The 256,278-nt window shown below is 36.0% G+C and overlaps 12 protein-coding genes and 1 pseudogene across 23 annotated transcripts; 6 read left to right on the top strand and 7 right to left on the bottom strand.

Moving 5' to 3' along the window:
- The first annotated feature begins 2,742 nt into the window (after positions 1-2,742).
- LOC113507224 (casein kinase I-like) lies at positions 2,743-21,847 on the top strand. Of its 2 annotated transcripts, none has more exons than XM_026890095.1 (9): positions 2,743-3,107; positions 6,502-6,608; positions 11,709-11,830; positions 12,897-13,091; positions 15,331-15,430; positions 16,278-16,380; positions 17,106-17,192; positions 17,476-17,652; positions 18,201-19,618. In XM_026890095.1, the coding sequence occupies exons 1-9, from the start codon at positions 2,976-2,978 to the stop codon at positions 18,303-18,305; spliced, it is 1,128 nt and encodes a 375-aa protein (XP_026745896.1). In that variant the 5' UTR covers positions 2,743-2,975; the 3' UTR covers positions 18,306-19,618. The 2 variants fall into 2 exon arrangements, with proteins under 2 accessions (XP_026745896.1, XP_026745897.1); XM_026890096.1 differs by lacking the exon at positions 18,201-19,618 and adding an exon at positions 19,928-21,847 and having other exon boundaries at positions 2,745-3,107.
- Positions 21,848-26,704: 4,857 nt separating this feature from the next.
- On the bottom strand, positions 26,705-62,101 carry LOC113507223 (probable sodium/potassium/calcium exchanger CG1090). Of its 2 annotated transcripts, none has more exons than XM_026890093.1 (16): positions 61,155-62,101; positions 33,931-34,117; positions 33,428-33,558; positions 32,450-32,554; positions 32,069-32,210; positions 31,832-31,942; positions 31,309-31,486; positions 30,626-30,772; positions 30,273-30,364; positions 29,896-30,005; positions 29,281-29,412; positions 29,078-29,159; positions 28,566-28,730; positions 27,976-28,078; positions 27,539-27,669; positions 26,705-27,038 (listed from the first exon to the last, which is right to left on the bottom strand). In XM_026890093.1, the coding sequence occupies exons 1-16, from the start codon at positions 61,164-61,166 to the stop codon at positions 26,839-26,841; spliced, it is 2,028 nt and encodes a 675-aa protein (XP_026745894.1). In that variant the 5' UTR covers positions 61,167-62,101; the 3' UTR covers positions 26,705-26,838. The 2 variants fall into 2 exon arrangements, with proteins under 2 accessions (XP_026745894.1, XP_026745895.1); XM_026890094.1 differs by lacking the exon at positions 61,155-62,101 and adding an exon at positions 35,396-35,990.
- Positions 62,102-71,436: 9,335 nt separating this feature from the next.
- On the top strand, positions 71,437-89,329 carry LOC113507222. 2 transcript variants are annotated; one of them, XM_026890092.1, is made up of 5 exons: positions 72,856-72,910; positions 72,997-73,137; positions 87,752-87,898; positions 88,533-88,686; positions 89,218-89,329. In XM_026890092.1, the coding sequence occupies exons 3-5, from the start codon at positions 87,770-87,772 to the stop codon at positions 89,286-89,288; spliced, it is 354 nt and encodes a 117-aa protein (XP_026745893.1). In that variant the 5' UTR covers positions 72,856-72,910; positions 72,997-73,137; positions 87,752-87,769; the 3' UTR covers positions 89,289-89,329. The 2 variants fall into 2 exon arrangements, with proteins under 2 accessions (XP_026745892.1, XP_026745893.1); XM_026890091.1 differs by lacking the exon at positions 72,997-73,137 and having other exon boundaries at positions 71,437-72,910.
- On the top strand, positions 75,536-78,558 carry LOC113507221 (zinc finger protein 37). The gene is made up of 2 exons (XM_026890090.1): positions 75,536-75,725; positions 76,161-78,558. The coding sequence occupies exon 2, from the start codon at positions 76,625-76,627 to the stop codon at positions 77,543-77,545; it is 921 nt and encodes a 306-aa protein (XP_026745891.1). The 5' UTR covers positions 75,536-75,725; positions 76,161-76,624; the 3' UTR covers positions 77,546-78,558.
- Positions 85,329-86,771, bottom strand: LOC113507220. The gene is made up of 2 exons (XM_026890089.1): positions 86,504-86,771; positions 85,329-86,352 (listed from the first exon to the last, which is right to left on the bottom strand). The coding sequence occupies exons 1-2, from the start codon at positions 86,589-86,591 to the stop codon at positions 85,370-85,372; spliced, it is 1,071 nt and encodes a 356-aa protein (XP_026745890.1). The 5' UTR covers positions 86,592-86,771; the 3' UTR covers positions 85,329-85,369.
- Positions 89,330-95,999: 6,670 nt separating the features above from the next.
- On the bottom strand, positions 96,000-104,053 carry LOC113507218 (negative elongation factor A). The gene is made up of 11 exons (XM_026890087.1): positions 103,602-104,053; positions 101,545-101,799; positions 100,907-101,084; positions 100,541-100,693; positions 99,658-99,765; positions 98,842-98,966; positions 98,325-98,492; positions 97,953-98,042; positions 97,514-97,621; positions 96,813-96,912; positions 96,000-96,694 (listed from the first exon to the last, which is right to left on the bottom strand). Exons 1-11 carry the CDS (start codon positions 103,809-103,811, stop codon positions 96,429-96,431), a joined length of 1,761 nt encoding a protein of 586 aa, XP_026745888.1. The 5' UTR covers positions 103,812-104,053; the 3' UTR covers positions 96,000-96,428.
- Positions 104,054-104,422: 369 nt separating this feature from the next.
- On the top strand, positions 104,423-106,745 carry LOC113507219 (annotated as a pseudogene).
- Positions 106,746-111,785: 5,040 nt separating this feature from the next.
- LOC113507217 (protein O-GlcNAcase) lies at positions 111,786-126,362 on the bottom strand. Of its 3 annotated transcripts, none has more exons than XM_026890083.1 (22): positions 125,665-126,362; positions 125,506-125,557; positions 123,844-124,072; positions 123,354-123,458; positions 122,763-122,925; positions 122,382-122,510; positions 121,867-122,010; positions 121,269-121,383; positions 120,801-120,886; positions 120,133-120,326; positions 118,680-119,022; positions 118,099-118,226; positions 116,950-117,038; positions 116,329-116,512; positions 114,952-115,126; positions 114,259-114,312; positions 113,948-114,138; positions 113,314-113,402; positions 113,039-113,175; positions 112,417-112,565; positions 112,003-112,168; positions 111,786-111,924 (listed from the first exon to the last, which is right to left on the bottom strand). In XM_026890083.1, the coding sequence occupies exons 1-22, from the start codon at positions 125,729-125,731 to the stop codon at positions 111,797-111,799; spliced, it is 3,117 nt and encodes a 1,038-aa protein (XP_026745884.1). In that variant the 5' UTR covers positions 125,732-126,362; the 3' UTR covers positions 111,786-111,796. The 3 variants fall into 3 exon arrangements, with proteins under 3 accessions (XP_026745884.1, XP_026745885.1, XP_026745887.1); XM_026890084.1 differs by having other exon boundaries at positions 120,166-120,326; XM_026890086.1 differs by having other exon boundaries at positions 120,175-120,326.
- Positions 126,363-126,582: 220 nt separating this feature from the next.
- On the bottom strand, positions 126,583-133,863 carry LOC113507216 (protein glass-like). 2 transcript variants are annotated; one of them, XM_026890082.1, is made up of 8 exons: positions 133,405-133,863; positions 132,484-132,598; positions 130,637-130,768; positions 129,911-130,315; positions 129,331-129,548; positions 128,729-128,812; positions 128,440-128,544; positions 126,583-127,807 (listed from the first exon to the last, which is right to left on the bottom strand). In XM_026890082.1, coding segments are annotated over exons 1-8 (1,134 nt in total). In that variant the 5' UTR covers positions 133,407-133,863; the 3' UTR covers positions 126,583-127,734. The 2 variants fall into 2 exon arrangements, with proteins under 2 accessions (XP_026745883.1, XP_026745882.1); XM_026890081.1 differs by having other exon boundaries at positions 132,484-133,863.
- A 1,711-nt stretch (positions 133,864-135,574) lies between these two features.
- LOC113507213 (protein TRC8 homolog) lies at positions 135,575-180,712 on the top strand. 4 transcript variants are annotated; one of them, XR_003401819.1, is made up of 2 exons: positions 135,575-141,330; positions 144,677-146,323. XR_003401819.1 is itself a non-coding variant. In XM_026890075.1 (2 exons), the coding sequence occupies exon 2, from the start codon at positions 178,325-178,327 to the stop codon at positions 180,086-180,088; it is 1,764 nt and encodes a 587-aa protein (XP_026745876.1). In that variant the 5' UTR covers positions 136,753-141,330; positions 178,320-178,324; the 3' UTR covers positions 180,089-180,712. The 4 variants fall into 4 exon arrangements, 2 of the variants coding, with proteins under 2 accessions (XP_026745876.1, XP_026745875.1); XR_003401818.1 differs by lacking the exon at positions 144,677-146,323 and adding an exon at positions 143,393-143,411; XM_026890075.1 differs by lacking the exon at positions 144,677-146,323 and adding an exon at positions 178,320-180,712 and having other exon boundaries at positions 136,753-141,330.
- A 2,295-nt stretch (positions 180,713-183,007) lies between these two features.
- On the bottom strand, positions 183,008-195,097 carry LOC113507214 (F-box/LRR-repeat protein 2). Of its 3 annotated transcripts, none has more exons than XM_026890077.1 (11): positions 194,755-195,097; positions 188,958-189,126; positions 188,060-188,215; positions 187,484-187,633; positions 187,040-187,200; positions 186,441-186,546; positions 185,796-185,997; positions 185,183-185,350; positions 184,213-184,267; positions 183,759-183,907; positions 183,008-183,181 (listed from the first exon to the last, which is right to left on the bottom strand). In XM_026890077.1, the coding sequence occupies exons 1-11, from the start codon at positions 194,845-194,847 to the stop codon at positions 183,046-183,048; spliced, it is 1,545 nt and encodes a 514-aa protein (XP_026745878.1). In that variant the 5' UTR covers positions 194,848-195,097; the 3' UTR covers positions 183,008-183,045. The 3 variants fall into 3 exon arrangements, with proteins under 3 accessions (XP_026745878.1, XP_026745879.1, XP_026745877.1); XM_026890078.1 differs by lacking the exon at positions 194,755-195,097 and adding an exon at positions 192,031-192,186; XM_026890076.1 differs by lacking the exon at positions 194,755-195,097 and adding an exon at positions 189,424-191,351.
- A 704-nt stretch (positions 195,098-195,801) lies between these two features.
- On the top strand, positions 195,802-220,456 carry LOC113507215 (zinc transporter ZIP13 homolog). The gene is made up of 8 exons (XM_026890079.1): positions 195,802-196,482; positions 206,838-206,951; positions 213,914-214,219; positions 215,221-215,357; positions 215,828-215,948; positions 216,351-216,436; positions 216,818-216,887; positions 217,269-220,456. The coding sequence occupies exons 1-8, from the start codon at positions 196,317-196,319 to the stop codon at positions 217,442-217,444; spliced, it is 1,176 nt and encodes a 391-aa protein (XP_026745880.1). The 5' UTR covers positions 195,802-196,316; the 3' UTR covers positions 217,445-220,456.
- A 1,359-nt stretch (positions 220,457-221,815) lies between these two features.
- Positions 221,816-226,580, bottom strand: LOC113507212 (E3 ubiquitin-protein transferase MAEA). Its single transcript, XM_026890073.1, has 9 exons — positions 226,475-226,580; positions 226,142-226,271; positions 225,594-225,749; positions 225,119-225,262; positions 224,559-224,709; positions 224,005-224,141; positions 223,262-223,400; positions 222,357-222,691; positions 221,816-222,002 (listed from the first exon to the last, which is right to left on the bottom strand). The coding sequence occupies exons 2-9, from the start codon at positions 226,178-226,180 to the stop codon at positions 221,904-221,906; spliced, it is 1,200 nt and encodes a 399-aa protein (XP_026745874.1). The 5' UTR covers positions 226,181-226,271; positions 226,475-226,580; the 3' UTR covers positions 221,816-221,903.
- Positions 226,581-256,278: the final 29,698 nt, after the last annotated feature.

Below are 256,278 nucleotides of genomic sequence, written 5' to 3'. Positions count from 1 at the left end.
GTCCACAACATTAATATAATAATATGAATTATCAAAGTAAACAAATCACTTCAGCTACTAATTTAAACTAGTACATACGTGGAAACAATGTAGGTACCATCCCAGAGATTGAATAACAAATTCTTGAGAAATGGCAATGTTCCTCAGGTGTCGTCTTGTAACTTGAAACTCTACACAACTCTAATACAATATTTGTTTAGTAGGCACACTGGGTTATTCTTAAAGTAAAATGTAATGAACCAGTGTTTGAAGCCTTCTATCATTTTTTAAGTAAAAATATACAGTTTTGTTAGTATGGCCATACCTCTTTATACATAGTATATTAACTGTGGTAAAATATGTGATACTACAATATACTTCGCCATTTTATTTACTTCTTTTTTCTGTAACTTTTACAACATAAAATGTTATTTGTAGATATTTACAAGTAAAATTATGTGTCTTGTATGCAACACTATAGCAATGATCAGATCCTGATGCAACTGGTTGTTTTTAGAAGTTTGAATTCACCAGTGAGTCAGTTACAACTATAAAAAACAAACATTTATGCTTTTAGTGGCAATGTTATGCATATCTGGGGGCCTATCATAACCCAAAGTAGTGTGTATTATTGCAGTTGTGGAAGAGAGACGGTACTATGTACTGTGGTGTTTTCTTCTGCACTAATGTGAATTTAAGATGTGGTTGTACAAGGACTGTAGTTTGATAGCATTGCTATTAATATTGAGATGTTGATTTTCTGTCAACATGACTAAAGAAAATGTTGTAAATTAATTTAATATCAGGAAATAAACTGATACTTTTACTGATCATTTCTTGTAAAAAAAATTTTTTCTGTGATTAGTTGTAAGAAAACTGAGTAAACAGGATAAATAATTGAAATAATAGGAACTTAAAATTAACTGTTATTTTGTGGTAAAGGAATGTGGTCATTCTGTACATTCATAATTGTTTTTAATAACAAAGATTCTATGTGAGGCATTAATAGTCATTGATAAGATTTTTTTATGAATTTGATGAGGTGATCTGAAACAATTCAATGAAATGTTTCTTTAGACAAGTTGTTATTAAATTGAATTTGCACACATACATCAATTGGTTTATGCACAAATGTCTCAGTAATTGATAAAATATTATTCCCGATACTATACTATTTTTTAATAATAACTCCTATATTAAGGATTTTAATCTTTGTCATGGGGGTTTCACAAAAAATCTAATCACATGCAATGCATATGGCATGTCAAAGAAATATATTATCTACCTACAGTTTAAACTTGAATAAAAATGTATTAAGAAAGATTTGACATCTAATTAAATTGAATAATAGAGATTTGATCATATGAATCTATCAGCAATGATAGAGCTTTCCCATTTAGACATATATGTAGAGTTAAATCAACAAAATATTTATATTTTTCCCCCATTTAGTCATTATGTAAATTTAAGCTAATTTGAATCATGTTTTGTTAAAAACAATGAACTATAACTACAGTTGCACGGATAGCCGAGTGGTTGAGGTCATCACGCCAAACCCATTTTGCGCGACGTGTCGCGGGTTCGATCCCCGCGTAGGAGAAGCATTTGTGCGTTCCACGAATGCTTGTCGTGAGTCTGGGTGTCTTTGTGCATGTAAATTGTATGTTTGTGAAACCCCTCGCCACACAAGAATTAAATTCCTTAGTGTGGGACTCGTTGAAAAAAAGGAAAAGATAAAGGTTTCTATTTACATTGAGATGATACTCGTTGATTATTCCACCAATTTTACCAATTAATTTCTTTCAATAAATTGTTTTTATCTTTAATAATTACCTTTGTCTTGAAGAGTTGGTAGATATCTTTAAGGGATGTTTAGAATTGTCTTTTTATGATTAACCTATTATAACCCATAACTGTGTTTTAGGTTATAATTATGGTATAAAATCATTATTCCATCATTTATGCAATTTATTTTACGAATATTCTCCCAAACAAGTGCCTTCATGCCTCCCCTCCCTTTACACCGTAACTCCTCCCACCCTATTCAACCACCCACTCTCTCTATGTTGCTTTGTCCATTAATATTTGGTTCAAAAACTCTTTGTTTTACTTCTGATTTTCATTTATATATTTATAATATACTGATTATGCATACTTATAAGCAATCAATGTAATAATTAACACAGCCCATCATGGTCCACCATGGAACATAACTCCTCAATCCCCCAAGTGGCGCCACAATACATCTAGTAATATCAAGAGCACAGGGTTCTCATTAATAAAATACTACTAAAATAGTTGAAAAAATAAGATTATTTGGCATGTAGACACATCCAAGTGTACCATGAATACCTCATACCTCACTGGTCATATCCATCCTTAAAAAGATATTTCTTACTGCTAAGCTACAGATAAACGATTTTTAGGGATCTCTGAAGATACCTTTTCATTTGGGTAAACACTAAGTAATTCTATTCTAAACTTGAATTGCAAAAAAAAATAGTATTTTTTAAGTTTTCTAGAATCGAAAAATACATTTGCGATTAGTATTGTAAAAATTAAGGTTCAGTACAAAGTACCAAATACATGTGAGGACCAACACTTGAATATAACTTAGCTCGAATTTTTAATACAACTTTGATTTCTATTTCTTATTGTTATAAAAAACATTCATTAGAAATTGTTAACAATTATTTTTCCAAACAGGATAAATCGAGTTGAATCGAATGGCAACATCAACGCGTCTCAATTTGGTAGTCGAGTTGTTCTAAGAGCTGGCAACACTGCCATTGTGACGTCACATGAAATAGGCTGACGACACCTTTTTAGACTTCGTAATAAAATAATTTTCAGTGGTATTTCGTAGTGTTTCTATGGTTTATAGTGATTTTGAACAAACGTAAACTTTAAATTAACTCAGTGTTGTGTTAAAATTTCACTCGGTGCGATGGGCCACCAATAATTTTAGTGACAACGAGTGATGAAGGAAAAAGAAAATGGCTGCCTTCGAACGCATGTTGTTAACCCGAAAACATATAATGATAAATGACAGATACAACCTTATTCGCAAAATCGGCGGTGGCAGCTTTGGGGACATATTTTTAGCCATATACGTTAACGATGGAGAGGTAAATAAAGTTTCCAATATCGATTTTGGTACTGGTCAATTTTGAGGAACGATTGCTTGTGTCAAGACGGCCGTGTATTTCGGGGTTTTTGTTCTTGAAAATGGCGGTCTGGGCGTATATATTGATAATATAAAGGGCAGCATTCAATATAAACCTACCTTTAATTTTATGTCGCTAAATATTTCTCATGTAAAGGACGATTTACGTAATTAGGACACACTTGAAAATCCTACCCGTCAGTATTATATACGAGTAGTCAGATGTACAGATCTTATATTTAAGTTGTACATAACGTGATATTTTAGTGTTTACAGAACTGTAGTTCTGCAATATTCCTGTATAACAATGGCTTATGTGGCGATTGCGAAACTCCTTGGATGAGTTTCATATCGTGTACAAACTTGTAATGTGCGATCAAGGCACCAGCTGTGAGCTCTCTTTAATTAGATAATTGCCTATTACTTTGCACTTGGTAACTTTGATGCTTTGTTACATACATCAAATTTATTACTATCTACAAACATGTAAAAAACAATAAATTTGTTTGTAAATCTGTGTATAACACAACTTTCTATTTAAGTGATAAATTATGTTAAATTATGCTTGGTAATAAACCCAATTTCAAGTGATTAATATTCATAAAAATACAAATTCATACTAAATACAAATAAATAAATATTCTATTATAGTCTAAGTCATTGTCAGAAGACAGGTATTCACAAATACGACTCTTAAGAAATTGCTTAAAGATAAATTTGTATCCATGTAGGTAGCATATTATTATAAATTTAAATACTGTATCAAGGAGTTGATGACAAAATCTTTTCGTATTTTTTTCACAAATCTTCACTCTCAATGTCATAAGGTCTTGCATTTTAATAACAAAAGCAACAATAGTCATAATTTTTGATTATCAATAAAAAACATGTTATTAAGGAATCCCTGACATTGAAACAGTAATGCTCTTAGATTAGTATTTTTTATGTTAATATTGATCAAATAAGCTAAATAAGAAGTAGAAAGTACTTCTTTGGTGAAACTATAATTTGATGAGTCAGCTGAAATCCTTATCACAAATGTAAGATCACAAAACTTAACATTATATAAACAGTATTGTGTAAAAAGCTATTAATTATATAGGGTAAATCTAGACTATGTAACATTGTAGCATTCATTTTAACCTCTGCCCTGGAAGACATGAATATAATATATATTTACTTGCTCATAATGTAGTTATTTACTAGATGTATTTGTTTACCATTGTTTATTTATCTATTGGGATTGAAGTTCAGATAGATAGGCAATAGTTATGTTATTCTCAATGAGTTTGCATGCACTGTATATCAAACTAAATATACCCATACAAAAACATTCTCAGAATTCATCATTCATAGAAGCTAGATAATATACATATTTCGCTTTAACACCATTTCATCTTACCCACTTTCTTAATATCAAAATTATGCCATGTAACTTGACAAGGTATTAAAATATTTAGGTAACACATGAAAATATCAAAATTCAGAAGCTTGTTGATGTCAGTTTTGTAAATACTAGATAGACAATGTTTGTTTTTATAATAACATGTAAATTATGAAATAATATTTATTCATACAATACATATTCTGTTCATTATTTAATACAGACATGGTTATTTAAATAACTGTATTTATGAGATGCTTTTAACTTACTGGCCTTACTGCACACAAGTTTGAAAAGAAATGATAATATTTTAACATATAGAAGTGACGATTTTTTACTAAAACACAAGCTTGTTCAAGCCCCCAATATAAATATTATCGGTCTGGTTTTTTAATTATGCTTTTTAAATAATTCAGGTCACAGCCAAACTTAACTGTTAGTCTGTTACTCAGTAACACTGTTTTGTTTATAATATATTTGCACATATGTGGGTCAAAGTATTTAGCTGCATAGTTTCTCTACTGACTTATCTTGATCTGTTTGATAATTGGACCTTACACAACATTAATATACATTGTTGGTAATTTGAGCTTATCAATCATGATTGTCAAGAAGAGTAATTTTGGTCCACTTTCAATGTCTTGTACCCATCCATTGTGGGTGATATAAACATAGTAGCTTGTATTAAACTGTGTATTTTACTTTACCACATTATTGAGCACAATATTTCCATAATTATAATCAAGTACTCAAAATATAGTCATCAGTAACACATCCCTGGGTTTTTAAGATTTTATTAATTATCTTTCTGGTAACAACTGTCAAAGTTATTAATATGCTGGATTGAATATCCATCCATTTTCTCAATTTTTTTTCGCTGTTTTTTGCTGTTACTTGTTAACGAAAACTGGTTTGTTACATTTTCTGTGGACTAACTGAGAGTAACCTACTACTACTATTGTTTATTTCTGAGAGAAAGTAGACCATTAGCAGTAAAGACAGGCACACAGTAGAGAACCTACTGATTAACAGACACCAGGGATTTTAAAATGAAAACTAATGTGTACTTTTTGTTTTCTACCTTTGTTGTTGGTTTGTTAAAACTTAAAGGCACTTTTTAACATGCTTTATGTAAAATTAATTAACTAAAAACGCATGGGTATGTTGAGGTGTTTATCATGTACAGTTAAAGTACAAACTTGCTCTCTGACTAACTGCATGAAATGCTCAAATAAACAAAGTCACCCACCTACATTTAAAACGAATACAACATTAAAAGCTTTCTCGAATCGGCAATGAATACTTATCAAGTCCTAATACTAACTCCTATAACACAAAACCTATTTAATTTAAAGACTTAATCACTAATCGAAAACCGCACTCTCCCGTACCGTCGCGAGAAAGCCCGGATGTTCATTATGAATTGTGTAATGCCGTGACAGGTGGTAGACGGTGGTGCCATATTGTTATATATACATGAAAATGATAAACATATGTACGAAAGCAGTATAGAACTTCAGATGTCTCGAACTGCACTGCATTCTGCTCTGCACAGAGCTTGACGCATAGCAACAATGTTGTTAGGATATTGTTTTCGTAATCAGCCAATGAGAACATTTTTTATGTTCAAATTTATGTTACAATCATTTTTAAGCTTTGCTGAATCATGTTCGTGAATGTTTTGTTCTGCCTTTTTAATTGTCTATTTAAGCCAGATTTTTTTGGACTGTTAAGATTAATCTGTGGAGAAATGCCTCTAAAAAATCTTTAACGTCTGTTAATTTGTATATTATTTTTCAAAAATCTCGATTTGAAAATTCCTCCTGATTAGTCAATCATTGAAACAGTATTATATTAGTTTCTGATCGTCATTCCTTAATTTTAACCATACCGCTATTTTGTCTTCTGATTATTTTAATAGCAATGATACTGTGTGTGATTATTCCTCATGTTTATTATGCTTTTGTTGTAGGAGGTAGCAGTGAAGATAGAATCTATAAAGGCGCGACACCCACAACTTCTCTATGAAAGCCGAGTGTATAAGATGCTCCAAGGGGGCATCGGCATACCACACATAAGGTAAGTATCTATCTTCCAAAAAATTTAGTACTACTTAATTTGTTATAAAAAATCGATTTAAAAAAACCAGTTAGATGCGATGCTCTTGTGTTTTTGGGTGTAACAATCACGGGTACTGATAGCATATTGAGATATGGCAATTACGGCAAATGACAACTTACAAATAAAATTGATATTAAAGAATCCCCGCAGTGCCTTCCACATAACTAATGTTTCTTGGCAGGCGGATAGAAACATACAATAAAGTTATATATAAAGGATCCGGTTTTTTCCTTTAAAGTTCAGAATCCCTATGACAAACTTTCCTTTCAACAATAGATTGAAAAAAATAATAATTGAAAACTAAGTAATGATATACTCAGACGGAAGTGAACAAACAAGGCATAATACCACACTGTCACCTCTAATTAGTTCACAAAAGATAAGTTACTATAAATAACCCTACGAACACGGTGCACAGCTAAGTGTCAGCGGTAACTATCAGTTAAATACGTACAAACGTACGGTAGGACGCGGCGAACCGTAACGTTCGCAACTGTATTTTGTTGTCGAACTCCTGTTTGAACGATCATACCTGAAATGATTCTCATCGATATCTTTAGAGCCCATACGAAGTATTGTAGTTAATATTTCAGAAAAGAATAACTGAAAACATTATATTTTCTAAAATTTCTGTAACCTGAATGCCATGCGTCGCTTTTGGTGCAAAGTAAGCGCTATTTATTTAGTTCACAAAATTAAAAAAGGCTAGAACTTCCGAAAACCGTTAAAGAGCCCACCGAAACAAGTTGCGAGGCTTTTTATGAGAGACAGGCATGAACATGTTCGATGTTTTAAATGGAAACTATTAATCATTGTCACAGTAACTTATTTTAACCTATTAATTATCCATTCATCATACCTTTAACACCTTTAATCGTCAAATTACTGTCACATCCATCACGTCAATTAGTTTCTCATCTAATTAAATATTCTTCACCATAGGCAACAAGTCCTTGATTCAATTGAGGTCCTACGGCGCAAAATCAAATAGAAGTCTGACCTCAATTCAATGTTAAATCGTTACAAGGTTTATCAGATTTCGATATAGGTATAACAACCGTTGTATATAAGTTTATAAACTAAAGCCATAGAAAGCGGGTTAGCTAACTTGCAATTTCGTGTTACATGCGCGAATACGATTTATGTGGCTTCGGCAACCATTTTGATGTCGAAGTTTAAAAATTTTCCTTCTAAGTTTTCTTTGTGAGGGCAAAGTGTATTGTATTAGGAAAAAACTTTGTTGTGAATTTGGCAATGTCGAAATCATACCTAATATTTTAGGGTGCGTTGTTAAATTTCGTCGAAATACAATTTCAAAGAAGCTGCTGTCCACAGCTCCAAGCTTCGTAATGAGATTTTTTTGTGAATAAAGATAATGAAACCAGTTTGTGCACCTGGTTGTTGCACCGGGTATAACGGTATTCAATTCAAACACATTAAATACTATCTTTGTTGTCTGTCGCTTGGTTACCGTGGTTATGAATGTAAAACATACGTTCGTCATTTCGTTCATCATATCGGGCAAACCACGCGACTACTAGGGCTTTCTAGGTATAACGTACTTTAATTTATTTCTAAAAAGCCACACAAGGCCAAGGTTATAACGGAAAAATTACCACGCCCCAATCAACGACCATAGTTTTATAGTTTGTTATCGTAACTATTATAAATAGAATTTAGTAATGGATTATGCGTCAATAATATTGTTTTAGATGGTAATTTAGGTTATGGTCCCTGAACCTTAAATATTAATTAACTTGTAAACAAAACATGTACGCTTGAAAACCTACATACCAAAGTGTGGACCCATTAGGCCATAGTTTCTATGTCATTGACGTAAAATACGCAACAACTATCAATAAGCATAGTTAGGACAACTAAAGAAGCGTGGGTAACTATTGTACTGATAGAACGACCTACTAACGTTAAAGAATACGTTTCGCAATTAAAAAACTTTAGAAATAACTAGATTTGTTTGCAACATTCCTCGTCGATGTTAAGGTTAACTCCCAATTGACGTTCTTTACGATGACGAAGTGAATCACGAGCTTAATATTTAGCGATAACATTGGTCAAGGTACCCTATTTATACTTACCACATTCTTTTCCACAAAAAAAGTTTAATATACACGCGTTTCTACAAGAACAAATTGTACAGCGCGAAACAACTGCGAAATTCAGCGACAGACGTTCAGAATGAATAGATACATTAATAACATCCTACATTGTTCAGATATACTTGACATATTTTTTGACGGTCATCATTTTACACATAATATAAAATCTCATTTTTTGAAGGCCAATTTCGCTATATCATTATCTTGTAACTCAAAGTGATGTGTTACAAGGGTCAAATAAAATATACGTTCATTCATTGTCAGATTGTTAGCTAGCTAGTTCAATGCAGACTATTATTTCGTTTGAACATGAGTATAACCTTCAGATGTAATGTTGCTTTGAGACACGACTGGTCTAGTCTGCCTACACGCTCTCGCATTTCGTCTTACTATGGATATCTTTTGCATTCGATTGCTTCTGTGACCTCTCAGTTTAATGTATGATTGTTAGGACCTAATCGAATTCTAGTCCTCTCATAATTCCCTTTATTTATATGTTACCCAAACCAAAACACATATTTTGTCATCATTGGCCTAGCCTTTTCCCAACTATGTTGGGGTCGGCTACCAGTCCAACCGGTTTCAGCTAAGTACCAGTGTTTTACCAAGGAGCGACTGCCTATCTGACCTCCTCAACCTCAAGTTAACTGGGCAACACGAAACCCCTTGGTTAGACTGGCTGTCAGACTTTTTCAAGCTTCTGACTACCTCTAACGACTGTCAAAGATGTAGGAATAACAGCCAGGACCCACAATTTAACGTGCCTTCCGAAACACGGAGGAACTCGTTATGACAAAGATGGTCACCCGTCTACGGACGAACCGCGTCAAGCATAGCTTAACCTGTGATCGAATCACTTATGCGGTTATAGCTTAGCCACGAGCTCCTCTTTTTTGCTATATCGATATTACACCGAAAGATATGGATCACAAGTGTAGAAAAACCGACAAGTTCCGCGAATGATAATCACGACAACACCTACATTTTATTTTTCAAAGACAGCTGCTAAACAAAATTCCTATCGTCATAAATTAAACCCGCCTTACTCTGATCACGTTTTCGGTTCTATTCTGTCAGCCCTAAATTGCAAATGGCTTGACCATCTGACAGCTCATATTCGAGGTTTCGTAAATCTTAATGGTATAACGTTTAGATGGAAATATTTTCGTCTTTACCTCCACGCGTCAGACGTCCACAGCGATCGAATTTTATAGATATGTACTTGGATTTATAGCATACGAATTATTTAGGTTGTCCGCTTCCTATACGAAGCACTTCCTTAATAAAAACAATAATTTATGCAGCTTCGGCTTCCGATTTAGTACAAGTAATTTAATTATGGTACTTTGGGTGCCTTGTACGATTTTTATAAATTTGTTTCTTATAACAGTTACCGGTTGACTTATTCATAAGTGTAATACATAAATATCAATTAATTAAAGGATATGTTCTTGTTACCTAGTTCTATCATTAATACTTTTATCGTCTAGGTCGCGCTAATTGAAGCCGCATCGTAAATTAGAATTGTTTTTACAAATTGTGGCTTAAAACATTTTCAGTGTTCGATAAAACATATTTATTAATTTTTATGGATTAATATTATTTGTAATAATTTGTATAATTACACAAACCAAAATTATATTTTTAGTCCTGGAAGAAAAATCTAAACTAATGCCAACTTTCTACTTTCGTAGTTAAAAAAAATGTCTAACTTAACTGGCGTGCCTATACAACAGACACAAAGCCTAAAATAACCGCATTGTCCGCAGAGAAAAGTTTTTACATTCGCCAAAACGTTGGTTACGCGTCGCGGCGCCGCGTAATACTCACCGTGAAATTGTGTTGTAGCAATCTAATGTACAGCTCTTGTTGAATGTTCATATAACCTGGGATCATGAAACTGAAAACAGTTTCAATATTACTTCGTATTTTTATGTGATTATTACAGATTAGATTGCTATATATAAAACGAAATAAATGATGAAATATGTCATAGGTATATCTAAAGAAATCCTAAATTGTTATTTTATACCATAAATATTACAATTTGGAAATAAATCTATCTTCATGACGACACGAGAAAAGAAGCGCCACCTATTAGTTAAGATAGCTGTCAATCTATCCAAAAAACCGGCGCAAATGACTGGCTTTAAGATCAGACTATTGTTGGTTGCGTAACTAACATTTGCAGGTTTCTAAGTATACTTTCATATCTGACTTTTACGTGAATGCTGTGCGAGTTATTATAGTTCACCTGTCTATTGATCCTTAAGGTGTAGGATGTGCTAAAAATATCCATAAAATCGTAAGTATTATTATAACCTTGACTCGTCCTTTGTTATTCATGAAATACGCTAATGTTTTTATGAATAACAGGCACATTTTAAGGAAATTTACCAGACGTTTAACATTGCTAAACATTACTACGCCTCTGTTCACGTGTTTTCAATATAAGCGAATATACGTTTATAAATAAACATACAATTGTTCACATGAGCGAGTGACATCGCGCTGTAGCGAGCTGCGTTCAGAGAAAGTTCAGGTATTAGGTATAAGGCCATTGTGTTATATCATAATACTCCTTAGCAATATTGAGCGCCTGAAACGCTAGAGCATCTAAAATAATGTTAATAGGATTGTTTTTGTTATTGTGCGTTTGTCTTGCCTTGTCTTCCTAGATCCATTTTTAATAATAGTGATTTGTAATTCTATACGATATTTTCATAGCTCTATACTTACTGAAACACAATAATGTCATAAAACCTCGTCATACGCTTGAGGATAACTAATTACGATTGTGTTGTCAAAATAAACTATTTAATCGTCCTAACCAATACACTAATCGACAAGATATATTATATCTCTATAAACACCAGAGGCCAAGAACTTTTGTATGTGACACACAACATAGTCAGCTCATTACCGAGTCTGTTTGTTCCAGATGGTACGGCTACGAGAAGGACCACAACATCCTGGTGATGGACCTGCTAGGTCCCTCACTGGAGGACCTCTTCAACTTCTGCTCGCGCCAGTTCACGATCAAGACTGTTCTCATGCTGGCAGGTCTGTATTTTTGCCCCACTTGCATTAATATCTGAATTTTGGAAGGGTCGACTGCGGATTGTTACGCTTCTACTAAAACTGGCGTCCATTGTTGGGTAAAAAGTATAGATTTATCATTTATTTAACCATTGGTAAGAAAATTAATCGTTAACTGTTGTTTTTTTTACAGTATAAAAAAAATTCATTGTAAATTTTGTCATAAGAAAATGATGAATTATCAATAAGTTGTTAGACGAAAATAGACAATACGCTAATTTAAGGTTTTCGATGATCACTTATTTCTTATCATGAGCAACCCATGTTCATTATTGTCACAATAATAATAATAACTATTTATTTTACTAAAAGTCGCTTTTGTTAGATATAATTCCCGATTTTGATGGTTTAGACAATAACTTTCAATTTCAACTCAAGTATTAACCAGTTTTACCGCCTACTCATTTCCTCTATTATTTATTTATACGCACAAATCGGAACACCAAGGTAACATCATTTTGCCTTCATTGTTTACATGTAGTAACATTTGGGGCTGTTCATTTTGCTGCCGTTGTAATGATGTATTTATTTACTGCATACTATCATAGTCTTAATAATTATTTTCTCTATAGAAATATGAACAAATCCAAATGTTACCTTATTTTTGCGTTATTCTGATATGAATTGAATGTAAAACAGTTTATATCGTTTACAAAACGAATACATGTTGCATTGAAAATGCAAACTCATGTTTTAAGTATATCTCAATCTGCTATTGTCTATCACCATCTAGAAGAGTTGACTTTTTTTTCGTTTTACTTGTGAAACAAAAAGTAAAGAGTAAATAAGGTCAATGGAAGTGGTGGATATTCGATTTATTTGTTTGTATAGATTTCTTAAGTCATTTCGCAAGACCTTTTGTTTTTTTTACAGAACCCAAATGTGCAAGTGTTTATTCAACTTTATTTTGAAACATTGAATATATCCTCATTTTATAAAAAAGTTACGAATATGGTGTCTAATGGCGAGTCGAACTCTCATTCCATAACGTAACATAACAATATGTAATGGACTAATTAATTGTACACAGATCAAATGCTGGGTCGCGTGGAGTTTATCCACTGCAAGTGTTTCATCCACCGCGATATAAAGCCGGACAACTTCCTGATGGGCATCGGGCGCCATTGCAACAAGCTCTACATGATCGACTTCGGCCTCGCCAAGAAATACAGGGACCTGCGCACGCGCACCCACATCACCTACCGCGAGGATAAGAATCTAACCGGTCAGTATTATAATTAAATCACTATCTAATAATTAAATTAAGTTCCTTCCCCCTCATACTTCTGCCGTGCCCGACAGAGTTCAATATTTTTGCTATTTTCATTTGTATAAATAAGTATTAAACAGTAACTACCATTGTACGATTTTGGTATCGTTAGTTTTTCAGAAGCGCTTCTGTGATCTTAGTAAATCTCACTTTTTCTTCTTAGTTTTATCGTAATAAACAGTGATAAGGTTAAATATACATATTTTACTAATTTTGTTTTTGTCCAATTTAATGTATTTTAAGGTAACACAACCGCAAAAGACGTTAAAGCTAAAGACTGGTCGTTAGATAATTTTATTTTCAGCGCGTACCAATAACCCAGCATTAATTATGCCTGTATGTATTGAATCTATTGTCACCATTTGTCTAAAAAAATACTTAACGGCTGTTTGATGAATTTCGGCAGTTTTAATGTCTGTCTAAGATTAGCGCCGCCAACAATAATTACAATATCACTAACAATGTTTCTCAAGGTTACCATTATTTAAGTCAAGTATTTAGGTCGAGTTTTATTTCGTTAATAACGATTCGCTAGACTGATGATACGTACAATAATTACTGTGTTATGGTATCTTACAACACATTTACCTCAACGTATAAAAACTGTACTATTTATTAAAGCAGTGCGATGTATGCTTTTGTTTATATTAAAAGTTATTGTAATAATGAATCTAACAAATTATGAGGTTAATTTAATAGTTTCCTTTGTTACAGTACGAACAATGATTCTATTAATAAACCAATGCTAATATCGTTATAAGAGTCTATATTAAATAGCGTATCCAAGAACACAAAACATCAGTTGTTTGTTTTTAATAGAATATGTAACGTTAAATAAATATTCATAGTAACTGAATCTTACTACGGATATTATCAAAACAGCAGAAACAAGGAGCCTTTTACACGCGATGCGATAAATTATCATTTGTATGGCCAGCGAAGAAATGCATGAACATAGTCAGATTTTCAAAACACAAAATTGAATGGAATAGATGATTTTACTTAAAAAAAATAGGCTTGATTTAAGAACTATCGAATTTAATTTTGATCACCAATATTAAATCATAAGACAACGCAATATTCAATATTTTTTCAGTGAGCTTATTTCATTCCGTATCGAATCGTATCGTTCTTGCTGATTGTACCGATGGTTATTCTTACCTAAGCGAGTCCCTTGTGCCACTGTTTACAGAACGCGGCGTGAGTCATAAGGAGTGCTCGGTATTTCAGACATCCGCGTTTGCCCGCTCTTGCCCAACGATGGCTTACATAGATTATTGAAGACAAGTTTTATTGCTCTCGAAATATAGATAGTTCAAGGAATTTATATCCAAGATTCCACAGCCCTATGGCATTAAGTATAGGCCATTCGTATATGAAATTCACTTCATCTAAGTAAATGTGGGTAACTCAGCACAAAATTAGTGTGCTTCTCAAATACTCATGAGCAACGATTTATTGCGTAAATAAATAAATTAAAAGTCCAATGTGCTTAAATTACCAAATCGTTTATGAATAATTGTTTGATATTCATCATTTAGTTAGTAACTCTCCCTACAAGAACAGTCAACGCAGAAATAAAGAACTTCGACAAGAAAATTATTAGCAGAACAACCAATGCGTTTTAAGAACTGTTATCACGCATTGATAACATTATCATGAGGTAATAAACGTATCGGGTTTAATTATTTATATTATTAAAACTCTTATCATTTGACAAGATTCATGATATACTTGCAAATAAACACGACGGGATATTCGATAAAAATGACACATACAGCGCACGTTGTATTTATTTGTCAGTGACTAACCAATTGCAGTAATGTCTGTTGTTATGTAAGTTCTATGAAATATGGTATTATAGTTGCCTTAGACAGCTTATTGTAAGGTGTACAAATAACGCAAGAAAAGGAGTTATTGTTCTTGTAATATCTAACATCAACCTTTTCAAAGCTAAGTTAGCATCTAGTAGCTAAGTTTTATGATGTTTCATTTTATGGAAAGGTTTGTTACGTTACGTTAATACAAACTTTTATTCATCAACTATATTTATCGATACCCGTCTTTCAGCAGACAGACATTTACTACAAAATTTACGTGCAAATAGTCTAACAATTCACAATTTCGTTGAAAAAAAACACCAAAGCTTGATAGTAATTTGGATGTTTTCTAAATAAGAAATTGTTTGTGTCAGGCACGGCTCGGTACGCCTCGATAAACGCCCACCTCGGCATCGAGCAGTCGCGGCGGGACGACATGGAGTCTCTCGGATACGTACTTATGTATTTCAACAGGTAAGCGACCTTATTTCCTTATCTAGATGTAGTATTATGTATTCAAGTAGCTACCGCCGAATGTGAAATGACAAGCTGATGAGGGCTCTTCATCAAACTGTTATATCCTATTGACTCATGCTACAACGTGGTATAAGTTTCTACGGCCAGTACCAAAATAATGCCAAGTATATTGAAAGTACGAAAGATCTTATTGAATAGCCAGGAAAATAGCACGTGCCTTTGTAGGTGGTCTAACGATTTGATTGGACAGCATAATTAATTAGTAGTTTTTTAGCATTAAGTTATTCCGCTCGCTACTTTTTTACTTTGACGAAAAAATAGATAGCAGAAAAATAGATAAACGAAGTTCTTTCCAGAAAAATACATTTTCAATATGACACACAAACACGTGCGTGATACGCCTGTTAATAATGTGACGTCACGCATAGCTCCTGTTAAATTATCTACATCGGCTTTTATCGATTCTGTGTATATATTTCGATTCGTGGTAGTTCTGACTCACTAACTGTTATTTTAGATGGAAAAGTTTAGTATATAAGTACGGCACTCTATTTTCAATATTTGGTAAAGTTGATTATTGTAATATTGATTTATTAAAAAAAACTTTGTACTGTGTTAACTTGTATTTTGACATCCAATTTGAAGGGTTTAGCAATATTGTCTTCAATAAATCTTATACAGAGCAGTCTATGTACAGATTATTAGCAGAGTTGGTTACGTGACTCTTGTCACATGTATATGAATGACGAACAATCTACCATTCAACGGCCTAGTTTACTGTTACGTCAGTTGACCTACCTGATGATAAATATATGGATTTATAATCGTGACGATGTTTCAACAGAGGCTCGCTGCCATGGCAAGGGCTGAAGGCGATCACTAAGAAGCAAAAGTACGAGCGAATTAGTGAGAAAAAGATGTCCACGCCCGTTGAGGTGCTCTGTAAGGTGAGACAATTACACACCCCGTGCCAAGAGGCTTTCATTTGCATATGTAAGCAGTGCATGCCAGAATATCAAACATTCTGATGCATGTATGCAATACGACTAAACTATGGAATAGGAATCCGTATTGCAACCTCAAGGGATTTTTTGGTTTTCCGGTTATACTGTGAGTTAATTTAACTGTGAAAAATAATGAAAATATTATTATCAAAATAATATTTTTATTTAATATGCGCAGTAAATATAATTATGTATGGTTCCTACCGTCATTAAAAACCATTTAGCAGCTATAGTTATAACCAGGTGATGATTTTTATCATATTGTATTGCCGTGTTAAGATTATATTACGCTTATGATTATGACTTTAATAGCTTCGTGCTCAACATATCGTCAGAGGACTGCATAGGCGTGTGTGGTAATGGATTTGAACCATCGACCTCGCGAATAAGGCCGCCAATTTAACTCTTAGCTCTTTTGTTACATCACTAATAAACCAGAATTACTCTATCAAGGATTTAAATGAAATACTTCATAGGACTCTAAAACTCTTAAATTAATGTGCAGTTATAAAAGAGTATGGGTATTATTCATGCATTCTTTTGATGGAATGTTTTAATTGTCTCTATTAATTTCTACTCTCCCTTCAGACTTATGCATTTTGCGCAGTTGTATATTTTTTATTAAATTGTGTCAAACTACTATTTAAACGTATTAACTATTCATGCAGGGATTCCCGGCTGAGTTTGCGATGTATTTAAATTACACCCGCGGATTGACCTTCGACGAGGCTCCTGATTACATGTATCTGAGACAGGTGAGTCACATTAAGTTTTAGATCTAATTCAATTAAATATGCACACATCTGATTTTTGATGTTAGTGGGAATATAGTAAAGCTAAGCCTTACTAAAACGGACCTAACAGAATCGTAACTTAAACGAATCTTATAGTTACCAAAAATAACACTTTCTATAAGAAAGTACTTGAGACATTTTCATGTACAGAAGTAGAATTAAAAATCTGACCAGGCTTTTCGGAAACTTTGACCTTAACAGATTTAGTAAACAGTATTCTAAAGCATGGGTTACATTTGCGCAGCTGTTCCGCATCCTGTTCCGCACGATGAACTACCAGTACGACTACACGTTCGACTGGACGATCCTGCGGCAGCGCAAGCAGCACATGGAGGCCGGCGCCGCGCCCGCCGACCGCCGCTCGCCCTCCGTGCAGCGCCGCGCCCAGCAGCAGCCCTCGCAGCCGCCGCCTAACAACGAGGTACACGCACTGTGCTAGGGGATACTGCAGCCATACTCACTTGAGTATACTAATGGCTCAGGACAGCTCAATAGCATCGTTATGTCTCACGCATAACGAGATAATCTAAATAAGGAGATAATCTGGGCAAATTAGGTTGGAGTCATAATAACATGTTATGTTCATGATTTGTATGCATAAAACTCACTGCGTAAAAGAAGTTGTTAATTAAACGGGAAAAGTGTCTTGTGTGTAATTAATATTGGTGTAAATTACTTCAACAATGTACCGTTCATATATATTGTAACAAAAAACAACAGTTTCCCACGGTTTCCAAATTTTTACGCAGACCGTTTCCGGTTACAGCGTTTTACGATGAAATTATATCGGAATCCTACTTAAAATCCTTTGTATTTCATGCTATTACTAAAGTTTTACACACTTTCGAATATTTTCAACATGTACGTTTTCTCGTTAAACACTGAAGATAGTCTTCAGCCTAGCGAAAGGCGGAGTAGTCAGCTTTCCCCAACCTTCCTTTCCCTTCCTAACGCAAGCTCCTTCCCTAGGTGAAATCCGTGCACGCTACAAACGAATCAGCCGCCAACAAACAACCGGTGAAAGGTCACCAGTCCGTCAGTCAACTCAAGAAGAAGCTTACGGCGATATCATAAACGTCCCCCTTTATCCTTACACCTCTCGCTGTTGCCTGAATGTGCACCATATATTTCAGATAGGAACTACTACTAACAAATTTTTGTTTACACATTCTATTCCCCTATTGATTAGCCTATCTGTCGTCAATAGTGTTTTTTAAGCTTAATTACCTATTTTAGGAAGGCACGACTGTAGCGTATCGTGTTGTCTGTACTTTAGGTCTGTCTCTAAATATTAGTCAATTGAGGTTCATTGGCACTAGACAGCAGCTATTCTATTCACATTGTCGTTAACACTGTGTAAAATGTTACTAAAAGTTTGAAATCAGTGTATTGTGTTTATAAACATGTTATCGGGCAGTATTAGTGGAACTGTTTATTGATAAGTTGAACCATAGTAACAAATTGCGCAGTACACGTGACTTATATGACTCACGTAAAATGTCGCGTAACGCAATTAACTTTCCACTGAAATATATGATACTCACGAAGAATGAAAAATATTTTTATAATATAACGTCGTTAAAAATATGACATGTAAAATAAAATAATGTAAAATGAAATTCGAAAATTCGAGTTTACTTTCTTCAAGGAGTAGAATTAGAAGGATCGTCAGGATATCGAGGTGCATATTCATGTGACATGATGTAGTAAATTTTAGTAGACGCGCTAATTAGTTGTATACAAAATAAATGTTTGACAATCAAACCTTTATTTATTGCATTGAGGAACAGTATATATAGCACTTTACGTGAGTGGCAGTAGAGATGATGTACTTATTTTCACGCAGTTTTAGATATGTTATTATTATTAGCAGTGAAACTGATGGCCTCTAGCCCACTCGCGCCGTTGTCGCCACGGCGGATGATTTCGGAAACTCCTCTTTGTACAATCAAATTGTCGCGGTCCTTAGAACTGTTTACTTTATGGTATATTTGTGTACAACTGTGATTGAATGTAACTTTGTGTGTATGTGTGTGTTTTGTTCACTGTAAATTTTTACTTTATAAGGTTTAAAAACATTATTGATAGTATTAAATACATTCGTCAATTGTGTACAACCAGCAATTATTTTTCACAAGAACTTAATATTTTAGCACCATCATAGAGATGCTGACTGTACACAGTTGATTGCTACGATCTAAAATAAAAACTTTCGACTTAGCACTTCGCAAATTTTATATTTTTTAATTAATTGTCTAAAAAATTGTATAAATTATAAAATGAGTGTTGCCAACACTAAAAATACTGTAATGTGTGAAATAAGGTTCAACATAACGACAGGCTACATTGTGAATTTTGTATAATTTGAATAAAAAACCTTCAAGTAGTACAAGCGTATAATTTGTAGCAGCGCAGACGGAAGACGCGCGATTTTGCGGTAATTTTGCACTTTACTGTAGCTTTGTTCACATTTGTAGTTACGGTTGCGTATGACGAATACAGTACAATGTGCCTACGTATGATCTTGAACTCATCAGTAGTTGTAAATTATACTTGACTATTGAGGTATATAAATATTTCGACCAACTTTCTTTCGAAAATTTTTAGTGTCGAATCATTCGAAAAGTGTATTAAACTAGTTTTTTTTTATGTAAATGAATAGTACCAATACTAATTTTGTATTTTTTGTTCCGCAGTGAAAGAGATTACGACGTTCGGCAGCCCCGGGTGGACCGGCGAAGAAGAGAGCGCGATAGCATTAGTGTGTGTGCGTGCGTGTGTGTGTGTGCGTGTGCTCGGGATGCGAGACGCGCGCCGCGTGAGCAGCTCTCGGCGGCCGAACGCCTCAATGACAACGGACTTGCTTTGTTTCGATATAGAGGCCTTTCGTTAGCCACAGCCTATCTATAACTTCATACAGACGGTCACGCTGACTGCCTGCTACATTGTTACAAGACTCTGTTCGTCCAGGCCAGCGCGTTCTAATCTTAAATGCGTACGACATTTGACATTTTAACGGCGTTTAATTTATTGTGTTCGTCATGATGACGGTAGTAACCGCTGTATGAAATAGGTAGCTAAACTGTGGTCATGTTATCGAGAACCACCAACACAGTGAGTGGTACATATTATGATCTTTCTGTGTAAGCACAGATCTATTCGTCTTTTTTTAATGTATAATATTTAACTGTAAATTACATTACAGATGTTGATACAATTACACTAGGAAAATATTCATTAATAATTCAGTTTGTAGTTATGTAACTCAATGATTGTTTAGTTTTTGATGTTAGTTTTCTAATTAGCCTAGTGTTCACATATTCCTACGTCGGTTGTATTGCAATCTGTTCTCTGTACATTTGTGAATTGTGTTTGAAATACAGCCGGCGATACGGCGCGGTAAATGAATATTGGCTAGAATTGTTCATTAAATTTGCTGATTTCTAATGAATAATGTAGTGTAACAAACGTGAAAAAATGGTAAAAACTAAAAAAAAAGATACGAAACATGTGGTAGCAACTAAGTGAATTGATTCCCTGCCGTTTGAAACGCACCGTGTCAACTAAACGGACATAGATGTAAGGTTACTTTACTACATGGCTTTCATTTTGGCATATTTCACTTATAAATTGTAAATAGACATAGATAGGGCGCGTTTCAAGGGTACTCTGGTACGGCGGTATATCTTATTCGAAGATTATAAAATTGTAAATATATAAGCTAGTAAACTTGTTTTAATCACTACATATTTTTTTAAGAAAGCACTAATTGAATTTGATTTGTGGCGTATTGTGATACTGCGTGTAATGTATTGAACGGCGGTTTTTAGCGGGGATGGTCGCGAGAAATGCCACCTCGTCAGTAATACTGGCTCTACTTATAGCGCCGTATGTCATACAATGTGGACGGAACAGACGCTCTGGCTCAGGGCTCGTGGTGTTTCTCGCAGATTCCTGTTAAAAGCCCAACCGGGGCTGCGTTCTCTGGTTTTCTTTATTTATACACAAGACTACAGATCCGTGACTTGAATGTATTTCATTTGAGGTTATATCCTCAGTTTTTCTAATGAAAAACATTCCAGTGACTATTTAAACTGTATTGACAAGACTTACACGGAACCTCTTCAATAATATTCTAATTTTTATACAAGCTTCCTTTGCATATGATGTATTTATGAATGCTGAAGCAATATATCCCGTTAAAATAGAAAACTCAGTCGCATGTAGTCTCGGCCTGACACGCCGACGCCGTCTAAATATTTTTATAAACGATAACTGAACAATGCTTCCATAGTTTGAATGCTAGAAGTATCATAATACACCATGTTTTAATTATAAGACATAACTTTAAGTTTCCGGGAATGATTAGTGCGAGCGATGTGTGAGCGAACAAATGGAGACAAAATTGTATTAACTTTTAGTTCATCATGTATAGTTACAATGTTGGTATGCTTGACCACAGTGAGTGATAATATGGATCTCATTCCTTGCAAAATCTGTTTATTTCGAGACTCAGTAACACTGGTTCAGGACTAACAAGACACGGTATTTTGTCTCCAGTTGTGTGTATACTCAGTGTGTCAACACTCTATAAATTAATAAACAGTAATAAACTACTCGCTGGTTTTAGTCTATTTTTACCATCCTTTACAAATTTTTCATACGACTAGACAGTCGCTCTTTATAGTTCACATGCCAGATATATGGCATCTTTAACCTGTAAGAATTTATTCTACCTGCCTGGGAAAAAAAAATGAGTACACAAACACCGAAAGAAGAAACGCTATACATTTTACACTTTATTCAACATTGTCATATAACTTACAGTAAGTAACAATAAATTTTCACATAATCGTTATTAGCCCACACGGACTATTTACAGAACACCTAATCTAAGTCGTAACATTCGAGAAAAACACCGACTTGAACAGCATAACAAACAGGATAGGTACGTAGGTAATACTGTGATTAAATAACATTCAAGATATTAAATAATTTGCATCTTCTAAGTATCATAAATGCTTTCGACGTAATCAACCATCTTTGAACTGTGTTTTCCTGGAATGCTGAGTATTTTAAAATTAATTAAATATTGCGATATGTTATTTGGGTGATCGTCATGTATTATCTAATTAGTGAAATAACGCCATGTGGGTAGTTTGGCAAAAATGTTACACATTAGAGATGCAAACTATTCTTCTTAAAATATAATTGGACAAATAATATTTACACATAATTATTATACCAAGTGATCGTAAATGTTTCCTAAACCAAACCAAAAGATATTATATTGGTGTGTCAATATCGACTTGAGTCGAAAGCACCGCTTTAACGTTTATATTACCGCGAGTCACTTATTTGTCCTATAGTTTGGAAACACTTACAAATACACAAACTAATATTATCACAAGGATACACATGCACGAATTATATATTTTGAAAGATTAACAGGTGAATAGGCTATGATTAACTATCTAGAATACAAATTTCTAGCAAGGTGATCTAGGTACTACGTAGGTATAGGTACCAAGCAGTTTGCTTTTACAGGTAAAAATACGCTTTTTGTGAAAATTTTATTGATATCATATAAATCTTAGCAGTGAGTTTACTTCAATTTTGATTACAGTTCACTCTGTAACTATTTAAGGTTTATAAAGTATTTTTGTAAATTATAATGATGTAATTGGACAAAGATAGGGCTGTATATTCTTTTATGATGAGTTATATAAATACTGAAAAAGAAAAATAGCTAAATAGTTCCTAGTCTGAGAATAGTCGTCGAGGCTGAAAAACCGTGGATTACTGATTTCCCAAAACGCGGCAACTTGAACGTTTTTACAGAGTAAACTATAACCTGTTCTTCGTGTCCTTAACTTTTAGTCTAGGACCTATGGCCCGATTAAGTCTTGCTGGGGTTATCTAGCATATTACATTGCTAACTACTGTTTGTCATTAAGATATCTAAAATGTTATTTCGATGGTAGTTTCTTCGTGTTCTATTTCTTTGGATTAAAATTTTTTTTAACTGAAGTTATCTGTTATAAATATTAGACTTTAAGTGTAACCTTATAGGTCATTAGCAGTTTTATAGTAAAGACAATCTAACCCAAAGCCTATGCATTCGTTCTGCTATAAGTTTTCATTTAATTTCATTGGTACAATAATTAATTAACATTATGCATTCTTCTTTGTTTAACTGTAAGACAATGAATATAGAAACATCTATTACGTGCGCATAATTTTTATTACCTTGAAGATAGTACGTACATTACTGATATGAGTAAAGCTTTCGCAACTACCATATTTTATACTATACGTTTAGCTAATAAGAAAAAAACATGGCTGCGTATATTTATCCTAACTTTTTAAATACATGTTTTAATGGTCCACTACTATGTACAAAAAATTTAAAATCACGTTATTTCGTGAAAATTTGTTATATTGCAACATTACTTGCCGCGTTTAAAAATTGTGTCTTGGGTGTAACCCAAAAATTACACATAATGTATATTCTTATTATCTAAATAATTGAATTCAACATCAAATTGACATTATTAATTGATGCGTACATTATTTTAGAACTCCATTTTTATGTGTAAAAAAACGTTGGTTTTGCCGCCAAACCTCCATATCCGGTTGTGGCATAGACAAGATTGACGTGTGTAAGCAATGGCTTTTTGCAAAGATATTTGTAGTGTCTAAGCTAATAAGATGTTTAGGGAACGCGGCCCTTTTTCCAACAAACATGTACAACAATTAATATTATCTATTAAGAAAATTGCAACTGAAAAGAATATTGATATAATCAATAGTAAATTGATATGCAAAAGCCACACACAGTTAAATACAACATGATGCGTAGTTACAAGTAGTTTTTGTAGCACGTTATAAACAAGCGTTTTGAATAAACCTTTCTTGTTGTTACATTGGCAACACATTAAAATTTCGAAGCCACATTGAGTGATTATTGTCGAAAGGATATACCAACACTTTACACAAAGATATATTTAATTGACGTTTCTACATTACATAAATACAGGGAACTTTGTTCATTTATCTTTACTAATAATGTTTAGTCGATGTTAGTTGTTTTAAATTTTACAAGTATTTGCGTTAATATACATTTTCATTAAACATTTCAAACAGCGAATAAATAATATAGTTCACACTCTAACAACTAGACACATACGCATTTTCTACTTCAGGTAGGAAGAAACACAAATGAAAACGATTATTACCAAAAAAGATTTTCAAGATCAATTTAAGTAGTGTTACCACTTCACTGTATCGCTTTGGGCATAACGTCGGGCGCCAAAATCAATTCAATTTCAGAGCTATAAATGTCTGATGACATAAATATTTTAATTCCACACAATTTTCATTCTTACTTTCACGATGTTAAGGCTGTCAGCATTCTCATTAGGTAGACTAAAATAAGCTTTTAATATTAAATTTAAACTTTTTTTTCAGAAGCTTAGTTTTATCATTCGGCTTAAGTTATTTTCTTGCATTTTCTACTAGCTTCTAAGGTATGAAACATAATCTTGTTTAGTAAATAATCAAATTATATGAAGACATATTAAATGCTACGTGTTTTATTAGAACTTTTCAGTACTTAGTTTTTCCTAAAGTAGAGAGAATTCATGTTAAATTTACATTATTATAGCTAAAGAGATCACAGAATAGGAATGGGGTAATGCAATTCAAAAAAACGCTTTATGATTAGGTAAGAGGTATTTAGGATCACTTTGGAAAACATCTTTGGAAGTCAGGATTTGTATGACAAAGTTTTTAAATACATGTTTTTGGGTATTACGCAGGCTTTTTTATGCTATAATATTTTTTACAACATTAAATAGGCACCTATATTAAAAAGAAAATACTTAAAACATGTAAGTGGAAGATCAAAATCTAAATAAATCTAGATAATTGCACTATCTACTTACCACAAAACTACTTAGTCTGTACCTATTTTGAAACTGTAGTAAAAAGTACAAAATGCATACAAATTAAACTCACAAATAACTATTGTAGTTTTAGTAATTCGTCGAACATCGATGTATTGTGATAGAAAATATAAATTACACTAAAACTAATCAATAATCACATTTTTATCTGTAGGTTTTACGAATTCAAAAATAGCAGATATCACAAACGAAAAAAATACACTCATTACAATTTTCCGACTAGATTATGTTACCAGAAAGTGTTAGACCTATAGCTATGCAAATATTCATAAGATCTTTTTTACATTAAAACTTTTTTTTTTACTTTAGTTTTAAATCACACCAATATTCGCACGGCACAGAATCAAGAAGGTTGAACAAGGAACTTTAACAGATAACCCTTTTGACTGAACTTAAGAACTACAAAATGTAAGTATTATTTCAGGTTTATTTTTACTAAGGTTAGATACTGAAATTAAATTGTCAAATTATTTTTTTTAGGAACATGGTAACTCGCGATATCTATTTTAATATTAAGTTTTCATTGGCCATACGTGTTTAAAGATCGAACACTGCAATTTGTGCAAAAGCATTTTCAGTGCTTTAGGAAGCTACCGCTGCGATATTTACAGCGCTGTCATTCTTTACTACGTTTTTGTACCACTCACTATGAACAGTTGCTTAATAAAAATCTTTCGACAGAAGTGTGTGTTATGTGCCCTGCGAGGGCAACAATCCCTTCTTAAGTAGAGTTGCGGAAAAGAGACAGCAATATACACCGTTTAGGACGTTATCACGCTTACACAACTGTATAAGTCTTAGGCTTTCTATTTTGAAAGATGATGGCAGTCCTCCAGGGCATCATTGGTCATCATCCTGAATCCTGAAGTTCAGAACACGAGTTCACAACTCTACACATTCAGATAGGTACATTCGGTGTGTAGTGTCTTAGTTTTGAAGTAATCGAAATAAATGCTTTACCGTTCCCTTATTTAGACTTGTACAATGACTAAACCAAGCAAGAAACTTTAAATTAACTACTCAATAGCTTAGTGACCTAGAATTACGATTCTAGCATTTCTATTGTGATTTAGTGAATAAATACGATTATATTGGACTGTTTTACTAGTCCTACACATTATGTAAATACTTTATAATGTACACTGAAGCTAACATCGATTGTTTATTAATCATAAGACAATAGCGATATTAAATTAGTAGTTTTGCGTAAATAAAGTCGTGCTATCATAGGCCGGCCATTTTAAGTTAACAAACCCGTTATTTTGAATTGTTGTAGATTTATTTAACTATAACTAATAAGTCGTTAGAAACTAAAACCTATTTATCACTCCAGTTTTAGCTATAGCTTATAATGTACATTGATTTTTTAATTAATAGAATATCTTCTGACTCGCAATTAATATCAAACTCGCCATAAGTCATCGTCATAGAGTTGTAAAATTAAACCTAATACATTTCACTTTAACAAATAAATACTGAAACTAATAATACTGTACATTTTAATTAATTACACAATCATTATTAACTAAATAGTTAAATTATATAAAACCTTCTTTGATTTGACATTCATGACAGTTACAATCATGGGTGCCAACAAAACGAAATTTGACGTCAAATCAAAAAGTTGTCAATGTAAAAAATTAATAGCTAGAGACACAGTCGGGGTGCGTGTAATATCCGAAAACGTTTAGTTCGTAGAGACTGGCGAGGGTGATGAATAAAATGTACCATACCATCAGTACGGCACCGAACTTGCGATCCAGTTTCCAGCCGTTTGCGTGAGTCGCGACAACCAGGAACACCACGGTGGAGAACAGCGAAAGGGTTGAGTAGATCAGACCTGTGCAATAATAACGTATTTAAGGAAATATCTACTAATATTTATACCAAACAGTCTAATATTTTCCGTCTAGAAAAGGTTATTCTTACTGAAATATAGAAGTGCATACAAAAGATATCTTTTTTTTTTAAGTTTTGAAAATGTTAACCGGTTCCATGGATAGTTTCTATAAGGCTCATTTCAGACCTCCGTGGTCGAGTGGCGTACGCACCGGTTTCAAGGTGTTGCTAGCTCTGAGGTCCCGGGTTCGATCCCCGGTCGCGTCAATGTAAAAATCACATTTTCTACATTGTCTCGGGTCTGGGTGTGGTACCTTCTTTGTATCTGAATTCCATAACACAAGTGCTTTGGCAACTTACTTTGGGTTCAGAGCAATGTATGTGATATTGTCCGCATTTATTATTATTATATTATTATTTATTATCCAATATATTTTTTTTAAAACAAGCGACAATGTCTAGTTTATTGTCTACATGCCTCATGTCAGTATAAAATGTTACCTTTATGATAAACGTTGACGTGGCTGCCGGGATGTATGATGGCGGTCTGGATGAACCACGGCAGGCCGAGGCACACCAGGATGTCGAAGACGTTGGAGCCGACCGCGTTAGATACAGCCATGTCTCCATAGCTAAAAAATATTAGTAAAAGTTAGTCTTGGAAGACGTGGGTGTAGCAAATTGAAACTGTTTGTCCAGAAGGTAACTTAACAAAAAACTCGCACTCAAATTTCGGCCCAAAGGAAATTATGTCCTACGCGGAGACCGAACCCGCGACACCTCGCGCAATGGTTTTGTCGCGTTGATCACAACCACTTGGCCATCCGTACAGTCTTCAAATATAAATAGGGTAAATAGTCTTTGCTTTTCTCGAAATAGGTGTAATAATATAAATTCAGAACCAGAAGTCAGATTAGTGTAAAAGTGTTGAAACTCACCCCTCCTTGATGACGGCGAGCGAGGAGAGTGCGTCAGGCACGGAGACTCCCGCAGCCACAAACGTGAGCCCCATCACAGTGTCCGGGATGCCGAGGGTGTAGCCTGCGGAGGACGAGGCAGCTCATGAGAACTACTATTCAAGAGGAAATTATATGTAGGTAGGTATTGCACGGTCAGGGTTTTATACTTGGTTGGTGATGTGCCAGTATATTTTTGCTTTTGTCTTGTTTTCTAATTTCTAACGCATTATGTCGCATATGTATATTTATTAAAGTGATGGATGAGATGCGAGTAAAATATTAATTATTTTTTTATATCTTGTCAATTATTTTGGTGTTAGTACCCTTCGATCGTGCTTGGATTGCAAAATAGGTAAGATTTTAAATCTAAGAGAAAAAACACCCCTGTGAAATTCCTCTATACCAATTTACGGTAGGTATAGAGGAATTTTTAAACATTAATTTCTTTTCATAAGAAAATTTAGAACATTCTTATTTCTTTTCACCGTTCAACAGCCCATTATTTTCAGTCAGTAAGTCAACTGCATCGAGACAGAAAACACTTCCCCCACTTCCCAATCTCCACTCACCAATGATGGTAATCATCCACACCATGAAGTAGGAGTAGAATGAGATCCAGAGCATGCTGATGATGAAGGTGACGGGGTACCAGCGGCCGCGGCAGTCGGGCATGGTGTAGCGGCACGACCAGTGGATGGGGAACACCAGGTACCACCAGGCCAGCTGGAAGTGGTCTGCAAGCGGAATTACACAATGTTACACAACGCCATCTAGTAACAAACTTGGCAAAGCTTGATTTATGAATACTATACAACTGATAAACATTCTTGTAAATTTATAATATCGATAAATTTCACCCAGACACAGAACAAACAATGGTGTTCACCATACAAACATTTGCCCCGGGATGGTTTGGATCCAATCTAATTTGTATTTGTTTGCTAGTTTTACAATGTTTACTCGGACTTTAGTTGACATTTCCTTTATAAGATGATTCACTATATTCTCTTTTAATGGATCAATTTTCTGATCTTCATCATTAACAAATTTCTTTTATGATTTGTCTGTGGCTAACACTTACTTGCTCCGATGGGCTTGACGAGAGGATCTACAGCCGTTTCAGGATTGTACTCCTTAGCTTTGTAATAAGCTGGAGCCGCGGGCTAAAAAAAAGAAAATAGAGAACATTTGATTTGGGATAGCGATAACGGCCTATAAAGAATGAACCTTATCGCAGGATATGTCTCACTTCGTCTTAATTCGGCCTTATGGTTCTTGTGTTACCTGTGCTGGTTGCTGTTGATCCGTCGGTTGCTGCTGCTGTTGCTGTTGTTGTTGCTGTTGCTGTTGTCCAGTCATCGCCTGTTGCTGGTGCTGGGTCTGTTGTGGGACAACAGGGGCGCCGTAGCTTTGGGTCTGGAGTACAAAGAAATAAGCAATTTTATTACTTTTATAAACATATCTATGGCAGGCCCAAAATTTATCTGTGTAAAAAATGGTCAGCTCAAAACATTGCAATAAAGGCAGACTGGGTTGAATAGTCACGTACCTCAAAACTTCTTAGGTGGAAATTCTGGTATTATCATGTCAGCCTGCAGGAATGAGCGATTACTCTGAACCTAAACATGAAGTCTGTAATCTGTTCCTATTTTATTTATTCATTTATGATTTAAAAATAAACGACTTCCGAACAATTTCATCTTATCCTTGCATCGCGAGGGTTTCTCAAACATTCAGATTCATTCTGATTCTGTTTCATTCACTCAAACATCATCAGTCAGATTCACAAGACACTTAGACTCAACACAAACGTTCGTGGATCACGGGGATTCACGGGGACAGACTCCAAATACCAGCCTAGCTTAAACTACTCTGCGTCTATTTGTGTCTATAGCTCACCGTGTCATCCCAGGCCCTGTTGGGGTCCCACTCCTGGTTGGGGTCCCACACCGGCGTCGGCTCGGCGTTGTATGCCGCGTTCACGTATGCTCCGTCAGGGTTGTATGTAGCTATGGAATAGTCAAGCTAATTTATAATATACCCACGTAAGGCTAACCAATAAAAATGGTGTTTTCAAGAAACTTGGTGTGTTTTTTAATATATATTTCAATCGTATATTTTTACATCGATTTGGCTTTTTTACAATGTTGTATTTCGTTTATTATTTAAAAGTAAGTTTTTAGACAGAAATATCTGTAGTTAAAACTAGCGTATATTAATACTTTGCCCGTTAAAGATTATAAATATTTCTTTATAATGTATTCAAGGTATCTTACGGGAGTCCTGTAGCGGCGTTTCCTTGGTCTGTCCCTCCATCTGAGCGTACGTGCTGTCTCCAGCGGCGGCGGCAGGCTGGCCTCCAGCGCTCCTACACACAGAAAGCAACAGCAATGCTATTTAAATAAGGCTTCATTTACATTAATCGTTTAGCCATAACATTTTATAATTGGCGCCCAACTTGGGACTTGGCAGTAATTTCAACAGTTTCCGCATTAGGCTAAATTTGCATCTCATTTTGTTTCGTTGTAACTGACCTAACTACATATAAAAAGACAAAACATTTCAAATGTATTACTTTTTCATAACTTGAAAAAAAACGTAATATTCAGTTAATAAGAATTGTCCTTACTTGTAGGTGACGAGTGCGGCTTGCTCCTCCCTGGTGGGCAGCTTGAAGGGCAGCGGGAGGCTCATGGCCCAGCGCTCCAGCGCCGTGTTGAACCGCAGCGCCACGCAGTACACCGCGTACATTATCAACATGAACAGAGCCTCGGGCCTGCAAACAATTATGCATGTTAAAGTATTTGTAGATATTTATAGTAACGATAGGAAGATTTAGGAAGAACTATATTTTTTTAATGCCCCACAATGCTCCAAAACCTAGTATCTAAGTCCATTTTTTGGAATGCAATAAACGTATTGATTATCTTTGAAATAAAAATACCAAAATCATTTAAGCCGATTTTTCAATGGCCAGATAACTTTAGAAAATATGTCAAACGGCCATATTTATTCCTCAGATAAAAGTTATCTAACGATTGAAAAATCGGGCCTTACTCAAATAACTCGCCTCATAATTCGAACACAATCATTTAAAAGTTGTTTTTGAAACGCAAATTGAAAATTCACTTTTGTATGTTTTTTTGAAACCTTTTCATTAGGTAAACGCGTAAGACAGATAATTTAGAGCCATGTATATTATATTATATTATATTATGTCATCCGACTACAAAAATTTAATATTTTACTCCACAAAAACTTATCAGACAACACAAGTATGTTCGTAATCTCAATCTTAAACAGACAACTCACCAAGACACGATGGAATTAGCGATGGTACACAGCATCACGAGGATGGAGATGGCGTAGAAGAAGCAGTCGCGGCAGAGAGGCCACCAGTTGAGGTGAGAGACGGTGCCGGCGCAGAGAGCGCAGACCGAGATCACGAACATTATGTTGAAGACGGCCGAACCGATCACACCGGACACACCTGGGAGAAGAAAACTTGATAGAGGACATTCAGTAAAATGTTAAATAGAAAACGTAATCTATAAGATAGTATGCAAAATTGGTTCTGGAAAATATAAGATGTTATTCGTTGAACCAAGAATCACCAAGAATTTTTTTGAGAACGCTGGAGGAGGATTTCCTTTTTGACTACTCTGAGAAGAAATGTTGAAACGAAATCAATCTAGACACTGAGAGTCAAAAAACATTTACGGATCACACAAATACTCGTCTAACGCGGGGATCGAACCAGTGACACGTTGCGTACAGTGGCTTTGACCTTATCACTCGGCTATCAATTCAGTCGATATGATTGAGCATGGTTTACCAATATCATCCTGAGCGCAGAAGACCCCAATAACCACTGTTGCCAGTTCAGGCGCAGAACTGCCGGCCGCCATGAATGTTGCACCGGCCACGTCAGGAGCTAACTTTAATTCTGGAAAAAGAGAGAATGGATTCAAAACACTAGCACATTCAAAGTGTCAAGAGTGATGACACCGCGCTGCTATCACCAAAACACTCCTTAATGTAGCTTTTGAAAAATAAATGTTTAGAATCTTACCTTCACAGATCCTATCGAGACTGGACACGAAGTACTCGTCGCACACAATAGCGAGACCGATGAACGTGAACACTGCGACCAGGATGTGGATGATCAGGCCGCCGTGCTTGCGAGCGTTCTGACCCATGAGGGGCTTGGGGAACTGGAAACAATGGGATTTGGATCTTAATCTAATGGAAGTAGAGATGATTTCGTTACATTATAGAAGTAGAGACTTTGATTTTTTTGTGGTAGATATTTTTGCCAGTGCAGTACTTTCAGTTTTTTAAGACAGTTGTTTCGTTTTCACATTGAAAGCACGTCAGTTTGCTCGTACTAATACTTAATTGATTTTTGAATTTAGCTGCAGTTCAAGACAGTAGTAAAATAGTGAAGATGTACCTGTTCTATGGCTGGTGGGGAACAGTTAACACGAAGAGGTTTTACGGTGGGATTGCTCTTCCATTCCTTTCTCTCCTCTTCGCGAATGGTGTCCGTTTCACTGTCCTGAAAATTACAATACCGTTTCCTTTTACAATTTGTTCTTTCCAAATTGAAATTCTCTTTGGGAAATGCTTAAAGGAAAAGCTTAACTTGACAATATAACATAAAATGTTAATTGGAATTGTTAGCTTCAAGTTTTAAGATACTATTGCCGGATAAATAGCAGTGAACAAAAAAAAGAAATGTCCCATTACTAGAAGAAAGACAAGAGAGAGTCGAGTTGTTTGAGCTGCAGTGACACGGTTTCAACAGTCAGGACAGTTCGGAATTAAAACAACCACAATCATTATATTGTTACTATAGAGAGGAAACAAGTAGCAATCGAACAAACTTTAAAACCGGCGCGTCAAAGAGGAATCCTGTTTAAATACTCAACAGGGAAAGGATAAAACTTAAATAAGATGTTTCCCTTAACGACGATCTTAAGAAGCTGTCGTAATATTGGTTTGTTTCGAAACTTTGATTTATATTTAACTTCCAAAGTCTTGAGAAGTATAATATTGGAATATTAATTGGAGGGCTTGTGAAGTACTAAATTATAAGTTTTGAAATTTGGATTTGGAGAAGTCACGAATATAATGTAATACGTAATGTCGGTCGTATGTTCCGCGTTTTGGTAAATGACTCTTGTTGGATAAGCAGTAAGTATAATTTTTCAAAACTTGTGAAACTCCATCTTAAAAATGTAGGTAATTTACGCTTTCGACTAACTATTTACTTTTGACAAGTATACGCATTTCGTCAGAAAAAGGAAATAAATAGATGGGAGTTTACGAATGATTAAAAACGTTTTTGTAGTCTTCACACCTTACTATATCTTGTTCACTTCAAACTAGTCACAGTCCCAATGACACAATACAAGTGATTGGCAAATACCTCAACATATCCGGCATCCTTCTGTCCCTTCTTATCCGGTTCGTCTTCATCCTCGAGTCCTTTAAGCCCTTTTTTGGAACCGGTTGGGGAACTCTCCTCCTCTTGCACCGTCGGCTGGGTTATCGGGATTTCTGGACCAAGAAAATTAGGAGTAAGAGATCAATGGATTAGAATGAAATCTTTTCTAATAGCCAATGAATTGGAACTATTTATTATAAAATAATAATACCAGAGTACGTGGGTCCCATTGCTGGGAACACGCCTTTTCCCGTATAAGGAAGGTTTTGTTCATATTTGGAATCCAGGTTTCCTCAATTAGGATAATTCCTTATTATTCCCATAATAGTGTCTTAAATTTGCATTATAGAACTTTGAAAAAGTCACATTGGTACTTTTCCTGCTTTGGCTTCGAAACTTATGCATACAATCCATGCATAAAACCGCAAGGCCACAACACTTTTAATTATTTTTCGACATCACTTCACTTCAATTATTAGACTTACCTGGAGTAGGAACCTCTTTCGACGTTTCAGTCCTGAAGGTAGGCTTCTCAATGGCCAGGTTTTCTTCCACCGGGCTGTCGTTAGGTTCGGACGCGTTCGAGGGGCTGTACACCGCTTGAAACACGGAGTACGCGATGAAAAATACGGAAACGGTCAGCCATCTGTGCCGGCGAGGTCGGCGCATCCTCTGGAAGGAAATACAAGGATTACAAAAGAAGATAAATCTGTCTGGTGCGCGATCCCGCGTCAGCTCATGATTCGGGGTTCCGGTTGGGCATGAAAAATTGTCAAGTGATCCCGATCAATATAAGTGGTAAACCGTTAGTAAAATGGTTGATAATAAGGAGAAATCTATGGGAGCCTACAAGGTTTACTAGATCGTACTGGATACAAAAGGAGAATTTATCACCGTTTAAGTCTATAAATAAGCTATTGTTAGGTAAATATCCCTGTCTAGTTGTAGTCTGCAAAGCTTACTGACTGCTGCAGTAAATAAGGAATTTCAATCTTGCTTTGTGAGGGTTTTACAAACACTCAAGTCTCACATGCTTAAAAAAGCCCCCAACTCAGAACAAGCGTTCGTGGATCACACAAATACTTGCGTGCTTTTGGCGTGATGTCGTTTACTACTCAGCTATCCATCAATATTAATACCAACTAATTATTAAAATTAAACTACGTAACAATCACCTAACTTATAATTTATGTGTACGGCAAGTTGAGTTTGGAATAATTTCCAGTCCAGTTTCTACGCTCGCCTTAGGCAATTAGCTGCAAACAGAGTTAGTTAGAAACTCCAGTAGCCCAATCAAAGTTACTTATTTTAGCCTGTTACAGTTCATTCATGTATTGCTAAACTGGCTAAAAAGTTTTAGCATAATACGTGCTATGTTTCAAAAATGTGTATGTGTGTTTCACTCATATATATGTACATATATCTAGTCGCTCATGGCTCTTCTCGCTAAGCTATCGTTTATTACTGAAAAGAGGTTTTTAGTCAAATAAAAAGTACCCTATATTACATCTAACACTTCCAAATATCTTGTACAAAGTTTTATGATGAAATTTAAAAAAAGTTTTTGCGTGCAACGTATCAAATAATATTCTCGTTCATTAGTAGGAAGAATGGAAGAAGTTTCTGTGAATTATTTTGTCTCCTATTTGTAATTTGTAAAATAGTTTATCTAGGCAAAATCGCAACTTGTGAAAGACAATGGAAAACGAAAGGCTGATTTAATTGACTGAGAAAATCTACTAGTGTTATTATAGTTATGAATTTTCGTCAGTAGTCTCCAACTTTCAAAGACTTGAGGGTACGGAAACGAGATAGCAATACATGACAACAAACGCAATAGATGGTATCAGGTCTTCAGGAGGAGGAGGTTTTCAGGAGTTGCAATAATGGGCATGAGAGGTGGGCTAGCAGGAATAAAAACGGCCTCCAGAACAATAAAACCTTACCTACCTCAAAAGACGAGACGTATTTTACATAGAAATAAAATGTCGATTTCCATTCACACAAAATAACTCACATATCGAATGTAAAATCATTCTATTTGTGATTATTTTAAGGAAATCTTTGGCTACACGTGTTATCGATATGACATTATTACTTTTAATGCCTCAATGAACGTGAATGGAATCGTCATTCAGCCGAAATAAAACCTTTTATTATACAATCGTTTTTATACGAGTAGGTTGTGATACCAAGGAGAATGTATACTTGGATTTGGAAGTTATAATAAAAAAAAGTGTAAAACTGTGATGGCTTAAACTAGAAATAGTTGTTCTTGAGGAAATGTTGTTTCTGAGGTTATTTCTCAAATGTTATTAAGTGGTCACTTCAATTTCTTAGATTGTTTTTTTCTTGTATTTGAGAGCTGCCGTGTTTATTTTGAGTTTGATCATTAAAACCTTTTGACGCCCTCATCTTCTTAATGTGCTAATATAATGGAAATAAGTACATAATGTATATGACTGACCTAAACTTATTAGAAAACGTTTTCAATTATTTGACATTAATCCTTCAAATAGACTCTCGGTTTTCTGTGACCTGTGAGTAAAACGCCCTACGGCAACTAATATACAATTAAAATCGCAATACATTGATATCTTTATACAAATAAACATCAAACCGTACAAAGTTATACAGCAATGTACAGTGCTCCGGGTATAAAATCAATAACTTTACGATATCAGAACATAAACTGAATCGTAATAAAGTTGAGTTTATCACGCGGCAAATTATCGCTGGATTTATTTTGTATTGATTTATTGAATAAAGGTATAACGTGGAATGTCTTTCTAAGGGGATTTTGTAAACGTGGTAGCAGACAGCCTTCTTCCCTTCGTTCGGTTATTAATACTTAGGTACTTCTAATACTTTTGAAATGATATTTTTTTGTTTTATTAATGAGAATTATTTAGAATTTGGTGCGCTGGTTATACCAAAAAACGATGTATTTAGAAACCTCAGTTACTGGATTTGAAGTTTCCAGTAGAGTTATAACCAAAATTAAAAACGAAAAAACTATGATCGCCACAAAAACATAATATGCCGCTTCATAAATGCTCTATCTGTGTAAAACAAACGGCTTAGCTAGCTCCATAGCACAGCACGCTGTCACTCTTTCAATCCAAATTAAAATTAAAGTAACGTTCATTAGGTTATCAATAATCGACAAATCATGCCTATATATAAAATCAATATATAAAATTTTTAAATTTCGTTCGAGTTCAATATTTATAATCAACTCAAAGTTCCCTGCGAGTGTCGAATTAAACCATGAGGAGAGTTGGTGACTAGAGATTGAAAATCTAAAACGTGAAGAAGACTGCCACGTGTAAAAAAGTCCTTTGTCATATATACATCGCTCAACCCAAATAAAAAAGACAACTTTTTATACAACCCAAATGAAACAAAATACATTTCGCGTTCGTTTTATTTTTGGCATAAAAATAAATGGAATACAAAGTGGAAATAACATTCCGGTTGGAATAATGGTCGCCAGTGTTGCCCGACATGAAAATTAATTTTAGTTAGCATTACAACACGACTTATCAAATAGGTTAAGCAGAAGTGTTTTATAATTTGTATTTTGATTTGTCGTTATAGTGGCAACATAAATACAAATTAAAAACTGTCTTGTCATCACGTTTTATACGATACAGCCTGGTGATAGACGGACGCACAGACAGGGTCTTAGTAATAGAGCAATGTATTATTTTTATTCACCCTTTGGTATGAAATATTATACCTGGCTACCCTGTTTTATTTTTTTAATTTTCTTTAACAATACCCTCACTATCACTCTAATTCAACGTAATGAAGACAAAGATTAACAAAGAATTTAAGACAAGTATAAAGTCTGTTCTACATTACAGAAGACGATATAACTTTTACGAAGTGTAAAAGGGAACGTAGAGCTGAATCAGCGTTTCCTTTGCTCAGCGATCAATCACTAACCTGTGACGTCAGCGAGAGGCTGACTGATAAGAGATTAAGGGCAAGAACACACCTTTTATATGCTACGAAGGTTTCTTCTGGTTTTAGTGAATGAGAAAAGAAAATTTGACGATTGCGTTTACATTGAAGATTGTTTTAAATATTTTTATTCTAAGTTGGTTTATTAGTACCAAAGTATAACTGTGATGAGGAGATGATTTGTTCATAGTTTAAGAATTGTTGTACATGATTCACAAAATTGAAAATTCCCTCATTAATTTTTTTAAGAAATCGATAACATTCAGTAATATGTTGTAATAGTTGTATGTGTGTTGTATGTAATAGTTTGTTATTCAAACGTGGAATTGCTAAACTTTTAATGAAATGTGAAGCAGGTGAATTATTTTAGAATTAGTTTGTTGTTTTGTTCACACAACAATTTATATCAGCGAGGTTTAAATTTGGTTTGGTATTTGTTTAAAATATTTACTTTAAAATAAATGGGTAATTCTATTTTGTGTTTGAGTGTTTGGGTGACTTGAATGTTTGTCAAATCCCTCGCGATTTAAGGATTAAGTTTCTTACTGCGGGCGACATTTTTCTTTCAAATAAAACAAATAATTGTAATAATTCTATATTTAGTATCCGGCCCCATATAGTACCAGTTCGGTTATGTTCAAGGTTGGGTTCTTTCAAGGCCGTTGAGCATTATTGGATCTGACGGACCGATCTTGATAACATTCTGGGTATAACAGGGTACAGTGATGGACCGAACCCTTCGGGGGGTCTGAAAAGAAGGAGGGATGAGACCATCTTTTCCTTGGTTTAATTTTATAACATAAACTCTCAAACTTCAAGTCAATGTTCCAATAAATGCCAGGTTTGCAGTGTGTCAAATCGACGTTGCTAAAACAGAGGCAAAGCTCCAACTTTTGTCAAGTGTACTACGAATGTCAAGACGAGATTGCTACGAAAGCTAAGCTGCTACGAACGTCAAGTCTATGTTTCTAAAAACAAAAAGCGTGTCTTGAAGGTCAAATCAACATTGCTACGAAAATCGTGAGCGCTACGAACATTTAGTCGTCGTTACTATAAAGTCAACTGAAGAATGCTGCGAATTACAAGTGCATACGAACAAAGTCAAGATTGCTACGATGGAAAAATGTGCTACGAACAACCAGTCAACATTACTACCTTACATTGCGCGCTCAAATCAACTTTATTACGATTTATCAAATGGAGAAAATTCTATTTGCAGTGAATGTTGCATTTGCTACCATGCCGATAGCATCAGATCACGTGACATCAAACCACATATTACCCGTTCTATGTAACATATAGGGTCCGTCCGTCCGTCCGTCTTGTAGTTTTATTAATTATTAATATTATTATACATAAATACGTATTTTTTAATTTGTCCTGCATACATAAATTGACCAACTGACCATGACAGTGAATGAAACTTACGCATGACGTCACGGTTGTGTATACATTTTACGAAATCGTTACGTCACAAGGCTGTCCTTAAAAGCATTTTATCTTTGTCAATTTTAGTTTTTTAGGAAAAATACGTATCTAATATTTTTACTTTACTGGGGAATACATAGATTTTTTCCTTTTATAACCAGTCGTCATTCCTATAATTCCAGAAACTCATGCGTACCCCTTTCTGGTCCCCATCAGCCACATTGGAAAACAATACTCCTTCATACAACATTTTCGTCTGTGAGTGAACGCGTACATTAATTAAGGAATATCCTTTTGTCTTCAAATTCTAATTAAATATGGTTTGTTCAAGAAATTACTATCTTTTGTTCTTGATAGAATTGAATAAAATAATGGACGCTCAAGCGATTTATTACGTGCAGCGATGCCCCGCAGCTTCACCAGCGCAGTTCTCTTTCCTTAGGGAATACTGAGATAGAATAATACATGTTACAGAAAAAAACCTATGTAACTAAAAGGCTACATTGCATTGGTGCAGGAACTACTGAATGAAAAATAATTTACTCATTGTTGGATTTAGTTAGTCAAAAGTGATGTGAATTTTGTTGCGCCGTTATTCTCCATAGCCAGATCATTTAGGAAGCGGTGCAGGGTGGGCGACACGAGGCGCTCTCCATTTGTTATTTTTTGACGTTGAAAAAGTGCTAGTAGCCTAGCGCCGTAGTCTAGCTTAAAGTAATGGATTTTGATTTTATTTTGTTTCTTTTACCCGGTACTGGTTTATTTCGTTTTTTGAGTAGAAGGTGGCAGATATTCTGCGAAGTGGAGCGAGTGGTTAAGGTCATCACACCGAACACACTGAGTGCGGTGTGCTTCGAATTCAATCTTCGCGTAGTACAAGCATTTGTGTGATCCACGAATGCTTGTCGCTTTTGTGAAACCCCCGCGACATAACTTTTCAAATTCCAAACTCCTTAATGCGGGAGTAGTTTTTTTTAAGTGAAATATTGATTTTCCCCTTTCGAACCTTTTGCCTAATACCAACATTACTTGGTCCTTCTCCGTTCGCTCGTTGCTTTTCAAAGGGAATACCGAATCAGTCGTCGGTCCTAAATCACCTTCGCTAAGCAGTTTACCATAATTTGTCCTCACGTAACAGGCTGTCCTCTGTGGATTTGACGGGTAAGGGACGGTGGGATTAACACAGCAATATTTATACTGACCATAGTATATGTGATGTTTAGGATATAAATATGAAAACTTGTTAGAAATGATTTCTATTACTGGACTTACTTTTAGCTAGGTTTTCGGGGAAGTTGATTTCTGCTAGAAAAGCTAAAATGAACTTACTTACTTCACCAACCACAACTTTCGAAAGGCTCTACCGATTTTTATCAAAGTTTGTAAATGCCAAAGAACACTCGCACATAATTCTTAAATATTAAGCAAACTAAATTGAAATCGCTCGATCCGTTCAGGAGCTATGATGCCACAGACGGTCACAATCACGTCAATAATACCCCTCTTTTGCGTTGGGGGTTAAAAAAAACGCCTTTAAGTGCACTACTATAGGAAGAAACAGAAACACCCCGATGCCAAAAATATAGCTACAATATGCCTACATATTCCACAGGTCAGAGGTAATCCACAAAAAATACAAGTAATAAATAAGGTTGTATACGCCTTCAGACTTTTTGTGATATTTAAAGATCTAAAGAAATTCTTAGAACGGCCACAGTTCAAGTCTTGTGGGATTTGAGTATCGAGTGCGGGCGTAAAGGCTTTGACGGATGCCGAAATTATGTATGTAGGTATGTGACAGGTTGTAGGGAGACAAGAGATCCTCAAATATCGATTGATTGAATTATAACAGAGATGAATGATGATTTATGATTTTAGGTCAATTGAACGCGTGGGCTGGTTCTGAGTGGTCCAGGATAGAGAATTGTGAAAGAATTTGGGGATGGCCTTTGCCCAGTCGTGGGATATAGTGGATAAAGTGGAGTCCAATGCTGATTATAAAAATAGTTTAATTACAAAATTTATAAACGCAAAATCAAAAGTTATTATTTCAAATAGCCCGATTTCAAGGACTTTTAAAACTTCAGTAATGGTCAGGTGTACGGTTCCAAAATATCATTCTATTGGAGAAGAACCAGCAAGCAACATAGGAGTGACTTATGGAGTTTCATGAAAGCATAGCTTTAAATAGCTATAACTAACTTCAGTCAGATTGGAAACGCCAAGCCCTAGACATAACAAAAAGCATTTCCTTACATTCAACCGATATACATTATCCTTAACATTTGCAAAATATTTACTTGTTTTAAATCATAGATGTCCAAATTCCCAAAGTCCACATTCATTTTGCCAGCCCTGGTACTAATGGCGGAGTCGTAACACTTTAAGTGCCAGTCGTCACGCGCCTCAAGATTGAGCATGTTATCTCCAAGTACATACATCTCGACGGCGCGAGGGACAGATTAAGCTTATTGCGGGCTTGTTACACTCCAGGACAAAGTAAGGGGAACACGTATTGGTAAACGATTTAAGTATTAAAATCATTAGATTTCTCCATGTTCTGTGGTTGGAAGTGTTTATGTTACTGTAGTCATCATCATCGGCCTAGCCTTTTCCCAACTATGTTGGGGTCGGCTACCAGTCTAACCGGTTTCTGCTGAGTACCAGTGTTTTACAAGGAGAGACTGCCTATTTGATCTCCTTAACCCAGTTACCTGGGCAACACGATACCCCTTGGTTAGACTGGTTGTCAGACTTTTCAAGCTTCTGAATACCTGTAACGTCTGTCAAAGATGTGGGAATAACAGCCGGGACCCACAATTTAACGTGCCTTCCGAAACACGGAGGAACCCGCTATGGCACAGATGGTCACCCATCTACGGACCAACCGCGTCAAGCATAGCTTAGCCTGTGAGCGTTTCACTTATGCGGTTATAGCTTAGCTCTTCTTTATGTTACTGTAGTGTTAATCTCATTTTTTTTTAAAGTCCATTAAAACTTCGCCAAGTAAAATTTCAATGAAAATGTACTTGAGTAACTGTGTTTGTACTGCGAATTAATTTTAATGTATTCAACCGCCAGAAAATAAAATAAATAATAAATGCGGACAACATCACATACATTGTTCTGAACCCAAAGTAAGTTGCTAAAGCACTTGTGTTATGGAATTCAGATACAACAAAGGTACCACTTACACCCAGACCCGAGACAATGTAGAAATGTGATTTTTTACATTGACCCGACCGGGGATCGAACCCGGGACCTCAGAGCTAGCGACACCTTGAAACCGGTGCGTACGCCACTCGACCACGGAGGTCGACAGAATTAATTTTCATCTATTCAACTGCTAGAAAAGTGATAACACTTTAGATTTACTTTATTATTTCCAGAAAAAGAGTTAATTACTTGTGTTAGTATTAAAAAAGAAAAGAAAAATTAGGTATATCTAATATTTTACAAAAATACAAATAATAATCAAATTAAAAAAAAATCTTCATAAACACGCGGGCAAACTCGCGCGCACAGCTGGTTACTAATATAAATATGTTGTGCGATGCGCTGTGTCTGTCTGTCTATATGTCTATGAATATTTGAGCTAAATACATTTGATATAACATATCTCAAGTTACTCGTAGCTCACCAGGCGAGAATCTCCTTGGCCTTACTTTGTAGGTTACCTTAAGTTAACGTAACTTGAGACACAAAATCACGCTCCAATTGCACGAGTGTCGGTGGAGGAATGTCTGACATCCGCACAAAGTGTACAAGATCTTAGGAAGGGTATACACTGTGTGTGATTCAGATTTAGTCAGTAAGTATCTGATACTACCTGTTTTGGTAAGTCAGATATATGATATGGACATTATGGTATACACTATTGAAGGCTGGGTATACATGGTTACACATTTGTGTTTTGTCAAGCATTTTCATGTACTGTAATATTCGTTAGAGCGTTCGGCCGTGTGTTTGGCGTAATGCTCACAGCCGGTGTAACGTTTACTTGCAAAGTTTCGCTATTTTTGGTAAAATATCTGACGTCGGTCGAGAAAAATTTGGTTGGAGTATTTGTTTCATAAGGCTTCTGTCTATTATCTATATCTATATTATCTATACTAATATATAAAGCTGAAGAGTTTGTTTGTTTGAACGCGCTAATCTCAGGAACTACGGGAACAATTGAAAAAAATTGAATTTTGTTGAATAATTGTCGTTTTAGGCTATATACCATCACGCTGCCACTAATAGGAGCGAAAATACAATGGAAAATGTGGAAAACGCAGCAGGTATTTAATCATAACTTACCGTAAAACGGGGTGTATAGAGGGTTTTTTGGGGTGGATAGAAACAGAGTTTTTATTAAAATTTGGACGTTTAACTAGAAAAAACATAAAGATTATACGCAAACTCACAAGTATTTCATAAAGTAACTGTGTCTAAGCATTTTAATGTAAGAAAATATTCATGTAACCCCCTAAAAAACACTATTCTCTATTCACCCCTTGAAACTCTATTCACCCCGTTTTACCGTATATCTTCTAACCACGCGGACGAAGTCGAGGTCATCAGCTAGTAATAGATAATAATGGTGGATAGCTCATCGGATTTTATATTAAAATTCTCTACAATTTGCATCTTGATCCTAATTTAAAAACCGGATTTCTTTCCTTAAAGTTATGCTGTGAATTAAAAGAGAAAAATTGACTTTTTTTTTGATGTTGTTGTATGTAAGTAATAATTACATAATAAAGAGAATCTAAAAAATGAATATCATTACAATTTACAAAATCTATCATAACTTAAACACATTACATCTACATTATCAGCAAACGGTTATTCCGCATGATCTTTCTCAAATTTCAGCTTCTAAGATTTCTATCTCACCCTGTGTCTTGCAACCTGCTCCGGTCTATCCCGACCCTTACATAAGCGTGCAAACTCAGTCTGTGCCACTTTCACGGTACACTTGCGACCAGCAAGGTTCCGAGCTAAATTCAATGTGTTTTGATTTTTTATTTCGCTGTTGCATTTTTTTCGGCCAGATTTGTACGAGTTCCTTTTTATGGACAAGGTTTTTCAAGATTTAGTGTATTTTATTGGTGAGGATAAATCTTTGTGAGTCGTGACAATTGTAACTTAGTTTTGTGCAGTATTGTTTTCAAATTATCAATTTGAAGAGGTATTCATGTTCAATTCCAATAGATGTACGTACAATATTAAAAGACTTTTGTAAAATAACGTACATAATGGTTATTCATAACTTGACCTAAATGATCGAACATTTGAAAACGCTTGATAACGAAATTCCATAATACTTCATACCTGATAAATATGAAGGAAAATGCAAAAATATTTTCAACATCGGAGAAATACGAGCTGAAAAAGGCAAACAGTTTCTTCAGCCATTTTACAGAGGTACCAATTATCTCGCTTCGTTACATTCGTGGCTTCAATTTGAACCGAGTTCGGTGCCAAGATTTTACCGATTACTGTAAAATCGATATGTTGAGTGCAATAACACGACCTTGCTTACATTGTAGAATAAAACCAACGTTAAATTAACTTTACAAAAACGACCCGCCATTCATAACAAGTTAATTATAACAACAGTTATTTAAACACAGTTTAACTTGACATTAAAGCAACACGCAACGACCATCACTCACACACACACAGCAAATTATAACACAAACATTCTACATTAATCTGAAATAAACCATTTTACGTTGACCTTCCTCCCCTTGTCGCCGTGTTAAAATGTGATAGGAGGGGCGGAAGGGGCACACGGGGAGGGATCAAGTTATAATGGTTATAGTATTGGTGTTGACGCACACATAGGAAGCGGGTTCCGATCAATACTAGTGATGTACCTCTTTACGTTGCACTTGAAATGTGTTGTTCGCTTCAACGGTCATCATAACTGCACAAAGGGAGGGATGAAACGGTTCCACAATGAAAAATGTTAGGAATTTGAAGAGTTCTCTGCATTTGTTATATGAAAAGAATTTTCTTTAATATCTGGAAGCAGGTTTTTAACTGTCTGGCTCTCTTTTAATACGGAGTTATGTTGGAAAATTGTTCGTCCTTTTGGACCAATGGAATTTATGAGTGTTTTTTAAGAAGTGGTATTTTACTATAAATATAGGAATGTTTAGATAGTACTGAGCACCATAAATAAAAGTTTAATAATATACTCTTTTTTATACTCAGGGATGGATTGCCTGTGAATCTCACGAATATTATAATTAAACCATTCTTACTATGGACTACAAAATAAACGTCTCAAAGCAAGAATTTAAACCAAAGCAATTTTCTCGTACTGAAAAGCTTAAAATAACATCAGCAGCTATATACTGTAAGTAGTGTTCACAGTTTGCCAAGCGATATTAGTCTTTATTTAAACTAAATATTTGTCCTCTTGATAGCTAAAGGAACATTTATTTAAGTGCCTATTTCGTTTAAACTCTGATGTTCTGTAATATAAAAAGTTGTTTTCACAAATTGAGGGTCGCTTTACAGTGTTATACTGAGTTTTATTTTATTAATTGTTTAGTTTTTTATCCGCTGTAATGGCTTGCTAACATTATTTGAACGTTTAAAGTAATTTTAGTACAATAGGGATGATGACATTTTTTTTTGCAGTGTCCGTCTTGTCGTATTTTGTATAATAATGGATAAGTATTTCTTAATTTGTCCCGCAAACATAAATTGACCAAATTACAGTGAATGAAACTTACGCGTTACGTCACGATTGAGTATAAAGTTTACCATAACGTCACAAGCCCCCTCTCCTAAACTTTAAAGCAGTTAATCTTTGTCAATTCTAGTTTTTCTGAAAAAGGAAAAAATACGTGTCTCATACTTTTCAATTACCTAACTGAGGGACTAATGAGATTTTTTCTTTTTATACCCAGTCATCATACCTATTCGGCAAGTATCTTAGTATCACACTAAGAATAAAAAATAAAAATATAGCTATTTCTAACCTTTCAACGTATATATTACTGATAATTACAAATTAATAAGTATAATATGACTTTTTTAGGGTGTATTAACAATTATTTATAACGATACCGTTTTCTCATGCGTATTTATCGGGATAGTCTGACTAGTAAGCCGTTATTAAATAAATCAGTTCATGTTTTATTTCGTAGCTGAAATTCTTTTCTTAATAATAATTGAACTCCACATGTATTCTGTCTGTATTTGCCTTCTTTAATCGTGTAATGGAATGTCACCATGTCAATAAAAAACAAACTCAACCATGTTTGGAATAAAGTTTAATTTTGCTTTAATATACATTATTTTTATTTACACTATTGGTTGATTTAACGTCAATATATTTGGGATATATTTTCGTTTATTTGCTATTGTTGTTGGACCTGTAACAGGGTCATAGAGGTGGTAGAGGTAAGGTGTGGCCTTCCTAAACGAAATTGAACGACCTTACGAAGGCTCCGAATATTGTCTGAAAATACGAGTTACTGTGTGTGTTGGTTTGAGCTAGTATACGTAGAGAATTCAGTCATTCCTTTGTAGTGTAAGAATATCGGGAACTTATTTGATACCTATTAATTATTGTCATGAAAAAAGTGAAATTCTATTTTCTACGCTATTCTATTTTGTCTTCGAGATTTTTTGACTATATTTTTTTGCAATCTTTTTAGATCTCAGTGGAAATTTACGATTTGTCCAAATAAAGTATTTGACTAAATCTATTAATACATATAAAAACGTCTATCGTCCGTTAGACAGGTTACCAAAAAATATTGACAACGTATTTTTCATTTTATTATAATAATAAAAAAATAAGGAAGATAAATAGCGCTTACGTAAGTATGACAGTGGGGGCTAAAAACATCAATTGCAAGTAAAAAGCCTACTGGTAAGTGACGTCACTTAACATATTAAACCACTGTAACCCCTTTATTTTCTTTTAACGAAATAAACAAAAAAATATATGTAAGTATATTTCCAATTATGTTGCTAAAAGGTCTTAACACAGGTACATAGTAGGGAACTAAATATCAACATTGTAGATACCTAAACCCGAAACACAGTTTACACCGCATTGCACAAAACACGGTCACGATACAACTTCAGCCAAAACAGAGGTTATGAAAAAAGTTTCTCGTAAGCTATATACATATATAACCACCCGACTTCGCTTGCGAAATAATCACGGGATATGGGAACCCTACTTAAGTATTATCAAATTAAATAAGTATTCCTTTTTAATTTACATAAGGTTGATAATTGCTTGTATTTGATATTTTTTGGTGAATTGTCTTGTGTGAGCAATGACGGCCAAACCTTAACTTGATTTGTCTTATACTATAAAGAACGAATGTGTGGTTTTTTTTTATGTTGCAGTAAACTGAAGATCCAATTCTTGCTAGACAGCTAGTACATTATAACTTTAGTTGTACAAATCCTTGACCTTGAATTTTCTTATCACGAATTACAAACATTGCTATTTCGACCATTACCACTAGTTGGCGTGCTGTTACTAGACGAAATGTATCCGATAAGCGGTGTGTTATGAAAGTAATAATATCGTGAAGACAGTTCCAGTTATCATATGTAATAATAATAAAGTAGAAAGAAATAGTAAGACTTGCAGATGTGGAAGCCAGAGGGCGCTCTATGTTGTATAGTGTACCTTTTATTCTACCCCAAAGTTTTTTTTTATAAATCTACTCCCACACCAAGGAGTTTCTTCTTTTCCACACCCAGACCAGACAAGCCTTCGTAGATCACAAAGACGCTTGTACTACGCGGAGACCGAATAGTGTCGCGTACAATGGGTTTTGCGTCAAAAATCCGGCATTCTGAGTAGTCAAGTTGATTTGAAAAGTGGTGAAAACCCTCCAATGATTTCTTGATTGCAAAGAAATTCCATCAACAAGGAGAATTTTAGAAACATTTAATCTACATACAATAATATCTATGATCACCAACAATGGAATTTATATTATTTTTCAGAAAGATGTCCTCTGTAGGCACAACATTAAATGTCAACTATAAAACGTCAAAAAGAAAAAATAAATTTAAAAAATATCTGAACTTGTATAAATTCCAAAATAACTGGTATTGTTTTGTTTTATTCCTTTGAGTACGAAGCTAAAAATAATCTCGGTGTAGGCGGCGGCGCTGTGTGGGCGACAAACGTTTATTACAGGACAACTTTATACAAATGGATTGTGAAAAACAAATAACAGCATTCTACTAAGAAGACGCTTTCATACACTTAAAAAACAATAGGGATGACGACTGGGTATAAAAAGAAAAAAATTTCATTAGTCCTTCAGTTAGATAATTGAAAAGTATGACACACGTATTTTTTCCTTTTTCAGAAAAACTAGAATTGACAAAGATTAACTGCTTTAAAGTTTAGGGGACTTGTGACGTCATCATCTCAGCCTATCGCCGTCCACTGCTGAACGTAGGCCTCCCCCAAAGAGCGCCAACCATCCCGGTCCTGGGCAGCCCGCATCCATCCGCTGCCAGCCACCTTCTTCAAATCATCGGTCCATCGTGCCGCAGGACGTCCTACACTACGTTTGCCTAAACGTGGTCTCCACTCTAACACGTGTCTGCTCCATCGACCGTCTGTCCGTCTGCAGACATGGCCGGCCCATTTCCACTTCAGCGTGCTGATTGTGCGAGCAATATCGGTAACTTTGGTTCTCTGGCGGATGACTTCGTTACGAATTTTATCCACCAGAGATACCCCGAGCATCGCTCTCTCCATCGCACGCTGAGCAACCTTGAATTTATGGACCAGGCCCACGGTGAGTGTCCACGTTTCAGCTCCATACGTCATTACGGGTAGGACGCACTGGTTAAAGACCCTGGTCTTAAGGGATTGTGGTATCGACGATTCAAAGATATGACGTAGCTTCCCGAATGCTGCCCAGCCCAAACGTATTCTTCTGCTCGCTTCCTTCTCGAAGTTGTGTCGCCCCAGTTGGATGGTTTGGCCAAGATATATGTATTCTTGCACAACCTCGAGAGCAGCGCCATTTACGACCACGGGTCTCGGAAGAACAAGGCCATTGTACATGACTTTAGTTTTATTTAGGTCCATTCCGAGACCCACACGTCGCGAAGAATCGCTTAGGCCGTTAAGCATCAGCTCCAACTCCTGCAGAGATTCCGCCATGATGACTATGTCATCTGCAAATCGCAGGTGTGAGATGTACTGACCGTTGATGTTCAATCCCCGTCCTTTCCAATCAAGCGTTTTAAAAACGTCCTCCAATGCGTTTGTAAACAGTTTCGGAGAGATTACGTCTCCCTGTCTTACTCCTCGACGCAATTGGATTGGTTTTGTGCTCTGTTCTTGTACTTGAACGGTCATTGTCGCGGCCTTGTACAAACACCTCAGCACCTCGACATATCGGCAGTCCACGAGACATCTCTGCATGGATTCCATCACAGCCCAGGTCTCGACGGTGTCGAAGGCTTTTTCGTAGTCCACATACGCTAGGCATAGAGGTTGATTATACTCCTCTGTCTTCTGTATAATTTGCCTTAGCGTATGTATGTGGTCCACGGTGCTGTAGCCTTTTCGAAACCCGGCCTGCTCCGGTGGCTGGAAGTCATCGAACTTTTGGGCGAGACGATTCGAGATAACCCTCGAGAACAGCTTATACACATGGCTCAGAAGTGAAATGGGGCGGTAATTTTCAAGCCGCGTATTATCGCCTTTTTTGAAAAATAATACCACCACGCTTCTGCTCCATGCCTCCGGTGTTATGCCAGTATGGATGACGGAATTGAAGAGCTTAACAAGCTCTGTCAAGACAGGTGTTCCACCTGCCTTGAGCAGCTCAGTGGTTATTCCGTCATCTCCCGGAGCTTTGTTGTTGTGTAGCTGTCCGAGAGCTATTCTAATCTCACCCATGTCAATGTCGGGAAGCTCGTCTGTAAGGTGGCGTGTAAGTCTGGCTCGTGGGTCATCCGCGCTGTGTGCTTGGGGCGGGCTCGATTTTGGTGAGTATAAGTCCCCATAATACTTTTCGACTTCAGCGAGTATCTCTGGCTTCGAGGTAACGGTAGTGCCCTGTGACGTACTGAGTTTTGTCAGGTGACAACGGGAGATATGAGCCTTGGAAAATACTTTTGAGCCTTGGTTCCGCTCTATAGCTTGCTCAATGGATCGGGTATTCGCACGCCGAGTATCGCGTCTTATCAGCTTTTTTATCTCCCTGTTAAGTACCTGACGCTCAGACGGTGTTGCGTTTATGTTTTCTCGCCGTTTCCTCATCAATTCCAGGGTCTCGCTGGTGAGTGCCGACTTGCGTCCATTACTCATCGGTCGAAAATACTTATAGCCCACCTCACGGACAACCCGTACCAGACAATCGGTGGCGTCGTTAATATCCTGAGTAGTTTCCAACATAGCGAATCGATTTCGTAGCTCCAACTGGAAGCTTTCGCAGCCAGCCTCGACCTGGGGCAGGGTTGGTCTGAGAGTTGACTTCATCAATCGCGCTCGCTCGATTTTGAGATTTATACTCAGAGTGCCTCTTACCAGTCGGTGATCACTACCGGTATTGACCCTGTTAATCACAGAGACATCTCTGAATATCTGGCGCTTGTTTGACATAATGAAGTCTATCTCGTTCCTCGTCACGTTATCGGGGCTCCGCCAGGTCCACTTCCTTTGGGGCTTCTTCTGAAAGAATGAGTTCATCAGGAAGAGCCCCTGAGCCTCGAGGAAGTTTACCAGCATTTGCCCCCTGTGATTTCTGCGCCCAAAGCCGAAGGGACCCACTCTCGACTCGCCATTCTCTTGTACTCCTACTTTGGCGTTGAAGTCACCCATGACAACAGTGTAGAATGTTTTGGTACGAGACATAGCTTTCACTATGTCTTCGTACATGGCCTCGACTTCGTCGTCTGGGTGCGAAGACGTTGGGGCATACACTTGAATGACCTTCAAAGTGTAACGCTCCGCTATTTTAAGAACAAGGTATGCCACCCTTGCCGACACACTGCCAACTTCCACAATGCTGCCCTTGAGTGACTTGTGGATCATAAAACCGACGCCACCTTGAGATGGTTGGTGTCCTTCTCGGAAATAGAGTAAGTGACCAGCCTCGAGAGTTATCGTCTCCTCCCCCTGTCTTCGAAGTTCTGATAACCCTACGATATGCCAGTTAATACGACTTAACTCTACTTCCAATTCGGCAACGTGCTCGTTCAGCCGTACGTCCGTTATACGTCGCCAAAGTCAATTTGCGTAGGTACCCTGCCGTCACCCGGGGATTCTTAGCACCCCCCACTGCACCGTTACCGTGGCCGGTACCATGGCCAGGAATAGTGCAGCTACCGGGAACTGGGGGCCGTGAATTTAAATTGTGCTGCATAAGGGGGGGATTTGCCGTAGTCACCACGCTTGGCATGCGGGTTGGTGACCGCAGTTCTGTGGTATAGTTATTCTCCGTGGGGCGCTGCTGCCCGCCCCCGGTGTTGTTTTGTCCCTTAGTCGCCTCCTACGACACCCACGAGAAGAAATGGGGTGGTGCAATTCTAGCCCGGCACCACACGGGTTGTGACGTAACGATAGAGTAAATTTTATACTCAATCGTGACGTCACGCGTAAGTTTCATTCACTGTAATTTGGTCAATTTATGTTAGCGGGACAAATTAAAAAATACGTATCCATTATTATACAAAAAAATTACTATCATCCCTATTATGTGGGAATGGAGAACGAGCTGAAAAAATGTACATACACACACATTCAAGGAACATTCTCCCACATCTGACAGTCGGGTAAAAGCCAGTTTTCTAAATAGCAAAGGAATTTTAACTTACGAGTAAATCTCTCGTACATTTTTCCTGGAACTGGAAAAGTCAAAACCGAATTTCGTTGTACACTTTCTTATACAGCGGTAACTTGGTAAGGGGTGGTTTACGATGTTGCCTAAAGGCCCCGAGGGTAAAGTAAACAGATTACACACAACTCACACAGATTGTAAGCCGGCTGCGATTTTCTGCTGTTTTTTTTTCGTTCAATCATTCTGACTTGTCATAGCTACGTAATGAGCGTAGCAACAAAAATGTTTTCTCGGTATTTTGTTCTACGAACGTATTTATATAAAGGCCTTCAAGACGAACAGAGCGTTTGACATTTTTATTTGACTCTACAATTGAAATCATAAGTCTATGAGTTACGCGTCGTAGGAGTTATATTTTGTAGCAAGCATAGGTGCTACGAGGCGTAGCAACAATGACTGGGTATAATTTATGTTCCTTTTGTGAACCTCATATCATCATATCTATTGATGAAATGATGACGTACATTGAGTTAGGTTATTCTAATGCATAAATTATCAAGCCCAATGGAATATTCTCGTATTCGCCGCAATAACGCGGGGTTGCCAGTGGGGATAATAAAATTAATAACCAGTTAGGGTTGCCAAGCTCAAGTTTCTTATGCAACTTTTATAAAAGGATTTTGATACAAAGTTTTTTAATGTATCATAGTTATGATAGTAGCAAATATATACAATGCACATATATAAATCTACATTACATTATTACATATTATTCGTTAAAAGATCTTATAAATTTAGTATACGTGATTATCTTGACTTTGTAAACCAGTACCATGTTTCATGCAACATGATACTCATGCTTCATTAAAATGCTATACAGACTAACAAAGTTCGCTCTACAATACCAATATTGAATTCTAAAAGCCTCATTTTGTTCTAGACACCCTAATGGTGCTGAAACCTGACCCACCTCTACACAATGGTATTGACAAACAACGGACGTGTCGTCCAACACGTCCGACGGATCCGACAAAAGACAGTTGCAGTGTACACAAAGAAGAAAGGGGATAATGGCAGAATGTTTGCGGTAACGACTAATAGGGTGAACCGTTGTTCTATTCTACACAGTTATTTTTCTAACTCTATTAGGGATTCGTACAAAAATCGTAAAAACGGTTGGGTAGAGTTCCGTAGGGTCCCAGGACTAAGTTGTCTGTCCGTCTGTCCTTCCACCCGTATATGATTCCGTCCGTTAGACTGTCCTGACTCTGATCTTATGAACCGTGATAGGTGGAAAGTTGAATTTCTTGCATAGAGGATTTTGGCTGCTGTTACAACAAAAAGAATATATGTAAAATGATGAATTGATCATCATCGAAATCTAGGTAAATCAAGTGTTACTTTCATCCGAATGTAGCATCAGTCAAGGTGTAGTTAAAGTGATTAAAATCGTAGTAGTGACAGAGGCTTCAAGTATGTAAATTTTCAGTCACAAAACAATTTTCAAAAAATCTTCCTATAATTGACCGACTACTTCTTATTTGAAATTAAATTGACATTGTAGTCGACCCAGAAAGTATCAGAGGTTAGTAAGATAGTTATTTAGGTAGTTGTTTAACTTTGAAAACGTCCGTTCCAACAATGGACCATAATAGACAGCATGGATAGCCAACGAAAAGGACAAACTCTACTAACATAAACTAAATACAGCCAAAACTAAAATAGAAATAGAATCATGATTGAAATACGCTAACTGTGTTCCACTAGATCTGGCTAGAATTAAGGGCTGCCACAAATATTGATATGACAGCGAACAGACAGAAACTCTGGCTTTATATATATGTTGACAAGGGAAACAGTCAATCGGATTATTTCCGAACGATCTGGAACGAGGGTTTGTTGGTCTGGTCGATCGATTACGAAGGCTTGTGTTTTGGTCCATCGGGTGACTATCCCATTACAGTAACAACCGAGCTTCGGAAAGAAAGATTGGATAACATTCTTATCTGCTTTCGGGGTGGGGTATTCTCTTAGTAGCTGGAAGTATAGATCAGATAGTCAGTTGCAACAAGTTTAATATTAGAGATTTTGATACATCAGGTGAAACAGATATTATGGCCGTAACCTGCAACGGCTGCTGCAAGAAAAGTATGAATCACATCTAAAGCATCTATGTAAGAATGCGAGTTTCTTTGTCTCGAAATTATTAACTTCATATTGAAACCAATTCATGTATGAGCTATTTGCAGACTCCACTTCAGTAACGCTTATTACGATAATTTTAATTCATGTTTATGCACCTCCTTCCTTTTGACGACCTCCGTAGTCGAGTGGCGTACGCACCGGTTTCAAGGTGCCGCTAGCTCTGAGGACCCGGCTACCATCCCCGGCCGGGTCAATGTAAAAATTATTAAATGATGTAACGGTTTACTCACGCGTATTAATCCCGACTAGTTTCGGACCCAAACGGAGTCCTTACGCGTGAATAAACCGTTACATCATTTAATAATGAATCATTCTCACGATAGTTACTATCAAAAATACAATGTAAAAATTCACATTTTCTACATTTTCTCGGGTCTTTGTGTTTGTGGTACCTTCGTTGTATCTGAATTCCATAACACAAGTGCTTTAGCCACTTACTTTGGATTCAGAACAATGTATGTGATGTTGTCCGCATTTACTTATTTAAACCTAATTATCCGCTTCTTTTTCAAATATAATGCTTAAAAATATCCGTATCCGCGTAGCAGCCCTGGCCCGCCCACACGTCCATTACGGTCCGCGTAAATATTTAGTATATTCGCCTGTACGGGTCTTTTAGCAGAATCAGCTTCAAATAAACTGGACTGGAGTTTGTATTTGGTAACAGGAGCAGTTTTATTTGTTGGGAATGTTTGTTCGTCATTTTAGATGAGAATTAGGTGAATGTGTCTGTGTTGGACAAGTATAGCGTTTGAAAAAAATGTATAATATAATGTATACGTCTACGTCGTTTTAGAGATTAGATTAACTTTCCATGAAAGGAAAGGTTTAATAGACCTGTATTCAACTGTAGTTCAAAGGGGGCAAATATATGTATACTAACTACAATTTAATATCCGAAATTATCTCTTATTCAACGGATGAAAATTACGTTAAATCATTGTTTTGAACTTATGTTGATTCCTTAACGGCATAAATAAACTGGCTTATTCCAAAGAACGCTATTAAATGTATAGCATATGAAAGCATGCATGAGGTTCATAAACCCAATCCATTCAGGCTTTGACGTGTGACGTCACTCATGACGTAACTCGTCTGTCTGGCGCCAAGTTGGCACCGAAAGAGACCAGTGGGTCGCGTGGCTTGCCAAATATATGTGGAGTACTGTCGCGGACATAAATGTGAATTAGCCAATTATAAAAATAGTCGATCATACCATATTTCTGTCTTAAGTCCAAAATTAAAAAAATATTACTTAAGACAAATGGGTCTATAATCCCCAATATGCAAGTGAGTTTGTGTCATACGATGAATAGTTTTTTACATTGGAGTAGCCTGTGTAGAGAGACAGCAAACGTATAATCCAATGTCTTATCTTAAATATGATGCGAAAATTAGGAGTAAAAAAAGGATAAAGAAATGGTTACATAAATTAGTTTTCAGTTCTGATGTAGTTCTAGAGTTCTTATTTTGATTGTGTCTGTACCTAGTTTGTAGACAAAAATATGGTCTCGTTAATACAGTACACAGTAATGTAGGTCGTGAAACATAGTGTTTTGTAATAAATTGGCGTTTTGTCTTGAACTTTATTATTCTTATGTCTGACTTGGATTTAATGGTGGCAATTAATAATAACAAATGGGTAATGGAACTCTACTAGTAGCTTTCTATGGGAACTTATTTTTCGGTTGCAATTGGACTGGACTTATAGTCAAGATACATCTCTAGAGCACTAACGCTGATTGAATAATAGAAATGTATTGAGCTGACAAGTCAAAACTATGATACGTCTCGAAAAGAAATGTCATATTCATACATTTGAAGTTTTCTTTTTTTGACTACGCTAATGCTTGACATTGTCTGTTCACTCAGGTATATTGCTTCCAATGACATTAATTGAAAATTAATTGTTATACATAAAAGTGTTGCGTGACGATCGATATCGAGAAGAAATGTCTGTTAACATTGATTTCTTTCGTTGTTAACGTTTCAAAGGAATAAAATGTAAATGAAAATTACATAACTAATGTCTTAACAGCAAGACTGTTTTGGTTGGAAAGGCAGCGATCATTAGTTATTATTCACTAAAGCAAAGCCAGGACGTTATACTTAAAATGAAAATTCCACAAAGCAAAAAAGAAAATCCTCTCACCAATTCCTTCCAATCTCTTATTTATGTTTCAAATAAAAGGCAATTTTGTTTAACCCCTTTATCGTCCAAGTTAAGTTATATTTGTCTCGTAAATCTTGGGGTCTCTTGTATCCTAGTTTCTGAGTTATTCATGAGCTCTTGATGTTTGGGTCACGACCTCAATGTTACAGTTTGGCTTTTGAATTGGAGCTACGACACATTAAGTAGTCTGACATAGTTACTTGAATACGCTTAAATTAGTACACGCTGCATAAAAATAACCATTTAGCAAAGACCTCTACTTTTCTTGCATATTTAAGGAATATAGAGGTCAAGAAATATTTGAACCTATGTAGTATTACAAACTGATTTACTCAAATCTCATCATAAGCGAAAATCTCTACAAAAGATGTTACGCTACGTAGATTTCGTAGCAAAAGCTACGGAGCGTAGCACGGGGATGCTACGAGCTTTGATAAACCCTACTAAAATCTTATCGGGAATCCGCTTATATAATTACGAATGTAATATTATAGTATGAGGTTCTATTGAATAGAGAGACATTAGATCCGTTGCTAAGGGTTGGCCTTTGACTGTTATTCGCATTAATTCCTTTCACAAAACTAATTAGAGCTTAACTTAGTGTAGAGTTGTGGAATTGAATACCTAGAATTACTCAGTTATAGCTCAGTACGTAATTAATACATATATAAGTATAGAATGTATATATAGAAATATTAACCTAGTTTATTAATCTATACTAATATATAAAGCTGAAGAGTTTGTTTGTTTGTTTGAACGCGCTAATCTCAGGAACTACTGGTCCAAATTGAAAAATTCTTTTTGTGTTAAATAGACCATTCATCAAGAAAGGCTTTAGGCTATAAACCATTACGCTGCGACTAATACGAGCGAAATACAATGGAAATGTGAAAAAAAACAGGGCAGGTATAAATCATAACTTATATCCCACGGGGACGAAGTCGCGGGCAACAGCTAGTTTATGAATATTTTAATAATGTACTAATTTGTCACTTACGAACTTATTTTTTTTTCCAGTGGGGGAATAAATATTGCTACATTATACGGGTTGATAAAATGGAACACAACCTTTTCAACTTGATGAGACTTTAGATACCTCATTAAAATGAGGACACGGTCTTAAAGAAAAAAATACTTGATATTTTATTTTTATAGAGATATATTTATTTCTTAGGTACACGTTGTTTGTAGTACATACAATTAATAAATGTTAAATACACTTCAAATTGTAAAACTATCATTTATTGCCATAAAAAGGTTCCCTAAGTAAATCAAATGGTTCCTACTCTGGTCGCCTAACTCAATTCTTCGATTCTTATATAAAATTCAAAGAATATCTTGTTGCGAAAAGTTTTTATACTCTTAATGAATATTTAAATGATGCCTAACACTTTTACTACCTATATTGTGACGTTTCACTTTAAATATTTGTAAAATTTTGTACGCCAATTGCTGGCAAAACATGTATGGGTCTGATTTTATTTCACCACCTTATGTAACAAAAATACCTGTTTTTTTTTTAAACATTACCCGTGTTTTCACAAAATAAATTATCTTTTATCTTTTATATGATCAACTAGCTGTTGCCCGCGACTTCGTCCGCGTAATTAGAAGATATAAGTTAGGAATATTTGAACGAAAGCCCTCGAAGATTAATATTTTTCCCCGTTTTTGCCACATTTTCCATTGTATCTTCGCTTCTATTAGTTGCAGCGTGATGTTCAATAGCCTAAAACCTTCCTCGATTAATGGTCTATTGAACACAAAAAGATTTTTTGTGTTCAATAGACCATTCATTTTCATTCAAACTCTTCAGCTTTATATATTAGTATAGATATAGATTTAAACTACAAAGAAAACTCTACATTCATGCTTACTCCAATCATAGTTGTAAACTATAATTAAAATAAAGAAAGCCCACAACGTAGAGACACAGAGGCCACCAGGCATATCCGATTACCACGTCACACTTGACACTTGACACTTGACCGCCACTCGGGAGGTGGCACTCTATCTGACCCTTCATAATTGGTGACCCATTGGTTCGGAAGAATAACCTTTGTTCTGCCTGTTAAACGTCATTTTGTTAAAGTTGTATGGATTTTAGAAATATTGGTATTTTTATTGAGTTTTTTTAGTGATACAGTGTTTTAAATGTATAAAATTTTCATGTCGCGGTGTTTATAGTTAAATTCCTCCGAAATGGCTCTACCGATTCTTCTGAACTTTTGTGTAGATATTAGGTAGGTTTGAGAATCAGACATCTTTTTTCATTAACTTTAAGAGCATTTTTTTTTATACGTGTGAGTACGTCATAGCGTTTAAGTATTGATCGCCATGGTTATTTGCTGTGGATGAGCGAACAAAGTTTATCACTTCTGAGATTTTTGTTGATTATATTCTCTTATTTTATTAGTAAGATACCATACTCACAATACCATATTTCTGGCACCCTTTCACATCGTGTCTAGACAGGAATGACTAGCGTAGCGTAAATATAAAGTCTGTCGGATTTGCCAAAAAAATGGCGTGGAGACTTGCAAAACTCGAAATCTCAGTTTGCTTACGAAAGCAAAGAATATCTCTCAGTAAGTATTTATTAATTAATGAAACTCAAGAATCACAGGCAAATTTCTACTTTCTAGCTGCTATGGTTTATGGTACATCCTGGTGACCGACGGACGGACAGGTGGCGAAGCCGTGGTAATAGGGTTCCGCTCCGTTCCCTATACCTTTTGGGCACTGAACCCTAAATACATCATAGAGCAACGTTCGTTTGCGAATATGGCTGTCAAATATTTGTATCCACCGACCATTCTTCTGCTTTCGGAAGAATGTTTTCATTCAGCAGTGGAACAAATACTGGTATGATAATAATCAAATAATTCCTTATCAATAAGTAAATACTTCATTTTTTTTAACGACCCCTGCCCTACGGAATTCCATCCTTGTTTCGCGGGGGTTTTACAAACATTCAAGTTACACTCAAAAAGACACCCAGAATCAGAAGTAGCGTAGTGGAGATCTCACTAATGCTTGTCCTATGCGGGAATCGAGAGTTTGGCGTGGTGACCTATACCACTCAACTATCCGTGCAGTATATTTCTAATTCCCTCTCAATTAATATCACATATTGAACTAAAGATCAAGATGGGTCGATGACATAATAAAGGTCTCGGGACGAGTCTGGATGAGGCTAGCACAGGACCGTAGAAATTGGCACGAGAAATGGGAGGCCTATGCCCAGCAGTGGAAGGCTGTGGATGATGATGATGAACTAAAGTAAAACTTGATGATCCACTCTCAAAAGACATAAATATTTTCAAACAAATGTTTCACAGTAATATCAATAAGGAAAGGTTACACAGCCTTTGGTCCCTTAAAGGGCTACCTGAGCCCTCAAGGCAGTTAGAATGTTAGTAGGGCTGAATAAATAATTTTATATCCGTATTTATGTAACGTAAAGATATATCAAACAATAATATACTAATTCCGAATAATTATTATTAGAGTCCCTCCTGATTTTCGTATGGAATAATAATCATTATTATTTTTCTGCGGATATTTGTTCTGGTGATATAAATCTGATGTAACTTATAGAGTCCAGATTCAATCTTATGTATAAAAATTAATCCATGGAAAAGTCTTTTTATAAATTGCAATTGATGTAAGCCTTTAGCCAGAAATCTGTTTGTCAAAGTAATTTCAGCCATTTTCTCAAATACACTTTTCTTCGCAAAGATCTTATTTGTTTAATTGTCTCTTTTTTCCTCTTAATGTGTGTTTTTAACTGAGTGTCGTTTGTGAATTAAACTCGTTATCCTGATCGCATTTTATGTGTTATGCAGTTATAATGATTCTATTAAGGACATAATGGTTGAGACAATCATGTCTGATTTGCCACGATTTTTTCCATTTTTGGAAGATCATTCTTCTTCTGTGACACTGTAGATTGCAATGTAAAGTCGGGTTACGTTAAGAATATTACTATATGTGGATTTTGCACAATCTGCAATGGTTTTGGCTAATATAGTTACAATTTTGGCTAATATCATTCTGATACAATCTCCATACAAAATACGTCATATTTCTATCTCTAGTAAACAATTAATACGATAGGCAGAATATAGAAGACGGCCGATAGTAAAGTCGATCATAAAAAACTAGTTAGGCTAATCTTCAAAGAAATACTTGTTGTTGACGACTACCATTTTTTGGGTAAAAAGTAAACTCATTGCTAAAGTTCCACTGTCCGTCTGTCTGGCAGCCTATCCGTCCGACCGTCCTTCATCAGGTTGTATCTCATGAAACGTTATAGCTAGATAGTCGAAATTTTCACCTATGATGTATTTCGGTAGCCAATAAACATCTTCATGCCCTTGTCGTACACCAGTAGAAGATTTCAACCTGACAATATATTATTGTCAGAGTAAAATTTTAAAATAAGTATTTAATGGTGTACAAAAAAAAAACTTAAAACGTACAGCCATTATGTAAAGGTAGAAAAAGAAAACATTTGTCTCTGCCCATCTCTTTCCACCTGCAAATATATTCATAATCTGTATGCATATATTAATAAATCATTCACACACCTCGGGGCGTGTATTCATAATTAATTCTTCTCATACGTATTAATGTTACGTTCATTAATATTAACCTTCATATACGTAAAAACATTAGTAGTACCTGTAATGAGTATAATATACTTAGCTATATAACGACAGTGTTATCGATTCCAACAAATTTCGTAAAGTTTTTAAAGATCGATACGCTTCCAAAGCCCTGTTAATATTTGACGAATACGTAATTGTGTTTAAACTTTTTTAAGGACTAGAACATTTAAGTGAATATTATATTGTTTTTAAAGGTTGGATTTTATAGAATATACAATACGTTTAGATATGACTCAACTTCGAATGGGTTGTAGATTTATTGAATGTCAAATTTGATTCTTTTTTTAATGTATTGGATTTTCTTTGTGCTTTAATGCGTTGGCAGTAAGTATAGTGCTGTCCAAAATATTCCTGCTTATGACGTAGTTCATTTTTTGTCTACAAATCTGTTATTCGAACGTCAAGATTTTTTTCTAATGTCAAACATAATTTTATTTTCACAGATTATATAAATAATAAAAGTAATTCCTCACCGTAGGCTGCATGGTTCTGGCGGGCGGCCAGCTGTTCTCAACACTCGCCGCTATTTATACGCCCAGGGTATCGATTTTCCCCGGAACCGTTACGTAATACACGACACGACCAAACGTTTGCCGCCGCTGTCTTTTACACTCATAAAACGCACATCTTACTTTAGCCTCAATAAAAAAACTCCGACAGATTTATTTTATACTCAATTTAAAAGTGTAAACCAACCAGGCTGAATATAAACACTTGTGTTCGAAAAAAAATTTAAAGAGTATTAAAATTGAAAATGGAAGGCGGGAATTGACAGTTAGTTTTTTTTTCACAAATTTTAGTATGACTCCGGTGTGGTGCAAACTCCGTGGAGGTTTGATACAACCGAGCTCAGTGGCGCCCCCGAGCTGACTGCCGGTGGCTCGGGGCGACTGCGCGACTCACGCATACAAACAAAATCGCAACATTGTTTCATCGTTTAGTCTTTATCTTGCACACAATAAAGCTGAAATTTGATTGACGGTGGCAGAGAATTGAGGGCGTCGTTTCCCTTCAGATTTTGTAGACCTTATAATGTTCAACATAAGGGTACTTTTTGTAAGACGTGGTGTTACAAGCATTTGTATTCCGGCGAGCATTGTTTCAGCATTGATGGAGGAACAGACATGATGGCGCCTATTTTTCATTCATTTGTCAAAACATTTGATTAAATGGATTTAAGCTGGTTTTGTTGAGGTTTATTAACTTCTAAATGGTTTTAATTTTTGGATTCAATTTTACGAGTTTATCTTTTGTTATCGGGATTAGATATCAATTGGGGGAGAAATCGGGAGAATACAAACGGGGTCAACTTAATTGGTATTAAACTGAATAATTTATCGAGCAATATTAACGAGGTTTATACTAATCACATAGGAAACATTTTTAATGTCAGCCAAATTTTTCAAAATCAGTCTTTTCAACAACAGCAAAAAATATAATAAATATTATTATTATAATGAAAAAATTCGTAACAGTTTACTTTAAAGTTAACCTTCAGTTAAATAATAACCGTGAAAACCTCGTTAACCGCGGTAATGCTTGATAGAATTACTGTGTTTACTCGCGTAGCGCATTGATTATCGGCTACGAGAGCGTAGCTGACGTAGCAGCGTCGTAGAGCTCGTGTAGATCTTAATTACGTTTAAAGCATTTTGATACTTGACTGTTTAAAATATTTTGATGATTTATTGATATTTTCTTTTTGTATAGCTTTTCTTAAAATATCATTTAATGTTAAGTAAACAAACAAATCAAGTGTCAATTCCAATCGTAATCCTCAACTTCTTTCACTTAATCATTTGACTCTTTATAAAACTCCACAAAATGGCTGCAACTTTTTTCATGTCTCACTTAACAGAGACATTGACTAACAGTGGATGACGTCACAAGAAGCCATAACCTTCCCCATCAAGGACCCGCACTTAATTACGAAAGGACTCTAAACTCCTACCACCACGTCTTGAAATAATAATATTGTAGATGTGGAAGCGAGACAGAATGACAGATCACTGCACAATGTAGAGCGCCATCTCGCTCTCACAACTGCAACACCCTCACTTAGTAAGCTGATATTAGTTCCCCAGGGAATATTAACTAAGCTATTGAATTTTACAGGAAATTGATCATCATTTCAATTTTGAACTCTATGTTAATTAAAATAAGTTTGAAAATTATTTGGCAGGTACACGTGTGCAGATTAATTTTCATGCAGTGTGACTTTTTTATCATATTGGAGAGTTGCTGTACGTTGAACAGGTTTCGTGTTTCAAAATGATTAAAAAGTCAGTTTCTGTTTATTAAAAATGTCTTTTACTTGAATTTATACTAGCTTAAGGACATAGGTACTAGATAAGTCTCTTGGTTTCACTTGAGCATTTTTTAATTTATCGGAAAAAACCCCTCAACATTTCTTCCGCATTTTGCAATAAGAAGTAAAATTTTACGTGGTAGAGAATATTTATTAATTTTTACTACTATTAAAGATTTCTTTAAAAATTCGAAAGAAATGGTCAAGTGCGAGTCAGCCTCGTCACGCACAGGGTGCCTTACAAATAGGATAAATATTTTTTTATTATTGCTTAACTTCAGCCTTTATTTTTATTGGTATAACTGCAAGAGTAATAAATCATCTCACGGTTCGTGAGATATTGCCTGGTAACCGACGGACGGACAGACAGCGATGTTTCAGTAATAGGGTTTCAGGTTTGGAAAAATAATATTTCCGTCACACTCTGTAAATCTTCTTCTCTAGATTGTAATATTAGTAGTTACTTTTAGCCCGTACATTATTAATTTGCCCTGTACATTACATCTTACCGCAAATAATGAAACTTTGGTAGCTCCTAACAAAAACGATTTTAGAGCAACTAAACATTCTTTAGATACTATATTTGCAACGTTCGCTTTTAGCAGCTACATAACGGAGAGCTACATAAATACTTTATTCATCGAACTAAAGTAACACCACTCGTAAACTACTTTGCGAACAGCGCCATCTATTATCTATTATCAACATAATTGAATAACTTGGAAGAGAATGCAGACATTTTTAATTCAAGTTAGTACTATTTGTAGCCACCAGATGGACAACATTCGGTTTATAGGTGAATGGGCGAAACAGGGTTCTGGCCAATGACAACTTTGACGTTCGAAAAATGCTACTTACGAGCATAACTTAAATCAAAGATTTTTAATATTATGTTTTTGCTTTTTAATTTTGAGGCGCCGAAAGAGCTTTGGCCCAGGCCAATGAAACCTATTTGCCTTGCGCTCAACAGGTTTGAATAATAGTTTTTAACCACAATAACTTTCAATCGATTTCAAGTAATAACAACTGAGAAAAACTTAATGAAAATGTATGGGGCCAAATGACTGCTGTTTCACGTTAAATGAAGAAGAATTAACAAAATCGGTTCATCTATTCCGAAGCTCTGAGGTAGCAAACATGAAAAAAACAGACGAATTCAAAAGCTCCTCCTTTTTGAATGTGACAATCAAAATAATTTGTTTTTTATTTCAAGTGGGCCGTTTTCCAAGCACTTTCAAAACGTTAAGGTGATGGCTCTAGTTGCGTGGTTCCAAAGTGTCACTCTTATGGAGATGAACTGGCAAGAAACTCCATAGAACACACTCCACAATAAAATAAATACCTAATGATTGAAAATATTTGAACAAAGATCGAAACAAATAGTCTGATTGGAGCATATTTGTGAGTTCAATAGGATCAACCTAATAAGAAAATCATAAAGGTTGACTGTGACAGGAAAGCGAAATAAACTTATAAGAATAAAAATCCCATAACGTTGTATACTGATACGTAGAATTTGTTAAGTTAGGGTTGGTAGAGTTTTTCGCGGTACTTTGCGAAAGCATTCCCGCTTGGCCCCCGATTAAAGGGAACGGGGAAGCATTCCAGTGGTTTTAGCCGGTATTAGTCCGGCACACCCCTACGCCTTCCCAGGGCAGAGGAAGTCCATGAGGATTTGCACCGGATAAAAAAAATGGTTTGTAGATATTGGCCGCGTTGATTCGGAAGCTAGCCCCTACATGACGTCTGATTTTTTTTTGAACACATATCTTGACGTGGTTTTCTTGGCAACATTTTACATAAAACGTTTATGATGGCATAAAGGAATACTTTTTTTCTATGATATTACGCCGTACGCTTGAAAGTGATATGCTATTAATGATAAATCAAAGGAGCTTTCCATTCATTTTTTGTATCCTTGAGCCGCAGGATGTTTCAAACAATGAAGTCACTGTAAGACAACTAGTCTCAGAACAAGCATTCGTGGATCACCCAAACGCTTGTCATACGCGGGGATCAAACGGGTGATGCGGTTGACCTTTATAACTAACGTCTTCATCATATATGATTCCTGATCAGCAATATTAGATACGAAGTGATGAATACCGTTTCAAAACAACTAACAAATGCCACAATACGTACATAAGGAAAACAAATCTGCAATATTTGTCGTCATTGTTATAAATACCACAATATAATGTCCTAATCACTGTCTGTATGCGACACTTTTCACAACTTTCTTCGATGTCACGCTGAGCTGTCAATTAAAGTGTCCCGCAATTCGACACACAACACAGCCCCGTCACACAATTTACCAAAGTCAAAATTTCAATTACACTCAAACACAAAAATAACATTACCATCATTAAATCTCTTTGCATTCAAATTTCATCCTTGTGCTATCACAATAAGAGCGTCGAAATAATTGTAGAGTCGTAAAGCATGCTTGGTTATTCAAGTACTTAGTATAGATGACAATGTTGAAAGGATCATGAGTGCATTAGCTATTGTGGGGACACAAAGGCATATCTCCTATGATATACGTCAACGGTACTAAGGGACCACCAACTTATCATAAACCAGAACCAAGGTAAAATGATTCTTGGGGCTCAAAGAATAGAGTTCATGTGGAAGGCAAGTTATAAGTTGGTACCTGCAAAGAATGGCTTGTATAGATTATTTTTTTGGGGTTTTCGTTCAGTAAATTGGGTTACAACTTATATTTGACACTTGAATTCATGAGTTTCGAGTGTTTAGACCTCATTGTTTGTAATCCGATTACCAATGTTTGTTGTTTTGTATCGAGAGCTTAGACTTGCTTTGAGCAGGTGTGGATTATACAGGATTGGAGATTATTATGTTGTAATCGCTGTAATGGTTTAACATTTGAGGAATTAAGCGTAAATTAACTGAGATAATATTTTTGACGTTAAGTTTTAGTAGATTGTAAAACACGCTAAAGTTCGGTTAGATTGAGTAAATATCAAAATGGAGTAGCTTTTTCAATCAATTGATGAGTTTGTTCAATAATTTCATGATCACCTTAGACTGTATAAATATTAACCTGACTCTCGAAGTTAAACGAATAAATCATTACAAATGATTTATTTAAAGACACGTTTAATTACGAATAAACTGGCGACTGTTTCAAACCAGATAGTTTTTAGTCCTGAAAAATCATTTGAGTGTTTTTGTATGAAATTGAGAACTGTTAATAAGCTAACTGTCATATATTGAAAACCTTTAAATGTGTGTTAACCTTATCTTACAAGATAAATTGTAAACTCTTTTTACCAATGTTTAGGCATGATTGATATTTTTTTTAGGCAGTACTAGAAGACTAAACCCAGCTCATTTAAAGATTGTGTTAAAGACATTTTTTATTGAAATACTTTTAGATATACATATGTTTGTGGTATAACTTAATAATACATTAATAAGTATACTTAAGTACATATTCATAAAATCCATTTTTCTCTTGAGGTGTTTTGGTCGCAGTTGGTTATAATTTGGCCCGTGTCAAAGTTTTATATGATATTTTTTGCTTGGCGAGGCAGCTGCGCGTTGAAAAGTCAATATCTCATGTATTGTGTGTTGTGGCCACATGTGACGCGCCGACTGCGATCGTTAGCTTCGAGGTAGATATATGGATGGTAGGAAACAACTTATATGGATTGTAAGTCGAGTGGCCATTATATACCGATAATTTTGATGGTTGGCTTGTTGGTCTAGCGATATACAAGAAATATGTACTTTTCTAACTGCTAGTAGCCATCGTCATCATCCTAGCCTTTTCCCAAGCATATGGGGGTCGGCTTCCAGTCTAATCAGATGTAGCTTAGTACCAGTGTTCTACAAGGAGCGACGGTCTCCTCAACCCCTTAGTAAGGTTGTTTGGACTGGTTGCTTTTCCGCTTCTTGCGGGTAGCGTAACGACTATCAAAGACGTGAAAATAGTAAGCTGCTAGTAGCTCATGATAATTAAATGAATATTGAAATGCTTTTGTCAATTGGATTTATCTAAACTACTTCTCCGAATTTCCAAATCCAACATAAAAATTCTAAAATGATGAGTAGGTGAGATATTCCACCTTATAAAGCTTTCATGATTGTGCTAAAACCAAGAGCAATGCAGACGCATCAAGCATCTCCAACGACAATCTTGGATCTGCCACTGGTTACTTAACATTCAACAAAAAAAAACAACTCTTCTAAAACGTCAATTCATTTTTTTTTAATGTACATACATTAACCAACCATCTGCGCCAAACACAAGCAAAGGCACCGCACATTCAGCCACAACATAATAACAGAAATACATAAGCAATAGACATGATACAAATGATTTGTATCCGCCATAGATGCGGTTAAGTCGCGCGGAAATTCGCTATGGGTTTGTAAGGGCTGGCCGAGGGGACTGATCGAAGCGAGGGTAAAAGTTTAGAGTGTCACATTCAATTTGAAATAGAAAAGTTTTAGTCAGCCTTGTCGGTTTGTTAAAGTCAAGGTAGTTGGAATAATAAGCAAGTTCGTTTCATTGGTAAGTAATTACGGAAACGCCACAGTGGTAGAAGAAACTATGAAGTTAATATTAAGTTTAACATATATTCCAGGGTGACAAGTTTGAACACACAAATCAATCCATTGAATCATCTTAATTGTTGCAGACAAACGAGATCATTGATTTTCAATCGTAGTTTATTGTTCAAACAGTACATAAAATAAATAAATATATTACTATGCACATACACTTTTTTGGACATCAAAGTGTCAACTGAAAATAAACGGGATACATTGTCGTTATCTTTTATCAAATAAGAAAGATGGACGCTTTGTCAGACTAGCTGCCCTCAGCAAAAATGTTTAAAGGCCTAATCTAACTATAGTATGCAACTGAAGTCATATCTTAAATTTCTGCACCAGTTCATAGAATTAAATTGCATTTTGGTCTGCTACTACGCACCAAGATATAAATCGATAGTATACTTAGCACAAACTGTCCTTACATTCATCAATCTACTTTTAACATCCTTATTAAGGGACCCAAGAAAGCTCTACTCTACAAAAACCCACCGACATTAATTTCGTTCAAAATATTTCTCCCGATCCATTTCATGTTGCCGCAGTCGGTATGTTGAAAGCATTTAACTTTGCAATGAATAAAGAGTTTCACACTTAAGTTACACGTCAATAAAGGTTCTGACGATTACGAAACTGTATCGGGAGCGTTTGAAGACGCCGTGACAAAGTCACTGCGCTCCGCCCCCGAACTGTCACACCATACAAGCTCATTGAAGCACAATGACATTTATTGTCAAGAATGTTGCCATGATTGTAAATTAGATTAAAAGCCGTCGGCCAGTTTGATGTGGCGAATTTTTGTTTGGTTTTTGCGTTCGTTCAGGTGCAGGCGGACAATGTGGTGGAACGGTATTGCGTCAATTTATGTTGATTTCGATTATTCGGTTTGTTTTTGATGAGCTTGTTACTCTAAATGACATCTTCTGCAAACACTCGAACGTATAAAGATAACCGCTTTAAGTTTACCGCTTTCTATCAAGTCATTTGGTGTATTGATTAGGTCTTGTCCGATATTGCACTGGCATTCGGCTAAGAATCTTATAATAGCTAGGTATGTTATAAAAGTAGTGATATCTGGAAATTAATTTTGTGGCTATTTCGCTAGATACTAGACAGTGTCCATGCCAACATTCAGATTAGTCTATACGCTTAATGGCTTTAAATGCAAGATACATTTCAATTAGAGAGAGCAGAATAATGATATTCGCAAATGTTTGATATTGGAACTCAAAATGTCGCACCAGACCTACTTTCCAACAGTACGCCCTGACTCTATATATTCTACTTCAAAGTTCAATACAACTTCGTCATACCGCCAAGCTTTGTAGTGCCGCGGTGGGCGGGGCGCGGTCTCTTACACTATTGTGTGTGATTGTTTGTTTGTTTGTCGGCGTTAGCTCCGCACCTTGTAACTCACAGATGTGATGTTTTGTTAATGGATAAGTGACAGTTTGTATTGAGATGTGTATGTAAGGATTACAGTTGTTATAATGGAATATTGGAAGATGGCGTAGGTATATGTCTTGTTTCATATTTGTGACCTTATAATTTGATGTGCGATTGTGAGTTAGCAAGCTGAAGAGAGCTGGTCATGTCTGTCGTAATCGATGGCTGTTGGAGTAGACGAGTCCTTGAATGGTGACCACGAATCGGTAAAGGCAGTGTAGGACATACAGTCCGATAGACTGATGACCTAAAACAGCCAGTTGGCTTGGACTAGACACGGAGTCGATGGACTAGGTATTTTTGGTGCAATTTAGAGGAACCCTTTGTCTAGCTGTAACCTGCGATAGGCTTAGGCTTACCAGTTAAATGGGCTGTTAGGTAAACCATCGCTAATAAGACATTTCAACAAGCTCGCATTGTTTGTCCCCTGGTTTATGGAAGCAGACAAAAACATAGGGATTCCACACGCACAGTTATAGCAAAACGATACTTGGTTACTTAGAGATGAATCATGTGACGTCATTCATAAATTACATTAAAGATTGTTTGCAATATGGTTCGTTGAACAGGAGAGATAAACCCACTCTAATACAGCGTAGGTGGCAATGAATATCTATTGGAAAAAGAGACTAATGAACACTGTTATAGGCAGATGATCAGAAATTAGCCGGAAATTGTTTTCGTTAAGCTGATTTTTATCGATATAGAATAACGAGTTTTTTTATACTGTGCTTTTGAATCTACTTATTGTTTATTATAAAATTAAGCAATATCCTGTTTTCTTGTGTCTGTAGTCAAACAGACATAGCTGGTTTTATAGTTCTGTTAAATACAACAAACTCTAACAATGTCTACGCAAACAACTAGTCAGTGATCAATCAGAAGCAACAAGGTGATCAACCCTTTATTTACCTCTTTTTTAATTTGTTTTGGTGTCAAATTGAGATGTATCACCTCAGGTTATAATAACTAATTCACCCATCTCTCGAAAAGGAGTCCAAAAGACTAGGGCCAGCCAGAGGCGCGCAGAGAATGCGTGAGCAATTCCTGGCTTAAGCAGTAGAAGAGACTCGAGGTTATTTAGTCGGTGCAAGACCGACATATCTCCGCACCGTGCCCTCGACGTAGGTTGAAATCATTAGCGTTTCAACCCAGAATACAAAAAATAAAAGGTTACAATAACCGAAGTAACACCTACAAGAACTACGTACTAACATTTAACACTAAATACTAGTGTTGCCGTAACGCCACGGCTCCGGGTCAAAAATCTATGCTATCTATAGAAGCGATGATTATTAAACTTATGTCAAATATACAATTCTCATGCCGCGGTGTTTGTAGTTAAACTCCTCTGAAACGACTCGACCGATTTTCATGATATTTTGTGTGCAAATTTTGTAGGTCTGAGAATCGGACAACTCTAGACAAATTAAACGGCAAAACAACGTTTGCTCGGTCAGCTAGCATACCTATAAAGACTTAATTTCAGAAAAAAATGTTTTTTCTATATAACTATCACTATAAGTTAAAAATAGAATAGTGTGCCCCATTTTTAATCACTAAAACCTAAAATTACACTTTGACCAGCAAAAAAATCAAATAAGCCGAGTTGCCCAAAATCAACTATACCCGTTTCTACATACTGAACCAAATACTGAACGAACAAATTGTTTCTCTAAAGTAATAATACCACAAACTTACCCCACGTGTGACGTTCCCCCGGTCGTGAGGCTCCTCCTTACTGACCCCTCCCGGGGTAATCACGCAGGCGGTAAAATGGGGAATTAAAAATGGTAGTGATTGAGAGATTGAGAGTTGATGGAAAGTTTTGAAAACTGGTTTAAGGATATTTTTCGGATTAGAATTTGTATATTTAAAATTAGTATAGAAAAATGGCATAAGGACGAATATTGTACAGCATATTTATCTCACTTCAAAAGAGGCACAAAACAAACAAGTTTTCTTAAAACACAGTTTATTTGTCATTTATGTAACAACGGGTTAAATTCACTTGGCGGCAAAATTAGTCCTTCGATCGTGAAAAATTAAGATTTCTTTTCCATTTAAAATTATTGTTATGCGCATAAAGATTACGTTGATAAAGACATTACATATTAATTAAGTAATATAAAAAAATAATTTCATAATTACACTCTATTGATAAGTTCATCACCTAGCCGTAGCCACGGTTTATTCATTACCAAATATAGTATAACTAGCTGTTGCCCGCGACTACGTCCGCGTGGTAAAAAGATCTAATTTAGGAATTTTTGAACGGAAGCCCTCGAAGATGAATTATTTTCCCTGTTTTTTTTTTCCACATTTTCGGATCTATCATCGCTCCTATTAGTCACAGCGCGATGGTATATAGCCTATAACCTTCTTCGATGAATGGTCTATTATATGAATGGTCTATATATTAGTAAGTATAGATATAGATTTACATACTAAAATACACACCATGCAATGTAGTCTATACAGAGTAGCCTTAGAATAATCTAGAACAAGGATATGTACCACTACTACGGCCTCTAAAACCAAGTAGGTAGCCATAGAGGAAGGAAGATAGCGCTCTACACTCCTAGTATCTGTCTCTCTACCACAACGACAATAATACAATAAGAACTTATGGTGTTGTTAGGCGTCAGGGTGTCTGCGGTAGGAATGAATGGATATCTCTGTTAGAATAACAATGGCGACGTTCTAACGATTTTAAATGGCGAATGCAACTGTCACAGATACGTAATACGACTTGTGGTGTGGATGGTTTAGTGTTATTGTTTAAATATTATATGATGTAACAGTTTACTCATCGGCGCTTATTTATCGGCAGTGCCCGTCGTGCCCGACTAGTTTCGGACCCAACCGGAGTCCTTAATCATGAGCTGATGCGGCGGGATTGCGAGTCGAACTGTACTGTGAACTGTTGTTGTATGTAGTTAGTTTAGTGGTTAAAATTATTTTATTTTAAAGTAATTTTAAACTGTTTTGGTTGTACTACTGTTTTCCGTTTACGTATTGTGTTCTTAATCCGTTTTTAGAGCTCACAGCCCAAGATATAAATAAAAATATATGTTGAAATCCTCATCCCTGGCAAATCGGCATACTTAATCCACAAATTACATTAAGCTAGGACGAATTCTATACACGGAGTATTTGTAACGCAAACGACGCGACCAAAAAGATGATAGTACACTATTTTGTAGCGATGTTCTCCATACGAATTATGATAGCGAAGCATCCATGAATTATCGGAAGCGCAACAAGTCTGTAACTTTTGACTCTTTTTAATAATCTCTATGAAAATGAACTTTATGTTTAAAGTCGCATTGCGACCTGACAAAGATTAACTTCCATGCGGGAGATTTTTCTTTAAGAAACTGAGGAGAAAAAACAATATTTTTTATTTTTATTTACATTAGAAAGTTTGCGTTGAAGAGAACCATTTAGGCAGTTTTTAAATATAGAAGGCTACATACCTACCGACGTGCCCGACATTTGGCTGACTTGGTTTTTATTAAAGTTGACGAATTGAATAGCAAATACATAAATGTTACTCCTTTACGCAAAACTGTCAAAGTCTAACGTTTTATTTTTTAATAAAATAGCCTGTGGACACGAATTTTACAATCACGGGTGGCACCTATTATATTTAATTCATAAAACTCACACTTCGCTTACAAATATGACATTTTAAACGTTTTCTTTCACACCGTTTCTACTTACTTCACAAATAGTTATCAAACCACACTGTAAACAAGCCCATGGCGTCTCGTTGTCTGTGGTCATCAATGGGCAGAGACAACAATGGCGGTCGCAATTTATGACGCTTTTTGTTTAACAACTTATAAGTTGGTTCATAGTAACTGTTGCGCTGTAGGTGAGGACCACACGGTAAGCGCGAATTTTTGTATACAGGGTGTTTTATTTAGAGTAACCTATTATTGTTTTTTTGCTACTTTTTTGTTATTCGTGTCTAGAACGACGTTGTCCGTCAGATCAGCGACCCAAAATGTGTATTTGCTCCCAATACGAGAGACAGCTACGTTGCCTAATCTTAGCAACATTTCGACATCCACCGCGTGACAAGTTTCATTTGAATTTGATGTGTTTTCCTGAAGGTATGTTGTATATATAAACAAATATCATTGAAATTGTGTTTAAATAAATAAGTAATCTACCACAATTAATTATAAATTCTGCCTAACCATCATAAATAAATATTTATAAAACTTTTCAAAGGTATCAAAAAAACAACACCCCATTTACACCTACGCGGGTTTTGCCATTCACAAGACGTGCACCATTTTATGACACCCGTAGTAATTGACCACAATGAACGCTCAAAAACTTGTTCCAAATTTGAAAAAAATCGATATGAAGTTGTCACGCTTTTCGAGAAATTCTACTAAACGATACTTACGATATTATAGAAGACATTCTTTAAGAGATTTATATGAATTTTATAAAGACATACAGGCCAGCCAGACTGTATTAGTATTATTCAGAAGATTTATGATTCGACTAAATATCGAGTGAATGGAATAATTTGATTTTCATTCATCGATTATATTCATTCATTGATATGGTTTTAAAGTTAGAATCGATTATATTTTGTGACATTCTTTAGATGTTTTATGGTTAACATAAAAAAATAAAATAAATGCGGACAACGTCACATACATTGCTCTGAACCCAAAGTAAGTTGCTTAAACTTGCACTTGTGTTATGGAATTCAGATACAACGAAGGTACCATAAACACCCAGACCCGAGACAATGTGGAAATGTGAATTTTTACATTGACTCGACCGGGATCCAACCCGGGTCCTCAGAGCTAGCGACACCTTGCAACCGGTGCGTACGCCACTCGACCACGGAGGTCGTCTCAAGATTGACATCATTATTGAGTGAATTTAACATTTACAAAAATTATAAAATTTCTATATAGACATTATCTTATTCAAGACACGCCTAGGCTGATTAAAAAAAACTATTCAAAAGTACCCAGAAACACGTCAAAAACTTTTAAAAGTTAAAATTGTTAAGACGCATCGATCATACAAGCCTAGTCTTAAAGGCGCGAACTAAGAAACATCAAAATAAATACAAGTAACGGTAGAGTTGTCAAAATCTTGATGAATCGAGAGTTTGAGACCTCATTGTAATCGCAACGAACCTCATAATTTTGTAGGCTTTTGATAACTCAATTTTTATGATATCTGCCAATTATATTTTTTTTACAGCCAAAACGGCTTTGGAAATGGACTTTAATAGTTGAAACGCGAGTTTTTGATATCCGACAAAACATAAATACAACTAGACTTTAAATAAGCATATTTCGCGAATTATGTTAATGTTCAGCCCAGCATAGGTTGAAACGGCGGACGTCGGCATCACCACCTCGTCAATAGGTAGATAAACTGTTTTGAAACACCATTATAAAATCGGATGTCAAAAAAGTCTTACTTAAAATTCCCACAATTAAATCAAATTCAGGTACCAAATGCTCAAAAAAATAAATTTCATAAAAACATTAAAATTATCTTTTTACGTAAACACAATATTGTACAATCGAATAAAATACGAACGGGAGACCAATCGATCAATTCGCGGCAATTTTGACAGATCGCGCCATTTCCAAAATTCGTTCGGATATTCGTCAAAAAATATCAAAAGCGTCCCAATCAAGCTCATTGTATTTGAATGGATGTAACTTGATTTGTTTAGATTGATCCCATCCATCCATTTTGTGGCCGCGGACAGTTATCTTTTTATATTAAATCCAGGAAACGATACATTTGTGGTTATTGATTGAAAAGATCCATGGTGATGCTAAATGTAGTTTTATTTATAAAGGTAAGTGAACCTTACATCCAACTTTAACTTTATAAGTAAGTTCTGCCAGTTTTAAGAATTAAAAAAAAAACGATCGAACAAACCTTTTAATGTGAATTATCTATTTCTGAAAGAGAGATTGCAGACTTGATTCAGTAATCAATTTTTAGTCGTAAATTGTTGCCATTTAACATGCACTACAGTTATTCTTTTCTTCAATAATTAAAGTACACACAAAATAGTAGAAAATTAATCAAACCTTTAAGGTTTAAATAGATTTTTAAGCATGAGCTTAGACCTGTCTACGTAACAGAGCTATTTATCTTAATTTCAGACCTTATCCGATTGACTAGACCCAAGTTTTGTTGCAGTGTCAAAAAGTTATCATAAGAATCTAGAAGTATTTCCAAGTATACAGACAGTTTTCCATAATCCGGCGAAACATAAAACGTTTTGCCCTCAGAAGAACAATGCGCCGTTAAAATAATCCTTGTAAAGATATATCAAAGTTTTGCAGTCCTTATATTTTAAAAGACGTTTTTGAAAATAATGGCAGTTTTTATACAGCTGTTGTCTTCCAAGGACAATTATAATTAAGGCAGAATTATTAAAAAAAAATGAGATGGTGTTTTTTATTCAAGGGAAGAAAATATCTAAAACTCAAACCGACATTATAACTAATTAGTACGATCTGTAAACTATCTGCGCATGTACAAATAATAGCAGTGAATCCTCCTTTGTTAGGAGACGAGGATTAAGTCTGTTGCATCGACTAAGCTCTCTGACAGTAAATTACTCACTCGCTCCGGTAGTGCCTGGATGTAAAGCAAATTTCTAAGTGCAGTGATGCGATTAGATTGATAGTACTCTGAGGTAAATGTTCAGATAATTCGGTGCGGTATATTCCTTGGTTAAGATGATTTCTTACAAACAAAGATTTTTTTGGAATCACATGGAAAAACATTGAATCTTCTGTAAGTCAGGATCTTCGATGAAACCAACGAAAGCACTTGAGCTCAGTGTGCCCCAAGAGAAACGATTAGCCGCCTTCGAAACCGCAAAGAAATTAATCAGAAATAGTAATAAGGAGGTGTAAGAAAAAATATTCCACTTCTCTACATAGCAAGCGGGAGACAAAAGGAGAAATAGCTAGTTGAAATAAAACTTGTCTAAATTAATATGTAAGCTTCAGGAGTTGCTATTAGCGCTGTTAAATTAACAAATTTCCCAACGGAATAAAATTGCCAAGTCTCCCATAAAGCAACAATATCCCTACATACATAACACATGCGTACATAACATTAATAGAAATCGGGACCGCAAGTACTGTGGAGACCATTAAAACAAGCGGCGTGCAGCTGCGGCGGCGGCCACTCGAGCGGAACGCTCGGCCCCCGAGCCCGCCCCCCGAGCACGCACAAAAATCAACATAAATAACAATACACACCCCTATCTCAAACACTATGACATGACCGCACCGAAGAATGACTCAAGAATCTACTATAACGCCAAACGAAAACTAGCTTTATGTCTCAGAGCACAAGTAACAAAATTGCCAAAAAAAATCTACCACCTCTCCAGAAATAAAAGTTAACATTAAGTGTGCAACAATTGAAAAATATTTCGTCTCTTTCGTCCATTCAATAGATAGATCCCTCCACTTTCGGACGCTTTTATTAAATTTATTGTCAAAGGAATGTATATAAAAGTTGTTGAAATGAAAAAGGGGACCAGTTTCATTTCGAACGTCAGTGATACCGTAGTGCTCTAAAATGTTTTCCGAACAACGTTACTCTAGGCTGTTCAGGCCCTGGGATGTGAGTGATAGTACCGAAACCAACAACGATGGACAGACAAACTGTGATAATACAGATGCGGAAATTAAAACGAAAAAGAGGAAAATGGACGAAAACAAAAGGGAAAATCGTTTGCGGAAAATTCGCGGCACTTTTAAGAAATCGGACACAAGTCATCAAGACGCCACTGTGTCGACGACGACGCGAGAGGGTGATGAAGATGTAAAGCCAGTTATTGACGCTAACTCTCCTGTTGAAAAATTAACATTATGCTGCGATAGGCTTCTACAAGAACCGACGAAACAAGAAGAAATAGAAAAACCAGCTGCTGCTTCTAAAACGCCATCGTTCCCTCAACTACCCCAAATGCCTGCGTACAGTCCAAATTACATGCCTGACTACCTCCCGACCGCAGACATCGCGCACGCTCTCGGGGTCCCTCCCACCGACCCTTTACTCCTAGAATCTCTGGCACAAGGCTACGCCATGGAGCTCGAATACGCCAGAATCCTTCACCAAGAAAACGAAGCAAAACTCAACGCGAAGAAACAACGACCAAAGAAATACAAGTGCCCTCACTGTCACTTTGGGTTTTCCAACAACGGGCAGCTAAAAGGTCACATAAGAATACATACTGGGGAAAGGCCTTACAAGTGTGATGAGAAGAATTGCGGGAAGACGTTTACAAGGAACGAGGAGTTGACAAGGCATAAGAGGATACACTCTGGGGTGCGTCCGTTTCCTTGCTCTACGTGTGGGAAGAAGTTTGGGAGACGAGATCATTTGAAGAAGCACACTCGGACGCATTACGTGCAGGCAGAGAGGATGATGCCGGTGTTCGTGCCGCTGTCTGCGATGCCACATGTGGCCGGCTTCCCTTACCTGTACGGGTATTGAGGAGATTTAGAATAATTTTGGGAATTATTCAAATGATAGTAGAGCTATCAAAGTATATAATTGTTTAGCTTTGCGGTACACGCGATTGTATGAACCAGAAATGGAAAATATCATGTTACAATTTTCTGGTTAGTGACCGACGAATAAGCAGATCTGATGAAATGCTTCTAAAGACCTTGATCTGTATTTCATTGTAACAATGTTTAGTACAATATAAGTAACTAGTTTTAATTTGTGTGTCTATCGAGCTTTGAAGATAAAGTATACTTGTACATATATAAAAGTTTATAAATTAAAATATTTTTGTGATGAATATTGCGCCTAGGAAATTACTAATTGTAAATATAGAACAATAAAAGGACCTACATGTTTAAAGACCAAACAAAGTTGTGAATATACCATAGATATAAATTATATGACTGCGTTGAAATTAATAAATATATTTTGTACTTCTATTATGTTGTTTCATCTTTCAACAGTGCCTATTTTTTAATTTTCTTTACAGTTTATAAGCATACCTACACACCACGGAAATGGCACGCCACCGCGCCGCCGCCGTATAATTTAAATAACTAAGATGGCCCTTATGTGGACAACGTTACCAACATTTTTACTTGTCTCAACAATGTATTAGCATTACCTTAACATGCAAGAAAAACACAAGTAACATAAAACTAGAGGTTGCCTAAAATTTGCACAGATCTATATTATAAGAACTCGCGGCTCCGACCGTGTAGCGTAAAGTTGATTATCGCTGTAAAGTGTAATACCTCTCTTAGTTTTTATACAAAATTAGTTATACATATTTGTTATTCTATCTAGGCCGTGCCACACAAAATTATTTTGTAGTTCTTGCGTAAAAGAGCAACATTCATCCATACATCGTCAAGAACATTCCAGTTTATAATTGTAGAATAACAAAAATATTCTTTGTAATTTGTAAACATCAAAATACTTGTGCTTATTTACTGTTTAGTCACTGTAAAATAATTATAAAGTCAATTTATCTAAATTAAAACGATATAGGATTTAAAATAAATCAATATACCTCTATTCTTTACAAAGAAAGTCTCAAGAAAACATATAACTCGTTTGATAATAACCAAACTTCGTAACTACAGGAAACCTGGCTTCCATGTTATAACTGAGAGCCTACCACCATGTTCAAAAGTATTATAATTGTAGTTGTAAAAGCGGGACAGCGCAATACACGGCTTAGAGCGTCATCTCTCTTTTACACTTATAAATATAGTATTTTAAAGATGGTGCTAGGAATTCTAAAAAGTTTCTATAACTTCTCCAAGTCTCTTGCCAACAACTTTAATTTGTGAAAACTGAAACCGTAGAAGCAACATACGATCAATACTGGGTTGTGACGTAGATTTGCTACGTGAAAAGTTTGTTCATAGTTTTACATTTTTTGTAGGTTTAGGTGTGTTATATTAACTAAGGTTTCTGTTGACGAAATTTTAAGGAGTTAGTACCTAAGTTTGGCTGAAGCTTATAGCTTGAAGTTTATTATCATTTATAATGGTTTATTTGTGAAGTCTTTTACTTGACCTTCAATGTTCTTTAACTGTTCCCACACTAAGGCACGTAATCCTTATATCGCTAGGGGATTTCGCCAACATTCAAATCACATTTAAGCCACCTAGATGCAGAATGAGTATGCGTGGATTACACAAATGCTTGTCATACGCGAGGATCGCACCCACGACACGTGGCGCATGGGTTTGGCGTGATGACCTATACCAGTTAGCTATCCGTGCAGTCAAAGTCTTTTGCACTTTAAATTGATGTAGGATCACTTCATGTTCTTTGCCTTTATAAAGACCATTAACAAAAACTCGAACCAAACGATTTCATGCCGAAGCACTTCCTTTTCTTTAACTGAGGTCTAATTTTCAGATGTTTCTTTTTTTTTTCAATCAACATGAAATTAGAATTCTCGTTTAAACATCACTCGCTTTTTATTTTAAGGTTTAATTCTTGATACGCAATTTTAACAAAAAAACGCAAGTTATGGTAAAAACGGTTACACATCGCAAAATACAATCGTGCCTCTTAACAAATATCAAAGATGCATCGCCTTCAAATATAGTAAGCAAAATCGATTAATCACTCATACAATGTCCAATCGATATAAAAACGTTGCACAAAATATTCCAACACTGGAGTACGGACTTCCGGTATAAAGAATGAAAGACATCAAAAGCCATACATAGAATACATACAAATTGTTATTGCTAAATATTTTGACTTCAACATCAAACTTTGAAAACGTTTGTAAAAAGCGCACACTTGTGTCAATAATAGAATTTCGAGAAATAGGCATGATTTAATCTTCAATACTGTATTTATATGTAACTAGCTGACCCAGGAAACGTTGTTTTGCCGAATATTTTTTTCCTATTTGTATGTATTTTTAATGCCTCATTATATAAAAAAAAAAAAAAAACATTTCGTCCAAAAAATAAAATATTTTTTTTTGGTGTGAGCAACCCAACTTCGGGATATGAAAAACAGATGTTGTTCTATTCTCAGACCTACCCAATATGTATACAAAATTTCTCTCAAACCGTTTCGGAGGAGTACGGTAACTAACATCGTGACACAGAAATTTTATACATTAGAAGATTTATCGATAAAGCTATAAAAAAGATAATTTTTGGGATATCAGAATAAACGCCTGTATTAAACTGCGTTTGAGATATATTAAATAGAGACAGGAAATTTGCTCAGACTGTATAAGCTTAGGTGATATATATTTTAGATGATACATCTCAATTTGTTAATCTGTAACCACGGCTGTAAAGGGTTGTTCACTTGTCAAAATGATTTCAAGTTTGATGATGGATTACTAAAATACTTTTAATATGTTGTCATTATTGTAAGTGTGTTCCGACATGTATTTAAAGCGAGTTAGATAATACGTGTAGTGTTCTATTTGTTATGTTTTTTATCGTATTCATCATCGTCAGCCTTGGATAAGGCACTGCTGGGTATTGACCTACCTTTGTTTATGCCATTCTCCTCTGTCTATTGCCCTTTGCATCCATTCTACTCTTGCTATCTTTTTATATCGTCTGCCCATCTCATCAAGGAATTTTGTCCGTCGAAGTCTTGGCCACCAGTCATTCATTCTTAAAATAATACTTACCTAGTTACAAATAATACAAAGAAAAAGTTCACACCTCTGACAGGACTTTTCATTCTATTATGTATTAGAATTTAATTTATAACATAATAACTGATTTGCAACGCTTTCTGTGTATTAAAATAATAAAGGCTGACTGTAATATTAAAATAAATACCAAACCGTTCCTAACAACCATTTACTTAAGTAATAAGGTTAAATATCTTCTATTAACACTGATCTTTCGTAAACAAGAACAGTCAGAAAGCAATAAATTCCGATAACCTCATTTCCAATGATCGCAACAAACAAATTAGCTACCTTCCCACGTTAACTTATAACTGCCCTAAATATATTAAGACATTGTGTAATTCGGACGTCCGTTGCACAGCGGGACTCTTTTATTAAGAAACTGATATTTTTACACTGGGCACACCACTGTAATTGGCTGAATGAAGTGTTGTCATTGCGCACTGCGTGACACCTATTATTGTAAGCACTTCCGTTATCAAAATAAGAGCAATTTATTCACTTTTTTTTCGTCTCAGTTCTTACTAGACAACATGGTATCCTGACTTTAGGCTTGCAATTAATTAGACTTTTGATTTATTATTTGATAGCATTTTCGTTTTAGCTATTCTAATTTATAATTATCAGAATCGAGTTTTAATCATACACAGTTACGTTTTATAATCATAACTTAAATAACACGCTTAAGGTTTTTCTAGTTCTCTTCTTTCTTCAAGTTTATCTGCACAACCCAATGCAATTGTACGAAATTTTTCAAAACATAAATTTCTAAAAAACCTTTAAGCCGGTCAAACGACTAACCCTTGTTAACATTATTTCGCGACCTTTTGTTAATCTCACAACAGTTCCCACGTCCAAAAAACTGGCCAACACTGCCGATGTAGGTGTGACTCGGCTTTTTAACCGAGAAACATAATCTTTTTAATTCTCTGCACAAACAGAGGAAATCTAATATTATTTATGTAAGAAACCCGCCTACAATCCGAACAAATTCACTGAATAGATAATTTATTGGCCATATCTGAGGCCGTACCACTACATCTTAAAGTAAGCTTATTGTCGCTGTGCAAGCGGGATAGCACTACTCTGCGTAGAGCGCCATCTCTCTTCCGCAACTCCAATAACATCACGTTAAGCAGTAGTAGTCGGTCCTATAGATAGTGGCAAACTTTAAAAAAAAGAATTTTACTTTTTTAAACGCACAGGTGGGATTCGATTCGGCCTGAATGAAACCTTTATGACAAAGCTTAAGAAATTAATGATAGAAGTTGTGTAAACATTTTTTGTTTGTGAATGAATCGTTTGGCTTCAGAATTTTATTCGACAAATGAGTGTCGATTGTAGTCGCGAAATATCTGAGGGATTCAATAAATTAAAGAGGCGACGCCTTCAATTTTCTTTAGGAATATATTTTTAGAAGATTTCACCTTTTTGGGGTAGCCGTTAAGAAATAAAAGTAGTAGTTTTATATCATTCATAAATCTTTTAATTAAGCCGTATCACATTACAAATTCTCAACTTATTTTTTTTTTCTACTAAGTAGCATCGAGTAATACTTTAGGCACGGTATTAACTGGTATAGTTGGGATAATTGACACTTAACTCTGTGCAATAAATTACCAGTAGTACAATAAGTTTATGTCCCTGGGAATATCGGTCAGGTGGGCGTCACGCCCGCTCAATACACTTTTTAGGTGACCAGGATGCTACCTGAGTTGTTAAAGTATTGTGACCATAGAATAGGTAGAAAAGAGGACAGTCCTGTTTGTTAAAATAAGGTGGAAGCAAAAGGTTTAAATTTAAAATCAGTGAAGCATTTTTATACTATAGGACATAATTGATTATTTTTAGCATTTGATATCTCGTTACCTATTGAGAAATGTTATGGGGTTTTAGTTATTGTTAGACTACGATTGAGTAAAAATCTGTATGCTGAGCAAACACGGCCCGCTTATTTTAAGATGAACGAAAAATTAAAGATACCTTAATACGGAAAGTATTATGGTATCTATATATCACTATATCTATCACTACATCTATTCGCTAGATTAATTATTTGTTAAAACCTATCCTTAAATTCCATTTAAATATTTTTGGTCATGGCCACCCTACACTACTACAATTCACTAAAGATAGTATCAACAATACAAATAGGATTATTTACCGCGTCCATTACGATACAATGTTCATTCATGAAGGTTTAACGCAAAAAATATTAGTTTGTTATTCCCACGAGCAAGTACTTGACTTTTGCGCAAATTCGCTTCGCTGTTTGCCACGCAATGTCATGGTCAGGTTGAATATACTTGACACATAGTGAATGGACCTTTTTTATCGATGATCGATTTGATTCGATTTTTGTGTTTGTTAGGTCGAGCTGCGATTGCGATTCCTGGCACTTACACCTTGGTGGGACTCCCACGCAATATTTTATAGAATAGGCGTTATCGTAGAATAAGTTTTAAGCGATTTGGATGCTTCCCTTTCATGTTTTGCTGGGTGGTAATCGATATTTTTTTTTTGTTGAAGGACGAAGATCGAGTTATGTGTTCTATAATTTCTATGACACAAAAATGTGTCTAATTGTGTGATAGTAATAACTATGAACACTATAAATCCTATTAAGTAAACGGCGTTCAAGATTTTCAATGCTAATACATAAAAGGCCTTGTATACATAGACATATTAGCTACTAGCTGCTGCCCGCGACTTCGTCCGCGTGGTTAGAAGATATAAGTTCTAATTTATACCTGCCTTCTATCTATCTATCTATCTATCTATCTGCCTTCTATCTATCTTGTAGGATTCAGTCAGCGTTTGCAATGTAAGCGCAAAAAATGTGTTTTTTACGACCTCACATTAGAAACCTCAAAAATTGTAGCCTATGTGTTATTCTGATGTATAAGCTATACATATTGTGGTAAAGTTTCATTCAAATCCATTCAGTAGTTTTTACGTGAAAGAGTAACAAACATCCATACTTACAAACTTTCGCCTTTATAAAAGTAGTAGGATTGCTCGAAATCCACCACCATACCACCATTAGCACTACAACATTTCAAATTCAATAAATAGAAATCAAATACATCCACAATAATTATCCTTACCAGCAAAAAAATACTAATGACAACATCCCGCTTAAACGGAAGCGCGGGAAAGCGCAACAAACTGTCATGGCGACCACCCATAGCGAATGAATTTGTCATTGTGGTTGATGCGGTGATGACGACTCAACTTGCATAAAGCAGGCTTTATTATATCGATTCCCAATAGTATAGGATGCAACGAATTCCGCTTTGAGTAAGGAATTAATATTGCATAAATGTTAATAGCTTATTGAAATACGGACTATTTAGAATTTAATCTTTGGAAGCGTTACGAGATACTTATTAATGATCCATGCTTCTTGCATTATAAATTGTTTGACCGTACTTCAGAATAGCTTCAATAAAATTTAGCTCAATATTTTTTATGCCTTAAAAGTATTGATGATGAAGTGCATTTTTTAAACTTACTTATAACGACTTGTCTGCATAAGTTATTTTTCAGCAATACAAGTAGGTAGGTACAGTAAGTAAGTTGGATGCATTCGTCGTTGTACGACTTACAACTAACAGACAAGGCGTCTGCATGTTCAACATTGAAAAAGTTACGTAGATTTCCACCTACATGACCTTTTGGGACCACAGACCTTATATTTATTAAGCTACATTAACCGGGGCAGTATTTAAAAGTATAAGCGAATTTAAAGGTAAATGATATCAAGTAACTATTCCATTTTTTTATAGAGCTATCTATCGGTGCGTAGCAATAAGTCGATAGGTCTTTGTGTAAGGCGTGGCGGGATTATTAAAGCTTTGTCGTTGGGTCAAACTTGCACCAAACCGCTGATGTATCTCCATGTGCATGTACATAATCCTTTATCCTTACGGTACCTATACTGCATTCGTTTTCGTATTTAAAAAAAGGTAAATAATCTAGGTGTGCTGAATGACTGATTTATTTCAGTAGTTAATTTAATTTGGTAATGGGTTTTTGTTGTTTTACAATGATTCGCGTTTTATTTTAATCTAAGCTTTTTCGGAAATACTCACCAGGATATTTACCATTTTCTAAGTACTTTAGTTACTGTATAAATGGCGATTGCCGTACGACCTGCACATTGATATCATAACCATTTAAATATGTATAAAAAAAAATATTAAAAATAAAGATAAAATACTAATTGACACCGTCCTCAACCTACAGCCCTTCTTCACACAAATCCCTATTAAATAAATTAAACCAAACTAAGCTATCAACATTGCTCACGATAAATTACATTTAACAATTGTAGGACCCTACAGTGCGCAATTGTTGATGTTTGGACCCCAGTATGTGAGGGAAGGACACAATGCCACTAAAAGTGCCATCCTAGTTGCGGTAGACCACACGTGGGGTGACGATATTGTATGATTTTTAGTTTTGGGGTGAGGACCCTTGGTTTAAGTTGAGTTCTCGAAATAAATATGTACCAAAATTGTGTTAGGCGCTTAGCGTATACGATAACGAAATTTTAACGCGTTTGTGTTAAAACCTTCGACGTGTCATTATTATAATTATTCAAGACACAAACACTAAATAATTATAACATTTTTATTGAGGACTCGTCAAGTCGGTTACATTTCGTCTTTCACATACCTCAATTTGTCGACGTAATCTTCAATCATGAGCGAAATATCGGTGACATTTAATCCCTTAGACTGAAAGTATTCAATATTCTCCGGCTCTTTCACATACTCTTGTAGAGCACTGAACAGTTTCTTCGCCTTCGGCTTCCCTCGATAGTTCTTCAAACAAAACTGCTTAATATTCTTGATCATATCGAAAACTGTGACTATAATATTGTTGTCTGGCGTATTATAAGACCAGGTTTTAGAAAATATATTCAGCAGGCCATTACAAACCGTAGGCGTCGCCATATGCTCAAGCAAACCTATGCGCGTGTAAAACTTCATCTTGTCATTATCAACAATGGTCCGTTGGACATCATTCCTAGCTGTCACGTGCTCCTTCAAAATCATATTGAAGAGATCCAAAAGAGTTTTTATAACAGACGTGTCTAGTTTACCGACTTGCTCGTAGAATGGTGCTAAACCTTTGATTTTCATTACTCTAGCTTGTACGCGAGGGTTGTCTGGCAGCCATACGTATAATACATCTAGAGCGTGTGCCTTAAGACCGAGGTTGTCTTGCTCAAATACGTCTAAAAGCCTGTCAACTATAGTGATCGGGATGAGAGCGGTTGTTGTAGTGGGGGCGACGTCAAATAGGACTTTCAAGAGTATGAGTATGCGGGCTTTAACCGCAGCGTTCTCTGCCTTTAGATTCTGCGCGACGATCCTGTCGAGACCCTTTGCCTTTAGGAATTTGTAAGCGTTGTTAGAGTTCTTGACAGCTTCGATCATGTTGTCTAGTATCTCGACCATTTCGCTGAACATTTTTTTCGCGTCTGCTAAAGGGGCGTCCTCGAACCGTATTATTTTGTCGGAAGCTGCTGCTAGGTTTTCAAGCGTCACCAAGGCCTTTTCTATATCTGGATTGATAGTTCGCATCAACTCCTGTTCAGATAAATCCTGTTCAGATATATCATAGGGTTGACCTGAAATTTTAGTTTTATAATCAATGCCCCAGTTTAGAAATAGGCCCGCATATAGGTCCTTACGAACAGATAAAACATCAGTTTTAAGCAAGGTCGCATGGGCCTAAAGACATGGACATATACCTATATAAATATTATTTGAGTAGGTTACCTGTTTCAGATATATCCTCAGTAATTTCCGAAGCTACGTAGTTTAAAAGAAGCACAGTTGCACAAAGCAAGTTCACAAGACGCGACATTCTTCCTATTGCTATTATTATCTTATTGTTTTACTGAAGCTTTAATTAATCCTGACTTTTTTAAGTTATGTCAAATCATATAAAAAGCCAAACCGTCAATAAGTAAAGGAGTTCATTAAATAACTGGTTAAACCTCCATGGTATTTTAAGACTTTAGGGAAAGAAGTATGTTCTCAAGAAATTGGTGCAGTCCTATTATTCTTAAAATCATATTTATATGACTTTATCATAAGTTTACTACGCTAACTATAGAGATCTTATAGGGATTATTGCATGTAACCGCAGGTCTCTGTATATGTTAGCCTTATTAAATTGATCATAATTCTTTAATCTGCGGCCCTCATTCCTGCACTCAAACCGTTTAAACGATTTTGTAGGCACGTGTAGATTGCATTTTTATATTTTTATGTAATATCTTATTAATAAAGACTTGAATCGAACCAACTTGAAAGCATAGTGCGACATTCTGTGTTCTCTTCCGTCAGTGTCAATAAATTAAGATTGTCATAGGGTAATAGTCATAGAAGTCGTGTGTTATATAGTTTATTATAGTGACGAGTGCATCATTCGCTATGAGTAGGCTAATTTTCATTTAAGTGAATACGGACTTTTGCCTCTCATGGATCAGTTGGGGGTGATGTCAAAGTGTAGCGACGGCAGCTGCTGCTGTATACCTCATAGGAGTATGATAGCCCTCATCTCTGTCATTGGCTTGGTTCGTATTTTCGTATCTAGTATTCTTTCTCTGGTTCCGTAATATTACTAAGGAGTGGCAGTCACGGAGTGCCGAACGTTATATGGTATCGTAGAAAAGTATAAGCATACCTATCGAGTATAATATTTTATTTATGATCCCCGAAGATAACATGGTGGTATTATCTAGCAGTATACTGTAAGTGCCTACCGTGTATCTACCCGACTCCTATCCAAAATATTCTATCTATAAATCATATCGTTTTGAACCCCGCGTACGACAATCAACAATGTGTGATCTACGAATGTTTGTCCTAAGTCTGGGTATCTTTGTGCTGAATGTTTGTGAAACCCCCGCATCACTAGGACTAAATTATTGTGTAAGCCGCGTAAACGATAGTTGCATGTGTGCGTGCACCGATTCGTCCGTGGTATCGATTTAAACTACTATTTGTTATGTTCTACAGATAGCATGTGTTCTGGACATGATGACTAGTGACTCTTGCTCGCCGTATAACGAGTGCGGTGTGGGCGCGCAGGTGGAGTGCGCGCGACAACTGCTTGTCACGCTGTTCCAGATGGCTAATCTACTGCTGTTGCTGGCTTCCATCGTTGTTAGTATGGGGTTTTATGTTCTGTTACCTAGTATATTCGTATTGAAGATAAGAAGATGTGTGCTTCTTGACAATCCCGGTTTTTTATCAATCAATCAATAAATCCAAAAGAACGAAATTATTATCCATTAATGGACATAGCTATCCCACAAGTTGTGCAAGATTTTAAGTGATGGAAAAAAATATAACTTTTCGTAGGTATTTTTTATAGGTAGCTTGTTGACAATATTGTAAATATCTTTTCATTTATTATAACTTCTTAGAATCACAACGAAAGGGTTGATTTAGTTATGTAGATTTTTTCTTCACGAATATCAAAATATGTGAGTAAACTTTTGTATCACATGTAAGATCCTGACGAAAGTTACTATTAAAATAATCCTAAGCAGTGTCCTCCTATTTAATTGTTTACTTATGTACTTATATGGTTATTTCTTATTTTTGTAATGCATTGTATGTACTCCAATGTAAGTGTGTTACATGTCATAGAGAAATCATAACATGTAAATCAAACACGGTAAAGTCAGACACATTTTCCGACTGTCCTCTATGAATTAAGCATGATTTTTAGTTTTACCTGTGCATTATGTAACCGATATTTCACGAATAATATAACTTTGATCGTTGTATTCAGGAGAACGCCATCCTAGTGCAAGTGTACGTGTGGTACACCCTGGGTTTCGTGGTGATGGGCCTCATAGTGACTATCGTGGACTTCCTCTTCAAATACAAGAACATGGGCTCCATCAGCCTCATCGGCTTCGTCACTGAAGTCGGCTTCTTGTTTAGTAAGTTATCATATTTATTTACAAACAATTGATCAACTCAGTCTGTTGTGGTTTTCTATTGGACATAGGCGTACCCCAAAGTTACACTGTACTGATTCATATATTATACTAAGATAGAATCTTGACTTATATTTTTACATACATTATACGGTTGTCTAGATTAGCAAACAATACCTCAAAAACTCTTAAATTCAATATTATCTAGTTAGTTATTTACTGTATATTTTATCATCATTATTTAAAACTGATTATACTTTTATGAATGTCTTACATAACTGAATTATAACCGGCCGGCCGGCCGCCGGGCTACAGATCGACAATGATCCCGTGGGAACGAGAACATACAATCGGGATATAACTATCCTACATTTTAATACTGGTTTTAAACTATAAACTATATAACTATAGATACGTTTAGTGATTTTGGCATGGCAGAGAAACAAACATCCACACATGCAAACTTTCTCGTTTAGTAGGATTTGTTGCACACAATCTGATGGTTTTTAATATATTTTTATTCTTTCATTTCAGTGGTATTCCGCTGCTTACCTCTAGTGGACACATATAGAAAACACCTCAACGGCGAATCTTCTATATTGTAAATAGTCTTTATAAGAAAACAAATAAAAATCACAAAATAATTTTTAACTTTTTCATTTTATATTTTTGTACTATCTACTATATACAATGTGGATATTAAATATCTATAGAAAAAAAACATAGTACAACAAAACTTAGAATTAACGCGAATACTAAAATAACACGGTTCTTATGAACTCACACATCTGCTTACCAATAGAAAAACTTAAATTGCTTAATCCTTAGTCCAAAATATATTGAGAGTTATTTATAAAATTAACTTATATAACTGTTATAATGAGGTGAAAGAAATAAGGAAATGTTTAGTAGTACCACAATAATAATTAACCAATGTAACTAGTGCTTGCAGAGCGCAATTTTCCACACGTATTGAGGGGAGTTTAATTATCCAAATTGACAATTTACCAACATTATGATAGCATGGACATCCAAAAAGGATTATTGGAATATAATTACTTGCTCGAGTTTTCTGCGTAAACCATTATTAACGAGACTTATATTGAATGTGGTACTACTGCATGGAGTTAAAATTAATAAACATGAGTTTAATTTTATAAAATTTCTGCAAATTTGATTTTTTCGTGTATCATAATTACGGTACTTTTAGAGCCAACTATGGTATCGTTCTGTATCAAAAATTTCAATAATCGAATTAAATAGCTCTCAAAATAGCATGGAACGAATAAACGTGAAATTGGATCACAGTTTAATACAATGCGATTTATTTATCGATCATTTAGAAGCATTTTAAATATTTAACGTAAATGCATACTAAGGCCTTTACTTTATAATACTTTCAATAAACGGACTAGTCGTTTACTCCAATACTCCACTGAAACTTATAATATAACTTGCGTCTTGAAACTATGATACATTTGTCACTGCGACTATCTATAAGGCATATTATACAAAGGCACCATGCTCGCACTATAAACTCTGATCCAACCTCACCGCGTAACTAACAATTATTTTGGTTCATACAAAAACTTACAAACATCGCTATTATACTAAAGTACTTTTGACATTGTTTAGAAAATAATTTACTTTCTATTTATTGTTGGTTCCACGAAATTATTTATATAATATAAAATTTAAGGTAAATTGTTATATTATGTAAGTTATGTCGTTTCTTAGTTTGAGGCAGATTAGAATATACCTCTTAACGAGGAGAACAAGGCATGATTTTTATAATTTTTAACTACTTATTCGCAAAAGAGCATTTGGGGTGAAACTAAGAGACGTCACTTAGTACTTTTTCTGGTTCTTTTCGACAACCCAACGTACTACATCTACAGTGATACAAGTGATTTTTTTATCATCAAAGAACTAAGTAACGACTATTACCCTCGACCTCAAGATCTAAGTATACACGATGACTATTTAAATCAAGTGTGGGGAGCTTCATGCATTAAAACATTGAATTAAAATGTTTTAAGAACATTTTCTCTCAAAATTGCTACTGATACAACTCGAATAAACAGAACCCGATCATTTTAAATACCTCTTTTGTTCAATAACTGAGTGAATTTCTTAAGAAACACTTTTTGGGATGTTCCCAAAAAAATGCTAGCTACTGCACCAACTTACTGACTACTAACACTGAAACTGCTCGCTTCCTCCCCCGAGAAGGCGACCAGGAGGTGTCAAGGTGTGAAGGGAGTCCAAGAGGACAGACCCACGTAACCAAAAAAGAACATGGTACCTACATTATTTCTTTACTGTATATAATAAATTTAGTATCTGATAGTTTTTTTTAACAGTATTTACATACGGTGTTTGACTGCCCGGGGTCCGTTTAAACGATTCGTATAAGAAACCAGATTCTTTATTCTTTAATAAGTATCGTGTATACTCGATCCGATCCGCATTAAAAACGTTGCGTAAATTGACGTTCCGTAAAACTATTACACTACATAACGCGATTATCAACATTCACTAACAATCTTACATCGCACAAATTGGTCATTTATTACAGGATTAACATCTAAAGCATATTCCGCGCTGATTTAGCTCACTCTCTTCGCACTAACAGTTGGGATACATAAGACTACGCTGCATTGCCTTTGGCACGATGGAGTCATAATATTTTTGCTTCTGACCACGTAGCAATATCATTAGCGCTCACTACGCCATCTATTGAGAATTAAATGCAGTTTTAGTTATCGTGTTATTGAATAATTGCGAATTAAAACTTACTTATACGGTACTAGAAATGTCGTACAAGTTGTGGTACATTGCTGGATAATACGACAATCAAAAGTTGAGCATAGACGTCAATGCACCGTAACTTACATGTTAATACTCGCATTGTCTAAAACGGCTTAAATATTTTATTAGACTCGTATTTGGGCGTCAGTATACTAGCATTCGAACAGTCAGGAAAATAGTTAAGGCTTATTTACATTACTTTCTATTCGGAGACTGCCGAATCCAGCCCAAGGATTAATATCAGTTCCTTACTTACTCTGCGTCTGCTTCCCATATGTAAACGAACTTTTCCTGATTTCCTACCTGCTGAATACAATGGCCAGATGGTCAAATGTGTTTCTTATTGCATGTTACAGCTTACCGAGAACACCAAACACGATTATTGCCACGGCACTACAGTGCAGCCTTATGCAACCCAACTATAATATCGCTTGCATGTTTTTGTGGATACAAGTACAAAAATATTTTATCAAACGAATCATTCATTAAACCATTACTTTATACATATAATATATCTGCTTAAATTTTATGTGTTAAAATATTAACATTAAATTTAGCTAGCCAGGGATAAAATGCCAATTCCACACAAAACATGCAAGTAGATATTTGAACTATCCTTAGTATCGTAGAAAGGCTCTGTAGGCATATATTAATACTCAACTCTATGTAAAACAGAAGCTAGTCTAATATACATAAACTTTTTACACAAACTAACTCACGAAACTAATAATATGTCAAGACGTTTCTGAAACTTAGTTTGGCACTAGAAATTATATACGGAAAGTAATGTCCAATTATATGTCACATACCTGTGAGATCAAAACTTAAAAGAAGGGTTTTCAATGTTGCCAGGTAGGCTTAAGGCCTCGGACGCGTTGCGACAAGTCTTCGATACCCATTAATTCAAGATGTACAAATTAAAAAATGGTTATGTATAAACAGACTTGTCAGAAAACCCAATTCAATTGAAAACTCTCAAGTAAAATGGAAGTGGACCAACCAGGTGCCAGTTCAAGTCGGAAAAGGACAGTAGATGCTGACAATAATGACTCTGAGATATCGGACCCCAAAAGGCCGAGGATTAATTTGGATAGTGCCACGAAAGAGAAAGTCTTAAGGTATATTGTGAATAGTGCTTTTAAGTTGTATGAGCACCTGAAAATGTGTGATGCACTGGACAATATAACTGTGAGTCACCAAGTAATGAGCATTCTGCAAGAGGGCCATAATATCCTTAGGAAGATGGCCAACTTCATGATGTCAACTCATCCTAATATGGGGTTGACTGCAACTGTAACCATTGGACCGATTAGCCACAACATTTTATACAAAGTTGTCACTGATTTGATGCGGGCAGAAGCACACAAGGTAGGGTTGGAATATACTCCCTCAAATAGGACAGATAACTCCCATTGGTACGGGATAGGAAACCCATTGTTCAACATATTATCAGCTTTCAAAATGAGATATGATGAAATACGAGTGGGAGTGTCTGGGATTCCGGTAGGGAAAAGAGGGAATACAACAGATTATGTAGATATTGCACAATATGGTCTCACTCCAGCTCATCATGTCTTGTTGGAGGGCTCCACTTATAAGCCAGAGAAAAGATCTGCGATGGCTCAGACTTTGGGCCCGCTAACAGCAGTGTTTGCTGCTTATAAGTCAAGAGATCCATATAGAGCGAAATGGATAGAGGCAGTAAAGAGAGATCTTGTGCACATCCCCAATGCTTTGAATATGGGCAATGCCATGCAGGGCAGAAGAGCAGAGGAAGTTGCACCGGCTTTGAGCGCCTTTGCAGATATGATTCTCATAGCAGGTGCCCGGAGCGCACAAAGAGCTTTCTTTCCTCTGAATTTTATACTATTTGTTCTAGCATCACGAGAACAACTTAAGGTGTGTGGCATTTCCCGACCAAGTGCCCTACTCCAACCATCAGAGATAGATTTTTCAGGAAAAGGGATGTGGAAGGTATACAAAATGTGGTCGAGAATCCCTTGGAAACTTGAAACAGCTATGGACGATATTTCAGCGGGTCAAGTAATATATCATGCCATATTTGGGACCCAAAATGAAGATCTGGGTGTTCTTCAGACAGTTACTGATATGAAAACTCCATGGAAGCTCAGGTCAGACATAGCTGATAAATTTAGAAGCTCAGGGAAAACTAGTAAGATCATCAGACTCCCACAACAGCGCTTGTATGCGAAAATGGCACAAGCTAACGTGACAGGATTACTTACGGAATCGGCATTTCAAATTCGTTGTAAACAAGTCTTCGCAGGGAAAAGGGCAGTAACCTACATTGATGCGTTCTATAAGCACATGAATGCGGAGACACCCCAAGCCATTCAAGGAGGCTTAACTCTTCATGCACTGGCTGCTTTTTATAGAAGTTTAAAAGTGGAATCAAAGCGGTTCTATGTACATTTGCAGGCATACTTGGATAATAAAATCGGCGGGAATCGGAGACTTAAGTCACCCCGCGAACGGGCTAAAGCACGTAATTATATCACTTACAATATCTTTTCATACATGTGGCAACATTATAATAATTACGCGCCTAAAATTATATGCAAAGAACACTTAAAATATTTAATTTTACGCAAATCTTTCATTTAGAGAAGGAACACGATATTCTTAATGATCGACTATTTTTTATTCGAAGTCAGTCGATTTATAAATTTTATACTAAACATCATTTTTTATGTTACAAGACAGTTATAAGGGGAGCAAAGGACTTGACTTAATAGTGCAGAAGACAACTGAGTGCGACTGTTGCAGTTGTGGAAACGAGATGTTGTACTACAGAAAGAGTCGGTTGTCTCGCTTCGACACAAGTCTGTGTGCTTGCGTGTGATATCACGACTGTTTTATTGCTTGTCAATCAAATTTGAATCCAACTGTTGGTCGAGTTCTTTGCCACCCATTATAATAACATTAATATTGCGTGATGATTTGCGTCGCGCCAGTAAGCGGGGGCATCAGTCTTAAATCAGAATAAACTGTGTGAGGAGACTGGATTACATCAAAATAATTAATCCTAGATATCTCTCGCCCGCTGTCAAGGCGTTTCTATCATAACTGTGAAATGACGTATTCAATTTTGGACCTTATTTCCACTATATAAGTATGTATATAAAAAGCTAAAACTGTACTGTATGCGTCTTCGAAGAAAGACATAGCATATCCTATTGAATTAAAACCATGATAACAGGAAATAAAGTCCAAAATACTTTACCTACTTCACATTAATACAAACACACAGCATGCTAAATATATTCGGTTCTTTTTGTGTATTTATATTAATGCCACAATATATTATTATTATTAACTAGTTTATATAATATATTACAAAAAATATTTATTCAACAACTTTCTTATAGGGTTCTATTTTCGTATTGGAGAAAATGTAACATTTGCTACACATAAATAAAATATAACCCAATAGGAAACTTGTCAGGCCAGTTTTAGATGAACAGTGAATCAATACACAAGAAACTTTTGAAATCACAGCCTGAGTATAAATTTAGAATATTTTTCTTGGTTTTACAGACAAAGTGCAATTCTACTACTAAAAACTACCATGGGACAAAATTCTTCTAAATAAGCTACTAACATAATTCTACAAAAAAAAAAACATTCTTACTAACATTAGCTACAGTATCAAATTGCTACAACCATAATAAAATATAATACAAAAAAACAAGTGTCAGTGAAATATTCAAGTAAATAAAATCATTATACTCTTAAAATCACAACTAAAATAAAATATCCATCTAACAATGAATTAATGAGAGAAATATCGAGCCTAATTTATTGGTGCTGGACCGCAAAGGCGCTAGGCATACGAAGGATACAATTGACCGCCAATAAGACCACGCTTGACTATACGGAGAAGAAATCATTCACACACAACTTGCCAAGTCACTATAGAAATAGCAACTCTAAACGCAATGAAATAAAACTCCAATCTAGCAGCCGTGTCAGTAACACGATAATCTCTTGAACATTGCGTTTCTCTATTAAGATGCAACTTTTTTTCTAGAATAATGTAAAAGTTAAGGTTCTTGTAGCCTTTTATTTAACGAACGCAGTTAAATATTGGTTGCCGGTAATCGGGCGAAGCATCTCACGAGAAACCGCGACGTAAAAAAACAATGGAGCCACAACAAATGTTTTATTTAATATGTTGTAACGTTGCGTCTATCGACAGCTTACTAATTGTCTATGGACGCGGCGACAGTAGTCCACCCTAATGCCAAAACAAAAGGTAGGTCTCATACAGATCTTTAATAAAACTAGGTCCGGCTAGGTCGCGGGTTTGTGGCACAGGTAATTGAGTTCTCGCTCTTATATGAGTAAGAGGGTACCGTCCCTGGGGGGTCCACGTAGGGTGACCGGTGAGCTGGCTGAAGCTGCACGGAAGCTGGCTGAAGCTGCCCAGAGGCTGGGGTCGCTGGCGTGACAACGGCCGCGGCCACCAGTAGGTGCCAAGCTGCCGGCTGGAGAGCGGGACCCGCAGAAAGTAGTGGGACGGCGGTAACCCGTAGGGTGACGCAACCCGTAGGGTGACCCCCAAGATTGGGGTTTAATTACATGTTAGTCGTGGCAGCAGCCGCCAGCTATGGCGATCGAGAGGGAATCTCACGTAGCCTCTCACATTTTTCGTTTTGGCATTAGGGTGGACTACTGTCGCCGCGTCCATAGACAATTAGTAAGCTGTCCATAGACGCAACGTTACAATGTGGTAGAGAAATCAAGCGCGGTCATATCTCTCTAATACCCCAACGTATACTCAGCGCCAAAATTCTAATATAAATCATAGAAAACACTTACAAAATGAGATGAGAGGACAATATACTCCAACTTTTCACGTTCACACGCATTGATTCACTGTTTGTCACGAACCGCACTAGATGTCACTACACTTAACTAACACTCTGATTGGCTATCGACACTATTGGCTGCTGGTTATTGGTCGATATAACTGTCGATCCTGGGGGTATTTTCTGTGGCACCATACCATCTATGTGCCTGTACTTTTTGAGTCGAGTCCATTGTCCGTTGTTGTAGTTCATTTGGAAATGCATTTCGGATAGCATAGTAAGGTAGGTGTCGTCTGATTGTAGAACGTTCTCGATGTTTTCTGATAGCTTTATTGTCACTATGTTGCCAAGGTTTGGACAAGGGTTGTCTGGAAAAAGGTGTATAGTTAATTGAGTATTTTATAATCGATTTTTGAGGGATATTAATGAACTTAGGCGAGTTTACTTCGTTGAAGATACTTTACTAGTAGTTAATGTAGTACATACCTCTGGAGCCAGCCATGAAGCCAAGTATAAGCGCCTTCTCCGGCCTCGTGACGCGGTTCGCGTTGCGGAACATGTCTTGCGCTTCCAACATTTGTTCTCGCTGCAAATGTTTAAAAAAGCAATTCAGTTTTCATGTTTAAAAGGGTAGATATGATACAGAATATTATAATGATAATGTTGCGTAATCATTATCGTGGGAATGTTGATTATGGATTTTGTCTTTAATAAGAATTTGATAACAGTTTTATAAATCAAACCAGCCTAGCTTGATGCACTTAATATTTACCTGATATTTTATGCAAATGCTTTGTCCCTTAGTATGCAATTACACGTCAGTAAATTAGAAATTTATTGAAAAGATGTATGAATAAAATTAAACGCATCTTTCGAAACACGGAGAGATGGCATAGATGGTCATCCATACACAGACTGTGATCGATCAACTTGTGCAGTTGTAGTTCAAACATCAGCTTAAAACTGACCTCTCTAATAGTCGTAAATTGTGTTACATTAAACTGAAGATATGTTATAACAGGTGTTATTATTTTAATAGTTACATCAACAATTTCCGATGTCAAAAAAAAGCTCAAATTATTTCTAAATGTTATCAATTCCAAGTGATATTTTGTTGTAAGGCCACTATCGTAGCAAAAATGTGCACGTGTGTCTACTGTAACGGTATTGTATGGTATGTTACTGACCGTGAGCGACAGTCCCCTCCTAGGCAGCAGCGGCTGCGCGGCGGCGGGCGCGGGCGGCGCGGGCGCAGCGGCCACCGCCGCCGCCTGCGCCGGCTGCGCCAGCTGCACCTGCGGGGGATACATCCTGGACTCAGCCCACTGGTAAAGGTCACCATGCCAGGGCAACACATGGTCTATCCTCGCGTAGGGAGTTCGTCTGATCCACAAAGGATCTGGGTGTCTTTTTATTTGACTTAAATGTAGTAAAACCCACGCGACGTAAGGATTAAATTACTTCGACTCGTATACTTAAAAGCAAATAGTACAGGAACCAGTGACCATTACTCGCACATAAATTAGTTTTTCTGATTTGAAATTATAAACTTTTAATACTATTGTTTCATTCAATAAGAAACCGCGATTATTTTAACATTAATATATATATAAAATTATAACATACCGGCTGCGCAATTTGTTGAAGTGGAGGTTGTGTGTGTACTGTGGGCAACACCGACCGCGGCGTCTGCTGTACTTGTACAGTCTGTGCCATCTATAGTAAATAAAACAAAACTTTTAGACTTTGCGCATTTTTTTAGGATGAACCGATTTCATTGATTCTTTTGTCATGTAACGTCAAATAACTGTCATTTGGTCCCATAAACTCATAAAGCTTGGACCAGTAATTTTATTTAAAGTCAGTTTTATGTTTGTCTTAAAAACTGAAAGGTATTTTAATGTAAATAAAAACTTGTTATTTTAGTAAAGTCTCACAATTCCATTCAAAGAAATATTTCAGTAATAGTTTCATCAACATAATCCACAATGATCTTACCGGCTTGATGTTCTGCAGCAGCACAGCCTTGCCGCCGGGCTGCAGGATGACGGTGGACGTGTTGAGCAGGTTCTGCGTGGACAGCAGCAGTGGCTTGGCCCCCGGCTGCCCCGTGATCAACAGCTTCGGCTGCTGGCCCAGGACTATCGGCTTCGCTCCTGTGCCCTGCTGTGTTTTGAGAAAAATAATGTTAGAGTAGGAATTTAGCTTATTGGATGAAATTACAATAACATAATTAGTCATCATCATCATCTCAGCCTATAGCTGTTCACTGCGATCGGTTCATTGCCACCTGTATCCAACGAGACCTAACGGCTCTCATCAGGTCGTCGGTCCATCCGGCAGATGGCTGTTCCACCATATATTTAACTATTTCTGTTATTAATATATACACTCATCTTTTATTGATGCTTTAGTACGTCATTTTGGATTGAGTAGTTTCGTTTCCGAGAGCTTTCCATGAAGCAGTGAGCATAAGCTACACGTTGGTTTCTGTGTTTACTTGTAGTCCAGTTACCTGCACGAGCAGCGGGGCAGGTCTGGGCGGGTCCCGCTCGGGCGCGGGCGGCGCGGCGGCCGGCGAGCTGGCGTCTGCCGGGGGGGGGGACGGGGCCGCGGCGGGCTCCGTCGTACTGGCCGCGGCTGCGGGGTAGGCTTCATATATATATCATGACCAAGTATAAATACATATAATCATGTATCATAATAAAAAGTTGTGGAGTTTGTTCTTCGCAGCTAGAGCACTTAAGAAGCGGTGAAGGGTGGGCGATAAGGGGAGCTGTCTGTGTAACTCTGATGTTCAGAAAGTGCTACTTTGTTGCCTATTTTGATTAATAAAAATCAAAACCCATTGATTTTATTTTCAATCAATTCACACAAAACATCTTCACTCATAAATAGTCATTCGATATCGGATAAAATGGCTTTTGGTTAGAGGATACTTCAAACCAGTTCAACTGCACGAATAGTCCAGAGGTATCAGCAACCACGAAGATGACCATTGTTAACGATTTCCGCATTTTTATGAATAATTAAATTCAAATACGGAAAACTCGTAATTTCCTATAATCCAATCCTTTGACATAAGTACAAATATGCACTTGTTGCATTTTACATCAACAGGTGCCCAATAGCAAAAAAATTAAGAAAAACATTTTGAAGTCATCTTGGTATTAAAAATAACACCTTTTTTAAAACAATTTCAACAACCTACTTCTCTCCACTTTAAGTTTATGTAGGAAATTTTAAGAATTTCAGGAAACTGAAACTACGTTCATGAATGTATAAAACCGCGAAAAATTGCCTGTATACAATTATATTATAATATCCTCACCGTTAGCCGTCTCGTCGGGTTTCGGCAGTCCGTAGTTGTCGAGATTCTTGTTGTACTCGGGGGAGGACGGCGCCGCGGCGGCTGCCTTCTTAGCGCCCTCTTCCATTTCTGTATAGAATTAAAAGTTAGAACAAACGGCGCTCTGGATTTGAGGGTAGTTTACTTTTGGTTAAAAATGAAATCATTTATTCTGCGAGTAGAATATAATATAATATCATCTACTAGCTGTTGCCCGCGACTTCGTTCCCGTGGGTAGAAGAAGATATAAGTTATGATTTATACCCGTCCTGTTTTTTTCACATTTTCCATTGTATTTTCGCTCCTATTAGTCGCAGCGTGATGGTTTATAGCCTAAAGCCTTCCTCGATTAATGGTCTATTCAACACAAAAAGAATTTTTCAATTTGGACCAGTAGTTCCTGAGATTAGCGCGTTCAAACAAACAAACAAACAAACTCTTCAGCTTTATATATTAGTATAGATTAGTATAGATAATCTCACCTTTACACGTCTTTTTAGAACGCTGGAGTCGACATTTCCTGACTATTTTAAGAAGGAATGTCGAAACAAACAAAGGGGTTGCAGTATCTTTTAAAGTCCAGACAATTTAAATATAAATTTATAAATCAATGCATTATGTTTTTTGGACTGGCCTTTTTCGGCAAATAAGTTTTACTGGACTAAGCTGGCGAGACTATAATAATATAGTTTTTCTCCATTGTGTCTTCAATCACAAAACTATCGCCAACTTGACCAATTTTTGGGCTCTTATTTTATTTTAACTCAAATCGTGGCTTTCCGTATAACGTCTTCAGGATAAAGGAAGTTCATAATGATATCCTGAAGTTTTAGAGCAGGTGTGTTGTTGGTGGTGTGGTACTGACCGAGTTTCCTGCGCTTCTTGATCTGCGCGTGCGTGGCGGGCTGCTCGGCGATGTCCAGCAGCTTGATGCCGGCGCGGGGCGGGGGCCGCGCCGCGCCGCGCCAGCCGCCGCCCGCGCCGCGCGCCCAGCGCGACGGCAGGCCCTTCAGCGGGGCTGCGGGGAGCGGACTTAGTTTACAACTACACCACTATCTACATTTATATATACACTAACCTAGCCAGCTAAACTTCTATAGAGAACGCTTAAGTGAAGTTGAAATTTGAAATTCTTCATAACAAAAACTTTGAAAAAATCTTTAAAAAGTCATTTCTGTGGCCTAAAGTAGATATCTTCAAATACGATTCGACCTTATAATCTATTACTCACTAGTATCAGTCATCTTCCTAGGCATCCCTCGGCTTCTGACTGGTACGGTTGGTGCTTGCGCCTTCTTCTGGTTAGCTTGGACCTCAGTAGCCTTTGCGAGCAGTTCACTCCGCAATGCTACTGATTTAGGCTTGCGTTTTAACGTGAAATGCTTTACTGGATTCGGTTGTTGGCCCACCTATGAATAGTTATAATGTAGATTAAATCATTTTCTACATAAAAGCATTTTTTACTTAATTTAAAGCCTACTGTACTGAATCACAAAAGCCTGTTTATCCATGATTTATCCATCTTTAAATGTAAATATTATTTCTCTGTATCATATGCAGACATAGCATACATAACATATTAACATGTGGTAATTTTGTTTCATTGCTTAGTTTAATTATTTATTATGTAATAATAATAATATATTTATTTGCATAAAACATGGTATATAAAGATGTTACAATAGGTTGAGATTATACATGTTTTGCTTAAGACTAAAGCATGCAAAATTAACTACGCTAACACTATTAATTAACTTTTTTATAATATAACTTCAAATAATTTTAGTTTGGTAATTTTACAGTGTGTATGTATTATTTAGTATGTATTCTGAATTGAAAAATAATAAATAAATATTAATATCATCTTACCACAGAAACTAAAGCATTTTTATTCAAGTACAAGCACTCCAGCGGCAATAATCCCAGATCTGAATGTTTAGCTAATGCTCTCCTAAGTTCACTGATCATATCGCTGAATATCGGCCTGGTCTCGTCAAACTCTGCTATCTCTGTATTAAGGGTGCCTGCTGAGGGGAATGTCTTGAGGGTTTCTGCCAGCATGGCAACCCATAAGTCTGAGTCGACAGCCGCCACTTCAATGATCTCTTCCAGTTCATTTCGCCACTGGAAAAGAGAATGATGAATTCAATGTAATAATATATCACTTTGACTGACAGGCTGAATTGAAAATAAAAATATTTTCTTTACTATTTCTTTAAAAATATATTAAAAAAACTTAATTCAATCATTTAAAACAGTTTTTGGACAACTGGGTTACTTAAGGCAAGTAACACATATATTTAACATCAATTTAGTAGTTCTTTATGTCTATATGGTTCCTTTTGTCTTTCCACTTATTTATAACAGATTATAAGATAGTGAATACTGATTAGATGCTCATTGATTTGGAATTAGTGCATTGCACCATTATTTTATCTTTTGCATGTTTTTATAAATCCTATCACCTTTTCATATCCTCCAACCCTTTACAATTTAGAAAAAAATTGTGAATGAATATAATTTGATGCTGAAACTGATGAACTAAAGTTACAAGTAAACAAGTAAGATGTTCTCATGAAAAGTGCATATAATTTGAAATTGTAAATTTCATTCACATTATACTACCAAATAGCAGTCATCGTAAAGTGGAGCACAGTTTTATGATATTACATAGTTTTACAGGAAAAAAGGTTTCAATATTTATAAAATGTGGATAAGAAAACCTTTAAACATAAATATATGTTAGTAACACACAACTGGTAGTAATTAAATACTCTATAAATAAGTTATTTAGTTCATAAGCGTAGATAATGTCTAAATAAATATGAGTTTCATCAATAACAAAGTTAAAATTGTTATTTAAAAAATCTTATTATGGTTGTCTATTTTCATATACAACTTTGACAAATGTAAATTAATAGCATATATTACGTAAAGAATACAACCATTTTAACCATCAATAATAATATACCATTAATCCATATAGCATTTCTCACCGTTAACAGAAATAGTTGATGACAAAATTAGTGGGAGTATCTATTAGAAGAGTCACTTTAAAAAATACAAGTAAAAAATAGCATTAACCATGAACAATATTATATCAAATCTGCATTTAATATACTCAAAACATTTGAATGGTTTTATTTTGTGCCAAACACATTGGTATTAGAAAATTCCTAAAAGATATCTACCTTAAAAATTGTTTAAATGCTTGTCGGCGTAGCTCTCTTTTGGGTGTCAGGATACCCGCGCTTCTATTTTACAACCAGCCAGTATTGGCGCGAACAGTAACTATATAGGTTTTATGAATGAGGTTGCGAACTATTTATCACAAATGAGGTTTTAATTATGATTTAGTTATTTATTCTCATGCTCATCTCCGACATGCTTATATTGGGTTAGAAAAGTGCCTAGCACAGTGTATACAATTATATTTGCTATTTACAAGGCTGCCCTTGAAGAACCAATTTAAAACATTACAATAATATTCATTGAAAAGGTTATGTCTGTAACAGTTTGTGGTACGTAAACATAGCAACAGCAATACAATGTACGCGTCTATTGCGCTCTTATCATAGTACTTAACTAATAAAACTATGAATTGTTTCGTAATTTACAGAACGTAAATAACTAGTCCACATAGGAAAAGGTCGTAACTATCGACACATTCAATATCAGATTTTGTGTAAATGTCCAACAGTTAAATCCTAAGGTAATAAACTTTTCCCGGGCCGCAGTAAAATCGCTATTAAAATTATTTTAACAATTTTTTAACATGTAAATTCATTATATGACAACAAATAAAACTACTACATACATGCGTATTGCTGCATCTCATTCCTACTCGCAGCTTTAAGCTTGCAAGGAAAGAGACAAAAAACACAAACTGTTACGCAAAACCATAGAACATCAAAGAGAAAAGTTACCTCCTCAACATTTCTGCGCGGGATATGAAAGAAACTTAGCAATAATTTCAATTTCACTTGTGTTTGCAAGTCTGGAAAACAATCCTTTATATTTTTCAGCACTTCAGCATTTAATTGCGTACAAATTGAGCCACTTGTCCACGAATCATTCGATGTACCGAGTTTATTGTGGAGCCACAAAGATGTGTCACTATCCCGAACGTTCGCCATCTTGCAACTGAGATAGTGACGTATTTGCCATGTGTCTTTTCAACATTTTATGACTTTTGGTGCAAGATCGATACTTTTGAAAGAATTTCGTTAAGTAAACTTGTTGAAAAAAGTCTTACTGTAGTAAATTTTATAGAAAAGGCTCTGAAAAGGCGAAAGTTGTATTTCGAATTATCATCTTTTAACAAATAAATAGATTCAGCCCATCAATTCAATATGCTGTCGCTAACTTCGATAAGCCACATCTTTTCAAGTACAACACTAACAAATCGGTCAATTGTCTATGAAAAACTGCCTTTCGTTCTAAAAGCCTTTTTTTGTCCTAAATTTGTTTTTATTACAATTTAGTTTACTTGCGCTAGTAGGTAAATGAAATCAGGTAAAAAATGCGAAAATTTTGTTTATTAAAAGAAACAAAGTAGAGAGGTCTATTTTTATAAAATTTACTTTAAAACTTATAGGAAAACTAAAATTGACTAGTAATTTAATTACATCCATGTATTTGTGGCATTCTAACAAAAGAAATATAGAAGTAAATTGGTATATTTTATCCACAGATTTTATTTTAAAACATTTCGTTCAAAAATCAACGGGCAAAAGTTGAATTTAAAATTTTATGCGCCATTTTTGAATTTGTAGTATCCAGCTGTATCGATCAAACTTTTTTTTTATTAGGCAAAACAGTTTAGTGCTTGTGTAAATAATGTCTGAAGCATCAAATACAAGTGTTCCTAATATTTATGAAGAAGAATTAAATGAAGAAACAACATGGGATTTATCTTTCCAAGGATTAAAATTTGTACCGGATTTGAAAAACAATCTTTTGACTGTAAGTTGAATTATTTTGACGTAAAATATCAACAGACGAGGGTAAATATTTCGCAACCCAAAATTAATTATAGTCAGGTTTTTTGGTGGCCCAGGACGGAGAGTAGTAGATATGAGGATTTGGGAGAGGCTTTTGTCGAGTCGTGGTACGCAATGGGCAACATAAAAAAGCGTTTCGTTTCACAAAGATTATTGGTTCTACATAGTATCTAACTAAATTTCATCCAGTGCATTGTTATAGAGATACAGATAACCTTCCATTGTTCCAGATACTTTATCTTCAAAGCAACAATATCACAACTTTACCCAACGATTTATTCCCGTCTTTACCGCACATTATGTACCTCGATATTAGAAACAACAAGCTGACGGACATACCAAAATCTATAAAACATCACCCATGCCTCACGCATCTCTTGTTACAAAACAACAAGTTAACATCACTTCCGGACGAATTAGGAACTGTCGTACATTTAAAGGTTTTGCAATTAGGCGGGAACCCACTCATGTACCCGCCAAGAGAAGTCATAAACGCGGGAGTTTTAAGCGTTTTACAATTTTTAAATAATAAATATATCGACAATATGTTCATTGGAGCCCAATCAGAAATGTCTGAAGAAACGGTAAGCACAAGTGAGATCTCTCCCGAAAACTATAGTCAGGAAGCTCTAAGTTACAATTCCGTAATCGATGGTGAGCAATTGAAAAAGGCAATGTCCATACAACTTAATGAGCGAGAGTCGGATGATTCAGACGAGGAATATTATCCGAAAAATAAAGGGAAGTGTCGCAAATTAGCAAAGAGTCGGTTTACTATACCGCCCCACTATCAGAGTTCCAAATATGTTAAAGCGGAATTCAGTGATGGGAAAAAGCGCTGGAGGCAAAGATAAAACAGAATTATTTGAGAGATTTGGCATTGAAGAAGCATAAAGACTTACTCGCCATGAGGGACAAGATTCTTCAAGGAAGAAAGTGTGTTTCATCTTCATACAGCGTGCCTAACTTTATTTTACTTCTTTGTTTTTATTAACTTAAATAGCATGTTTAGGCTTAAAAGTTACTTGGTGTTTTAGCTCGTTATTTACTATCACAGATTTACGATTTACCTCTGCACATGCATTTTGCTATGCTTTTCTCAATCTCATTATGATAAAGGTGTTCATTGGCAAGCGCTAAGAAACTTCACTAAGTATAAAAATATTCTGGCGAAATAGGGTTCACTTATTCTTCGTATCTTATTTCGTCACTTCTATTTACTTAAATATAGAATGTTTTTCAGAAATCTAGACCACCTAAGAAACTGGCGCACAGACTATAGATCGAGAAAACACACACACGCTGACAGTTCATACAAAATGGATCCTAAAAGCTTTCCATACGACACCCACCCTGATTTCATGACAGTACTAACTAGAGAAGACATTGAAAAGGATTTACCTGACAAATACAGGAAGAAATTAATCAGACGAGCGAAGCCAACCGTCCCTAGAAAGAGCAATAATGATGTTCACTTAGCGTTGAAGATTAAACAGCTGTTTGAGAACTTGGAAGCAATAGACATTAATAGAAAGGATATGACGCCGAGGACAGAGCAAAAGATGCTTTTGAACGAGATTCAAAAGGTGCGGTTACTAACTATCATAATAACTGTTTGACCGGCTTATAAAAGAGAGAAATATAAACTATATTTTCCTTGGTTCGTCTGAACCTGCGTTCTGCTAATATTATTCCACTGCAGAAGTGCAGAGCAAAACCTTTCTCTCGCTTTTCAAGCATTTCTTTCATAAATACTAGGATGGAAGGTTTTCTCAGGCATCTAGTTGAATCTTCTCCACCTTGATGACGTTATTATTACTGTAGAATATATTGTCTCTCTCTAAAGACGTTCCATATTACCTGTTTTTTTGGACAGGCGAAGTTTGGAACTAATTTATTGACAATTATTTTACTTTTTACAGATCTCTGAAATAAAACAGAAGCTTATGGAGCTATCAACAACAAACACTAGATCAGTGGTAGAGGAGGAATAGAACTTATAGAATTTTTATTTTAATACTTTATAATTTACTTATAGGTTTGGAGAAATAAAAAAAGAATAATGATTTTGCAATTTTTATTACCGATTTATCTTCAGAATGCACCACACATAAAATTATTATAATAACACAAATTGTTTCCTGTTACTTTAGTAGTCATGGTTAAAAACCTCAAGTGTTTAGCTATTATTTCAATAAACACGTTTGTCAGTATTGCCAATATTCAAAAAGGAGTAGTTTCATGGACTGGGCAATGTCAACAATATACATGACAGACAACTTCGAACTGTAAAGTAACGTATTTTTTCATAATATTCATTTATATTTGGCTTGTTATACAATACTTTTTCTAAATTAGTGACTGTTTATGTAACAAAACTATACATTTGACAAAGACGAATGCAACGGAAAGTTGTACGATTCCATAAATCGGTTTTTTATACTTTTTAATACTGAAGCTTCGAAGGCATAGACAAATATAGATTTAATATTTGTCCACGATTCAAATAATTTAAACATTTTATAAGTAAGCCGTTCGGCTTATGTTTATAGAAAGCAAATAAATGCGGGATTGTGCAATTAAATACTACAATATAACTGCATAGCAGACTGGCAAATATGAATCTCGATCAGGACTGAGTGCCGATGTAATAAATACAATTGGTAAAGTTACCAAAACGATTAATTGGTAAATGTTATTTAAATATCTACAATATGAATTTGCTAGCGTGGTAAACGATGCTCAAGCCCAGCAGTGGGTCATTTATTGGCTACTAGAATAGAAATGTTGCCATTATTACATCAAAAAGTAAAAAAATAAATATTCCTGATCGATATTCTACTTGATTTGTCGTCTCGAAATCATACCTTATTTATAAAAATAATAATGTGATTATACAAATTAAAAAAAAAACTTAATGTAAGTGAGATTGTCAAGAAATTAAAAGTTAGCCAAAAATTTCGAAAGGTCTTAGAATGTATTCAAATCATAACCATATTTTCTCGGTTTTATACAAATTAATTACTATTTACCCGGACCTTTAAATGTGCTGGGAACTTTTTTAAGAAAAACAACTTCATGCAGGCAAAATTATATGAATAATCACATTCTCAACATTTCGAAGTGCTTTCAAAAAGGTCCCATCATACTCAATATCCGATTTACACTCAATTGTCTATACAAAGTATTAAATTTACTGAATCTAGTTTTTTATACATATTATATAATTGTTCGGATACTTAAATCTATTTATAAAACATTACTTACGTATAAAACAGCATTACAGCAATTTAAATCTTCGATCTTACTGTTAGTCTGACAAATTAGGAAATCTAAGATTTGGAACACTACACCCTCTTGAAGTATGTTGAAATTGTGATAGCTAGATGGCGCTCTATAGTGCGGCCGATGTAACCTGTCATCTCGGGAAATGGCTACAAAATATAGACGTCTGTTTCCCACAACTAGTTTCTACACTTTGATTTCACTCTAACAAATTTTTATCTGTTTTCCGAAGTGCTAACTTACATCGGCCATACTCTATACGGTTAAAAAGAGGCATCTTCCTTACACAAGTGTCAACAAAATTACTTCGAGAATCGGCCCCTTGGTGTTAATCTTCAAAACATTAAACAAAGTTAGTGTGTTTGTTGGTGTGTTTTCCTGTAATCTAAGTAGTTGCTGACTACTGCTTTCATTTCGATATTGACATAACAGTAAGTTTTTAAAATATCTAGTAACAATCATGAAGCTAGGATTGACTTGCAGATACAAAAGAAATCTGTTCTAACGAGCATTCGACGCTTATTTTTGGGTTTTTAAGTTTGTAACTATTCAAGTTATTGTCTTATCTTTCTCCGTCCTTTATTTACTTTGCGTACGGTCCTTTTCTCTACCTTATACTAGGACTCTGCAATCTATCTATCCGGCAACTGTCAAGGCTATTATAACTGATAAACCCTGATATCTAGACAGTATAAATTTTAGCAGACGATGTATTTCTATTGCCGCTATAACAAATTTGTTTCGTTAAGCCCTTTTATTGTGTCTTTCCCTCAAACCGACTCGCACCTGAATGACCTGGAACTTGACATTTTATTAATTCAATTTTATATCTTGCTTTTAAGTTTATAAGCGCTATTTCCAACCGCATATCACCTAACGTATCGAACACTCGTTAAATCGGGTTCAATATATTCTGCCAATCCTTCTTTACAATTATTGTGATTATAAACTTACAAGAAATAATCATGAGATTAAAATAATTTACACAAAACCTAAATAATTGAAAATTATTCTTTCAAGACATCAAAGTAAACTATTAAATATTTATGTTAATTAAACATTACAAGCAAAAGGAACTAAAAATTTCATTTGTATTTTATTTCTTCTCTCAAATCGATTGGAGAGTTTTGTGTCACAAAAATAAAAACATCTTTTTATACAAAAATATGCATAAAATATATTCTATGTAACATTAGTATTTTATGCCCCAGCGGCGTGATGAATTGCTAAGGCGACGTTCTGCCCTTTACGTGAGGCGATGCGACTTTCCGATGACTGAAGCGGTCGTCGAGAAATTATCCCGACTATCGCAGACTTGCATTGCCTCGTGTATGAAGGCCTTAGATAAATAATGTATTATGTAGGACTATTTAAGGAAAAATCTTAGCTGCTTTCATCAATACTTTAAAAATAATAGATTGTTTTAGAACTTTTCAGGTCAGGATGATGCATAATTTATGATAGAACAGTTTACTCATGCGTATTTATCGGGATCACCCGACTAGTTTCAGACCCAACCGGAGTCCCTTATCATAAGCTGAACCGTTGGTTCTTTTAAGCATAATAAAGGTAACTTATACATAGGTGAAAAACGCTAATGAAATTGCAGTTGTGATGGGTATCAAAATCAATAATATCTTGATGTGATGAAATGAATGATTGTAGAATTAAAACAAATACATAGATATTATTTTAGATACAAGCACAAATACTCTCTTACTCAGTCTTTGCCAATTTCTGACTAGGTTCACACACGCCAATTTAATGAAACGAATAATCGATTATTCTTATCGATTACCATTTAAATTATGTAAAGCTAATTAATTTATCTAATAAAAGAGGATATATTTTATTAAATCTCAAAATGTGTAGTAATGTAAATTTTTAGTTAATACATTATAATGAACGACATATCGGGAGATTTTCGTCGTCAATCCAATTATTTATTCAGACTATTTTCAAACTATTCAGCGGCTTATTTTTGAAAAATAATCAAATCCTTTTTTAGTATTAAATAAAAAATATTCTCAAACACACAGGAAGCGCTGCAAATCGTATATTAAATAGTTATTCTCAGAAAAATCAGCATTCAAAGCTATAATTGAATGTGTAGTCAAAGTAATTTTTACGAACACTTTATGCATTCCCTAGATTGGATTGACAGATCGGTTTTAATCACAAACGCATATTTCTTGACTAAATTGGCATCATTCTTCTACACCTAGTTCAGTCCCTCACTCCGAGCGAACATTTCATACCTATTATTATTATCTACATAACCTTTTTTTCTACTTCTTTTCTCATATTTTCTTTCAATATAAAACAAATTTTATCTGCGTTAGTTTATGGCTTAATTTTAAATGTCTAAAAAAAAAGTAAAATTAGTGCATGTTTTTTTTTGTAATTAATTATAAACGCTTTTGGATGTAGTTTTCAAACTGATACATTCGAAATGATTTAGTATTGACTTACTTTTGTATAGTAACGTTTTTCTGGATAGTTTATACTTTTATGAGCATATCTTGCACGACTGCACGTGAGAAATATGTGATTAAATTTGAATACTGCTTATCATTTTGTATGCTAATAAGTTCAAGTAAAACATGAAGTAAGTTGTCTATGAAATTTTACTTCTTATTTCGAGCGAAAAACAGATTCGGCGTGATTTCTGGAACATTGAACTGTTTTTCTTGACTTGACTTAAACATGTTGTTACTTAAACAAAATCAGATTTTGCTGATGATTCCAATGACAAAAGCTGTAAATTAGTTGAAAACAAAAAGAAAATAAATTATAATCCGAAACCAATTTTAAATGTGATGTGAAGTATTTATAATTACTATTCATTAAGTAATATACAGCTATAATACAATATTTATATTTCAATATACATTCTATAATACGGCCTGACGTTTTCAAGGCATATTGAAAACAATTTAAGAGGTTAGCTTGTCAGATTATTGCCAGTTTACAAGTGAGTGTTGCTATACCAAAATAGCTTATATTGTTTAAGTTGCGACCTTATTTAATTGTAAAAATTCGAGTAAAAACATACGATTAATTTATAGCTATTTTAATGTTATATGATATACAATCTAATTATTGCTGATTTTTTTTTTTGAGCCAGTTAGATCTAAGACTGATGATTTTTTAATGTAATAAAATTGATAAGTGTTATTAAATAAAGCTGCTAAAAGCAAGACATTTAACAAACTAGTTTTCTTGTTAAAGCAAAATAGAGTAAAAAATGTGGAATAATAAACTTGAATTGACAATTCATTTAGGTGATACGTATGCCGTTTCAAACAGTTTTTTGACTTTTGAGCAGCATTTGAATAGGTTTTACAATAAGAATTAATACTTACAAATGTGGAAGTAATGCATGGCAGTGGTAGTTACTTTTCATGACATGGTTTAGTGGTGATATATTTTATGTTTTACTAATGACCGGTTGAATGTTTTAGTTACGTTGTTCGAGATTTTAATTTAGTAAATTCCTGCACAATTTCGAAAAATCCTAAATAAAACGAATTTTTATGTGTCGTATTTGTTCCTACACTGCAAATGCTAGGATGTGAATGTATTGCTGAAATGTTACATCAGTGGCAGACTTTCAGGTGATACATGAAGATGACACTGACTTCCTTAACGCCTTTAACTTCATGTTCAGAAATGCTATGATTATCATTACCATTTCCTGTCGACTTACAAGGCGTGGCAATTGGAGCTGTAGCTGTTGTGTTGCGTGTCCAGTTGTGGGGTAGTTACTGGCGCATCCGGCGCGGGCGGCGCGGGCGGCGGCGCGGCGGCCGCGGGCGGGCGGCGGGCGGGCGCTAGAAGGCGCGCGCGAGGTACACGCGGCCGCCCGCGCCCCGCTGCAGCTCGGCGAAGCCCAGCTTGCTGTAGAACTGGTGCAGGTAGTGGTCGGTCGCGTTAATGCACGCGTGCACGCCGCTCGCGCCTGCCAACATACCGCCTCGGTGTTACAGAGCTGTGTGGTGGCCTTACGGCTTTATGCGGGTCACGCTGTGGGACTCACCGTGTGCCCTGAGCGCGGCCAGCAGGCAGGTGAGCAGGCGCGCGGGCGCCAGCGGGTCGCGGCAGCCGGCCAGCACGCAGCAGGTCAGCAGGGCGGGGTGCGAGCGGGTCACGCTGTCCGGGGCTCGCTCACACACGCTGAACTGGTGGAAGTGGCGGACGCACTCCTACAAATAAACTTAGCTGTCATACGGGTTTTTGAAATCTTATTATTCAGACAAAAATCTGCCAATGAAATCTACGGAGTGCGGTCGGAAGAGGAAACCTTAGGTCCCTTCCACGTGTAGTCGTATGCAAGACGAAAACACGACATTACACTACCGAGGTATCAAATCTCACTCCCTAAGTCTATCTAACTCTACTAACTCCCTTCGAAATCTTAACAACATCCTCAAAACTTCTCTCCCAATCCCACCTTGGCCGCCTGACTCAGGTCGTGCCTCTCCGTCAGCTGTTCCGGGTACTTCGTGCACATCTCCGGTATCCACGCCACCTCCTGCTTCTTGTAGAATTCCTTGCTGTTCAGTACTGCACACGCATATCCCACGATTTCGGGTTTCATGCCTGTTAAACAAATATTTTGGGTTAAAATTATTTACCGTCCGCTCGGATTCGATAGCTAGGCTGGGTCCGTGTCGGACTCAAGCGATTCTGATGAAAAATTGTTATAAACCGTTCAAAAATTAACTACAATTATTATTAGTATCGCAGAACGTTCCGAAAGAGCCTGAAAAAGGCCCATTTAAAATAAAACATTTTTATTTTGATCTATCAGCTATTAGAATCCCTGACCGACGAAGCGGTATTATCCGAAAGAGTTATCTTGGCCCCGGTACACAAAAGGCAAAGGAAGGAACATTGGCATACCTATTTAGTCAGTAGAAGTCTGACATTCCCTATCGCTTTACCCAAAGCGGGAAGCATTAAAGGTCTCCTACATTTCATGATTTACCACCCGAAAATGAAGCTATTGGTATCCCGCCGCAAAGCCTACCTATTATTAATTATCAATGTTTATTACATAAAGGTATTGTTACCGTTAATCCTAGGTTCGTTCGTCCTCTTCTCGATGTCCTCGTCTCCATCAGGGCTGATGTCGCGCGGCACACACTCCTCGTCGTCTTCTATGACCATGCACAACTCGGGGACTAGGGTCAGGAACGGTGCCACTAGCCTACAATACAAGGAAAACAATGTTATCAAGTTACACGTTTTACAAGACATTTATTAAGCCGAACTACACATTTATTAATTATTTATCAAAACTCTAAGTAATGACTTAACAATATAAAGGTATTTTACTACAGTTTACCTATCAGCCGGCAATGTCTGTAAGTCACTCGGGAACAAGTCACTGCAGTCAGAGCCATCCCGACACGTCTTGTGGCAAATTAGACATACCTGTTTAAGGAAAAAATAATATCAAATTAATAATAATTTAATAATTATTAAACCTACAAATATTGCATTTTATAACTTTGAATATTACATGACTATCTTTAATAGCCACAAATCTATTAAAAAATGGCTAACATATTTCATGCTAAACAGTTCTTCCGCTACCTTCGCTTAAAAGACCAACAACGTCAACAGAATTTAAGATACGCTAAATCGCACGAACTTTGCCGACGTCAGCCGAACATATCCGAAGATCTATCTGTAGTAGCTACAAAATATATTTCTTCTCTAACATTGTATGTACATATTAAGAATCACTGCTGTAATTCCATGGTGTACAATAAAGAATATTCTAATCTAATCTAAACATTTTACGTTGGAAGGATTTGAGGGAGGCCTTTGCCCGGCTGTAGGACACAGTGGGCTGTCTAGTTAAAAAAAAAAAATACATGTTAAGCAGTTCTTAAGAAGCCCGACAGACCAACAACGACAACGGAATTGAAGATACACGAACATTTCCGACGACAACCGAACACAGCCATACTCACCGCTTCCTCGTCGGCTGTAGTATAAGGCCTCACAGTGAGCGGCAACACGGTAGGCGGTGGTAGTGTCCGCAGCGCGTCGCTCGTACACTCTACGGGTATCAGACGCCGTAGGTCCGCTGTCAAACCGCCACGGAACACCCACGGCTCTTGGCAGCCGCTCTCAAAGGCCTCGCGCCAGCCTTTTGAGAACCCTACAGTAATAAAATACGTTCAATGTCTTAATTTTCATTTAATGTAATGATTTGCACTTACTAAAGTTTAAAATAAGTTAGTAGTGTGTATATGTGTGAGTGTGTATATGATTTACTTACATGTATAACTTCCTTGTGTATTCGCTGCTATATTTTGAGGATATTTGCCGAGTTCTGAAAATCAGAATGTAACGTTAAGGGCTGTTTTTGAAGTACTCTACAGCAAACATATGTAATCGGCACAATAGTGAACAATATCGTTAGTTGATCCGAATATTTGTGATATGAAATGGCTTCTCAGTATAGTATGATTTACAAAAAAAAGAAAATGGTAGTTGTGGTGGTCGAGCAGAGTCGACGTAGAGTATTCAGTTGCGCCAAGTGCTCTGTAAGTTGCCTGTTGCATGGAGTGTTCAGAAATTCAGAAACGTTTCGCACCAGCACCATAGATAGTTTCATAATAGATTCCGCATAGAAAACAACTCATGAGTAACAAACATATTATATGCATTTTTATTGATACAATGGATTGGAGATGCTGCTATGAGCAGTGTGTTGTGCTGTCAGTTTTCCATAACCGTAATAATATAAGCCCTGTTCTTTTTCTTTTTTTTGTTTAAAGAACGACTCCTGCACTAAGGAATTAAATCTTTGTGTCGCGGGGGGTTTACAAACATACAAATATATGCACAATCACACCCAGACTCAGAACAAGCATTCGTGTATCACACAAATGCTTGTCTATTCGGGGGCAAACCCACGACACTATGCGCACAGAGTGTTTGGCGTGGTGACCTCAGCCGCAGTACTGACCCAGCCACCGCAGGAAGCCGTCGAGCAGCGCGAGCACTGCGCAGAGCTCCCACACGTAGGGCTGCAGCTCGGCGTGCAGCTCGCGGTTGCGCGCGGCCGCCAGGCGCCGCGCCAGGCGCCGCGTGCGCGACAGCCACCACGCGAAGCGGCTGCGGCGCCGGCGCCACTCGCTCGTCTGGGACCGGCCAAACAACATTATTAATGTCAAAGTGTCGATGGTTGAATCTTTGTTACTCAATCACGCAAAAACGGCTGAACGGATTTGGATGAAATTTGGCATGCATATAGCCTTTACATGGAAAAGAACGTAGGCTACCTTTTGTCCCAATTTTTTAAGTAGTTCCGGAGGAAAAATTGAAAAGGTGTGTATCTCCTATAATTTCAAAGCTGCCTGCACCTTGCCTATAAATGATTTTTTTTTAAACTCGATTTAACGCGATTTTGTCGCGGGCAACAATTAGTTATTAAATAATGTATAATTACCGGCATGGATCTTGAACACTGACCTTTACCTGCGCAGAAGTGATTTTTGGGTCCCTTTTACGGTATGAAGTGAGGCGCGGGGCGGACACAAGTTCAGTGACTGGCCCGCTGCGCATCGTGACTCGTGTTTGGTTGAAATTCGTTCTTTGTTGCAGTTGCATGCAACTGAAGACAACGAGTATGGACAATTGATTGGCGTTTTATTTTACGATGCGCAAAGCGACCCCCACTCTTCTGCCGAGCGCTCAAGATCCGTGCCGATAACTATAACGGGTTTACTCGAGCGTATTTATCGGGATTGCTCGACTAGTTTCGGACCCAACCGGAGTCCTTAATCATGAGCAGACGCGGCGGGGTCGCCCGATAAATAGGCGTGAGTAAACCGTTACATTGTTTAATAATGAATCGTTCTCACGATAGTTACTATCAAAGTATCTAATAGAACATTAAGTATTTCTGTTATTAATTTAATTATTCTGTAACTGTCAAGATTTACATAATTTACTTATTACACTGCATTATTAATCTTGGATCTGCTTAGCCTTTTCCCAAAACCCTTGCTGGGGTCGGGTTCCAGTATAACTAGATTCAGCTAAGTACCCGTGTTATACAAGGAGCGACTGTCTATTTGACCTCCTCAACCTGGGCAACACGATACCCCTTGGACAGACTTTCAAGCTTCCGACTACCAGTAACGACTGACATAGATGTATGAATAACAGCCGGCAGACACAATTTAACGCGCCTCCCGAAAACACGGCAAACTTGTTATGACAAAGATTGTCACCCATCTACAGACGCGTCAAATGTAGCTGAACCTGTGATCGACTCTCTTATGCAGAAAAGGCTTAGCCATGAGCTTCTATTAATCTCATTATGTGATAGTAATCTCACCTCAGGCTTGCTCCCTCTAGGCAGCATGCTGGCCGCGTGCATCGTCAGCCAGTTGAAGTCGTGCAACAGCCGCAGTCCGCGCGACCCGTGTTCGAACGGCAAGTAGAACAGGTCACACAGTAGCAGCAAGTCGTCCGCTACGAGCGCGTTAGAGTCTATCGACTCTTCTTCCGTGTCTACTGGTCTGAAAAATTGACGGTTATGTATTTTTATGTTCGTCGAAGTGGACTAAGTATATAAAAGTCAATTACTAGCCAGGTCTTGTTCGTAGAAATTAAATTTTGGTCACCTAGAGTTTAAAAGTGCCTAAAAACAGCTTACCTAAAATTAAAACTCGTTGTTCTAGATTTAGGCAGAGGTATAAGTAGTACATTAGAAATACAACTGTTTATTGAACCTGTGTATTCGAATTAGGACTATGATTTCAGTATTTTTCTTTACCAGTAAACAAATAATGATTTTGAAAAAAATGTGTGGTAACATTAAAGCGGGTAGGTTAATTATCTTCATGTAATTCATGCCATGAAAGGCTCAATGTTATTGCATTATATATACTAGTAGCTCTTCATAATCGTACACGCAATTATGGGGAAACACGTTATAAGTTAAGGTGCTACTTACTCGTCGACGACGTCCGCAGGCTCAGCTGATTCCACCATCATGTCCGTACTTAGCGGACTGTGGCTCGGTTCAACTTGCATGGAACCATTCTGTAACAAACACTTTTTGTATCAAGATTCATGTTTTGACTTCATTTAGACGAGCAGGTGGTACATTACTTGGTAGATAGACAAGCGTCTCATAAAACTTCCTTCGATAGAAGACAAAGCACTTCTCGGCATAGAGTTCATGTCACTTATACAAGTGTAATAGTGTTATATAAGAGGTGTGTCTTGTTGGAAAGACTCTTGATCAACCTCTTTTGTTTTGATTTATATCATCTCTGATGCCAGGGTTCTAGGAATAGATAAGCTATCAGGCCAAAGAGAAGGACGCATCGTCATGCACGTCCTTTCTTGGGGTGGGTTCTTTACACCCACTCTTCAAGAAGGAGTCCAAAAGGAATTAGACTTGCCAGAGTTGTGAGTGATCATTTCACGTGATTAGAAGGGCCCGGGGCCTTAGTTGGCGAGAGTCCAACATATCCCCATGCCGTTGGTTTGGTTGCCGAGGGTTGAAATCATTATCTTCACTACAAACATTGTAGAAGTGAGATGTAGCTCTAGGGCCCGTAGTGCGCTGTCTCTGTTTCACAAATACGACAATCTTACTACAAGAGGTGTTGTTTCTTTTTTAAACGACTCCTGCTGTACGTAATTTAATCTTTACGTCGCGGGGGTTTTCACAAACATACAAATCATGTGCACAAAGACACCCAGACTCAGAACAAGCACTCGTGGATCACACAAATGCTTTTCCTACGTAGGGATCGACCTCACGATACGACGCGCATAGTGGATTTGGCGTGACGGCGTGGTGATATTAATTTAACTGATTAATTCCATGGTGTACAAATGTTTTTATAATCAATGACATTGTAATTTATAGTTTCTATTCTTAAATAATTGAATAGGTATTGTTTTAAAAAGTTTTCGTGCCTATTTACATGGCTTAAAACTATTTAATCCACGTGTATTTTAAATTAAAATTGGTAAGAATTAATTAATTGCTAAGAATGTAGGTTATATTAATAATTTTAAAAATTCTTAGCAAATAAATTTCGATTTCAAAACACATTAATGCCTATTAAACATAGCACAGTTAATTCACCTCGCTCATGCCATCGTTCATGACGACATCGGAGTCGGTGGCTGGCGCGGAGGGAGGGTCCACGTCCAGCGGCTCCACGCCTATCTCCGGTATGGACGGCCGGCTCGGGCTGAGCGTCTGGGGGGTGTCTGTATAGGGAAAATAAGAACTCAGTTGAAATAAATTAAGACAAATATTATGTCGAAAAGGGGGATTAAAAAAATTAAAGGTTTTTTAAATACATACGTTGAGTAGCGGATTTTTAGGAATTAGGTCTCTTTACGCTTCATCTATTATGATGTATAAATTTCGCCTACAATGCCGTTGTCTTGTTGAGGGTTGACATAAGTTTAAGTTCATGAGGTTTACAACTACGAAACTTTATACTTAATTTCTGGCCAGAAATTGAAGTGAAAGTTGTGATGTGATACTGTTTAGATATCAGATGTACAGCGAAAATCAGGCACGAAATAACACACCATTAACGGCACATCCCTTAATACTGAACCCTAAGTCAATCTATTATGACATCTTTTTATATTACATTGTCGCTTAAGGACATTTCTAATAAACATTTCATAGAAAAAATCGTAACAGCTCACCCCCAATACTCATATCACCATTCTTCGGCTGCTCCTCACTCTGCGACTCCACATCGTCCACAATGATCTGATCATTATCATCATCTTTCCCCTCCAACACGTTGCCTAGCAACACCTCACTAACATCCTTTTCCATCGCCTTCCCATTCTCCTCCAACGCTTTCAACCCCAATATAGGCACGGGGAGGGTTGAAACGGGGATTTCAGATGGTAGAGACATGTTGGAACTTGCTATAGGTATTATAGGGTTGGGTATAGACTCGTTTAGGATGACCTTTGTGGGTGAAACGAGTGAATTCATTACGGGGTTGGGAACCGGGTTGAAGGTCTCTATTGGGGATACCTGTTGATGAAATATTGTGTTAAGGAGACATGGTTTTGGATAAAAAATGTTCAAAATATTATTGCGGTTTTTGTTGTGGGTTCAAACTCAATTTTAATTAAGCATGCAGATGAATATTACTTGTATTGCATGGAAAAGCATCTGGCGAATTAGCCAAATTGAAAAAAAAAAACAGAACAAAAAGCATACAACGTTTTGGTAATCCTGTTAATTAAACCATATTTTGAACATTTTTAAACGATAAAAACGTTTTTAAATAATGAATAAATAAACTGTGCTATAAATAAATATAAATATAAAAAAAGAGTGGTCTTAATATGAAGTAGTCTATTAAAAATAGGTGAACTGAACAGCGGCCGCTCAAACCTATTTTGTTTTGATCGGTCGACGTTGTTCCAATACGACCCCGTTGTTCGACAGATATCACCGGCTGTGGTTGAAGACAACGCTCAGGTTGATTAGAAAGTTAAATAAGCGAAAATGTTAGTACATACTTTAACGGATAATAATATTCGTTTACTGCTGGACAAAGGCCTCCACAATGGGACGAATATCTCATGAAGTAAGCGCGTAATATAAGGAGAAGTATTTTTTGGTGCTCTGTTTTATCGATAGTTTTTTATTTGGATATTATTAAATTTTATACTGCTTCGTATTTATGAAACTATATGCTACATAATTAACATACAGAAAGCTTTTTATCATGGAATGATTTAAAATTATTTGCTCGATCTAGCTGAACTTAGTACTTTAGAAGTCGACATAAAGAATAATGTTGCAAAAAAGTATCTCAACCTATTCTAGTTACATGAGCATGTAGTGAAAATTTATTTAAATTTGGTTTATGAGAATAAACAAAGTTAGGATTACAATAACTTCATACTATGATTTCATTTGAAATGATTGTGCAAATGTGAATAAGCTTTTGTGCAGCTGTATGCGACGCAAACTCTATAAGCTACGCCTATAAGCCCTCACGAACGGAGCAACGGGCTAAACATACACTATCTCTACTATCCCTAAACATCAACAAGACCATTATCTCCAACCACAGCACAATCGTTCAAACAACGGGCATTTGCATTACAAATGGCGTATACAACAACTCACTCTCGTAGATAATATCGGTCTGTCTATACTAGCCGAGCATACGTCGGCGAGCGCCTGCAGCTGGCTGGTGTTGACCGTCGGGATGGACGGGCCCATGTCCGCCGTGGAGGTGGTCGACGTGTTGCACGTCGCCGTCATCAGGGACATGCACGTGTTCACGGACGGCAGGATCGGGATGATCGGGACTGGTGGCACTGGAACCAGTGTTTTAGTTAGAAGTTGATATATTATATTCAATATTTTAATCGTTTTGGTGTTTTTTTTTCATTAAAAATAAATCCAGCACCGAGAAATTTCTGTGATCAATACCATTTGGCCATTGGTGCTGTCAAAAGTCCTTTGTTCATTTAAAGATGGACCTGATAGTAATTGATACAGAAACTTTAAAAACAAACTCGTATTTCTTGTGATATTATAAAATAGTTTAACTATCTATATTATGTATGTATTTAGAAATATATAAGTATGTTATGTGTTTTAGTCCTCATAATACAAGCTCTGCTTAGTTTGAGACTAGATGGCGTTGTGTGAATGATGTCCAATATATATAAAAAAAAAGAATCCAGTTAATTGTGTGAAGACTATATAACATTAAACTTGAACCAAACATGATTCCTGGAACATAAAACCACATGATACTTAAAGAATATAGCTTATAATATAATTACCTGTGATGGTTGGTTGTGGCTTGATAACAGGGCCCTGAGCAGTCTTAGGGATTGAGAACTCCGGCAACCACTCATTGATGGCCTGTCTGCAAAACGTTTATTTTATATGTGATATTGAAATTTTGCAGGTAAATATTGAAAAACAGACTATGGGGAAAGAGTAGTCTTAACTGAGAAAAGCTTAGCCGTCTTTTGACTTTTTCTTTTAGCATTTACTAAATACTAATGAAGTGTAGACAACATTGTTTTACCATAATAACTTTGTTTTTAAACCTGAGTTCGTTTCTACTTTACTCTCTCAGGTTAGCTAATTAGAAGTTGCTTTTGTTTAGTCATTACTGACCCACTGCAGGGCAAAGGCCTCCCTTAGATTCTTCCACAGTTAGAAGTTTCGACAGTTTAAAACAATGTCACGTTAAACGCATAACACGTATCCTATTGGCTGATTAGATATAAGTATAGTAGTACCGGAGCGCGTGTCGGTGATGGTAGACATGCGCGGCGAGCGGCAGCGGCGCGTCGTCCTCGCACACGCCCTGCTCGCTCTCGCGCTCCAGCTTTATGTCCCACGACACCGCCTCCACTGCGGGCACAATCACGTCAGTTAAATACTATACTGTGTGCACGCTACGTTGAAAATGATAGTAATTTATTTAGAACATAAATATTATACGTATAATATTCTCATGTCTGAATACAGATATTATACTTTATTCAAAACATTTTTATTGCATTGAAACTCATTTACTCACTTTCCACTCATTTAAAAGTTTTATTATAAAACGTCATTGCTATTTGGTTCATTGTAAGATGTGTGTCGAAAAAGATAAGAAATACACATTGCACTGAACAGGTCCGTGTTCTGTGCAATGTGCCTGTATCATCTGGCCGCAAATGGCTTTTAAATGGGTTTGTATGACTGGTTGGCAACTCCAAGATAATCTTAAATAATAGATCGCGTATTGGTGAGACCACAGGACTGGGAAGTCAAAGGTTCCAAAACATAGCCTGAGTGATATTCTTATAGATATGTATATGATGTATATAAGAAGTATATAATACTGACTATGTTGCGGCGCGTCCAGACTGCAGCTGGCCCAGTGCGCGAGCGTCCAGATGGGGATCATGTTGGCGTTGTACTCGCAGTTGGGGTTCGTGAGCACGCCGCGCAGCAGCGGGATCAGCTCGGGGGAGCGCCCGCAGTATGGACCTGGGTGAAAATAGTAATAATTCGATTTCAGATTTGTCTACGCCAAAATTTATGATTGTTGATTTTTATTTATTTATTTAAACTTCTGATGCATGAAAATACTCGTACGTACCAAGGCGGACTTAATGCCCGAGGCATACTCTACTAGTAGTACTAGTTAACCGTAGGGTAATTCAGAAATAACTAGAAGTAGGTACATTGGCAAAGTGCGAGGTACACAATTATACACAATATACCTACATATTAGTACATATTTATACACTGAATAATGCTAATTTTTGTATGTTAAGAGAATATCATTTATTCTTTTCATGCCTTGAGACCACTCCGTATTTTTTCTATTTTTGTCACTTTATCAGTACTCTACTTACCCAAAAAGATTCGTTTCTGGTCGTAATCGTTGGCGTGCAGGTTGTCCCAGATGACAGGAGGTCGTCGCAACACCTGCGTGATTTCCTCGATACACTCTGTTGTTAACGTCTTCGATATCACTTTCGGTCCTGCAAAGAAAAGCCGTATTGGACATTTTCTAAATTAACTAAATCCTTAATAAAACAATGGTTACCTAAGCCACTCGGATAACCGTGTGACGCGGGTGCGAACCCCGCTCAGGCCAAGCGTTTGTGTGAACCAGAAACGCTTGTTCCGAGTCTGGGTCTTTTATTGCATGTGACTTGGATTTATATCGATTTAATTCCTTACTACGGGAATTGTCTTAAAAAAAACCCTGTCTATAGTTTGACAGCACATACCGGTCCACATGATATCAATCTGCTGGTCGAGCTTGGTCCCGAGCGTGTTGAGGTACTCGGAGCTGCTGACGGCGGGCACCGCGCGCGTGCTGCAGTACTGCGTGGGACACAGCAGGAAGCGCGGCCGCGACAGGTGCTGCTGGATCTCGTTGGTGATCGACACCTGCGGGGACGATGGCAGGCTGTCGTCACATAGCAGTAAAAGGTGGTCACTGGACGCATTAATAGTAGATGAGGGTCTGTGACCAGTCAGCAAGCGCTGTGGAATATTGATTTCTTAGCCCTGCTTACTAAATTTCATTCTAGTTTCCAAGGCAGTCAATTGTTTAACCTTGGTCACACCAAACTTAAAGATTTTGGTGGTGTTGATTTTATTGTACATTCTGGCTTATAGGAGCTGCAATGACGGACATGTAAAGTAGGCTAGCCCCAAAAACGACTCTTTGTTTCCAAAACAAATATGCATTTTTAGTTATGCAATAAAGTAGCTTCCAACCTCAATGAACTGTTTATTTAAAAAACTTTTGTTACCAGTTTGAGCATCTTATCATATTTTCTTCACTAATGCCTCTTCCCCAATAGAATACTTACTTGTGCATGAGCAAAGCTTTGGAATATCTGTTTGTCTGCTTCACTCATCTCTGGCTCAATATCATCAAACAGCAGCGCGAAACAAGTGCAGCCGAACTGTGACACCTAGAAAGAACAAAAATTGAAATCAACATTGTGAACAGGGAGGGTCACTTCCGAAAAACGGAGGAACTCGTCTTAACAAAGACGGTCTATCCATCTAAGGACTAACCGCGTCAAGCGTAGCCTAACCTAACCTGAGATCGATTCACTTATGTGATGATTAAAATCAACAATTATCAAATTCAAATCTTTAATATTTGATTGTAAAATGAAACATGGAAAGAAATTATTAGTACCAAGCCCAATAAAAGAAAAGTTCAATTTTCCTCTCAGTATAAATTATCCGATATACATTATGGATAAATAAAAACCAAAGACTTTTTAACAAGTACTTAAATAACCTATATCTCTTACAACTTAAAAGCATGCTAATAAAACAAAATAATACCTGTTCCAACTTCCTCTTCAAGGTTGTAATCTCCTTCTGACTGCTATACGTGATATCAAGTCCTGGGGACAATGCATAACAGAATATGATGCCCTGGGCCTTCGCCGCGGAGATTAGTGACGTCAGATGTTCAGCCTCCTCCACCGTGTAGAGCTCCCGCCAGTACGCGCGGTGCTTGTAATCGTCTTTCGGCGCGTAAACGTACATGTCCATGCCCCATTTCTTTAACCTGGAATTTGAAAAATATGAAGGGATATTTGTGCTTTGAAGTAAGTTGAGCTGTTTCTACACTCAAGTCAGATCGCTTAGGAAGTAGTTAAAGATAGGCAACATTTAACAATCTTTAGTGGATCAGGAGAAGTGTTCAGAAGAGATTCCAGGCATTGTCCAAGCTCAAGCTACTTAGTGACCTACTTTCTAATTTAATTTTTTTAAATGGTGAAATGAATGGTGTAAAAGTTAGAGTAAGGCATTGTTTGTTGGATGAGTAAGAAGTATATGTTTGACAGGATTCCTAATATCTCAAGTGATGTAGTAATGTGAACACCCAGACAAATAGTGAAATTAAAATAAGGAAAGATGGGTCATTGCACTGAAAATGGTCAGTTGAAATAAAACAGGAAAGGAACCGCCATACATGTTTTTGTACTGCCTACAATCAAATTTAATTGATTGATTTATGTAATTCATACAACTGAGAAAAACCTTCTGTCTGATTGTTTAATTTGTGTGTTAATATGTAACATGTTCTTGACCAATGATGATGTTAACCACAACAAGATGTTATTACATCTGAATGCTATATAACTATTAGCGGAATTCTTCGAAAGGCTTACAGAGGCCCTGATACGCAAAGGGCAAAGAAAGAGACATGAGAAGCTCAATCCAAACTGAGAGGATTAATTTCTTAAGCAATTAGATTTTTTGTGGAAATGGGTGCTAATTACCTGAAATATATATATTTTTTTTTTATTAATTTCCCATCACAGAAAAGAAGTGCAAAAAGACTAAATAAGTATCACATCAGCTTATTAAGATTTTTCCAGAATGTGTTAGCCACAGAGGCCTTTAGGTTTAAACTCTGTGACCAAGTATAAGAGAAAGCAATATTAAATCATATTAATAAATTGGTTGAATATTGGCATGCAATTGCTTCCAGTATAGAAAAAGTGATGATTAATATTAATGCACAGATGTTTTATTCAGAAACTGTTTAAACAAATGGAGAATTAGAAAGTTTTATTATTATAAAACTGTTGGAAATGTTTCAATTCAACCTTACATAAAATGGAATTTTCCTTCACCAACAAATACTTAGCAGTTAGCAGTCAAGTGTTAAATATCATGACTGAGTGTGAAGGTGACCAGCACCATTGATATTTATTTCGGAATTTTATTAAAAGTTGATGCAGTTTACAAAGAATAACAGTCAATGCAAAATTATGCAAAAAGTAACCTAATTTTATGATACTCAATATTCAGCTGTAATAAACAGAGAAACCCAGAATATAATTGAATATAGTATTTAGTAAATAATACGGCTTTATGATAAGAAAGAGAAAGAAGGTCGTGTAATAATAACAAAACAAAATACGTAAATGATACACAAAGTGCTCATTATGATGATTTCTCAGTATAATAGTTATTATCAACAATACTCACTTTTGAAACAAATCTTTTCTTTGTTCAGTAGTCCACGGGCGTCCGTAAAAGCCTGTAATAGTTTAGCTTAGGTCATTCACTTCATTACAAACTTAGATTGCGATATATACCTATAGATTTACTATAAGACATATTTCAGAGTTTTAATACAACAATTACCTTCAACAACACCGCAAATGAAGTCCTTTCTATTTGAACTTGGTTCATCCGGCGAACTTTCAGTCATATTTATTGGTAAATTAACAATTTACAACCACGAAATGTAATTGTGTTGGGATGTAACACTTTTCAACAGTTCTAAACCAAATTAGAATCTATCAATGCTATGTATCTAATAAACAACAGTAATGTGAATAACAGGACTATCAGTTTGTTGGATTTAGAGCACCGGTTGACCCAACAGGCATAAATTATTGAAATACTTTAATCTCGACAACGAACGAAATCTCACAGAGTTATCATGATGTGTCAAACTATAAGGTTCGTATAGAGGTCCACTTCACGGCACTTTCTAATAGTTTAGTTTTAGAAATTTCCTATGCACACCATAGATAAGTAATAGTGCTCAGAATGACAAAAATATTCTTTAAAATTTTCTGTTTTAAAATTCATTTTACATGTACTTAATTAAATGGGTCATTGTATTTCCACAGGTTTGGTATTCGAGACCTACAAAAAACCTCATATAGTTTCCTCTGGGGAATGTTACTGGTGCGTTCTGGAATAAACATAAGGATGGAACAGATTAAAAATAATACTATTTTGGTAAAATGCTTCAATTTATTCTGTGCTCTCGGCTACTGTGCTATTGAATTCATAATATTAAATTCAACAGTCAGTGGTATTCCAGCATTTTCAGCTCCCGTAAACAGAATTTATTAAGTCTTATTAAAACAACGATAGTATTTAAACTTTATTTCATTTTAATCATTTACAAAGCTATGCTAATACTGACAACGGTGATTGATGTTTGCTTACATAAACACGTCTATTCACAGGACCATCAGATAATCTTAGATTTTCAGAAATACAATTTCTCAATTTAGTATCCGTAAATATAAAAGTGCTATAAGATAATGACTAGATATTTAATACTTGATTTGTATGCTTACATATTATTATCCTAAATAGGTATGTACAAACATTTTCACATAGTATCATATTTACAATGAGGGCTGAAAGTTTTGATGATGACAATGTCAAAGTTGGAAATAAATGACAAACTTAAAGCTAAGTTCTTAAATAATAATAATTTATCGTGATTTTTCATCCGTGAATCTAATCTTTATTTTTTTCTAAATAATCCTTTCGGGAACCTTAGCTTATGTCAATTTTAGAGAAGTCATGTCTCATCTCGATCTATGTTCTGCACATAATCGCAAGCATTAACTTGTTCCTCATAGTTTTAATTGAATTTGTTACATATTTGTTTAGTCAAGTACTATATAAATACATATAACATGTTTCATAACATAATTACGCACATTAAAACATGTTTGTCAAATACTGTCACTCAATATAAAAGATAAACGCATTTACTAATAGCTTTGGAACAGTAGCCGTTGGCGCAGGGTTAAACGGGGTGATATCAAGTTTCTCATATTCCTAATATAATGTTGTCAGTTTCATTCCAGACACAATAGATTGGTAATTTGCGATAATGGCCAAAATAAGTAGGTAAGCTTCACTGGAAAAGACTTGCTACCACCTTATCTTACGCATTTATATTCCTGTTGTCAAAGCGAGAGGCCGCCCGACTTTGCACATAATCTTTATTCCATAAACTAAATTTCAAGCAAGATGGAAAGAAGTCTAATGAACCGTTTCTTGAAAAAAAACCTTGAATTGGTATTAAAAAATGATTTTGTACAATTAATAAAAAAAACTAAGATAAAACAAAAAAAGATGGTAAATTTTTTAAATAGTAAGTTGGGTTAGAAACGCAACTTGTCTTCCATAATCGCAAAGACATGGTGGTAGACCCTTTGGTTACCGACTTGATAATAGATGTAGAATTAGTTCATCTTATTTATTTGGTTATGCAATAAAAGAAAAATATGTATCTAAAATTTTTGGGTATGTATAAAACGGACTGAATTTTATCAGTCAAATACCCAATTAATTCCAAATCTACTACTAAATGCGTTAATAATGTCAAATCCTTCATTTCGCTTGTAGTGACGTATCGTCCTACATGTAAACGGCAGACAGGCCGCACCTCTGCAAGTGTCAGCCGAGCATCCCACCCGACATGTTGCCGTGCACTCGCATGTGACGGTTCAGGTTGCCGGACTGAGAGAATCTGGGGACGAAAAGGAGTTTTTATTACAAGATCAATATTAAATACCCCGACAGGAAAGAACTTTCAACCCCCACAACATTTAAATAGGTCGATAGGTCGATCCAAAACAAAGTAAATTGAAATCGCTCAAGCCGTTCGGGAGCAATGATGATGGTTTAGAAACAAGGCTTGGAAAAAGAGAAAGAGGATTCAAGGAAGGCATTTACCCAGCTGTGGATGCTATAGCAGGGCAAAAATAAAACAGACATTTAATAAATCTGCTCAACTATTTTTTTAGGCCCAAAAACGTGTAAAAATATTTTTTCCTCTATGCATTTATTTATCAGTTTCAGTTCCATGCATTCTTACCAGTACTTGAAGTACATTCGCTTTTGTATTATCTTTACAAGTTTGTCTCCCCACCTCGTTATCCTCATTTCTGATTGTATTGATCTCCCGACTCTAGAGCAATCTCTTTACAAAGAGAGACTTATAAAGAAAATAGAATATATTCCTAACCTTACATGTTGTATTCTTAGCCATACCTCATATTACATAGTTAGGTATTTATCTCTTTGTACTATACTTATTTGCCATTCCTATTCCAAACTCATTTTATATGAAATTGCCATCTACTCGTAAACTATTCTTACCTCAACAAACACAATTTGCATTGATATGGCTTCTCGCCAGAATGAATGCGAAGATGTTTCGTTAGCGTCGAACTGTCTGAGAAGGCTTTTTTGCAGGATCTGCATCTGTTTGAGAAAAAATAAATCAGAGAGAAAACAACTACATAAGCTAATTCATAGTACATAATACAGTATATTCTTGTAATGTTTTCCATCAGGATTTTGGTTCCTTATTTGTCATTTTGCAAGTAGAGGATAACGTTATTTACCTACTGAAGTAAATAAGTACTTAATTATTATTATGACTTACTGATACGGCCTTTCTCCAGAGTGTGTCCTCATGTGAGTCGTCACGCTTGAGCTTTGGCTGAACCGTCGGTCGCAAATTGGACATCTAAATAGGAGTGGAAAATATGGAAATTGATTATTAAAATAAAACGGTGGTGGACGTACTTAATATTTATGAAACAAAGCCGGTTTTCTGAAAATAAGTAGGTAATAATACTTGGTAGTACTACTATAACAAAATTATTAACAAAATACAATGGAAAATGTGAAAAATCAGGGCAGGTATAAATCATAACTTATATCTTCTACCCACGGGGACGAAGTCGCGGGCAACAGCTAGTATTTCAATAATTTCAACACGTAGTTACTTTACTAACCGACTCAAATAAAAACTACTCAGCAAAACTTGATGACTTTTTATGGGACCAAATGAGAGCTTTATCACGTTTCCCAAAAAAGTCAACAGAATCTATTTACCTAGTCGGTAGTCCCGAGATAACAAAAAAAATGAAGACAAATTGATAACTTCTTTTTAGAAGTCGCCCAAAAAGTAATAAAGCTCAGTTCAACGATTCCTACAGTCCTACCAGTGCTTACAATTACAACCTAACCGTTTAAACTGACCTGAACGGCTTCTGTCCCGTATGAGTCCGGACATGTGCGGTCAGGTTGGCGGCCTGCGAGAAGCTCTTGTTGCAGTCCCCGCAGCGGTACGGCCGCTCGCCCGAGTGCGTACGGAGGTGCGTCTTCAGCGTGCTCGGACGCGCGTAAGTCTTGCCACAGATTCGGCATAAATTTGGCTTCTGTTCGTCGTCTTCTGAACACCCGCTTAGGGCTCCCACCTAAGATAAACGATACGTAAACTGGCGTTAGTCAATAAGTCGGTACGGTGGATGTGGGTGACTAATTTTCCATCTATATTCAAGGATTTTTTTCCGAAAAAAGTCAGTTCGCTTTATGAACGATTTTTTTTGTAACGTCTCTTCCCTTTCCCCGATGACCTAGATATTTAAGCAATTTTAATCACATTTCTCTTAACAAGTATAGTTGGCGACGCAGGAATACGAAAATTTATAGTCATCTCTCATACGAAGATGGCAACCGTCTTTTTTAACGACTTTATAAAAACATATTTTCTTTGAGATTTCTCTTTGTAACTCTTTAATTTTGAGTAGTCTGTATTCATGATCAGGAAACAACTAACCTGCACTTTCCCCGAAGAGACACAGGCGGTATACCCATACTCCTGAGGATGCATCTGCCCCTGATGGTTCAGCAGGTACCCGCTGCCCATATTCTGCTCCTTCTGCGTCTCTTGAGCGTACAGCTTCGAAGGCGACCTCTTCAGACTCGGCCCTAACGCCTTCGGGCTAGCATAACTTGGTTTCTGCTGGAATATGGAGTAGTTCGGGTTTTGTTTCGGAGTGTTCTGCAGGAGAGGTTTAAAGGTCGAGGTGGCGGTGATGAGGGGATCGCTCTGCGTCGGTGTCCTGAAGTCGGCGGTGAAGGAGTACGTAGCTGACGGGTATGTCGACGAGCTGATCACGTTCTGTGTTTGAGGGTACACCACGTTCACGGACGGGGTTGATGCGTTCTGGTTCCATTGCATCTGCAAGTATCGGTTGGTTTTATTTTTTGACTATAGTATTTATTTTTTAATAAATCGTATTTATAAAGATCATCACTTCGTGAAGAAATTCGCATAATATGATATTGAATCAACAAAGGAAGAACTGGTTTTAAGACACAAATTACATAAGTACTATGTGAACGATTTTTTTAAACTTAAGTAATACTTATCGATTCATTGAATAGAAGATAATCTAATACTAATGTTAAATATTCTTAAACTTAGCAGAATAATTTGTAATCAGACAGCAAAGAAATAGACATTTTCTTTATGAAATTTCACTTCACAGTTTCCAAATACCTGTGAACACAGCTGTTCTGGTGGACAGCCATGCATGGTCATGTTCATGGAGACGTTGACGCTCATGGTGGGGAAGAGTGGTGCGCCGCCGTAGTGCTCGTAGTACGGGTAGCCACCATTGTTCACCATCATCTGGTATCAGAGAAATATGTGAATATATTTAGTCCATCCAAAGGCTGTCTGTAAAAGATCGCACTTAGCGATAAGACTGCCCATTGATAGTTACTAATTATTTATATCCAATCCTGTACTTATGTGGTATGCATTAAGAATATTCTATCTATCTATGTGAGTAGGAGGATGGGGAAATTGACTTCAAGGATAGACGAGTGGGGTACGTCATCACACCTATACACTAATATACGTCAATACTTTTTATGCAATCTGCCCTAACCCACTGATAAAGATGTGATTTCTGTGATCGACGAATACGTGTTCTTATTTTGGCTTTGTGCATGTGATTTGAATGTGTGGATTTTAATCCATATATCGCAGGGAGTTTCACCTCCCTGCGATATATGGATTAAAATCCCTATGGCGTAAAAAGTAACTAAAAAAAGTCTAAAATATTTTTATCAATTTAGGGTAGTGATTTCAAAATTGAAATATCTCACTTAATAAATTAATAGTTACAACTAGTTTCCCACTTTCGTTACGTTTCGTTTCTATCAATCCACTTGATGACCTAAAATAGTGGTTTAACTAATAAATAGTAAATAGCATTGTAGTTATGGTATAAAAACAGCAAGAATTTTTTTAAGATTCAAACCTACCAAATATTTAATTATTACATAAAAAAATCGGCCAATCGTTTCATGCGTGAAGTATAATCGGCGACCTAAAGGCGCCGAACACAATAACAAAAAGGAGTTTTGTTGTAGGAATACTACCTACCTATTTGATTTTCTATTTACAGTAACTAACTTCATGAAAAAAACAGCGTATAAAAAGTAATAGAGATTGGCCGTGGACCTTCGATAGAGTTGGATACTTGGGTTCTTGTAATGAAATGAAATGAAATCATTTATTCTGTAAGTAGGATATATCATCACTTTTACATGTCTTCTTATTTTTTTTTGAGAACGCTGGAGTCGACATTTCCTATCTGACTACCCTGAGAAGAAATGTCGAAACAAACTCGAGGGGTCACAGTCTCTTTTAGTCTCTTGTAGTCAAATTAACAAAATCTTGAGCCCTTGTCTTATATTTCACAATAAAATCATAAAGAATATAGAGCTCTATTACCGAAAAGACATGAGTAACATTCAGGATAAGCAATAGTATATTCAACTTAAAAGCCAGTTCATAATTTTTTATTTCGGAGAAATTAACTCATCGAGTATAAGAACAATTAAAATATGTGAATTTTTAACATCCAAAAGTGCTTTTAAAGTGCTGGCCAGTTTTTAATTTATAAATATTTGACCCAATAACACTGAGTACCGGAGCGTGAGCTTTTAATCAATTATCTGTTGTCTATGTTTAATTCCATCCCCACATTATGTTTCACTTTCGTTTTATTAATCCTTCGCTATCAAAATTCTCATTTCAATAAATCCCGCGAAGCCGTACATAAATGTTCATAATAAGAAGCCAGCAATAATCCAAGATGCCGTATTAATTACAATTATTTCATATCGAAACCCCAATAGGGCGGAACCCCGTTTCCACAGTTTTCCATACAAAATTTTCCTTCAAAACACCCCTTTTGTTAGAGAGAAACGGGGAGCGAGAGTCCTTGAAGAAAGAGCGAGAGGGTACGATTTGAAGTTGTTGTGTGTTGTTGTGTCTATCCTTGTTTTGGTTGGTGGGGTGTTGGTGTGAGTGAGAGGGATGGTTATAGGTACCTGCGGGTGCACGGCCTCGGCGGCACAGTCGCCGTGGACGACGGCGTGCTTCAGTGAGAGGAGGACGTCCGCCGCCTCCCCCCCTCCCCGCTCCCTGCAGTCCCCCGCGCCGCTCCTGTTCATACAAATTGTATTTTTGTTATAATTATCTCAGTTTCAGTATTAGCTAGTAATTGAAGTCACAAGTAACATCTATATAAATTCTAACAGAGTATAAAGCTTAGGTAATTTAGGTATATTTAGGTCTTGTTGTAAACTTGATTTTTATAATAATAAACGTGTTTATTGCAAATAGAGACCAATATAAGTTAATTGTTTTATTGAGTCTATATCTATCTGTCTGTTTATTTTGGTATCTAGGTAACCTACCTACCCAAAAAATAGCTTCTCAGTTCTAAAAACAGAACTGAAATGATATTTTTCTTTAATTGAAAAGTTGTTCTGCAATTGCATTTTTTTTTCTTTATACCTGACAAAGATTCCTTTTTCTACATGTGCAAAAGAAACGGCGAAGCAAACTCCAGAGCAATGGACGATGTCACACTTGCCACTCTTTTGTATAAATTAGGTTATCAAGGGTACGCGCTAATCAAAACAAGTGCTTATGGCATGGACGGTCTTGACGATCCAGTGACTGGGTCTGATCATTTTCCCCATTTCAAGAACTCGATCATCTAACCCTACTTACTAACTCTGGGCTCCCGAGAGAGTCGCATTTAGATGGCATTGCTACACTAAAATCCGAATTTATTGCTTTTTGGTCGAGTTGCACGAGTCAGAACTACTTACTCTCGATGATGGTACCTACTGTTATCAGCGTCGTTTGGTAGGTGTTGCTACCAAACGACGCTGATAACAGTACCATTTTGGGATAAAAAAGCGAAATCAAATTCTTATCAAATTAAAAAATAAATAAATAACATCTCCAATCTTGAACCGTTGCTCTGGTCCCGGCCACTATCGATCTTGGAAACTTGGAGGCGAAATTCTAAACGAAACCAAGTCAACAAACAATGTAAACATTTGGCTCCGTGTTGCCGGGTACACTCCTAAGGTTTGTGAACGAACTTCGTGTCCAACGGGTTACCGGTATAAACACGTGATTATTTTTGTAATAAGGAGGTTTTATACAGTAATTCTTAATGAGAAGAGGTTTAGGTACTTATTAAAGATGTGTTTTTGATCGGTGAACGATAATTTAACATGTTATATTCCGACTGCATAGATTGCAATGTTGTTGAGGTCACCACCACTGATTGTATGCGATGTATCGCGGGTTAGATCCCTAACAAGTATTTTTTTAATGCACAAATGCCTGCTTTGAGTCTTGGTGTCTGGTGTTTCCGATTTGAGTCTGGAAATATACCCTAGGCGAAACTTCTAATTTTAATTATAAAAAAACTATCTATAAATCGATACTACATTGTTTTAATGTCCATCGAATTGTAAAATGTTCTAACTTTGAAAACTAGATGTTTCGTTTCCATAAAAGAAAAAACAAAACGTAATTTAATCAGACCAATTTAGTTTCTTTTTTTATCGTTGTTCTGCTATCCTGCGGCAGCAGTATCGAAACGCCAATCTGTTGGTTGTTCATGTACGCACCAAACCAATCAAATTCGACGGCATGACTCGCGCGAAGTTCGTTAGAGTCGCCAACGCCTCCTAGCGTCAGTTTTCAAAAAAGGAAGCGCGCGCGCGGCACGGTACGATATCGCGGCTCAACTAAAACCGAAAACCGATTATACCTCCTATTAAAACCGTGTGAAATCATCAGCCAGTAGCCTTCATCATCTCAGGATCACCAACGGAGTGGAAGCTCAACGACTAGTGCAGGTCGCAGCCCAGGATTCACGAGGTACGTGCGTGCATTGTATCTTTACTGTAGCCTGTCTAGGATCTCGCAGAACAACAAATAATTAACGTATTTTTTTTTATCGTAAGACCACCTCCTGGTCTCCCCAGAGTGGCATCCGCATCACAATTTCATTTCGGCTGGTGCGAGTTGCTACATCTTTTTGGTGCCGAAACCCGGGAGCTTCCATTTAATTCTTATCGAATCGCCATATTGGTTTTCTGGTTAAAGGTAACTTAAAATAATCTCAATCGATCTATTGTTTTAACCATATCGCATTTTAAGTTGTCCCATCGGAACTATCAAACCATTCCATAATTTCGTAATTATTCATAACTAAACACGTCACGTAAACGAGCTAAGTAGGTACTTATCCTAAATTCGCCATCGAACAAAAAACTATAAAACTTCCGATTAGCTTGTGAGGGTACCTATGCCGATCTAACTACAAATACCGTCCTGCATGGGTATTCTCGCTTGTTACTTAACAATTATTGTGGTGAAGTCAAATTGTGCAATCACTTTTATCAATTTATCGGTGCACACTTTAACAACCCGCAATAAGTAACTCATCGGCTCATTAAAATGCAAGTGACCTACCAAAACAAATAACGTAATACTAAGTGGATTATCCGTTTTTTATTAAAGTGGTTTTCGTAGTAACATTTTGTTCATTAAATACTTTCATTCGTAAAAAACGTACGTCGTTTAAACGTACCTACGAGTATTATTATTCACTGTAGGTAGGTAGATTGAAATATCGTAAACCGTTCTATCAAAATAACGTATCAGTTACCTAGGTACCTACAAATAAAACTTCTCGACGAGTCGGTGATTAAATTTACCGTTTATTTTCACGAATTGAACACAGAGGTAATCAGCTGTTGCAGTACATTGTGTCTATAGTTCTATACAGTCATCAATCGACCCTGTCATATTATCTGTGTATGCTTATAATATAATATCCGAGTAGCTAGATTTGCTAGTTGGTAACAATAGGGATACCTACACCGTACACGCGTCTTGTAACGTACCTATTATACGCGCCGAAGTTCGGGGCGCGTTTGGGTAGGATACACTGTCTTAGCGACCACTACCTACTTATTGCGGATGATACTTGCACATAAGTAGGTACATTTATTTAGTGCTTAATTATAATCCGTAAGCTTAACTCTGTATCGAAATTCTTCGCACATTACAAGAAATAATATCTCATAGCTTTGTTTTGTACCTGCTTAATAAACTTTTTTTAAATGCCGCTTCTCGGAAAACCTACCCGCAGGGGTACATTAAAGAAATCAAAATGTAATGAAGTAGAATATTCGACTCAAGATTTACCGTCTTTGCGTAGGAAACGAACCATTTCTTATAACCGTTTAAATAAAGCGCTGGAGATAGGTATTTTAGCCGAAAACGATTCTTCTCAACTAAATTTGTTTTTGTCATATTTTCAAGACATTAAGCAACATGCCGCTAGTTTTGAGGATGCGCATTTTACGATCCAGGAGATTCTCGATGACCCTGAAAATGAGGACAATGACCTTCAAGAAAGGTTTGATGCAATGTATTACAGATTGTTGTCAATCCATCGAACGTTATCTAAAACTGAATCAACTCGGTCTTGCGACACTGTTTCGTCGAATATTCGATTACCGAAAATCGTGCTTCCTAACTTTAGCGGCGACATTAAAAAATGGCCTGAGTATTATGATACGTTTAACACCTTAATACATAACTCAACATCGTTAACCGACACTGAGAAGCTTCATTATCTCGTATCGTCTCTGAGCGGCGATGCGCTGCTTGTTATCAAGCCTTTCCCTCTGACACACGAACACTACCGCGACGCATACGAAGCACTCACCGCGCGCTATAAGAATAAGCGGGATCTTGCGTTTACGTGTTGGCGGGATATTTTGAAAATTGAATTTAAGGTTTCTGACGCGCACGCATTTCGAAGGTCACTCGATTTATTCGATGAAAACTTAAGCATTTTAAGGACTATTAATTTGCCGGTTAACCATTGGGATTTCATTTTAGTGTATCATATCTTATCGAAGGTCGACCAGAGGCTTCGTCGGGATTTTGAGGAAAAACATTCCGATGTAGAACTTCCTACTTATAACCAATTGCGAAATTTCCTGCAATCCAAGTGTGAGGCTTTATTGCGAGACACACATTTTGTTGAATCGGACAAACCTCAACCGAGGTCTAAATCTGCTCACCCGCAGCCCCAACCGCGCAGTTCTGCGTCACACACACTCGTTGCCGCTAAGTCCGCTACTACACAACAACTGAATGAAGGGGTACCAACGAATGTCCCATACACAAAAAAATGCACGTTTTGTTCAGATTTCCATTCCATTGCCGCATGTCCCGAGTTTCTTAAAAAATCGTTTGATGAACGTTTGCAGATCGCTACTGAGAAACACTGGTGCTTTAACTGTTTGAATCCATCTCATCAGTTAAAAGATTGTAAATCTATATTTTCGTGTCGCATATGCAAGAGAAACCACCACACCTTACTCCATCGCGATAAGTCTAGTGAGTCAAATCAGTCTTCATCGACATTAGTGTCAAGGTCGTTAACACACACCACTGTTCTACTGGCCACAGCAATGATTCAGGTCCGTGATGCCTTTGGCTCAATGCAATCGTTCCGAGCTCTTTTTGATACTGGAAGTCAAAGCAATTTTATCACGGAAAAGGCAGTGAAACGTCTAAGCTTACCACTTAGTCCAACTAACGACAACGTCAGCGGTATCGGAGATGCTTCAGCGCCGATTCTTGGTGACATCACGTGTTTGATAGGCACAAAGGATAAAATCTTATTTAAATTGAACTTGCACGTCATATCAACAATATGCGGCGATCAACCGATAGCAAAACTTAATACATCTGGGTGGACCCACATTGAATCGAAACCCTTAGCAGATCCTGGTTTTGATCTCCCGGGACCTATCGACATATTGCTCGGCGCGGAGGTGTTTGCTGACTCGCTTCTAAATCAACATATCAAAGGCAATGCAAATCAACCGATAGCTCTTAACTCTGTTTTCGGTTGGCTTCTTTTGGGCAAAACTCGTCTAGCTTCAAACGCCTTAGTGCACGCATCGGGTAAAAACGACATCGACTTGAATTCGTTAGTTCAACGTTTCTGGGAGTTAGACTGCGTACCCAAGGCGTCTCTTCTGACTCCAGAGGAGGTGTTTTGCGAACAAAAGTTCTTATCCGACCATTGCCGCGATACGTTTGGACGATACACAGTACGCTTACCATTCAAAGATGATAGCGAACCGAAGTTTGAAGGTTCTCGTGACGTTGCACTTAGACGATTTCATGCAATAGAACGTAGGCTGTCTCGTGACCCTGACTTACAAAAGGAATACGCGAATTTTATGACAGATTACTTGGACGCCGGTCATATGTCTTTGGTTCCCGGGAATGAACTCAGTCAGGGGAAATATTATATTCCACATCATTGCGTTTTGCGTCCTGACTCTGCTACCACCCGTCTCCGCGTTGTCTTTGACGCGTCGGCCAAGGATGCCCACTCTCGGTCTTTAAACGACACTCAACTAATCGGTCCCAAGTTACAACCGAACATTCTAGAAATTCTATTGCGATTTAGGGTACATAATATTGTTTTTATGGCTGACGTTCGACAAATGTACCGTCAAATTCTTATTTCCCAAGCCGATCGTGACTACCAGCGCATTTTTTGGAGAACCACTCCTACAGAATGTCTTCAAGAATACCGTTTGAATACTGTAACATATGGCGTTTCATCTTCACCCTTTCTTGCGTGTCGTACTCTGCGACAGCTTGCCGAGGACGAGGGCAATCAGTATCCCATAGCAAAGGGAATCATTCTGTCTGACGTATATATCGACGACGTGGCCAGTGGTTCCGACACGCTAGAACACGCCCAACAGGCAAAGGACCAACTAATCGCCTTGTTCAAATTAGGTGGCTTCCATCTTAGGAAGTGGGTGTCTAACAATGCGCAACTTCTGCTTGACCTCCCTATTCAAGATCGTCTCACTGGTTCTGTCTCTCTCGATAACTATGAAACTCAAATTTTAAAAATTCTCGGCCTAAAATGGGATCCTCACACAGATGCATTTCTTTTCGAAATCCAACCTCTCGACCGGCCTTGTACCAAACGATCGATTCTCAGCGAACTAGGTAGAGTGTTCGACCCTCTAGGATTTTTGTCTCCCATTACAATTCAAATCAAAACCTATATCCAGAAACTTTGGATCCTTGGTATCGGATGGGATCAAACACCGCCTGATGAGGTCATTGGTATGTGGAATACTTACAAGGTTCAATTATCACAGTTATCTCAAGTTCGAATTCCTCGCTGGTTAATTTGTTCTGATGTCAAATCGTTCGAGCTTCACGGGTTTTGTGACAGTTCCGAGGTAGCGTATGGTGCGGTAATATATTTTCGGGTTACTAACGGCAGCGGCAAGGTCACAACGTATCTGGTCTGTTCTAAGGCTCGTGTAACACCTCTTAAACGAATTTCATTGCCTCGTCTGGAGCTCTGCGCCGCAGTTCTTCTATCAGAACTTTATAAATTTGTTCGTGACACTTACCTTGATCGCATTACGATTAACGATGTCTATCTGTGGTCAGACTCGACGGTAGTTCTTTCATGGTTGCGAGCCCATTCTTCCCGCTGGGTAACATTCGTCGCCAACAGAGTCAGTCAAATCCAAGATCTTACTGCAACTGCGTGCTGGCGCCATGTACCTTCAGGAGATAACCCTGCGGACGTTTGCTCTCGTGGTCAATTACCCAGTGAGATCGTAAACAACTCCTTATGGTGGGCGGGCCCTGATTGGCTACGTAGGGATCACTGTTCCTGGCCTTCTATCCCTGATACTGCCTCTCACGAGGATGAAGTACTCGTTAAATCCGAAGAACGCAAGTGTGTAGTCTTATTAACCGATCAACTTGATAAAACCTTACCTGACGGATCCATCATCGAGATGTTATTAAATCGTTTCTCTTCATTGTCTAAGTTGGTAAATGTCCTCACGTACGTATATCGCTTTATCGATTATACTCGACATCCCAATCAGGTGAATCGAAAACGATTTCTTAATAACGTTGAACGTCATCACACTCTTATAAAAATAGTTAAACATGTACAACACACCACTTTTCTCGAAGAAATCTTTCATCTGCAATCAAAAAAACCCTTATCAAAACCTTTTCGCAAGTTAAATCCGTTCCTTGATGATCAGGGAGTACTCAGGGTGGGCGGTAGGATTTCGCGATCAGGTCTCGAATATGAGCAAAAGCACCCCGCCTTCTTACCTTCTAACCATCCTTTTACTTACTTGGTCATCGACTTTATTCATCGCAGTTATTTACACCCAGGTATTAACACTACACATTTTCTACTACTTCAACAATTCTGGATCATAGCTGCAAAACGCGTTATTCGTCGCCACTTGTCCAAGTGTATTCAATGTTTTCGAACAAATCCTCAGCCATTACAACCTTTTATGAGCGATCTTCCCTCTTATCGCGTCAATCAAGTTAAACCATTTTCCGTGGTCGGTGTCGATCTAGGCGGGCCGTTCCGTATTAAACTCGGTTCACATAGAGGCGCGAAAATGGATAAGGCGTATTTGTGCTTGTTTGTTTGCCTGGCGACCAAGGCGGTGCATTTAGAAGTCGTATCGACGTTAACAACTGAAGGGTTTATTGCTGCTTTGCGCCGATTTGTAGGAAGACGCGGTCGGTGCAACGTAATTCACGCGGATTGTGGCACTAATTTTGTTGGTGCAAAAAACCAGCTCTCAATTTTAATGGAACAGGCAACGAATACAGAAAAAATCGAGTTTAAGTTCAACCCTCCCGGCGCACCGCACTTTGGCGGCGTCTGGGAGATTCAGATTAAAGCCGCAAAATCTCATTTGCTTCGGGTTGTGGGTGATCAGGTTTTGACTTTTGAGGAACTAACCACTCTTTTTGTTCAAATAGAAGCCATCTTAAACTCAAGGCCACTTTGCCCTATTAGTTCCGATCCAAACGACCTGACGTGTCTCACTCCGGGTCATTTTCTTACTTTAGAACCTTTGACAGCCGTTCCCGATGAAGATCTTTCTAACGTAAACCTAAATCGGCTTCACCGATGGCAGCTGCTCCAATCTTTTCAACAGAGTTTTTGGTCCAGATGGAAATCAGAATACTTAAATTCTTTAACGCAACGAGCCAAATGGACGAAACACTCTAAACCGTTACAGATAGGTTCTATGGTAATCATTAAGGACGATAATCGTGCACCATTGCATTGGAAACTTGCACGAGTTGTAAACCTCCAGGTGGGTGCTGATGGGATAGCTCGGAGTGCATTGGTTCAAAATGCTGACAAACAAATTATAAATCGACCTTTAGTTAAACTGTGTCCCTTGCCTATAGAGGACTCTGCTTAGCTGTTCTAATCATATTAACCGAACTTTCAACCCTTATCCAAAATTTTATTTAATTCTTTATTTAATTCTCTTTAGTTTTAGTATTCAACCTTTCGTCAACTAATTTTTTGTCTTTTAACCAGAAAATACCATAGGCATTTTGGTGGGCGGGATGTTTCGTTTCCATAAAAGAAAAAACAAAACGTAATTTAATCAGACCAATTTAGTTTCTTTTTTTATCGTTGTTCTGCTATCCTGCGGCAGCAGTATCGAAACGCCAATCTGTTGGTTGTTCATGTACGCACCAAACCAATCAAATTCGACGGCATGACTCGCGCGAAGTTCGTTAGAGTCGCCAACGCCTCCTAGCGTCAGTTTTCAAAAAAGGAAGCGCGCGCGCGGCACGGTACGATATCGCGGCTCAACTAAAACCGAAAACCGATTATACCTCCTATTAAAACCGTGTGAAATCATCAGCCAGTAGCCTTCATCATCTCAGGATCACCAACGGAGTGGAAGCTCAACGACTAGTGCAGGTCGCAGCCCAGGATTCACGAGGTACGTGCGTGCATTGTATCTTTACTGTAGCCTGTCTAGGATCTCGCAGAACAACAAATAATTAACGTATTTTTTTTTATCGTAAGACCACCTCCTGGTCTCCCCAGAGTGGCATCCGCATCACAATTTCATTTCGGCTGGTGCGAGTTGCTACACTAGATTTGACTTACTTACTTTAGGTACTTAGAATTTTACACCTATACAAGAGACGATGCACGACATAGAATATAGTTTAAGGCACTTGAATTTGACCATTACATACTACTACAAGTATCAGGGAAGGTTAACGAGGGGCAAACCGCAAGTTACAGACCGCGGAAAAAAGTTAACTTTTCATCAAGTCTTGAGTCTCGACCAGGGACCAGATCCTGCCATTACAGTGGCCGATGAATGAATTTGCAATTGGAATAAATTTAACAATAATCCTATTCTTTTAAGCTTTAATTCAGTACGGGGCAACATAAACGGTCAATACAATGAATTTCCAATTATTTCGAAAAATGCCCCAAAATAATACGAAGAATGCCAATTTAATCCATTTCCATTCATTTATCGGCCATTGTAAATAGCAGAATTGGGGCTCAATTCTGCTATTTACAACTGACTTTTTCGCTTATTTTTTAATGATGAACAAAATCCACACTTCCAAACTCGCAGTATGTGTTCAATTTATCCCGACACCGAAATTCGGATTCAATGGTATGATTCTATGTGCCATAAAATATTATAAAAGTGCGTTAATGAAAACTTAACGAATGTATAGAAGTGATAAGTCCGTATACCTATTACTTAAATTATATTCATAACAATAACTAAATTGTGTAATCTCTTATTGTGTAATAAGAGAGCAGCCAAAATGACTTTGTACATCAAATAAAACCTCTATTGAAGCCAACTATTACAGAAATGGGACTTGATTAGGCAGGATCAGCCATCTGACTTCCATTAGTGCAGGGTTTGTTTATGAGTAAGATTTAGTTTATTCATCAAACGCATGATAGATGGTCTAAAACTGTAAACGGGCTGCCCATATTTGGTCGTGGGATCAATAGTTTTTGTATTGATTGTATCACCTTACAGACTACATTAATTGATGGTGTGATGGAAGGTGAAATTAAAATATATATATTTGCTTTAAAGACGTTTGTAAAATGATACAATATTTTTATTCTGTTGTTTTGCAAATATAAGACTGGATTTCTATACCCATATCGTATATCGTGTAAAAATGATTATTAAAGCAAGAGTTTAAGAAGAATTCACTATCAAAACTTTTCAAATTAGCTTCTCAGCTTGCTTTATTTCTTTGCAAAAAAAGCAAAGAAATATTAATTGTTTTGAAGATTTCTTTGATCGTAAACAATCAATCAAATGAATTAAACAAACCAATACTCGATGGGATTATGTTTTTACTAGCAGAGCTGCCGTCTTCCATAACCATTATCGGAATAGCTACATTACTATTGCACTATCACGCCTTTTACCTTCATTTGCATGAAAAAGTTCATCTCAAACAGAAACTGGGAAGTAGCTCGAATTTAACTCAAAAGATCTTAAAAAAACAAAATAGAAACTCTAAAATGTTTGCACTTTTCAGTATCGGTATTTAATCCAACTACAATGCAATAGCCATCGACTGCATGTTTGGTTGTAAATCTTTTTGGTAAATTACAGCACGCGATTGACTTTTAGTTCTTTCTCATTTGGTTTATGCAATATGAAAAAATCCTGCCAGATAATTTAAAGTTCGAAAAGAAAATTGACGACAACGAGTAATAATTATATTCTGGTAGAAAATTTGGGAACATTCATAAAAGCTCTTAATGGGCATGGTTTCCATATAGGGTATTTACACCATATTATCAAAAGAATACAGTTGTACAGTTCGATGTTCCAAAAAGAATATGCGCTGAGCATTACAGTACTGCTTTCAGTTCACTTTGCAAGCGTCTTAGGCGATTAAGAACTCCGATTGGGTCCGAAACTAGTCGGGCACTCCCGATAAATACGCGTGAGTAAACCGTTACATCATTTAATAATTAACTGAAGAATATTGTTCAAGGAGAGTTCCCACTTACTTGTACCCCGAGCAGGGTGAGAAGGGGAACAACGAGGGTAGCGGCTCCAGGTCGAGCGGGGGCAGGGAGAAGGAGCCCATGTCCTCCGGGGGCCACGCCTCGTCCGGGGACAGCGCTGAACACGCGATGTTGTCGCTTAAAGCGTTTAGCTCGTCGCCATTTTCTGGACAGCAGTTCTCGTTTTCCTGCTGTAAAGGAAATGTTTGATTAGAATTTGTCTGTAACATGGTTGAAAGGTGATAAACGGTTTTTTACTATCCTATAATTTATGCAAATTGATGAGAATACAAGATAGACTGCCACATATTTTATGATTAGGGTTATAGCTACTCTTGAATGAATAGTTGTTTCTCTCATGTGCACAAATGCAGCACAAACATGTGATGTTATTCAGCAGGTAGATACAGAAAATCTCATTCGATGAATTCTCTATAAGTATACATGACGTTTCTCTTAAATTGAGAAGCATGAGATAGTTGAGGTAGGCAATCTCACTAAACTATTAAATAGTGATTGTGTCCATTATCAGATCAAGGACTTTTATTGATGACACTTTGCTAATAAGCCTGCAAAAGTATAGCCCAATTATAACTAGAAACAAAATTACTGAACCATTTTGGTATTCTATTTTAAATATGTGTTTTCAATATTTCAAAATATGAAAACACAGGTAAACTTCTGTGACATAAGAGTGTAACATTAAAAATATTCATCTATTTATTCCAGTTTTACAACCAATCGTCCTTGATTATTGGCACCCAACTTGGGGTCGACTATTTTTTAGCTCTCGAGACAATAATTTCGTAAAGATGTATTTAGTATTAAAACTAGCAATATTAAAATTCATTGAGCCAAATTAGAAGTATAATCACGTTTAATCGTTTCGTTGGTATCCTTAATTAAGGTTTTGGATCCAAAACAGATCTGAGATTTTTTCTCATATCACATTGTAGAGTTTTAATTCAATTATTTTTATGGATTGATCTAGATTATCGCCAGCCTTTTAGCTACTACAATCTACATTTTTCATCTTAACCTTTGACCTACATAACAAATCACTGAATTTCTCTCTCATCACAAATAAAAACTATTCTTTACGTCTTGCTCGTTCATTCTAATTTATCTTTTAAATTTCCACCTTTATCCATCGATTTATGATAGATACATAGATACCTATATAAGCAGTATACTTTTATCAATCGCCTACAGCACAGATCACCAAATATATCTCACTTAAAACCAAATCTTCTCTATTAATACTGTTTTAGGTTCTCTCACAACAGTCTCCGTACCTGACAACAGTCTTCCGGGAACTCTCGCAGTTGGTTGTCGACGCAGGTGCAGTGCAGGGGGTCGCACAGCCCGTGCTCGCTCGAGCAGTACTCGACGAGCCCGAACTGCGGGTTGTTTGGCACGTAGCAATCCATGGCCCCGCCTGCCGCGCATCTCTACAGCGCAAGGGCGGAGATTGTTAACATGGCGAGCTCAGTTTCCGACGCTTATAGTCACGGGTTGGCATGCTGGAATGATTAATTATGATCTAAGTATGAGTACATAACATGTATACCTATATTCATTTATATTCAGGTCTTAATATCGAGTATATGCCATATATGAATCCTGTACCGAATACCTACCTATGAATCTCTGTATTCAGGTCTTAATGTAATTTAACAGATGAAGTTTCAGAAACATAAACACATTAAGATACAATTTTAAGCTAAAACACTGAGTGGTCAGTCAGAATCAAAGATTTCATCTCTGACATAAATTAGACGTAATCGAAATACAACAGTAGTATAGTAACAGTATTCGAAATATGTTGAAATATACAAACACGAGTTAACCAGAAGAGTCAACTGTTCATCAAGTTTAATTGTTGGGATTTATCTCTACGTTAATCTCGGGTATTAAAACGAAAATATGTGACAAAAAAGCGGACCATTTTGATTGATAATATGAGAATAAAATAATATTTCAATCAAAAATCTGTAAAAGGCTCCAATGTTGAGTTTTACTTAGGCATGTGAAAATACAACATTTAGCTACGTGTAGAATCCACGTTTGGCAAAAAAAAAACGCTTTGTAACTATGAATTGTTCCTTATTTCTGAATTCACCTCTTTACATAAGGAGTTAATACTCTGCTTGAATATAGAACGATAACACAGATAGAAAAATGTCTGCTCTCATCGATAAGTACGTAGTTAGTCCCATACAAACGCTATCGTTAGCTCTCGAGGCGTAAGACAATATTTCTTATTAGTACTATTTCCACTTCTTTTTGATTCGCTCCTTACTACACCGAATTTTTATATAACTATATTTTAATTTGTTTTTTTCTTTCCATTCTGTGATTAAAAAGTGTGTTTTGCTCCTCGTATTGGTCGTTATCGAATTTCTGCTTAAAAAAAAAGAGAAAGGTCCCAGAAAGAAGGACCAAATTCAAGGCAATTTATTTAATTGATGAAAATTCAAAGAGAAGAATAAGATAAACCGTGCTAAATCTATTTTTTCGTGTTTAAAAGCCACTTCGTACGCGAATAAAACTTGCATTTTTCCAGTTTCATTCTCATTTTTTTTTCATATTAGCAATTACCAAAGGAGGAGGAACTCTTTGTGGCTAAACTTACCTATACACTACACGACGTACTTACATACAAACTTATAAAATTTAAAGGTGTTTAAGACGATTAACACTTGAGTGCTTTGAAACACCTTTATAGGGCCTCAATACCTACCTATAGCATTAACTACAGCTAACGACCACGACCACATGATGGCTACTGATTAAAGTAATAAAAACACTGTTTTACCCTTCGGGAAAGGAACCCTAAGAACGATATATTTAAATTAACGACGAACATCTCGTAATATTCTAAAATAAAATATATAAAATTCCCGTGCCACGGTGTTAGTTACCGTACTCTATCTACTACTTAACCGATTTTTACCAAATGTTATATGCGTATTCAGTAGTTTTGAGAATCGGATACTATCTATTTTCATTACCCTAAGCGATAAGGGTTGTCCACCCTTAATACTTTGTCTCCACAGTTATCATCGACTGTGAGGCGGCACGTACTTCGCCGGGACTGCTAGTTATATTATAGAGCCTACTTTTTCCTTTCTAACAACCTCATCTTTATATGTACAAGCAACATTTTGGAAGTTAGTATATATAGCACATGTAGGTATGCCTTGTTTCTGTGTTTTATCGGTAGTTTATGTATTCTAAATTAAATTAAATTTCAAAAGTGGTTCTGGCATACTCGATATAGTAATTGCTCTATTTATTTACTTAACTTAGTTTAACTTATCAGACCATTTGCGGCCGTTAATCTTTTTAATGACCGTATTTGACGTTTCATTTCTCAATAACTAGATTATGCATGCGGAGTTACAATTAAACCAACACTAACGATGTTCATGTCCTTTAGGAACTAACCATTGGCAAAACAACGTCTCTAAGGCGTTTTAAAACGTTTCATTAGATTTCTTAAAGAGACGCTGTTAATCTTGTTACTGCCGCTACGATTTTTTTTAGTAAGAATTAAATAAATAAACTGAGCTAAGGCTGAATACTTCAAATTGAGGTCCCAAGTTGGGCGCCAGTATCGTATCTTCTTTTCATCCACAAGATTTTAAAATTGGTAACCATATTGATTAGGAAAATTGTTTACTTTACATGTACATATAGCAACAGACTGAACCCGTCCTGGAAATATCGCATCCCAGTAACTAGTTCGGACATCAAGTTAAAAGAAAACGTTTATTATTTTAAAATACGGTTTTCAGAATGGCAATTACCTACTTCAATACCTTATCTAATAAATATTATTTGTTGCGAAACTATTCCAGTGGTGACAAAAAATGATTAAAAAATCGTTACAGTTCTTTGATTAAGTAATGTTGATATTAAATAACATTATCGGTTTTAAATGAAACTAAACTTTGTTTTTGCTCTTATCTCATCGTTTTTAGGGTCCCGTATTAAACGGGTAAAATCGGAAACCTATTTCCGAGGTTCCATTATCTGTAGGGCTGTCCGCCTGTCAGACTTTATCCAAGATCGACATTAAGCAACGGACAATTGTTACAGGCAATAATTTGGGGGTGAATATAGAATATTTTAGCCTACGTACCTACCGATTTGCTTTTCTTTAGCCTATTTAATTTGTAAGTACTGTTGGTATCGCAAGGCTAACATGATCAAACATTTCGCACATGACCAGTTGTATCATTTGTAGCGATTATATTTACGTCATGCAATTTTATATCGCTAGCCTTCTAGCATAGGCATTGACTAACAAACTAGCTACATAACGGTGCCAACAAAGTCACAAGATTAGCTACTTTCAGTCCCCCCTTACTGAAACTACACCACATAGTTTTCTCGCAATATAGCTTTCAGTAGAAAAATTTTCATGGGATCTTTAACCGACTTCAAAAGATGGAGGTTCTAATGTTTTTTTGTTGGTAACTACAAACTAGCGACTGGATATAACGATTTTATATTGATATTTTTTTTAACGTGAAATAGCTGTCACTTGTTCCCATAAAAAAAAAAACATCTAGTATAGACTCTGTAGTCTTTATTTGAAGTCGGCTTTTCTTTACAAAAATACCTAGGTATGTACTTTAGGGTAAGCATCGTTTTCGACAATGTATACTATGTCTTAGTATCCAATGTATAATACTTATACACTAACGGAACGAAAACTCTTCTTTTAATTTAAATTAAATGACGCTTTGTTATCTAAGATATGTCAAATTCAAATAATAAAATGTTGAACATTTTCAACCGAATACTGTTGATCTTAAATAATTATCTTATAATGTATATCTGACAACTATAATCTCGAATTAAATTAGTAAAATATAGGCTCATTAATTACGAAAAACTAATAATATAATAATTAATTTACAGTGAAATTACATTCGAGGTTAAATGAAAAATAAAATCTATTAAAAAAATACCGACCTTTAAAAACTACGAATACAGTAGATAATATTTCAGGAACAGAGTTTTCTCAAACGGTTACATTTAAATCTTTAAAAAAAATCAGTGTTCAGTTAAAACAGGTTTACTAATTAACTCACCACTTTGTAATAAAGTTGTTCTTCGCTAAATATTAGCTTATTAATTGCAATACGCTTTTCAGGCACTGAAATATCTTGTAACCCTATAAGATATCGGCTCCATATATGGGCCTCACTTATTAGACCTTATATTTATTGTAAAGGAACTACTTTTTCAATTATCCAGAACACTTGTTCTGGATAATTGAAATGTATGTGATGTTGTCCGCATTTATTATTTATTATTACTTGTTAAATAAATTATTTATTTTGTTAAGGTTGAGGCTGTCTACGTATAACTCCTGTCATTTACTAATTAAATTATTTAACATCAACTAAATAAATGTTTACTACGGTAACAAATGCAATACACACCTTTTTCAAAGTATATATCCAGGATATTTTCACTGTAAAGCACTATTAACACGAAAATATAATAAAACACATCACAAATCACTGTATCGCACAAAACCTCCTTTCACTAATTAAATTAAGCGGGTCGGTCGAAGCATGCGCCATGGCAACACAGGCGGCCGTTTAAAAAATTAAAATGCAATTTGTCATTAACGTTTGGGCGGAGGACGAGCCCTTACACCACGTTGTTGGTGACTAAACTATCTTTCAAGTGTGCTAAGTGCACTCCCGCCCCTACCGTAATTGGCTGTTTGTATCCAACCCCTCGTCTGAAAAAAAAACATGACATATTGTGCGCGGGAAAGTGGCTGTCAACGTATCGGGTTAACATGGCCGGCGCGGCCGAGCGGAAGCTTTTGTTTCTGCGGTGAGAAGCGTTTAGCGGCCCGATGATGTTTAGATAAGTAATGAGGTAATTAATTATATTTACATTCATTGAATTTGCATTTTGTAAGCTTCTGCACTTTAGTTAACAGATTCATCTAACATCTGTTGATTTGCATGGAACAAGGACAAGAAAAATGGAATAGAAAAACGTAGCCAAAAAAGATTTGTTGATTGTTTGACTATGTCTAATTACACGTCATTGTCAGGCAGCTATAGAAATTCCTATTTACATAAAATACTCTTTAACCCAGATAGTAGTAAATACTTATAATCGTAATACAGAACTAATAATTTCAAAGCATAAAATGATTAGATAACGAATCAATATGCCACAACAGAAATCCATCTACGAAATACTAGTTGACGTATCCATCCTTTGAGCACGAATTCGATCCGGAATAATCCGAATATCAATACCGATTAGTGCGAGCGAGCAACATGGCCACCCAGGTAGCTGCGAGCCATCCGGAGACGACCTGTCTCCGACTTGTTTCGAATTGATTGAACTCCGCTTATTTGCAGGTAGGTTAAGTGGGGTGGTTTTAGGAAACTTGTTTAAAAACTTATTTGGTAGTTGTTGACTTGATTCGGTAGTATTTGGATGCTGAGGTCTGTAAGATGAGAATCTACTGATAACGTACATAATGTAACGTAATGATAAATACAATTATAGTTTCTACATGAATGATAGACGTGCAGTTCATAAGATTTTCTAGTCCACCGGCCCTATTCAGTAAGTTATCTACATTTCCAGAGTGGCTAGCAACCCTGTTTGCAGATGACATCTCGTTTCTCTCCAGTCTATCATTTTCTATAAACGATAACGATTTTTGAAGAAGATCTAGGGAACTAGAAAGGGCCAAAGTTACCTATTATATCAATTTCTTTATATCGTAATTTGTTATTTACTGCATACGTCACTAACAATACTCCAAAATTAATTTAAAGTAATGTAAAGCTTAGACTAGGTTGGAATGCATAAGATAATTTCAGAAAATTGACCTCTGCCCTTATACAGTTCAATTCAAGTCTAAAACATATATTTTAGAGCCTAGACGCTAAAATCTACTGTGAAAGTCACTCCAGTATGCTCCAACACATGCCTAAATTCTTAGAAGCCAAACATGAACGGACGCTGGAAGATATCAACAAAAAATCGCGACAGTTTTTGGCGCGCCAAAACCTCTATGGGAAGTCACACCGTGAGAATATGAGCAAGTTGTGCCAGTGGGCACGCGGCCCAGTGAACAGTGATGCCGCGAGCTGGCGATCGCAGAGGTGGTCCAGGCCACACAGGGAGAGGGAACGTTCTGGAAACTTCACTCATGACATGGTAGGTTAGGTTTATAGGAATCATGTTTTGATAAATAGAGGTTAAACTGTCTTAAGAAGCATGTGTTGGTGTGCTTGACGTAATGCTTGCTTATAATAATACATTTATCGTCATTTGAGATTTTTGGTGTTTTTTAATAATAAATACTCTACGAAGTGGTTATCTCATCTCATATCAACATCTCCACCAGCCGTTGGTACACTACATCAGCATCGTTATATTTTCACCACAATTTCACATAGCATTGCTTCCCTAGAATGTCGCTTGTAACAGAAACCTCAAAGACTATAAATGACTTCCTAGTAAAATAGAAATTATAAAATAAATGCCTAATTTTTAAATACAATAGTTATTCCATTAAACAGCATTTGTATCAATGACAATCGTAATGCAAATTAATGTATTAGTCAACATTTAATGTTCTTGACGCTGGCGTGGAACTCCCGCTGTGGCAGATACTCCGAAGCAGCTTCACGAACGCCGCACCTGGTAAAAGAAAATATAAAGTAATAAGAATGCAATGAAAACTAAGGTATAATTTAACATTATAACTAATGTCCTTTGCTAATTTTATTCGCCCCACGTAACTCGCGGCTTCACCCGCCTAAAACAAAAGTAGCCTATAGATGAGTTAATCTAAGGTGTCAGCAACCTTCATACCAAATTTTATCGACATCGATTGAGGTATCATAAAAACACATGTAACTTGCGCACTTATTTGTAATGTATAATGTAATGTTTCCTGTATCATTTCCTGTAATTTCCCATTTAATTTAATGTTTCATCTCACTATCCTCTTCATTAAGTTGGTAACAAAACGACATGTTAAAAAGACCATATGTATTTTATCATGATAATCAGCCCATCTTAGTCCACTGCTAGACATAGGCCTCTCTTAGTGGCGTGCCACATTTATTTATAGTCATACATATATTCTACATTAGCCAACCGATAGCATTGAGGACCGCCTTTATAATAATTAGTTCAGGTTTAGCAACAGCATAATACGTGAATAAACTTAATTACCCTTCTAAATAAAAATTCAAATCCGTCGATCGATGCGAGGCTCACCTGTCGGAAAGTCGATCGTTCGGAAACGGAAGTGTCGGGTGGCGTGTCCGTTCGTCCGGTAACCGGATAGCCGGGATGAACCTCCCTTTGACATAACGTCACACCGCTGCTGCGATGGCACCGGACTTAAACCGGATAGATGTGAGCAGTCGCATTATACTCCAAAGACTGGAGTGGGAACTATGATGTTTTATCTGAAATGAGGTATAATAATAAAGGTTTTATTAGGTAGTAGAAATAGGTTGAATAGACTGCACGCATAGCCGAGTGGTCGAGGTCATCACGCCAAACCCAATGCGCGCGACGTGCCGCGGGTTCGAGCCCCGCGTAGGACAAGCTTTTGTGTTATTCAAGAACGCTTGTTCTGAGTCTGGGTGCCTTTGTGCATGTGAATTGTATGTTTGTGGAATCCCCCGCGACACAAGATTGATGAATGAAATGATTTTTAATAAAATAAAACCAACATTAGATCGCGGGGAAAACATACGATAAAAAATATTAAATAGCTAGTAGATGATTAAACTAAAAGGTACTGACTGCAGTTATAGTAAAGCCTAATTTTTCTGCTTGATTTAAGTATTTCTAAGTTTGAAATATCTTCCGTTTTAAAATCAAAAAGATAAATAGCCTACAATAGAAACTGGTTAAAAGTTGAGTATTGAGGGGCCAACATTTTATAATATTCTTACAAGGGACAAGGATAATCGAATTGCCAGTTTTGTCCTGGCATAATTAGTTTATTTAACACACAAAATGATATAAAACATCAAGACCAGCAGTTGGAGAAGCGTTTGATGAAGTAAACTTAACGAAATATAGGGCCCACCACGGAAGTTATGTAACTAACTTAAAAAATAAAGTTCCTCTGGCTCTTGGTTTTTAGGATAAAGACAACACCAAATTTTTTGTTTAATCAGTTATCTTAATACATATAAACATGTATTTTTTTTAATTTTCCTCTAACTAAATATCCTACAAGTTCACTTATAATACCCTGAGAAGGAAGTTATATTGAATTGATTTCTCACGTGATAAACAACTAAAAGTAACGATAAAATCAGCAATCGTGAACCACCAGTTTATCCAATCCACCCCTAATTAATCTCTGACCAAACATTACGGTTTCACAATAGCTCACCACCTGTATTTACCCTGAGGCTCAAGAGTAACAAGTGCGAGTATCAAAACTATCTGATCTGACAGGTAAAGCGTGTTTGTTTAGAGGGAGATAGCAGATAATAGGGCAGTATGAATAAATTAGGGTCTCTCCTTGAAATGTTTTATTAGGTCTTCTGGTAACGGCGGTTAATCTCGATTGTCGTCAGTTTTTGTGTTCGATGGATTGTTTATTTGAACAAATTAATGTAGTTTGATTAATTTAAATTGTTTTACTATAGTTAGATAGTATATAATGTTTAAAATGAAGTTTCGTGTTTTTGCAAGTCCTTCTATCTGATGAAGTCTTGAGGTCTATAAAGTACTAGCTGTTGCCCGCGACTTCGTCCGCGTGGTTAGAAGATATAAGTTAGGAATTTTTGAACGAAAGCCCTCGAAGATTAATATTTTTCCCCGTTTTTGCTACATTTTCCAGTATTTGAATACTGGAAATGTTGATTTATATAGCCTAAAACCTTCCTCGCTTAATGGTCTATTGAACACAAAAAGATTTTTTTAATTTGAACCAGTAGTTCCTGAGATTAGCGCGTTCAAACAAACAAACAATCAAACAAACTCTTCAGCTTTATATATGAGTATAGATATAGATTATTTTTTATTTAATAATATAATATATATATATATGCGGACAACATCACATACATCGTTCTGAACCCAAAGTAAGTTGCTAAAGCTCTTGTGTTATGGAATTCAGATACAACGAAGGTACCACAAACACCCAGACCCAAGACAATGTAAAATTGTGAATTTTTTGCATTGACCCGACCGGGGATCGAACCCGGGACCTCAGAGCTAGCGACACTTTGAAACCGGTGCTCACGCCACTCGACCACGGAGGTCGTTTTTTCTAACCAAACTACAATGTACCTAACCCATGTGTATTGAAGTATTTACGGTTACAATTACAACATCCGCTACACTTGTACTAAAACATACCAATTTAGATTTCAGGCTAACAAATCATTGGGGCTCATTCTATTCGTAGTGAAATTATCTACTGCCTATTTACTTATATTTTAAATATCCACAAAGTACTAATGACAATCGCTTGCCATTTGACAAATTAATATAAAACTACCAAACTTTAAAATATAATTATCCCAGCTGAACTAGCGCACGACTACAAATCCATTTGCAAAAACAACAATCCCACAATAACATGAGCAATCAACCACTGTAAAACGATACGTCTCAATCGGAAACGCAAATAAAAGATAAAATGTGTAACATAATATTATTGCGGACTCACAACTTATCTTCAGCCCATTCTTACGATTGATTTACATTTAATCGGTTGAGGGGAAAGGAACGCGTGTCTGGCGCGTGCCATGACAGATAGCCGGTAGCCATTTTGCTTTTTTGCCGCCGTACGAAGAATGGCGGTAAGACCGATTAAAAATGTAATTATTGTAATTTTCAACACTGTAATCGCTTAGAGAGTGTGTTTATGGATTTGGAAGTGAGAAAATTATATGCCTTGGGTACGGATGATGTGCTGTTATTATTTTGGGATTCATATTTAAGTAGGTATGGATAGAGTTTTATTTAAAAAGTTTTTTTTTAGACTACCTAAGTACCTACTTACTACACGAACATTATCGTGTTTACCAACTTACTTACATGAAGCTGGCATGTAAGGGCTTTATAATGATGTATTTGTTTACTTACGTTTTACAGTGACTCGGGGACTCATGCGCTTACTAACAAACATACCTACATATACTTACTCCAATGATTAAGGTACTTTAAAAAGGTACATAAACTTAGTGGGTCGTTTTCTTTAAAAATTCAAGTCGCATTTAAAAACCCATGTGTAACAAAAACAATTTTTATTTTATTAGGGAAACAAACAGATATTATATACAAACAATATTACAACCATAATAAACTACCTACACATAATCCAAAACAGTTTCCACACTTAAACAATACATTCGCGCCAAGAATAATATTAAACAGGTATGAAAAAGAGGAGAAAAACAATATTTCAGTATCAAAAATAAAAATTCTTCTTTGTATCAAACTAAAAAGAAATAAATCAAATATGTAATAACAATGAAATATGTCATACGATTAACGCGACTTCAGTCGGTTTTTATCAATTTTACACGACAAAAATCAAGTACCTAATCCATCACCAATCAGGGTGTTGTGGAGTTATGTTAAAACAGTAATTTCTTCTAAGATATTCCCTAAATTTAAATAAATTAAAGGGCAACATAGTTCATTATTGTATCCGCTTCATAGCATCATTTATTGAGGAAGACTATGGCTATAGATAGATACGCACCATCCACATCATAAGTAATTAGATATGCTGGAAAAAGGGGGAAGATACCTATGTGCACTCTAAAACTATTAAATAAACCTGGTTTTTATATTATATCTTTATAGCAACAGCTAGTTGACAATTTTCATATGCTGTCTAGTCGCCAGTAAATAATAAACAAGTAAGTATGTACAACATTAAATTCATGTTTACATCACAGAGTGTATAAAGCTCACCGCAAAACTTCCAACAATGCCATTACAATAACGGTATACGATCTTTTTAATTTGCCTCGGAACTGGGGAAGCCATACTGGAAGCCTTTCAAGCTATATCGATTCAAAATGGCTGGCGCTTTTCCAAAACTTTGTCCGTCGCTTTCTTTAGCTTTTTAGGAATCCGTACTTAAATGGTAAAACCGGAACTTTGTCTGTCCGTTCGTTACCATGCTGTTTCACGTAAAACGTGAAACCTAGTCAATATTAATTTTAAAAGATGATGTATTTCTGTTACGATCATAACAACAAATATTGACTGCACGGATAGCTGAGTGTTTGAGGTCAAGGTGGTTCGTATGATCCACGAATTCTTGTCTTTGTGCTTGTAACTAAAACATTTTTCCCCCGCGATATATTGATTAAACTAGTAAGTGCGGGGGTAGATTTTAAATAAACAAATATGAATCCCTACTCATTTAGGTATTTTATTGTTAATTTAATTTAATATTATAAATGCGAAAGTAACTCTGTCTGTCTGTCTATTACGCTTTCACGACTAAACCACTGAACTGATTTTAATGAAATTACCTTGAGAAAGAACATAGGATAGTTTTTATCCCGAAATTTTGAAGGGTTCTCTTGGAAACGCGTTATAACCGACCTTGACGCGGGCGAACAGCTATTGTAAAATAAAAAAGAAGGTTAAGCAACGCTCATTACGGTCACAAATCAATTTGAGGTTACTTACAAATTTAGGTGCCACCCAAGCCATTTGTTTATCTTCAGCCTATTTGTTTTGAACCCTCTGTGTCACGAGTCCGATTCGCACTTGACCGGCTTTTATTATTTACTTTGTAAAGTTGGAAAAGTTGTTCAAAGAAGTTTTCTTAAAGGGAAATGAAACGTGATATCATTGTTTGTTGTACCTACCGATAGTTTTAATTGTTTAGGATTTAAAAGCTTTCTTTTGTTTGTTTTAGTATTATAAAAGGATTATGCAATGCTTTAAAAGTTGCAAAATAAAGGTTTCTTTTGCATAGTAGAGAAAAACTAGATTTATATTATCCTGCCTTTTCTCTTCTATTACCTTCCAATATTTTGTCCTCATGATAAAAGCTTTAGAACAAAAATGGATTATTTTATTCATTCATAGAGTTGTTCATTTTTGTTGTAGCGCATAATGTGACTGGCTATTGTCATTGGATACGGCCTCGTTGCAGACGGTCAGACAAACGGACTGACTGCGCCTGCGGTGTCTCAGTAATAGGTTTCCGTTTTTGCCCTTTGGAAGCTAACAAATGTGTATTAAACTGAGGTATAGCCATTACTTTTCCTAGTTAGGCAAAATGCACTTTAACTATCTTAGTCACCAGTACCACACATAAATGTAAATATGAACAAGGGGTGGATTGCTCTGTTACAAATTATAATTCAATAATACAGAAAAAAGACAATCATTATCATCATCATCATAATCTCGGCCTATAGCTGTCCACTGCTGGACATAGGCCTCTCCATACGATCTCTAGCGCGACCTGCATCCAAAAAAAAATCAGTTTAAAATTAAAATGCAAAATCCTGCTGATCATGACTGCCCGGATAGCCAAGTGGTTGAGATCACTACGCCAAACCCACAGTGCATCACGTGCCACGTCCGTCAGCGTATGCTTTTCTTGAGTCTGGTGGTCTGGGTGCCTTTATAGTAGTGTCATGATACTTTCTTACCTAATGTAAAGTTTAATTTGTGTTTTTACGCTAAACTTCACAAGTATTGATATGGTTGATAGTGTTGATACATAAAAACCTCTCCGTGTTACTGCCAATGCAAACACGCCCCTTAGTTTTGTAACCATTAACAACATAGGTGTGACATGACTAATAGAGAACAACATTCACATAGATATCTGCAATAAAAAAAATATATTTTCTATAAAAGCTAGGTATTTAAGACCACGTTGCATGCCAAATGGTTAAAAAACTCTGACACCATGTTGTGCATCGAATATGCGCAAAGAAGAAGGAAAAAAAAGTCCATCACTTGAAGGTGGAGTGGATCCACAAATCTCTAGGCTGCACAAGGTCCCTATAACCCCGTAAGTTCCTTACTGTAAAATTGTAACTTTTCCTGTATAGGTACCTACGTACTTTGTGATCAGCATTTAGAAGAAACTGGATATTAGTGGATATATTTATTAATACGTCTTATACCTACATGAAAAAGATCTACAATAGCGGACTTTATGCCGAGGCATTCTCTACCAATCAACCGAAGGGTGATGCAGACATAGCAAGATGTATTTATTACCTTTTCCTGAATATTGAATATGCCTTACCTACACATGCTTTATTTAGAATGTTAGCTATCTTTTAATGAATGTCTTAAAATAATCAGTTCAGCTGTTTCGAATATTGGCCGGTAAACCGAAAAAAGCGTTAAGACAATTGTAGCTATAAAATTAAAGTGCAAAGTGAGAGTCTGTTCAATCATGGTAAGTAAAAAGGAATCGTCAGCCATTTCAAAACGAGGTGCGAAATCAACACTTCTTTATAGATTTACTTTTATCTGATTTTTTAATTCTACTCAGTCAGTGTGACTCAGTTAAAAATGCCGGTGGCGCCTAAAGCATCCGTGGAGATCGATAAAAATACAGATACAAAATAGAAAGTGGGGAGTCCCTGAGATAGCACGAAGACAAAAAATCTACCACCGCAAAGTTGTAAATGCTGACCAATAACAAGAATTAATGTGAATTCGTTGATTCTATTCATAAGTTATTTTATTTTTAAGTAAAATTCCAGGTTGTCAAGAAACCCCTAATTGTAATGTTATTAGTAATAATGGTTCGGTGATCAAAATGTTCGTATCTTATTATGAACACGTAATATATTGTGTCAAATGACTTTAGATTTTAGTAGGTACATGCGATTGATAAATCAAAATAAATTTTGTTGAATCATGCCCGTATACAAATTAGTTCCAACAACACTTTGCCACGTATAAAGTTTTTTCACATTCCTATTTTTGTGAATGTCTGAAATTTATCGTTGTCTTCAATAAAAATATTCTATCGTTATACAGAACTCCCAACATTTTCATAAATGCAAAAAAAAATATCTGAATGTTTGTTCTAAAATCGGTATGGCTGAAAAAAAACATTGACGAATAAACCCGACCTTCTATTTGAACAATCAGACCTAACTTCGTCATATACCGTAACGTAGAAGAGTTTAAACTATAAAATGGAGTTTTATGTTTATATTAAGAGGATTAATGAGTGTAATTTTAGCTTTTTTTATTTGTAATACCAACTGATGTTATCATAGTCTTAGTAGAAATAGTTTGTATACTGGCAATTATCACTATTTTATTTAAGCTGGCAACATTTAAATCTGTAATGTCAAATTTTTATTGTCGCAAAAATTTCAGTCATTATTTTCGTATTATTATTGGTGACATCAAATAAGTTTATAAAGATACAAAATAAATCAATCAAAAACATCCCGTGAAAGTTTACAGTGTAAGCCCGTTGTTTCGGCTGTGCGTGCTAAATTATCAGTGTTAACGTGTGCAAAGGTCTGCATAAATGAATAATGTCGTTGAGGTCGAAGGCACTGGCACTAGTGGAGGTGCTGCTGAGGGTGCCGCCACTGTTTGTGGTGGATGAATTCCTGAAGATCAGCCTGGGGTTGCCAGTTTCGAGCGGCGAGGAGGTGTCTGTGCTTAGCAACGTTACAGTCGACCACGTCGATTTCGCCGATGCAGATGTTAATTACTACGACGCGAATTTCTACAACGCGTTCTTCTTCACACTCCTCAAATTCCTAGTGTGCTGTTTAGGTAAGTACCTTTTTCACAAGCACTGACATTGCAACATTCAGCCTTTAACTTGCTTTCCCCACTGGAGGTTTTCTTTCGAAACCTAAATTTTACTAGTGTTTACTCTGTCGTGTCACAATGTGTACAGATATTTTGTATATTTCTACTGTCCTACTTGCGTTTCAGTTAAGTATAGTTAATTTTTTAATATTGGTTTGATACTAAACATTTTTTTTACCAAATCTATTTTTTTATACTGCTGTTAAATCAGATGATGTAAAGATTTTTTCGTAGATACTGTTATTAAAAAGATAACAAAATTACTTTATCAAACATGAATTTCTCTCTCCGGTAAAAGTTTCAAGTATTCAATTTTATAAAGATAAGATTGCATTTGTCTATGTTAACGAAAACATGAATATAAATTACCACTTACAAGACAAGTAGTTCTTGATAATTAATTGCTTGCTCAGTGAAGGGTCCCTGTGACGGACATTAAGATATCCACTTAAAGAAAAATATTTTTTTAGGACTGTACAGTTTATATTACTTTTAAATTTTATCGCTATGTAAGGTCAGCAAAAAGGTTCTAATTCATTTCGTATTTTGGAAATATATCACATATATCACTAATAAGCACCCTTTGGTTTTAAAGCAGGCTATAGTGATAGTATACAAAAAAAAAATATCAAAGTAAACAAATCCTGTAAGTCAAAATAAAGAATGACAGTATTTATTTAGAAAAAAGAAGAAAGTTACTTAAGGGTGTATAAAGTATTCCATTACATTGACCTTTACTTACTAAAAATGTGAACTTGAGACTAAAAAAAACATATTATATGTTGCTTAAAGTTTTAAATAATCACTGACCTTCTCCAATGCTACATCTAATTTTGATTTATTAAAACTAAAAATATATTTGATCTCAAAGAAGTTACACCCAGATTTATTTGTTTATTTGATTGAAATCTTTCATAAATTAAATAAAAAATAAATTTTTATTTTGAGAGCTAATTTAGTCTTCTCTGAGTCTAAATCAATGAAAACTTCTCAAGAAGTTAACATAAATTAATAATAAAAAGGTAATCCACTATAAAGTTTGGCATTATAATTAAAAGATTATTAATTGGAAAATATACATGCATTTTACATATCATTTAATTTAATGTTATTATTACTATAGCAATGTAAGGTACATATTAACAGTGGGAACTAAACCCCTCTGGTTTACTTCCCACTGTTTGTCTTTTGCCTTATTGGAGGCAAGATGCTACTCTATGCTCTATGCTGTGTGCTGTGTGGACTTTCCTAGACATGTTTACAATTTAAATGTTTTGTTTATTTCCCCTTCCCTTTACTCATTTCCTGCCAAGATTTTTCAATTAACAAATTCTTAACATAATGAATTTTAACTATCATGAGTTAAATATGAAATTAAAATAATATTTTTCTACCATTTTATGTCATTCATGTCTCATCTACATCCCTTAATTATGGGATGAGCTGTGCCTAGCAGTAGTAGTGTAGGACATTATAAACCAGAAATGACTTGGATCAGTAAAATAAAAGGATAGCTGTATACGTTGCCAGTTTTTGCATTTATATCTATTGTTAAGTTTTTTATTTCCAAAATCTGATAGACATGACATTCTAATTACTAATTTACCAAATCAAATAGTAACTTTTTATTTAATTCTCGATTCTTTATTGCGTACCATAATGTATACAGGTTGTTGATATCTAGAGATTTAGTCACATAAAAAGACTAATACTAATTGAATTGATGATAAATTTGAATTATTGTACGCTATTATTCAATATATTTAAATTTATTTTGTGCGTACCCTTGTTGATTTACATACAATGTAGGTTTGTCGAGTCTATGTTGTTAATATACAGAACTTATTGTTTTGCTAATGGGGATTGATTTTTGTTTACAGGATATGTTGTCATAATTTATCAATATAAATATCCAGACCCAGTTATTAAAAAACAAAGTTTTTTTTTTCATACAAAACATCGGCTGCAATCTGTGTTCTTCTATTATAAGTGTAGAAATGTTCTTGGTAAAATAAAAAATAAAAGAAGAAAAATAAAATATCAATATATCAACAATAAACCCAAACCCTTTAAAATAGTCTTGGTGTTCTTGAATTTTTGGTAAATGCATTTCCTAAACTTATATAAGAATCTCATTTTTATCACTAATCATGCTAAGATTAGAGAACTTTCATTCTTGAACCATATATAATTTAAGCACAAAACTAGCTATCAAATAACTAAGCTATAACATATTGCTACATAGCATCCAGCCCTATACACTTTCTCTTTTCAAGCCAGTTTTAGTCAACACATCTAGCCCTCAACCCAATAGAGTCTTTAGATATATTTGTACAAAGCTTCAACATTATTCCTTCAATATTTGCTACACAAGGGCCCACAGTCGTTTCATATTTCCTTTCCAATGTTATGCAAGATGAATGTTTGGTAATGCATTTGAAAGATCATATTGAGTACTGAGGGCCGACTGCTATCCTGTATCAAAAGTTATATTACCCTAAACAGGCGTGTAACAGACCTATCAACGCTTTTCGTTTTTATATGCAAAATCAATATATGTAAGTTCTGAGTGTCTTCTACCATGTCTTTCTCGTAGTATAATATGTCAGGGTTATGGATGCGTGACAGCACAATACTCGTTGTAGAGCAGTATCTCTCGTCCTCACCAGCAATAAAAAAAACTCTGGTATCATAAGGCGTATGTTGGATTATAAGGCCTACCGCCATCTCTTAAAATATTATGAATGTATTCGTAGAAAAGAGACGGCACTCTACATCATGTATGCTGTCACGGTTCCACAAATAAATAATAATTTAAGTAAAAGGTTGTTAAGTCTGTGCAACATCCTATTTTAAGCCAAACGTATGACCGTAAAACAATAGTTACCATTTCGTCGCGTGCCACTCAACTCGAGTCATTAGTTCGTTAACCCTTCCATAGTTAACGTTGATAATGCATAAAATTATTTATACATGGGCATGTATGTCCATTCTATGGTAAAGTATCCAGTAATTGACGTAGCGTGCAGTTCATGAGTCCTATTGAAGCCATGCTACACATTAATTGTCTCATTTTTTTGTCCGGACAATATTGTAGCGGCTGCAAAATTTGACTGTTCAAAGACATTTTTGTTACCAACATCCAAACATCTATGTTGAGAAAGACAATAATGTAAATTTTATTAACTATCTAACGAACTCAACTCGTTCATCCACCAGACTATCCGTTTAGTGACCAACGACGCATAACTATAGCTATCTTAGCAAGCTAGCTTTCTTCAACAGCATACCGTTGAGTTTTATTTATTTGAATAAACAAATCAAAGTAAATTTTAATTTCATAACTATCAAACTGTTCGTCTCTCACCAGGCCCAATCTCATATATGGTTCGATTTTCACAGATGATACTGTATTTCTGTTGCCGCTCGTCGTTCTCGGTCGATAATTTGTAGGTGGGCGACGAATAAGTTTAGGGGAATACCCACAAAAATGTGTTTTATTAATGTTTCCAACTCCTTACTTTGCAAGGCAGTAGATTTTACAAAACTTTCTGGTATAAAAGGAATTGCGTCGCCTTACAAGCGAATGAATTCAGAACACTCGCCAACCAGATCCAACTAACAACTGATAATTCCAACTGATATTCAATACTCAAATGCCAAAAGGATCTTTTATCCAAAGAAACACACTGAATACACGTATTTATTGTAAAACCAAAGAAAACAGCCGCGAATAACTCTATATCCTGTCTTACCTGTCTGACTATGTACATATACCGACGTCGGCGAGTCTAATTTGCACTTCCTTCAGTGTTCCGGTCGTTTCGGGTTGGTTAGCTGTATTAAATAATAGGTTTAATAAGTAAACGCAGACGATAATATGATTTGAACAATATTAGCTGTAAACTTAGAAACAAAGTGAGTTTATTTAAGTATTGTTGCTTGAAAATAGTGAAGGGAATCTAAGAGAATAAAGTTTGGTGCAGTTATCAAATCAGTTTATAATGAAGACCAAATTAAGCCTCGGTTGGTACGTATTAAAAACAAAAGACGTTTAGCAGGACTTAGCACGATCACTGACAACTGAGGATTCTTAATTTAACTTTTCAAATCTTGCATGGCGGGCTTGGGTAAACAGTTGCCATTAAAATAGGCAATCTCATCTCATCTCAGCCTATCGCCGCCCACTGCTGAACGTAGGCCTCCCCCAAAGAGCGCCAACCATCCCGGTCCTGGGCAGCCCGCATCCATCCGCTGCCGTTGCAAAATAGGCAATGTAATTTATAAATTATTACGCATTGTGGAAAGATTTGTACATTAGACGACGTGGTTCAGTCGGTTATTTTAAAACTTGCTAATGTATGTGTTATATAGGTAACTTGAAACAGATAGTCATTTTATCGATTTCACTATTTTGTTGGTAATTTAAACATGAAAGTATGAATCACTTATCACACGTTATCTGTTTAAACTAGGGCTCAGTGTGATGAAAACAAATATTTGTAACAGTTAATTTATCCTAATAATAACTATATTGATAAGTATAATGATTGTCCTACGGGCGGTAGACAGGGGTTTCCCAAGTCCTATAGACGGTTCGGGACAGTCCATCGGACTAAACAAGACATACTACGCTCTATAAATATACTAGACTGCCTATTGTGGTACCATGTAACTATTTTTTTGTATCTTCTGTACTTTTTTTTTTTTTGAATCGACTCCTACATTAAACTTAATTCATGGGTCGCGGAAGTTTCAAAACATTCAAGTATGCACAAAAACACCCAGACTCAGGACAAGCATTCGTGGATCACACAAACGCTTGTCCTATACGGGGATCGAACACGCGACACGTCGTGCTCAGTGGGTTTGGTGTGGTGACCTCAGCCACTCGGCTATCCTTGCAGTCAAGAGTCAAGTCCACAAAATAATATGTGGTGTGCAATAAAGAATATTCTATTTGTGTATCTAATAAAATATATATCCCGACTTAATTGATTTCTCTTTCAATCGAATTGGGACTGATATTGAACCTGACGCTAATTCTTTGAGTGGCCTAGTTCCTAGTAATAGACGGACGGATAGGCAGTGAAAATGTCTGTTTTTCCGTCTTGCCACTAGGCTGTTTCTTATGATGTAATTTTAGGACAATTGAAATTTTCACTTATGTGTTTAAATGTTGCTGTCCTAAGAACTTACTGGAAGAAATAATATAATAATTTATTAAAGGGGGTACCCCTTTAATAAATTATTATATTTTCGCTCATATTATTGCTTTTCTTTAAAAATATTAAAATACTTTAATAAACTTTACTCGATAAAAAATCGTAAGTTATTGTTATAAAGTATCAGGGGGTTTATCGAAGTTGCGAGTACAATTCATCCAATTATTTAAACATTACACTTATACTGCCATGTGCAAGTACAAAGTAACTTATCAGATAAGGTATTCGCAATAAGGTTAATCTGTTATTTAAATAGACTTTCGTATTTGTAAATAAATGACGTCACGATATAATAAGTGATATTTAAAATCCACAGTGATTGGGTATGTAAGTAAAATCTTTATTAAAATACTTCGAAAGGTAACAGGTCACGGTGACAGATGGATAGACAGACAGTATTTATTTATTTAATTATCACACTAATCTACCATTACAGGTTACTTAACCTAATGCGGTAGCTAGGACTAAACAAAGGCCTTAGTATTTATGTGAACTAGGGTTTCAAAGATTGAATTATTATGCACATAGTTGCAGGTCTAAATTCCAGCGACTGTTTTAATATGTAATTTTCTGATAATTCTGATATGCATAGGCAATAAATTATATTCTTAGTAATAGGGTCCCGTTTTAAAATAACACTTAATTTTATGCATTTATATTTTTAAATGGCAAAAAACGACTTAATTATATCTAATTATAGTTAATTACTGCGGCCATATGACGTCACTAGACAATGACACTGACCGAACAAAATATATCTGTTAGTTAGTGAATTTGTGAGTTAGACCTAACTAAAGAAAAATATGTTTGAAGTTTCGTAACATCGCCAAACATTTTGCGCATAGATCCCCAAGAATTGTAATTAAACAACGTTCGAAATGTCATTTAAATTACTTAAAATACCCGCATCTCATTATTCTTAGGCATTCTATGGTATTTACAGAACGGAATATAGTATAAATTATAATATATTTATACATTATTGTTATTAACATATTAAATAAAATCGATCGAGGTCAATCTCTGATAAGTATGACCGTGATAGACAAGGCTAAAGTCATGGAATTTCTTAAAATTTAGGCCACTCGTAGTATTCAAGGTTTTTTGCCTTGATCCAGACTTGATGAAACCTTTTTTGTATACCATTCTATAATCTATCTATACTAATATATAAAGCTGAAGAGTTTGTTTGTTTGTTTGAACGCGCCAATCTCAGGAACTACTGGTTCAAATTGAAAAAATCTTTTTGTGTTCATTGACCTAATAGACCATTAACCGAGGAAGGTTTTAGGCTACATAACATCACGCTGCAACTATGAGCAGCGAAGATACAATGGAAAATATAGCAAAAACGGGGAAAATTATTAATCTTCGAGGGCTTTCGTTCAAAAATTCCTAACTTATAACCTTCTAACCATGCGGACAAAGTTCCGGGCAACAGCTAGTAATGCTATAAAGCGGTAGAGTTTATTTAGTTGAACACTCTCATCTGGAAAACTGCCACTTCTATTGACATGACACGTCAGAAGCCAACCGGATTGAACTCGGACACCTTTTTTGTTCTTCGACCATAAGATAAGAAGTAGATTCAAAATGTATGCTGGTGTTTGATAGTCTGCTTCTGGAGGAAGCCTCCAACTAACACTAGCGGTAAGCACCCGAAAGAACCACATGGCTGAACTAAATGTCTTTAAACACGTGAAGCGGTTATTCCTACTACCAATCTCTTTCATACAAAAGTCAGCCTTTCGTCCTATCGAACTTTGAAAGTGAGGCAACTGTCATTCGTTTATTTAGAATCATGCATTGTAATATTCGTACTGGAGACTTTTAACTTGGCAAGAGAAGCAGACAAGACCCATATTTGATCCGAGGATATACGACTACATCTAGTACCTCTGAAAGATAGACTTGGAGTTGAAAAAACGAGATGCCACTATAAGTTGTGTAGAGTGCCGTCTCTCTTCCCCAACTAAAGCGCTCTTACTTTAAATTATGCAGGTGCATTCTTAGGAGAACATTATTATAAAGTCTATAGTTGTATCTGATCAGAGTCAAGTTAGATAATATTACGTTTACTACGAGACAACTGTCGTTATTGTAAATAGTTCCGTTGACTTTGGCTTATTTATTGTTTCCGGGTATGACAAGGTTATTAAATAATTTCATTAACAAAAGTAGTAGCAGTAGTATTCATAGTATGGCTATGTGATGTCATTTTATAATTAATGCTAGTACTAATTGTGGTAAAGGCAGGTGTCATGGTTATTCATGTTTTTTTGTAGATTGTAGCAATAGCTTAATTCTTTTATCCCTAATTTGCAATAAATGTAAAGAGATCCTCTTTCATGTCTTCCTCTTGTCGCCATAAAATAATTCTATCTAGGCTTCTTTAAATCTTTCATTACAACTGTAGTCCACGTCCCCCAAAAGTTGACTACATTTTACGGTGGAAATATTGTTTTATCTTGTAAAACAATTATTTGAAATTCTCTTTTTAAGACACTTACGCGCTGGCGAGCGACTTTCAACTGGTGTTTATAGCCGTCACTAGAGGCGGCTTATGTCCACTAGTTCAAGTCCTATGGCTGAGATGAGAAGGGACTAGCTTATTGCATCTTTAGTTACGCGATCCCAAAATATCATTCCTATGAGGTTTATCTGCATAAAAACTCCTTACATCCCTCTATAATAAAGGAAAATATAAAAGCAAGTGCTAAAATGTTTGAAGTCTGTACCACGTCATGTATGCAATCGATCGCGAAATACTCGCAGTTCACACGCTTACCCTATTTCAAGGTAATGTGTCTCTATACTATTGCGAAAATGTGTGACTGACACTTTATGACATTTTTTATTAAGTTACTGGAAAATGCTACAACGCTACACTCATATTTAGTTCGTTTTTTTTTCTTCGTTTATTTAAAACATAAAAAAATTTAGTGTAGATCTAAATCAAGATAGAATGTCTTCGAGATAAATGTAAGTTCGTTGGTTATTGTTTATGATATTTCTACTTTTCCGTATGAACCGATTTTGTTGGCTCTTTTATGTGAAGTGAATTAGCTTATTTAGTCCCATAAAAATTTCATCAAGTTTTGCTCAGTAGTTTTTCTTTGAAGTCATTTGTATGTTTCTGTTGTAAATTAAACACCTCCCCGCATCTGAAAACCAGTTCCTCTATTAAAGTTCTTCACAAACAATACCTTCTAAATTAAATTTAAATTGAATATAACTTAAAAACTTAAATACCTATAGTTTAGTTCAGGAAAACCGTGAGTAAAACTTTCCAGAAAGACAAAATCCCCGGTCTCATCTAATTGGTTTATAATAACCCACATGAGTCGACATTTTGATTGTTAACGCAAAATCAATTTGTTTATCGATTCAATATAAATGATCACTTGTGTTTATTTATAGTTCATCGATCTCCAAATACATAAGACATTATTTTAAACACAGTCATGTTTAATTAAGTTTAAACTTTGGTATCAAATGGTCTCTAGTTGCTGGGAGAAAAAAATAGAAATTCAAAACTTAAACAATGAGTCTGACTTGTACTAAAATCTGTCGCTATATTGTGACGAGTGCTTTCATTCAATGGCCGCCTGTCAAAAATTAAAAGATACTTTCCAAATTGATGTTACCAATGTAAAATGCTATAAGAACATACAATACATTATCATTATGCTCATTCTAAAATTCACCTTTTATCCCTCTTTCTAGTACTCGACAATGATAATTATGTGACTTTATATTCAGTTTTGTTTTTGAGGCAAAAATATCTAATGCAATAAAAAGATTTTAGCTTTCCGGCTGGATCAGTTTTCAACGAAGCTTAGTCTCGTTATTCTCGTAAAGGCCTACAAGGCACAACCAGACATTATCGATCGATACACAACACACCCCTTTCTGCATATACCTTATTGTATGTGTATTGATACGATGCGCGATGCACTTTATCATGTTAAGGTGCGTTTTCGTTGGCTAGAACATTTATGGAACAGTATTAAGTTTTGCCAGATCGTGTTTGTTTACAATTTACAAACGAACACAATCAATTTAGTTATTACATCGTCATCATCAGCCCTTATTTGTCCACTGCTATCTACCTATTACCGAATAAAACGACCCTTTTTAATATGGATACATAACTTTTCATACATGTAAATTGAATGATCCCAAATATTCTTATGATCCGTACAATTTATTGTTTAAGCGAGCAGATTCTTCTACTAAATATATTTTAATCGAACAAGTTTGTTAAGAATTCTAAAAATACAGATTCCTAAACTAGGCAGTAACTTAGGTACTTACTCTTTACACCTTGCTACATTTATTATGACAAAATCACCACGATCCCCTTTAAAATACGTATTCTACGCAGTGAAATCGTACCTTTCTTATTTCTTCCAAGCATGACGTGTTCATACCCTATACATCTAGTAACTATGACCATACATACACCTAGGTGATGTACGCTTATCGATTCATAAAGCTTTGACATCGATTAGACAATGTGACGTCACGGATTCACGATACGTATTAACTACGTTTATTGGATTAAAATAACTACTCTAATAACAATATTTACATGTGTAGCGTTGATTTTTATAGATAGATTGTAATTTACAATTTTGTTTTATTTTTTAATAAGTAAGTAAGTAATTGAGCCCACTCTTTAACGCCTGTTAACCGTTTCTTCCTATTTGTTTAGTTTTTAACCCAGGTGTAAATGGACTTATTCACTCCTTGGTTTTAAACGGGGTTGTATGTTAGAAAGGATCTAGGCCCCAATACTGCTATTTAAAATGGCCGATGAATGAATGAAATTTGGCTTAAAATGACTATTTTCGTTTTATCTTAACCATTTCTCTACACAATAATTGGAAATTCAGTGTGGGACGCTAAACTCAAGGTCAATACAATTAAGTTTCAATTATTGTATTGGCAAAATGCTTAGGAGAATAGGAATAATTTCAAATTTAATTCAATTGCCATTCATTCATCGGCCATTGTAAAATAGCAGAATCGGGGCCCTGAATGTTTTTCCCCTCCTGAGCGAGAGATTTTATGTTCAGAATAATATATATGTTAATGAAACAAAATATCCAGTTTAAACTTTTTATTTGCGCGAAAATGCTTTAAAAGGAAAACTATAAACAAAATAATGTTATCATGTGGTCTGTATACCACAATATCAAGTTAGGGGAAATCCCTAAAAATATAAACATGTATACATACAGTTTGTTTAGGATATTAAAAATATGTTAATTAGTGTAACACTGATATTTTAGAGGCCAAAAATACTGGTTCCTCTAAAAACAGATCCAACGTTATAAGGTAATGACTCATTCGCATATAATTTGTAAACAAATGTGATTAAAAAGAGGCCATTTTAAATTATTTGACCTTATAAGTTAAATTAGCTAAGCTTGTTTTGGCTTAGATTCTACGTTTGATACCTACACATAAGGGAAGAATGTTGGCTTGTAATTTTGGTGTTAGCTTTAGTTGTGCTGCAGTTTTAAATATAGTACCTTTAATGTTTTGAGTATAGAAGAGTTTTATCAACTTGCGTGTTTCGGAATAATGCTGTTTTACGTTTTTCATGTAAAAAGTAATCACAAAATGATTAACAATGTTCAAATCGCACACTACTAAAAGATCTTCTACCCTCGCTTTTTCTCTCATTCTGTTGAGCTTCACTGTCTCTTTGATCTTTGTACAACTTATTTTACTAGGTGGCCACCAAGTTGCCATACTGTGTTCAATTATTTTTCTATAATAAAACAAAAACATTTTTGGAAATTATTTATAAAGACGAATACAAAGTTTAAGTTTCTACCAGTATATTTAAATTTTGGCAATATATACCTGTTTAATCACAAAAATAGTTTGATTAAATTAAAAAAAAATACACTGCTTAAATTCAACTCCACTTTCTACAAGCTTTTATGAACTTTCTCCATTCCCATTGTCAAGTTAAATTTGACCTACTTTCTGTTCCAACTTACCTGAAATGTTGTATGGTTATGCACATCGCGAGACGATGCAATATTATGTTATAATAGAACGAGCTGATCTAATACGTGATCTGGAAGTGACCATAGAAGTTTCTTTTCGATCAATTTCGGATTCGGTCGAGTTTTCTCGAGTAGGTTACATTGATCCTAAAGAGAATTCCAAAGCTATCAGAAAATGTTATAAGTTTTATTTTTATTAACTAATTATATGCATATTAATACTAGCTGTCACAGCAAACATTTTTTGCATTATTTATAAAAAATTGATGTCTGTTTCTCAGAACTACCGAATACGTGCACAAAATTGTATAAGAATCGGTAGAGCCGTTTCGGAGGAGTTCAATTTTGTACACCACGAGAATTTTATATATATTAGATATTAAGTCTGAAGTGACTTAATATATAAATATATAATATATACTAGCTGACCCAGCAAACGTTGTTTTGCCGAATATTTTTTTTCCCTAGTTGTGTGTATTTTTAATGCCACATTATAAAAAAAAAAAACAAACAATTTAGTCCAAAAAATAAAATTTATGTTTTTAGTGTGGGCAACCCTTAACACTTAGGGGTATGAAAAATAGATGTTGTTCCATTCTCAGACCTACCCAATATGTATACAAAATTTCATAAGAATCGGTCGTACCGTTTCGGAGGAGTACGGTAACTAACATCGTGACACGGGAATTTTATATATTAGATAAGGCGGTCACAAATCGCATCCTTGTACATTTACACGGTCGGCTGGTCGCATTTTGCGATCACGAGTCACGAGACCCTGAGGCGGCCAAGGTCAATGCAAAAGATGTAGTGCATTAAGTATTTTAAGAACATTATACATGTATATAACATGTATATAACCTACCTATATAGAATTCATATCGGCGCGTCACAGACTGCGTATCGGCGCGTCACAGACGATGAAATGTAGCCTACATCACTTACTGCCAATGTTGCTCTCCTTTGGTGAAAGTTTGAATTTGAAATATGGACTAGGCACAATAGAAGGTAAAAAGGTATTTTTATATTTACGATATATGTCACACTTTGTCATAGTCTACATCCAGAATCAGGATCTTCGAAACTCTTTCACGATCTCTGGCAATCTTTTAACATTAAATAATAAAAACAAATATTAAATGTGGAGTCCAAATTGCAATTTCTTTTGCACATTATAAAACCTAAGCTTGTCGGAATTAACAGCCTACCTTAATGAAATTCAGTATTTTTTACCTTTGCTTTACCAAAAAATATTATGGAAATTAGCCGCAAAAACATGGAATCCGACTGATTAAACTGTTACGCTAAAAGTAAGGCAGAAGTACAATACTCTCTCATTCTGTATAGTTTTAGACTTTAGACTCACATTCAGCAGGCTAATATTGCTATAGTACCGGTCAAACAAGCCAACTTTGCCAATCAAGGTATCTTTGCCCCAATAGCAATTTATAAGCAAAACCTCTAATATAAGAAACAATTTTAGTTTTAGGGCAATATTTATTATTTGGGTGGAAAGTTGATTTTAAAAGTTACCATAAAACTAAAATTGATTCTTATGTAAGAGGATTTGTTTTTTGGGGCAAAGATACCTTGATTGGCAAAGTTGGCTTGTTTGACGGTACTTGTATTATAAGGCCAAAAATTTTAAGTGTTTGTATATATTTAAACTCTTCAAGCTCATACGTTTAGACTTGTTCTCTGATTATTGTATAGATAATAACCAGAACCTCTGAAAAAAGCTTTAAATTTTACGTATACGTACACGTGTACCCCAATTATGAAAGGCTGATCAACCTAATCTGTTGTCCAATTTACTGATAACAGCCAGGATTTCTAATCCTAGACCGGAAAACAATCACAGATAGGTGATAAACAAATAGACAAAGATGATAAACTAATATTTGTTTCGATCAATCATTGATTAACCAAAAAAATAATATTGTTGTAACAGATTAAATGTATATTGAAATCAGATGTCTACCTAAATCTATGAAAATGAATATTAGTATTATGCCAATTCAATCCCTTTTTTTCAACAATTATGGGCTTACATCGATAGTAAGTTTTTCATCACGGGACAAAATGTGTAAAACTAAAACCTTGAACTTGGCTTGACGCTGCCGCCTGTCTAAATATTACACACTGATGACATCCAACTTGGATCGATTAAATCCTCTTTGGTCCAATCCCTTAGACGAGCTTTTCTCACTCAGGAAGAGACCCAAGGCACAGTTCTGTAAAAGAGACGCCATTCACTTTAACGCTTTCAAAACTGCAATAAAAATACTTAAAAGCTTGGAGATAGAGACCCCTTGTCATCCTTCGCCCGAAATGACTAGAGTTTCCAGGTTCTTTTATAACAATCAAAAATCAGATGCAGTAGAAACTGTACCATGCTTTGTTATAAGTCCTTGTTAGCTGTCACTTATGGTCCAATAAAACAATTGTGTCCCTTAATATAAGAACAATGTCGCCCTTTACAGTTGGTATGTCACTGTTTGTTGTCATACTTTTGAATATTACATTGAGCTCATTTATATCTAACTACGTATGAATAAACATGTCTTGTTTTGTTTTGAATTAAAAATAATAATTTAAGAGTTAGTGAGTCATATTCCCGACACTGAGGTTTCCGTACGACCTATTCGTACAAACACTTAGAACTTAACTTACCTAGAACATAAAGTTTGCAAATTAGATTGGTCACGCATCAATTTTATGACCATGACCACAACTGTCACAATACATAAATGTTTAAAGTCGATCTTTATTTATTCGTTATAGCGTCAATAGAAATATATCATATCAATGATTATCTGTGAAAGTGACAGACGGACATATATTATAGTGAAGCCTTGCCGGAACTATATAAGTTCCGTTTAAACTCCTTGCTTAACTCAAAAGCAGAGTGATATTTCTGTTCTTTCTTACGTTATTATTTGCTTCGTAAATAACGGTCCTACTTACAGAGGTTTACGGTACACAGTTTTTACGTATAACTGTACTGCCCGCCTTGACTTATGGATATCAATAGTGTGCCGACTTAAGTGTTGGTTTTATGACGAAAACTATGATTTGATTGACCGATATGACTCATTGGCCTATAAACCGTAATTTGACAGCACTCCGTACGATATTGGATTTTTTTTCTGATTGGATTCGCAAAAACTGATGTGAATTTGTTTGTATGTAAGTAATGAATAAGGTTTCGAATGGAGTGATAACTTGTTCAATGTTTTTTTTTTAATTCTGGGTTGGTGGTGATATTAGTCAAAAGTAATTATTCTAATATGGACTCCTAAACGACTACTTGATCTAACTAGAAAGAGAGGATAGCTGAAATCTCAGATATTGAGTCGCAATTTTCTTATAAACTGACCTAATTCCTACCACGCCGCCGAAGTCGCGGATAAAATCTAGTATATTATCAAAATCTGCAATCTGCTCCTCTTGTCCAGCCCCACGTCGCGTCAGTGGAAACGCACTGTAATCGTTTTTCAAGCACAATTGTAAGTCGTGTTCTCTATAAAAAAAAAAAACAATAAAATACAGATTAAAGTTAAAAAAAACTGTACTTCAACCCAGAGATAATTTTGCTACGATTATGTCAAGTCACTGTGATACAGTCAAGTCACATAATCTTTAGGCGGGTCGATGTTCAAATACGAAAACATCTAGTAGAGGTTTGAACTTGGCTCTGTCTTAGTTTATTCAACCTATTTACTGTCATTATTCTGTCTGGGAGCCTACCACATCGTCTTAAAATATAGCTGCTGCAATTATGGAAGCGATGACGCACTGTATGACATATAGCGGTTCATGCTTTTTGAGGTACCTAGTGGTGGGATCTCTGGACTCTGGACTGTATCTTTCATCTAGTGGTTGCTGAGCCTTTCGAGCATGAAGCCTCAGGTCTCAGTCTACTACTCTACTCAAAAATGCAATAATATTGTCAACAGGCTGTTGCCAAGGGCTCCGCTTGCGGCAAATCGAAAATGGTCCCTTGGGAACATGAAACCGGAGTAAAAACTGTTTTAAGCTATGTGTATCCTATGTTTTAATCCAGGTTATGAACTATATGTGTACCACATTTCGTCCAAACCCTTCCAGTGGATCTTGCTTTAAGGAATCCATCCAAACAAATCTCATCTTTAATAGAGGATTTGTTAAAACAATTTGACAAATGGTCAATGGACCTTCCGTCGACCGAGACTCGACCCCGATCAAAAGCAAGATCAGGCCAGATGAAAAGGACAGATTGTTTAGGTCCATTTCCTCAAAAATTACTTGTATCTGTCAATAAACAACCGGTTTGGCACGGCCATACATCATCATACTTAATTGAACGCTGCTTCTGGATCTTACTAATTACTCACACATTAATAGCACATAATATATAATTATCATTCTAATTCGTATCTAATAACAACAATCCTTGCAACTAAGTTGTTTATGTGCAATTAGTAGTAGAATTTTTAGATGGATTGCTATTTATGAATTTAATAACTGTTTTACAACGCGTATTTATCAGGATAGCTCGATTAGTTTCGGACGTAGCCGGTGTCCTTTAAGCAGAGTCGTGAGTCGAACTTGTCGGCCTATCCCAAAAACCGTTGGAAGAAAGGGTAGGTAAACCGCTATTAAATTAATAAGTAGTAATGCATCAAAAACTTCTAGTCTTGTCGAACATTAGGGTTAATTGTTTCATTATCTCCGAAAATATCAATAGGGATGATGACGGTATAAAAAGAAAAAACCTCATTAGTCCTTAAGTTAGATAATTGAAAAGTATGAGACACGTATTTTTTCCTTTTTCAGAGAAACTAGAATTGACAAAGATGCTTTAAAGTTTAGGAGAGGGGGCTTGTGACGTAACGATAGAGTAAAATTTATACTCAATCGTGACGTCACGCGTAAGTTTCATTCACTGTAATTTGGTCAATTTATGTTTGCGGGACAAATTAAAAAATACGTATCCATTATTATACATTTTTATAATTATTATACAAACTACAAGACGGACACTGCAAAAAAAAATTGTCATCATCCCTATTGATGAACATTAAATTTGATTTGATCAGTTTATTTGTAGATCTCAGGTAACAGAACCTTCAACGATGTTTGAATAAAAAACAAGTGAATATCCAAATAATTATAATGTACTGATTTTTATTCATATTCATGAGTTAAATATTGAAATCCAATCAATTTCATCTTTGCCAGACAAAACAATACACAATATACAAATTTGAATTTACTTAAAGATGTAATTTAAATTACGATACAAAGTTAATAACGTTTACAATGTAAACATATTGTTACATTCTTTTGAAATAAATACTTTTTGCTTGCTTAACCTTGACCTATGTTACGCATACTTTGATTTGAGGTCAGCCGTAAAAAAGATTTATACCTTGTCTAGACCTAGATTTTTTTTAAGTTTTTATGGCTTTCTAGATTTTATTTTGTTTGAGTCACTGTATTGTGTAGGATGATGCACTGATTGAACAGTCAGTAATCTATATTATCTTCTATACTTCTATATCTATACTAATATAGAAAGCTGAAGAGTTTGTTTGTTTGAACGCGCTAATCTCAGTAACTACTGGTTCAAATTGAAAAAATCATTTTGTGTTGAATAGACCATTCATCGAGGAAGGTTTAAGGCTATATATCATTACGCTGCAACCAATAGGAGTGAAGAAAAAGTCATAACTTATATCTTCTAACCACGCAGACGAAGTTGCAACAGCTAGTAGAATATATTATAGGAACATGATTATTAGAATTATTTTACGACTACACTTTTTTTTTAATATCTTAGAAAAGTTCTCAGATTTTGTCCATCAGTGTCAAATGTGTGCAATCCGGACCCCCATTTAACATCTCAATATATTATTAAGTTGGCAATAGTTCGCTTTTAGATTCTTAAGATTTCATATCGACGCTACGATTAAACTAAAAAACTTAATAAAGTTTGTAATCCGAGAAAACAATAATTATATTCATCAAAATCAAATCAAGCATTTCGGTTAAATGTTCAGACTAATCAAATTTCACACGATTGAAAGACACAAGTACAAAAATATTAAGCTATCAACTATTCAACAGGTTTAAGTAATTGCATAGTAACTTTATAATGATAATGAGAGGTAACAACAGCGATGTTACAAATACAATTCATTGTCGCGACCCTGGCTTTTACAATGCGGGCTTACTACAACTATTACGAAACACCGAACTGTGTCACTGCCGCAAAACGCGGTAATGTATAATAAATTATTTAAATATACTTTAATAATAGCACCATGGTGTCCAAGGGATATTCCTTTCCTCGAAATAGGTTAATTGTGGAGATATATGCAATCACTTTTGTAAATGCAAATTTTACTCTGTTGCTATGAGATGTCTAAAACGTGATGAGGTATTTTCTGTTTCCTATTTTCTTTTTACATACGTATTGAAAACGTAATGAGTAAACGAACTGGTGGTGGACTGACAGAAAACATCCCCGTCTATGCCTTTGCCTTTAACTGTGAGAATGCTTTGCGGGGTTCCGCCAGAATTATTGAAGCATCCTCTGTCTTAGCAACTGTTGAACTAATAATCGTCTTGTTGCCACGTTGTTGCCTGAGATTTGCGTGCTACCCTTCAGCATTATACTATGAGATATAGTTTTAGGCTGTATTTTTCCCAGTAATTGTTGGTTAGCAAATAATTCAGTATTGGCCCAGAAGGTTCGCTGACCCGATACATATAGAATGTTGCTTACCGGAAGTGGATGTGTAGTGCATCAAGGTAATGTGAGGGCTTTGCCCTGAACGTCTGTACGGGGATGCGGAAACGAATGTCTCGGTATATTTGTGATTTTCATACCATGAAGATTTCTGCTTTCACTATACTAGGGTCAATAAAATACTGCAGATCACCGTTGTACCATAAGTTACGTCGTTGTATACTATAGTTTAGTTCTATATTAAACCGGCTTCCAAAAACAGTTTTTTAAATTCATTAGGCTTTTTAAGTCTGTAAGTCTTTTCTAATTTCATCGACTTAGCAATCATCTCGTGCTAAAAACGGTAGGAAATGGGTAAACTCTAAAGTTCCCCACATGTCAATATCTGACATCAGGTTGTATAATTTATATTAACCATAAGCTGAAATTAATTTTGCAACCTCTAAGTTTCTCACACTTGGACGAGAACCTCATCGGTTTCCATCCGTCATCTTGGAGTGTAGTATGTCTAAGGGCTCATGAATATAATCTGGCCGGATAATTGTTATTTACTAATCATATTCTGTCCATCAATATAGGGGTTAGACAGGAGTTGTTAACCTGTGTTACTAATATTGGTTCGAATTATATGTTTGTTTCTAGTTGGAAACAAAAAAGTTTTGCCGTATCATCATTTAAATAATATTCGATAATAGAATATACGTCAGATAAGTTACTTGAGTTTCAAACTTTGGCGTTTAGTACATATTAAAAATAGTTCAACACTTCTTCAATTTTGATTACTTATGACGTCACTGTGTCAACAAACACTTTGTTGTATTTTAAATGATAAGAAATGGCCTCATTAATTATTGCCAACGCCAATGTACTATTATCAGTCAATCCGTTTTCGTGTTGGCACGTAAAACCATTAATTGCAATCAAATATCTAATTGATAGAAAGACATTCACACATAACATGTGACAAAACAATTCATAAATATGTAACGTTTAGGAATATATGACCTCCAGTTCACTGCTAGTTGTTTGACTAATCCCCAAGAGCATGTCCAGTTTCCTTTAAGTGTCTTTACTAATTTGTACCTTTTCTCGTTTCCAGGATGTATGTCCGCGCTCTGCATATTCGTGTTGTACACGAAGCACCTCATCATCGTGTACCTGTACCTGACGTCTGTCGGCCTGGTGTTCGTCTCCTACTGGACCAACGTTTCAGCCATCAAGCAGATCCAGTCGCTCACACTAGTCGCCAACTCCCCACACCAGTCCGCCAGCATCCTAGAAGACATGTTAAATTTAAATCTTAAGAATCTCCTAGATCTCGAAGGGCCGGGCATCCTGGTCATACAAAACTTCGCCATACAGTTCATGTTGGCTGTAATATTCAAATACGTCCACCTAGGACCTCGGCAGGCGACCATACAGAAGCTCTTGCCGATCAGCTTCATGGCGCCGTCGTTCCTGGCGATGCTGCCGGTGCCGCCGAACCTGCTGCACCACTCGCCGGTGTTCTCCGCGCTGCTGCCGCTCGTGCTGGTCAAGTACGTGCTGTGGTCGTCCGCCTACAACGTCATCCAGGTGGTATACGCGGGCTACCAGCACGGCCGGCTGTTCGTCAGCAACTACGGGCTGTCGGCGCTGGTCGAGACCGAGTGGATGCGACTCAACGTGCCGTGTGTCCTGCGCGTGTTCTGGGTGCTGCGAGTTGCCGAGCACGCCATCCTACTCCTCATGGATAACTATGATGATGAAGCAGAAGAAGGCCTCAAAGTTTCCACTCTACTAGCAGTGCAATCGCTCGCATCGATGGCGAAATCCCTGCTAGTGACTGGATGCGAAACGATAACTGCCGTACTCGGCATGACTTCAGTGATCTCATTTTTTTGCCACTATATCGGAAACTTCTTCCAATGGATCTTACTAGCAGAAGAAGAAGAAGATAAAAGTATTGGGACAGTTTCGGCTATCCTATTCTATATACTCGCTCTGCAAACAGGTTTAACGTCGTTAAACCCAGAGAAGAGGTTCATACGACTATGTAGGAACTTCTGCTTGCTGTTCACAGCTCTTTTACACTTTTTGCACAATATAGTGAATCCTATGCTAATGTCATTAAGCGCGTCGCACAACCCGAGCACACACAGGCACATAAGGGCCCTGGGGGTGTGCGCCTTCCTCATCATGTTCCCGATATCTCTGCTGGTGTACTTGTGGTCGCAACACACGATATCCACGTGGCTATTGGCAGTGAGCGCCTTCAGCATAGAGGTGATCGTCAAGGTAGTGGTGAGCCTCATGATCTACTCGCTGTTCCTGATCGACGCGTGCCGGAACACGTTCTGGGAGCAGCTCGACGACTACGTGTACTACATCAGGGCGTTCGGCAACACAATAGAGTTTTGTTTTGGGATATTCTTGTTTTTCAACGGTGCGTGGATCCTGCTGTTCGAGTCCGGAGGAGCGATCAGAGCGGTGATGATGTGCATCCACGCCTACTTCAACATATGGTGCGAAGCGCGAGCCGGCTGGTCCGTGTTCATGAAGCGGCGGACGGCGGTCAACAAGATCAACTCGCTGCGCGAGGCCTCGCCCGACCAGCTCAACCGGCTGGATGACGTGTGCGCGATCTGCTACCAGGAGATGCACTCGGCGAAAATCACGCGCTGCAACCACTACTTCCACGGCGTGTGCCTGCGGAAGTGGCTGTACGTGCAGGACCGCTGTCCGCTGTGCCACGACATCCTGTACAAGATCGACAGCGACGCCAACAAGGACAGCGGCTCGGAGACCGGCAACGAGGAGAACAGCAACAACCAGAACCTGCTGCTGGAGGAGGACCCCGAGCTGCTGCTGGGACAGGGCGTCAGGTGACTCGCGCTGCACGCACACACACGCCGCTCCGACTAAACTCCACACGTTTCGACACCGACTTATTTGAGTGGTATTTTTTCAATTTGTATAGTAAGTTATTGTTTTTTTTTTTATATATTATAAATCAGATCGATATACCTGTGATTTAAGGTTTAAATTTTGTCTTGTGATGCGTGGTTTTTTTTCTTTTTATGCAGCGTGAGGTTACTTAGTATAAGCTTAGTGGTTGCTCGATGCTTACCTTTGTCGATGTCTCCTATTGTCGCGTCCCAGAACTTAAAATTGCAAGTTTCGATAAAAATGCTGATATTCGAAGTGTTTATGAAATATTTGACGAGAAAGCTATTTGTAAATAGTTAAGGTATTTAGAAATAGCTTTTAATATTTGGAGGTAACTTAATTGAAAAAATTATAAAAATAGTAATTATTCCCATAATGAATTGTAAATAAACTATTATTTTAGTAGTAAGCGTGTTTTTTCTATTTGTACAGCGTACGTTTTAGCAATATTATATTATTGAGGACTCTGCAGTTTAGTGTGAAGTGAATGATGTAGGCGAGTTTAGTATGTAATTTGTTTGTCTATGGTTCTCCGATATAGATTAAATGTCGATGACTGTGTGATATCGCCTTTGTTTCGCGACACCCCTCGCATGGTAACTAACACTCTCTTATTCTTACTCCTAAACCCTCTTCAAGAGGGCTCATTTCTAATCTTAACTTGCCTTTTCTCATCTCCAACCTTTTCCCAAATGTTTCATCTGTGTGCTGTCTCACTGTATTCCTTTCAGAACCAATATATAGAAGCAACCACTTACCTTGAGCAATTAACTAGGTAATATTTATGACAAGGTAACTGTATTCGTTACATTTAAAAACGTCTATTAATAGAAATAGAAGTTGACTTTAAAAGAGGATTAACCCTGAGTTTGTTTCGACGTTTCTCCTCAGGGTGACCAGTTGGAAAATTAGATGTTGTTAAAATTTACCATTATTACAATTTTTTTTTCTGCTTACTTTTTTAAAGAGAACAGATTTTAAACAAAAATGCCGTTATAAATTAAAGTACTTTGAACTTGAGTCAAAAGCAGCACTTCTCAACAATGAGACCACATTTTTTTACATTTTAACAATGCTAAATATTCAAAGAAAACTGAGAGTTGAATAATAAATTTAAATAAATAAAATAGTTAGTTATGTGTTACTTACTTACTGTCTTCATTTCGTTTACTGCATCTTTTTTTGCAGATTGCAGATTTTTTTCCAGCTGAAATTTCTTTCTGGTACAAAAATATTCTTGTGAAGTCATGAATAATATTGCAGTGCAAAAAATATAATTTTACACAATAAAACAACACAAAGAGTGTTTTCTTGTTAATTATAAAAAAAAATCGAAATCCTCAAAAGTCGTAAACAAAAAACGGAGTCAATGTTTGACCTTAAAAAAGTCGTTGGCCTTGTCAAGAAATAATCAAAACAGCTGATTTGAGAGTCGACTCAGAAATGTAATCAAAATTCATAAATTAGCTATTCAATGTTACTAAGTAGTTGAAAATCTAAGTCTACAATACAACGACCTTTTTGAGTTTGATATATTTATTTAACTGTAAATTGGAATTGCGATTGTTTGCTGTCAAATTATAAAAAACCGCCATTTTATTCACACGATAATTGTTAGAACAAGGCTAGTATGAGTTTAAATTTCGTTTTAAGTGTACTCAGTTTGTTTAGTTTTAACGGGCTTAAATTGTTCTTACTCAATACACACTATGCATTTATATCACTTACTTTATTCGACTAAAACCAAAGCAGGTTCTTTGCGTTTTCCCGAGCTGCGACGTTGCTTGCGCATACGTTGCGCGTCTTCGGCAAGTCATTTCTTTGCCATGCGGTACTTATTGATAAAAAAGTAAGTTATTGTTAAAGGTAAACAATTTCATGGTATTTTTAGACGGACACTTATGTATCAATAAAATAAAACGACTGATTGATTTCAGCGGTATGTTAAAGACGAAAACTGTAAAATGTTGACAGTTCATAAATTAGCATCCACTAATTAATTTAAATTTAATTAACATGGACCTAACAAGGACGTTAATATTTAGCTGCGAGGGTCATTGATTCATTCAAGTTACGCGTTGAATAAATAACGTTACTAAGTTATTTACTATATTTTATGTCATATTACCTGTTCATTAAATCTGTAAACATACAGTTACACAACTGTTATTATGGCTACGTGTCTGGAATGTTATGGTTAGTGTAATCCTTCAATTATTTAGACATACAACATCCAATTTGAATGCAGGTAACAACACCGCTATCTAGCAAGAGAACGGAGTTAGTAGTTAGTTATAGACTACTTAAAGCAATAACATCACCAAGGAATAATTAAATTAAAAGCATTCAAGGACACAAGGAGTGTATTAGTTTGGCTGCAAATGTAGGTATTGCAATACTATATTGAGAAGCCACTAGGCCTTTATTGAGGTTATAAAACAAAAAATGAACCTCACAAACTACTACAACAAGCTCTCCTGTGGCTCTCTCAGCCACTAATGTAATAACATTTTTGTTGGCACGTGAGGGTCCCGTTGAATAGGCTACTGAAAAAATCTTGTCAAATTTGGGGTGGGTGCCGTATCAAAGTTGAAGGGGGTGGAAGTGAGAGGAAATGAAGAATAATTTAATATCTGCAAATAGGTACGGTCTACTACCTAACCATACTCGAATGGGAACTCACTCAAGAGTATTCTTAGCTTCTATATTATACTATATTATAAATACGGAACCGTACAAAGACTTCGACTAACTCAAAGTCAGCTTTTACAAGAAAACTTAGTTATGTAGGTACATACCTTATTACCTGAGTATGTACTCAGGTAATAAGTTCTCATAACCAAAAATAAAACTCGAATAAAAAGATTACATAACAATATAATTGAGAACACGACAAATTAGTTGAATATCAAGTCCTTGTAGTTGGACAGCAGGTAGTAGTTAGAGACGCGGCAGTTGGTAGAGGTGCGCACTACGGTGGTGCGGTCCGCGCGCTCGAAGTTCGCCTTCACGATCTCGTAGTAGCGCCCGTCGCTACAAATAAAAAGACATTTCTTAAAAAAACTACTCCCGCAATAAGGAATTTAATCCTTGTGTCGCGGAGGGTTTTACAAACATACAATTCACATGCATAAGGAGACCCAGACCCAGAAGCATTCGCGGATCACTCAAATGCTTGTGCTAGGCGGGGGCGCACCCGCGACTCGTCGCGTATAGTGGGTTTGGTGTGGTGACCTTAACCACTACGCTTTCCGTGCAGTCATTCATGTCTGATATGACAGGTGGAATAATTGACTTCATGGATAACCGAGTGGTTGGGTCGTCACTGTACGCGTTATATCTCGGGTTTGATGTAGGACAAGTGTTGTGGTTATATCGGGAAAAGTAATGGCTGTCTTCGTGCATGTGATTTGAATGTTTGTGTGCGCAACACAAGGATTACATACCTTAGTGTGGGTGGGGGACAGAAGGACAGACAGTGGTGCTTCAATAGCATTGCGTTTTGACACTTTGGGTACGGAACTCTAAGTTAGCGTTACGTTTAGCATAAATGAAGTCTATGACTGTCGCATCGGAAGGAGGGAAATAGAAGTTAGAGTATCTTCCTCACCTCAGCACCAAGCACTTCAGTTTGAGACACTTGACGCGCAAGATATCGATGGCCTTCTGGCTCTTGTCGCTGAAACGAAGGTTCTCCGGATCCCAGCGCAGCTCCAACCGCTCCAGGTTGGGGCAGCTGTTCGCGATGCCGTCCATCAACTGGGGAAATATGAAATCGAATATTAAATGGAGAGTGAAATTAAGTTAGTAGCACTTCGGAAGACAAAACGACGAAACTTGTAAAATAAAGTTAGCTTTAAAACAACCACAAAAGTCAGCGAACTTTTCTATTTTAGATTTATATTTCTTTCTGTAGCTTCTGTAGGTGATAAAGGTTGTTTTCCTCTACGTTAGGCGACCTCTCGGACCAGAATTGTTTTGTTAATTTTGCCTAGACTAATAGTAACAGCAACTTCCTCTGACTGGAAAAATATGTATTAATAAAACAATAATAACAATCTTACCTGATCAACATGAATGTTGACTCCAAGGCGTTCTTGTGTGCCCATAATAAGGATTCTGTAACAAGAAAAAATATTTCAGAAAAAATAATATTACAGCAATAGGCACATACAGGTCTACTTCTTCTATCTACTTCGTAATATAAGAACAACGCAACCAAATTAGCAGGTATCACATTGACAATTTCTGTCGTGTGGCATATTGCAGTTTAACACTGAAATAATAACGCTAAAAATGTTGAGCAATATACGTCCATAGAACAACAACACTCTTAAGAAACTTTGACAATGTTACCAAAATTACTAGAAAAGGACGAAATCACTTTATTTAGTCGTGCTAGTCTACAATGTCAAGATTTCTTCATCTTTAAAGTGACAAAACATGAATGTTTCCCTGGGGTTTTTTTAATCAGTAGAAAATAACTGGAGTTTTAGGCCAGAAATAATCCAGAACAATACTGACTTGGATAAATTATCCGAAGTATTTGTTTCACCGATAAGAGTATCTCCACATCGTCCCCAAAACAATAAAAATCCCAGTATCACGCTCTTTCTGGGGCCTATCCTTAGTTATTTATCTTTATTAATGTTTAAGGGGTTTTTATCCACATAGATACGTCAACCCCATTATACCTCTTGCAAAAATCACTTATACGCTACTGAAAAGGGAATTACTGATAACACACTCGAACCAGACTACGAATACGTTTAGCAATATCTGAGGCAGGATTTGATTGACTGACTGCACGGATAGCCGAGTGGTTGAGGTCACCACGCCAAACGCCGCTTAGGACAAGCATTTGTGTGATCCAGGAATTCTTGTCCTGAGTCTGGGTGTCTATGTGCATGTGACTTGCATGTTTGTGAAACCCCCGCGACACAAGGATTAAGTTTAATTAAGTTCAAAGATTTACGCAAGAGTATTTTTTTGTCAAAAAGGTTTGACAGAATATGTATAGTATGCTCCACTAACTTGGCGTTGACGAGCAGCTGCAGCACGCTCTGCCAGAGCTGGTCGGTGATGTGCGGCATGCCGCTGAGCACGAGCCCGTGCAGCTGGCCGCCGTGCCGCGACAGGAAGCGGTGCAGCGCCTCGTCCGTCAGGTTGTCCGACGAGTCCACGTCCAGCCCCACCAGGTTCCTGGGGACAACATGACGAGATATCTTCAAGAAGATTGTTAATGGAATAAAAAAAAATACTTTCGGTGTGTAATGTTGCGACTCAACAAGAGCTAGTCTTACTTCAATTGGATCCAAAAAAATCTCATTCTCATCAGAAATAGGAAAGGGTAAAACCTCTTCATAGCAAAATAGAACAGTTTTTTTTTTTTAAATCGTCACGTACCTAAGCATTTTTTGAGAAACAATGTTTTCGCTAGTTATAAGTGTTTATGGCGAAAACGTAAAGATGGACCTTTTTGTGCCTGATTGAAGAGCGTCAAATTTTGCGTCTAAGATCCCATTAACACACCATCTTTTCCAAGGATTGCCGAAAAGTCTTCTTGGTCCGTCGGAATCCATGAAAGGGTGACCTTTTCCTACCTCAGCAGTGTGACACTAACGGCGATTAATAAAGAAGCTCTCACCTCGCAGTACCAGCTTCTATCCAAGCCTTCAGCACGGTGTCATTAAATCCATTGATCTGCCCGGCGCTCAAGAAGCGCAGGTTCGGTATCCTGGTCAGCATGTCGATGAGGCACTCGGTGGACAGGTCCGTGGCCGTGATGTCCAGCTCCTGAATCGAGGACTTCTCCCATTCTACTTGCATCACGTACTCCGATTGGAGACCTGGAGATAAAGGTGTGCTTTGAAATGGTAAGATTGAGTTTATAACTGGTTGCGGAGTTACACCTGCTTATAGGTCATACGTATGATTATCTTTGTATTTTTAGTAATGTTTGGCTAGGCAGAATGGTAGTTCGGAGAATGTGTCTCTTCATCTTCATTTTAAAGCCTTTCTTGCCATGTCAATGTATCTTCATACAGTTTACCAATAGGATCATCTTATTTTCTAGCATTGCTTCTGGCAAAGGCTCTCTCAAAGCAAATGCCTCTCTGCGTTGATTACATATCTCTTTCTAGGGATTTGGTGTGGTTTTGTCTAGGAAGTAACTATATTCGCTATTACACCTTGAATGATAAAATAAAACTACAAAATATTATCTTTCCGCTCTCAATAGCCCAATCCTTATACTAGTCTCTAAACAGTTATAGAAAGACATAATACATACTGCATCCATTCATGAGCAGGCAGGTGAGTCTCCTGGAGCGTTGGAACAGTGTCTTCATTGTGGATCCCGTCACCTTGTTGCAGAAGTTCACAGCCAGGCATTCAAGCTGGAAACGTTTATACCGAGAGTTTGTTTACGTCGATTTATGAAAGAGGACCTTAAGTGTATAGTGCATTTAGTTTCTTCTTCAAGTGTATAAGCTGGATTTTTTTAGCGATTTCAATGTTCTGATATATATTTACGTGTGCATTGTTCGTTATGTAGGTATAACTTGAAGACTACCAATTACCAATATTATTGATATCTTAGAGTTCCTTGTTTTGAAAACTAGATGACACCAGCGGCTCCGCTCGCTACAAATCGAAAATGATCCCACGGTAAAATAAAACCGGTATGAAAGTATGTGTTAATCCTGATTATAAACTATCTGTACGTATACCAAGTTTCGCCTAAATCCGTTCAGTGGTTATTGCGTGGAGCAAAAGGGGAATAAACTTCCATACATACAAACTTACGCTTTTATAATATTTGCTAGACATTTATTTATATATCAAGCTGGACTGAGCCCATCTTTTTCGCTTGCAGTACTATGAACCCACCTGAATACAGTTAGAGCTGAAGGCATCGATATGCGAGTCGTCCACGAAGTTAATCCCGTACAGGTTGATGACGCGAAGGTTCGGAGTGGCGGACTTCAGCTTGTGCACGTTGATTACCTCGTAGATTTCCTCCTCCTCTTCTTCCACCTTCTCGTAGGTTCCTGGAGGAGTATGGTATATCTGGTAAGCTGACTATCGAAAAAAATGGAAGCTTTTTTGGAAATATTTCCAGACTAAGGTGAATCAGGAATCTTTTGACAATTCGTAAAAGCCTAAAATAGCTCCAAACGAGGACTTGGGATGAGTCATTGGCATAGCAATTGTAACTCTTGTACTTAATTCTTCCTCATTCAAAAGGACTCGCGCACTGAAGAATTAGTTCCTCCAGTTGGAGAGGTACTTGGAGGCCAGACTTATTTTAGTATGACAACAACATACACTTACCAATAAGATGCAGGATCTCGAGACCGTTGATGAAGTTGTATATCTTGCGCATGAAGCCCTCCATGAAGATGACCTCGGAAAGACAGATGCACAGGTATCGCAGCTTCGTGGGGAACGCCTGCATCTCCGAGAAGTCGTGCAGCTGCATGGCTGGAAGAAGGATACAGGGTTTTTTAAGAAATCAGCGCAGGTAACCTTAGCGCAGTCTTTCACGTATCACCGGACTTTTTGATGAGACTTAACAACCCCCGGCCAAAGGAGAAAGAGCATTCGGGGTTCGATGGATATGGCATTTTCACACAATGCGCCGTTCGATACAAAGCTTTATAATTGTGAAGTGTTGCGCTCTCAGGTGTCGGCAGAATACAGCTGATGTCACCCGACGTTTAGGTCAAGTCAGTTAGAGTCTGACACTACCCGTTCCCTCCTCCGAGGGAGCTGGGGGTCCACGAGGATTCCCCCGCCTTACCAAAAAAAAAAGTATTTTTAGTAACCTGTAGTTAATGTATGTTCAGGTTAGCCATAGCTGAAAATTACAAGGTTTCTCTAACTCGATACTTAGATACATAAGCTCACCTGTACTGAAATCCAGTAGCATATGCGTCAGGTTAGGGCACTTGGCAGCCAGCTCGTGTAGCACGGTGTGAGTTATCAGCTCGATGGGCAGCTCGATGTAGCGCAGCGAAGGTCCGAACCTTATCGATATCAGAGCTAGTAGCGATTCCAGGGATCCTGAGAAGACGTCATAATACAGAATAATTTGATAAAAGCTCTCTCACGCATATTGGTCAGCATCGCCTGACTAGTTTCGAACTATTCCGTAGAACTTTATAATTAGCTGAAGCGACGGCGGAGCATCAAAGTATAGTAAATTATCAATAACATGTAATGTATGCTTAGGTAAGCTATAATTGAACATTACAAGGGTTCTCAAACACGATACTTAGCAAAAGCCAAGAAAGTTGATAAGTATATGGAAATATATAAGTAGATACTTTATTGTTTTGAAGAGGACCTTTAATCTTATTTAGTACATGGAGATGTTTTCAAACATTATAGCGTTTAGTAATTAAAATGCACAACTAGTATTCTAGTGTTGATGATATCGTGCTTTCATCAAAAACAAATATACAAGGTACGTAACTACAAAATTAAAGGCATTAAATAATGAAGAACATTAAAAAATATGCTTTCGTAGATTACGATGTTGGGTCGTTGATAGTCTTCTTAGTATCAGAATTTAGAACTCAAATACGTTTCTGCTTATAACAGCTAGGCAGCTGTTACAGTCATAATTATACTAACAGTAATGCCATCTATTACTTAAATACCAAACTACTTACAACGATTGACATTGACCAATTTAGGGTTGCAACTTAATAAAACATTTCTAAATGGTAGAATTCAAATACACTTCGTTCAATTCTAATTTTAGATGTAATCAAGGGTTATATTTTTAGTGTAACACACCTACCAACATGTAATCCTGAGATTTCTGGTCGTAAACTGACGTGGGTCCATAGTTTTGTGTCGTATGCTACCATGCGCCATCTTTTGCAGACTGTGGCCATTCGACATATTTCTCGATGTGTTAAATACGAGAATATATTCAATAACACTTTGTCTGGTAACTTTTCTATAGTCTGAAACAAACGAGGATGCGTTTTAATTTGATGCTACATCAATCATTCGTCGTGGCAAGCGTTGTGACTGCATATTGGCAGCTGCTAGATGTTAATGGTACGGACTTAGTATGCGACTGGCTCTTACAGTACCAAACTATTGTTAGAGAGTCTAATTAATCGAGTAGGTTAAACATTACTATGTGTTCCCTTATTAAATGCCACTTTTGTATTCCATGATAAATATTTCGTTTTAGGTCTAGAAAATAACATAAACAATGTCAAAACAACAGCTGGAGCACATTTACATAATATTACCGTGTTTGCGAATGGACTCCTGAGTTGCCCTCCCTCAGTCAAATACACTTGACTGGCCTCCAATGCCAGTTGGCCCCACACATCAGTCGGAATGTCCATGACGAAGTATTAAACTCCACACAAAATAAATCACAAAAAATACATGTAAAAATATACAAATTAATGAGAAACTCTCTAGTTTTACTTGATACGCACGTAAAGTTCGAGTCGAGCGAGTAAATGGAACGCTCGGGTTAATTTTGGAACCATCCGGGATTGGGCGAAAGCGCGCCTAGGAAATATTTCAAGAATCTGCTGTGTATAAGCACTTTGGATAATGTCACGGCATGACTGGAGAAATTACCGCAACCATTAATATTTTCATGAATTTTTATAATATTTTGACAAGTATTTTTAATATATTTTATGAGTCTACAAAAATGAGTGACGCGGGAAATTTGAAAGTTGTCTGCGTTACAGCTGCTCTACGTCACTTATTCATCTACACGGTTTTATATGTAGTAATAAAATCCTTGTGACTGTATCCTGCATCTAAGTGCCTTATTAACATTTCTAAAATAGATTAATTTTATGACCGTTACATGTAAGTTTAGATGAAAACTATTTATATTAAATGCCTAACGTCCGGTACAGATATGATGAAGTTTAAATTATATTAATCAGTCGCTGAGCATTAGTGACTTAATAATAAATTTACAATGATAAGCTTTACAAATTGAGGTACTTTAATTTTATTTTCAATTCGCTCTCTATAACAAAGGAGCAAGTCTGTTATTTACATCTTTGCTCTGACAGTTGGAACTTTACTGCGGCGCCGGCGAGACTTCTTGTTATAATAAAGTATTTATGTGTTTCTTTCAAAAATTATGCCGTCCTTGTGTATTGTTTTTCAGCCCGTAGACATCACTTGGCAAGCTAGGAGGTATTTCCTGGCCAGTGACTCAACACCGACAGTATGCGACGCGTTCCTGTTTTTGTTTTTGCCTCAATGAACTAAATACTTGTGTTAATCCTTTTGTCGACATTACATTTACAGCTATCGCCACACTAAGGGAAAATTGTGAAAAAGCTCCTTGTTATAAATATTTCATTGTTATTTCCAACCATACGTGGTTGAGATGAAGGCCGAAACTGACTTGTAATCAGTTGTAAAATCTTGTGGTGACTGATTAATCAATATAACCAAGCATCAGTTAACAGGTCATGCACTATCAAAAGCTGTTTGTGCCTGTATAAACAGGGTGTATGAAACAATAACAGCCCAATAAATGAATGCAATGATCAAGTTAATGGCAAATACTAATTACAATGCATACTCGAGGAGTAGCCAAAAAGAGACATAAATAACAAATGACAACACATTTGTAATTAGCAACTAAGAACGTCAATTTAGAAACTTTGGCGGCAAATGATAACGAGACAGCATACCATACATTCCTAATGAAGTGTCACGGAATAAAACGTGAAGGTTTATTTAAGAACAATAGATTTAATTGGGCGCGAGATATTAGGTCATGCAGGCGTGATGGAGCGAGACAGATGCTGAACAAATTTTACGTTGGATTTATGGGTATTGTGGTACAATATTTAAGTAGGCGACGTCCTGAAAGGGAAGATTGATGTTTACTATAGCACGATTGTTTTGTGCTGAATAGCGTCTCAATGCCACAAATATAGCCCGCAAAAGCACTTTGGTAGAGAGACCACCGAGGTGCCAGTATGCCCAGGTATCCAGGTGGTATAGTGAATTTCTCCCTGACCAAAAAAACATTAAAAAATACCTTAATAGAAGAGACCACTAGGGCCAATCCTAGTTTACAGGTAGGTATATTATACTGCATTATTTTTTAGAAAGTTCAAGCAACTTCATTCACTGAATAAACATTTCAAATTGCATCTGTTAAAAACTATCCTTTTTAAACAAAATTAATCCATGACTCTCCTAAAATATATTTTCTCTTTATGATTTTTTATCGAATCAAATTATTTTAGGTCAGCGTAAAAGATCTGAAAAATTAGCTATGTCATAATAATATTTACATCGCAATGATTATAATTCAGAAAGCACACAAAACTAATATCTTGCTTAACCATTCCTTAATATTACTAGTTACACGTTATTGTAATTAGTAATTATAAATAATGTTTTTACTGAAAACAAAAAAAATATCACTCATTTTAACTAAAAATATCTTAAAACATTGCGCCTGATCTAAACAAGCGTAAATACGATATTTACGGCAACTTTCCCTTTAATTTGGACAAATATTTATTGTTTAATCCTCAGTCAAACATCAAAACCAATAAATAAGGTGCAACACCGATCAATTTGAGTTACGCACGTTTAAATCATGCGTCAGTATCATGACGCTACATGCGAAAGGTGTAATGGATGTGGTTCCACACTTATCTTACCCATTTAGAAGCATCCAGATGTATCCGTGCTAGTATTAGATGGTCACTATCTACTAATAGACGAAGATGAACGATGACGCATGTTAAAACAAAGTAAACTAAATGAAAACTGTGCAAAGTCCACCGCTTCTCAATTTCCAATTATGTAGAGCACTCACAAATCACAGATGCAAAGCGACTTCTGATACATACAAACATGGACCTTTTTCTCCTTGGTGGAGCTTTTATAATAAAAGGCTCTTCGGACATCATTTAATTAATTATTTAATATAAAGATAATGTAGTTGCACTTCCCTAAATGGTCGGAGCACGTCTGATTAACGTCGCGTAATGACAACAAGACATTATTGGCACAAGTCAATCGTCCGTGTCATTGTCATGTTGTATAATATTGATATTGTAGTCAGTAGGTGACAGGGGCCAAGCCGGAGTATGCGTGACGTATTGAAAGGGCGTTCCCCATGTATGTACTATTTAGAGTATCGTTAGCGCCTAGCAGCTAAGGATGCGACAAGAACTGATTGGAATGAATTCCTATTGCGTTTTATCAATTTACCGTTTGCCGTCAAGTTCCTGTGTAGTTCACAAGAACTATCGGGTCTCATTACTATAGCTATAGGTAGGAGATGTACTTATCTTAAGTTTCGCTAAAGATGAAAGGCGAACCAAAATGCAAGTCATCATGAAATAAAAACGTATAAAACACAGAAAAACCCGCTCCATTTGCAATCGCCTGTTTTTTTTATTGAAGTGAGTACCAATTGGCATGATTTTTGACGGACCCGACTATTTTTTAAATAAGGGAGGCCGAGGACCAGTTATTGTGGCGTTACTTGATGGGGGCCTTTGTCCAGCTGAGGATGGCGATAGGCTGAGTTGATTGAGTAATCCCTACTTATTAATATTAATGCAAAAGTAACTCTGTCTGTCAATCTGTCTGTTACGCTTTTACGTCTAAACCACTGAACTGATTTTAATGAAATTTGGTACAGATATAGAGTTGACCTTGAGAAAGAACAGGATAGTTTTTATCCCGGAATTTTGAAGAGTTCTCTTGGAAACGCGATATAACCGACCTCGACGCGGGCGAAGCCGCGGGCGAAAAGCTAGTTATTGATATAGCTCATGGAATACAAATTAAATGCGGAACTCTTAGAAAAGCGCAGGTGAATCGTTAGTGGATTATCATAAGTAGGTACTACCTAGAGTACCTAATAGATTGTGTTGTAAGAGCACCTCAAAGTAAGTCCTTAAGCATAATCATAGATTATAACGTCAACCACCATCTTGAAAATAATCTGTTAGTGTAAAACGTGTTGTCCAAGTAATCTTGAGAAACATTGAACAAATTTTAATCTTGTTGAGTGTTGTAGCTTTACATCGAATACTAATATCATCATCAGATCAATTCTTTTTTTCCGAATTCAAATTGTTATTTGCAATCGGAAAAAGTGTGGTATAACTGCCAATAACTAGCAAAAATGAAACTTTTAGCTTTTATTTTATTCTTCTTAAAGCTTAGAAATGTTTTCACATCTGGTTTGTGTAGGTAAAGGCCAGTGTCCGCATGTGTGCTGTTTAGCAAGCTTTGTAATTAATAATTACCTAGTTCAGAGGCCTTTAATGTACTCATCAACAACCATTACTCAGTTACTGATTGCAGCTAGAATCAAGTTGGTAAAACGGAATAGTGAATCCATTCCATAGGTAAATGGTACATGGTACATTACACACATAGGTCACAGGAAAGGTGGAATACGTTTTCTGTAACTCTGTGCAAAACATTTCTATTTCAACAGTAGGTAACGTCTCTCTTCTCACCGCATACAGCAGAAGATTAACATTTTTTGTACAATTTACTTTAATAATATTACACAACTAGAAAAAGCTTATTAAAAAAAAAGAACAATTAAATATTAACATTACGTAGAAATTCTTTACGTGGAGTTCGTGGCTATGCTATAACCGCATAAGTGAATCGATCACAGGTTAAGGTACGCTTGACGCGGTTGGTCCGTAGATAGGTGATCATCGTTGTCATAACGAGTTCCTCCGTGTTTCGGAAGGCACGTTAAATTGTGGGTCGCACCTGTTATTTCTACATCTTTGACAGTCGGTACAGGTAGTCAGAAGCTTGAAACCTGACAACCAGCCTTACCAAGGGGTATCGTGTTGCCCAGGTAACTGGGTTGAAGAGGTCACATAGGCAGTCGCTCTTTGTAAAACACTGGTACTTAGCTGAATCCGGTCAGACTAGAAGCCGACCCCAACATAGTAGAGAAAAGGCTAAGCCGATGATGAGAATTATTCATTACATTATTTACGCATTTTGCTCCGTATAAGGGTTAGGTAATTGCGCGTTTATAATATTTTTTGCTATGGATAGGGATTATTAGTAGATGTTTTCATATAATTAAATTCTCATGTTTAGTTAGTAAATATACTAAGACAAAGTGAAGAATTAAACCGCCCTATAACTTCCGTCGGCGTTCGTTGGAAATAATTCTGAAATTCATTTTCCGGTGAGGAAAGGAGTATTTGTAACAGGAAATGAATTATTTATTAATCAACAATCCTTTGTAAACTAATATTTATAGTAAAACTTCAAGAATACAAATTAAATCAATCATTTTTAAGAGAGTTTCGTCGTGTCCTATGTTATTCTAATTACAAACTAATGATTCAGTGACGAATCCCAGTCCAAGATTATTTAAAACTGTCCCTCGGCGCCGTCTTTAATTACGGAATTTAATTAAATAGGGAACATCGTTTTATCGTCTTTTGTTTTTATCTTTCACATATTTTTGCATATTCGTAGAGAATTTTAAAAAGTAAAACATAAATTTCAAGTGTTCAGTGGCTTATTCTTTTACGGTTAAAGGTTCATTTGAATACGTTGACTAATCAAATAATTACCATCATCTGTTTCCGACGAAAACTGGACCCCAGATCGTCTCTGGTGATCGCCATAGCAGCGCTGTCCACATTCAAAATCCCCCAAGAATCCATGGTTGCTGTTTAAACTGTCTTCACAATCCCAAAAAAATGTCCTTCTTATCAAAAACCAATCTTCAAAAACACACACAATTCCAGTTGGCGCGAAAACTCCATCGAACGACCGAACTGTTCAAACTTAACTCCACAGATAGGCAGTCATGTCGGCTGTCTATCCGTCTGGTACAAATGCGAACCGCGCTATTACAGCTGTAAAGTTATATTGTACCTAATGTACCTATATGCTTTCAGATATTTAAATTGGCAGTCCAAAATAAGTACGGCATTTTGCTTCAACTGGGCGCACTGGGCGGTGCGGCTGCCAAGAAGACTCGTATTGCAATCGTGTCACAGTAACAACGGCAGATGTACTCGATCGTCTAACATCATCTCACGACTGATTCAATTTGATGCTGTCTCATTTATTTTGATATTTGAACGTTTTACAGCAAACCGTGAATCTTTTTAATAAGAATTTTAGCTGTTAAATACCTATTTGACGATTTCATTCACATTTCATTAACTCAATAGTCTTTATTTAAATAAATTTTTCATTGATTTTAATATCGCTCTTGGATGATATCCAAATCATTTAAAGTTCTGTTAGTATCGATATCGTTAAGGTAAGTGTTTGTAGCAGTGAAATTAGACTCATTTGTGACAAAATATAAATGAGTAGTGCTCCTTTTTGGCTTATAAACGGATGTCAATTTTGAATTAAGCATTCAATAAACATCCGAAACAAACAAATATATATACTTAAACTCAAAACATTTATTATTAATTTTACAATTATTACAACTACTACAGTTAAGCCTTGTCGAATTATTTGTAAAATTGTAAGCAATAAAATTACCCAAATACATTTTTATTTAAAGAATGGGTATAAATTATATTCTGAGCTACTGGCAACTTATTACATATTTTTCTGAACGAAATGTCATTCATCATTCGTGTCATTGTCAAATAGATGTCAAACAAACAAACTCGTCGCTTCGTTCGCGGTTCATTCATCAGTATCACGTCACATTGTTTTGCTTTTGCTTGGTCGGTGTCTCATTGGCGGGTTGTCAATAATAATCATTTTTAATATTCTTAGTGCGCATAACACTAAATGTTATAGGAAACGCTTTACCAACCTTCAGTTGCCTTTGTTAAGACAGTTATCTCACAGAGATAAGAACAGCGGTCAGACGATCTCAGTCTCAGTGTAGATTAGTTCGTCTGCTCTCGGGCATCTTTCTTTATCACATAAATCGGAAATATGAGCATCTCCAGTGTAGTGTAGTGTACTGAATATTCGCTATCAAACCAATTTACAATTCAGTTGATCGCGCGAAACAGTCTCCGTCGGTTGTTCGAACATGGTTCGGTGCTACTGGCAGCGGCGATAAAACAAAAGGTTTTAATTAAACTGTTGTGTCTGGTTATGGACTTTTGAAAAAGGAACACTTTTTTATTCATAAAATCAGAGGGAATCGGCAATGGCGATGGCGGATTTTGTTCCCGAGTATTTATTAACTTTTGTGGATCAGTTAGACGAACACCCATGGTTGTTCGCGGGCTTGGCGTCGGTGCTGGTGGGTCTGAGCGGTATCCTCCCGCTGCTGATCATCCCCCTGGACTCCACGGACTCCTTCAACGACGGCCGTGAGTACATTTGTTTACTTACGTAAAGTTTTTCGACCATGTGTTTGTTATTTTTAGATCTTCCAAGTCATCATTCATGCGAGTGTGTTGCCGACGCATGCGCTGTTTGGCAAATGACTTTATTTAAATAGGTTTAAATAAATATTAAATGCACAAAAGTGAACAAAGAAAATATTTGAAATAAATAATTTCAAATTACTACAGTTTGAAACAGTAGTTACTGCTTCTTATAAGATGCTATTACATAATTATGGGTTAACATTGCGATTAATAAAAACTGGCTACAAAGAAACTTTGCATTAAGTAATAAAAACTGAAATATTAAGTGGTTTAGCAGTTAGTAGCACAACAATGTTTGTTGTGTGTCTTATTTTTTGTTTTAAGTATTCATGATTATAAAACGTGTGTTATCAGTTCCCTAGTTATGTTTACTTGCTAAACAGCTGAACCAACTCTGATGGCATTTTGTTTTTGTTCAATAGTTCATCAACATTATCCCCTTAAACTGGCTGGCTATCGTTTATGTTAAGAATGACAATGGACATCACAAATAAATAAAAACCCTATAAATGTCCAAATCCTTCTTTTAAATATTATCAGAACATAGCAGCAGATAGTATATAAAATACAATCTAGAAAAAAAAAGAATTCCAAAACATTTTGTTTGCCTGATTTAAAACCGGTTTTTGACCAGGATAAAAATTCTATTGGACAAAGACTATTTTATTCTATATGATTTTGCTTATCAAAATTTTGATATACTTTCTTTCTGATAATTTTCACTTTGCATTTTTACTATATTCTTAAATTTATTTTTATTCTCCTTATTCTATAACCCTTTATAATGAATGATGATATACTTTTATTATATATTTGCTTTCAACTCTTTGTGATGGTGCAATTATGACATAATTCACTCTTTATTCTTATCATTTCTTGATTATTGTTGTATAATCTTTCATAATATTTAATTAGTTAATTTATCATTGCATTACCACTCACATATTGAACTGCTTTTTATTAAATTATCTTAAATTGAGAATAAAATACCTTTCAACAACAAAGGTGTCTGCGCTTATAAATGATGTCTTATTAATTTATTAATGTATGTAAAATCATTGAATTTCATGATGTGTGTGATTTGTTATATCACTCACATCATGAACTTAAGAACTGAAAGTATTGTGTAATTCATCGTGTTACTTTTTTTTACAAATGAGTAATGGGCTCTCCTAAACTTCTTTAAAACATATTTTCTCATACATTCCTAAAAATAACTATCAGCACTCTCTGCAATATTGCTACTATCCATTACATTCTACTCTCCAAGAAATGTCATTGTTTGGTATGTGCTCTGATCAGTCCAGTACTACAAGACTAGGTTTATTTATGCCTAAAATAATGCTTCCATAATCCATAGCTAAAATGAATACAATTTTCATTTATATCAAAATTTCCTATTATTGATGGGAAAAGTACAGAATGATAGATCACTTATAATGATTTCCCATATTCACCCTCTCTGTTTTCTCCTACGTGTTTGTCTTCATCATAATATAAGCCAGAAATTACCCACTGCTGGGTATATTCTTTGTTACTCCTGTGTACTCTATTATTCAGTCAATCTATTGATCTCTTTTTTGATTACTTTCTACAAGTACCAATTAAAATTTTTGTATAAATACTTGTGCCAAAAATTTTCCTCTTCGGTTTCGAGATCAAGGTGATCCAATCCAGCTATTCATCATGATGATCAGATTCCAGATAACGAAGCTGGTGTCCAGCCTTCTGAGACTACTAGCAATGCACTCTAACAATTCTTGGTATACCTCTAGTGAACGTTGGTTTTTATTTTTGCTCTGACTGGGGCCTTGGTAAAGTCACGCTAGTCCCGTTCGTCCAGTAAAGCAGTCAAAACCTGCGCTCGGCAGTAAGAACTTCAGAAAAAAACCCATGATGCACATGCCAAAAAATTGTGAGAAAACGACAACAAATTTGCGTTGTATTGTCACAACCTAATCGAAAGCACACAATATAAACAGTCCATGTTTGGCACAACACACAACACCCACTGACTGTACAGAGGCTATTGACATTGTTCTGTTTACAACTTCGTTCGTGAGAACCATTGTATTGTCTCCGATATTACTATCTATCCTTCTTGTTTATCAATTCTAGTTGCTTCCACCGGCCAGGCTTTCCGTTCTTTTTTCCTTTGTTTTACAAATGGAAGAGAGTTTACAACCTGTTTACGATATCAATGTTTTCAATGTTAAGCTACCGATTTCTATACATTACCTTCTGTATTTCTTTTGCGGGTGTTGGTTGCGTTGACTGCGCAATACGTACACACTGAACTGTGATGTAAAATTCGTCCTAGACGTAAGTATGACGCGTCAATTTTTTTTAAGGAATGTTACCTCCTTTTTTTTTCTTTCAACCTCATAACCACGAAAGCCAAGTATCCATCACTTTAAGAAACTACTCTAGCACTACAGCGGCTCTTGGAATTTTCTCGCTGCAACAACATCTGTGATTAATGCTCGCTAAATGTCCTGAAACGTCGCGTCCCTCCTTCAGTTCAAATACCTCTCATTAATTATTTTTCTGCTAGACCGTCATATTTTGCTCAAACCACACTACATTGGCGCTGATTCAATTTAAAAATCGGTCAAGCATAACATGTTGTAATTATTCGGCTGCACCGCTATTACTCATTTTTCTTATAAGTTATAGTCTGGAAATTTAATGCAATTTGGTTGTTTATAACCTAGATTTTTCCTTGCCTTTCAGTAGTAAAAATTGTTTGTTTTTTTCTTGCTTCGTAATAATATTAGTAAAGTTTTGTAGGCTGCAAAAAAATATACCCGTTAGCTCAAATTTCCAAGTTTTTTTCTAATGTCATGAATTTCGATAAAACCAAATTTTTTTAGGCTAGATCCCAACCTTAATCGAAAGCTGTCGAGTGCTAGCTTCAACACAATTTTGATTAGCGGTAAAATACTTATGATCTCAAACGAGACGACAACGAACCGTCAAGTACTTACACGCGAAGTTACACTAACGTCATTGTGCTTTATCTTTTTTCTAGTCTTTCTTAATCGACCTAATCTTTAGAGGAAATACCTAGATCTGTGATTACTATGTTTTATGAGTATGAAATTGAAAAACTAAAATTCTATTTTTGTTACTGAAGATGCACTGATCCGAAAACTGACAGTATTATATTAAGACTAGATATGTATGTAACAACGGTTTACACACGCGTATTTATCGGGATAGCTAAACTAGTTCGGACCCCAACGGAGTCCTTGCTCATGATCATGACCTTACGTGGCGGCCGGGTCGAGACTCGAACGGTTCGACCATGTTTTCAAGTTTAAAGATCAAGACAAGGCGGAACTACCAGATATTATCAACAAATCTTAGAATTTGACAAAATGTTCTTTTTGTAAAGCCAGAAATTTAAGACGATGGAATCAAAATAAAACCCAAATGATCTCGGTGACTTTTGTTTGTCGTGTCGTCTTACATAGAAAAAGGAGTAAATAACTTGCCAATTCATATATTATTAAAAAATATTATATTACAACCTCACTTAGGTACCCTTATAACTCGTCAAAGCACATTATACATTCTGTCTTTACCGAAGCTTTCTATTTCTGTACAAAATTCCATATTTCATTCCGTATTTTATGCAGCCAAATCTTCCAAGTTTTTTTATTTATTTTCCTCTACTAGTTCCTCATCACTTAAACGACAAGTCTACTCCTTGTTTCTCACCAATTTAATTTATTTTTCAACTGTACAACATGACGATCTTAATCTATACATAATGTAGGTGTGCCTAACACTCCTCTACCGTAGCACGTGTCGCTAATAATACAAACAAGAACAAAGACATTTTTAGCTATTCATCATATTATCGTCATCGCATCACGTCGAATGTACATCTCTTATAGGAATGATCGATGGGACGAATATGACAGTCGTTCACCATCCCAAAGACGAACGGTCATGTAGATAAACGTATGAAGTTCTAAATGACTCACGTTGACTGTTTTTCTGACGTTTATTTTTCACAAATATTCCCTAAGCTAATTTGGATGTGTGGAAGTCATTGATGGTTATATTTTGGAAGTAAATTTCTTTAAGGTTACGTAAAACTCAATTTTTCTCGCGAACTTGAACAACTGATGGGCTGAATTGCTACTTTTGGTATTCCGCTATTTGAATTACAAAATTTGTATGCCTTTCAAAGATAGTTTTCCCCAAAATGTAACAACGTCACGATTTATAATCTACGATTTTTATTCTGTATACAATTTTGCACTGATGTTCGTTACAAAAACTCGAATTGATCACAATCCCGATAGAAGAGTAGATTGATACGTATTTTGTCAATATCTATCATACAATACACAGATAACGAATTATTTCAGATCGAAACTGTCTAATCTCTTGGACTTGTGATGTAACTGTCAGCGCGTTGTTGTGAAATTGTTGTAATCTATTTAGCAATGTTTGACACTCGATTGATTTCGACTGAACCAATACTACTAAAGATTAAAAAAACTAAGTTACCTATTAATTTTCGAGAAGTTATATTGAATTCAAATTGCGTGGAACCAAAAGAGGGGCTCATGTAAATAAAACTAAATAAATAATTAATGAAATACCCAAAACCCGTAGTTTAGTTTAAAATAAATGTCTGCCGGTAAAAATATAACAAACCCAACTAATTTAAATCTTTTCAGTTCCAAGTCTGCGCCTTTAATCTCTTAGATCAGCTATTATTTCTTATAAATAAATAGAAGCGGAAGAATCTATAAATTTCTCGTGTCAATACTTCTATTCGGTGTTTGCCTGCAACGAAGAGATAACGCGGTACTTTACACTTAAATGTGATCTGTTTAAATTCCTGGACATTATAGCTAGTATATCTCTTTGCAATTGTAACTATCAAATACGTGATGAAATATCCAAATAAGTAATAATTAACAACTGTCACAAGGTCGAAATTTTTTGTTTAAAAAAAAACCTTTTGAGGATTATTTTCTTAGAAGTATGCAAATGAAAAAGACACTAATCGGACGAACAAAGTATTTCACTATATTTTCATTAGAAAAATTTCCATTAGCATACAAAAAATTAGTATTTTCGTCATTCGTCGATGAAATGACAAAATATGACGAAATCGATGATGAAAATAGTCTTCAGTAATATAAGTGACACTGTCATCTTCATTTGTATAAGTCATAATCATGCTAGGAAGCACCCATGTATCCATTTTTATCAATTTACGTGTAAAGTGCAAACCTATCAATCGGGCACGTAATGTGATAAAACTGACACATTGCATTATACAAGATACTGCTTGAATAAATTGACAACCTGTCGCCAAGTAGTAGTCTATCAACAAATCATCTAGAAAGGGGGCTGGGCTTTTATCTTCTTCCGAAAATTATAAATCGGATGGGAAAAATTCACATAATTACCTGCTATTTCAAGTTATCTCTCTTTAAGACCAAAGACACAGCAAAGAGCTCAGTGAAATTATTCTTTACTAAAACAATTGGAACAATAGATTTTACATTTTGTGGACTTACAACTATAAAATACATTTCCTTTTTTTAAAAAAATCTCTAAGGAATTTAATCCGTGTATCGCGGTTTAACATAAGTCAGACGCAGACTCACGTAATCAGTAAACAAGATATTTGTCATTCCTACTTGCACGTTAAATGAACATTTCTTCACTCTTATGTTATAGGCTTTAGCTATTTAAATAATTGCTATGACCAATATTTTTGAATTTTCAAAAACGAGAAAATAGAATACCGTGATACAAGTCAGTCAGCCCACAACGCAAGCCTACAAGGGGAGCAGATGGCAACAGATTGCATCGATCGAACTCAATTACAGATATGACGTATTGTGAAGCTCTGTGACCGATATAGTTATAGTTTAAAACGAGTCCTCACCAACCTTCGGTTATTGATCAAATATCTACTGTTTACGCCGAGTGCTTTAATCGTAAACCGTGTGGAACGATGGGATAAAATCAAACAAGTAATTGGTTTTTTTCCCTCGAAAGATTTTATCGTACAAACGTTATTTATAGATAAACAGAGAATGCATTAATTAACCATTGATATTATTTCCAAAACTGAAAAAGAAGTTCTGTTAAGTTTTACAAAAAACTTAACAGAACTTCTTTAATTTCTAGTAGTCCTAAAACGGGGGCTTAAGAAATATTATGTTACATCCCATTGACTCTTAAGTGTGCGCTTCCAAAATGTCAGTCCCGTAGAGAAGAGATAATCATCTTTGTAAAATAAAAATGTTGTGAAATAGCCTATTAGACAAAAAACATTGCACTACTTCAGATCTCTTTTAATGCAATTAAAAACCGTAACGGGAAACGAAATGCCGTTTGGCATACAACCGATTTTTTTCTTTTATCGTGGAAATGTACGGGCGTCAGACGGAACTCAGTCAAAAATGTTGACAATACAGAATTATGAAAGCTATTTTGAGCATGCTTCTGACAAACCGGAACGAATATTATTTGCCGACAAAGATACGAATTAGGATATTTTTGTCTACTCAGAAATTTTAATTGATGCCAAACATATTTCAATAAATACCAAGTATTAGTATGTCCAACACTTTTAAATTGTTCGTATTCATTTACTTGCATCCTTATCTGTCTGAAGATGTTTCTCAGAAAATATGACAGTATTTTATTGTAATTGTCAAATGTGATAGGGACGACATCGGTATGCTGAGTATAATTTTGTTATTTCTACTTTAAATAACACCCGTACTTTGAAATGATTATGAAAAGGCAATACAACACTTGATTATTTTTAATAGTTACTTACTTGAGCACGTAATTTTATAGATAAAAGTTTTTAGTATTCTACTTTGTATTTAGGATTTGATAACTTGTAAAAAATGTCGCTGTACTTCAGAAATTCTTCCACGAGTGCCAGTTGACATTCTTTTTATATTATTTTAAACTGATGTATTAATCATGCACTCAGATGAACGGGAAAAAATATAAAGTACCTTTTCCGATCGTTATATCTTCAGGAAATATATAAATAATAATAATGGATCTCATGCAGATAACATAGTGGATTTGATTAGCCCTAACAAAGTAACAGTAAATGCTAAGCTAAGTAGTATCGGATCTATTTTATCACTACGTGATGTTCCTCTCGTATTGATAACAGACAATTGTAGATACGCGTCTAAGGTCAGTTTAATAATACATACAAAATGTACACGTTTAGCAAATTAGATTGTAACGTATGTTCTTCTATCTTAGTCACGCATGTCCATTATCAGCCTAGCCCTTTCCCACCTGTGTTGAAGTCGGCTTCTAGTCTGACCGCATGCAACTATGTAACAGTGTTTTACAAGGAGTGCCTATCTGACCTCCTCAACCCAGTAACCTGGGCAACACGAGACTGATTGTCAGACTTTCTAGCTTCTAGCACCCGTAACGACTGTCAAAGATATGTAACTTTTTAGCCGGGACTTGCGATTTAACGTGCCTTCCGAAACACGGAGGGACACGTTATGACACAGATGGTCACCCATCTGCGGACCGGGCCTATCAAGCATAGCTAACTTGTAATGTGTTCGATAAAAATGTGCACTTGTAGCATAGTCCTCTAAAGTTGCGCAAGAGGAATATAGATATAATGTCTGATTTAAAATCTTATCCGTCCGAGTATTCTCTAGTGATGTTGTCTTACAGATTAAAACATTTGACATTTTATTTAAGTTTATCTCTTTTTACAAAATCTGTGCAGTTAGCCTAAGCGCTAGAGTTGCCTGCTTCACTGGACTATACACTTTTATCTCGAGTAGAATTAGGCAGGGTATACTAATGTTTTTATCTTGCTTTTGACTTTTCTTATAGAAATAATATCGTTATTGGGTTATCCTCCCACAATATTTGGATTCGATTTTGTTTTTTGGACATTTAAAGTCGTCATTACATCTCTTAAAATATTTACCTATGTGTGAAGAGTTAAAATATTAACAGCAAATTAGACTTCTGTCGGTCTCATTCATTAAACCTATTTATTAGTTCTAAGATTATTGTCCTATCATACTTGTTTTTGTCCTAACATTCAAAGTAGCTTCTTCTTTACGCAAAGCCTAAAATAACAGTTTATAAAAAGGTACTTGAACTTGGTTCTACTGATCAGCTTGAAAACAAACACGACACAGTATCGTGTGATGCAGAACCTATTATACTTTTATCGGGCATGTTTAAGATGCTCGATAATACAAGAATAGGTTTTATTCTGACACTTGCCCGATAAAGCATATTATCTTACCACTATCTTAAGAAAGGCAGCTAAGAGAAAGAAAAACCCCTTTAATAATAAATGAATTCATATGAAAATACAAAAAGAATAAGTCTATGAAATAAGAGAGAGTTTTCCACATAAAGTACTCGCCCTTGGTTCATATGAGCCCTTAAACATGTACAAGAGAAACATACATAATGAGCTTAAAGTCTGGAATTTAGGGCGAACTAACTGAAGCTGTCTAAATAGGTTAAATATAAATACTTTCTAGATAACTATTGAACACTGGTTGATACCGGTATTCTATATTTAGTACGGCTACTCGTACATACTCGTCTCGTAGAACCATCAATGCAAGTAATATAAGCTGTTTAAGCAGGGTTTGCTGTCGTGAAGTGAAACAATCCACTATCTTAACTTTAAACGTGTTGCTTCCAACATCCCAATAGCCTTGTTTTATCATTTTTAAAGTAATCACTCTGATGTTATCAGGTAACTAGGTCTTGAGCAGTCTCTTTGCAGGGTAAAGGCCTTTTTATTACATGAACAGGTAGGTAATTATCTACAACACAGACCTCGTATTTACTTGACTCCGTAAATAAAAGCAATCCGTAAGCTACCAGGTTTTAACCTCATGAATCGTTATAGAGTATTTCTGTTTCCGCTAAAACAACAAATAATAAAAATTTAAACGGTCTCAAATTTAATGGACTGACCATTTTCATTTGAAATGTTTCTTTAGCCCATTTGTACGGAACCTACCACTTGACTGAAAAACAGTATTGGAAGTAGATTTTCAACAGTGAATTCTCTATTAAAAAAATCGTCAATATTTGAACACCATTCCAATTACATTGGATCAAATAAAGATAAGACATCCATGTTATCGTAGAAATCAGTGTCAATCTAGTGTCGACGAGCAATTAACAACTAATCCGATAATAACATATCTAAATAAACAATAATATTCTGATACCAATAGTAAATAAACTTATCTTTAAGAAGCCAAATAATCGTCGTAGAATATAAGAAAAACCTAGGAATTTTTCAAAACTTTTTTGGGCAAAGGTATTTTTAGTGTCATAAATAAGAAGATTAAAGCAAAGCCTATTTTAATGATGCTATCCCTCTCGGGAACTGGAATAAACCTTGCAACAAAACAATAAGACCAGCAACCTTGGTCTGCAAGCGTTGCATGGGAATATGAAAGAGTGTTATTATTATTATCGCGCATTATCATCAGGCTTTGTGTAACCCCGCCATCGTCTTTTTTATTTTTAACTAAAAGAGCGTTAATTATGAATATAAGCTGTCCGTGTTTATCTGTTTATTAACGAAATACAAATACGTTTATCAGTCAGTTAATATCGTCCACAAGTCCGCTTGCCAAGCTTGGAAGATAGTCCATTAATATCACTTATGCAAGTGACCTCTGAACTTACCTACTTATTCCTCGTGAAGTTTGGATTAAACAATTTTATGACTTATTTTACATCTTACAACGATCTTTACAAAGTTTCCTTTTAGCAAAGAAATAAGTTAACTTCTATTTACATTATCATGTATTCCCATAAGTTGTTATCTATCTAAGCCAATCCTATCAATTTCTAAACCAACTAGCCTGCCACGAGTTGTATATTCTGAGATAGTTAACGATTAGATACCGCACCATCCTTATCAAGGTTTTGTTACATTGTCAGCTTGTTGCTACGCGCTTTATCAGCTTGTGAAAGTATCTAAACCTATGGATAACCCTGGGGATTGACTTACATTGCTATATTATGAACTTTACCTACTGATTGATTGTATGGATACACGAGATTTGATAAATAGATAGTCACTTAATGTCTAATAATTGGGAATAGCCCGAAAAAGGAAAGTCCAATGAGGACTTACTGCGTCGGTTTACTGTGATACCATCATTGATGAGCGATTCAGGGTGCAGTCTTTTGAATTGAATTGACCTTAAAAGAATTAAAAATGTAAATAATGTTTATAATAATAATTGTTTTCATTATTTCAGCTGGAGCAGCTACATTGAGGATACTGCTGAGTTTCGCTGTGGGCGGCCTGCTGGGCGATGTCTTCCTTCACCTACTTCCGGAAGCTTGGGAGAATGACCTCAACAATACTAAACGTAAGTTTTTTCATAATACACTCTTATTGCATTAAAGAACGTCGCGATAAGGATTTTCATTCATCGTACATATAATCGAAACTGGATAGAGAGCTTTTTAGGAATTCGCAGTTCCATTTGAATATTCATATTTGATATATCATAAACAAAATGAAAGAAGATACAAATCTTCTTCGCCAAGTGAGCGACTTAATCGCCGATATCAGTATGCGCGTTGTTGCTCAATGAAATCACTAGACTTGACCTTTTAAAATAATAAAGCAAGGTAGGGTTCAAGTACGGCTTCCTTCCGGACTACTTAATGCAGGTTCGAGGTGTATCACTTGTATTGTAAGTGACAAGCTGTTTTTCAACGATTCTTCATCAATTCTGTTCATAAAATGCAGTTTATATTAAATCGTATGATAAAATAAATTATAATTTTGATCCAATCATGCCTCAGTTTTTACATAAAATCTGCTAGAAATAGACCTGAAACCAATAAAGAGCGTTAAATGTTATTATATTGTTGTACATTGTTCTATAAATTATTAGTCTTTACTTGTCTTTAATTCATTTAAATGTAGTCTCTTTTTGCTTTCAAAGAATAAGAACCAATACGTTACTATTGTTGTAGAAGTTAAGTGAATCAATATCTCATAGTTACATTTATTGTGCAATAAGTGAATCAATAAATATAGAGATTTGAATACCTAATTCAAAATTTACGATGACTAGTTTTCTGACGTTCAAGAATATCATCTCAAGCTAATTCTACCAAGATTTACCGATTGTGCAGTTCTATTGGTAGCGTATTTACAAAAACTTCGTCACTGCAATGACAAAAGTAACTAGGATTTCCTGATTGCAAATGTAACAATACATTAAATCTTAAATGATGTACAAATGACAGCACAATACCTCAAGAAGCTATCGACTTCAATCTACTTCCTAGCTTACAAAGAATGTTAAAATAAGTATTGAGTACTGCTCATTGTACACTATATATGTACTAGGTTCCAGTATAGGTCTAGAATTGAAATAATGAGTAAGGGTCCTAAATCATCCCCCTAAAGTACACCCGCAGTTGATGTTGTAGTTTAGTATTTGTAACTATTCTCGACTTCCAATGTAGGTGCAGTAGCCACATACTTCAATTGGCACTCAATTACTTATGTATCTTATTTGAAGAACGTTAGTATAAATGAGACGATATTAAATAAGAGAAAGATATCTCACTTTCTCAAAAGCTTCTTAAAGATCCCTGATTCGGAAATCAGCTATAAATTGTTATCGTTAATATATAAAGACAATTGCTCGTTTTGAGTTTTGTTGCTTGGCGCACAATGAGTGTATTGATAAAGGCAAATGCTGTAATGTCAAGTTCATGACACATTGTTCTTCGATTGTGGCTGAACCTGTTCCGCTTCTGAACTTCACGGTTGGTAGTTTTGTCACTTACTAACAATTGTTGACCTTTGTCAGTAGCACCGTAACTTAACATCCTCGTATACATATGTAATCACGACTTTTTGATAAATTACGCTGTGCTCAATGTGCTTTTTGTATGCAGAAAGAAGCATTTTCGCAGCAGTGTGACGTTTGTAGGCTGGTATTATCATTATATTATTCTATGAAGGCCTAAAACATTAAAATGGGTTATATACTGTCATTCACCTATTTTAACAAATAAACGAGCATTTTTTTGTTCTACGACAATTGTACAAATATTTTAAGCGTATTATGTGATTAATTACAAAATAGTGACGAAATTAATTAGACATTATGTTTTTTGTTTTTGAATATTGGCAAGCCATTATAATAACTGTTAATTTAAAAAATGACAGTATAGTTAAATTCGGCAAAAGGAATTGGGTCGCAAAGGCAAGACAAACATTTAGTCTCAGGAAAAGAATTTAGGGATCTCAATCGCTTGTCCTACGCTGGGATCAAATTATTATTTTTTTAATCGAATTTGGTTCATATGTCATGTTAAAATTTTCTTATGTTAGTGCGAAAATTTCAAATTTAGTTCATTCATAAACTAACAGAGTAACAGGTAATAGTTATGTTTATGTAAATTCCAAATTCCTTACGTCTAGTTATTCAGACTATGTTTGCTCGCTGATAACGTAAGTCCATTGTCAATGCTACTGAGCATTGATATGTACGCATATGATTAGCTTGAAGGTTTACATAGTGATTACTTGTACTTACAAATTTTACACATTGTACATAGTACAACGTAGTTAAAAGTTATTTTTTGAAATGACCAGAATCCAAGATATCTTGGTAAAGTTAGGGGTAGGTACGAAATAATTCTTTTAATCCTTTGAAAATGGTTTCGGGAATTATATGCAAGAATGAAGAATTTCTAAAGTACGGTATCAAAACAATGAAATAATTTGTCTACTTTTTTATGCTGCTCATATAGACAATAACAAATTGTCAGCAAGCGTGCAATCTGGAAGTAAGAACTAGTTTAAACTGATATCAAAGAATGAACAGACTAGACAAAGACTTAAACAAGGTTTTTGAAGCTATTTATAAAAAACTTGACCAACTGTTTTTGTTATCATCCGACATGAACCACAAAAAATGTTGCAAATAAGATTCTGTTTAGTCACTTCCTTAAAAAAAAATCTCTTACGTCCACAAACATTTTCTGACCATACAAATATACTAGTTTACCAATTCAACCAATGTTTGTGGAACAAGAAAGCATAATAACAAACATTGGTTAATCAAACAAACATTCGAGCCAATCTTTCTTCCAATGTTTCAACAGAATTAAACATAATAATATAATGCTTACCCAGTTTTGTTTCTGGGTACGTATTAAAAAGATGCTTAGTAGGTAACTCCTTGTAATGAGTAGAAGTGGTTTTGTAGTTGCTGACTGACTTTTCTGTACTACTAATGTACGATTTTAAGGACAACAATGTTTTAGAGCGATAGTAAACTTAAAAGTAACCATTGAGGAAAAAATCTAAGTAGTCCGTCCGTGAGGTTTCCCAAAAATATTGAATACGTATTTTCATTTTATCACATCATTAAAAAAAGGATGAAATGTATGGTAGTGGGGTCTAGTAACATTACTTGCTAGTACTGGTAAGTGACGTCACACGAGATTTTATTCTACTGTATCCACTACATGTTTTGTTTACGACATAAAAGAAAAAAACGTATTCAATACTTTTTGGTAAATCTTTCTGACGAACTTATCAGATTTATTTTGTCACATTTAAAATGGAGCCTGTTTGTGGCGCTTAAAAATAAGATTGAATTATAAACTGGTAATTTTAAAGATATTCCTTAAGCGAAACCGGTCAGAAAGCAGAGCGATCAATGTCATATACGAACGATAACCTATTATTGTATAATTCATTCATTGACCAACGACATGACGTTTTCCTTATATTCTACCTACATTATAAATATCACTGTCCTATTTATGACTAAGTTGAGGTTTTGTGTAACTAATTGTTTATATTCTTTGTTTACAAAGACACATCAGATAAGTTAATTAGGTTTCTTTTAAGCGTGTCGATCTTAGTTCAGATTTTGTTCAACGTAATGAAGATGTTTGTTACGCGAATTTTATTTTAGGCAAGCAATTTATGTCATTTCGTGACTGTAGGATCATTTTTTTACTCGGTGGTAGTTAGTTCTATTTTGTACACTCTAAAGAAAATCCCTGTTTGATCGGTAGCGACTTGGCGATCTATAATCTCAAGTGCTTTGCTCAATTCATGAATTGTAATCATTTTTCTTTAGTTTAAAGAAATAAACTATTTATTTAATCATTAAGATTTATATTCTAGCACTATTAAGATTAAAAACTCTTGACCGCCCAAACTAAATTTCATAATAATGCCTAACAAAACAAGTTCAAAGGGTGTTCATAATTAGCAAATTAGCCGTGCGTATCGCATATCATAATTATAGTTACACAAATGTTTCATATTAATGATTACAACGGTAAATGTAGAAACAGTTATTTCATAAAACCATATGAACTTTGCAATTTTCCAAAGAGATTTGCAATTTTAGTTTGCTTATTTTAAGTAGTATTTAAAATTTGATAAATTTTAACGCAATGACCAAAAAATAAAGGCCTTTATGTGTGGTAGGTACCTGGTTCATTACACAACACTAGTTATAGCTAGTTTACCTATGCATAATTATGTTACACATATGTATATCTACTAAGTCTGTTTAAGATTTAAACTAACAAAGAAACTATAAGTATTTGTACATAATAAATACATTATTCATCACTGTATTCTCTCGTAGGTACCTAATTATTTTCTTTAAGTTGAATCTGTATCGACGTACCTTTACGTCGATTAAGGAAAAATGGAGCATGAAATTACATTTGACTATTTAATGTTTATTATTATTAAGCAGATCCTTACTAAAAAAAATACTACTTTATTACCACCGGCAATGACGTATAAAACTCAAACTTATAATACTTTTTTTTATTAAGTGTAGCTAAGTGCTACGTCAGGGTACCAACCACCACCTCTTGTGTGGAGGCGAGACAACGCACTTCGTGTATTGCGCCATCTCGCTCCGACAAAGACAGTCTTACTGTAAGGGCCGGTAATTGCCGGTCCATTAAAATGATAAGAAATATCAACAAAAACAATACAAGCGTCCACTATCATAGAACATGTGTAACTAAAACAATCACAACTTGACAATGAAGTTTGCATTCCACTAATTTGTGATGTAACACATTAGCATAGCGGTTGAGGTTTCGTGTTGTTAACCACATGTCAAACGAAAAACGACCTCATTGCCTCACAATAAGGTATAAAATGTGTGTACGTATTAAAGTTTTGTGTTCCAAGCGATAGCTAATGCAATGTCGTAGTAAAGTAAACAGTGAGTCAGAACAATACGCACGATCAATCACTAACTATCCGTTACATTTGTAATTATATGGTTACACCTTGTTGAAATTTGTTTTATAAACTTCATGAGATTCGGATTATGGGTAAAATGTATGATTTCTCTACACTGCATGTGGTTTCCATATTATTTTAGTTAATGCCACAAAATGTCTATCTTAATGTAGTGTGTCCAATTAAGTTTTGAGAAATGGCATGTTATAAGGGGTGAAAACAGATTTTTGTTTGTATAAGCGTGGAAGCAGGACGGCGTTAAACACAGCATAGCGGCGTCTCGCTTCCCTATCGTCAATAGGCCGCAATGAGCGCTCAGATTGCCGTAGCACTTCCATGCCCGAAACAGACTTCACAGGTGACGTTAAGCGCACAGGTCAATTAGAAAATTAATACTATAAAAAGTATTAAAAAGGATAAAGCTCCATAGCGCAAAAAAAATCTTCTCAAATAGCTAGTTTTTTTAAATAAATTTAACAAAAAGTAACTCCGTAGACATTTGACCTCGATATCAAGTAACATCAACATATCTAAAGGGAAATACGTTAATACAGGAACAAGGAAAAGAACAGCCTTCACTTATGCCTGCAACGCATGCACCAACTTCATGGCCTAACATTAATTGTTCATTGAACCATAACAATGGACAATTAAAACCTTGTAACGAAGGAATTTTCTGAGATTAGTATGTTGCTACAGGAGTAATGAGTTGACATGTGGATGAATGGAGAAGAAAAAGGAGCGGAAAAGAAGATGAAAGGATTATGTAAACAGTGATATGAAAGGGAATTTGTGATAGCGCGAGGAGTGAGAGGTCACAATGGAAGAAGGAAAAGGTGTTATGTCAACCACAAATTGATGAAAGTATGTTATAGCTGGATATCTACTTAGTCACCCCCCAATTACTTACAAACCCCCAATTGTGTTAGAATAGCCTTGGAACTTGAAATAGGGGGCCTGCTACCTGGTTATAAAGTAATATTTTTGTAGTGGATGCGTGATAGCGCACTACGCTGCGTAGAGCGGTGTCTTTCTTCCTCAACTGCAGCAATATTATCCTTTTGCTGTTATTTTATGCGGAGAGACAATTTTACCTCCATAACTAATTTCTCTTTGCTAAGAATAATGAATCCATATTTCTCAATGTATCTGGAAAGTTCCTTACATAAATATTGAAGAACACTTATTCAGACCTTGACTGAGAGTAGCCTTCACCTTGTTTTCTTTGTACTGTGACTTAATGAATTATTGATTTCTCTAAGTTCATGAAAACACCTTTGTAAGGTTATTATAGAGCTGTGGAAATCAAAATTAATACTTGAAGTGTAATGATCACTCTCACTATCTCTATGTGTCTGGAAATTCAAGCTTTTCTTTTCAATTTCTCTTTACAGCAAAAAAGAATATCTATATTTTTCAATTGATCGATAAAATAACCTAAAATTACGCACCCAATTGTTAGGTTACTTGAAGTATGGTATTTATTTGAATCCTGACTGTTTATTAAACCTCTCGCAAGACAAGGAGAAAATTCCTATCTGCGGCTGTAGTTTATTTTAAGGCAAAGACAAAATACGAAGCGTACTCAAGAAAACAATTATTATTATAACTGGTAAATAATTTCTACCAACATCAGACCGCTGTTATCACAATATTTTCTGTAGTTATATGGTCATTCGATATCAATGTCCCAGTGACATAACTGACTCACACTTTGGGGAATCACATTATACACAAGTGCTGATGCATCCATTATGTAGGCATGTAATTATTACTTTAATAAACAATCAAGCAAGAGATCTTCGGAGTTTCCCAACTTAATGGCCATCTGACCGGTGCTAACCTACTCCTGCAAATTCTTCCTGCAAACAAAAACAAGTTAATACAAAATATAATGTTTTTTTTTTTTGCCATTCCTTAAAAAGTTCTCCATTTGACCCCAGTCTATTCTTTTCAGAACCACGACACACCAATTCCTATACATGAGATCAATGTCATCGCCTCAACCTTCCATATTTTCGAGTTTATTCATTCCACAGACTCCTAATTTTACTTTTTTTGTCATTACAGCTGGCGAGCACGTATCATTAAAAAGCGGGTTATGGTGCCTGTGCGGTATGCTCGTATTCATAATAGTCGAAAAACTCTTCGCAACAGAGGAAGAGGAAGAGGAAGAAAGCAAGGACGAACCAGAAGTCGTCAAACAGAACGGTTCCACGAAAATAAAACAGATTGAGATAGAAGAGATCGAGAAGCTTCTAGAAGTAGAGAGGAAGCACAGAGGGAAGGGGAAGGGGCAAGGCATCTGTGCTGGAAACGGGACCGTGACGGCCAAGGAGCTTTATGATACATGTGTCTTTAATAACAATACGAAAGGTAGGTTGTTTTTATTGTAGTATTAGCTGCTGTAAGAAAATTAATCTTCCATTGTGACCTCTCACTCCTCGCTCCTTTGGAATAAGAACGTTAAGTTGTCAATGTTGTCAACAAAGAAATCTTAGTTAACTATAGAAATATACATAAATTTCATATGCGAGGAAATCTAATCAGTCTGACAGATAGATTTGCAAAAGATGTGGGATACATTTTTTTCCCAAAATGATTTCCTTTTAATAACCATATTTTTTTAACAAATCATTATTAACGTTACAGTTTGGATATAATATCTCAAATGAATAATATAATTTATCTTATTAATTAACGCTTTATTAAGTCGGTAAGTTAAATATGTCATGTAGTGGTTCAACCGCAAACGTTGACCGCAAAACCGTTGTCTTATTACCCGCTGCGGTCACATACTTCAATTAATCATTTTTTAATAATAGCCGTTACGTTATGATCGGTATATTAGTGATGTAAACACAAAGAAATGCGTTTTGTTGTTCAGACAATAACACAGAATGGGTTTTTCAAAACATATGATTTGAATGTTTTCTTAAGTAACGTTAGCTTGTCCTCAATTCCTTTGATGTTGATAAATTTAAAAAATGTTTCTGCACAATTTCTTTAAGCGTTATATTTTTATAATTACTTGTGTGTGAAGTTACCTCCTACAAACCATCTCCTTTTTGTTTTTGTAATGGTTAAGATAGTTATAAATATTATTAGACAATTCGCTCCCGTTACGCCAATAATAAATAAGACTGGTCAAGTGCAAGTCGGAATTCTAGCTGTGCCATTAAACCAACCGGGTCTAGATTATCGGAAAGAGTTACTGCAGTCCTGCTACAGACAAGGCTAAGGAAGGACCAGGGGTTTTGATGGTTTCCCATCCGAAATTTTGACGAGAAGATCGGTCGGATACAAATTTATTTATCACCCAACAAATTTATGATCAGCTAAACCACGATCTTTACAAAACCTATTACCCATTACAGGAGAATGCTGCAACTCGGTGTCGAGCCAGAACGGTTCGACTCGCTGCAAGGGCAACCGCTGGATGGGGCGCTGTCTGCTGCGCGAGGCCAGGGAGAAGGCGCTCAAGGCCAGCAAGGAGAAGACCGGCAAGAAGGATGTGAGACTTACTTGTATTCTATGTAGAAGAGAGAGTTTAGAAGTCCCATGCTTAGATATTATAATGTGTAATATTTCACTAATATTAGCGGCAGTAGTAGGTTCAATGCTTGTCTGAAGTTTTTTTTATCAAAACGAATCTTGTTTTCTCGTCCTTAATTTATGGAAGACGAGTTCTAAATTATTATTTTTCTTTATTTTCTTAAAAGTTTAATTTATCAGATCATGTTGATGCGATCGCACTTTTATCCTCGCTCTCTAGTGGGCGGTGAAGACTTTAAGGAAAGAAAGACAGAAATGAGCTAGAAAAAGAATAAAAATAAACCTACTTCACAATATTTCTTTTATTTCAAGTAATAATAGTTTTTAATTAGCTCCTAAACTCCGGGCGTTGATTTTTTTAATTGTTGCGGTACAAAAATCAAGTTTGGGTACCTATGGCTTATACTAATACATCATGTTACTCCTCAGGTGGCGGGCTACCTGAACCTGATGGCGAACTCCATCGACAACTTCACTCACGGGCTGGCGGTGGGCGGCTCCTTCCTCGTCGGGTTCCGCGTCGGCGTGCTCACCACCTTCGCTATACTCGGTCAGTTATCACATATAACTAACACCTAAAATAAGTTTATTATAATAGTAAACAAACCTATTGAATTGAGATATTAAAGTCGCTTAAAAATCATCTTAACATCCCAAAAATATGTAAATAAGATGATATATAAAATGTGAAAAGGCAGTTTCGGAGAATTATTTTTGGATTATGCGAACACAAAAATTGAGTGTTCGAGTCGACTTTTACATTCTCCCTAAAAACAAATGGGGGTCATGTTTATAAATTTGTTTTTATACAATAACACTCAATTTTTGTAACATTTTAGAAAATGACGAAATATTAAAACAAAATTAATACCATTTATGTCAATTCTTAAAAGCGTTTAAACATTCACAGGTTTCCTTTTAATCATAACGTAATGGTTTCTTTGAATTCCAGTCCACGAGATCCCTCATGAAGTAGGAGACTTCGCTATCCTGCTGAGAAGTGGATTCTCTCGCTGGGAGGCGGCTAAAGCGCAACTGGTAAATAAAAACCTTATAATTTCAGTTGGAGATCAATGTTAGTTACTCGCCCTGAGTGGATCATTGGGGCTTTTGGCCATAAATTTCAGTAAGTCGCATGTTGGTGACAACTGCGTGCCTTGAATGCGGTGATCAAGATGACACCGCACTGCCTACTCTAGCCGTATGTCCCGCCTTAGCGGAGCCTCGGCGCTGGGAGGCTGCACGTGGCCCGCAGCAGGGGGCAGGCCTGGGCGCAGGGGACGGGCGAGAGACTACAGTACCTATACCATCTAAACCACTACCCCTGGGAAGAAGCGAGCGACACGCACACGCGCCTCTCATACCGTACATATATCAAAATACAATACATGAATTAATTAATTATGCTTTCGTTTCCAGGCGACAGCCGCAGCTGGTCTGATCGGCGCCATGACAGCCGTTATATTCAGTGGAGCTAGGAACTCTATTGGTAAGTACTTTTTGATATTTTGACTTTTTATATACAGCTAATCGTTGCATTTCGTTATAGGGAGATAAATCGAACAATTTTCTCCGTTGATTCGTAAAGCTTTTCTTACTTACTGCATAGCATATTTTTATAATAACTATCATGAAAATAAATCGTTAATTAATGATGCAAAGGCTTATTCACGAATATTTGTCGGAATCGCCCTACTAGTTTCTGAACTAATCAGACCGTCAGCGACCGTGCATCTCACTACGTAGCGCCGCGAGAGTGCTCGGACAGGTGGAGGGGGCAAGGGGGCCGTTCTGCCGGACATCCTCAATAAAAACGCGTGAATAAACTTTAATTGAATAATGTGTTTAACCTAGTGATTGATGTTGTCAGAGGCCAAGACGTCGTGGATAGTCCCGTTCACGGCGGGCGGCTTCCTGCACATCGCGCTGGTCACGGTCCTGCCCGAGCTGCTGCGCGAGCGCGAGCGGCGCCAGTCCGCCAAGCACCTCGCCGCGCTGCTGGCCGGCGTCGCGCTCATGGCCGCCCTGACGCACTACTGCGGGTAGCCCGCTGCTGCGCCGGCTGCACATGCCATTGGGGGCCGTTGGTGGATAAACAACTAATGAAAAACAAGGAATTCTGTATTAGATAAAATGAGTAAACTCCTTATTATCTGCAAAACTAACAGTTCTCGGAAACTAAACAAAGTAGATTGATCTTAATTTAAAATGCTGCCCACTTCACGTTACATTTTACTTTAGATAAAATGAAAGTTACATAAATGAAACATACAATGTTTCAGAGTACTTTAAAATGATTTAGATAAATTTGAAAAAATAAGCAACAATTTCAACATTTACCATGTCCAACTTTCGATATCATATCCCGACGAGTACGCGTGAATAGACTGTCATTAAATATCTTAATACATTCAACCTTGAATGATCCTCACCCACCAACGGCAATAACTTAACAATATATTTTTATATTAATAATAAATCGTCCACAAGGACACAAAAAGAGTATTAATATTTTTGAATGTAAACTAGACTGGGAGCTTAGATTTTGTCGAAATTAAGTTTAAATGTAGTTTCTAAGTGGATAATACTCTGTACGTAGTCATACGTAAGGTTATAAATATTTGTTTTAAAACCCAGTGTTGCTCGCTCGCTAAAATCGAGTTTTCACCGAAATTATGCAATTAAAAGTTTCAGCGTTTTTCTTTTAAAATGCTAAAACAAATTATGTTGAAGTCGTTTTTCAGTTTTTTTATCACTTTTTACTATTTGAAATTTTAAGTTTATACTCGCAAATTATAAATAAAAGTTTTTCAATATATTGTTTTAATATATCATTTGTTGATACTAGCTGTCTAGCTGTCTACTCCACTATATTGTGTACAAACATTATTACGTATTAAATCACTTATTACCAAATCACATTATGTTATGTAGTTCTAAGATTTATTTTATGCAAGGCTGGATACTGGTCAACACTTAACTATGTGTAAATATACTTCAGTATGACCTAAATACACGTATATAATAATAACACAAATTTCCATATAAAAGTTGAAAAAAATGTCAAAATGTTGAACCATTCTCGAGTCTTGCTTTATTTTTAAAGCATCTAGATTAATGGAGCATCACATTATCCTAAGATCTCCAACAATATTACATTAAACACCAAATACTATTGAATATGAATAAACAAAATACTAACTGGAATGTAATGGATTTCATCAGGGTTTCAATAATTTAACTACTGAAACGCCTTTGATACTTGTATCTGAAGGTAATTTTTTACTTTTAGTTGTAGATAAAATCCTCTTCAGAATCAGTCTTCTTAAAAAACGGTCTTAGTAGTTATTGTTCAAAATAAAATATGTTATACTTTCACTTACATAACCACGATGAAATCTGTTCAAAATACGTTTTCTAATTATTACTGTAACATTGTCAAATTTTATCGAATTTAGAGGAAGCTGCGTTTTTTTGGTATTAGATATGAACCAATCATGTAAGGTCGTAACATTGTAAATTATTGTAAATATTATGGAGTTAAGGAACTTGTAAGTTTTTGGAATATTTGTCTGCATTTTGATTAAAAGTCAATGCCACACTTAGTCACATACATTTCTGTTATTTAAGTTAGATTATGTTGATATATTTCGTAAAAATATGAGAAATAACATAAAAGACATGGAAAAAGCGTGAGTCGATGATATTCGACAAGTATGGTTTCTAAGCCTACACCTGGCTGGCCTGGTGGTCTAGTGGTTGGCAGCCCTCACCGCAATACAGTGGTGAGTTGGATTCCCAACCAGGACTTGTGTTTGTATGATGAGCATTATAATTGCTTAGTTTGAGACCAGATGTCACTGTGTGAAAGCTTTGGAATATTATATACCTGCAGCATGGAAACTAAACTCGTCTGATATCTGAGACACATATAATAAACATACTAAAAATATAAGGTCAATTACGAAACAACCATTATTAAGTCACAATTTTAGGTTACGAATAAATTAGTTGTTTTTGCAGAAGTGAAGCAAATTACAGAAATGGCAATACGTATCTCACATACATATGAACATCAAAGCTTCTGCATTATATTTAATATTTAGGATAAACAGTAAAGTCAAAATGCATTCAGTCTCCTGGGTGTCTACCGCCAATAAAGAAATTTTATGGTGGGTGTGAGAAAGAGATGCTGCTCTATTTAAGATGTGCATAGTGCTGTCATGCTTCTACAATCAATGTAATATTACTTTAAGACATTTTGGTAGACCCCCAATACTACAATATAATTATACCCCTAGTGAATAGTACAAACTCCACTGTTAATATTGTGATAGTTTTCTAGTTATCATTTATTCTGTTAACTAAGATACACTGGCAGATACTGAGGTTTTGTTTTCATGTTTCCAAACTGTATTTATTTGGATATATGGATAAAAGAAGACCTTGTAGACCTAGACCTTGGTCATGTTTCGTAACTTATTCGTAAATATTGTATATTTGACTGGATATCAATAACATCCTCAAGAAAATCACTCAAAGAAAATATGATGTATTTAAAAACAAATATCTGAAAGAAGGCTAAGCCTCTGCCTAAAACAAAAGTGTCATGAGTTGTTAAAAATTGGTATGCGGGACCTTTTTACTTTTTTTTGGAAAATGTTTTCATTCCATGCATCCAAAACTTATTTGAAAAATGGCCGGAATTCGCCGAAACACGTCGTTTAAAACAGCCCTCAGTAACAGTTCAGTTTTATTTTCCTATAATTAATGTTATTTAAAGAAATCTTGTAATGCATTTTAGTTCTAATCTACCTGAGTTTTGTCGAGTGTATTTAGCATCAAATCCAATATTATTATTTTGTATAATTCTTAACTTACGTAATCATTCGTAATATTATCAAGTTTATTCGAAATGCACTTGTGACTGTATCAACGAGTAGTTGTTAAAATATAAATGATGTGATAAATAATGCCATTTACGAGTATTTTAGTCGTGATCGACGACTTTACGATTAAGAATAACGTGTTAAATAAATAATAAAAACATCAGAATCATATTTTGTTTTAATAATTGCACTTTATTTATATGAAGGGGAATTGGGAAAACTAGCAAGCGAAAAGTAAAAGGTGGATTGAAAACTAATAAGTACTGCACAACTTTGTAAAATAATTAGTTGGGTTAGGAACCTTTCACTCTCGTGCTTGTAAATTAATTGACAATTTATTTTACTCTTTCTGTTTTGCCATTTCAAATACACAGGTTGCAATTTTTTCGAAAGCGAAAGGCGCGCTTTAGGGCTTGACGTCTATCACAGCCTGTGTTGCCAATATAAAAGAGGAAGTTTTGGCAAGATTAACATAAAGCTGCGGTCAGAAATCAACATTTTCAAATCTGCCCAAGTGCTAAGGTCTTCATCTCCCCTATTTATTTATATCTTACTGTGGACCCGCGACTGCAACTTGAGAACTTGTTCAGGAAAATTTGTCGCGAGTGAGACCTACATATAGGAAGTAAGTATCGCGTTCTGTATAGGTGTACTAGTAATTATCTATATAGGGCACTAAAACCAACAATATATTTTGATTTGCATTTATTTCTCAAAGTTACAATACAAGGTTGTGAAACAATGAGACTATTAATACAATTTATACATTCTACTTTCGAAAACTTACAATAAAACAGTCAGCAAACATGAAAAGGTTTCGTTTGAAGAATAATCACCTCAATTAGTAATTACTTTATTAATTGGTGATTAGGTGACATGCTCATGATAAATGTAATTAAATCTAGTGTACGAGAGTATTCTATTTCAAAATGGACTCCTTATCTAAATCAAATTAGAAAAGATGAAATATTTGTAAATGGCACAGGTGTGTCTTGGTAAAGTTACGATAAAAATTGAGTCATTCATTGGACCCATTTATCGAAGGTGAAAAACATTAAAATGATGAGACTGAAAAATTACAAAACCTTAGTCAACTAAATTGGGGTTCTGATACACACAATAATATTTTCATTTTAGGCCTTGAAGAAAAAAACTATTAATAATATTTTGTCATATTAAATCCGCAGATATTTGTGACTGCTATTTATTTGTCTAATTGTTATTTTTTATGTTGAAGTAAAATGTAAAAAGCAACGTTTTTTTTTCATTTCATATTTGCAAAAGGCTAGAGATTCCATTGTTTAAAACATACAATAAATTTTGTTCTTAAAACACTTTTTTAATATTAAATAATTATAAGATGCGTAGCGATAAAAATTGTTGAAATACATAAGTCATTTGTTTTTCTTTACATGAAAACAGAATTGTTTATTCAATTTTTTTAGCACAGATAAAATATATTTCTAACATTCAATGGTTAAATAGTTTCGAGCTACGCCAAAATAAAACTATGTGATTTTTTACTTCATTTTACAATTTATATTTAAAATCGACCGTCCCGATTCCTAAATGCTGGTAATATAATGTATGATTGTAAATAATAATAATGTTATTGTTTACATGACGTATACTTTTTCGACGCGTTTCATACAGAATACCTCCTTGGTTTTGGGGCAGATGATGGAGCCGTGTTCCTTCATCATCTCTTTGAGAGCCTGAAATAAATAAAGGTTTTTATTTACCATTGGATATATATTTGCATGGTTGATATTTTCAGTAGACTACCCGCAAACTGGATTGAAAATACAAGGGTTAGTTAAATGAATGTTGCCATCAACCAGTTGAATTTATAGTGAGTTAGTGTTGTTATTTGATTTTATTATTGTTGTATGTGTTATTTTTTGTTAAAGCTATTTGAAAGTAATGTATTTAAAATATTAAGGGGTTCGTTTTTGATTTATCATTGGGTTCATAAAAATATTGTTGTTTGAGGTTATGTTAATAGCAAAAAACATATTATTTGAAGTTATAAAGACGAGAGTATGGTGTGTGTGGTGTGCGGTCGTCACCTTCTCGCCGTAGACCTGTCCGTTGGGCAGCACCATGGGGTGGTTGTGCTCGTTGAGCGGGTCGCGCGAGATGCGGCACAGCAGGCGCGAGTGCGACACGTGCGCGTGCGGCAGGCGGGCGGCCAGCGCGCGCAGCGGCGGCTGGCAGGCGGGGCAGGCGGGCTCGGCGGCGCGCGCGCACTGCGGCGTGTGCAGCGCCGCCAGCCCCAGCTGCAGCAGCACGCCCAGCGCGCCCAGCGCCGCGGGGTGCAGCAGGCGCGCGTGCTCGCGCCGGAACTGCGCCACCAGCGCCGCCCAGCGCGACGCGCACAGCAGCACGCGGTACGGCTCCACCTCTGAGGGGCCGAGGGGGGGGAAGAAGAAAGGTGGCTCTTAAACCTTCTGCTGAGGAAACTCGAATACTAAACAGTTCCAAAACTTCAACAGCGTGATGCGACTCTACTGAAATTTTGCCATTCGAATCATTTAAAATGTTAGTCACACGAGTCGTCGAGTCAATCGAGTGGTACCCGAATGACACGACCTCTAACGTTAATCGAGTCGCCTGTGACAATTAATCTGAAGTTATGTGTTGAGCTTATTTAAGCCAAAAAAAGTAAAACCATATTCATTTTAAACAGAAAGCAGACAGAACTATTTATTTATTTAACTATGTTCCTAACGGCAACTAACTAGTCAGCGCTATGCCTCCCAACCGCGTCAAGCGTAGCTTAACCTGTGATCGATTCACTTATGCAGTTATAGCTTAGCCACGAGCTAAGTACCAGTGTTTTACAAGAAGCCACTGTCTATCTGACCTCCTCAACACAGTAACCTGGGCCACACGATACCCCTTAGTTAGACTGGATACTAACCATCTGTAAAGATTAACTACTAGTAACTACAAGTCATTAATGTTTTCATACCTGTGTCCTTGGGGAAGGCGAGCATGCCCATGCAGTGCTGTATATCCTTCAGCTGATCTTCCTCGTATGTGGAGAAGTGTTTCTTGGCGTAGCGCACCGCCTCCAGGCGCTTGTCCTCGCGAACCAACTCGATAAACTCCTGTTTGTATAATAATTAAATTGTATTATTTGACTGTATCTAATAAATAAAATTCTCGTTTCACGGTGTACGAAATTGAAGTACTCCGAAACGGCTCGACAAATTGTTAAAAATTTATGTGCATGTTGGTTAGGTATGAGAATAGGAAAACATTTATTTTTCATAGCCCTGTTTCTTCAATTTTCTGGAACTATTTTTATGGCAAAACAACGTTTGCTGCTGCAGCTTGCTTGGACAGCTAGTATTTATATAATAAAAGGAAAATGTGTTTGTGTCTGAACAATTGTGAAATAATGTGTGTATGTTGTTACTCAAACGACTTGATTGAATTAAAAGTTATGATAAAACCTAGTTAAGTAGCAGTAGATTGCATGCGTTTTTGTAGCTATGGATGAACACTAGGCTTTCTTTTTGCACCTTCATCTGATATCCAAGCAAGCGATTTTATCTACAATAATAAATATAATAATCAAGAGAGTTCAGATGTGCCTGGTGAACTGTTCTAAAATGTCATTCCTACAGAGAAGAACCTTCAAAAACTTCAGTACCTTTCTCAGACTATACTTAGAAAGAAACAGTTATATAATACTTCGAATCCACATACCTGTATCCGTATCTTAAACTCCATGTTGGAGTTGAGTTTCCTGAGTTTGGACTTGTTGTCGGCGCACCACTGCAGACAGCGCGCCGTGCGCTTGTTCTTCAGCTCAGCCTCCACTTCCGCCGCCGCCGCGTAGATATCTAGCAACAATACAGTAAATACATATCATATATTCCTAATAAGCATGATTTTTTCTGAATAAATTGTATAGACACCAAAAACATTCTTATCCCCTCTTTTATTAAAACTCATTTTACAGCGTAATAATGCAAAAGATAACTTTTGCTAGTCTTCGCCCGATTAAAGAAGACTGGGACCAAGTTTTTGCTATAAGTCTCTTGTAAAACCAATATCTAACATCTTTGATTTGTAGTCCATATATTTAGAGCCTCTCCCAGCTTCACTGTCCAGTCTTCCTGTTCAGGCCCACAATGAGACGGGCTGATGATGATGACATTTAAAGCAACTTTCGCACGATCAGGAGGCAACGCGCACAGTCGATTGCGCACAGGCAACATACATGCATTAATCCAGTAATAGAATATTCTCTAACATACCAACATTAGTGAGGTCCCTCAGACCTCTAGCATCGGCGAGCTTGTTGGCAGACTCATAGTACCCGGTGCGCAGGAAGTAGTCCACGAGCAAGCGGTCTAGGCGGACCTTGCGCCACTGGTTCAGAGATGTCTGGGATGTGTAGGATGTCGGCTGCAGAGAAAGAACATTTTTGGTTAGTTAATTTGTTCAGATATTACTATCTAGTATAGAAGATCGGTGCGCCCACGTGCGTTTCGCTGCCACGACTGAAGAGACTACCGATTTTATAAATGTTGAGTTAATAATAAATTATTTATTCTACCAGAAGCTTTTTTTGTTTGTCAAATAAATCCTTAACGAAAACTAGATAGTCATGTAAACCACCAAAGGAAAAATACAAAACAAACTCTTCAGAATATTGCGATAAAAACTATCCTATCTATCTATTAAACCAGGTTATTTAAATATATACCATCTGCATACCCAAGTTTGAGTAAATCCATCCAGTGGTTTTTGCATCAAACTTTCATATTTTATAATATTAGTAGCACATTTTTAGCTTTGTATGACATGTTGTTACCTTAGCTTGTGGTGCGCTAGGCTCAGCTAGGGCTGCAGCTTGCTCCTTCAAGTGTTCAAGCCTCTTCTTACAAACTATAGCCGCCTGTAGCTCCTCGGTGATCGCTTCAGAAGCTTTGCGCTTCATGGTGGTTAACTTTTCAACCTAAAAATGTATAACATTATATGTAAATAAATTTATTTCGAAAACAAACTATTTTAAGAGCTATTAAGGTCAATGTTTTGCATGTAAGATAACTTCTAATAAGTAATTGAACTGTTGGTATTGTTGTTTAATTCATATGAATCTTTATTTTAAAAGACTTAGTTATGGAGTTTCTTGCCTGTTCTTTTCCATGGGAATGGCATTTCGAAATCATGCAGCTAAGTCATTATTATGTGTTTACTTATTTCAGATATGCACATAGAAAATCTATATCCAATTGTAAACATTTCCCTATATTCTATTCAGTATACATGACTCAGTTTTCTCTCACCATCCCTCCGAGCAGTGTGTCAATCTCTCCAGTTGTCACAGATTGTTTCCTGGTGGCTGCATCAAGCTCGCCAGCTGCACTGCCCACCTGCCTCGCTTCCACATCGAGCACACGCTGAGCATTGCGGTAGCGCTTATTGAATACCTCATATGGTACCTGGTGTGAAACAAGTGAAGATAGGAATAAATTTAAGAAAACGAAAGCCACTTGAGACTGGAACAGAATTATGTAGCAAAATTTATATTTCTATTCAATGCCCTTATGTAGGCTTCTTCTTCTTCGCTAAACTATATATTTTATGTTAATAAGGTAATATGATAACAAACACAATGATCAAAATAAGCATTGAATGTGTTTTTTTTATCGAATTAACATAGCAGCACTATGTCACAACACTCAGTATGTAAATAATAAATATTTTCCAGTTATAAGTTATTACTTATGTGAAAAAACATAGATTTTCCTTTAATCTAATTAGAAGCAACCTGAATTCATTAAAACGAATTGATGATCTTGTTTCAACAATAAAATAACATGGCTAACGTTACCTTCAATGTTGCGTGCTCCAGTGACTTTAATTCATTCATTTTTAATGTCGTCTGTTTCAATTAACTTGTATTTCAATCCCAAATACACAATAACAGTCCCTAAGCCGTCTCAAAACCTCTCGTTGAGAACCTAAGAAATAAAAACAAAACTCAGCTGATTGATCAATGCATTTAGTTGTACGCAAAACATACGTAGCTATACAAATCAACAAAAAAATTGAGCATGACCCTTAACTATCAACAAAATAAACAATGATTTAACAAAATTATTGTTTTGTTTTCTATTTTTGGTGTAGAACAGTAATTTTAGTTTTTAAGCACGTAAATAAATACCTTTTGTAATGAACACGTATTTTCTGAAAGACCTCAAAACCAAGATACATAGTTTTATCTCGGTCACTCTTTTTACGATGAGCAAGAAAAAAAAACGAGATTTAAGTACGTTTCGAACACGATAGAAACAATTTATTGTATGCGTGTTTTTCCGACTACTTTTAATTTACATTGAAAATACTATTTTAATGATGTGAAAGATTTCATTTTGGATCAATGACGAAATTTATTGAATCAAAAAACCAGAAAAAAATTCTCAGTGAGTTTCATTCTAGATGAAGTTTTTGAACAGATCTCATTCATAGACAATCTAATGACATGATTTTGATTTTACTAAAAATGCAGTTGCGTGCATTTTATTGAAAAGATAGGTAAAGAGTAAAGAGTTTTCAAGGGTCATGAACTTGGTTCAGGTTTTTAAGTAACACTATTTTGTCGGATGGGGACTTAAATGGTTTTTAGAAATTAATTATTTTTATTCAACTCAAAGACAGTTTATTAAATCAAATCACTTTAAACAATAAGAATAAAAAAATATTACCAAAGTACAATTTTTCAGTACGCAAAATTAAACTTTTTAAATGAACCTGTCAGTTTTTACTGAGCATAGACAACTTTTTAGTCCATGCGTTTTCGGCGCGTCAGCGCGTCACTTTCATTACGCAAATCCGCCATTTTGTATGTAGCTGGCGGTGCTTCACGGTATACTTTCTCGGTTTAGTGATTATACCTACGAAAAACTAAAAAACTTTGTTCAATTTGACTTTGTAAACTGACTGTGTATATAACTAACATTTTTGTGAAGACGTATAACTTCAACTTCTTGTGCTTTCGTGAATTGTGTGTGCCCTATAATTGGAGCGCGTGGCTGGTGACTCTTTGTTGTTGGAATCGGCTTATTTACGGTGAGTTTCTTTATATTTACTAATAACAAAGTAGTTTCAGTGAGTTATAAGTGACTCGGGAAGGTTTTAGTGCTTTAAATTGTTAAGTTCGAGCGTAATTAGCGAGAATGTGTTAGCGTCATTGATGCGGTTCTAGCGGCGCGGTGATTGCTTTGCTGTGGCGGTGGCTGGCGGCCGACGACATTATTCTCGCGGCGACGCCGACGCGTCACCTCTTGATCGCGTGAGAAAACGTGTTACTTGGGAATTGGATTTTTCTAGAAATCTTCATAGTCTAGTTCTGAAATTCGGCTAGTAGAGATAGGACGCGAAAACTTTTTACAAGTTTGAAAAGTTTCCAACATGTGCTCGTAACGGTTAAGGCCGCAATTCCTGGAATCAAAAGGTGTAAAACAAAATTTTGCCGGTTAGTAAGTACGCTGTGTTAATAGAATTTGGATTCGTGGTAGCTGAAACTGACACAGGTGAGAAATACTAGATTAAGCTTATAGGAAAGTAAACAGATGCCTGACCATAGTCTTAGCATCTATAAAAAAGGGGTTTATTGAAGATGCCACTATTTTCTGATCAAGCCACCTGTTTGTTTGTTGGTGCTATACATAGTTATAATACTGTGTAAGTTGTAATAAGTTCGTGCATTTTAAGCACCAACCTTTTAAAAAAACAAGAATATACTACTAAACTAAGAAAGAATAACTTTGAAAAATGTAATGATATTATTATAATTAAAAAAGTGAAGAAATTAATTCTGATCGTTTTTGATGTTTAGTAATTGATTGGTTAAAATATTAGTTTTTTTGCATAATTATATTACTTATGTCTAAAAAGCCATCATTAAAATACTCGATATCATTTGTAACTAAGTAATTATAAATAGTAACATTCCACTTTTATTAAAACATATAAGTATGTTATATCAATACTAACATGTTAACATGTTAACATTCTAAGCAGTAAATGCTGAAATGCCTTTAATCTTAAAAAGCCTAATCAAAACTAACGTTTAAAAATTACGTTACAAAATACAATATCTTTTGTATTATAACAAATAGCTAACAAATCTATTATGCTCAACAAGTTTCTAAAGTCAACATTTTCCTCTAAACTAAGTTAGTAAAACATTTGAATAAATCTCAATTAAAAGTTTCTCGTTACTTATTATTTTACATTTATTTAATCCTGTTAAGATTTGTACAGGTATGCCTATTTCATTTGTCATAGGATTCTTCAGGTTCGCACCTATGTCGTAAGAAATCGGATCGCGTGATTATATTGGTTATCGTATTTTTATAATTTCGATGAAACTTTACGAGATTTATTCTCGTTTCCTTCTCATCTCAAAAGTTTCATTGGTATTCCAATATATTTCTTACGCCTTTTCGTAAATCGATAACGCTTACGTGGCTTAGATGATGCGTAAATGATGTAACAAACCTATAAAGTTTCAATGGTGTTTAACATACCTAAATATCACTTAATATCTACTTACTCTTTACTCTTACCCGCTGCTGAAGCATTCTAAAATAAACCAATCGCTCACGATGCATTCCTCAAAAATGACACGACTATATTTGACCCGGCTACTCATACCTAAGTAAATTATGCGCCTCGACTAAAACGCTGGCGCCCCAGTTTAGCCTAGGTATTTGTGTAGCTAACACTTCCTAGCCACGTATGCAGATACGTCAAGAAAGTAATAATAAAAAGCGAAGATAACAGATCCAGTGAAATGTAGGTATTAAGAACATACCCACAGCCTTATCGTTGTTATCAATTCATACCCATTACAACATAAGTAACAAAAAACCGTTACGTTTTTGTCTTGTAAATGTTTAACAAAGTTCTGAACGTTGAAGTCTCATAAAAGCATTTAATGTTGTTAATAATAATAATGTAAAACTTTAACAACGTTACATTGTTTGTTTAACTTCCATAGTTATACTTTAAAAACTAACCATTTTTTTATTCATATAAGTTGATCACAATCAGCATTAATATTTTAGCCAATACTTTTCCATCTACTAAACTTAAGAACTCGAAATTCATAATCAAACAACCTGCACGGCAAATAAATGGAACGTATTTGTTCTAGACGCCGTCTAAAGTACATAGATGCTATATCATTGATGCATACTCGCTTAGCAACATACATATGTGTGTATAGCGGCGTAAACAAAAGGACGTGTAGTGTAGCGCATCGGTTCGCCTCGACCTATCTTTACACGCTATGTCAAGAAGTAACTAGGTATAGTCTAGTCTTATATCTAGCTAGTGCAGATAACGATAGAGCAAGTCCGCTTGGCTTGCCTTCGCGCTTAGGGTTGGCAACTACGCTCAGTACAGTTTTTGTGTAATAAAATTTATTATCAAACAAAGTTTTTATTATAGCTTACTTACTTTAACGTCAAGATTATGACTAACATGGATTGATTATAATTTAATTGATATAAATGCATTAAATTTGTATCCTTATAGTTTCCGTAACTACTGCAATACCAATATTCGAGTTCTGATAACGCTGTAATGACGCCTACAATATTTGAGTTGTATGTAACGCTCGCATCACGCGCTTTTTCTAGCGTGCCCATCCTAGCGTTACACTAGACTTTTCCCATTCATTTTTCAACGTCCGTGTATTATAAATCGTTTATATGACATCCATGGAGCTCGCTTAGATACTTCTCGGTAAATAGACGGACGGACAGACCACATCCGTTAGTGCCGGTGTGATTGTGCACGTGTGTGAACGTCGCTCACACACACACGGCACACGACCGGCCCGGCGGGTTGTCGATCGGCAATCGATTGCGCGTTCCTTTTAAATACTCGCCTACAATGATCGCCACGATTTTATTTAGCTTTGTTTTCTTGCTCGAGGCCGTGGAAAGGTGTCTTCGCCAGATAAACTTGTTTTATTCTTCAATGTTCGGTTTTATGTCGCGGTTCGATGTGAACTTTTATGGTTTTACTTAATGTTCAGACTGTTCAAGTATTTATTATAAAAAAGTATTTATGGTTAGTTAATTACTGTTTTTGTACTAAGAGCAGTTTCAGTTCCAGAAATCCTTCGACATGTTTCAAGACTTATTAAATGGTACACGTAAATTATTCAAAAGGTGTCGTAATCTGTACAATTATTTAAATTATATAATCTACACGTGTCTTAGAGTGACATAATATTTTACATCCTGCCACTTCTACGAACAGTACACTGAAGTGTATTTGTTAATGTTTAAACAACATCTTTTTATCCGCTTTATTAACATTTGTCTTTAATATGTAAATTTGTGCCAAACCAGTATTTTAATATATGATAATGTATATTTTTAAACTCAAACACGTGTAAGTGGCCATATTTAACTGATGCTTGGCTCAATCGGGCTTGTAAACTTGAAATATTTATTTATTTACAGCACGTAAAAGCCCACGTCACACATTGTGGCAGCGTCGCCATTTCTCCCCGAGTACATTTGGTTTTTCTCGTTTTGTTAACACACGTATCAATAGTACTTAAGCCTTATCCTTAAAAAGCCAGGGGCCTAATTATGGCGTTAATCGGGTGGGCAGGGAGACACAGACAGACAGAGGGTAAATTTGTTAAATCAGTAGATTAAATAGTTACAACGAAACAAAACCAAAACTGTTAGCTGCTTGCGCACACACGCAATGTACAAATATAGAAATAACGGTTTCGTGCTATTCACTATAGTAATATAATCATACTTGTGGCCGTCTAATTCCAAACACGGTGCCTTGTTTCCATAGAAAAATATGCGCATAATTATACTCTTAAAACTTGCAGTTTTTCTGCTCACCAACTTTATACATGAATTATTTGCGAGATGACAACGGGGATTTCCAAACATGTCTGTTCTTAATGTTTAAATATAATTAAATGAGTTACGATAGCGTTAGAAACGATTTATAATTAAGTTATCAACGTGTGGTCAGTTCAACGCTTGATATAATTATTTTTATCAACCTTTTTGCAGTTTTTAGTTCACGTCTGTACGTAGCAGCCTTTGTTTTATATAGATGGGATATATAGGTCTTATTGGCGAACGTTTCGAGGTCACTTGGCCGGTGACCTGTCAATACTTACCAACTTCCAACCGCTATTATGCGCTTGTTGTGTTGGGGTATCAGTTTCAGATAGCTTAATCATTTCGGATCAGCTTTGGCGTGAAGTATTAAAAAGAAGTTTAAATTGATTTGCAGAAATTGTGCTTAAAAACTTTAAATTGTTAGAACAATCTTTACTAGTTTTTTATTTCGTAGGAATTAGGTCAGGGAGCTCATAAGCTCGCGCTGCGTCACTTTATGCAGGATTGTTGACTGAAATGCAAATGTGTTCACTATTCCACCAGTCAAAGAAGTCGCAGAACTTTTTTAAATTTACCTAAACCGGATTTTGTCTTGGAATCTGAACTTTAGCCGGTAAAGGTTGATCACTTATCGAAGGTTATTCGACTATCGGTTAAATTTCAAATACCTAGAAATATAACATAATTATGTGTAAATAAATAATTAACTATAGGGTAGAATCTTGGTTTCGATATCTACACAATCTCTTGCAGTCTACTTATAACTATCTATCTTTTGTCTATACATAGACGCATAATATATGTTGTAGAGCAATTCGTAACTTGTCACTGTCAATACAATGTTTGGTAAGCGTGTACAAACAATACGGCGTTGTATGCAACACAGATTACATTACGCGTTGCACAAATCTCTAGCTACCATTATACTGATAATTTTCCTCATGACACAATCTTATGTCGCATGACTAGAGTTAAGTGCTAGGTGTGATTGTTGGAATTTCAGTTGATTCAGCATTATGTCTAAATACTTAATTAGTTTGCAAGCTCGTGTTTTGACACCTTTACATCCATAATTATCTTCAGTATATAATTTATTATTTTCTCGATGCGAGTAATGCGCAACTGATTATAATTATTTGTCTGACACTACCACGAAAAAAGATCTCTTCGAATTGAAACAGAATCTATTTTTTTTCCAGCTACTGATATTCCGGAAAGACTATAAGAATGTTTATTGTGCTTGAAATATGATTTTTGCAATATCTGCTACATATCCGCCGACCTACTTTTTTTAGTCTTTCATCTTGCGTTGACGTGCTCGCACTACGAATTCATTCTGTGTAATAAATACCTAATGTCACATACCTACGATCAAACACTTGGAAGTTTTTACGAATACTTTTTATAGACTCCATAGTTAAAACCCTTAAGATGCTCGAGAAATGTCTAAACATATTGGTTGGCTTCATAGGGCAGATGTAGTATTTGCATATTAAATTATTTCTGAATACTTAAATATCATGAATATTATATAACGTCACGGCATTGAAATCGACCACTCAACTTGATACCACACACATATACAATTTTTATTCGACTACACAAACGCGTATTATTAATCTGTTATCTGCCTTGAACTGGAAACTAGGATATTTCCATGACATTATAATACGACGCTTTTGTTATCTATACGTCTGTACATAATTTAAGCTCATTAATACACACGAATATGTTCATGAATTGGTTTTATGTAATAATAGGCCGATTATGCTTGCTGACTAATGGAAAATGTTAATTATCCTATTAGAATTCTGCTTATTTACATCAGCATGGCTAGTATAAATATTAAGTTATTATTATTGCACAGCTTTAGTTATAGTTCTGCATTTTATGAACTGCAAGTAACGATAGTCATTCAGGTTGAGTTCTATTTTAGTTCTTTTAATTAAGTTACCGAACAAAACCCCTCTTAAGATTCTGAAACGATCAGTAGCATTGACAAAACTATATAATTTAAGTTACGTACAGTTCTACTGTACAGCGGGTCGTTAATTTCGCCCCCATACCCCGACCCCTAAGCGTGGGTTGTGGGGAGTACACCCCCTATTCGCTGACCGACCTATTAAAATTGTAATTACCGAACCGGCTTTGATTGTCGAAAAGACGTCATATTTAATGTGTAACGTTAAAAATGGGTAGTATTTTTATTCAAATAAGTTCGTATTTAGTAAACGCGTAACTTTAAGGGCAAGAGAGAGAAAGCCATTCGGAATACAGCAACGTGCCAAATGGTCGAAACATATGCCTGAAGTAGTTTGGCTTATCTTCAAAAACTTAACAAATAACAACTTCATTTATACTTCAAAACTTTACAAAAGACTCTGAGAGATAAAAAAGTTTTAATGTACACAGAAAACGACTATAGCTTTTCCCCACTAGTAAGTTTTGTAATATTAATCTAAGATAACAATACTAGCCTTGCGCTGTACGACAATCAGTGTTTCCTACAGCACGTACTGACGATTTTAATGTCTTTATAGTAAAACAGCATAATCCTGATATCGTTTTGTAATACGTGGATACTGGATTATTGGGCAATCCAGATGACAGTTTATGAACGCCATCGATTAACTAAGATAATGCTTGTATTAGTCCGCACGCTGCCGATATAAAGGTTTACCAGGTTTATCGCAAAACGTGACCACAACAGAATATTATATCACTTAATAGCAGAGCACAGTTAATTTCGCATACAACCTCGACAAAGCGTTGTCGAACAATAGTTAATGTGATTTTGACACAAAAGCGGGGGAGGTCGTCCGAAGAGGGACGCGTTTCCCCTCGAGGGTTCTTGGGTGTCTCACTGGCACATCCCAAGATTTGAGATATGACCTTGTTCTGTCCCCTCCGATAGTAACTCACTTATCAAGGCCTCTTTATTCCTCGTGGCGTAGCTTTGATCTTTATTGCGAGCACACGAATTCCCGAAATTGAAGTCACAAATATGATATTACAAAATTTCAACAGGCTTTGATTATGTACTTGAGTAATACTTACTTATTTTTACCTTGGAGTTTCGTAGGCTCTCGTAAAGAAATTAATACGCTGTCATCTGTTATGAAGTAGGTAACATTTCGTATTAAAGAGGGGTTATTTTGCCATAGGAAGACTGCATTGGTTTATCACGACGTTGTTTGAACTATCAGCCACAGTTTTTCCTTTTTCAAGATCTTTATGTTAAATTGACCAAAAGTTCTTAGCTTCAAATTATAAAAGTATAAAATTTATTTTGAGCATTCTATTCGGCGCTCTGTGGGTCGTGGGCGCGAGTGGTAGATTTAACACATCTAAAAATATATTATTGCGTGAATCTACGTACGTACGTAATCTAATAGAATTTGCATTTGCTCTAGTCACAATACAAGAAATGTAGATATTTAAGCAAGTTATGCTTGCAGTTTGCATGGTCAACGAACAGTTCTATGGTAAACCGGTCCATGCGTCTATTGGCATAGGTTTATTAATCTTTACATACTTACATAAAACCTGCTTTGAATAGCACCTGGTCAATTCAAAAGCATCGTAGAAAGCCTAGTCTTCAGACACAATAGCTAAATACGTTGATAGAATGAAATTTGTACGGTACGTTTTTACGGCTTAGCAATGTTCAGTCGTATCTGAATAGTGATGATCTGTTTTAGCAATCCAAATGAGATTAGTCATTTAAACCTACGTGTAGTATTCGTCTGCGGCTGTCTGTCTGTCTGTTGTATCGAGGTCAAGTTTGGATTGTGATTTTACGCTTGCTTTGATGAGGCACTGCAATTGAAATCGGTGGTTTTTTATACATTCTAGATATACGGTTCTTATCAGCGAAATTTTAATAAATTATCATTTCTTATTAGCTGAAGGATAACATAAGTATGGCTCTAGTTAAGTGTACGAAGACATAAATACCAGTAGTCAAACAATCAAACTGTATGAAGTACGAGGAACTTAATAGTTCCAGTCAATAAAATATAATCTTACCTCATACCTGTTTATAAGCAAATAGATACTGTTTAAATATTTACATGACACATGTACCGAAAAGTAGTACGTGGGCGTTCGTACACTGTTCGCGAACAATATGATAGGTGTTCAGATCTCAATTTAAATATCAAGTATTATCCATTCGAACGTGATCATACCCTTGTTTATTTGCAGCGGAACGGGCGCACATAATACAGAATTTATGTCTCAATTTAGTGTTCATACGTTTAGTGTTTCTTCCTTTATCTATTCATAAAATAACAATCGTAATGAAGCTGCCTGGGGTAGAGTTAAATTATTAAAGGTTATTCAATGCAACGTTTGCACATAAAAAAAAATTGCTAGTCCGGTATCTTATGTTATCCTGAATTGCAGGTAGAAACAAATGTTATTGTTTTATACAAGTTACATTAGAAATAACAAAAAAGAACAAACAGAAAACATAATCCACGAAAAAAACAATTATAGCCTCAGCAGCCGTTATTCGTTGTTATAAGAAACGTTATTTTGTCTGTTAAATGTATAAAGTGCTATATTAACAATAAAACAATAGCCATAAAAATAAGAATTGAACGTCAAAGCCAGCCGCACTTAAATTCTTATTCCGTCTCAGCCACTTTTCTCACAGTTGGATACAACCATTTTCAGCCTGACTTTATACGCGTTTTATCGTACACTTTACGTAATTAAACACACGGTTTATACCGCATGGTGATCATTAAAATGTATTTAATGGCGTCTTGTGTAAGCTGTTTTCGCAAAGCACATTCCCCTAGCTATGTTCCTTTTTTCACGTACCCGGTTATTCGGCCGGTTAATGAAAGCCGACGAGATGGGATGGCTAATTGGATTCCGTTTTGTATCGGAAGCCAGCGGCGCGGCTGCGTTTCCGTTCTGAGTGGTGTTATTCACCTTTAGTGTTCTTTGTCATGGTAATTTTTTAGAAACAAAATGACACGCTTTGGCGATTATCGAAGAGACGCTCACTGCCGCGGTTTTCGTTTTTTGTTTTATCAAATCTATTCTACATTTACACAGACAAACCTGTCCTCGGACTACCATTATTTAACTTTTAACACTCAAGACTTTTTATTATACTTTGCGAAACAATTCTCGCAAACGTATCTATCGTTTGGACGAAACCTCAGGAAACTTTCTCGTGAATGCCGAGAGCATTCCTCGGAGTCTTTCCTAACTTTTATTAAAACAATAAAATAACTTTCCCTACCTCCTCGTCTATAATTTATTCTCAAACGCGGTTCACCTTTATATTTGCCGGTATCGCCATTACCGATTCTTTATCGACAAAAAAACGGGTATTTACGACGAAAAACATGCCACTAGAGTCGTGCGACGTCGAATTTGATCTAAAGCTTGCTGCTGAGTCATACAAGTGGCGAATGTAGGGGTGGGGAGGTGATTGGGAGGAGGAGGAAACCGCTCAGCTCAGCCACCTATTGTAGTATTGTGGAGGCACGTTGTTTTTGCGGAGAGTGGTGTGTCAGCGACAGGACGTGAGCTGACGTGGCCGTAGCGAACTAGGCTTGAACAAGAACGCGACTCGTTTCAAAAGGTCTAGCTAGACAATTTATGCGGTCGCTTTGTTGACAAAATTCACCAAGTGATCGATGTTTTCTCTTGCCTTCCAAAACTATGAAATTGCAAAACAGTACCGAAACTTTAATAGTAACGTAGGGAATACAGAGTAAGCACATCAAGCAAAATAAATTAAATGAACAATAAGATTTTGTTCTATAAGTATTTGTTCCTACCGTAAATTGTCGTCTTTGCAAAAACAAGGAACGAAAGATGTTAAAAAACGAACTAAAGTCGTAGAAATATTTTATAAGATTCGCACACTGCGACATAAGGATAAAAACAGATCTTTGTTAATTAATAACACTTGGAGTAAGTAAATTATGTTAGTAAAGAAGTAGGAAAACGTAGTTTGAAGAGATGTAGATGCCAGATGAGTCAGTTGGGAAGTTTTCTGGTGTCAAACTGTAAATGGATATTACTTAGTCCACACGAAGTTGTCACGGCGCGTCTGTTAGCTGTTGCCGACTTCTAGAGGTTTTTTTTTATTTAAATATCTTTATTCTTTACAATAAGGTTCATTAAAACTTTTAGTTTGTTAGATCGTATAATGTTGTTTATTTTTTATAATTATTATCTCCCTTTTGATTTTAAGTGGCTGTTTTGGTTCTAAGTTTTTCAACAGATGTTTAACGACTATCAGTTGGGTTAAATTCCATAATATAATAAAATATTTTTCAATTAGTAAACGTTTTGATTGAGTGACGTGGTTATTATTAATTCTTTGTTACCGTCGTTGTAACTCCCAAGCGCAATTAATAATTTCGGCTTAAAAATTATAACTTTTAGTTACCTACTATTCAAACAAGTGTACAATGAACAATAACGTCAATTTTCCTAATGTACTAATGGTTTATATTTGCAATTCTGGAACCGTCTGTTCCAACGGGTAAAATTGTGATTTTAGCTTTAAATTAGTCAGCAACATTATTTGTGTATTTAATTACCTACAACAGTACAGTGCTATTCTGTTTTATTATTACACTCAGTTTCCCAGAATGCTGATAAAACTATAAGACCAGTATATACTGGCGAGTTTGATGTCATCAGGTTATCATTGTTCAAATGGAATGCCTAAGAGAAAAATAAACTTGGACCTAATGTCGATAACGGTAGCCGTACTCTTACTTATCTAAGTATAATTACTATAGTTGTCGAGTACACTGTATACAATTAATGAAATGTTTTGAAATCTTACATCGTTATAAAAATCCATGCGCTAATGGTTAGTTTTTGTTACGAAACAACGTAACTTTTATATGTAGACATGTAAATCATTTTTATTGCTATGTGGATAAATTGTACATCATTATGTGTATAGCTTAATGTTACAACTCAGTTCACACGCATTTATTATAGTAAGTTATTTATGTTTTGGTAATTTCTAGATATTGCATAAAGAAGAACAAGTCAGACATTCGACGATCTATTGGGTAGTCTAAGCCTAGTCGCTGTTTTGAATTGCACCCGTGTGTGTCAGTCATCCATTCATCACTCACAAATGTCAATGTCTCGACAGAATCACTCGACGGCTGCAAATGACAACTTTTACCATAGCAGTTTAAATCCCTAGCTAACTGTGGACCAGTGTTGTATCATGTAGCTAATTGAAGGCTTTTTCAATATTCGTCTTTTAAAACAAAACATATTGTAAATTGTTCAATATCTGAGAAGCAAACCGAATCCGCGGCACACTCATGATTTCAACTCATATAACCTAATGTTAATGTCAGATTGCTTGATTATCAATTTTACTGATTACCTACATTTCAGCGTTCCGTGCCTCTGTAATATTAACTTTGACAGAACATTCGAAATAATTAATATTCTATTGTCGCCGCCGCCTATATTTATGGCATAGATAACTCAGATTCGTGTCTTATTCTGCTTACGTGTTAGAGAGGGGCCAGTGGCTTCCCCATTGAAGGCTGACGTATACAAAACGACATCGATTCCCCGCCGGAGATTGTTTTCTGAAGCAGCCTTACTCAAATTGTTTAAGCTCCAATCACATTTTTGGTCTCCAAAATTCATTAAGGGTCTTCCTTTCTTAGCCTTGCGTTTCATTACAAATTTTAATTGGCCCTTACCTAACGTCAAAATAAATGGTAATCTAAATGAAACAGTTTGAATAGCAACAGGAAACACGTGATGTTGTCACAAAATAACACGTTTAATTTCCGGGTGACCTTAGGTGTGGTTTTGTAGGTAAATGGCGATTTCCCACGTTCGATCTCAATCTTCGTAATACCTTATACGGGGCAAGCTAAATCATGGATAGTTGTTATATGCGTGAATAGTTTTATATGTTCATGTAAATACGAAAATCGTTTCTTTCCACGGATTGAAAACTGTTAGGAACAGTGTTATAATTACTCAATATCGTTAATTGATGTCATTATATAATATCTCCCATTTATTATCTTTAAAGATGTAATAATTAAAAAAAAACGAAAGCCGATAAAAATAGCGTTGTGGCGTCAACGGAAATCTTGCTAAGATGGCGTTTCTTTTATGTGGAAGATCGTGCCTCGGCTCGACGGTAAAAAGTAGCTGACTACACCGATCCGGTTTACTAGAGTCAGCAAAAAAGTCGCATGTGTAAAGATTGGCTGAATGCGCGAGACTTCTGTAATTAATGATTCCGTTTTAGAACGATACGTATGTTAATCGAGCTAAAGATACGTGTGGCGGGAATATTTGTTCTTTTTTAAGTATCGCGTCGAATTTGTTGCCAGGTAGAGCGATTCGCCGCGGTTTGATGCTGATAGACCGATCGATGGTTATTTGAAAGTCATGTGTTGGTTGAAGCTTAATCGTTGCTTCCAAATAATTGTAAATAACGATGTTTTGTTAGAAATTCTTCAGATCTTTTTATCTGCGTATTCGTGTTATTCACGATTACAATGAAATATTAAAAAGTTTCTTAAAAATTTATAATTAGGTATTGAGTTCTCGAACATCAATACCTACTATACCTAACTAAATTGAAACTTGTAATTTAGGTAACTGTATAGTTAGTTTCAAAAACATTCATCTTTTATAATTCTACAGTTTTATCTCAAACTATAAAAAGCTGTGTAAATTATATTAACTATGCTAATTAATCCACGGTGCTAGAGTTTTTCTCGGCTGACATTGACGAGAGCCACGGACGGTAATTATAAAACCACCTGGCGGGCTCGGAACCAGTCTCGAATCACTCGCATCCTCTCTTTATACAAGCATTTTACTTGTTTTACTTTAAAAAAGTTTTCGACGAATTGTTGCGTCAATTTCGCTCTGTTTCTCTTTAACTAGAAATGGTTTGTTCAGCTGCCTTTACATTTTATAGCTTTGTTCGGGAAAATAATTAGGTGTAAAAGAAATAGTGTGGTGAATTTACTGTTAACGAATACGAGCTAAAACAATGACACTCTTATAACGTTTTATGTGTGTATTTTAATTGCATACTGGTATATTCTGTAATATCCTTCTCTTGACTGACATGTCAGTTCTTTAATTCCATCGATAATTATATTCTGTATTGTACAACTTCGATACAATTCCTGTAAAATAAAACATTAGATACAAAGACTCGTTTTGATGCTATCGGGTAAAAAACCCTAGCATTTCCTTTCATTTTCCACTTGCGCTCAGTGCAAGTTCCACGGGTAAAATCAAAAGATTCGTTTAACTCCGCGCGGAAAAAATCCATCACTTTGGCACTGGCTTCGCTCGGGCGTGGTCACAATCCCAATCTATCCCGACTAAAAATAGGATGCAGGGTTCTATAACATTCGGGTACCTATTTTCAACTTGTGTCCCTTTCGTATTTGATTGATACTCACAATGTAAACAAAATTTATTTATTATTTGCTAACAAAAAACACTATTAGACTTCGATAAAGATTATGTAGATTCGTCATCACAACTCATTACATTCTACTTATCAACCACTGTTTAGGGCTTGGTTCTGATGAGTTGTTATTTTACACTCAAGGTAGCATTAGTAGGTCATGTATTTACGAATTTTGTGTAACTCTTGACTGATTTTTTACCAACTCGTAAAAGTAATAACACGTAGGCCGCGGTAATCATGTTGCCACTCGAAACAACCGCCATACCTATTTATTATACATTCCTATAAACCTTACGAGTTCGATAACGAAAAATACGATAAGGATTATTATTACGTAGAAATGTTATTACATTTGAATTTTTCACTCGTGTTGATTCGTTTTGCTCGAAGTCTAGTAAGAAGTGAGTCATACGTATTCACACTCGTGTACGACGTATGAACGTGATTAGCTCCGCTTAGGTGGCTGTTTCTAGTACAGTACATGTCTATTTCTTGTGTATACTACGTTTCTATACAAACCCTAGCATTGGCATTACTCAATTACCGTGCACAGTTCAGCGTGATAATAGGTATTCGGCTATATGTTTATTAATAAGCGACGATAAACAACAAGAGAAACCATGAAATATCATCTTTCCATATTCTACAAAGAGTAATTTACATTCGCAACTGGCACGAATAAATATTAAGGTGACAATTAACACGAGAAGAATGAGTGATGTTACACGTGCGACGATATTACCTGCATAGTGATAAAATTAACAGTTTTGTATTGGAACACTTGGATATGACGATGTATCTGATCAATTTAAGAATGGATACTTATGATTCCTCCTTTTAGATATTATGTATAAGATACTCAAACCTGGAATATATACGGCCTTTAAATGGAAAATATGTTTATCTGTCCAATTGGTCAGCAAACAACCTTATCGAATATTGTATGGAAATTATTATTTTATTACGCATTCTCGCACGTGTACAATTTCGGGTATTCGATCCGCTTACTTGGCTGCTTCTCTAACTACTGCTACGTAATGCATAAGACGTATAGTAAACCCTCGAACGTCAATTTTATACGTACGTTGTAAGTGAGCGTTATTTCGGAAGGTATTATGATTTAAATTATTCACCGTTTGATAAGACTACTTGTTTCGTTCTTATAAAGATACATGTGATGGAAAGCACTTTTGTAACAACTTCTTGAGTAAAATAGTTGAAAAATCGGAAATGCTAAATAATTTGAACGGGTTTCCTTTTTTTAGAAATTTTATTTAAAACACGATTGCTAAAATGTAAACATGTAAAAATATTTTTTAAATCTTGTGCATTCCATTGCAGTTTCAGTGTAAATACCAAGGTGTTTTATACCAGTTTTTGATTTTATTTAAGTCAATTTCAAACGTTTCCACGTATCGTGCAAAACTATACCAACAACTCCCAACTGTATTTACGGTGCAAACACCGCAACAGTATTTCATTCACATACTTTTTCGAACAAACAAAGAGCTGAAATCATTCAATATTAATCGTTAAAGCGAATTGAGACCGGGCGACACAGCAAGGTCGCAGTTAGGTTACGTAGACAAGGGCGGCGACCTTGGGACCACCCCGGCCGGGGGCAGGAGGGCGCCTCTGCTGCCCCCTACCCCCCACGGGACGAGATGTGAGCTGACTTTTGAGAACCTACTCCTTTGACTGTTACCAAGTACTTACCATTTATACACGTATTGGTTTCTTCGAGAATCGATCAGATTGTACGTAGGACTTCAAACTTTGAGTTCCCAATTGCATTACAAAGTGTTAAGGTATGTTGATTTTTATTCGTAATGTCTTTGTTTCAGGTGAGAATATTTCAATGATACCAGTTAAAACTCCGTCGTATATCGTAAGTCAAGAATGGATACACTGCTTACTAAATATTAATCTTAATTTGACGTTCGACTATTATAATATTTGTTTACAAAGATGTTCTGGCTACTAATCCAAATTTTGCGTAAGTGCTCCTTAATTAAATTACCTTAATTGTAATTCAAGCACAACTAAACATTAGTTACCCAAATATTAACTCGCTACGTTTGCAATATCCTGAAATCCTTGATATAGGTAAGGGTTTAATTACATTACCCATATGCCGTGTACGGTAAAGAAAACGTACGCCAAGCGGGCGTTGCATATTATGCCTCTGACAACGGCCTGCTACGGCCTGCCAGACCCATATGTGAGCAGCCGTATTCTACCCTATATGGTGAATACAGTCCTAATAGTGTTAACTTGTCGGCCGCATCCGTTTAAAACGTACACCGTCCGCGCTAATGTAATTGGGTCTTAAGTGATTTATATTATGCATGCATTTCTTGTTTTTGAAGTAAGGCACTTGGTATCTAATATCCACCATGCAGCATTCCGTGTCAAATAAAGGGTATCCTGATTTATTTATGAAATCAGTTCCAAGTAAGAGAAAATGAAACTGTATTGTTCAGTCAAATTAATATGATTTTCTCATTTGAAATTTCGGAGAATTGGGATGGAGTTCATCTTATATTGAAATCTTAATCAAACATTTTTGTCTCGTACTTAAGCCGATTAATTATATATAATTTAATTAATCTTAGCTTACTATTATTAAATTTATCCTTCTTATCTTTCTTAGCTTAACGATTATGTCGTTTAAAATTGCAAAACTGTTTTTTTTTTAATTTTATTATTTTTAATATGAAAAAAACTTACAATATTCCTGGATAAAAAATGACATAACTGCAGTTTAAATGTGTAACATAATAAAAGAAGTTTCTATGTAACCAGATGTATGATCACGATTTTAGTTCAAAATTAACAATCCCATTTAATCTGCTTTAGTTTGTATAAATTTGCCGTAGTTAACTTAAGTACGTGTATAATATCTAACTGCATTCTTACTAAATGTTAAGCAAAAAGTTTTAGGGTCGATTTGAAATAATATTGTTTCAAATTTATGTTATGTTAGTTTATCTTATGATCAATCCAAATCTTATTAATTGTGATATATTTGTTCAATTTGTGTATAATTTCCTTAGAATCTTGGCCAAAAGTTTGATCTAACTAATAAACTTCGTAAAAGCGACTTTACTAAACGTTTAACGACATTTTTAACTGCTTGTGCTGTTTTTCATTCAAGAACTAAAAATCGAACTGTACAAAGTTAGATAAATAGTAACAGATCAATTTAAAACTTAAGGAAAGTGAGCAGTGTTCGTTAAAAGTTTTGTTCGAGAGCGACAGGGACTGCGTCAAACATAGCTGAACAAAAGTTCTATGTGAGATTGTTTTATCTTTACATTTTCCTAATTAGAAAATGATAACGTTCATAAAGTTAAGGTGCAATGGCGTAGGTAGGTTTATTGGGTCAACATTGCATGCTAAATCATACTTATTAATGAAGTACCAACTTCACGGGTTGCAAAACAAATATGTGTCGTGTATAGGATATTTTTAACGCCCAAACTATTTTAAACCAGTTTATTTAAAACTGTATTTGTTTAATAATAATTAATAAATTTAAAATAAAAAAATCCTTTAATAACATTTGAAGACGCACGTTCCTTGACTAGATAAAACTATTTATACGCCACTCATTCATTTTCTTGAAGTATAATAAGTTTTCGGATTAATACTTTAAGTTGCATGGCTAGTCCCGCACAGCTGGTAGCTGCATCTCTGTTCCGCTCGCTCCAACTTACTTTGAACTATATTTTAGTGCACACTCGGGCGAATTGCTCCCGGAAAGTTGACGCACCAAGTTGAGCCCTCACCCCCAGCCACTCTAGTTTAGAACAGTTCTCATAACACTACGTATATCAAACAGTATGCATGTGTGCACATAAAACACAAGTTCGCGTTAACTCGCGTTCGAAGTCGGGCTGTATTATGTAATCTTCCGTGCTTTCCCAACTCTCTAAGTTGGACCATCGAGTCGCTCACTTTGTCGCGTGCGGTAATAACAGAAACTCCTTTAATGTCACTTGGAGTTGTCGCTAATGCCGCTCTAATTTGCGTTACACCCTCGCCTTTTGTGTGTTTCCATATTTCGCTGCTAGCTTTTTGTTTGTTATTCCCCCACATTAATACGAGTCGTTCACCTTGCGCGTTGCGGAGGTGCCACGTGTCGGTTCCTTCGATAACATTAATCTCGGCAGAGGTGCGCTTGTTTGTATCTAAAGCTGTTTTTGCGGAACAATCATTATTATGTAGTTGTTTGTACAGGACGTACGGCCGCTATTATTATTAGTATCCGTAGGTATTATTGCTAAGAGGAAAACATCTCGAAATAGCGCAATTGTGCGACGTCGAGTTGCTCGCCGACGTTCGCCATTATTCACTTTTTGCACCGAGTGCTAGCATTCGACAGACGGCTCGTTCTGTTGACGTTGACGTTTTTGTGCCTCTCTCGGTTTGATACAGCCAGACGCTTTGTCATTTTTAAACGGCCACTGCGATTTCCGTGCTAGTTACAAACCAATGCTAGAAAATTAATAAATTTCTAAACGTAACTAATTTAGAATATTACTTTGCTTGTACTTATTTTTAAGATGTTGACCATTTGTTCATAAAATCTAAATGTCAAATTTAGATTTTATCATTTCATGGGAAAGCGTTACTTTATGGCTAGGTAAATAGGATACGCTTGTTCTCGTCTCAAAATCACGTTGTTTCCTCACGTTACAGTTTAATCATTTGCCTATTCATGTTGCGTACGAGATGACAGCCGCTCTCGACGTCTTCAGACGAGAGCCAATTTAGACAAGTCGTTCAGTTTTCGCTTGTATAACAAGAACTAGTGAGAAGTTTCCGGTCGTTTGAGTTTGTAAATCGTTTGTTGCTATTTTCTTGCGTAAGCCGAGACATGAGTCATTTGCATTTGGTCAATTACATGGAAGTGGTGTGATTATCTCGACGTTTTAATTGTTTATGTTTTACTACAATGCGTGGGCTAGCAAATAAGTGACGATAGCGAGGTAATTGGAGCTGGGGCGTTCCCCAATTAGGGCGATTAGAAATGGCGCGGTTGACGCCAAATTGGATTATGTGCCCGTGAAACGCTATGGTCCCTCGACATGCGACCTCATGTCACCCCGGTATGGTATAACGGACACGAGGTGAGGCGATTCGCTTTATCACTACACATTATTGTTGCGCAATTCGCGCCATTAATAAATACACGTGTTATCTCGGTGTTCGAGAATGTTCGTGCGTCCGCGTGGCATTGCGCCCGCGCCCGATAGTACATACAACTAGCGACTCCGGCGAACCGAGCTCGACACGTTTCGTACATTGGCGGTCGAGACTCACAGCGGCGTGCACAGATCGTAAATTGCGTTTTCGCCAGCGTGAAAGGCGACCGCCGCTGCCAGCCGGCCGGTGCATTCACCGCTCACCGTATCGAATTTATCGCGAGATCGATACGCGCGCATACCCGCCAACGCGCTCTGTATACACACTTACCTGCGCCTAGCCGACGACGTCACCACACGTGGCGCGCTGTGGCGGCGGCGGCAGGGACGTGCTAGTGTGTGTGCGCGCCACGATTATATGGAATTCAGCGATTACGCCACCTACCTACGTACAGCGAGCGAGTGCGTCCGCTCAGCGGTAATAATAATAATAATTAGCCGCCTCATTATTGTTATTGGAGGCGACGCACGACGGCGCTCGCTGTCACCGACAGATAACCGCTGCGCGCGACCAGACACCGCCGCGTTCGATTCTCGCGCCGTGCTCGTCTCACCATTGTTACTATTGTCGCCGGACAAGGAGAAGTACTCCCCTTTGTGTTGTTGTGTGTACCTGGCTACCGGATTGTAGTCACTGGATTGTTTGACTCGACACCACCGGACCGTTCTATCAGGTAGGTACGTTTGCAGTGTAAACTTTGCTTGTATCGTAAACAATGGATGCGATTCTGTTAACCGCGTACACAATGCCGGCTGCGCCGAGTTACTGTCTCCAGAGGGTTTGTAGGGCGTGGAAGCGTTCAGTGACCTTGTGACAACGCTGCACGCCGCGACCGACATGTTTGTGTATTGAATTTGGCCGCTCCGCAGGAGGTTATTGAAAGTAAACTGAGCTCTAATAGCTTAGCAACTAGCCAATCTTGTTGCTAATTATTAGGCGATGGTTGTTTCTTACAACTTTTGATTTGTGCTTTCTGTATTTTGTCGTTAGCGCCTATGTGCTCTTGACATTTAAAGTACGGACAGTTTTCTGATAACAGTGTTGCTATTTCCTATGCCTATAATTATGTCTACTTAAACCGATGGCAACCTGGAATAGTTACCATTCTGATAATAAGGTTCACATGCCATCTTCTCAGCTTTAATCTTTCTACGTGATAAACGTTTATATATTTTAAGAAAATTGTGTATTTATGGTAATTATTTTGAAGGTCGTCTGTATCCAAAGGAGACGTTGTTTACTTTGTATTTTTGAACTAATGTTAATACCTAAAGTTCTTCTGTGTACTTACTTACATTTTAAGCCCGCTTATGTTATTAAGATAATATTTGACACAATGACGTATTTTATCATTATTTAGAATTACTATTACATTGTTTATCTAAGCACTCAACATACGAATACGAAACTACTTCAATTTCTTTTTACACATATTGCTTCAAATCACATGTTTGTACCATGTAGATATAGTTACGATAAGTCTAGTTCCCTGAAATATTTGTAAGTGAAACTGAGACTTGCAATACACAACACATGCTCATAACTTTAGTTATTGTAATGTCGTCTCTATGACGTTTATATGAGAACAAATAACTACAGCATTTCACATTGAATCGTTTATTATGTGGCCCTAACAACTATCGACTCGGGATTATACGTTGCCAGGCGGAAGTTTCACACATTCGTACCCGACGCAGTTAACTTGCTTTCTCTCCTAGACTACAATCTAACTACAAATGTATGTAATGTATGAATTAACGTATCCGTAGAATATGTAGAAAACTTGTTTGGTATTATACGTGCATTGTTACTATGTTGTATTAATTCATTACACAACCTATTTGACCTATGGCCGCAATAAAACGATATATTGATTGATTGAGCTATCAGACGAAGCCCTCTCGATGTATTGCTGTCAAATTTACTTATAATGTGTAGTTGTGAACACTTGAATTAGTTAACATTACCCTTTAAGTTATAGTCATTATAAAATCTTGACAAAACAAGGAAAGTTTAATAGAAGTTTAGGGTTTCAAGCAAAACCAATATAAAGGATCAAAGGTATTCATTTAACTTTCATTATAAAGATATGTTTAAAAGAAAGCTGCGACCTCTATAACGTGACTTTATTAGTGCGTATACAAATTACTGAGTTAAATTGAACAAACCTTGTAAGTAATAAATTATATTTCTAACTCAGAGTTTACCCGATTGGATTCCGTTATTGCTAAAGTTTACGTTTTAAGCATTTTATGAATTCCCCGCTAGTTACAAACGGGATTTAGTGGATAAACAAAAAAGGAAATATGCAAATCCGTTGACATTGTGGCGTTAGTATATGAAATGGCGAATTTAAAATGTTCCCTCCAACGCGTATCGGATGCGATGCACGTGCGAGTGTCCGTGATCGATGCGGTGCACCCACCATACGAGACTAACGTAAATCTGGGATATAGGGCTGCCACCTATCGACTGAACTGCAAGTTATATATTTAGGTAGTGCTGCATATAAGGATATAGAGTGTGTATGGTTGGTTTAACGGACGATAAATCTGCAAGCCTATGTGAAAGTCATTTTGTTGCATTTTGATAACAGATAAAATGTTGTATTGAACGGCAGATGACCAGGCAGAGAGATTTGAATTTGGATAGGTATTGAGCTAGTAGGATCTCATTAAAAATAATCAACGCGATAATGTGAGTAACTGATTGCATGGCTAGCCATATAAGCGGAATTGAAAGTATAACCGTGATCTGCCGAAATCACAACATAATATACATTTAATAATTAAACATATAAATTTAATTACCATGACACCAGTTTAATTAAACTTATATTTGTGGCAAAGTCAAGAAGTTTATCATATTTATAAATGGTGAATTAAAATAAATAGCATTAAGCCGTGTGCGGCTCACGTTCGCGATTAATGCGAATGCTCCGAAAAATCCTGACGGATGCAGCCCTGTCCGGCGTGCGAAATAAAAACGTCGGTCTGAACGCAATTTATGAAACCGCTCTTTGTGATAGCCGAGCTCAACTATACATGGCTTAGATACACGGTATGTGCCGCCATTGCTAGTATAATCTTCGTGTCTATAGCGCTATCGCTATCTTTAGCCTTTGCAGTAAGCAAATTTTGAACAATTTTTTGTTGAAAATCATAAAAAATGGAAATCACCAACGAGATGCTGTACTTCTGTATACTTCTAATTAAAATTACAGTGATGTATCACCTGAATAAAATACAATTTCAATGTCACTTTATATTGAATTCAAAACAGGTAGTCTGCATGACCTCGTTAGCGAAAACGTAATCGTAACACGAAATAACTTTCACAGCGAAACAGACACACTCATAGCTAGCACAAATAAAACTGCAACGCTTCAATTCAAAGAAAGTAAAATAAACTACACGGTGGCATGCGGAAAAGTTAAGGCAGAAATAACGCTTACTCTGTGTGAAAATGACTATTTCGAAACGTGATTCTTATTACAATTAATACGCGGACGTGATCATAATAAAATCGTGCATAAATATTTCAACGCTGATGTCATTATCTTTATGTCGTGTGTGTGGTTTTATTTGCGAAAGCGGCGGCGCTTTTTTGATAAATATTATATCACAGAATGGCAACTAGATAAATATAATTTGCAACGTACGCTTCGTGGAATTTGTTCGACGTTTGACGTATTATACTCGTGTTGCTAACACACTTTCATAGTAGATTACGAATGTTTATCATGCGTTGAAACTAGGACTGGGCGGGAAAGGCAACGATTAGATATAATTAGAATATTTTGAAGCAACTGCAATGTAAACACTTAAAAATACAGTTAATTACTGATTAAATGTATTCTTTTATCAGACAGCTTAAAGATTATCAATTCACAATAAAATGTTTATTGTAGCAATCTCGTGAAATCGTAAGTTTTTTCTTGAGATAAACAAGTTTATACACTGTGGAAGTTCAAGTCACAGAGAATTTGCTACGTGCCTAAACATGCGAAATTTATTAATTTATTTTATTTACGATTATTCAAATATTAATAATTAATGTACAGTACTCATTTTATATGAAATCATACATTAACTTACTAATTAACTATTATAACAAATGAAGTTTAAGCGTTATAAACCAAATAGACTGATATAAATGATAATCAACATTTAAGTATCTAAACATAACATTAATGAATCCAATTATATCAGTGAAACGTTAATTTTGCCGCATAGATAACTGTTACGAGATAGGTACTACACATACATGACATAAAGTTCTATATATAATGTAAACTAGCTTATATTATTACATACGTTTCAATACTGTAATTTATTATTCGCGTAATGTCAACATGCGGCCGATTGGCTAATCAGTGCAGCCGCAATCGGCTTAACGAGGGAAAATGTCACCGGCTAGACCGACATCGGCATTAATCGCAATGTATGTAAGCCTAACATAAATATCGGATTATTAAACAATCATTTCGTATTTATTACTTAATGAGACCCCGTTTGTATTGGAACCGTGTTGTTTACGGTAAATGGTATTTGTATTTCGTGTAATTATACTTTACCTAAGAATTGTCCAAGTGTAGCAACTCTTTGATGTTTGAAAATAAATATAGAAGGGCAAACATCAGAGCCGTGAGCTCGTGGATTTTAGTTTAAATACGACTTGACTCTGGTATAAATCTGGACTTGGTAATTTGGTATTAAAAACAAAGAATGTAATTTACTTTCAGACAAAGACAAATAATCCTTACAAATATTTTTATTTTATTGACTTACGTTTTATATCTATCTTATCACAACTTAGAAGTAAGCAATTTCGTTAAATTAATTATTAATCACTGTATAAAGAAGAACAACTATAAAAGATTTTACAATACCATGTTAACAGTGATCAAAGCTAAAATTTATTCAAACTGAAACTAAAATTACTGCAGTGGTGGTAAGCCGATGGGAACTCCAATTAAAGTTTATTTTTTATCCCTCTGTTGAAGACTGCTTTTACCTTTCACCGAAACCATACTGTATCCAGCCAATTTTAACAATGATTCAATTTCTGAGACTAGAAAGCTTTATGAAGTAAATATTTATTTTGTTTCTCAGAACTCTTAACTCTTGAATATTCATAAAATATTTAGTCACGTGAAACGAGACCCGTCTCGCAACATACACGTCTGTCAGCAAATTTATATCGCGCACCACAGAAACGAACATTGTTGCGAAAGTTGATCACATTTACAAATAACTTTTCTCACGGAACGTATAAACGAATCTAAACTATTATGTGTGGAAATGTATTCGCACGGAACTCGTCGCTCGCTGGTTAGTCTAAACTATTTCATTCTTGTGTAACTATCCGACGTTCATCTCGACCTACACCACTGTAACTTTCTTTAAACTCCGACCATGGCGTACAAACTCCTTATCTATATAATATAGCAGTTTTCTAGACTTGTTTGAGTACGCTGTGGGTAGATCAACCGGTTTGACTCCACTCCTACCAGTCGTATCGCAAATATAAAAAATACAGTTCACTTTCTGATGAGTTCTGTTACTAAAATATCGTGTCTTGTTAGGAATAAGTTTATTGTTGACCGAATTATGCTTTTTTATGACCGACTCGTCGCAGTTTGACTCCATTGTCAAATCGTTCTGTCTCGGCTACGTAAATGCAAAGTACTTAATTATGTTAAGTCAAGGTTAGAAATTCGTTATAAAAATGATTGTAAAACCAGATCACAATGTTGGCAAAGGCCATGAAATTGTCAAGTCAGTGATGTTTATTGTACGATTTCAGTAGTTACTGTTACATTTATTTACCGTTTTCGTTGTAGACTAGAAAATATGGAAAGGACATCGTTTGAATCACATATAGCACAGTTGAGCGCTTCAGCTGCAATTTAAGAACCTCTATATTCGGCTCGTATCATATTCTATGTGTCATGTCGTCTACGGAAATGTTCAGAATTAGATCGCATGCAGTAACCGCTGCTTCCGCACTGCATCGCGCTTCGACGCTCTCAATACGCTTTATTGATTACATATGTGAATGTACTATATGTATATTTTACACGAAATATTAGGTGGGGAAGACAAGATGAAAGTGATATCGAAACGATGATAATATAGAAAGGCAATTGATAAGAACGGATTGATGTTAGAAACAAAAGTTTCACGAACCAATGACCCATGTAGTGTACATCGTACAATATGTAGGCCACCACGAGTTACACGAGAACTATTTACGAATAAGTTTCCTTTGTCCTAACTTTGGTCTAAAACGAATGTATTTTATTTCACTCTATCAGAATGTTACGCAGCAACATCTTGAAATTTCTTGTATAATCACAGTGATCACGTAAGTACGTGTATTTATATTTCCTCTTGTACTAGGCACAGGTAAACACTAGACGCAGTTAACCTATGCCCCTGTGACATTTCGACGTACTGAATTTAGTCCTCTGACTGTTCCGTGAAGACGAGCCGTGGGAAAGTGATCGTTGTTAACTGTTTCGTCTAAGTATTGGTACTGGGTTAGTTTCTCTCAAGATATTTCTTAAACAATCAACTTTTTTTAATTAAAAGCTGTTTGATAACAACATGATGGCAAGTCAAAAAGTGAATCTGTTCATATGTTCATTGTTCGCGCTTCCTTATTGCTCCTAAATCATCAATTCTTTGCAAATTAATTAAAAAGCATTTATATATTAATCTGCACTTAATTCTTGTGTAATTTATTGGTGAATAATAATTAAATGAATTGAATTAAAATTATGCAAATTTGATGGAATATAAATTTAATATGTAAAACATACTACTAGAAAATGTTCAATTCATAGTGACATAGTTATTTATAGATCTTAATCAATGCAGAAATATTAGTCATGATTTATCTATCGGATATTATAAATGTGTCATAAATACGTATGAAATATCGCCGCCTGCCCTGAAACAATAATCCCATCACATATATTTTTCTGTCCACGGAAAAAGGATCTGCTTTGATTAATAGTGACATAGGCTAGCGGTCGCGTCGCCAGCATTACGCTCTGATGAACAGTATTTTGGCCACTGAAATATCCAAACTATACCGTGTGCGCATAAAGCCCACGCTGTCACGTTCTAAATACGGAGATATAAGATATTATGATGGAAACCCGTATTTTATCGAAGAATCTTTTCTTGGTCAGCCAACCATAGATGTTGAATGCCCAGATGTGACATGTCACTTCAAAAAGTGATAAAACATGTTCAACCTATCAGTCCTATACAATCTCACGCGATAAATACTTTCATCTATCATCATATCATGTCTTAAGTGTGCAACGCAAAAATAGTCACTTTAATATTGTACTAAACATCTTATGTGTGTTGCATTATTACAAGAGCAGGAAACAATGCTTCCCAACTGAATATGCGCACTCAAATCTGTTCTCGTCGCCTTCAATATATGTATGTAATTAACTTACTAATGAACTTTCTAAACGAACATACCTAACTGTAGACCTCGTAACAGTGCCGATACATATACACGGCGTATGGGTTTCCGCAAATGTTTCACGGTTATTGTTAAACCGTTCAATACGCCAACCCACTTAGTTCCATGTCGGTTGTCAGAATAACAAATGACCAAAGTTGTCCCGCTTTTGACGAAAAGCAAGCGTTGTGGCCGACTTACAAATGATTTTATGCTTTCATGCGTTTGTAAGAAATGTAATAATACCTTATCAATTGTGCTTAAATCGTTCATATCGTGATTATTTGGGATAGTAACTATATATCACTTAAATACGTTGTAGCTACAAGTTGACAAAATATGGTACTATACTTGACTAATATGATATAGCAAATCTGCTTAGTCATTAACATGACAGTCAACACAAGATACGTGGCGTAGCTTACGCCTTCCTAGCATGGTGACAACAATTGAATGCTGCCAATTTGCATGCCATAATAAACATAGATACTATCTTTATAACTACACTGTAGTTTCTACTCCTATATTCGTCCTAAGTCCTCGATGCTCAGTCCCAACTCTTAGACAAAGCATGCCAAATAGTGACGCAATTGAATATCAATGCAATAAATTAATAGGTTTTGTTTATGCCGAAAGCATTTACATTTGAGACGGATTTAGTGATTACGCGTTTCAAAAACTGCCCTGTCACTCGCCGTCTAAAAATATTGTACTTGGCACTGAATTAAAACGGCGTTAACTCTTTGAACTATGGCCAAGTTGTATTACTTTAGTTGTACCTAATTGCGGAACGTATTCAGGGGCACAGATATTATGTATTTACATAGATAACATATTATCATTGATAAAGCTAGCCGGTCGTATCATCTTTTTACTAGAAGTGTCATTTTAGGATTTTCTATGTGACTCGTCTACTTCATAATAATCATATAAAAGGTTTATTATTAAAAATATTTCCTTACAGAAGACAACGTGGAAATGTTACTAAAAATAAAAAGTTTTTATTGACATAATTAAAATGACGTTATTTATTATCCATTTCGGACTATTTCATAAAAGTTTATTAGTGGTACGCTTTCTAGCAATGTAAGAATAGAAGGCTTTATTGTGTTTTTCTACTTCGATAGGTTCTCATCGACTGAGGAAAAAAACTGTTGGTTTAATGGTCTGGACATTAGCTATACCTAGATAAAATTTCTGCTTGATTGCGTTAGTTGTCGAAGCATAATAAAATATTCATTTATTATTTCTGGTCTTATATTTTCTAAGCAAGCTTTAGTACTTTAATCAAACATTTTCTTAAACGCAATCGTACTCTCCTTTGACAAAAGTTTAAGCAACAGCAGGTACGAAACTACGGCCAAACATCTTCTCGCTGGTCCAAAATCTCTTTAAAATTAAACGAGAACTTGAAAAAATCCTCTTTCAGTCAAGTTTGGAAGTAGAATCGAGTTGGTAAGTTTGTTACATCTCGACGCTCAATATTTTATAATGTGGCGAGAGGCCGGCCGGTGATCCGTGAGCGTCACTCGACCTCCACGAAGGCCGTGCCCGGCTTTTATTGATTTTTTATGCGCATTGTCCATTTCATTCGTACCTACAACGCCCCCGCCCGGCGCCCGCCTGCTCTGGGCCACAAGAGCGACGATTTTGCGACTGTCGTTATGTTTGTCACATTTACAATGCCAGTTACATATTTAATGATTACCCCCTTATAGGTACACATTGTTAATTCTGCTTATATTAGATGCCTCAACAAACATAGTTATACTATTATGAAATGCTTTGTTGGCAAAATGCGTATAACATTGGCCATTTGTGTGCTAAGGGAGAAACGAAAACGACAAACTTTTATAGTTGTTGTGTTATCATTAAACCGTCTGGCGTTAACCTACTTATGTTTTCTCATATTGGCGCCGAGGGCGTAACTAAACTGGCTGTAATGTATGCATAGTTCTATTAACTTTTACAAGGCGCGGGTATGCCCTTAACGATACAGTTTAAGGGTTTAAAAGTGAACCTGCCTAATCATTTAATCTATCTTAGTCCTATTAATTAATATTTTCGCTAGATACGTTGTGATGTTAATAACTTCAAAGAACTGAGATTCGGAGAGAAGTAATAAATTAAAGCAATATGATATGAATGCTACAAAATGAATTCATGTGTAATGTCTAAGTTACGATAAGCAAACTATAGAAAATCCAGTAGAGTAGAGACGATGCAAACTTTAGTTACCAATTCCGTCTCCAGTCAAAACTGCAGCAACTTGATATTTGGCATAGTTATAAAGCATCAGCGTCGGGCGAGCGCTATATTTCTTTTTGTTTTACGATCGGCCGTTTGTCGCACTGTCGAACAATCCTTTTTCGCACACCAGTGATGTCGACCTCGCCTGTCGTAACTAGCGTGCCTTCATTTTTCTGATTCGCTAACATATTTGTAGAGCTATCGATTTTTGAATATTCTTTTGTCTTTCTATGATTGGTTTGTTTGGTTTGTTTTCTGAAAACGTAACAACGTAATTGACTAATAGGTATAATAAGAAATTTATGTAACAACGGGCTGCCTAATAAATCATACAGCTAGTGATAACTTGTAACTGCACCCTAAACCTTATATCGATTGCATTTTAATTGACTATATGTATGTATTTATGTTAGATAAAACTTATGTATTAATTTATTATATTTTTGTTCCAGATTGTGTGGACTGCCAGATCACCTCAATAAATACTTTATATTACAAAGTAAGTTACGTCCGATAATGTTTTCACAAAACGCGTCAGGGACGCATTTAAGTAAACTTTTATAGAGTATGTACAACTAAGTATTGTTGGTAGGAGTGAACTTTTGTAATGTCGGTAGCATACTGGCATACGATGCATTAATATCACTGTAATAATTA

This window comes from Trichoplusia ni, unplaced genomic scaffold (genome assembly GCF_003590095.1).
Source record: "Trichoplusia ni isolate ovarian cell line Hi5 unplaced genomic scaffold, tn1 tig00001093, whole genome shotgun sequence".
NCBI classification, from domain to species: Eukaryota; Metazoa; Arthropoda; class Insecta; order Lepidoptera; family Noctuidae; genus Trichoplusia; species Trichoplusia ni.
Note: the sequence above shows the minus strand (reverse complement) of the source record. Positions and strands in the feature narration are given on the sequence as shown.

Coding starts and splice junctions, on each gene's coding strand:
- LOC113507224 (XM_026890095.1), top strand. CDS start 2,976: ATGGCTGCCTTCGAACGCATGTTGTTAACCCGAAAACATATAATGATA. Junction 11,831..12,896: donor GACTGTTCTCATGCTGGCAG/GTCTGTATTTTT, acceptor AATTGTACACAG/ATCAAATGCTGGGTCGCGTG. Junction 16,381..17,105: donor CCGTTGAGGTGCTCTGTAAG/GTGAGACAATTA, acceptor CTATTCATGCAG/GGATTCCCGGCTGAGTTTGC.
- LOC113507223 (XM_026890093.1), bottom strand. Junction 30,365..30,625: donor GCCGCACTCGTCACCTACAA/GTAAGGACAATT, acceptor TTCTGTGTGTAG/GAGCGCTGGAGGCCAGCCTG. Junction 29,160..29,280: donor ATCAACAGCAACCAGCACAG/GTAACACAAGAA, acceptor TCTTTTTTTTAG/CCCGCGGCTCCAGCTTATTA.
- LOC113507222 (XM_026890091.1), top strand. CDS start 72,824: ATGGCGGTCGCAATTTATGACGCTTTTTGTTTAACAACTTATAAGTTG. Junction 72,911..87,751: donor CTGTAGGTGAGGACCACACG/GTAAGCGCGAAT, acceptor TATGTTCTACAG/ATAGCATGTGTTCTGGACAT. Junction 88,687..89,217: donor TGAAGTCGGCTTCTTGTTTA/GTAAGTTATCAT, acceptor CTTTCATTTCAG/TGGTATTCCGCTGCTTACCT.
- LOC113507221 (XM_026890090.1), top strand. CDS start 76,625: ATGTTTTCCGAACAACGTTACTCTAGGCTGTTCAGGCCCTGGGATGTG.
- LOC113507220 (XM_026890089.1), bottom strand. CDS start 86,591: ATGTCGCGTCTTGTGAACTTGCTTTGTGCAACTGTGCTTCTTTTAAAC. Junction 86,353..86,503: donor TGAGGATATATCTGAAACAG/GTAACCTACTCA, acceptor CTAAAATTTCAG/GTCAACCCTATGATATATCT.
- LOC113507218 (XM_026890087.1), bottom strand. CDS start 103,811: ATGGCGAACGTTCGGGATAGTGACACATCTTTGTGGCTCCACAATAAA. Junction 99,766..100,540: donor CAAGAAGCGCAGGAAACTCG/GTCAGTACCACA, acceptor AATTCTATACAG/AAATGGAAGAGGGCGCTAAG. Junction 98,967..99,657: donor ACCCGACGAGACGGCTAACG/GTGAGGATATTA, acceptor CCTACCCCGCAG/CCGCGGCCAGTACGACGGAG.
- LOC113507217 (XM_026890083.1), bottom strand. CDS start 125,731: ATGACTGAAAGTTCGCCGGATGAACCAAGTTCAAATAGAAAGGACTTC. Junction 120,887..121,268: donor CATCACCGACACGCGCTCCG/GTACTACTATAC, acceptor AACGTTTTGCAG/ACAGGCCATCAATGAGTGGT. Junction 117,039..118,098: donor TGAACGATGGCATGAGCGAG/GTGAATTAACTG, acceptor TGTTTGTTACAG/AATGGTTCCATGCAAGTTGA.
- LOC113507216 (XM_026890081.1), bottom strand. CDS start 132,606: ATGAACAGGAGCGGCGCGGGGGACTGCAGGGAGCGGGGAGGGGGGGAG. Junction 129,549..129,910: donor TCTCTTCGGGGAAAGTGCAG/GTTAGTTGTTTC, acceptor CGTTTATCTTAG/GTGGGAGCCCTAAGCGGGTG. Junction 127,808..128,439: donor TGCAAATTGTGTTTGTTGAG/GTAAGAATAGTT, acceptor TTTCGTCCCCAG/ATTCTCTCAGTCCGGCAACC.
- LOC113507213 (XM_026890074.1), top strand. CDS start 158,948: ATGTCGTTGAGGTCGAAGGCACTGGCACTAGTGGAGGTGCTGCTGAGG. Junction 159,195..178,319: donor ATTCCTAGTGTGCTGTTTAG/GTAAGTACCTTT, acceptor TCTCGTTTCCAG/GATGTATGTCCGCGCTCTGC.
- LOC113507214 (XM_026890076.1), bottom strand. CDS start 189,522: ATGGACATTCCGACTGATGTGTGGGGCCAACTGGCATTGGAGGCCAGT. Junction 188,216..188,957: donor AATCTCAGGATTACATGTTG/GTAGGTGTGTTA, acceptor ACGTCTTCTCAG/GATCCCTGGAATCGCTACTA. Junction 184,268..185,182: donor CAGCTGCTCGTCAACGCCAA/GTTAGTGGAGCA, acceptor TTCTTGTTACAG/AATCCTTATTATGGGCACAC.
- LOC113507215 (XM_026890079.1), top strand. CDS start 196,317: ATGGCGATGGCGGATTTTGTTCCCGAGTATTTATTAACTTTTGTGGAT. Junction 196,483..206,837: donor GGACTCCTTCAACGACGGCC/GTGAGTACATTT, acceptor TCATTATTTCAG/CTGGAGCAGCTACATTGAGG. Junction 215,949..216,350: donor CACCACCTTCGCTATACTCG/GTCAGTTATCAC, acceptor TTTGAATTCCAG/TCCACGAGATCCCTCATGAA.
- LOC113507212 (XM_026890073.1), bottom strand. CDS start 226,180: ATGAATGAATTAAAGTCACTGGAGCACGCAACATTGAAG. Junction 225,750..226,141: donor TGGAGCACGCAACATTGAAG/GTAACGTTAGCC, acceptor GTTTCACACCAG/GTACCATATGAGGTATTCAA. Junction 222,692..223,261: donor CGCCTTCCCCAAGGACACAG/GTATGAAAACAT, acceptor TCGGCCCCTCAG/AGGTGGAGCCGTACCGCGTG.